Here is a 288,358-nt window from a genome sequence, read left to right as displayed (position 1 = left end):
TCAGTCATTTGCTGTTCAATAATTCCTGTAACAAGTAGAAAGAGAAAGACAGATCCAACTGAAAACGTAAGATTTTATGTCTCTCCTCGACCGGATTTGTTAAAAACATCTGTATTTTCTTTAACTATTGTATGCTGTCTATAATATTTATTTTGACAAAAAGTACATTGGATGTTTGGTGATAGTGCAAATAGTATAGCAAATAAATAATACTAATATAATACCATGTTTTCATCAAGTGTGCTACTCATCCCATCTATTTATAGGATGTCTGTACAATTAGTTACGGGAGTGAAACATCCGTTTTCTTGAATCAATCTGGACTGAACTTCAACCTTTTTACTACATTGATAATTTTCCGAATAGTTTTGTAGATTTCTTATGACGTCGCGTCTCTGTGTATCGAACTGTGTTACATAAAATCATGGTTTGTTATTGTTTATTATGAATTAATTATTGTTTCATTATGAATTCATATTTGTTTCATTATAAATTCATTTATTGTTTTATTATGAATTCATATTTGTTTAATTATAAATTCATTTATTGTTTTATTATCAATTCATATTAGTTTCATTATAAATTCATTACTGATTGCAGATACGACGTGAGGCTGTCAGAGACGTCCATACCGCATCCGGCCGCCTTGTCGACGACAAGATGAATGAGTTTTTCACTCGAGGAGATTTTAACCTGCCTGAACCAGCTGCGCTTATTCGTCAGGCAAACCGATCCAGACAGCATATTCGACCTAAGGAACCTGACTCTTTGGACTTTGAGGTTAGTAAAATCAAACGAAGTCAGAGATAACTTGATTCAGTTGCTTACTGCATTCCTGTTTTTAAATGTTTTATATAAAGCTTTCATTTTCCTTAAGCTTACTGGACAGACATGTGGTATGTTATACTTTACATAGAAGTCTCACGTTACCAAAAAGTATTTCTAGGTTAGGTTTTCAACCTAAAGTGACAGCGGCTGAACTTTTTAAAGGTCCTACTGATGAATAAATGTTTTCATTTCTGGTTGATACAGACTTTCTCCAAGACGACTTCCTGGTAGGGGACGTACGCGTTGACGAAGAACGCCATCTGATGTTTTTCACGCCCGAACAGATGCGCCATCTTCAACAAGCCAAGCGTTGGTATCTGGACGGCACCTTCAAGGTTGTGAATAAACCGTTTTCCCAACTGTTCAGTATACATGCGTTCATGATTAAGGATGATACGATGAAACAGGTTCCTTTGATGTTCGTGCTGATGTCCAAACGACGCGAGCATGACTATGTCGCCGTAAGTATCAATAAGAAGTTATATTTAAAAATAAGGTCAAGAAGCTATTAAACTGGTATTTACCTACTTACTTCTGTACTTCTGACTTAAATTCTTCTTCTGACTGGAGAAATGCACACTCACTTTCTACTACATTGATAATTTTCCGTATTGTCTGGTAGAATTCTTATGACGTCGCGTCATTGTGTAATGTACACTTACTTACATTTATTCTGGTAATAATATTGAGCTATTATTGAAATAAAGTACAGAAAAGGCCAAAGTATGATAAACATGTGTTTCTTTTCTCACTCACATTTTCAACTAAATGATATTCTAAATGTTTTTTTTTATTATTTTTTTCTAACAGGTTCTCCAGAAGATCTTGAGTATTATGGACGAGGCGCCATTGGTCGAAGGTTTCATGATGGACTTCGAGTTTGGTAAGTAGAAAGTGAATATGTAGCAGTTACAAATACATTACAAAAGCGACATTGTATGTTAAATTATCAAAGTTAAGACCGTACCATATTTGCATAAGTAAATAACTACATAAATAAACGGCAATGTATTCTAAAACATTCGTGAACAATGAAATAGAATAATCATAAAAGCAAGCAAAGTTTAACTTTAACTTTACTATTGGAAGGATTTTTGCATACTTTATTTGGCAGGCAATCCGCACAGTCTTCCCAGGGCTCAACATGAAGGGGTGCGTTATTTCATTGGGCAAAGGCCATCCTGAAGAAAGTGGGCGATGTTGGTCTAAAGACTACTTACCAACGACGAGAGGGTGCCCATCATCTCATCCGTAAGCTGTAGGCATTGCCATTCCTTCCTGGACAGCATATACGTAGGGCGTTCGACCGTCTCCGAGCTTAGGCAGAAGGCAACACTGAGCCGATGAAAGCGTTGTTCCAGTATGTTGAGGACCAGTGGATAGACAGTTCCTTGTGGTCGGAGAATGAGTGGTCTGTGTACAGACAGACGACCAGCACAAACAACGATGTTGAGGGTAAGTTAAATGTTTTGCACGAGTTTTTAGATGATGGTCTAATGTTTCTCTAATAAGTTGGCACATAAATTTTGTTTGTTTGTTTTGGGTTTAACGCCTTTTTTCAACAGTATTTCAGTCATGTAACGGCGGGCAGTTAACTTAGCCAGTGTTCCTGGATTCTGTACCAGTACAAACCTGTTCAAACAAGTAACTGCCAACTTCCCCGCATGAATCAGAGGTGGAGGACTAATGATTTCAGACACAATGTCCTTTATCAAATAGTCACGGAGTGGCACATAAAGTCAAGCATTAATCGTTAAACAAAATATACAGTTATACACTCTAATTCTGAACTGCGATAAATGAGGAAAGTACGTTTGTGACGAAAAAGAGATAGGAATAAAATAAATAAGATGAAAAGATCCCTTGAAAGCATATAACGCAGTCAAGTATCATAAGAGTAGCGACACACGTCTATTTAGTTTAGAAAACTACATTGTCAATTAAAAATTGAATACTGCATTTAAAATATAAATTATCATTTCAGGTTGGCATCGCCATTTGAATTACTAGGCTGGTCGATCAGAACTCCAAATGTATGTACTGTTGCCACTTCTTCTGCGACAGGGGAAGCTGGCGGAGATCCAGCATCAGCAAGTTTCTGAGCAAGCCCTTGGGCGTCACCGTCGGCAAACGTACAGAGACCTTGACGCACGAATTGTAGATATGTGGGACAATTATGACGACCATGAAATCACAGGGGAAGAATTCCTCAACAGTCTGGGTGCAGTCTATACTAAAAAAATGTGATTTTGGATGTAAATAATAACAAAACAGACAAGTGTGACAGTAGTGAAACATTATCATGTGTTCAATTGTGTTGTTAATACTGAGAGTGATTTAGGACTGTAAAAATAACAGGTGTGCTTTAGTTTTTGTAAATAATGTTAAGCTGTAATTGAAATAAAGGTTTTACGTGGACTTTGTGCATGAGACGTTCATTGAATTTACTTGGAAGTTTTAGCAGAAAAGGCCAAAGTATGTTAAATATGTGTTTCTTTTCTCTCTCTATCAACTTATTAATGATAATCTCACTGTTTCTAACACATTCTCAAGAAGATCTTGAATATTATGAACAGCAGTGATATGTATGTGTACGTGTATATAAAGTTGTAAGTTGTATATATTTTCTTTAAATCTACATTGTATATGTGTCTGTTAATAAATTTATTTATTTGCATATGTACATTTTTTTCTTTTCACATCCCAGGCTATCACTGCTCACCCATAAATTAACACTTTATAAACTATTGAACTGCCACATTACGATTAAAGGTGATTTAACGCGCGCCTTTAATTAATTGGGTGCAAAATAATTACATGTGCGTTAACACCTGATCTATGATAAAATAAACATTACTGATTATTACTGATTATTGATAACAAGATTAAAACTTGATTAAAACATATCATAAGGTTTTAAATCTTGTAAACACTGGTAATACTTTGATATTTTAACTCGCCTTACGGAACCCTACTCAGTAATTACGATCTTTTAATCAGACCTTTGGATAAAAATAATTAATAAATCGTGTTTTTAAAGTCATAGTTCTCGCCATAAACAAAATGGAAGAAATATAGAATTAAAACATACAACTATTTCTGAGGGGTCGAAATGTCTTGGGGTTCGAAATGTCTTTGTGGTGGAATTGTCCAAGGAAATTAAATTTTGAGGTTGAAATGTCTTGGGGTCGAAATGTCTTGGGGTCGAAACGTCCAAGATTCTAAAACATAATACACGGGGGAGAAAATTTACTTCAGTTTCTAGAAACACTTATAAAAACAATATTCACTGAGGGCAATGTGCCTGACATTCTTAAAACGGGATTGCTTACACCTATATTTAAAAATAAATGTACCAGAAATGATTCCCAGTTTTATCGAGGTATTATAGTTCTGCCAGTGCTATGTAAAATCATAAATAGTGTTTTGAAACAAAGAATACAATCAAACATTGACAATATTCAAAGCCATTTACAAAGAGGGTTTACTTCGGGTTCTTCTCCTTTGAACGTTCACTCGGGGCGTTGAATTCTTCATGTGAGGAAGCCACCCAGCTGGCTTACGGAAGGTCGGTGGTTCCACCCAGGTGCCCGCTCGTGATGACATAATGCACGGAGGAGCACTTGGGGTCTTCCTCCACTATCAAAGCTGGAAAGTCAGCATATGCCCTATAATTGTGTCGGTGCGACATTAAATCCAACAAAATAAATAATCTCCTTTGAAGGCTGCACTGATTCTGGAGGAATGTTACCGCAAATATGCGGATGAGAAAGTAAAGATGACAACAGTAATGCTAAATGCAAATGCAGCCTTTGATGTAGTGGATCACAGTTATCTTATGAGACGGCTTTATATTATTGGTATAGAAGATCGTCTCTGGACTCTCACTGATAGTATGCACACCAATGCAACAACATCTGTGCAATAGATGGACTCTATATCCGACCATTTAGGATACAACAAGGTATACGACAAGGAGGCATAATGAGAGCTGATCTCTATAAAATTTACATCGATCCTCTGTTACATAGAATTGAAGATTCCAATATGGGTATGAAAATACAGAAACATCAAATCAAGTTTGGAACAATATTATAAATGCTTTTAATGTGTCACAAATGGGTGAAGAGCCCACCAGAGTGACTGCAAGTACCTCCACCATAATTGACCATATATATACAAATATGCCTTGTAATATTGTTGATATTCAAATACCTCATCTGTCATTAAGCGACCACTACCCTCTATGTTTCACACGTAAATTAGCATCGAACAAAGAACATAAACATACACACAATATTATCACATACAGAGATGTCAAACACTTTGATGAAGAACATTTTATACAAACACTAAAAAGCCAACCTTGGTCAATAATTGATATATTTGAAGACACAAATGATGCCATGGATACCTTTACTGTAATGTTTACACAAGCACTAAATGAACATGCACCACAGAAACGAAAACGTGTCAAACACAAAAACTCGCCAGACTGGTTCAATGATGATATCACACAGGCCATACAAAAAAGAGATCATGCTAAAAGATCAACTGACATAAACGAATACAAGCACTGGCGCAAAAAGGCTAAATTACTTATATCAAAAGCAAAGAAAGAATTCTATTCAAACACCATCAATAATAACCATAAAAATCCACGGCAGCTATGGCGAAATCTCAAAGGCCTTTCTGGCAAAACAACAAAACACCAAACAAACATGATCAACGACAACTCTGGCAACCCTATCCATGATGCACTCACTACAGCAGAAGCATTCAATCTTTTTTTCACCACAGTCTTTAAATCTGCTCCAGATAATTGCTCCAAAATGTCATTCGAAGACAAAACAATCCTGAACAACTTTGTCAAATCGAAAATAACCAGTTCAACCCCAAAATTCACCATTCCGCTTATAACAAATGAATTTATTACCAAACAACTTAAAAGCCTTGAAATTAACAAGGCCACTGGCCTAGACGGTATTGGAGCTAAGTACTTGAAAATCGGAGCTGAAGTAATAGCACAACCACTTACACAAATATTCAATAAAAGCATATCTTCATATACCTTTCCCTCACTTTTCAAAAAAGCTAAAGTTGTACCTATATTTAAAAAGGGCACCAAATCAGACATCAAAATAACTATCGTCCGGTGTCTATCTTACCAATTCTGTCAAAAATTCTAGAAAAACATGTTGGTGAACATATCAAACAATATCTTGAACAACAATGTTTACTCCACTCTACATAATCCGGATTTCGCACAGCCCACTCTTGCGAAACAGCACTGACTTCAATAATAGACTCTTGGATCAATGCTATCAATGACAATAAACTGATTGGTACCATATTTCTTGATCTTACAAAAGCGTTCGACCTTTTGGATCATTCTCTTTTGTTCGATAAAATACAGGATTATAATTTTTCCAATGATGCTATCAACTGGTTCAAGTCATATATTTCTGAACGAACACAACAGGTGTCCATCTCAGGGAAACTATCCAGTGCTCAAGAAATCTCATCTGGTGTTCCTCAAGGATCTGTTTTAGGTCCTGTTCTATTCATCTTATACATAAATGATATGCCATTATATCTACAAAACACACCTACAGACATATTTGCAGATGACACAACCATCAGTGCATATGACACCTCACTAGCTTGTCTTTGTAAAACATTACAGAACAGTCTTGATACCATCAACAAATGGTGTCGTAGAAATTCTATGAAACCAAACCCTCAGAAGACTAGGGCAATGTTAATATCACCATCAAATAGGATCTATAATACAGAACTTAAATCAACAGATATAACTAAACTAACCCTACAACATCAAGAAATAGAATTCAGTGAATGTGAAAAGTTATTAGGAATTCACGTTGATCATACACTTCATTGGGGAACACAGACTGGCCATCTTCTTAAAAAATGCAACTCATTGCTATATCTTCTCTTACGCATTAAGCAATACTTGAGTACTGAAATACGCAAACTATTTTTCAATGCATATATCTTACCCCACCTAGACTAATGTTGCACAATATGGGGAAACTGTAATAGTGATCTTCTGAACAATATCTACAAATTTCAAAAAAGAGCAGCACGAATTATTCTCGACAAAAACCATGACACACCATCAGAAGAACTCTTTCAAGAACTGAAATGGATGAAAATTCATGATCGAATTTCATATAAAAAGGCAATCTTTGTTTACAAATCAATCAATAACCTTTTCCCACAGCACATGTCTAACTTATTCTCACATTCAAATAATACTGCCCTCAGATCACACACACAACAATTTCTAAATGTACCTAAACCAAGATTAGAATTTTGCAGGAAGTCACTGGCCTACTCAGGTCCTATCATATGGAATAAAATCCCACTTAATATCCGCCAATCAAACTCCTTGTCAACATTTAAAAATTCGTTCTTGTCATGGTGGTACTCTGGTGGGCAGCAAAACCTTATGTAAATCTTAAATATTCCATCACATAAATATTTAATTTTACAGACTAAATTAGTTAAATGTATTTAGTTAAATGTATTTCATTGTAATTTTATTATGTTTTAATATGTTTGTATTAATGTATTCTTTCTCATGTACATGTATATATGTTGAGGCTCATATGTAAGATTGGTTTCCAAATATGTTTGCCTCGTAAAATAAAGTCATTATTATTATTATTATCATTATTATAAAATCGGTAATATAAGATGTCCAACTACAGCATGTGCAGACGATGTTACTATTAACTGTGTTAAACAGGACGAAGCACAAATCCTTATAAATACAGCACATGACCTCAATAAAAAGCAAAGATATGTTACAACCAGACAAATTAAAAAAAGTATGACTATTTCATGAATAACATTAAAATGAAAACTATAGAAATATCGACACACTTGGGGATAGAAAGAGGTGAGACTATAAATTTAACAATGACAAAAACCATAGAAAATAATCTGAAAAAGACTCGCAGAACTTCTTACAGTTTAATGTCAGCAGGACTACATGGTGAAATGTAGTCTAGATTAAAAAGCATAACATTTACGTTATTCCAGTGTTGATATATGGTCTTGAAGAAATCTTACCAACAGAAACACATTCGTAAGCTGGAAATGTACCCAAAACAACTACTGAAGCATAACCGCCTCGGTAGCCTAGTGGTAGAGCGCCAGCTTCGAGTGCGGTCGTGGGTTCAATCTCCGGCCGCGTCATACCAAAGACGTAAAAAATGGTTCTAGTAGCTTCTTCGCTTGGCGCCCAGCATTAGAGGGTAGTGCTAGGACTGGTCAGCCCGGTCTCAGTATAATGTGACTGGGTTGGGTATCATGTTACATGTCTAAGGCATGATATTCCAGTGAGGCAACACTATAATGTTGGGTATTGTGCTCACTGCTACAAATAGACGCCGTTGTTTATATGACTGAAAAATTGTTGAAAAGACGTTAAACCCGAACACACACACAGCTATTGAAGCAAGTATTATCATTACCACAGACAACTGCTGATCCTGCCCCGTATATATTAGAGAGTTTGAGATTTCAACCTTCGCCTTCCCCTTCAACGTCTCTTGCGAAGTTAACGTATGAAGTTGAAGTTCGATTAAAATTCCTTGAGATTTCAAACTTTAGAATGAACCTTACTTCTTTTAATCCGCCCATTCAATTTATCTGTAATTATGATCGTTTTTCTCGTACATTTTGATATCAATTGTCCGAAAGTGCAGGACTTTTACAAGAGGTTTTAAACATGAAAATTAAATAAAATTAGCATAATCATCACATTGATTGGATATTAGTGCGATTACAAAAAAAAAAAGATTTTATATAAAATGATGTCAGTATACAATACACGATTGTAAATCATACATGAGAGGAAATAAAAATGATAATCATATCAACGTATTCTATTATTGATGATGTTCTTGAAAGATATTATACAGTCAATATTTTTTAAACAAAAAGATGAGACACCAACTACTACAAATGAATTTCTCGATATACTTTGAAGTTAAGTTAAATATATGAGATAAAGCAAACACAAAAGGCTGTTGACTAGTATTTCATAGTTTTTCTTAAAGTTTTTTTTTTACTTTGAACTGGTACTTTGTACATCGAATTCCTTAAGAGACGCGTTTTACTTGTAGACTGTACCTGTCGAAAATTTAACCTTTTAAAAGATATGTTGATAACATGAGCAAATATACACAATTTATGAATACATTTAACAAGTGATTTGAAACAAAAGTAAGATACTCTCGTGATATCATACATTTTGGCATCATGACACTCAGTTTGACTGTATAATGCCAAACTCTAAGACAGCACAATATAATCGTGCCAAGTCACCATGTGTCTAGCGAAACAGTCAAGAACTGCTAGGTGGAGACGAAAATTGTCGCACAAAATAACATGTGGGCATATACACGTATTTGTTTGAATATACTATTTCATAAGTAAAGCATGTGCAGATCAAGGAACTTTGGTCAGAGGGACACCAATTTTAAAGAGGGGGTCACCCATTGGGGGGCGGGGGGGGGAGGGGGTAGTCACACCGAGTTTCAAGACCGATTTTCTTTGTAAAATGTAGGAATCAAAGGGGGATTGACCCACAATGTCCCTCTGCCAGGCTCTGGGCCCGTGCATGTAAAGAATGGAGTTATCCCATACGGCTAACAGGAAACTTCTCGCATCATGATATTGATATCATAGATCTGAAATTGTTTTCCGTCTTACTAGTACCATTTTATGTTTATAATTAAAACGCAATTGTCTTATTAAGTGTCCGACAGAAACGGATTGATTTTATTTGGAAGTTAAAGCAAAATGTTCCAACAAATGATAATCGCGCGTTATCGTTCATTTTTCAAGTAAAATGTCTGTCATGCCATGTGCCTCCATCCAGATTTCAGTCTTTGATGCCGAGTATGTGGACAGAGTAGATGTACAAAGACTGAAGTTTTGACTTTCGTGATATCACATCTTCGGACGTTCAAAACTTCACTTCTTACGACAAAAAGGCCCATCTGGTATAATCAATACCGCCTGAGGACACAAATATGCCGTAGAAGTTAAAGTTTGAACAAAATTTCAAAGTTTCTCAAAATCAGTGGATAACTTCATACTTCCAGGTTCAATTCAATGTATTTAGTTAAAATCATTAGCCAAACAAAACTTCATTATTCTTATACTTATTGATAGTGTTTCGCATCAAATTTAGTCCAATTATACATATGGATAATTGAATAACTTAATAAGCAGAAATCCTGAAACTAAGCTTTTTATTGCACATAGTAATAAAGCGAAGTCTTAGGCTTACTTGATATCACATGGAAAACTTTAGTAGCAACGTCTGATATAAATAAAATACACGCATATCAGTGACGTTTTACCCCAAATATATATGAGAGACGTTGAAGGGGAAGGCGAAGGTTGAAATCTCAAACTCTCTAATATCTGGGTTTCTACCGGTTGAAGGGCAAATGTAAAGCCGTAGGTCTGTTTGGTAACATTTGTCGCATGGATGAGGACAGTGTTGAGAAGAGATTAGCCTGAAGACCGACAGCAGTAAAGACAATGAAAAATGCTAGTTGGTTTATAGAAATATGCAAACTTTTTATGAAATATGATATTGGAGATATAAATGAAGGTTTGGACGATCCCATGTCAAAATATACATGGAAAAGACTGATAAATAACAAAATATCAAAATACTACGAAGAATATGTTTCAAGTACAACTGATACCTATAAAACTCTTCAATATATGAATATTAAATACATTTCAGGAATATCACACCTAATGATATACTCTAGTAATTCAGTGAGAGAAAACACAACCGCTAGACAACCCGTTCAGGGCTATCTAGAGATCCGGTAATCAATATGAATACTGAGAACAGGATTTACAAAGAGCTAGGAGACTTTTACGGGAGATGATTTCAAAAGTTTGATCACGTATTTTTCTCGTCGTTTTAAATACATTGTAAGTGAGGGAAACAGGAGTATTTAATCCCGAGAAAATACAATTGCAAAATCGATAAATAATAGATAGAAATGTGTAGGCCATAATCATCTACATCTACATGATACTCCCAACAGTCAATAACTGACTATGACTGGGAGTCGACTGTCTGGGGGGGCACTTTGTTGATAAAGCTGCTATTGAAAACACAAATTAGTGTGCAATATTAAAATCATTACTACTATATTACAACTTAAAGGTTAAAAAGATGATAAAAAAATCCCAATCATTTCAGGTTAGAACATCAGTAATTCCAGACCACTCCTGAACTCGTTACGAGTAGCACTGGATTTTACATGATGTGGTAGGATGTTCCAAAGTCTAATGGTTCTGGAAAAGAATGAGGAATGTGAAAGTTAGGGTTCCTAGATTCTATTAGGTACTGGTGATCTACAAAGACAATGGAATGATGGATTTTATACAACATAATTAGGGATGTAAAATTTCTCCTTGTTTCTAAAGTTTTACTTTTAAGTACAGTTAACATTTCTGTGACACTTGATCTAAAGTCATAGTTGTTTAGGACATATCTGGCTGCAGTCCTCTGTACTCTTTCAATTTCATATGTTACCTCTGACATCACAGATAGAATATCTGATTGGTGGCCTTCTACAATGTCAAAATGTACGTAATGAAGGAAAGATTTAATTCACATGACTGTTTTTCTGTCAATGTCTAATTTAAATAGCTTATATACCAAAATATTGTGATCGACTTTGTCAAACGCTTTGCTAAAATGGGTAGGGATAGAGTGCGAAATGGACTTTATGTAATGGGCAGTGTTGTACTTTCCATTACTGCTCATGAACAGACTCAATCAAACCGAGTCTGCAATATTCACTGTTTGCTTTGTTCTCGGTGCTTTCGAGGGATCAACTTTCCAGATTATATTTACTTCACAACAGCGGGTGTTAAGTGCTGTGTGGCGGTCGTAAAAAGTCGCCCCGACTTCATCTCAGTGTTATTATATTTTCTGGTCCTTCGGGATCATTGATTTCAACTCATTTAGATTTGAAAATTGAATACTGCTTAAGCCGGTGCTAGGGGGCGTGGGCAGTGTTGCACTTTCCATTACTGCTAATGAACAGACTCAATCAAACCGAGTCTGCAATATTCACTGTTTGCTTTGTTCTCGGTGCTTTCGAGTGATCAACTTTCCAGATTATATTTACGTGTATGAAATGGACTTTTATTTTCTTAATTGTAACTTTAATTTAAAAGTTAACTGTATTTTCATCAAAAGTTATAAGAGATAAGAGATAAATCTAAATGTTGGTCACCTTTGATAATATTTTTTTTCTAATTTATAACCCAATTATTACAATTTATTAAGACCGCATCCTCCGAAATTGACATTTTAGTACCAAACTTCTACAAAATGGACTTTTATTTTCTTAATTGTGATTTTAATTGAAAAGTTAAAATAAAAAATCTGTATTTTCATCAATAGATATAATAGATAAGAGGTAGTACTAAATGTTGGTCACTTTTGATAAAATATTTTTCTAATTTATAACCAAAATATTACAATTTATTAAAACCGCTCCCTCTGAACGGACATTTTCGTGCCAAACTTCTACGAAATGGACTTTTATTTTCTTAATTGTGACTTTAATTCCGATGATATTTGTATTTTCATAAATAGATATGACAGATTAGAGGTAATACTAAATGTTGGTCACTTTTGATAATATATTTTTTTCTAATTTATAACCAAAATATTACAATTTATTAAGATCGCGTCCTCTGAAATTGACATTTTCATGCCAATCTTCTACGAAATGGACTTTTATTTTCTTAATTGTGACTTATTTTCAATGTTATCAGTACACGGGTGGTAAACGCGCAATCCAATTCCCACTGGGAATACGCTAAAAATGGGTTGCGCGACTTCCGGTGCTGGTGTTGCGCATCAATATATACAAAATGGAGGTAGGTGGGTTTTTGTTTTTGTAAATAATGACACATTTACGAGTGTTTTCGAAAAAAAGCAAAATGCTATTCGACATAAAAATGAATAAAAATCATATGTGTGAAATACCAGCTTATTAATTTAAGAATCAGCTGTGTTATCACGAAAACTCTGCTGGCTCGAACTGTCAAAAAAGCATTGAGTCATGAAAAATGCAAATTTTCTAACTCTTGTGCCTTCTTTCTGGAAATGTGACGCTTCTACTGATCAAACACGTGTAAAACAGTCATGAATATTACATACACTTGAATGAAAATGTTGCTTTTGGGGGAAAGATTGGCAAAAAATAATCGGGAATGGGGTTGCGCTCCGGGAGGGAGTTGCGAGTATACAGTATATACATTATGATGTATACGAGCAACTCCATTCCTGATGATTTTTTGTCAATTATGTCCCCGTAAGCAGGATTTGAAGCAAATAATTTTGATATTCGTTACTTTATAACCGTTGAGTTATCAAAAAAAAAAGCATCAGGTGTCCTCAGTTTAGGCATATGAGGTCAGAAACTTCCATTTTTTGTTGATTTCATACTTTTTTCACGCTTCGTGTCGCCCGAGTTTTTGTGATAATAGAGCCGAATCATAAATTACAAACAAGATATTTTACATATATGATGTGTTATCATATTTGTGTCGAATAGCATTTTGCTTTTTTCGAGAAAATTTATTCTTGTCTCATATTAAGCAAAATCATAACTTCACATACCTCAATTTCGTCTTTTTTTGCGCGCAACACCAGCACCGGACGTTGCGCAACCCATTTTAAGCGTATTCCCAGCGGGAATTGGACTGCGCGTTTACCACCCGTGTAAATGTTGATCACTTGACACTATATTTTTTCTAATTATGTCTCCCCCAGGAGACATATTGTTTTTGCCCTGTCCGTCCGTCCGTACGTCACACTTCATTTCCGAGCAATAACTGGAGAACCATTTGACCTAGAACCTTCAAACTTTATAGGGTTGTAGGGCTGCTGGAGTAGACGACCCCTATTGTTTTTGGGGTCACTCTGTCAAAGGTCAAGGTCACAGGGGCCTGAACATGGAAAACCATTTCCGATCAATAACTAGAGAACCACTTGACCCAGAATGTTGAAACTTCATAGGATGATTGATCATGAAGAGTAGATGACCCCTATTGATTTTGGGGTCACTCCGTCAAAGGTCAAGGTCACAGGGGCCTGAACATGGAAAACCATTTTCAATCAATAACTTGAGAACCTCTCGACCCAGAATGTTGAAACTTCATAGGATGATTGTTCATACAGAGTAAATGACCCCTATTGTTTTTTGGGTCACTCCGTTAAAGGTCAAGGTCACAGGGGCCTGAACATTGATAACCAGTTCCGATCAATAACTTGAGAACCACTTGACCCAGAATGTTGAAACTTCATAGGATGATTGAACATGCAGAGTAGATGACCCCTGTTGATTTTGGAGTCAGTCAATTAAAGGTCACAGTGGCCTGTTCATGTAAAATCATTTTTTGGAAATAACTTGAGAACCACTTGACCTACAATGTTGAAACTTAATAGGATGATTGGACATGCAGAGTAGATGACCCCTATTTATTTTGAGGTCATTGATCAAAGGTCAAGGTCACAGGAGCCTGAACAGTGACTTGAGAACCACTAGGCCAAGAGTGTTGAAATTTAGCGGGATGACTGGACATGCCAAGTAGATGATCCCTATTGCAGCCAACCATCAGTGTCTCTTTGACTTTCGTTCCTGACCCCTATTGACTTCTTGCCTATAGGACTTTGCATTTGGGGAGACATGTGCTTTTTTACAAAAGCATTTTCTAGTTTATAACCATTACATAATGAATAAACGGCAGCAATTTAAAAACATGGAGTAAGACTTTTTTGGCAAATACACTCCTGTTAAATTACATACATAGATATGTTTAGCGAAGAGAATAAGTGGCGCTCACTTGCCATTAGATAAAAAAATATACGTGGGAAGCGCTTATTAAACAGTGGTCATTTTAATTTATTAATGGGAGGAATTGAAAAAAATCTTGAAAATTAATCCGTCATATTTTTTAATATAATAATTATAATAATAGTTTTTCTCATTAGAATACCATTTAAAATTATTGACTATGTTATTATATATATATTCGTATTTCCGGAAGTAAAAAATAGCACTTATTCATACACTTCTAAAAGCAATTAATCAATCCCCATGATAATCTTTATTCGCAGCGATGATATTAAATTGTGAGTGAAATTTAAGTCAAATAGTTATTTGTCTCTTCATACGTTTTTTCTTCTTCATGATTTGGCATTTTTATGGTTGTTCATCTTAATAAATTTTGCAAATTTCATTTCATAAAATTTTCGCAACTATCGGTAGTATATCGATTTTACTATTATACACATAATGTATTTATCCAATTCTTTTTATGAGTCCTATATTTCGATTTGATAATTCCATATTTCCTGTATAATTTGTCGGATCGTGTGCAAAAGTAATTGATATGTCACCTTTAGTGCTAATTTTCTTATTTGGATATCATACATTACAAACAATCAAACAACTATTCAAAAATAAGTTGCTTATATTTAAAACAAAAATTCTTACCTCACAGTAAATACAATCCGTTTCAATCCTGACACACTGAACAAGCGTATTTCTTAGACATTTTGAAAAAATGCAAGAGTAGGCCGCTTATTCAACAACTGGTGTGTATATATGTGTTTTTATTTAATTGGCATTTTTTTCCATTTTATAATTGTTATTATTAAACTTACCTTGCATCACTGTATTTGATATCGGGGTGAAAAGACATGCATGCCGCTCTCATCTACGATAATTAGTAAGATGACAATGGTAATGATACACATGTGGTCATACACACGTGGTCATGCAAGAGGCATTAATAATATAAGCGTGCATGCACTGATAAGTCAGGTGTGATAATCCAATTATCGGACAATTATCGCTAAAAATCAAATGACTGCGGCAAGCTCAATTGATTGCCGTTTTAAAAAAAATCTTTTTGACTTGGATAAACAATTTCGATAAAGTATCTATTTGTAACTTTTAATGGACATATCGATGTCATATAAAATAACGTCATTATTTAAACTATCTAAGCTGTCTAATATTTCTAATTTAAATATTTTCCGTATAAATATTAAAATAAAATATAAAATAAATGATATTATTGAAATTAAAACAACAAGAACACTATAATTTGACAAGATTTTGTAAAATAAATGTCCATTTCGTATGACTTGGCCCATATATGCATGGCCTTAAGTTATTGAAATATGTGGGATTTAAACTTTAGATATAAACGTCTATGTTCCCGGAAGGGGTTTGACGTCAACTGCAGATAGATAGATAGGTTTACCATAGGAGATGATATCTCTTTTCTGTTATCTGGTTAAAGAAAAGAGATATCATCTGAATGTCCATTTCGTAGGACGCGTTCTTGATAAATTGTAAAATTTCTTTTATCATTCAGACAAATATATTATCAAAAATAACCAGCATGTAGGTTAGACACCCATCTATCATATTCATTAAAAAAAATACAGAAAAAATATCATTGAAATTAAAGCCGTAATTTAAATAATAAATGTTCATTTTGTACACGTAAAGTCCATTTCGCGAAATGGAGTCCATTTCGCACTATATCCATACCGCAAATTAGGTATTAACTCACACCACTTAAATTTGTGGCAAAACTAAACTTAAATATAGAACAGATTTAGTAGTGTTCGGCTATAATTCGGAAAATATTATTTCTTTTCTACGCAGAAGTGTATTCTACGTTGCTTTTTCGCTTGTAAAAGTGTGACCTTTTTGAGCGAAAAGGTTTCCTTTTCGCACTTTAGCGTCCCGCTCCCTGAGGTCTAATGTGAAAACCCCAAATATTGGACGCCATTTTTGTGCAGAGAACAGAAAGAAATTTAGAAAATAGAAGTCTAGGTATAAATTATTAAAAAAATATTGTCCCTTTATTTGATTATGGTAAACTTTGGGTCGAAATTTTGTGTATTAAGATTGGCTTTTATACTGGCGTGTTCTACAATTATGTTGTTCAACTGAAGACGCAACCGGTTGTGTTCAATGGTTCGTCAGAACTTCGTGCAAAAAACGTTTCGTCCATTTATGTGCGTATTTTGTGAGTCTGTGGTGCTTTGCCAAATAATTCTGTTGTTTTAAAGGTTACTGTTGTCTGTGCCAGCAAACAATACAATACAATACAAATTTTATTTATTGTCGGTATGGCACAACAAATCCGCATTAGCTATGCTATTGACCGACTTATTTAACAAATATATAACAATACATAATTTTAATATGAGTAAAAAGCATTTGCACACGTATTATTAAAACATCATAATGTAATAGCACATTTACATATAAAAAGAAAAGCTGAGGTACTGGTGCTAATCTTGACCGTAGTTCTATAAATAAACGTCGGACTTCAATATTTTACGATTTTGACATTTCATATAGTCCGACGTTTTATCGAAAGTATGAATTTCCAAGTAGAGCTTTCCGCAAAAGTTCTTGCGGAAGGTTTTACAAGTTCACAGTTAGGGGTGGGTATTGCCACGAAAATTGGTATTGCGATATATTGCAATATCCTGGCATCTTACATTTTCGACGTATTTACATTTTCGACGGTGTTAGTTATTCCCCTTTAAAATCGAGATCTCGCGTGATTTCATGAAGCTCCGCCCTCCCGGAAGTAAACAAACACCGAATACACACGCTGAGCTGTCAAAGTGTTCAAAATGGAAATTAGACAGGTAAAATATCGATTTCTGTGACAATAATGTAAAATTTTACTACTTTTACTATTCCTAAAATACCTGTTACAAAAAATGTTGATAACTCTACCTTTTCATTAAAATATCTTCAAAGAAACAACTGTACGTCTGCTATAGTAATAATTCTCATAACTGGTCACGTGATATGTCAAAAATTATATACAGGGTGTGCCCAAAAGTTTGTTCCGTAAATAGTACTTTGTTACGAGCATTGTCAGCTTTTTGTGTTTTGTTTGCAGACCCAGGCAAATGTTCGGGGCAAGTACAGGTCATACTCTGCCAGTGACTTGCATGAGGCATATGCTGTAGTGGTGGAACAAGGATTACCTGTTGAGAGAGTTGCCAAACGTTTTAATATCCCAATCACTACACTGAAAGATAGAGTGAAGGGCAGAGTACACATTGATACTGTTCGGTCTGGTCCTCAAACCATGTTTACATTAGAGCAAGAAGCTTTTCTCTGCAAACATTTGATGACAATGGCTGAGATAGGTTTTGGCTATTCAAGACAAGAGACAATCAATCTGGCAACAGACTATGCAGTTCATTTGGGAATCCGGGAGAAAAGCAAACCATTCAGCCTTACATGGCTTTACAGTTTTCTTGATAGGTGGCCAGAACTAAAGGTGAAAAAGCCACGCAGTCTAGAAATTGCTCGTGCAAAATATGCAACACGTCCTACTATTGACAGGTATTTCAATGAACTTAACTCCATACTTACTAAGTACAATTTGAAGGATAAGCCCTCCCACATTCTTAACATTGATGAAAAAGGCCTTAATCTGGAACACAAACCTCCAAAGATTGTTGCAGGTGCTCACTACAAGACGCAAGCCGTAACAGCCGGAAGGTCCAAAACAGTAACTGTTATTGGCGGTGGCAATGCTCTAGGTCAACAGATCCCACCATTTTTCATTTTTCCGGGAGCTAGGATGCAGCCAGCACTGATGGAAGGGGCAGCACCAGGGGCCGATGGAACTGTATCAGAATCCGGTTGGTCCAACACAGAGATCTTCGGAAAATATATGAAGGAGCATGTAGAGCCACTTTTGCCAGCACGAAACAATGACAGCCCAGTATTGATACTCTATGATGGTCATAAGAGCCATGTATCACTTGGATTAGTAGAGTGGGCACGAGATCAGCACATAGTTTTATTCGTACTTCCGCCACATTGCTCACACTTGTTACAGCCTATGGACGTATCATGCTTTGGTCCATTTGAAGTTGGTTGGAACGCAGCTTGCCACCACCACATGAGGGAGTCAGGTGGTCGTGTAGTCACACGGTACGAGGTGGGCCGCATCGCGAGCAAGGTATACAGCTCTACTCTGACACCTTTAAACATCCAGTCAGCATTCAGGCGATGTGGAATATACCCCTTCAATCCTGATGTCATCAATGACAAATCCATAGCTCCGTCATTGACATTTCACCCACGTCCTGAATCTAGCACATGTCCTGATGAGCTACAAGGTGACAAATCTGATCCAAAAAATGAAACAACCATGTCTGAAGCTAGGATCTTTTTAGAGAAAAGGGGCGGTCAAATCCTAGAGAACGTCACTGTTGCCAAGGTCAGGAGGACACTTAGTAAGGTCGTGGGAGGAAAGCCAATAACTGAAGACACAGTGTTTGAAAACATGAAAGACCACGTTGCCCAACAGAAAACACCAAGCTCAAGGTCAAAAACACCTAAAAAACATCAAAAGAAAGACTTACCTTTGTTGAATATACCTAAGTCTCCTAGGCCTGTACAACAACCTAGCACATCCAGCAATAATCGGAAGGCAGATGTAGAATCACCAGCCTCAATAATTTCCGATTCTGGTGATGAAGATGACACTGAAGTATGCTCAGTTTGTGGTAGGTTCACTCCAACTGAGTTGAAATATTGTGTAAATCTGACACTGGTAAAGTGGGGATGCTGCGATAAATGCGACAAATGGGTTCACTTGAGATTTTGCTCCCCCGTGAAAGTTCTGAGGAGAAACGACCCCTTTCTGTGCCCAAAATGCACAGAGGAGGAGTAGTTGAAGCACAACAATGCTGTTGTATTTTTTATAAAAACATAAAAAAATAGCAAAAAAAAATTTGACTGTTTTAGAAATTTGTGCACAGAACGTTACGTTTAATATTTTTAGTGTTTATCAAACTTTTGAACATTGCCTTTACCTGTAAAATGGCAACCAATCAGGACCGTCGAAAACAATGACGTCACTTGGAGGGAAGCGGAAATTGGTATGCGGCCATATTTCTGAACTTAGAAGGTAAATATTTGTTGTGTACGATTAAAAATTGTAAGTTTGTTGGGAAAATGAATGTTTTTTATGATAATGCTTCAATTATCCCATTATGCAAAGATTTAAAATGAATATAGTGCCCGATTTCCTTACACCGTCGAAAATATAAGAAGCCAGGATATAGTATGTGGATATTGAAATATACTGCGATATATTGTACCAGTTATTTAATGAACAAAAAGATGACGAATCATACTGTTTTTTTTTTCCAAATTTATTTAATTAAAAATGAGTAAAATGACTAGTATCGACAACACGAGTGTTTGCGCGACCTTATCAGGCCTCGACCTTAACTTTTTTCAGCAGTTGCCAGCAGGTCCACCAACTGCTAAAATCTAGTAGACCTGCTCAGACTTTAGTGGACCTCCAATTCTATCACATTTCTAAAATAATTAAAAATGGAAGACTGTAGCAATCTGTTATACCGAAAAATAATTATTTTGAAAAGTGTCCCAAAATATGGACACAATAATCATCATCCTCCCGACCCGTGTTGAAAGTGAAAAAAGAAAACATCAACAATTAATTATCGGTAATTATTCTGATGATAAACTAAGTAATTGGCCTTGTTTTCATCTTCAATTAACACCCTCTCAAGGAGCTAAAAGAAGTGTGTCGGTTATTCGTGGCATCTGAAGCGGAGATCAAAGCGGTATAGTTTCCCCGAGATTGTCATGGCATTACGTCATGTTTTCGCGCCATGTGACACATCACTGTCTGATCGTACTTTCTCGATTCCTTTAATTGTTGAGATGGCCGCGGTAGCGCGGCGCCTTATGCGGCTGGGGAAGGGCCTGCTAAATTTTCTTATTGGTTTTATTATGTGGAATTGGGTCCTTAAAATAGCTGTAAACCAGTCTGCTACCTGCACTGGAAATGAAAGAAGAAAAATGAAAACAAAGTTGAATCATGCTGGCAAGAAAAGGATTTTTTTGTGTGAATCTTCTTGGTTTACGTTATGGTTACTTAATGTTATAAAATAACCGATATTCGAAAATCATATCGCAATATCGTATCGTTGGAAAAAACATCGCAATAACCGGTCTACCGCGGTATATCGCCCACCCCTATTCACGGTAGAAGTGACTTGAAAGCAATAGCTAAATACCAACAACGGACAAAGAAACCTAATTTATACATCCATTGAACATACTGTCTTACTGAAGATATTGAAGATCAGTCCGCACTTTGAAAATGAAATTTACATCCATTCACTTTCACAACACAACACGAACTGTCAAATCTTCTATATTATAAAGATTAATTTTAGACGAAAAAATATCACGGTCGGATTTGAAAAAAGTGGGGCCCGTTACTAAAGTATTGTCTATGTAGTATGCATATGTTTATAATCGATGGGTGTAATCAGCATTTACTGGTTGTAATTTTATTATAAGTTACTTAAATTAGTTGTAAAGTCGCTATCAAAGCAGTTTAAAAGGCTAGTCCATATGTGTTCGGCGGTACCCATGCGTTAAATAATGGCCGCAGATTTTTTACAAGTGTCGTAGGCTAAACGTATTTGTTTTCGTTTAAGCATGTATAATTGATTCTATATATTTATTCGGTGTTGTATTGTTCGTGATATTTCAATAAATTACGCTAGAAATTTCTGTGAAATGCGTCGGGGAAGTGATTGGTGGTGCAGTTTCAGTTACGGTAAACCAGTGTTTCACGTGTTTGAGAGTTTTCCTACATTACACTTCAATAAAATAAAGTTGTAATCTGTGCTATGCAAATGGCTGACATTCGATTAAACTTGACACAGGGACACGTTGAACGTCCAAATATTAAAAGGCGCCCTGTGCAAGTTTAATGTTATTGAACTAATCTTGACCGTAGCCTAAAAATGCCTCAGATAAACATCAGATAAAAACTGAAGATAAAAGACAGCACAAGTGTGTCTAATTTACTAAAACACCTATAAGATAGAATTAAAAACAAAATGACCGGATTAGCACCTGCATCTCGATAGTTGCAGCAAAACACAACATTATATAACGTGCATGCAAACATGAAGCATCACACAAATAATGCAGATACAATGTACAACAAGCAAAGAAGCAAAGAAAATCCTGTAATAAAATACAATTAGAAATACTATGCTTAGGTAAAAGCAAGCACAGCAAAATAAAATCAGCAAAAGCAGAATGAAAATAAGCATGTAACAGAGGTTAACTCAAACAGCACATGAAGAGCATCTGCAACTCTGTCCGCTCCAGGCATTGATCAGACTCCGGAACTGGCTCAGGTTTGTTTCCTCACGGAAATGCTGAGGGAGTGAGTTCCAAAGTCTGGGCGCTGCCGAGCGGAAAGAGTTCAGGCCATACCTTGTGGTTCTAACTTGCGGAACCTCTGCAGTGTTGCTGTACCTAAAAGAATATGAATTATTTTTTACTGTAATCAGATCATGAAGATAAACTGGTGCATGTTTGTTAATAATTTTAAATGTTTCTAAGGCAATAGTTCTTAATCTTCTAATTTTTAAGGTTGGTAGGTTGGATTTAATTAGGAGAGATGGATAGTTTGATGTATAATCATTGTAGATAAACCGTAAAGCTCTTTCTTGAATTTTCTCTATTTTATTTGCATTTACTTCACCACAAAAATGCCATGTTAAGGGACAGAAGTTGAAATTTGACATTATGAAAGAGTAATAAATATTAAGTTTTCCTAATTTACAAAGATTTTTCCCAATACGGTGTAGCACATTTAACTGTCTAGAAGCCTTTTTGCAAATATCTGAAACATGAGTTTTAAAATTTAATCTAAAATCTATTGTAACTCCTAAAAGTTTGACTTCATCTTCACAAGTAATTGAAGTATCTTTTAAATCTATGGAAAAGTTACTTTTGTTTGATTTTGGTCCTAAAGCTATTGCCTGAAACTTATCAGGGTTTGCCTGCATTTTGTTGTCAGTAAACCATTGTATTAAAGAAAGACTGTCCTGTTCTAAAGAATATTTTACTTCATTAATGTTGTGATCCGAATGAGATAGTGTGTTGTCATCTGCATAATTATACAAGTTACTTTTCTTTTCAAAATAGAAAATATCATTAATGAAAATGTTGAATAAAACAGGCCCAAGGATAGAGCCCTGAGGCACACCCTTGTGTATATGTTGAAAGCTACTAGTAAAATGTCCCAATTTAATACATTGCTTTCTGTTGCTTAAATAATTTGTAATTAACATTAATGCACTATCACTAACTCCGTAATGTTTTAATTTAAGAATCAGCAAATCATGAGGAAGGCAATCAAAGGCCTTGGACAGGTCCATCAAAACTGCTGCCACATATTTATTTTCATAGAGCGCTTGTTTCCAATCTTCAATGATCCTTAATAATGTTGTCTGACACCCAAATTTTGGCCTAAATGCAGAAAGATATATATTAAAATGTTGATCGAAAAATTCAACGATTTGGGTATTCATTGCACGTTCGAAAATTTTAGACACAATTGGAAGGATGGTGACTGGGCGATAATTGCCTTTCTCAAGATTGCTGTTTTTCTTATGTAAAGGAGTGACTTTTGCCATTTTTAAAGTATCAGGGAAAGCTGAAGTTGTAAAGGACTGGTTAAGCATGGAAGTGATATAATTTGAAATAACAGGTTTAGCCAGCTTAACTAGTTTAGAGGAAATACCATCTGCTCCTGTGGCTTTCTTAATGCATAACTTATCAATTTGCATGACGGTTGATATAATCAGTTATCGGTCCCATAAAAGAGTCCAAATAATAGGACGTTCGGGACAGCGTGATAACTTTGACTGTCTCTGTCTCCGTCATACATCCAAACTTATTCTGTTAGGAAATCCCCAACTAAAATCCGTTTGGAACATTTTCTGGTACATATACAAAGTATTTGTAATTAATGAATTTCTGTTGACATAATAAAAACATAAACTTGCTTCGTTGACATTTTCTAATTGATTTATATAAAAATTATCAAATAATTCCCAAAATTACGAATTTTTTGGTGATTTTAAGCAATGTATGTACTGCACACAATTAACGTTGACCGCATCTACATGCAATATGCGCAAACGATAAAACAAAAAGCTTTACATGACCGTGTACTGTGATTTATCCTCCATTATTTTGGTCCTTCGAAGTTTGGATGTTTAGATTGGCCGTGACAAATATAAAACAATCTGAATGTTGAATTATTTTGACTACCCTTTGTCCTTGTAACATAATTTCATACTTCAGAACACATTTTTGCTCCACATGATGCTATTAAAATTTCATGCTCGAAAACAAACCTAATTTGTAATACTTCGAATGAAATAATTCCACATCTGATTATTTATAATAGTAATATAGAACTAAATGTTCGACTACTAAAACATTTGCACAGTACTGTATCGAGATGCTGAAACTGAGAAGATGTTAACTTTTCTTTACAGATCTATTGGAGGTCACCTATATTATAGAGTTACAATGGCAGATGATTTTGATGTGGAAGCCATGTTGGAGGCACCATATAGAAAGGAGGTAATTAGATAGTTACAAAATATCAAGTTCTCACCATTATACGTTTACCAGATACTGACTTCTGATGTATAATTGCATATTAATCATAAATTGTACTAATTAGTAACAACTTACAGTATTAGAATTTAGATCAGCTGCAAGTTAAAAAATTAAAAAGTTGGACAACATAAGTCTTGTCCAAGAAATAGGATAAAACATGGCAAACTATGCAAACCAAGGAAAATAATTCTGTCAGTTTTGTAAAAATGAAACTTTGTAAGAAATTATTTTGCTTAAATGCATTTTGAAGAGACATGATCATTGTTTCAGCCTGTGTTATTGCAGATATATAGTGCTTTTTAGGCAATATTGGCAAATGTAAAGTATAAAGTATTCTTACATCACTTGTGTAAGTTGTGTTAGCTTTTCAATTCATTCTTTCTTTGTGGAAAAGAACAAAACATCCATGATGTATTTTTCTGCTGATGTATATGGTGAATAATGTCTGTTGAAATAAATCTGTTATACTTGTTACTTGTACTTAATTCATAAATTATCCTACAATTGACCTGTATGAATAGTAAGTAATCCACTCTCCTTAAAAAATGGTGTTTCTGTTTTATCATAGATAGTCAATTGTTATTGCGACATCTACACAAAAGGTGGTCATTTGAAGCAGACAATTTTAAAAGGTATTAAAGTAACAGAAATGGACAAGTTTTACTTATAATTTTGATTAACTTAGATGCATGAAAGATGCTAAACCTTTAATAGTAAAGACAATTTTATATTGCAAAAACAAAAGTAATTTGGTCAGCCTTTTATAATGTTTATAGAACTTTTTTACCAGTAATAGGTACCATGTGTTTAATATTTTGGAGATAATTTCATTCAGATGATGAATTAATGCAAAAGTAAACAAAAAAAATAATTTAATGAATATAATACTTATAAATCCGTTTCTGAATAAGCATCCATATTGAAACCTTCGCAGAAATTTTGCATTCTACACCTGTCCTTAATCTTCCTCAGGCCAAGTTCCAAGGTGACTGGAGAGGACGGATGACTGCAGCAACAGAAGGGAATTTCGCCACTTGTTAATTTCCCTCCCTGCCTGTGAATGACAGCATTACTGTTAACAGCACGCTGTTAGTTAAATATCTTGTCCTCATACTGTTGAATATTTGATGAATGAGTGAAAGTGTAATGAGTTAATCAATACTGAAACGTTTGTAAGGGTTTTCATCTTACTGAACAGTTACTAGTATGCTTAAAAGCATGATTTGGTTGGATACAAATTGCATTTCTGAAGAATTATGGTCAAAGTGACTACTGTTAAGTTGGTAGGGGTGTGTATTGGTTGGAATGATCATCAGTACGAAATCGATATATATCATGGGAGGTTTCTCCAAGTTACTGGTGTGACATTTTCATTTTCTTGGAAATTAACGTATAAATTCTCGATGGTGCGGGAATTGAAATAAACCCATGAAAAATGGGTTTCCTTAAATCACATGCGTAATTTATATAGGTTCCTTTGGAGCTATCAGTCAAAAGTGCAGTTTTCATAAAAACACTAAAATGATAACTGGAAAAAGCTACAGAAATATACTTTTGGGTTCTTAATTATAGGATATGTTTGATGTTTCAATATAGTATAACAGCCGAACCCAAAATACCAGTATTGAAATAAATCCAAAATCATTTCACTTGGTTTTTCAGTTTCAGTATTGATAACTGTTTATGGCCTTATTTCCAAGCAAGCTTCCTGTAACAAAAAACGTTCAAATTTATGGTTTATTTTCAGATACTGAATGTTAGTTTGTGTGTATTAAATAGCACCAAGTTAAATTCCTAGTTAATTAAAAACCAGCAGTTATTGCACATTTTGGCTTTGCAGGGCACTGAATTCTTTATATTTTTCCTAATTTCTCGTCAGTTAACATGATAAGAGAGATTATTCTGTTTGAGTTCGGTAAATACAGAAACTAGTTTCAATCAATGTTTGCTTGCTTGTAGAAAAGGCCAGTCTGAATGTTATGGGTATGAATGATCAAAGCATGACGGAAAAGATTTACATTCATTGGTAAGCAGTGTTACAGGACATTAGAACCACAATTGGCAGGATGTAGATAATTTAGTGTTTAAAAAATAATTTTGATACATTTCTAATGCATTTCTTCCCATTTTACTTTGCTCCTGTTGGTGTGCTGTTTGTGCCTATGTTGGTGTTTTCTGGAAAAAACAGGATGATGGCCGTGGAGATGCTTCCTACGACAGAGATCGCAAGTCCTCGTAAGTATAAAAAAACGTACTTTAGTTTTTCACTTCTAAAAGCAGCTACCAAACCTTGGATACTGTAGTGGCAAATGTGTCTGTTAACAAAGAATCTTTCTCATGATTATTATCAACAGCATGTCAGGTATAGATGACATGTCTAATTTCGGCCTATAGTTTTTGGATTTCTGCCCTCTCACATTCATATGTAGTTTCTACTGCTACAGTTTTCAAGGTTTGCTTGTAGTGTTGTTGTTTGCATACAGATTTTATAGATGGCCTCTGCTGCAAGCAGGATGTGCTTAGTGGCCTGGAAGATGGGTATAGGCCCAACAGCCTTGCAATTTTATCCGCTTGGTTTGAGGAAATTCAGATTTACAGCAGTTGCTGTGACACTGTTGGTAAAGAAACTTCTGAAAATCATAACTTGTAAAAATATTGCATCTAAAGATTTTGTCTGTTTTTGCAGATAATTGCCAAGAAAGTTTTAAAACTCCATTTTGAAATTTCAGATCTAGGAAGTGAAAAGAAATTTGAATTCTTGGGATAGTAACCAACATCGTCTTTTAATTTCAGATAAAAAGTTCAGGTATATAATGATTTAAAGCTTTATCAAAAATTTTGTCACATGGGAGGTTTTTGTACTCCCTCTGTGTATTTATGTGCATATTCTTAGTGATGTTTTTGGACATTGATGGGTTTTACACAGTAACATGGAAGGTTTTGGTACTTCTATGGTTACAGCCGAAAGCATGGAGGGTTTCTGTATTTACATTCTCGTGTTATTGAAAATGGAAGGTTTTTGTACTTCCATTGTCACACTCTAGAAAATGGAAGGTTTTTGTACTTCCATTTTTGTATTCAAAATTAACTTGATCAGTTTGGGTAGAATCTTTTTTTAGATGAGGACATGAAGTCAGTGGCCTTTAGCATGTCTGAAGTCCAGTCCTGTATTAGACAGGGGAGTATCTCTCTCCAGTTTTCCACCAGCTAGTTAAAAGTCTTGACAGGAGACATTGTCTGACTTTTACATGTCTTTTCAGATCTGTGTAGGGGGATTTGCGCTCGAGATCATGGCCATGTGTAGTTAAGAATTATAGTGATCTGTATGTATCTGCATTAGCTAACAATAGGTCTTGTTGTATATCGTTAAATAGGTGCAATTTTGGTCCTATTTGGGAAAGAAACATGCTCTGAATGTACCTATTATGCAGAAAATGAGCGCATCTAAAGGTATGTTAGAAAATAAGAGCAGTATGATACTGAGCTCACAGGAAACAAATGAGGTTTGGGGCAGAGACAATTGGCACTTATTCCTTCTCTAATTCTGTGGCAGCTGAAAATATATTCAATTGGCTTGGTGTAAGTGATGACACAAAAACAATCTAAAAAATATTCGAAAAAATTGATAATGAACTGTTTTTTACTGGTATAGATTTCATTATAAATGCTTCTATGCAGTTTTGTTGCATTCTATCAGTTAAAGTTAACTTGGACACATTTCTCCTTTTGAACAGTCTTAAAATAATGGTATGTTACAAAAATCTGACTGATTTTGATGGTTTTTCAGTCGAAGGAGAAGCCGAGAGAGAAGTAGAGATCGAGATAGGGACAAGAGAAGGTATGTAATTATTTTACAGTCTCTAAACATTCTTAAAATTGATATGTGTTGTGCTGAAGAAATACAGAAGTACTTGTCCAGTTTTTGTGCTCAGGTGTCTGTATATTTCGGCCTCTATAGAGCACACTGTAGAAAGTTTGATTCAGTGTGGTTGTATCTCAGAGGAAGTTAATTTTCCTATATATTTTACGCAAATTATGTACAAATGTAATTGGATGGGACAAGTGACATACATTACTCTCCAGAACGAAAATGACTTAAAACTCATTATGTTTAAAATGGTGTGGTTTATCGCTGAATATGTATGAACAGTTTTGGTTGAAAAATATTTAAAAAAAAAAAAGGAACAGCAAAAAAAAAAAAAACCACTGGCTTTATAATGTTTCTTCCACCTGTTGATATTGTACACATATACAATGTATTAAATTTATGCTGAGCATCATTCTATTTCTGGTAAAGGCTGAAATATTAGGGGGAAAAATTCTGTGAACTAGTGCTGAATATTTATGTTTAACTTGGTACAGTGTAACAAAGGAGTTTTTGTTTTCAGGAGTAGAGAGAAGGATAAGGAGAGAAGAAGAAGCAAGGAGAGACGCCGCAGCCGAGACAGGGAAAGGAAACGTAGTCGCAGCCGAGAAAGGAAGAGGAGTAGGAGCAAGGAAAGACGCAGGAGTAGAGACCGGGGAAGGCACAGGAGCAAGTCGCCCAAAAAATTCATCAAACGCAGCATCAGTAAAAGTCCTGTCAGGTAATGTGGACAAATGTTGATATGTGTGTAGGGGGTGGTAGTCATTGCTTATTAATTAGCAAGATGAAAATTTGATTTTGTTAACATTAATTAACTTTAATGGTGGAAAGATTTTAACCATATTTAAATTTTATTTAAGAGTTCATTAATACACTTTTAAAACAGTGTTAGGGAAATTTTTAAAAGACAATTTTCTTCAGAAAAAAAAATGGAACTGAAGAGTTATACGAAATTATGTATGGCAGAAATGAAAGAAAAGGGCTGGTAAAATACAAAACTCTGTATTTCAGGGAGCCACCACAAGATCTCACTCCAGAAGAACGTGATGCAAGGACTGTTTTCTGTATGCAGTTATCAGCCAGAATTAGACCTCGAGATCTTGAGGAGTTCTTCTCTTCAGTGGGTGAGGTAAGTTGGTCTTAAGAATGCAAAAAGCATTAGTTTTATTGCAATTATAGTTCCTGCAGAGCAGCTGTTTTCCTTGTTGTTTTCTGTATTTTATGTCAACATGCTTGATTGTTGAAATAAAGAATATCATTGTCAGTCTCTTCATTAACAGTAGTATGGCAGCCTATCCTTGCAACATTGTGTATGAGCAGAATAGTGTTTTGGCAGTTTTCATGAAAAATGATACCAGTTTATTCGAATTTATGATTTATAGCCATTCCTAAATAAAAGAAGAAAGGAAGAAAAATTATGCTGTCATTTTGATTTCCCAGATGATTATAGAGTCTGGAGACATGAGAATTTCAGTTATCCTTATCTAAAACACCTGTTGACATTTGACAAATTTACATCTTGAAATCTCACCTTTTTGTCTTACAGGTGAAAGATGTTAGACTGATCACAGACAATAAGACACGGAGGTCAAAAGGTATAGCATATATAGAGTTCAAGGACACAGAATCGGTTCCACTTGCCATGGGTTTGACCAATCAGAAACTTCTAGGTGTACCAATTATAGTACAGGCGTCACAAGCAGAGAAGAATAGAACTCCCATGCCAACAAACATTATAACAAAGAATCAACAGACTGGTCCTATGAGGCTGTATGTAGGCTCATTGCATTTTAACATCACAGAGGATATGCTGCGAGGAATATTTGAACCATTTGGAAAGGTACATTTTTTTTTTTGAAACCCTGCTGAAATTATTAAGAGTACTTACTGTAGCTTTCAGAAAGTGAGTTCTGTCGTATTGAAAAAATGTTGGTTGTGCTTGAAGCAGTGGCTGCAATTCTGAGTGACAGAATTTTCCATGTTATGAAATTCTTATCAAGGAAAATAACTTCAAAATTTGGGGAAAATGATGTGTTTCGCAGATAGAGCATTCTTTTACATTTCGGTATTAACTGTGTTTCATTTTGAACAAGATAAGGAATATTGACTTCTATCATCACAAGCAGTGTCTCGTTTGATCCGCATGAAATTGTGCCATTTTAAGAAATATCAATGAACAGTTAGCTTTTGCTTAGCATTAATTTGAAGACAAGAGAAAAGAAAACATTGTAATACATTGGTAATTGCTTGATTTCAGATTGAGGACATCAAACTTATCAGGGATCATGAGACAGGAAAATCACATGGTTATGGTTTTATTACAGTAAGTAGCTATTTCTGTTTATAAACTTAACTTATCCATTATATATGCAGTGTGGACCTGTGTCATTTGTGTTTTTATGCCCCCAGCATTTACTGATGCGGGAGGCATATAGTGATTGTCCGTCCGTACGAGGTTAACCAAATGGGACCGTTTAGTCTAGCATCAATACCCGTTACTAGAATGACTTGATACTAATGCAGATGTAACCTGTGACTGTTCCTCATCTTTAGACATCACCTGATCTCAGTTTGACCTTGACCTCATTTTGGACTTAGGTTGCTTTTATATGGGCCATCTTTTGGTTAACCAAATGGGACCGTTTCGTCTAGCATCAATACCCCTTACTAGAATGACTTGATACTAATGCAGATGTAACCTGTAACCATTCCTCATCTACAGACATCACCTGACCTCAGTTTGACCTTGAACTTGGCCTCGTTTTGGACTTAGGTTGCTTTGTATCGACAAGGATGCCACCGGGGGCATCAAGCGTTTATTGAACGCAGCTTCTTGTTTTTAGCAGAAGTATGGTGAATGTTCATTGTCAGAAAAAAGTGAAATTAAGAATGTTTTAAAATAATTTGGACAGTGCTTTAAATATTGTCAAATATTTATCTAGAATACAAGTGTAATTAATGGCAAATTCCTGGGAAAAAGCATGATGATAGTAAAGGAAATGAGCTTTGTATTTCCGTTGGCAAGAAATGTGGATAAAAGCTCTACCAGAAAATAGTGGATTATCGTGAAATATATAATTTTGTTCATTTGGCATTGAATTTTATGGTTTCTGCCATAGGAACTAATAAATTCATGGATTTCAAATATAATAAATGGGAATTTTATGTGTGTTGGGATTTATTTTTCGTCCACTACTGATAATAATGATACAGCATACAAAATAAAAAGCTCTGAACTCTTTCAATAGTAGTCATTAGTGTTATAGTGAACACATTCTTGGTTTTATTTTTAGTATAAAAGTGCCGAGGATGCCAAAAAAGCCCTGGAACAGTTGAATGGTTTTGAGTTGGCAGGACGACCAATGAAGGTTGGAAATGTTACAGAGAGACAGATGGATGTACAGACAGGTGGACAGCTGGATAATGATGAACTTGACCGTGCTGGTATAGATCTCGGAGCAACTGGCAGGTTACAGCTGATGGCCAAACTGGCAGAAGGTAATTTAAGCTAAAGATTATTGTGTGCTTAAAAATTACTTAAGTGATTGTGTTGGACTGTCGTTTGCTGTTTTACCATGGAGTTTTGCAACAAACATGAATTTTTAGCTCTACTATTAGAAGAATAGACAGAGCTATTCTACTCACCCTTAGCTTATAGCTTAAACTTATTTTTTTCTTTTTCTAGGTCAATTACCAATCTCACTGCTCAAGTCCCATAACTCTGACATATAATTTGGCCAAATTATGCCCCCTTTTGGACTTAGAAAATCCTGGTTAAAGTTTTGCTTGCAAGTTACTATCTCGGAAACTAATGCAAATATTGAATTGAAACTTCACACCTTTCTTTGGGTTTATAAAATAGGTGATGGCATCAAGTCCAATATTTTGGAAAATTATATCCCTTTTGAACTTAAAAAGTTTTGGTTGAAGTTTTGCATGCAAGTTCTCAAAAACTAATGTAGTGTGCTTGATTTTTAGCTCACCTGTCACAAAGTGACAAGGTGAGCTTTTGTGATCACACAGCGTCCGTTTGTGCGTGCGTGCGTAAACTTTTGCTTGTGACCACTCTAGAGGTCACATTCTTCATGGGGTCTTTATGAAAATTGGTCAGAATGTTCATCTTGATGATATCTAGGTCAAGTTCGAAACTGGGTCACGTGCGGTCAAAAACTAGGTCAGTAGGTCTAAAAATAGAAAAACCTTGTGACCTCTCTAGAGGCCATATTTTTCACAAGATCTTCATGAAAATTGGTGAGAATGTTTACCTTGATGATATCTAGGTCAAGTTCGAAACTGGGTCACGTGCGGTCAAAAACTAGGTCAGTTGGTCTAAAAATAGAAAAACCTTGTGACCTCCCTAGAGGCCATATTTTTCATAAGATCTTCATGAAAATTGGTCAGAATGTTCATCTTGATGATATCTAGGTCAAGTTTGAAACTGGGTCACATGCTGTCAAAAACTAGGTCAGTAGGTCAAATAATAAAAAAACTTTGTGACCTTTCTAGAGGCCATATTTTTCATGGGATCTGTATGAAAATTGGTCTGAATGTTCATCTTGATATCTAGGTCAAGTTCGAAACTGGGTCACGTGCGGTCAAAAACTAGGTCAGTAGGTCTAAAAATAGAAAAACCTTGTGACCTCTCTAGAGGCCATATTTTTCACAAGATCTTCATGAAAATTGGTCAGAATGCTCATCTTGATGATATCTAGGTCAGATTCGAAACTGGGTCACGTGCCTTCAAAAACTAGGTCAGTAGGTCAAATAATAGAAAAATCTTGTGACCACACTAGAGGTCACATTTTTCATGGGATCTGTATGAAAATTGGTCAGAATGTTTATCTTGATAATATCTGGGTCAAATTTGAAACTGGGTCACGTGCTGTCAAAAACTAGGTCAGTAGGTCTAAAAATAGAAAAATCTTGTGACCTCTCTAGAGGCCATACTTGTGAATGGATCTTCATAAAAATTGGCCAGAATGTTCACCTTGATGATATCTTGGTCAAGTTAAAAATGGGTCAAGTGCCTTCAAAAACTAGGTCAGTAGGTCAAATAATAGAAAACCTTGTGACCTCTCTAGAGGCCATATTTTTCATGGGATCTTTATGAAAGTTGGTCTGAATGTTCATCTTGATGATATCTAGGTCAAGTTCGAAACTGGGTCAACTGTGGTCAAAAACTAGGTCAGAAGGTCTAAAAATAGAAAAACCTTGTGACCTGTCTAGAGGCCATACTTTTGAATGGATCTTGATGAAAATTGGTCAGAATGTTCACCTTGATGATACCTAGGTCAAGTTCGAAACTGGGTCACGTGCCGTCAATAACTAGGTCAGTAGGTCAGATAATAAAAGACCTTGTGACCTCTCTAGAGGCCGTATTTTTCATGGGATCTGTATGAAAGTTGGTCTGAATGTTCATCTTGATGATATCAAGGTCAGGTTCAAAACTGGGTCACATGAGCTCAAAAACTAGGTCACTATGTCAAGTAATAGAAAAAACGATGTCCTACTCATTTCAGAACTGGGTCATATGGGGACAGGTGAGCGATTCAGGACCATCATGGTCCTCTTGTTTGCTAGACTGATTTGAAAAATTTGGACCTCGCACAAGTTTTCTTAGTGGGTGTCTATGGGAAAATGACAATTTTCTTACTAAAAGAAATTTTTCTACAATGTTGATTTTAATGAAAAGTCCCACAGTCCTAAATAAACATATTGCCAAAATGTATAAGTCCATGTGATTGTTTTCGAGATATTTTCCCATGATTAAAGTGATCCATATACTTCAAGCTGTTTGTAAGATATTGTTTTGAATTATTTAACATGTCAGATGTTTTAGTATTATAATTATGTCTCCCCAAGGAGACATATTGTTTTTGCCCTGTCGGTCCGTCCGTCCTTCCGTCCGTCCGTCCGTACGTCACACTTCATTTCCGAGCAATAACTGGAGAACCATTTGACCTAGAACCTTCAAACTTTATAGGGTTGTAGGGCTGCTGGAGTAGACGACCCCTATTGTTTTTTGGGGTCACTCTGTCAAAGGTCAAGGTCACAGGGGCCTGAACATTAAAAACCATTTCCGATCAATAACTAGAGAACCACTTCACCCAGAATGTTGAAACTTCATAGGATGATTGGTCATGAAGAGTAGATGACCCCTATTGATTTTGGGGTCACTCCGTCAAAGGTCAAGGTCACAGGGGCCTGAACATTGAAAACCATTTCTGGTCAGTAACTTGAGAACCACTTGACCCAGAATGTTGAAACTTCATAGAATGATTGGTCATGAAGAGTAGATGACCCCTTTTGATTTTGAGGTCACTCCGTCAAAGGTCAAGGTCACAGGGTCCTGAACATGGAAAACCATTTCCGATCAATAACTGAAGAACCACTTCACCCAGAATGTTGAAACTTCATAGGATGATTGTACATGCAAAGTAGATGACCCCTAACGCTTTTGGGGTCACTCCATTAAAGGTCAAGGTCACAGGGGCCTGAACATTGAAAACCATTTCTGGTCAGTAACTTGAGAACCACTTGACCCAGAATGTTGATACTTAATAGGATGATTGGTCATGCAGAGTAGATGACCCCTAACGATTTTGGGGTCACTCTGTGAAAGGTCAAGGCCACAGGGGCCTGAACATTGAAAACCATTTCCGGTCAGTAACTTGAGAACCACTTGACCCAGAATGATGAAACTTCATAGGATGATTGGTCATGCAGAGTAGATGACCCCTAACGATTTTGGGGTCACTCTGTTAAAGGTCAAGGCCACAGGGGCCTGAACATGGAAAACCATTTCCAATCAATAACTTTAGAACCTCTCGACCCAGAATGTTGAAACTTCATAGGATGATTGTTCATACAGAGTAAATTTTGGGGTAACTCCGTTAAAGGTCAAGGTCACAGGGGCCTGAACATTGATAACCAGTTCCGATCAATAACTTGAGAACCACTTGACCCAGAATGTTGAAACTTCATAGGATGATTGAACATGCAGAGTAGATGACCCCTATTGATTTTGGAGTCAGTCAATTAAAGGTCAAGGTCACAGTGGCCTGGTTCATGTAAAATCATTTTTTGGAAATAACTTGAGAACCACTTGACCTACAATGTTGAAACTTAATAGGATGATTGGACATGCAGAGTAGATGACCCCTATTTATTTTGAGGTCACTTGATCAAAGGTCAAGGTCACAGGAGCCTGAACAGTGACTTGAGAACCACTAGGCCAAGAGTGTTGAAATTTAGCGGCATGACTGGACATGCCAAGTAGATGATCCCTATTGCAGCCAACCATCAGTGTCTCTTTGACTTTCGCTCCTGACCCCTATTGACTTCTTGCCTATAGGACTTTGCATTTGGGGAGACATGCGCTTTTTTACAAAAGCATTTTCTAGTTTAACTATAGAAAGATAGTAACGTTGCTATTGTAATAAAGTACCATTATTTCATAAAAGTATTTTCATTTTCATATGCCAAATCCAGGCTTTATTCTACTTTATCCAGATAAATGATGTTAGCCATCACTTACTGTTTAACAAAGGTGCAGAACGACCTTAATCCAAAGTAGTAACAGAAATAAAAATTATCAAAATATTTGCTTAAACAACCTTCATAAATCTATATCTATATCAACTATATAAAGTTTTTGTAAGAAGTGCATTTTTCATTTACAAATAAATTATCTTTTCAGGAACTGGGTTTGAGATACCAGATTATGCAAAGAACTCCCTACAGATGCAAGGAATGCCAGCCACAGGCCCAGCAGCTCCTGCAATAAAACCTCAGGTCCCTGCTGCCACCACTCAAGCACCACCCATAGCAACACAGTGTTTCATGCTCTCCAATATGTTTGATCCTACAATGTAAGTATGTTTGAAAGAAACTAGTTTCATAGGTTTTATCCTACATTTATTATATCTGCCGACAAACTGGAGTGTTTTGTTAGTCATCTTTAGTACAATCCTTAAATGCACTAGTGGCAAAGTTACACTGTCAGACTGGTCTTTTGACTGCTAGAAACCTTGGCCATAGCCAGTCTTAACTTCTAAAATTTATCTTTTGCTGTAAGAATATGCTTTTGGAGGGCTGTTTGCTGTTGGATTTATAGGTGATTTAATTCATTAGCAGTTATTTGAGAATGAAATTATGTAAAGAAGAATTCTTTCGTCTAAAAGATTTATGAAAAACAGAATGTACCCACTTGTGACTATTATAACATTCTGAAGTTAAATGACAGTTTAAAGAGTGTTAATCATATGTTTATATGTAGGATTCTACAGTGACCTTAACTTTTATTAAGGAAACATTTTTGATCTTTCTAAACCTGGTTTATAATTATGGTTATAAAATACTAATCACTTTCCTTTCCAGTTCACTTTGTATAACTTTTTAAGTAACCTTGATTTAATTGAAAATGATTAAATCATTTCTTTCACAGTGAATCAAAAACAAGCTGGGATCAGGAAATCCGGGATGATGTGATTGAAGAGTGTAGTAAGCATGGTGGTGTGTTACACATCTTTGTGGACAAGGCGTCGGCACAAGGAAATGTTTATGTAAAATGTCCAACAATAGCAGCAGCAGTGGCATCTGTTAACTCATTACATGGAAGATATTTTGGAGGTATGAACATAGCTGTGTATAGTAGTAATATCAGTATGATATATATAGTTTTAATCAACAAATTAATATTTGTAAGGTTAAAGCGATTTATATTTGAAGACGAATTTAGACCAGATATATCGCCCCAGAGTTTGGATGTTGTTGGAGTTATTCTTGCACCTTGTTCCTATCCAACTCTTGTTTTCCCAAAAGCAGACTCTACAGAGATATGCTTTCTTGACAACTTGCTAAAATGTGTTAATTTTTCAGTCCAGCTAAAAAATGTGTAAAGCAAGTCAAAACATGAAGATTCATAATCTGGCTTAACCCTTTACTCCATATACATTTAGCCTAATTAGGCTTATCATATCCATACAGCTTTACTGATAATCAGTACACTATCTCCATACAGGATATTGGGGAAAAAATGCAGAATTTATACCTGTGTTATTCAATTCAATATTACTATATTTAATATTGTTTTAAACACTTAGTAACCAACATAAAGTTTTTTCACAATTAAATTTTCTTTCTAATGGTACATTTTACATAAAAGTGTGATAAATATTTCTTGACATACAAAGCTTTAAACCCATTAGTTTACTTTTCTATAATAATTTTAGCTACTTTTCTATTGATGGTACTTATTTATTTCTACATTTTTCCCCTGGTATATTAGTTACATAATGTTTTTATAAGAATAATTGATCAAAAGCAATTTTATCTTATTAAAACACTTATCAGTAAAATTTCTTAATAGGATTAACATCAAAGTTGCCTACAATTATCCATAGCACACGCCAATTATCCAAAGATCACCCCAATCAACCATACCCCACACTGATAGGTAATATACAGACATATGTCATAAAATTCCTTAGTGCAGCAGGTAATTAGCTGTTAATTTGTCTTCAGGGTAAATCAGACCAATATGTATTTGCAACAGTTACTTTTTTAATCCATCATAAAGTGTATATTTTTTATATAAATCCATTGAAAAAAAAAATTCCGCTTTCTAAATCACCTGGGAAATGCAGAAACCTAAAAAAAAATTACAGTACTATTTTTAGCTTGCACAAATTCACAATTTGTACAAATAAGTACTACACAAATTCATAATTTGTAAAGATAAACTTGGGGGTATAATTAGCCTTGATCAGGCTAATTTTAGCTCAAGATGAAACTTTCCTCACAGTAATTTTCCATAAATACACTACCTCATTTCAGGTTTAAATTACCATTAAAAATCAAATATAAACCATATATTTTTTTGACAGATATCATTTGTACATGGTTTAAACTTTACAAAAATGCTTTTATAGGATTCCTTGATGTTGTACTTTATTCATAATTTGCTTTAAAACTTGAAGGCGTCAAAAAGAGTATCTATCAGGGAATGGATAGAGGTGGTAAAAAGCGTATCTATGGAGTAAAGGGTTAAACCGTGTAGAAAACAAATTTAAACCTGAAAATTCAGTGTAGCTTAAAACAATGTAGGTGCTTTCATGGCTGAAAGGTTAATATGGTTGACTTCAGAATGTCCCTCATCGTAGGTTCAGAACATCAGTTTTGAAGTAGAATTTTTCCATGTGAGGAAGTTGGTTTATGGAAGGTAGGTGGTTCTATCTGGGTGCCAGTCCTCGCTTGAAATTATGCTAGGAGGAACACCTGGGACTGCCTTTGTTGCCAGAAGCTGAAAAAGTAGCTGTATGACATAAATTTTGTTAATACATAGAAGAGCAAATTGAGGGCTGAAAATTCACAATCTGGCATAAAGCCAATGTAAATAAAGTTGGTAAAAAAAACCGTCCCTTAATAATTGAAAAGGGATTGATCAGGATACATGACCAGCATGGAGTAAATTCCCTTTTATTGTTATACCCCTACAAATGGGAGGTATATAGAAGCGAACTTGTCTGTCGGTTGGTTGGTTTTCATGGTTTCGGGACAATAACACGTGAAAGGCTTGACAGATTTAAATAATTTTTGGAACAAAGGTGTAACATAATAAAATACAGGTAAAGTCGACTTTGAGATCAGTAGGTCAAAGGTTAAGGTCACAATGACACAGAACAGTTAGTTTCCAGATGATAGCTTGAGAATGCTTGGGCCAGGGATCATAAACTTTAGTACACGGTGGTGGACGGATAGCTCAGTGGTTTGCACACTGGCCTTCCAGTCCTGAGGTCGGGGTTTGATCCCCGGCAGCTACTCGGGAATTTTCAGAAACGCTTTCCAGTGTTTCCGACCCAACTAGAGGTGTACTGGTCAGGAACCCAGGCAATCCTTGTATGTATCAGTGCTATACACTGGGCACGTTAAAGAACCAGGCTGTCTATTCGCAACAAGCTAGGCTAAGTTAGCTGGACAATCCTGTATCTGATTTCTGATCTCTCTGTCGTGGGAGCTTTGTCTCACTCTGTCCATCTGGTCAGATTGCTCTGTCTGTACTAGTAGAGGATGAATTATGCGCCCTGTGTGGCTGCATTTGAACCGTGTAAAGCACCTTTGAACGTGAAATTGATCATGAAAAGGGCACTATATAAATCTGGTATAATAATAATAGACAGGTGTAACATCATAAAATACAATAACTCATGAAAGGCTGGAAGGATTTAAATAATATTTGGTACACAGGTGTAACATAATGAAATACAGGTCAAGTTCGACTTTAAGGTCAGTAGGTCAAGGTCACAGTGACCTAGAACAGTTAAACCATTTCCAGACAGTAACTTGATAATGCTTGGGCCTAGGATAATGAAAGTTGATAGGCCAGCAGACTACACCTATTGATTTTGAGGTCAGTAGGTCAATGTCAGTGACCCGGAACAGTTAAACCATTTCCAGACGATAACTTGAGAATGCTTGGGCCTACGATCATGAAATTTGGTAGGAAGGTTGGTCATGACCAGCAGATGACACCTATTGATTTTGAGGTCAGTAGATCAAAGGTCAAGGTCACAGTGACCGGAACAGTCCAACCGTTTCCAGATGATAACTTGGGCTTGGGCCTAGGATCACAAAACTTAATATGGAGGTTGACCATGGCCAGCAGATGACCCCTATTGATTTTGAGGTTCGACTTTTGACATTGGCTTACTTCTGTGACAAGGCCGTGTTGTGGGGGTATAATTCGTACTCCTGTGACAGCTCTAGTTCAACTTATCCTGTTGTTGTTGTCTTAACAAAGATAAGAAGACAAAAATGTTAACTTGATAATGGGCAAGTCAAATGCAATGTGTCTCATTTCTGTTTCAGGTAAAATCATAACAGCAGCATACGTACCACTTCCGAATTACCACCAGTTGTTTCCAGAGGCTCAGCGAGCTAGTCAATTACTTCTCCCTTCTACACAGACTCTCAGTATTGGAGGATTTGCACCACAAACTTCTTTATTCAACGGGAGTCTTGTCAGATGAAATTTAGATTTCTCCATTCCTGTACACACATGAAATATATATATAAGTTAAAAATGCGATATCCAGGTTTGTTCGAAGGCTTTTTAAGCATGGACATACTTGAGTGATACTTGGCCAGATTTTTATACTATTTTTACTGGTTTATTGAGGGAAGTCGTCACGTGGAAATGAGATAAAGGCTAGTGTTACGCTGGTAGGCACAATTTTTTGCGTCTGTTCTGACATGATTACAGATAATGTACATTGTTCTAGTGTTGATAGGGAAAAAACGTAATTTGGGAGTTGGAGAATAATTAAGATCGGTGCAAATTAAAACTAATAAGTGTTGTTGAAAATAACTTTAGATTTATTATTCTGGTTGTACATTGAGGATTTTTATACGCCCAAAGGGACGTATTATGTTATGACGCTGGTGTCCGTCCGTCCGTCTGTCCGTATGCAATTTCGTGTCCGCTTTGTAACTCTTGAACCCCTTGAAGGATTTCAAGGAAACTTGACACAAATGTTCACCACACCCAGACGACGTGCAGAGCGCATGTTCCGGATGTCTCGCTTCAAGGTCAAGGTCACACTTAGGAGTCAAAGGTCATATCAGTTTGTTTCGTGTCCGCTCTGTAACTCTTGAACCCCTTGAAGGATTTCAAAGAAACTTGACACAAATGTTCACCACACCAAGACGACGTGCAGAGCGCATGTTCCGGATGACTTGCTTCAAGGTCAAGGTCACACTTAGGGGTCAAAAGTCATATCAGTTTGTCGTGTCCGCTCTGTAACTCTTGAACCCCTTGAAGGATTTCAAGGAAACCTGACACAAATTTCACCACACCAAGACGACGTGCAGAGCCCATGTTCCGGATGACTTGCTTCAAGGTCAAGGTCACACTTAGGGGTCAAAAGTCATATCAGTTTGTTTCGTGTCCGCTCTGTAACTCTTGAACTGCTGGAAGGATTTCAAAGAAACTTGGCAGAAATGTTCACCACATAGCAACGATGTGCAGAGCGCATGTTCCGGATGACTTGCTTCAAGGTCAAGGTCACACTTAAGGGTCAAAGGTCATATATGACTTTGCTTTGTGTATATTGCTCTGCATTGCAGTGCTCTTGTTTTTATTTGGCAGATCTCTTTTTTTGTACTTACAATAAAATTTTTTTGAATTACTTCCCTTTTATGTTACTATAAATAGCTTATTTTGAAACTTTTTTATTATTGGCCGTAGGGAAAAACCGAGACCACTTTTCTGTGGTACAACATGGATGGTACCTCCAATTTTAAGGTGTATTTTTACATACCTGTACCTGATAAGGATTTTTTTGTAGACTTTGAATTTTTTTTTTTTTTTGTGGACTTAGATTATTTTTTTTGAAGTTTTGCTTTGTTGTTCCAGTCCTTTGGGGCTTCAACAGTCAAGTTCTCCCATCCTATGATGTAAGCCTTTGGGCGTATATTGCCCCGCTTGGCGGCGCTCTTGTTTTACATTTCATCATTTTTTAGCGGATGTGATTGATTAGTGGGGATTAGGGAATGTATGTGTTGCAAGGCCCTTAACTCACTATGATGGGGTTAGTTCCCTTTAAAAAAAACGGGGATGTTCTGATGCATTTTCAAGGGAAAGTCACAAAGTTGGTATAACACATTTGTTACTCAGGAATATCTTTAGACTTACAGAATACATCAGGTATTTGAATTTCATCTGATACAAAGTAAATTTCAGTTAATTTAAAGATCTTTTCATACAGATTATTTTGATATATATTATTTAGCAGGAACTTGTGTAGAATATTGCAAAAATAATTTTGTTAAATAGGGAATATTGCATTTTTGGCAAGAAACTACTAAAACTTAAAACTTGTGTTATATGATTTGCCCTTGATGTCAAATGTTTATAAACGTTGGTTAATGAAGTGTTTTTTTTAGCTAGGATGCTTAAAGCTTTGTGTGTTACATGTTTCTTTTTAATGTAAGTAAGGAAGTGATTCTGTTTGCCATTTCACCTATTTAAGGTCCTAAAACTTTCCTTTATATGTTTCTGTCTTTACTTTGACCAAGAATAAATGACTGCTCTACATTTTCTTTAAAAGAATATATATGATATAAAAGGTGATTCATGTGTATTCACACCTACGTCCTTTTCTAAGTGAAAGTTGTTGCAATACTTGCTTATTTATTTCTGTAGTTACTGTAAAAGTCAATCTGTGAATCTTAACTCTTATTTAATCTGCTTTTATTGAAAATGTTATGTATCAGAAAGATTTATATAAATGAGCCATGCCATGGGAAAACCAACATAGTGGCTTTGCGACCAATACGGATCCAGACCAGCCTGCGCATGCGCGCAGTCTGGTCAGGATCCATGCTGTTCGCTAACAGTTTCTCTAATTGCAATAGGCTTTGAAGGCGAACAGAATGGATCCTGACCGCGCAGGCTGGTCTGGATCCATGCTGATCGCAAACCCACTTTGTTGGTTTTCTCATGGCACAGCTCAAATGTAGTTATAATAGATAATTTCTGATGCTGTATTAGAGTAGCACAAACTGTGTTTACTTTGTGGTAGGATTGGAATTGTATTATATTGTATATTTGGAAAATTAACATACATTTTAAAACATTCATACTTCATCTTTGATATTTCATTTATTGTTGATCGATGAGAAAATAATTGTTACAATTTGTCTATGAATTAAAAGTATTTCACAGACAGTATGGAGTCTTTTCTTTCTGATTACCAAGACTTATGTTCATTAATACATAATACAGACTAATGGAATACAATATATTTAACATTGTACAGTACAATAAGGCTATGTATTTGGACAAGCACCCATTTAAAAAAACAACACATTTTACATGCCGGAAATTTAAGTCCTGTTTTTAATTTGGATGTGTTGGAGACCAAATATATGCTGTATTGTACAAGGCAGTGGTAAATAATCATTCAATGCTTATTTTTCTCCGCAAAACTAGAATAAATCAACAAGCAGTCAAGATATCATTTTTAGCTCACCTGAGCCAAAGGCTCAGAGTGAGCTATTGTGATCGCTCACCATCCGGCGTCTGTCGTCCGTCCACACTTTCCTTTAAACAACATCTCCTCCTAAACCACCAAGCTAATTTTGATGAAACTTCACAGGGATGATCCTTGGATGGTCTTCATTAAAAATTGTTCAAAGAATTGAATTCCATTTAGTACTCTGGTTGCCATGGCAACCGAAAGGAAAAACTTTAAAAATCTTCTTGTCCAAAACCACAAGGCCTAGAGCTTTGATATCTGGTATATAGCATCATCTAGTGGGCTTCTACCAAGTTGTTCAAATTATCCCCCTAGGGTCAAATATGGCCCCGCCCTGGGGGTCACATGGTTTATATAAACTTATATAGGGAAAAACTTTGAAAATTTTCTTGTCCAAAACCATAAGGCCTAGGGCTTTGATATTTAGTATGTAGCATCATCTAGTGGGCCTCTACAAAGTTTGTTCAAATTATCCCGCTCGGATATAATATGGCCCTGCCCTGGGGGGTCACATTGTTTCTATGGACTTGTATAGGAAAAAGCTTGGAAAATCTTGTCAAAAACAAAAGGACCTAGGGCTTTGATATTTGGTATTTCGCATCATATAGTGGGCCTCTACCAAGATTGTTCAAATGATACCTGTAGGATGAAATATGGCCACACCCGGAGGGGGCGGGGTGGGGTCACATGGTTTATATAGACTTGTATAGGAAAATAAAACTTCTTGTCTGAAATCACAAGACCTAGGCCATGGTTCGCTCAGGTCCTTGAAAGTCCTTGAATTTGATCCTAAGTCCTTGAAAAGTCCTTGATTTTTTCTTCCAAAAAATCCCCTGAAAAAGTACTTGAATTTTGAAAAAAAAGGTAGAAAAGTCCTTAAATTTTGCTAAAAACGGGGCTGCAATCGTATTGTAGGGGAAAAATACAAAAAACAAATAATAAATAAGTCAAAACGAGTGAAAAAACGGTGTAAAATAAAAATACATGCACACCCACGGAGGGAACGCTAGTTGAACACCATTTCGGTACGGAAGTTAGATACAGAATAGCGACTTTCACGACGTTAAAATATTATGCGCAAGGTCATTGTAGCGTGACTTATCAACAACAACGAGTGGCCCAAAAAATAAATGTAGTTTTGCCAGTAAATGGCTTACACAGGATGATTATTCATCGTGGTTAAAGGAGTTTAAGTCAGACAAGCATAAGTGTATGTGATAAACTCGTTGATGTCGGAACTATGGGAGAAAGTGCGTTGAAATCACACGTGAAAACAAGAAGTGAAGTCCCTTGAGGACAGATTGAAAACTAGTCTTGAGAGCTTGAAAGACTTATAAGAAACATTTACTAAGTATGTATACAGGCAAATATAGCTCATAAAAGGTAATCCCATTGAAGATCTCATAAAGGTTAAGATATGCTATTGTAGCTTACGGAAAATAAAACTGTTCTGCAACTTTTCTTCTGTCATAATGCCTTATGAAGAGCCTAAATGGTTTTGTAATTTAAGATTTAAAGCGATTAAAATAGTCCTTGAAAATCGATAAAAAGTCCTTGAAAAGTCCTTGAATTTTTTTTGCCAAGTCCTGTATGAACCATGTAGGCTTTTGATAGGCCACGAGGTTCCCTAGTTTTACATAGACATATATAGGAAAAAACTTAAAAATGTTCTTGCCTGAAACTGTAAAGCCTATGCTTTTGATATTTGGTATGTTGCATTGCCTAGTGGTCTACTACCAAATTGTTCAAATTATGCCCCTGGGGTGAAAGAGGCCCTGCCCTGGGGGGTCCCCACGTCTTACATAGACTAATGTAGGAAAAAACTTGAAAAAAACCTTGTCTAGATTCTGAGGAGTGGAAATTTTCTGATAGATACATTATTGTATCCTTAATTCAGGCAATTTTGGCATGGATGTGACCCCACCCTCTTCCTTTCTTCTGTCTTCTCCTTGCTTTACTGGCCATATACACTGTTGCTTGCTGGGACTGGTCTGTTAATTCTGAGTAAATATTAGTTTAGCTTGCCCTGAACTTATGAGCCCAGCAGCAAAGTCAGTTTAAACCAAAAAAGCCAATTTGACAGGGGAACCCATGCCCAATTTTTAAAGAAACAAGAGCTGTCTCCATAGGATGACATGCCCCCGATGGCACTTTGAATGAATAGTTATGGCCGATGTTAGAGTTTAGGACCGTTGACCTACGCAAGACACAGGTCCGTAGCTCAAAGGTCAAGGTCACACTTAGACGTTAAAGGTCATTTTTCATGATAGTGCATTGATGGGCATGTCCGGTCCATATCTTTGTCATTCATGCATGGATCTTAAAATAACTATGCATGAATGTGTGACACAGTAAGACGACGTGTCGCGCACAAGACCCAGCTCCGTAGGTCAAAGGTCCTAAACTCTAACATCGGCCATAACTATTCATTCAAAGTGCCATCGGGGACATGTGTCATCCTATGGAGACAGCTCTTGTTAAAAAATATGGTCTTGAATTGTTGTTTGCAGAAGTCTCCAAAACTGAAATAGAGACGACTCTACTTATCAGGAAAAGCTTTGTACAGTACTTGGAAATTGCTGTATTTCAGGAGCTTCTGAGAGGCCCCCGGACCCCTAGCCAGGGCTTTGCCCTGGACCCACCGGGGGCCCTATCAGCCCCCAAGCCCCCAGATATTTTTTTCAGTTTTTCCAACTTTCACCCATGTAAAAGTTCCAGGCCTATGCCTTTGATATTTTGTATGTATCATTGCCTAGTTGATCTCTAACAAGTTTGTTCGAATTATGCCCCTGGGGTGAAAAGAGCCCCCGCCCCAGGGGTCACTTGATATATTAGTTATATAGGAAAAATACTTCAAAAATGATCAGATCATATTTCCTAGACTGTTTAATTAATTATATTTATCTGATGACCTAGAGTGATAAGGGTCACCCGACTGTGACCTTGACCTACTTTCTTGTTTTTAGCTCACCTGTCACAAAGTGACAAGGTGAGCTTTTGTGATCGCGCGGTGTCCGTCGTCCGTGCGTCCGTCTATAAACTTTTGCTTGTGACCACTCTAGAGGTCACATTTTTCATGGGATCTTTATGAAAGTTGGTCAGAATGTACACCTTGATGATATCTAGGTCAAGTTCAAAACTGGGTCACGTGCCATCAAAAACTAGGTCAGTAGGTCTAAAAATAGAAAAACCTTGTGACCTCTCTAGAGGCCATAATTTTCAATGGATCTTCATGAAAATTGGTCAGAATGTTCACCTTGATGATATCTAGGTCAAGTTCGAAACTGGGTCACGTGCCTTCAAAAACTAGGTCAGTAGGTCTAAAAATAGAAAAACCTTGTGACCTCTCTAGAGGCCATATATTTCACAAGATCTTCATGAAAATTGGTCAGAATGTTCATCTTGATGATATCTAGGTCAAGTTCGAAACAGGGTCATGTGCAGTCAAAAACTAGGTCAGTAGGTCTAAAAATAGAAAAACCTTGTGACCTCTCTAGAGGCCATACTTGTGAATGGATCTCCATAAAAATTGGTCAGAATGTTCATCTTGATGATATCTAGGTCAAGTTCGAAAGTGGGTCACGTGCCGTCAAAAAGTAGGTCAGTAGGTCAAATAATGAAAAAACCTTGTGACCTCTCTAGAGGCCATATTTTTCATGGCATCTATATGAAAATTGGTCTGAATGTTTATCTTGATGATATCTAGATCAAGTTTGAAACTGGGTCAACTGCGATCAAAAACTAGGTCAGTAGGTCTTGAAATAGAAAAACCTTGTGACCTCTCTAGAGGCCATACCCTTGAATGGATCTTCATGAAAATTGGTCAGAATGTTCACCTTGATGATATCTAGGTCAAGTTTGAAACTGGGTCACGTGCCTTAAAATACTAGGTCAATAGGTCAAATAATAGAAAAACCTTGTGACCTCTCTAGAGACCATATTTTTCAATGGATCTTCATGAAAATTGGTCAGAATTTTTATCTTGATAATATCTAGGTCAAGTTCAAAACTGGGTCACATGAGCTCAAAAACTAGGTCACTATGTCAAATAATAGAAAAAAGGACGTCATACTCAAAACTTGATCATGTGGGAAGAGGTGAGCGATTCAGGACCATCATGGTCCTCTTGTTTAAATTACAGCCTTGAAATTTGGATGACATGTACAGTTTTGCACACTAATCTTAAGACAGATTTTCAGTGACCATGAATATGACCTACTGACCTACTTTCTTGTTTTTGAAGAAATTTGTTGAAGTAAGCAACTCAACTCGAGTGAGCAATATAGGGCCATCATGGCCCTCTTGTTTAGGAGTATACAGAAACATCGTGCCAAACGTATTGATGTCTATACTCGATCACGCACTTGAATCCGTCGCCAGCTTTTATCGTTTTGGTGATATTAAGAATTGAAAAAATGTTGAATTATCCAGTATGGTAATACAAAGGATGGTCGCATGATACAAAATTGAATCTTTGATTGGGAGAAAACTAGAATATATATTTGCCTGTTAAGTCTGGAGCAATGAACAAGTGTTCCAGTACCTTCTCACATCTGACGGAAAGATAATTCTATATTGCTTGTTTTCTACATATAATTGAACACTGTCTCACGTGGTGGTGAACGAATGACCTGGTGCATACTGTCTTGTGTTTAAATGGCAAAAACCTTTTGTCAAATCATATAAAGATAGTAAAGCAAGCAAAGTTGTTTTCTTAAAAAAATAAATCTACTTTTTAGGAGTTAAAAGGTCAAAGACTAATATTAAGGAGGGCACATGACAAGTGCTGTCATGGAGAGACAGCCCGCTTGACTACTTTGATGCTGGATAATGAAATTGGGCACATTAAGGAAGCTGGAGCTATTACTGGAGTATATTGGACAATAGTTTTAAGTCTTGTCAAATGTATTTAGTATTAACAGAGACGGGGGGTTAAGTGTATGAAATATAAACTAAGTATAAAAGGGAAATAATTCATGGCAAATTTCTGCAAGAGTAACGGACCACGTCATATATGGCTAATAATGTTTGAATCAAATCTCAATTAGTAGTAACTGAGATAAAAGGCATCAACTTCAACCTGGAGGGGGCAGAGTATAACGGTGCCAGAGTATTGGACGTTGTGTCATATATGGAACTCTTCCAAGTTTTAATCAAATCCATTTAGTAACAGCAAAGGCATGGTGCAAAAGTGTCAACATTTAACTGAAATAATAAGCATAATTCTTGAAATATTTGTGTCGTAGTTATGGACCTCGTTTCTTAGAGGATGATGATGTGGAAGAACTTGGTTTGATTAAAAATAAAAATTTGGTAAAAGTGCACCAAAATTAACCTGAAGTTCTAAGTAAAAAAAAAGCATAATTCGTGAAAAAATTGGTGCAAGAGTTGCAGTCATGATGTAGTTGCTGGAAGATCACAGGCAAGTTCGGTAATGAGAAAGATTACTCGAGTAATGGAATTGTGGCCTTTTTATTTGCACACCTGAACGAGAAGTGCTTGGGATGAGCTATTGTATCACTCATCATCTGTTCGTTGGTCCACACTTTTCTTTAAACAGTATCTCCTCTGAAACCATCTGGTGGAAGTTGATGAAACTTGGCCTAAATGTTCCTTGGGTGCTCCTCTTCCATAGCTTGGTTGCACATAGGGGCTGCCAGAGCTTATAACAGAAAAATCTTCGAAATCGATGGTCCAATAATTTCACACAAATTGTCCTTACGGATTGTTCAAATTATTTCGATTCGTCAAAAAACATGGCCTCCAGGGGCCATGGTTATGTTCTTGTATGGAACTGCTAGCCCCGATTCAAAAATAATTTCACACAAACGATCCTTGTGTGACCTCTGCCAAGCTTGTTGAAATTATTTTGATTCATCAAAAAACATCGGCCACAAGGGGATGTGTTCACTTCTTCCCTATATGTATATATTGGAAACTAAAAAATTTATTGTCTGAAACAGCAGGCCAAGTTTTAAAATCATTGTTAGAAACTGCTGTCGTACAACTATACTATTCCATCATAATTTCAAAGTCATTTTCCTTGCATAATTATCTTCCAAAACTGTTCAAACAGTGAAACTCAGGTGAGTGATCTGCCATCATGGCCCTCTTGTTAGTAAAACTTGCTTCATCTCACTTCAAAGTATATACAAAATGTATATGTAATATAATGAATTTGTTACCGATATCCTGGTCAACTCAGTTATGAACAAATATACACAGCTGTACTACATTTATATAGAGTTGTTTCTAAAACATACATCCCCACAGGGTTTCAATTTTACATTACTACTATCTAATAAACCACAGAACCAGTAGGGAACTATTTAGGGGTAAAGTGATCACAAGCAAATAGCATGTGTTGACTGCAATAGAGCCAGACATTCACCAAAAGCATTAAAACTGTTATGTCTCCATTAAATGTCACTCTGGTTAGAATGTAAACCAGGCTTTCCTATGATTTGATATAGCAACCTAGACCTCTGGTAACCTAGTTTTAACCCTTACCATGCTGGACACGAATGATTCTGCCTTTGTGACCAGTGTAGATCATGATCAGCCTGCACATCCGTGCAGTCTGTTTATGATCTGCACTGTTCGCTATTCTGCCAGTATCTTTTTGGTAAGCACCCCTTTTAACAGTTAATGGTACTGGTCCAAATGTCTCCCACCACACAGTGGTGTGGGAGACATATTGATTTACTCCTGTCTGTGTGTTGGTGTGTCAGTCTGTGTGTCTGTCACAAATCTTGTCCGCACTCGTAAGTCGAACATTTCTCATCCGATCTTCACCAAACTTGAACAAAATGTGTTTGACCATAAGTTCTCAGCCAAGTTCAATAACTAGCCAATCGGCCCAGGCACTTCGGAATTGTGACCCTTGAATTTCCGAAAATCGGCTTTTTTACTCTTGAAAGGTATATTTGTAGTAAGTAAACAGTATATAAAGACTGACTAACTATTCAGATGATTAGGAAGTTGTGGGAGACATGCGCTGTTCTCAAAAGCAGCTCTAGTTGGAAGATGAACAAGTTTATTATAGAAATTTAGCAAGGTAAGGGTTAATTTGAACTACATTTCACATAGACAAACATTTTGACAAAGATGATGATCAAGAGAAAATTTGACCTACATTCTGACAAAGATGATAATCAATTGGAAATTTGACTTACATTTCACATAGACAAATGTTCTGAATGCTTAATTGGAAATTTGATCTGCATTTCACATTCTGACAAAGATGATGATCAAGTGGAAATTGTGACCTCTAGAGCACTATTAAGGGTTGTCTATGATTTCACCTAGTGACCTAGTTTCAGACCTCTGGTAAACCAGTTTTGAACTTGACCTAGGTTTCATACAGTTTTGGGCTTGGGTCAACCAGTTGAACTGGATTTCGTAAAGACAAACATTCTGACAAAGTTTTGTGGAGATCAAGTAGAAAATGTATTAATAAGGCTTTTTCTATGATTGACTGACTTAGTTTTTGACCTCAGGTAACCGAATTTCAAACTACATGTACTTTCATTTCATCAGACAAATATTCTGACAAATATTTGATAATCAAATAAAAAATGTGGCCTCTAGAGTAATAGTTTCAAACCGTAATTAGATTTTATAGAGACATACATTCTGACAATGTAAATGAAGTGTGGCCTCGAGAGTGTTAACAAGGTTTTCCTAATAATTTCCTAATAATTGACCTAGTGACCCTAGATAACTCCTACAAATCTGTTCGAGATTTTATTATTAAAGATAGCATTCCAACCAAGTTTCATTAAAACTGGGTCAAAACTGTGACCTCCAGAGTGTTAATAGTCCAATTGTTGATAACGAACGACTCCACACAAAGTATCACAATAGCTCACCTTGAGCGCTAGGTAAGCTAAACAAGAGGACCATGATGGTCCTGAATCGCTCACCTATCCCCACATGACCCAGTGTTGAACTGAGTATGACGTCGTTATTTCTATTATTTGACAAAGTGACCCAGTTTTTGAGCACAGGTGACCTAGATATCATCAAGATAAAAAATTCTGACCAATTTTCATGAAGATCCATTGAAAAATATGACCTCTAGAGAGGTCACAAGGTTTTTCTATTATTTGACCTAATGACCTAGTTTTTGAAGGCACGTGACCCACTTTTAAATTTGACCTAGATATCATCAAGATGAACATTCTCACCAACTTTCATGAAGATCGCGTGAAAAATATGGCCTCTAGAGAGGTCACAAGGTTTTTCTATTTTTCGACCTACTGACCTAGTTTTTGACCGCACATGACCCAGTTACGAATTTGACCTAGATATCATCAAGCTGAACATTCTCACCAATTTTCATGAATATCCGTTGAGAAATATGGCCTCTAGAAACATCACAAGGTTTTTCTATTTTTAGACCTACTGACCTAGTTTTTGACCGCACGCGACCAAGTTTCGAACTTGGCCTAGATATCATCAAGATGAACATTCTGACCAATTTTCATGAAGATCTCATGAAAAATATGGCCTCTAGAGAGGTCACAAGGTTTCTCTATTTTTAGATCTACTGACCTAGTTATTGATCGCACGTGACCAAGTTTCGAAACTGATCTAGATATCATCAAGGAGAATATTCTGACCAATTTTCATAAAGATCCCATGAAAAATATGGCCTCTAGAGAGGTCACAAAGTTTTTCTATTTTCAGACCTACTGACCTAGTTTTTGACAGCACGTGACCCAGTTTCGAATTTGACTTAGATATCATCAAGGTGAACATTCTGACCAATTTTCATGAAGATCTCATGAAAAATATGGCCTCTAGAGAGGTCACAAGGTTTTTCTATTTTTAGATCTACTGACCTAGTTTTTGACCCACGTGACCCAGTTTCGAACTCGACCTAGATATCATCAAGGTGAACATTCTGACCAATTTTCATGAAGATCCATTGAGAAATATGGCCTCTAGAGAGGTCACAAGGTTTTTCTATTTTTAGACCTACTGACCTAGTTTTTGACCCCACGTGACCCAGTTTCGAACTTGACCTAGATATCATCAAGGTGAACATTCTGACTAATTTTCATGAAGATCCATCGAGAAATATGGCCTCTAGAGAGGTCACAAGGTTTTTCTATTTTTAGACCTACTGACCTAGTTTTTGACCCCACGTGACCCAGTTTCGAACTTGACCTAGATATCATCAAGGTGAACACTCTGACCAATTTTCATGAAGATCTCATGAAAAATATGGCCTCTAGAGAGGTCACAAGGTTTTTCTATTTTTAGATCTACTGACCTAGTTTTTCACCGCACATGACCCAGTTTCGAACTTGACCTAGATATCATCAAGATGAACATTCTGACCAACTTTCATAAAGATCCCATGAAAAATGTGACCTCTAGAGTGGTCACAAGCAAAAGTTTACGCACGCACGCACGGACGACGGACGCCACGCGATCACAAAAGCTCACCTTGTCACTTTGTGACAGGTGAGCTAAAAACAGCAGAAGCAAATTTATTTATAATTTTATTTGCAGAACATGAAAACAATAATTGTATAATTCGATTCAAAATGACCATCCCGACAAAGGTTGAATTAAAAACATGTTTGTTCAATTTCACTGACTGACATTACTACTTGAAAAGGGGAACAGAAAAAAACTGCAGTCATTCATGATGAAAGTATATATGTAGGCTACTAATGCATTATGCTGTGAAATCATTTACATTTTAAGGGCACTCTTATTTCCAAGAAATTTCATCCTTTCCATTTGTTAAAGCAGCATGTTCAACATTTTAGAGAAAGAAAATCTCTCAGAAACGCATACAATGTTGGTACTGTGAAAGTGACCAGTGCTATATATATATATATATATGGGGCGTTCCATGAGAAAACCTGTATTAGCGACTAAAAATTCAAAATTGAGATAATAACATATTAATAAAGAACATTCTTTTTATCTTTCAAATCCGAAAATTTGAAGTGATTATCTTCACTATCTTAAGAGCTACAATGTTTTTAAGTTAGTCACCGAGGGTATTTTGAGACGTGACGTTAAGAACGTCATGAAAGCAGTATGGCGTCGTTGTGCATGCCCTGTATTTTTCAAGTCATTAATGGAACAAATTATGCGTAACACTTACTTAACATCATACATTTGAATATTTAGGAACAGTTTAAAGCGATTTTACTATAAAATAACTTAAACGTATATTTTTAGTTTCATCACGAGCCTTTTATCTATAGACCTCTATATTTTCATGACGCATGGGTGCCTTGGAATTTCCGTTGCCATGACAACAGAAACAACATTTATATGAAAAATATGGTAGAATTTGATTTGTCTTAGATGACACAATTACAATATATTAGTTTCTAGTTTCTGGAGCAACATAAGAAAAACAACGATTTTTTCAGTATTTTACTCTACTAATTATACAATAGTTATATCATGTCACTAATACAGGTTTTCTCATGGAATGGCCCATATATATATGCAAGGTATCCTAATATATAAGTAAACATATTGCGCAGAAGGGAGTTAACTGTTGCAATGCTTTTGAAATAACAGAAAATCAACCTTACTTTTTTACCAATATCTAAAAACATTTCCGCTCATTTCATCAATTTTCAGAGCCCTATATACCGGTATATTCTGACAAACTGTGAAAATAAACACGTTAAAAATTTTCACCCAAACTGAGTGAGTAGCTTCAACAAATTCTTATAATTGTACGTATTTTGTGGTATTTAACATTGGAATCTGCTTCCCGGACATTATGTTCAGCAGACAAAACAACCACACAGGGGTCATCAAAATAGTGTGTTATCACAAAGTGGCGTTATCGTAACTTCGGCACCTATCCTTAAAATGAACATCAAAAATGTCTGTGGAACACATAGGGGGAATGTAAACATTTCACCTTCAAGGGCTAATATCTATGAATCAATATCTGAATGAATTTGCCATTTTGGCCAAAATAAAATTTCGTACCCACGAAATGAAGTAGTTTTATAGTATATTGCCTGGACATCTGTGAAGTTTGTTAAAGTTTTTTCTTACAAACAATCATTGTTGGCATGGTGATTTTGAATCCCACTAGAACATTTATTACAAAATCACATTATGGATAATAATTTTACAGTAAACTAAGAATTTATTGTTAAACAAACAACCTGAACAAGTGTGCTTGGGGGCTGAAATATAAGGAATGTGCCCACTGAGACCTTGTAATCGAATATTTTAACCTAATTATAAAGATGTTGCTAGTAAATGACGAATGTCCCTGCAGTGAAGTGCCCTTCTTGTTGATTAGTATATGGTCCGTTTGCCTGTGACCTTGACATGTCATGTAAAATGCTATAACAAAGACTGAAGTACAGATGAATGTTAAAATTTACTACTTGGGATGCATAAAACTTGACATGTCATCTTGTTCAAATAATTGCTAAACTTTCAAATGCATTTCTTCTATTATCCATTCATTTTTGGCTCCACATTAAAAGGTACTAAAAGTCTATCTTGAAGAACTGACACAGCTTGGGTGTGACTTTTTCTTCCTACTGAAAGTCTCAAAAATTTGAAATATATAAAAGTATACAATATATAGTGTTAAACAAGAAAGATTTTTATTTTATGAATCAAAGTTAAGGTTTTGGAAAATTAAGCATACAATAGAAAGTTAGATATTTGAGACTGGTACTCCGATCATGTACAAGTTGAATTACTTCATTCTTTGTTTCAGCATTCATGTCAGACTGTTCAAATTCACAACATTACAATTTTCACACCATTTAGCTGTAAAGATTCAACACATAGTTAAAAGCCTAACAAAAGCTCGTAGAACATGAAATGCCCCCCTTGATGCATTCAGTAACTGCACAAGGAACAGAAATTATTTAGTCACTGTACACAAAAGTTCTACTGTTCTGGGTCAATGTGACCTTGACCTTTGACCTATTGACCTCAAAATCATTAGGGGTCATCTGCTGGTCATGATTAACCTCCCTATCAACTTTCACAATCTTAGGCTCCAGCATTCTCAAGTTATCATCCGGAAACCGTTTAACTGTTCTAGGTCAATGTGACCTTGACCTCTGGTCTCAAAATCCATAGAGATCATTTGCTGGTCATGACCAACCTCAACTTTCATGATCCTCGGCCCAAGCGTTCTTGAGTTATCCTCGGGAAATCATTTAACTGTTCCGGGTCACTGTGATCTTGACCTTTAACCTAATGAAATCAAAATCAGTAGGGGTCATCTGCTGATCATGATCAACTTCCCTATTAAGTTTTGTGATCCTAGGCCCAAGCGTTCTCAAGTTATCGTCAAGAAACGGTTGAACTATTCCAGGTCACTGTGACCTTGACCTTACCTTACTGACCTCAAAATCAATAGAGGTCATCTGCTGGTCATGATAAACCTCCCTATCAACTTTCATGATCCTTGGCCCAAGCGTTCTTGAGTTATCATTCGGAAATCATTTAACTGTTCTCGATCACTGTGACCTTGACTTTTGACCTACTGACCTCAAAAGCAATAGGGTCATCCGCTGCTCATGACTAACCTCCCAATCAACTTTCATGATCCTAGGCCCAAGCATTCTTGAGTTATCATCTGGAAATGGTTTAACTGTTCTGGGTCACTTAGACCTTACCCTTTGACCTACTGATCTCAAAATCATTAGGGATCATCTGCTTGTCATGATCAACCTTCCTATCAACCTTCATGACCCTAGGCCCAAGCGTTCTTGAGTTATCATCTGGAAACTGTTTAACTGTTCTGGGTCACTGTGACCTTGACCTTTGACTTACTGATCTCAAAATCAATAGGGGTCATCTGCTGGTCATGACCAACCTCCTATCAACTTTCATGATCCTAGGCCCAAGCATTCTTGAGTTATCATCAAGAAACCATTTAACTGTTCTGGGTCACTGTGATCTTGACCTTTGACCTACTGATCTCAAAATGAATAAGGGTCATCTGCTGGTTATGACCAACCTCCCTATCAACTTCCATGATCCTAAGCTCAAGTGTTCTTGAGTTATCATCCGGAAACGGACTGGTCTACATACGACCGACCTACCTACCGACAGACCGACTGACATCTGCAAAACAATATACCCCTCCTTCTTTGAAGGGGAGCATACATATGTAGTTTTGAATCTGCTTATTACTACATAAACATGGTAAGATTTTCTACATGCAGGGTTACAGTACTTGCATGTATTTTGAAAATATCGACCTCCTGACATGTCACGTATATTGCACAGAGCATCACAGACATCAAGTTAATGATAATCTTACACATATTCTCTTTTAATCTTACACTCATTTTCTTTTAGTCTAACACAAATTTTACACATCTTTTCTTTAAATCTTACAATACAGTAATTTTCTGTTACATAATTATCAAGTCCTGTACTAAAAGGCTTTTCTTCTACAGCATTATAAACAAGTGACCAAGTATTGCAGTGGCAGTGCCACTTTGTTAGTGCAGTGTTAGGAATAAAAATGCTTAAAGGCATTTAGGAGCTAAGAAACAAAAGCTACTTTTACTTGAATTTCAATAGTGACCTTAAACTACAAGCATAGATCATGTATGTGACATATTGTCTCATCATGGGGAATATTTGTGTGCAATACTAAGATAATCCATCCATGCACATAAAAGTTACAGAGCAGAAATAATTTCACTTGACCTTCAGTAGTAACCTTGACCTTTGACCGACAACCATGGGTCATGTGCGAGACACATTGTCTAATCATGGGGAACATACCTGTGTAGTAATAAAAAAAATCCCTCAATGTAATTAAAAGTTTGGAGTGGAAACAAATTTGTACTTGACCTTGACAGATGACCACATACCAAGTTTTATGAATCCAGCTTGAATACTTTTTGAGTAATTACAGGATGAGGGCATCCTAAAGCCCAAGTGTTCCACTGGTAGGGAACTAATAAAAAAACTGATAAAAATGTACATAGGAATTAAGACGAGAATGTGCTTTACATTTTTTAACAACCGCAAATATTACAAAAGTATTAAAACTGAAACATAACAATCAGCTGGAAATGCCGTTCTGAGTATTAGTTCACAAAATTTATTACAATAAACATTTAATGACTTTTGCACATTTCCAAGAAACAAGTAAGTTTATATATAATACATTTTACTGTACTTAAATTGCCTGAAAAAACAAACAGATACATATTTCTTTATATATACACATGCATATAAATCAGTTCAACCTTTTGAAACATTTTCTCTACTAATATCAATCAATAATAAGTAAACACATATTTATTTAAAAATGCAAGTCTGCAGGCTCTCAAACTCAACATGTACATTAAAATGTCATTCTTTTGCTAGCATTTAAATTGTACAGTCTAAACAGATTAAAAGTAATTGAAATAATTACAGCAAATTGCTGGGACAGTTAATATTGCAAAGTAAGGCAATCACACTGATGCTTACCCAAAATGAAGGCTTTCATCTTAAGGTAGTTCTGCACACTTGATTTATGAAGAAAATGTAGAAGGAACGAAAATCATTGTATTGGCAACTTGTGTGCAAAATTTATTAGAACAGCAACATTACTATCTTTCTAAAAATAAAATATGATATCAAAAATTCTTTAAATATGTAAAATTATACCAAACAATCTATTAAAATCAATCTGAGATGTGCTGACGTCTTAATATCATGGGCAAATATATTTAAAACAATCACACAGGCATATATATTTCATTTCAGTATATATGTTAAGACTGAGAAGTTTCAGTAAAATCTACCTAGAAAAATTTCTATTCCAATGTCATCAAAACTGTGATTCCCCCATAGACTCCCATTAACAAAACTTGCAACAGGTCCAAATTTTTAAATCAGTCTAACAAGCACAATATTTGCCAAATTTTCTAAGTATATAAGTTCTGAATTATCAGAATTTAATCCGACTCTACAAGCTATTTTTTTTTATCCTAACATGCAGAACTACCTTGAATAAAAAAAACTTTAGAAACAACCAACCTCATTAAAATCCACAATGTTTGCACTGGGCTAAAGCTGTAGGTAAGTTCCTTATCATTTCCTTTCATTATATTAAACATAGCCCATATTGTGGGTCTGAATTTAAAGAAACTGAAACAATAACATGAAATAAAAAATCTTTGTTGAGTTAGAAAATGTAATTATGTGATGCAAAAACATTAATTTGAATCACATCAACCTTCCATAAAATCAAATTATTATACAAATAACTAAACTAAATGAAAGCACTTAAAATATAAATTAAACTATGATAGATACTGATTATCAGTGAGTGTACACTAAATGGCCTATTCATAATATAATATATACTTTGAGATCAATAAATAGAAGAAAGAGCAATGAGAAATAAAATACAATATTCCCTAAAACTGAATAAAGTAATCTTGAGTAAAACGAAAGTAAAACAAGCTTTTCATTTAATTTTTGCTAAGTGCCATGACAGTCACTGGTTTATGACAATGTATATTCCATTGAAGATTCAGAAAACTCCTAACTTATTCTAAGTCAAAGGAATAATGAAGAACAGTGTTCTAAAATATTAAGAACGTGTACAAACTCTTCCAAATAAAGTAAAGCGTTAACTTACAGAACAGTCAAGTGATAAATAATGGTGGATAAATTAAATAATATTATGGTTCCTGTTCCATCCAGAGGCTCATAACAGGACTGGAAACCAAATAAGAACATAGTTCTTTGTTAATAAAAAAAAATGCTACTTTTAGAATATTACTGTTCTGAGGTTCTGATGGAATAACGTTCTGTAGTGTCTATGTGTTTACAAAACTTAAAAACATATCCTAAAAATTAAACCAACTTTGTTTCAATATCTTTATGTTGACCTAGTGTCAGACTTATATTTTAATCCAAGGTAAAATCTGCCATATGTAGTTGTTTATAACATTATGCTTCAGTGAAATGATGAACAAAAATTATTTGAAACTCTTTAAACTCTGGTGGTTAAAAAACATATTCATGAATTATATCCAAATGCCAGAAATAAGAATTAATTTTAAAATGAATTAAGATAACAATAATAAAACAGTTTTTTTTTTAAAATCTGTTAGCATTTATAATAAACAAGGTGAAAATTGTTAATACATAAAAATTAACTAAACTTACTCTAATTCGAAAGTTGAAATAAAAGTATAAATAGAATATATACATATTTACACAGTCTACATTTAATAGATTTATCATCAATTTTAGACTTAAATCAGCATATTAAAGAGTTTACCAGTATTTTCCAATCTGAGACTCTTGGTTAATATTTAATCCTTTAAGCTAAATTTCCCAACCTCTTCTTATATATGACAAAGGCACCTGCAAGCTAGATACCACTTTCAGAAATTACTGTTTATTCCTTTAACATCTGAGAAAACTCACTGTTTTTTTTATTTTCTACTGAGACTGATTTTGATCTTTAACAAAACTTTTTAAAGGTTCTCTAAAGCTTTTCCTAAAAATATTTTTTCTAAATTCTGAAGTATTATATTTCACAACTAAGAATCAAAGTGCACTGGTAAACTATTAAAATGAGAGGCATCTTCTATTATTAATTACGGAGAAAAAATATAATTATGATAATGTTTGATCAATTATCCTACAGAGAATCCTTCATGATATTGTTTCCTTCACGATGTAAACAACCAGTTTTTTTTATCACACTGAGCAACCTGCTTTCTAGTCTGCTCTTCTTTTTCCTTCTCAACATTAACATGCAGTTTAAAAACCTACTATACAGCCGGGGTCAGCAGGTGTATTTTGACTTGTCTGCTTTTATTCCTCCTGCTGTGAAGTTCATGATAGACTGGGCCAATGTCAGACCAAAAATAAATGTCCCCAAAGTTATAAAACAACATGAGAACCCAACTAGGTATTTTCTGCGACCAGTCCACTGTCCTGAACTATTCACTTGAGTCATTGTAGCAGCCAGCATACACATACCTGAAAATTATATAACATACAACTAGAGTGGTGGAACCTATGCTCGCGGTATTTTGTACATATATAATCTTTTTAAGAAGCAAGAAAAAATTATTATTTCGATTTGCCTATGCAAAAATATAAAGTTATCCTCCTTTTATCGAAACATATTGTTGATGTGCGTCATCACATGCCTTAGTCATCTCGTGAGCTATCGACACGGCATACGTGAAAAGGTGAAAATTCGCCCTGAAGGGAACCTTTGCTGGCGGTATGTAATATCGATTAAACTAAGGACGAAAAAAAAATCAGCAGGCTAAAAATGAACAAACAAGCATATGCGAATATAATATTTACAACATTACTCATTTATTATGTGAAAAACAAAATAAATGGGGATAAAATTTAGTATGTGCCTCTATATTTCCCTTTCCGAAATGGAGTCACTATTAGAACAAAGCTTAAAAACGTATAATAATGTTGTTTAAAAACAGAATGTTCAAGTATTAAAGATTCAAACAACGACAGTGATTAACTCGCTAATGTTTTCTACACTTCTTTTGTGTGTAGGAAATTTACTCCTCCCTACAGCTCAAAAAGAACCATTTGGACTTTGTCAAAATACTAAGATCAACATCGATCTTTTCATGGTTCGAAAGGCACTCGTAGTGTAGCCAGGCGTCACATTCATCATATCTTGCTCTTAAATGTATCTTATATCTGAATGTAATCCATGATTTCTAAAAAAGTAACTTTAGTTTAGTGATTTTGACATATATGCGCGAGATTTGTGCGACGGATACAGATTGCGTAAAATGTATCGGCTGCTGTATACGTCACGTGAGCGTCACGTGAGCGGCACGCGCGGCTATCGCTACGTTTGTTGTAAAGGCATTTCACCACTGGTCGGTGTTGAACATAGCATGATGAAATATTTTTATCAGTGCTTCTGCAGAGAGCATATTTATCAAAATACCGCGAGCATAGGAATACCGCGAGCATAGGTTCCACCACTCTTTTACATACTGTAGCAGATTTATGAAATTTCACAGTGAAATATATTTGGTAATTTCATAGTGAAAAATATAAAAAAGTATTTTTCCCTGGTATACACCAGCAAATTTGGTAGAGACCATTGAAAGGCCTAGGAATAAAAAGATTTTTTTGTTTGTTTTACATATATCATAAAAATAGCTTCTACGTGTGACCGTCAGATGTTACATAAAGCCAGATTAGAATACTGCATCTCAGATCTGATGCTCACTCAGTGAAAGATAATTTGATCTTAGTACGTTGACACAAACAAATGTCTTCTATAGTATGCCCTGTAGTCCAGATAGTATCGTAAGATAATTTTTGCTTTTACTACATTGTATTTTAATGAAAAGTACAATTTGCAAGTTTTACAACAGCTTTGTTGTTGTTGTTGTTGTTGTTAAACTATACGTTGTCAAATGAAATATGCCAGCAACAAATCACATATTCTAACAATGCAAAAAGACTTCCAACAATCAAACAGTGAAATAAAAGCAACACACAAATACCCAAATATACAGCATTTACTTGCATGCCTTTTATTTCAGCTTAATGTTACTTTAACATATAGTATAATCACTAAAATACAGAAAATAAGAAATATGAACTAGAAGATGCTTTTGCAAAAAAGCGCATGTCTCCCCCAATGCAAAGTGGTATAGGCAAGAAGTCAATAGGAGTCAGGAGCGAAAGTCAAAGAGACACTGATGGTTGGCTGCAATAGGGATCATCAACTTGGCATGTCCAGTCATCCTGCTAAGTTTCAACACTCTTGGCCTAGTGGTTCTCAAGTCACTGTTCAGGCTCCTGTGACCTTGACCTTTGATCAAGTGACCCCAAAATAAATAGGGGTCATCTACTCTGCATGTCCAATCATCCTATTAAGTTTCAACATTCTAGGTCAAGTGGTTCTCAAGTTATTTTCCAGAAATGATTTCACATGACCAGGCCCCTGTGACCTTGACCTTTAATACACTGACCCAAAAATCAATAGGGGTCATCTACTCTGCATGTTCAATTATCCTATGAAGTTTCAACATTCTGGATCAAGAGGTTCTCAAGTTATTAATCAGAAATGGTTATCAATGTTCAGGCCCCTGTGACCTTGACCTTTAACAGAGTGACCCCAAAATCGATAGGGGTCACTACTCTGCATGAGCAATCATCCTATGAAGTTTCAACATTCTGGGTTGAGTGGTTCTCAAGTTACTGACCGGAAATTGTTTTCCATGTTCAGGCCCCTGTGACCTTGACCTTTAATAGAGTGACCCAAAAATTAATTGGGGTCATTTACTCTGTATGTCCAATTATCCTATAAAGTTTTAACATTCTGGGTCAAGAGGTTCTCAAGTTATTGATCAGAAACGGTTTTCCATGTTCAGGCCCCTGTGACCTTGACCTTTAACAGAGTGACCCCAAAATCGTTAGGGGTCATCTACTCTGCATGATCAATCATCCTATTAAGTTTCAACATTCTGGGTCAAGTTGTTCTCAAATTACTGACCGGAAATGTTTTTCAATGTTCAGGCCCCTGTGACCTTGACCTTTAACAGAATGACCCCAAAATCGCTAGGGGTCATCTACTTTGCATGTACAATCATCCTATGAAGTTTCAACTTTCTGGGTCAAGTGGTACTCAAGTTATTGATTGGAAATGGTTTTCAATGTTCAGGCCCCTGTGACCTTGACCTTAAACAGAGTGACCCCAAAAACAATAGGGGTTATCTACTCTATATGACCAATCATATTATTAAGTTTCAACATTCTGGGTCAAGTGGTTCTCTAGTTATTGATCGGAAATGGTTTTCAATGTTCAGGCCCCTGTGACCTTGACCTTTGACAGAGTGACCCCAAAATTAATAGGGGTCATCTACTCTTCATGACCAATCATCCTATTAAGTTTCAACATTCTGGGTCAAGTGGTTCTCTAGTTATTGATCGGAAATCATTTTCAATGTTCAGCCCCTTGTGACCTTGACCTTTGACGGAGTGACCCCAAAATCAATAGGGGTCATCTACTCTTCATGATCAATCATCCTATTAAGTTTCAACATTCTGGGTCAAGTGGTTCTCTAGTTATTGATCGGAAATGGTTTTCAATTTTCAGGCCCCTGTGACCTTGACCTTTGACGGAGTGACCCCAAAAATAATAGGGGTCATCTACTCTTCATGACCAATCATCCTATTAAGTTTCAACATTCTGGGTCAAGTGGTTCTCTAGTTATTGATCGGATATGGTTTTCAATGTTCAGGCCCCTGTGACCTTGACCTTTGACGGAGTGACCCCAAAATCAATAGGGGTCATCTACTCTTCATGACCAATCATCCTATTAAGTTTCAACATTCTGGGTCAAGTGGTTCTCTAGTTATTGATCGGAAATGGTTTTCAATGTTCAGGCTCCTGTGACCTTGACCTTTGACAGAGTGACCCCAAAATCAATAGGGGTCGTCTACTCCAGCAGCCCTACAACCCTATGAAATTTGAAGGTTCTAGGTCAAATGGTTCTCCAGTTATTGCTCGGAAATGAAGTGTGACGGACGGACGGACGGACAGGGCAAAAACAATATGTCTCCCCCAGAGGGGGGGGAGACATAATTACTTAAGTGTCAATATAACATAAACAGAATACCATAAAGTACCTTATATTTGTTTACGACTGTTTGGGTAGTAATCTCAACTATTTAATAGTACCATTTTCTAAACATATTCATTTTCTATTTTTCTAGCTTTCAGTTACCAACATACCTGGGAATATAAAAATGAACACAGCAGCAAAGGCCCCTAGAATCTCTATAACAATGCCGATATTTGGTATAAAAACAGCTAACGCCAGCGTCGCCACAAACCAGATCACAGTTGTTACTATACGCCGAGTTCGCTCCTGCTCGGCTATTACTGATGGTGAAAGTCCTCTCAAGTCTGTCCATAAACACTCAAACGCAGCTCTAAAACAACAGTTAGTGAACAGTTGATAAAACTGAGAAAAGGGAGGTTTCAGTTTGTATATATAAATCACTGGATTCATGGTCTAATAAACTGCTCCATAAAAGTGTCTATTAACTTAATTGACTGTCTTGTATAAGATATATATAAATGATTATAAACTTAGTAAAAGACTTTACACATGTCCTGTAAATATGTAGATCATTTTAAAATTATCACGAAAACTGACATTTGTATAAGTGCGAGGGGGAAGGGGGAGTTGGAACTAAGCCTCTCTACTAACTATACATGTAATTACAGTGGTTTACAGCTCGAGATCGGAGTTTGAAATTATAAAACTTTGTGCCGTATTCTAACTGAGAGGAAAAGGAACACATATTAAGTAGGTTCATTAACATCTTTTAAGTAAAATGAAACATTCAAAGTCTATATTTTGTTAAAGTGGATTTTTCCTCCAAATTCAAAGTATATACCTTCCACAAAACAGCAGTATAGGATATGTTGTGTATGTTTTTACAGCAATCAATATCACAGCAATGATTACAGCAGGATCCGGATCATATGATAACAATATATCGCTCGTAATAAGGTCGCCGAAGGTCAGGTAGCCAAATGCAGCTGTTCCGGTATATGTAGCAACACATAAAAACATCGCCACTGACACTGTCTTTGAGAACTGTTTCAAATTTCTTGGCTCCATACAGGAATATATTGGTATAATGCTGACATGGCACTGAAAGATACAACACACAGAATTAGATTATTTTGTTGACTTGGTTTAACATCATTTTTCAATAGTATTTCAAATATACATTGGATGTCAGCTAACCTAACCAGTGTTTCAGAATTCTGCTTCAGTACTGACTTGTTCTCCGAAAATAACTTACAACTTCCCCACATGACTTTGGTGGGTGGCAAAATCAAATTAATGACTTCAGACACATGGTTATCTGTCAAATTATTACAGATACTGCTGAACTAACTGGGCTGGCTACATAAAACAAGAGGGCCAAGATGGCCCTAGGTCGCTCACCTAAGAAACACTCCGTAACAGTGTAAAACATGTTTGACCTAGTGATTTCATGGAAACAAATATTCTGACCAATTTTCATTAAGATTGGACCAAAAAATTGGTCTCTTGTGATAAAACAAGCATTTTCTTAGATATGACCTAGTTTTTGACCCTAGACGACCCATGTTCAAACTCGACCTAGATTTTATCAAGGCAATCATTCTGACCAAAATTCATGAAGATCAACTGAAAAATACAGCCTCTATCACATACATAAGTTTTTTCTTTGATTTGACCAAGTGACCTAGTTTTTGACCTCAGATGACCCATATTCAAATTCGACCTAGATTTCATTAAGGCAATCAACCTGACCGAATTTCATAAAAATCAATTGAAAAAAACAGTCTCTATCACATACACAAGATTTTTCTTTAATTTGACCTAGTGACCTAGTTTTTGACCTCAGATAACCCATATTCAAAATCGACCTAGATTTCATCAACGCAATCACTCTGACCAAATTTCATGAAGATCAATTGAAAAATACATCCTCTATTGCATACACAATGTTTTTCTTCGATTTGACCTAGTGACCTAGTTTTTGACCCCAGATGACCCATTTTCGAACTCGGACTAGATTTTATCAAGGTAATCATTCTGGCTAAATTTAATGAAGATCAGTTGAAAAATACCGCCTCTATTGCATACACAAGGTTTTTCTTTGATTTGACCTAGTGACCTAGTTTTTGACCCCAGATGACCCATTTTCGAACTTGGTCTAAATTTCATCAAGGGTATCATTCTGACCAAAATTCATGAAGATCAATTGAAAAATACAGCCTCTATCGCATACACAAGGTTTTTACGTGATATGACCTAGTGACCTAGTTTTTGAACTCAGATGACCCATTTTCGAACTCGGCCTAGATTTCATCAAGGTAATCATTCTGACCAAAATTCTTGAAGATAAATTGAAAAATACAGCCTCTATCGCATACACAAGGTTTTTCTTTGATTTGACCTAGTGACCTAGTTTTTGACCCCAGATGACCCATTTTCGAACTCGGCCTAGATTTCATCAAGGCAATCATTCTGACCAAAATTCATGAAGATCAATTGAAAAATACAGCCTCTATCGCATACACAAGGTTTTTCTTTGATTTGACCTAGTGACCTAGTTTTTGACCCGAGATGACCCATTTTCAAACTTGGCCTAGATTTCATCAAGGTTATCATTCTGACCAATATTCATGAAGAAGAATTGAAAAATACAGCCTCTATCGCATACACAAGGTTTTTCTTTGATTTGACCTAGTGACCTAGTTTTTGACCTGAGATAACCCATTTTCGAACTCGTCTTAGATTTCATCAAGGTTATCATTCTGACCAATATTCATGAAGATTAATTGAAAAATACCGCCTCTATCGCATACACAAGGTTTTTCTTTGATTTGACCTAGTGACCTAGTTTTTGACCCGAGATGACCCATTTTCGAACTCTGCCTAGAATTCATCAAAGTTATCATTCTGACCAATATTCATGAAGATTAAATGAAAAATACAGCCTCTATCGCATACACAAGGTTTTTCTTTGATTTGACCTAGTGACCTAGTTTTTGACCCGAGATGACCCATTTTCGAACTCGGCCTAGACTTCATCAAGGTTATCATTCTGACCAATATCCATGAAGATTAATTGAAAAATACAGCCTCTATCGCATACACAAGCTAAATGTTGACAGACGACAGACGCCAGACGACGGACGCCGGACATCGAGCGATCAGAAAAACTCACCTGAGCATTGCTCAGGTGAGCTAAAAAATAGAAAGGTAAATTTTAAGTTTGAGACGTTTTTTTGTTTGGTTTAATGTCACCGTGACACAATTATTGATTATATGGTGACTTTCAGTTTTTCGTGGTGGAGGAAGACACCAGGCAACCTATTAGTATCACTTCAGGCATGGATGGGCACCTGGGTAGAACCACCGACCTTTCATAAACCAGTTGGATGGCTTCCTACCATAAAAGAATTCTACACTCCATGCAAGGTAACAAACCCACAGCTATTTGAAGTCAACTACCTTAACAACTCAGCCATGGAGCCCCCAAAGAGAAAACTTTATGAAAGGATAAAACAGACAGTCTGGTTTTATTCCAAAGTACAATGCTGATATAAAGTTACTCCATCTCTGTTGGGAAGAAAAATCTCCTTGTACACAAAACTTTATTTAAAACAAACATCTCATTTTTAAAGAAAACAAAAGATGTGAAAATCAGTATTTATGTACTTGTAAAAATCCCTGTAAAATGTTTTTTATTCATAATTTCAAATGTGTCTCAGACATTGCACTCCATATTTTTAAGTTTTACAAAACACCTGTCAATGACAAATGTACTTACACAATAAAAACATGAACTGTCAGCAAAGACAGTATGCTCAACCATTTCTATGCTTGATAAAGAAAAAGGGCATATCTGAGGAAGCTAGAGCTATCACTAGTGTGATTAATACCTCCAATGTGGACAATGATGTGGGACCATAGTTTAAGTCTGTAGAGTAATGCACCTTGTGTCATATGATGTGGGTGATGATGTGGAACAGCTTAACTTTGAATCATCTCTGTTTAGTAGTAACCAACTTCAAGATAAAGAGTATGAAAGTGCATCAAAACTTTACCCCGAGACTCTACATAAAAAGGGGGCATAATTCATGAAATAGTGGTGCAAGAGTTATAGCCCTTGTGGCAAATAACAAGGTTGATAATGAGGAACAACCATTTAAGTTTGAACTGAATCCATCCAGTAATAATTGAGATATCGTGAAAGTGCATCAAAACTTTTAACACGTCGCAGATGCGGACACAGAGTCAAGTAGGAAAACTCTCAAGATACTTTGCATAGTCAAGCTTAAAAAGATTTCATGTGAAGCAGAGACTGTAATGATAACAGTAATGTAGTCAAATGCAAATTAGTGATGCAGTCTCAGAAAAATCAGTTAAACCGACTTGCATTATCACATACTGCTTCAAACAGAAGAAAAGCTATATAAGAAATTTTCAAAGTAAAGTGTCAGCGGAGCATTTTGGCTAAGTTATGAAAGACTTTTCAAATACAGACTAATCAAAAGGGAGGTAATGGGAAGTATCAATTTTATTTATAAGATCTGAGTGTATATCATGACATTCTGATAAATTCTTAAAATCTTGACAAGCCTGGAAAGAAGAAATAAGACATAGAAATTACACATAATATTCATAACTTACTCTGCATATGTCATTTCAGCTGAAAATTTTAAAGAAACTAATAAAAGGTCTTTGAAAGGCATTAAAATCTTGGAATGAGCAATTGTACTATAGCATTACAATTCTTCAACTTTGTCGTTAAACATCAGCCATTGGAGGACAGTAATGTTCTACTACTCAAAAGCATTATGCAAAACAGTTACCGGTATATCAATGAATACAATAACATAAACAAGTACAAAAGGAACAACAGTTTTGCTTAAACATAGGTGAAGGTGATAGAACTTCCCCTCTTATGATGTTAAATGAGATAACAGCATAAAAAACAAACACTTAACCAAAATTGCTAGGTCAAAAAAAAAGTGGGACATAACTTTGTGAAAAAGTGAAACAGAGTTAAGGACGTATGCTAGAATTTGGTGCGAAAATTTTCCCAATAACAGAATTTCTTCAAACTTTGGATGTTGAAGGACAATCATTTAAGAAACAAAAAAATGCAATAAAAATCATAGGTCACCGGTATCGAAAAAGAGTTATCTGCCCTTGAAAACGGCATTAGCCCCAAAAATGACGTTTTCAAGGGCAGATAACTCTTTTTCGAAATCGGTGACCTATGATTTTTATTGCATTTTTTTGTTTCTTAGATGATTGTCCTTCAATATCCAAAGTTTAAAGAAATTCTGTTATTGGGAAAATTTTCGCCCATCTCATAATTATACAGGGAATTCTAGCGTACGCCTTTAAAACAGAGTTATGGAACTTGAGCAACGCATGTTAGATCATCACAGTAAGCACGTGTCTGAAGTTTTAAACCATTCCCACCAGCAGTTACAGAGAAATCAGTTTACATAGAAAAACTCTACCAATCGAGACAATAATACTGACCCAGGTGTTGAGGAGTGCACTAGCTCTACCTATTCTTTGAATTACTTAAAATATAAGATTATCAATGGACCTTAAACACTTATCTACTTTCATTCAATTTTTCATGCTAAGAAGCTATAAGTGTTTTTTTCTTACCTGATAAGCAAAACATATTGTTGGCACAACATGAAAAACATCCATCCATGTATCTGGCCTGTCAGAATATAAAGGTTAAAAACACACTGATATAACACTACCTAGCAGCAAACAAAACCTTCTGTATAATCAGTGCAACTCTGAAAAGCAGAGCCACTGACTGTGACACCGAGAAGCCTTGAGATATGTTTAGAAAATGCAAAAGATAAATGAGCTGCGCCATGAGAAAACCAACATAGTGCATTTGCAACCAGCATGGATCCAGACCAGCCTGCTCATCCATGAAGTCTGGTCAGGATCCATGCTGTTCACTTTCAAAGCCTATTGCAATTAGAGAAACCTTGAGCGAATATAATGGATCCTGACCAGACTGCGCAGATGCGCAGGCTGGTCTGGATCCTTGGTGGTCGCAAATGCACTATGTTGGTTTTCTCATGGTGCGGCTCAAATCATATGGAGTAATGCTTTAATGCTGCCAGTATATTTGTTCATTTGATAGGAGTAACACATTTTATTTATCAGTACTTCAGTTGTGTAATGACAGACAGATAACCCAACCAGCCCCCCTGGATTCTGTACCAGTACTGACTTGTTCTCCCAAAGTAAGTGACAACTTCTGAAGGTCTCTACATGATTTAGAGAAGAAGGATATATGACTTTAGACATAACTATCTTCTGTCAAATCTTCAAAATCAACTATCACTGCAACAAGGGATGTAACTCATGATCCCTCCTTTCACAGTCTTGAGATCTACCTAATGAGCCAACCAAGGAGGCTGAAAGAATAGATCTGTGAAGTTTCTATCTATAGGGTGACCTCTCCAGAGTGACACTAAAAAAATTAAAAGTACTCTTATGCTTTTTTTATTTAAGTTATGGATACCTTAATTGGGTTTTGCCCATACTTATAAATTGTCAAACTATAAGCATAAGATTGAATCATTTCAACTTTCAATAATTTGTCAAACTATAAGCATAAGATTGAATCATTTCAACTTTCAATAATGGTCTTCTTAGTGAACTTTCAATCAAGTATAACTTGTGAACTGTAAATCATGGTGTCACTTGTGAACTGTCCATCATGCATGTAGTAACAGGCGAACTATCAATCATGGTGTAACTTGTAAACTGTTAATCATGGTGTAACTTGTTAACTGTAAATCATGCATTGGTCTAACTGGTGAACTGTCAATAATGGTGTCACTTGTGAACTGTCAATCATGCATGTAGTAACAGGTGAACTATCAATCATGGTGTAACTTGTAAACTGTTAATCATGGTGTAACTTGTGAACTGTAAATCATGCATGGTCTACTGGTGAACTGTCAATCATGGTGTAACTTTTGAAATGTCAATTATGCATAATGTAACAGGTGAACTGTCAATCATGGTGTAACTTGTGAAATGTCAATTATGTATAAAGTAACAGGTGAACTGTCAATCATGGTGTAACTTGTGAATTGTCAATCATGCAAGGTTTAACTGGTGAACTGTCAATCATGGTGTAACTTGTGAGTTGTCAATCATGCAAGGTCTAACTGGTGAATAGTCAATCATTGTGTAACTTGTGAGTTGTCAATCATGCAAGGTCTAACTGGTGAACTATCAATCATGGTAACTTGTGAACTGTCAATCATGTAAGGTTTAACTGGTGAACTGTCAATCATGCAAGGTCTAACTGGTGAACTATCAATCAGGGTGTCACTGGTGAACTGCCCATCATAGTCTAACAGGTGAACTGTGAATCATAGTCTAACAGGTAAAATGTCAATCATGGTGTAACTTGTGAACTGTGAATCAGGGTGTAACTGAAGAACTATCAATCATAGTCTAAGAGATGAACTGTCAATCATGGTGTAACTTGTGGACTGTCAATCAGTATCTAACAGGTGAACTGCCAATCAGGGTTGAACAGGTGAACTGTTAATCATGGTCTAACAGGTGAACTGTCAATCAGGGTCTTACAGGTGAACTGTCAATCATGGTATAACTGGTGAACTGTCAATCATGGTCTAAAGGATGAATTGTAAACCATGGCCTTGCAGGCAGACATTTAAAAATGGTCTTAATGGTAAATTGTTGATCATGGTCTGACTGGTGAACTGTCAATCATGGTCTAACAGGTAGACATTAAATATGGTTAAATGGGTGAACTGTCAGTAATGGTCATACTGGTAAAATACCAGTCATAGTCTAAGGGGCGAAATGCCAACCATGGCCCCGAGTAAAATGTCAGCCATGGTCTGACAGGTGAACTTGCAATTGCTGCCTAAAGGTTAAACTGTAAATCATGACTGTACAGTTGAACAGTTCATCTTTGTCTAGCAGGTAATCTTTGTCATCAAATAATAGTCTGATGGGTATTTCTATCATCAAGCATTTTTGATAATCTACTAAAAAATTAAACAAAACTCAACCAGAGCTTTTTTCTAGCAAAATGTTACATACTATAATATTATAACTGTCTTGGAGGATTGAATATCCTATACATATAAAGCTTTACTGAGAAATACTGAAAAATATGACTTTAACTTTCTGCATAAGTCAGGAACTCAAAACATTTTCATTATTTCTCTGTTGATATATTGTACAAGTTTGTCAGTTTTAGCCTAATAACCACCGACTCTTTTCATGACAGTTACAAGTCAAATAGCTAAAAATACCACATCACTAGCCTAAAATGAAATTCTATCAAGACTTACTTGGTTTTGATTGGTCCTGGTGGGTCATGAGGTAGAAAATATTTTATTGTTACCATGGCAACAACATACAAAATGCCTAGCACACCAATAAAACTGAAAATAAATATTTTTCCATTTAAAACTTACAACATAAAATAAAGAACAAAGAAAAACAACTTTTTACTGTTTACTGTGAAATCCTTTAAAGGCACTTACCTCAAGATCATACGACAACAATAAAAGAAGACATTTTTAGATATCTGAAAATTATTGCTACATTTCTTTATAAGGCTTTGAAACATAGTTAATGACAGGTTATATGTCACCGAAACCCATAAGTAGTTGTTTGTATTAATTTTTCCATTCTAAATTGTAATGTGGTTTCATAGTTAAACTACCTTAATTATAAAGCTTTATTTTTAACGATCATTAGGTATATATTCCTGCCTGATGTACTGGTCAAGAACATCAGAGAAGTTTTATTGTCGTAAAGGCCTGGGTTCAATTCCTGACTCGGGCATTTTTTTTCTCTTGATTTGGCATTTTTTAAGAAACAAATACTCATGTTCTAATGTTCATAATATGACCAAACTTCAATTTTAAAGAAAAATAATTTTTGCCAAAAATCTGGAGGTCAGTGCTTTTAATTTCACTGGCATGAAATTTTGCAGTTTTGATCAACGCATTAATAATTAAATTTGTGAATTTTGGAAAGAAAAAAACAATAAATGGACATCTTTGTTCTTCACTGGGATTTAATATCATGCACTGACACAAACAACTGAATTCATGAAAGATAGACACCGTGAAATATTAAGGACGTATGCTAGAATTTGGTGCGAAAATTTTCCCAATAACAGAATTTCTTAAAACTTCGGATATTGAAGGACAATCATCTAAGAAACAAAAAAATGCAATAAAAATCATAGGTCACCGGTATCGAAAAAGAGTTATCTGCCCTTGAAAATGGCATTTCCCCCAAAAATGATGTTTTCAAGAGCAGATAACTCTTTTTCGAATCCAGTGACCTATGATTTTTATTGCATTTTTTTGTTTCTTAGATGATTGTCCTTCAATATCAAAAGTTTAAAGAAATTCTGTTATTGGGAAAATTTTCGCCCATCTCATATACAGGGAATTCTAGCGTACGCCTTTAATAATTTCATGGAAACAAACAAGCTTCTACTGGTACGATGTATAACTTTCAACTTTTGGAGAACTAGCGTTATAGCCATACACTACATATTAAAAACTAAACGTGTCCATAGGACAATTGCGCCCCCACTTCCTATCACTGTACATGGTTACAAGACCCTCTACTAGGTGAAATATTTTTTAAGATATATGCAACACAACTTTTAAGTACTTTATGTGTATTTTACTGTAACACCGGTCTGGCAGAGTGAAATTCAAAACAGAACATCTGATGCCAATTTGACATGCCATATAACAATCCTCTAATGTTTTATGACTCTAGGTCAAGTACATTTTGACATACATGAGAAACAAACTTTTATGCCCTTAATGCATATTTTGACTAAATCATGGGCCATAATTGTTGTGTTGAAAGTTTCAAAACTTTAACTCAAGACTTTGTCAAAAAGTGGACTGGTACGAAAAACTTAACCAAGGTGTGACGGCGGCGCCGTGGTGAGTAGGATAGCTCTACTTATTCTTTGAATAGTCGAGCTAAAAATGTTTAAACTAGGTGAGTATTGCTGTTTATAATGCATGTAATGTCATCATCAGCTTGCACAGCTAATCAGACAGCTGTTTAGTAATGTGGAGATGTTTGCAAACACCAGCTGAAATTTATAAACTAATGAATCAGACATCACAACAATGTTCGGTCCTCTGTGTCTTGATCTTCGAGTGATACAAAAGATTCACAAATGACCCAGCATTGCTAAAGGACAGTGAAGGTCAAGAGAGAAAACAAAGGATCTGTGATTCGATTCTGATTTATGACGCCCTGCATAAAGACCAACTACTCATGGTGCGCACCTTGTCTGAGATGCTTGGCGTAAGTTTAGGTCCTTTTTATGCACATTTTTGACTAAGTCAAGGGCCATAACTCTGGTCTGGTTGTGTAAAATCCCAAACACCAGGTACATAACTTTGTATGCTGAATAACATTCCTGTGAGGTTTGATGACTCTAAATCAAAAACTTTTTGAGATATGCATGACACAAATTTGGATGGAGGGATGTACAATGTACGAATAGATGGACAGACAAGAGCAACTCAATGTGCCCCTAAAAACAATTTGGGGGATAGGGGTTTGGGGGCACAAATATCTCCATATTTTCAAGTCAGAATAGGTATAATATAGAATCTTGTGTCAAAGAGTTGAACGGGATTTTGGTATAAATGTAAACAAGATTTTCAGAGCAGTTCTACTTGCTTTCTCTTAATTCAAATGTAAAATATAGACCTACACATATCAAAATGCTACTCTTAAATTTAAATGGTCAAAAAACAGGACTGGTGTTAAGAAAACATTTTGGTGTACCTTGCGTATTTCAGAAAGTCGATGCGTTTTGGGAAGCACAAGGGTAGAATCAAGATGAATGAAGTTATCACAATGGTGGATATACGATCCATGTACCATGGATGATTCTCACAGTAAAACTTCTTTGCAACAAACAGGAAAACTGAAATAATGAAGTGAAGGCAGTTATGGTTAAGAAAACACTTTGTATCTGTAAATGTAAAACAGTAAAACCTTAGTTAATGACACTTCATTTGAACAAACACCTCTCTAATAAAGGGAGAAATTTTCCTTCCAACAGAATTCTTAGTAAATTTACCTCTCCAAACCAACAACCTCTGGACAACAAACGCATTTTAGTCTTTCCAACAGTGTCAGTTGTAGAGAGGTTGACTGTACACTTGTTTGAAGTTTATATGCATATTCAAAGGATCTGTAACAATCTTGCAGTTAAAAAAGTTAGCTTGAATTTTGACCTTTTTTTTCAGAAGAGTTCATCATGATTTATTATCAAAATATATAGTTCATATTAATGTATTATTAAGTTCAGCCTGGTATACACAAATCAGCATATTAACCCTGACCTTATTATCTATAAACAACAGTTAATAGAGTTATTATCTAATTTTGAGATAGGCTTACATTCTTCCCACTGGTCACCAATGATAATGAGGAATGTAATACAGGTCCCGAAACAGTACGTAGTTAGAAACATTGCACTTGCTCGTTGAGCGTTACGTCCACACACTGTGCGTACAACGTCTTGGTAGGTGCCAACACTGTTCATGTCTGAGCAGTAAGCCAAGATCATTATCGCTGTCACAATAAACACCAGGAATAACTGGAAAAAAACCCAACAAATATGAAAATGATCTTCACAAAATTGAAAAAAAAATCACATATGCTAAACCTTTCCACCTTCTTTACTTCTGTCTGTTATATATTATAGTTGTGATGAATACTGCAATGGACTATGTTTCCATTACCTGTACATAAAAGCAGGATGCTGACAAAGTTTTACTAAAATTTACAAGACTAGCATATCTGTGAAATTAATTTATTTATTCATTTTGTTGCGTTTAATGTCGCATCAACAAAATTATGGGTCATATCGCGACATTCCAGCTTAGATGGTGGAGGAAGACCCCAGGTGCCCCTCCATGCCATATTTTGTCACAAGCGGGTACCTGGGTAGAACCACCGACCTTCTGTAAGCCAGCTGGATGGCTTCCTCACACGAAGAATTCAACGCCCTGAGTCAGGCTCGAACCCACATCAATGAGGGGCAAGTGATTTGAAGTCAGCGACCTTAACCACTCAGCCACGGTGGCCCCCTGTGAAATGAAATGCACTGAGAATAACAGTCATGCAGATCTATGACATGTGAACATTTTTCACATTAGCATTATTATATTTTATTACAAAACACTGCTTAGCCTTTCAAAACTTTCACCTTGCTTGAGGTGCCAGAGTTAGCAAAACCTAAAGTTTTATGAGCATTGCCCAGTCCAGTGGAAAATATTGGGAAAACCAAGGTTCTAATGGGCAAAAGCAGGCAGAAATCAGAGTATTCAGTGCCCATTCTGATAGTCTGGTAGGGAGAGAACTTGTAAGGCTACTAATCTAGACCTTCCATGGTCTGCACAGCCATTTGTCAGCTAATACATCTGAAGTCATTTGGCCTTGGTTCATCAATTTTATGACAAAGTTATCAGTCAAAACTTAATACAGTTATAGAACCCAGAAAAAATCCCTGATGTATTGACCTAAATAGCAGTTACATTAGTTTCTGGCGACAAGTGCTTCTGCCTTTGTGACCAGTGCAGACCAAGATCAGCCTGCACATCCATGCAGTCTGATCTTGGTCTGCGCTGTTCGCTATTCAGTCAGTAAATTTTCAGTGCACAGTGACCCCTTCAAATAATAACTGGTATTGGCCAAATAGAATGATGGACCGGTCCATTTTAGAAATTTAGCAGGGTAAAGGTTAAGAAGCTACTTACAGCTTGCACAAATATAGCTACTACAACTCCTCCTGCCTCGTGATAGGCTTCTGGGAAGTTGAGCAGTCCTGCACCAAGGGCAGCATTCACTACAAGAAACACTGAAGAATACCATGATGACCCTGCAAATATAATGTCAGATCAATTTATGCCATAATCTACTTGTAAGTAAGGAGAAGTATTTCATCAATTTAAGACAGAGATTTATAACCCTTTCCCTGGGGCATTTTGTCTGATTTTTTTCTTATGATTCTTTAGAAATGTGACTGTTAGTTAAATCCTACGACACTTTTTTTTTATTTCCTCACTCGAAGTATGATGTCTCGCATCTGGCTGGTATGAACAATATCTGGAGTGGCTACCTAATATTCACATTCATGTCCCATACCTTTTCTGGTCTAGAACTAAAAATTCTTTTTAAATCTTTCTGAAATCACCCATGTATATTACAGGGTTACTACTCTATTCCTTTGGTTACACAAGGGTTATAAAGGTTACTCCAGTATGATGATCCTGTTAGTGGAAGTATAAAATCTGGGTGTTTTGTGCAGTGCAATTTTGTTACTATATTTAGTAACATATGCAATAAAGTTACTTAGCATGTCTGTGACACAAACTTCACATCTAAAGATGTAAACACTTTAAACCTTTACATTCCTAAACATTGAAATTTAAGATTCGAGTTCCTCTGTTACACATTATAAAAGAAAAAAATCCATGGAAACAATTGTGGCAAGTTAAAAATAAAACACCTTTTTTAGGACTTTGTATAATCACAATTTCGTCATAATCAGCATCTGCTTGCACGGATAAAAGTCGTTTTCTCTCATCATTCGTAGCGCTTATATCACTGCCGTGAAACGACATTGCTAATGGCCCTTAAATATAAGTCAAAATACTATTTTTTATCAGCTGTTCATTGTTTTGAAATACAAGGGGCAGACATTTTCTAATCATGTGACTGTTTGGTAAGTACAGTCCATAAAAAGTAAGATATTCGCTAAAACCCGTAAAGAATGCACGAGTTACCAGACTTTGGCTTATTTAGGATGATTTATTTTATGGTCTGATATTTTATAGTAAAAACTTATCACGCTGCCCTGAAACGTCCTATTACTTGGACTACCAGACTATCTACCTTCTTTTTTTACTGTCGGGACGTAGACACTTACGTGAACGTCAAGCCCACAAAGATTGTTAATAAAAGAAAATCGGGCCAAATAAAAGAGAAAAAAATATTGTCAGTGATTTTAAAGATAAAATCAAATCAGGGATGAAGAGCAAGCTTATGGTGAAGTATGTTCAATGTTGCAAACATCAGCATTGAACTGCTCAAAGGTTGGAAGGAAGAGAATGTCAGGAGGAAAATTATTCCATTGGACTATAGTCCTGAGGAAAAAAGAGTATTTGTAATAGTCAGTGGTTGCAAGACAGCAGATGATAATGGCGTAATTGCCTTGTTAGGTGGATGCAGCAAGTTTATTTGAGATTTTATACATAAGAGACCGTCTGAGAGTTGGGAATCAATGCGCTGGAGATCTAACCTGCGCCATTTAAGGCTATATAGCATGTCAGTGGCACTGGAAGTGCGGCCAGAGTCGAACATTGTTCAATGCGCTGCTCGTCTTTGGACCGCTTCAATTTGGTCCATTTTGGATCGTGCGTATGGAGACCGGACTTCGGAGCTATATTCCAGCAAAGAAGTATTTTTATAGCTCTTTGATTCCAGCTGTGGTCTGACGAGGACTTAAGGGGTTTTGAGTCGACCTTTATATTTGCCTTTTGTGGTTGACTTATTTATGTGTGCGTCCCACGAGATTGTTTAATATATCTACGCCAATGTAGGCTATTCTGTTGAAGTGACAGACTGTAGAAGTGTATTTATTCATGCAGGTAGTATTGTGAGGGAATAGGATCTTTCCTTCTTGTGACATAGATAACTTGACACTTGGAGGGACTGAATTCCTTATCCCAGTCCAACTCCCATTTTTCTAGTGTTTCAAGGTCATTTTGGAGGGTATTTGACTGTCTGACAGAGGTAAGTAACATGTATATATTGCAGTGTCATCAGGGAATAAGACGCACTTTAGACTGGATATTTTGTAGGAGGTCATTTATGTATGCAAGGAAGAGCAGGGGCCCAAGCCCGGACCCCTGCGGAACTCCAGAAGAGACAGATCTGGGCTCTGATCTTTTACCGTTTAGGATTACGGATTGAAGCCAGTTGCCGACTCATCGGATATCAATACCAAACACATATCTCAGGTGGGAGACAATTCCGGTGGACTTCGCGATATTAATAATAGACAATGGTTGTGTGTGTGTGTGGTGGGGGGTGGGGGGGGGGGGCTCTAGTCAGGGCATGAGATAACCTTCAGTGTCAGTGGCGTAGCAGCTGTGACCGGAAAGACCGTGGTGGCGGTCCCAGTATTCAAGCCAGTTGCGATAAGTGGTGACGCGATTTTGCGGCTCAAACTTTGAAAGTCAAACGCAATATTTCATTTCAAAGCGCAGAGCAGAAGAAATCAAATATACGACCCACTAAGCTGACGAACATGTATTCATGAAAAGGGTGTTAATTGAAACCGGGCTGTGTTTAATTGGATCAGTTTTTTTAACGTCCCATTTATTCTTTTTTCATAAATAATTACTGAAGTAGTTTTATATCATGTGTTTCATTGTCTCATAATTCTATACAAAGAGTGGCAACATTCATAATCATATTATCAAAATTTGATGATGTTTTCAGATAATATACTATTTTGTAAAGAGAACGCATCGACATTAACAGGTGAGAAAAGCTATTGAAGAATTCAAGTAAATTGAAAGCTACTCATGAATTTAAGAAGTTTTTTTTTAAAACTCGATCTACTTATTACTTTGCGAAGTAAAGCAAAAGTTAGATTTTTTTAAAAACTAAAGTAGTATTGTATGTTTTATTTGCTACGCTACGTTGCATGCTATACATGTCTCCTTTCTGTTTAATACGATAGGGTAAATTATGTCTGGGTACTGGCATAGCTATGTATGTTTCTATAATATTTATTATTAAGAGCACCGCATTCTTCTTTATTAAAAATCGAATAATCGGCTACCAGATAATTTGTAATATATGCATAAGAGATAGTCGTATGTCTATTCGTCGGAAATCTAACATGTGCCGTTTTAGGCTACGCATCAACATGTAGCATTTCAATGACATTAGATATGCGAATGGACTAATAGGGGTTTGAGTAGACCTTTATATTCCTGCGAAGGAAAACTAAGTTCAGTTGACACTAAGAGTGATTAAATTCCATATCCCAATCCAAATACTCCCTTTTTTCATGTTTCAAGGTCATTTCCGAAGGGATTTTGATTGTTTAATGGAAGTAAGAGACATAAATATTGCAGTGCCACATGCAAAAAGAAAACTTCGGACTGGATAAGTGTGTATCATGTATTCCAAGCTAGTATAGTATACCCGATTACTAAAATCTGTTATTACATGACTCGATCTATTGTTTGTGTTATATGATCAATTTATATTCGATCCATGTTTACTGGGCTGCTTAATAAAAATAATGAAATAAATATATGAACGTTAACTTCTGCTGCCACGTAATAAAACACTTAGGTATTGAATGGTTTGTCAAGGACCTCGGGCATTAGTTTTGACTAATGACGGCAGCCGTCGTAGTACGGTGTGGTATTGTACCGGATTAATTTTATGGAAAATTACACCGCAGCAATGGTCACATGGTACAGTTACGTCATTATTGTGTTGGTTCCTCACAAACAAGGAAGACTAAACATGGCCGACGAGGATATTTGTGTTAAAAATCCTTTGTTTTATTCACATATCAGGGAATCTCTTTTTGATTAAATTGGATATCAACCCAGTTGATAATAGTCGTCCTAGCTGAATAGTTGTCAGCCTAAACTTGAATAAATATGGGTGCTAAACAAAGCACGGGAACAGGATCTCCCAGGGTTCGGACATATTCTAGCTCGGGGTCACAAAATGGGGCTGGTCCCCATATGTCAGGTGCAAGCAGCCGGGCCAGAGCTAGAAGTTTGGGCAGTTATACAAATCCACCTCCCGGACTACACATACCTGTAAGCAATGGGTCAGGCCCTGGGGCTGTGGGAGGTAGCCCAGATTCTGACTCGAGCCCAGATGAATCAGCAGGTGTGCCACATCCTCAGCTTCAACTTCAAGGACTGAGAAACATTACACATTCACTTCCACTTCATCTGTTTGCTCTACATGGTTAGTATTTGATGTTTGTTTCGTAACTGTCAACTTGACTCTCTTGAGTATGTTCCTGTCTGGTAATGATAATTGTGTGTTCCTCAACATTATACAGCAAAACCTCAGTGTGTGGCCACGTTGATACATGTATCTGGCTTTATGCTTGACCTTATGGTTCATGCGTGAGTATTACATACTTTTGGTAGTGGAAATATGAATTGTATAATTAGATGGTATATTTAGTGTTTCTTTTATTTAACTCTTTAGTGCTTCCTATTCAATTAAATTAAAGTAGACCAAAAACAATCCTTGAAGTTAGTCTAATTTGTTTATAAATTATTATCTTGTGTAAAATATTTATATACACATTTTTTTACATCTTATACATTTTTATGTCACAGTTTAAATAGGCAGTAACTTCTACATGATATGTACAGTCATAGTATTGAAAATTTGAGATATTAAAGTAATTGCACCCTTAGCGGTTTTTGTCACAGTCAGAATGATTCCATCAATTGAATATTGTTACTAATTACACGCTTTTTTTTTTTTTAAAAAAAGCTAGTGTTTTAGATAAGTATCATGTATGTCCAGCGTAAAATATATTTGAGTTGGAATAATTTGTGCCATGTAATTATATGTACTCTCAATCTGAATTATATCTTGTGATAAAAAACTGTTTACTCAGTTTGGGAATAAATACTGACACCTAATCATTTTTAAAGAAGAAATAAGAATTTAGAAACTTATCACATAACAAATATATGATTGGTTTAATACACATCTCCATTTACAAGTGTTAAATAGTATGCTAACCGCTAAAGCAGCAAAGATCAGTTATAAATTATAAGATATCAATTATTACAACAGACTTCTAAAATTTTAGCATTTTAGCATGATCTGACCAAAGGAAAGTATGATCTGACCAAAGGAAAGTACATAGAATGAACTGGCCAGATTAAAAATAAACATATCAAAATCCAGTACATAAAGACTTACCGGTAATAGGTAAGTAAAGCCATTGGCCAATTAGACTTTAATTAAATTGAGAAAGCAAAACAAAAAGGTCTACCTGATTTTGAGGAAAAAAGTTTAGTTTTCATTAATTAATCAGTTTTAATGAAACATTAAACTCGCCTGCATTACATACTAGTTTCAAGATTTCAGTAATAGTTGTTCTTGATAATTATTTTTCATGATACATTTTTAGCTTGTTTGAAATCAGTAAGCTTGCCAGCTTAGCTCAATACATTTTGTAGGTTGATCTTTTGACTCATTTTACGAGGCCATGTGTTCGAATGTGTTTGAATCCTGGGTTTACAAGGCATTTGTTCCTTTGATGATTACCTGAAGACAGTAGTAGAAAGTAAAGTTTATATGTCCTCCATCTCTGACCCACATGTTGACGTTGTCCGCTATTTGTGAAGAACAGTTAAGAATCCTGAATGAGATCAAGTAGCCACTGGGTATGGTTAACTGAAATTCTGAATTGTCTAACGTTCATTAAAAATAGGAACAGATCAAAGTAATTATTTCTTATTTCTTACCTTTTATCCATGAGAAAAGAATATAAATTATATCTCCGGAAATAATGCAGTACATTTTATGCAAACTTGGCAAGTATGTTTCAAATGAATTGTTGGACTAAAATGATTTGACAATTTAGTTTTAGTAATTATCACATGAATAATAGGAAGTTTTCATGACAACTAATTAACTTTTAATAGCTTTTTAAGTAATTTGAGTCTGACTTCTGCCGTACCTCCTTTTTGAAGAGATTTTTGAAATCACTTTCTGTACTTGCTGTTGTGCATTTTATAATACTCACCACAGCACAAAACTTGTTTTAAATTTACAAATTTCAGTCTTCATTGTTAATAATAATATTGATGGCAGCTTAGTATCGGAAAGCAGCTCATTTCCATATTGGTTTAACCCTTAGCCTGCTAAATTTCTAAAATGGACTGGTCCATCATTCAATATGGGCAATACCATTTATTATTCGAAGGGGTTTTCACTAGAAATTTACTGACTGAATAGCGAACAGTGCAGACCATGATCAGACTGCATGGACGTACAGGCTGATCTTGGTCTGCACTGGTCGCAAAGGCAGAATCAGTAGCCACCAGCAGGCTAAAGGTTAAACATCTTTCAGATCTGTCATTATTGTTTTTACTTAAATTTATCGTTCAGTAACTGATAATACACTTGACCAGTGCAGAATTGTTGAATATGGGGAAAAAATGGCGTAAACTTGGCGCTTTAAACTTGGTTTGTATCTTTATTGGACCTTTCTCAAAATAGTCAGAACTACAGTTGCATTCTGGGATGAATGAATTTAGCGCCTGAATAAAGCATGTAAATTGTTTATAAAATGTTATAGTTTTTGAACCATAACCAGATGTTAAGATTTATACGCATATCGTTTTATTTGTTGAACCATAACATATTGTTCAGATGTATATGGTATTACGCAGTAGAAAAGAAAACTGAACAGTTGGTGCAATATTATGAATTATATTTTATATTGTTGGTTTATACTGTTTAGTTTATTTTAATCCAGATTTACCTTTGTACTAATAAATCTGTTGATCGTTAATTTTTGTACTGGTACAAATAGGTAATTCCCTTTGTGGTTACTTACTCTATCAATAAGTAATGAATGTGGCCAAAGGTCATCCGCTTCAACTATTGCTAAAAATTCTTTATAAAGGAAAAGATTTGTATCAGGGAAATACAAGTGTATCAGGTTCATAGATATCAGTACATATATATTATTTTAATACTTTTATAGTCTGAATAGAAATTCTATTCCATGCCGGAAATCAGTTACTGGTACAGAATTCAGTGTAAGAAATCAGTTACTGCACCATGGTACTGAATCCAGTGCCAGAAATGAGTTACTGGTACAGAATCCAGTATCAGAAATAAATTACTGGTATAGAATCCAGTGTCAGAAATCAGTTACTTGTAAAGAATCCAATGTCAGAAATCAGTTACTGGTACAGAATCCAGTGTCAGAAATAAATTACTGGTATAGAATCCAGTGTCAGAAATCAGTTATTTGTAAAGAATCCAATGTCAGAAATCAGTTACTGGTGCAGGATCCAGTGTCAGAAATAAATTACTGGTATAGAATCCAGTGTCAGAAATAAATTACTGGTATAGAATCCAGTGTCAGAAATCAGTTACTTGTAAAGAATCCAATGTAAGAAATCAGTTACTGGTACAGAATCCAGTGTCAGAAATCAGTTAATGGTACAGAATCCAGTGTCAGAAATAAACTACTGGTACAGAATCCAATGTCAGAAATCAGTGACTGGTACAGAATCCAATGTCAGAAATCAGTGACTGGTAAAGAATCCAATGTCAGAAATCAGTTAATGGTTCAGAATCCAATGTCAGAAATCAGTGACAAGTACAGAATCCAATGTCAGAAATCAGTTAATGGTACAGAATCCAATGTCAGAAATCAGTGACTGGTTCAGAATCCAATGTCAGAAATCAGTTACTGGTGCAGAATCCAATGTCAGAAATCAGTTAATGGTACAGAATCCAGGAATACCAGTTAAGTTAATTGACAGCCATTTATATATGACTGAAATATTAGGTACTGAATTGTGGAGTTGGTCCCGGTCCTTCAGTATTATGTTGGTGTTGGCCATTCTTGTTTTAGTAACTTTTTCACCAATATGATATAAGAGGACTTTAACACCTTTAGTCCTCTACCAGTTTTGTGAGTGCTGTCAATTTCACGGTTTTCAGTGAATTGTTGAGAAGTATAATGTGAAATGTATTTAAAGTATTTTCTAAGTAAAAAATAGTATTGCACAGTTAGTCAGTTAAAACCAGTGGAAAGGTATTTTCAGTCTAACACTGAAACAAATAAATGGCCTGTATTGTCAGAAAAAAGCAAAACGAAATGTTGTTATCATCATTATATGGTACATTAAGTGTAAGTTGGCTACGATATTACAATGTTGAAACCTTGTAAGTACTTCATATTTGCAAGTGATTTTATCATTTGATGCTTTTCCTACCAGAGGCAACTATTATATTATATATTACGTAAAACTGTATTTATATATCCTGTAAACACTAATTTTAAAAAGTATTTTGTACTGCGTCATTGCATTTATGTAAGTAATGTGATAAATTGTTGTTGTTGTTTCTTTATGTAAACAGGTTATATATACATGGATGAGTAATGCTGAATGAATAGACTGATGTCAATATTAAATTTCCTCCCTGCTTTAAAGCAACTCACTTGTGGTGTTGTGCTCAGATTTTTGGCAACAAAGAAGTTTTAATAGTTAAAATATTATAATTTTGATAAAGTGTTTTTTTTAATATAAACGTCTTTTAACAGTGTCAAATGTGTAACAACTGTCAGTTAACCTTAAAAAACACCTCTGGATTCTGTATCAGTGTTTAATTGACAGTTTAATGCTGTACAGAATCTTGTGGTTTAATGCTGTACACAATCCTGTGGTTTAATGCTGTACACAATCCTGTGGTTCTCCACAAGTAAGTGACAACTTCTCCACATGAATCCGAGGTTGTGAACAATTTATATCAGAAATATTGTCTTCTGACCAGTTACCACGGAGAACTTGCACCAAGCTTGGGGATCACTAGTCCTACTGTCTCTTGACATTATATAAAATCCTTGGATTTCACAGGTGTCGTGCTTTTTCAACTGCCATTTTGCATTTACATTGTATGTAAAATATGTTCCATTGCATTCTGTAGAATATAAGCCTAAAACAAGTCTCTCCAATGGCCATATTCAGAAACGCCAGTCATCATATTAGAAAATAGCAGACTTAAATTTGGCTTCTTTGAGTGTTTAGAATATTGCCTTACCTATAGAAGAAGATAAAGAACTGTAAACTGAGAAAGCTGGAATAATATATTAAATTTAATGCTGTGGATCTACAATAAATGAAATAAATCAAACAGTTTATAAAGCAATGCATCACATTTATGCTGCATCATTACATGTGTATAGAAATCTCTATTATTACAGATATTTTGCATTTTATAATGCACAATGTAAAAATGTTGCAGTCTGTCTAGAATCCATTATGTTACATTATAGGAATTATAAAAATGAATAGAGAATGAAGATACTGCAGCTGGATGATGATCTTGTTATCCGTGAATGAAGTAATTAGTAATGATTTTAATTAGGTGATTCAGCGCATTATGTCTCATTCTTGTGTTTTAGAGGACTGAAAATTTCCCTGAACTGTAGTCATGATAGTGGAGTACTAGTCTAGAGTTTAGGGTGCATTGATATTTTAGATGCACTTTCCACTTTTTGGGTTGAAGTGTTGTTGCTTCTTGTGACATCATCTTGGGCATAAAGATAGGCAAGTGGGAAGAACCTCAGACCTTACAAAAATTAGCTGGGAAGCTTTCACATGTTGAGGAATTACATGTCAAAAGAAGGGTTTTAAAGATCATTGTTGTAACAATTTGAAAACGCAAGTTTTTAGTACATGTAAGCTTTAGTTTTGCTGAAAATGTTTAATAGCTGTTTCTCTTGCTTTCTTGTGCATAAAACCTCTTTTTCTTGCCTTCATCACCAACAGTGGATCTGTTTAGTATTGTACATGTATGGTAGCAAGCTTTAGATGTTGGAGCAAGATATCACTGGTGTCCCACTCTACCTTATTTCCAGCACAGACATGATGTAAACCACCAACATTTTTCCACCCAAACTGTTGGATGGTTTCTTTGAAAGCTTGGCTCAAAACCACAGGGATGTGTTTAGTTGCAAATGATTTGAACCTTACTAAGAAGCCAATAATTTTTAGCTCATCTGATTTTTTGAAAAAAAATGATGAGTTATTGTCATCACTTGATCAGCGTTAGCGTTGCCTGGTTAAGTTTTATGTTTAGGTCAGCTTTTCTCCTAAACTATCAAAGCTATTGCTTTGAAACTTGGAGTACTTGTTCACCATCATAAGCTGACCCTGTACAGCAAGAAACATAACTCCATCCTGCCTTTTGCAAGATTTATGGCCCCTTTTGTACTAGAAAATATCAGATTTCTTGGTTAAGTTTTATGTTTAGGTCAACTTTTCTCCTAAACTATCAAAGCTATTGCTTTGAAACTTGCAACACTTGTTCACCATCATAAGCTGACCCTGTACATCAAGAAACATAACTCCATCCTGCTTTTTGCAAGAATTATTGCCCCTTTTGACTTAGAAAATATCAGATTTATTGGTTAAGTTTTATGTTTAGGTAAACTTTTCTCCTAAACTATCAAAGCTATTGCTTTGAAACTTGCAACTGTTGTTCACCATCATAAGCTGACTCTGTACATCAAGAAACATAACTCCATCCTGCTTTTTGCAAGAATTATGGCCCTTTTTGGACTTAGAAAATCATGGGTAGGACAACTTTTCTATTATACAAAAAAAATAGATGAGCGTCAGCACCCGCAAGGTGGTGCTCTTGTTTTTATATGGCGATGATGACCTCAAGAATTTGTTTGATGGTGGTCGCTGCTGAGCTCCAGAAGATGAGAGAGTACTAATGTATATAAGAAAAACTCTTTTGTTTCTTAGAATAGATACTGTCCTGGTAAATTTGTCGTGTTTCAAAGGTTAAATACTAATAAATGCCTTTCACAGAAATCTGGCTTTTGTTGAAGTTAAATATAGAAAGTACAGAAAAGGAATTAGATGGATTGTTTAATTGGGAATGTACTATGGTGTAGGACTAGTTGCTATATATAAAGATTACTGTAAAATGGACATGAAATTTCGTGGTTTAGGTCAAAACGGCAATTTCGTGGGTATATAAATTCGTGGATTTCATTTTGAACATAAAATGAATGGGAATTTTACTTGTTCGTTGGGATTAAATTTTGTGGATTGACTCAACCACAAAATCCACGAAAATTAGTCCCCCACGAATATTAATGATTTCACAGTAGTTTTCCTTTTCATCTCTTGAATGTTCAGCAGGTTTTCAATGGATTGGAGTTTTTTTTATTTCTCATGGTACATGTATTGTAACAGAATAAAAGTTGTATTGGAATTAACCTTTAGCCTGCTAAATTTCTAAAATGGACTGGTCCAACATTCAATTTGGGCAATACCATTTGTTATTCTAAGGGGTGTTCACTGAAAATTTACTGACTGAAAAGTGAACAGTGCAGACCATGATCAGCCAGCATGCATCAGGGTCTGCACTGGTTGCAAAGGCAGAATCACATGCCACCAGTAGGCTAAAGGGTACCTGCATCTCCGTGAGAGGTGTTACATCTTTTCTGAACATTCACATTCTTTGGCGTTTTCAGATCTGACAGGTGCATATCTTGCCAAACATATAATTGAGGTACATGAATGAATCGGTTTTGAAAATAAGGCAGGATCAATCTGATTGGTTGTTTCTTGGCAGAATTTTAAAATTGACCAATGGAAAAGTTGTTTTCTGGGACTAGTTTTGCAAGGGAGAAGACTCTAGGCTTGAATTTAAGCATCATGATTTGAACACGCATGTGAGCTTTAATTTTGCTGAAAATGCTTAATACCGGTAGCTGTTTCTCTTGTTTTCTTGTGCATAAAACCTCTCTTTTTGCCTTCATCACCAACAGTGGATCTGTTTAGTATGGTAATATTAATGAGTCACAATTTACTGTCAATATTTTTATATTGATCTAATGTTTATCACAGATTTGACATCAGGGGAGTGAAAAAAAGCCATGTCATATTTTAGGTATTATACTATTTGACAAGGACGTCATTTCAAGTAAAGGAGATGTTTGAATTTGCCTGTATGCCTCAATTTTTCACAGAAAAAGCTAACATGTGATGAAAAGAATATTACATCAATGTTTCTTTCAGCATTAAATTTGTTAAACTCTTTCAAAAAATTGATCCAATGATCTCGCATTTATTATTTTAATCAAATTTCGTATTTACATACATGAAATATATATGAAGTACATGAAATATCCTCATTCTATTTAACACATAAGTGTTTATTGAGTGTTGAGCTATTGGTTTTACCCAGCTCATCTGACAAACTTTTTCTAGAATATTTTGTATTACATTGAGTCAAATCTGCATCAGTTCTGGATGTCTGTTTCTGTAATAAAATGATAAGAGCAGAGAGCAGACACTTGTGTTTGCTTGGTCTATCTCTAGATCTTGATCTCTACATTGATAACCTTCCTGCAGATCTCAACATGAATGTAGGTAAAATGTTCTTACATACTCTAGTGGGATAACAGGAAAAAGTCTTATACTATAAAATATTTTTACATTCCCTGATACATAGTATATGGGGGCTATATTGGAGTCATGCATGTCTGTCAGTCTGACTGTTGTGTATGCTCCAGAAGACTTTCATAAAACTTCAGTTATTAACCTCATGAAGACAATGAGCAAAGCACACAACCCAGGTAACTAGATCCAAGGTCACAATCCCACTTGGAGGTCAAAGGTCAAATAGCTTAACTTTGCATCCACACATATATTGTCTAACTGCCTTTCATGACTTAGCTATATTGGTTCTCACAAATGATTGCAGAGCACTTAACGCGTTATACTGTAGGTCAAAATCTTTGGTCACACTTGGAGTTAAATAGCTTGTCATGTGGGAAGATTTTCATAAAACTGGTATCAGTTATTAACTACATCAAGAGCATGAGACACAATCCTGGTCACAAGGTTCCAGGTCAAAGTCACTTAGGTCAATAGTTAAAGTTCTGTCCCAATCTGTTTCCAACCCTCCCATCTTTTAGCCTGATTTCTTCAAACTTTCACAGTGAACACTTTTGTTAGATGACCATAAGAAAGGATGGATTGTTTTGACATTTTTGCTCCCTATCGAAATGTGGGGCTATACTACTCGCCTCCGGCGTCTGCGCGCGTGACCCTTCTTGGTTAAAGTTTTCGGCAGCCTTTGTTTTTCATCATATCTTTGTTACTATTGCTTATTGTACTGTAACTTCACATAATATTGTTCAGTATACAAATAATGTATTTTAGGACTGAGCCCATTATACCAAGGTCAAGTCACAAGCTGTTATACTTAGGTTATTTTCAAGGTAAAGTTTTTCGGCAGCCTTTGTTTTTCTGTCATATCTTTTACATTGCTTTACTTCGTAGCTTCAATAATTGTCATATGCAAGCTAAAGTATGTGTGGTGCTGACCCATTATACCCAAGTCAAGGTCACCAGGTGTTAACATTAGGTATTTAAGGTTAAACAGTTTTACGGCCAACATTGTTTCTATCATATCTTTGTTACTATTCTTATATCTTACTGTAACTTTATGAAACATTGTCCATATGCAAACAAAGTTGTTCAGGGACTGGCACATTTTATCCAAGGTCAGGTCACCAAGGTCTTATCTTAGGTTATTTTTAAAGTTAAGTTTTTCGGCAACCTTTGTTTTTCTGTCATAATTGTTACTTTTGCTATATCTTACGTAAGTTCTCTACATTGCCAGATACAACATAGTATATGCAGGCGGGCCTTATTACCAAGTCAGGTCACCAGGGTTATACTTGGAATTATTTTCATATTAAATTTTTTCGAACGCTTTATTAATAGACATTCTTTGGTACTTTAAAAGATAATGACTTGAAATTAAAATATTTCTTTATATCATCAACTGCATTTGTGGTTACATACCCAATAACTCTAATTTATTTTTGACAGAATTATGCCCCTTTTGTACTTAAACTTTTGTAATACTTCGCTTTCTGGATATTACTTTGAATATAAGATAAGACTTGAAACTTAAAATGTTCTTATCAACCATCATCTGCATTGTGGTATATACAATCCCATAACTCTGATTTGTATTTTGACCAAATATGCCCCTTTATATTTATTTTTTTTTTACAAACTCGTTTCTGACATAACTTGGTACTATATAAGATAGGACTTGAAACTCAAATATATCTTTACCATCTCATTGCATTTGTTGAAATCCTGATAACTAACTTGTTATTGAGGAATTATTCCTTGTGTATCTTCCGTTTATAGTAGAGGTCTCTTATTCAGACATATATTCATTTTACTGTCAAATCCCCAAATAGTGGAGCGCGCTGTCTTACGGACAGCTCTTGTTACCACAGTTATGGCCCTTCGATAGTTTTTGCTATATGGAAGATAGAGAAAACTCCTCCCACACTGTTTGTCTGATTTGTTTCAAACTTTCACAGATGAAACAAGTTTGATGTGCAGATGACCATATAGGAAGGAATTATTTCTGTGAATATTTTTACTGCAGTTTTGGCCCTTTGATAGTTTTTGCTATAGATGATGGCATCTGTGTCCAATAGACACAATTTCTAGTTCTCATTATGTGATGTATAGGTAAATTGTCTTTTGGATAAAAGCTGTGTTAAAGAAAAAAAACCATAAAATTTAAGGGAATGTGAGACTTAAATAACAGCTCACCAAAGGAACCTTGCAATATTTTGCAAGTTTGCAATATTTTTTTGTGTTTATGCGCTCATTTCTGCATTTTGATGTTAAAATTTCCATGGAATGTCAGATTATGAAATATCAGAATTTATGTGCATTCAGCTGCTCTTTTTCACAGAGAAGCGGCTTATAAAAATAAACTTGAGTCCTCACAGAATTATTTATTGATGCAGTTCATGCTTGGTAAAACAGGTATTTATTATATTATTATGTATTATACTGATACAATGTGTGCGTGAAAACATTTTATTGCTGCTATATTGAAGTTTTCTGTAGCCCTTTTTAGCTTGACTATTCAAAGAATAAGGAGAGCTATCCTATTCACCACAGCGTCAGTGTCACACCTTTTTTTCGTACCAGTCCACATTTTGACAAAGCCTTTTGACGTATAGCTTTGGAACTTTCAACACTTGTGAACCATCACCAAGTCTAGTTTTAGGCAAGAGTACATTACTCCATCAAGGATTTTGTATGAATTTTGGCCCATTTTAACTTACAATAGACTTGCTCCTAGACTATGATATATATCTTTTTACATTTTAATGATTGAATGTAGTGAACTTAGCCAGTCTACTGTCTATATCCTATGTCCAATATCATATAATAGTTTTAACATCATTCCTCTGATAAAATCTTTAAAATAGACTGGCTTTTGTCTTTATGAAACCAAATTAGACAAAAAAGGGGACAAATGTGGAAACATACTTATTATCAGTCTAGTGGCTAGTATAAACTTAAGGACTGAATAGCGAACATTGCAGACCATGATCAGCCTGCACAGATTAGCCTGCGCTGGTCGCAAAGGTAAAATCACTTGCTGGTTAAAGGGTGGCTAGGGCATCAAATTCATATATACCGGTAGATGTATAAATTTTGGAGCAAAATCTGTATTCCAAAAATTTAAGAATAATGCTTTCAGTTTATGTGCTTCTATAATTATGGACCAGATTAATCTTCAAGCAAGCTTCAGATGTTATTAAAGTGCATATTTTTTTCATGGGAAATAATAAAAAGTGCTGTAAACTGCATTGGTAAGTTTGATTTGGTATTTGAGCCACGCCATGAGAAAACCAACATATTGCATTTGTGACCAGCATGGATCCAGACCAGCTTGCACATCCACGCAGTCTGTTCAGGATCCATGCTGTTCGCTAACAGTTTCTCTGATTGCAGTAGGCTTTGAAAGCGAACAGTATGGATCCTGACCAGACTGCACGGATGCGCAGGCTTGTCTGGATCCATGCTGGTTGCAAATGCATTATGTTGGTTTTCTCATGGTGCGACTCATTTAATTTATTATTATAGTGATCTCGTGAGAGAGGGAAGACCGAAATATGTTTGTTTTGCAGAGGTTGTTGTTCTGTACAGCTTAATTTACAAAGTTATATGAAGGGGAAAGGTATCTGCTATTGTACAGAGTTGTCTGCTCTTTGGAGTGGTCGTTAGCAGAGGTGAAACTGTATATTTCAATTGAGGAAACTTTTCCAAATAATATGTCTTTATTTTATATAGTATCTGTTCCTCTTATATGATTAAAGCTTCAATGGTTTATTTCCTGCAAGGAAATTGTATGAATTTATGTACATCCTCAAACTATAATAATGGTCAACTGTGGGTGATACACATTTAAGTCATTAATGTTCCCTGAATTGTTTATATCATCTTGATAATCATAATCTTAACCTTTACCCTGCCAATTTTCTAAATTGGACTGCTCCATCATTTAGTTTGGGCAGTACCACTTCTTATTCAAAGGGGTGTTTACTGATAATTTACTGACTGAATAGCAAACAGTGCAGACCATGATCAGCGTGCACATCTGACATAATTATATGTCTGCGCTGGTTGCAAAGGCAGAATCACTAACTGCCAGCAGGCTAAAGGTTAACCATGCATTCAGAAATGTACGAAAAGTAATATTTCTAAGGTTTATATCGTTTTTCTGCATTTGGAATTTCCCATTCAAGTTTGGTCAATATTGTTGTCTGATTAGGTGAAGACAATATCAGTGATATTATATGACAGAGAACAGACAAAGTGCCTGCATCTTCAATGCACAATTTTGCATATTCAGTGTATTTACTGCCATTGTGATGTCCAGTGAGGATAGAATTTACATAATAGGACCTCAGAGACATGAAGCAGACTTAAAGAGTTCTTTTTTAGCTTGATTGTATGAAGAACATAGAGACCTTACATCTGTGCCTGCATCTTTGTTAAAGTTTTTATACACTTTCTCATTTTGTCTGTTAGGAATGGAATTGCGTCAAACTTAAGATAGTTGTTCCTCATCATCACCCTATTCATATGATGCAAGGACTGTAACTCTCACACCAGTATTTCATGAGTTATGCCAACATAGACTTTAAGGTTAAAAGGTTTTGATGACTTTACTTCAACCTTAAAATCATTTATCATCATCTTCCTTGCCCACATCATATTACAAAAGATTCGTAACTGTCACACCAATATTTCATGCATTATGTCCCTGTTTAACTTAAATTTCAGGTTTTTATACACTTCCAATATTTTGACCCCATACTTCCATCAATTCTTCGAATAGTCAAGCGCGCTGTCAACAGACAGCTCTTGTTGTGCCTTTTACTGTTATCTTGGTCATTACTAAATGGATTCAATTCAGACTTAAGAGAGTTGTTTTGCATCAACACACACATCATATGACCCAAGTTAAATTACTCTAGTAAAAACAGTAGTCGAATTATGTCCCTTTTCTGGTTAATGTTTTGATTCATTTTCATTCTATATCTGTTATTGTTTACTGGATTTGACTTAAACTGTTGTCCCATGTCATCATCTACATCAGTGGTTGGTATAAAACCCTCCAGTCAAGTTTCCACATAAAAACCCTACGTTGCTATATATAGAGAGTACTGAAATAGTTGAGCACACTGTCTCCACTAACAGCTCTTGTTTGTATTCTTTTTAATTTACAAGAAAATGAAGTGGGAATAGGTGCTTGTGGAGGGGGAGACCGAATAATGGCATGACATTAAAGAAGATATTTGTATTTGATCAAATTGTATTTAGATCCTGTTTCTGACAAAGCTGTTCATTTGTGAAATTGTCTGTCTCTTGTAGTAAATGATTGATTTGAGTTTGTAACAGTCAGGAGTCACGACTTTGCTAACTATTGGGAAGATCTAGACATCTAGTTCATTTGGATGGGCTCCCCATGATCAAGTTATAAAATATTTTCTGTAAATTTAGAAGCGTTTTGTCTGGTTTAGTAAGAATGTCTCCAGTGCTGAGTCATCATGGAAATTGATGGTGACTCGGTTCATCATTGGACACCCATTTTTAGCTCACCTGAACTTTGTTTAGGGTGAGCAATCACAATAGATGGGTATTCAGGCATCCAGCGCCCATTGTACTGCATTGTGCGTCAACATTTTTACTTAAAAGTCTTCTTCTCTAATTACTGGTCAGAATTACACCAAATTTGGTTTGTGACATGAATTTCTATCAAGTATGTTCAAATGGTTTACCTTGGCCCCTTTTAGGAGCCGCCAGAGCTAAAAATAGAAAAACATTTAAACTACTTCTTCGCATGAATGGTTTGATGGGTTTTCATCAATTTCATCATTTGGTCTGTAGCATTGTTATAAGGTCCTCTCCAAAGTTTGTTCAAATGGGAACACTTGGCCCCATTTAGGGTTGGCATGGGCTAAACATGAAAATACCTTTGAACAACATTCCTTCTCATAAACTGTAATCGAACTTGGTCTGTAGCATCATTATAAGGTCCTCTCCAATATTTATTCAAATGGTGGCACTTGGCTCCTTTGAGGGGCCACTAGATATAAAAAATAGAATACCTCTAAACAACTTCTCTTGAACTGCTTTATGGATCTTCATCAAACTTTATCGGTAGCATCAATTTAAGGTATTCAACTGAAGACACTTGGCCCATTTTAGGGGTCATCAGAGCCGAAGATTATTTAAATAACTTCTTTTAATCAAGTTTGTTCTGATGTTTTGCATTTTTGGGCTGTCCCAGCAAAATAAAGTAGAAAAAAACTTTTAAATAACCTTTGTTTACTTAACTTGGTCAGAAGCAAGGTAAATATAATGATAGGTAAATAACTAGTCGAAATTTTTCCAATTGAAGTGAAATTTAAAAAAAAACAAAAAACAGTGTGATTACTGCAACATCATGACATATCTTGTAATTAGGCCAGTTTCCAAAAAGATAATTGGATTTTTGGCTGTGGTTTGGTCCATCATTAAAAATTGATAACTTGTAGGTGTATGTACGTAATGAAACTATTACAGTGTAACTACAACAGACAGTCATTTCATGGGTTTTTCATTAATTGAAGTGCCATGCAATATAAAACATGATACAATGCCTCTTTATATTGAACATTTATGGAACTCTTTGTAGTCTTTTTAAACTGGTTAAATAAGATAAAGCATTAATCATTAAAGCTTTAAGTTTTGTTTAGGACAACAACCTCACATGTTACGTCAGTAAATGAAAAGTACTTGTGTCAGAACAAAAGGTAAAGAAAAACTGTCTGAAAAGAAAAGGAAGATTTTTAGCTCGACTATTCGAAGAATAGTCTAGCTATTCTACTCACCCTGGCGTCGGCGTCGGCGTCACACCTTGGTTAAGTTTTTGCATGCAAGTACATACAGCCATCAATTAAAGGCATATAGCTTTGAAACTTATTTTTAGCTCACCTGAGCAATGCTCAGGTGAGTTTTTCTGATCGCTCGATGTCCGGCGTCTGTCGTCCGTCGTCTGTCGTCCGTCGTCGTCTGTCAACATTTAGCTTGTGTATGCGATAGAGGCTGTATTTTTCAATTAATCTTCATGAATGTTGGTCAGAATGATAACCTTGATGAAATCTAGGCCGAGTTCGAAAATGGGTCATCTCGGGTCAAAAACTAGGTCACTAGGTCAAATCAAAGAAAAACCTTGTGTATGCGATAGAGGCTGTATTTTTCAATTAATCTTCATGAATATTGGTCAGAATGATAACCTTGATGAAATCTAGGCCGAGTTCGAAAATGGGTCATCTCGGGTCAAAAACTAGGTCACTAGGTCAAATCAAAGAAAAACCTTGTGTATGCGATAGAGGCTGTATTTTTCAATTGATCTTCATGAATTTTGGTCAGAATGATGAGCTTGATGAAATTTAGACCAAGTTCGAAAATGGGTCATCTGGGTTCAAAAACTAGGTCACTAGGTCAAATCAAAGAAAAACCTTGTGTATGCAATAGAGACTGTATTTTTCAACTGATCTTCATGAAATTTAGCCAGAATGATTACCTTGATAAAATCTAGGCCGTGTTCGAAAATGGGTCATCTGGGGTCAAAAACTAGGTCACTAGGTCAAATCGAAGAAAAACATTGTGTATGCAATAGAGGATGTATTTTTCAATTGATCTTCATGAAATTTGGTCAGAGTGATTGCCTTGATTAAATCTAGGTTGAGTTTGAATATGGGTTATCTGAGGTCAAAAACTAGGTCACTAGGTCAAATTAAAGAAAAATCTTGTGTATGCGATAGAGACTGTTTTTTTTTCAATTGATTTTTATGAAATTTGGTCAGGACGATTGTCTTAATGAAATCTAGGTCGAATTTGAATATGGGTCATCTGAGGTCAAAAACTAGGTCACTTGGTCAAATCAAAGAAAAAACTTGTGTATGTGATAGAGGCTGTATTTTTCAATTGATCTTCATGAATTTTGGTCAGAATGATTGCCTTGATAAAATCTAGGTTGAGTTTGAACATTGGTCACCTAGGGTCAAAAACTAGGTCATATCTAAGAAAATGCTTGTTTTATCGCAAGAGACCAATTTTTTGGTCCAATCTTAATGAAAATTGGTCAGAATATTTGTTTCCATGAAATCACTAGGTCAAACATGTTTTACACTGTTATGGTGTGTTTCTTAGGTGAGCGACCTAGGGCCATCTTGGCCCTCTTGTTTCTTTTTCTAGGTCAATTACCAACCTCTCTGGGTCAAGTCCCATAACTCTGACATGTATTTTGAGCAAATTATGCCCCCTTTTGGACTTAGAAAATTTTGGTTAAAGTTTTACATGCAAGTTACTATCTCCAAAACTAATGCAGATATTGATTTGAAACTTCACATGTGTCTTCGGGGTTATAAAACTAGTTGATAGCAGCAAGTCCCATAACTCTGACTTTCATTTTGGCCAAATTATGTCCCCTTTTGGACTTAGAAAATTCTAGTTAAAGTTTTGCGTGCAAGTACATACAGCTATTTCTAAAAGGCATATAGATTTGAAACTTATTTTTTCTTTTTCTAGATCAATTACCAACCTCACTGGGTCAAGGCCCATAACTCTGACATGTATTTTGAGCAAATTATGCCCCCTTTTAGACTTAGAAAATTTTGGTTAAAGTTTTACATGCAAGTTACTATCTCCAAACTAATGCAGATATTGATTTGAAACTTCACATGTGCCTTCGGGGTTATAAAACTAGTTGATAGCAGCAAGACCCATAACTCTGACCTTCATTTTGGCCAAATTATGTCCCCTTTTGGACTTTGCAAATTCTAGTTAAAGTTTTGCGTGCAAGTACATACAGCTATTACTAAAAGGCATATAGATTTGAAACTTATTTTTTCTTTTTCTAGATCAATTACCAACCTCACTGGGTCAAGACCCATAACTCTGACATGTATTTTGAGCAAATTATGCCCCCTTTTAGACTTAGAAAATTCTGGTTAAAGTTTTACATGCAAGTTTCTATCTCCAAAACTAATACAGATATTGAATTGAAACTTCACATGTGCCTTCGGGGTTATAAAACTAGTTGATAGCAGCAAGTCCCATAACTGATATGCATTTTGGTCAAATTATTCCCCCTTTTGAACTTAAAACTCTTTTGATATTTAACCTTTTTGGGTAATATTTTCCTGCTTCTGGGACAATATTTCGAATAGTCGAGCTTGGCTGTCTTACGGACAGCTCTTGTTTATAAGGAGGTCTGCATACTTCATTGAAAATCATGTGAAAGGACAAAGTTAAAAGCAACCTTTCAAAGGTAAAATAGTGAAAACTAATTTGTTTTGCAATATTTGGATTTACTGAAAATTCATGGTGAGCTATTAAAGTTAAATAATATCTCTCTGAAACAATTACACCAAATCCTACCATGGACCTCTTTCAAGTTTGTGCGAATGGTTCCTTTTAACTGCATTTAAGGGCTGCTAGTGCCAACAACCTTCAAACAAGACTAAGCTCCTGAACCTGTTGATGGACCTTCACAAAACTTAGTCTGTTGTGTCATTGGATGGACCTTTCTCAAGTTTGTTCAGTAGGTTATGCTTGACTGCACTTCTAGGTTACCAGAGTTGAAAAAGGGCTTTTCTCATGAAACACAATGAATGTTCACCAAAATGTCAAGGTCAGGTGAGTGATGTCAGGCGATCATGGTCTTCTTGCCTGTTTTCAATTTGCGATCAGAAGAGCGTATTATGCCCTGTTTAGGAGGTGCTCTTACTGCAAATTTTGCACTGCAGCTTTGAAATCTTGTTAAAAAGATGTAAATAGCACTAATTGTTGAAGCATTACATGAAAATCAATAGAATTACACATTAACCATGCTTGTTCAGCCTTTGAAATTCAATCACTTAGTGCATTGTTGGCAAGTTAATTGGAAAATAGATGTATGCAGGTCTGAAATGTGGACTGGTAAAGTGAAGCATTTGTGAGTCGTTTGCAGAAGGCTGTAAAAATATTTACACAGCAGTGCCATTTATATTTTGTATTTAAGGGGCTGATATAGGATTTTTCAGGATGCAAACTGCAACAAATTTGAAAACAATATTTTTTTTTTAATTTTGAATGTCGAAAGCATCTTTTGTGAGAGATATATATTGCATCTGGCATAGACATCCGCATTGGTTAAAATTTTTCATGAAGTCCAAGTACATGTTAGGTATTCAAGTACTTGCTCATAGTGGCAGTGTGCAATGGTGTCACAAGATGCTTAACTGACTACCTGCAGTGTTTCCAGATTTATGCTCCTTTTTAACTTAAAATTTTTAGTACAATACCATGTTTTTAACCATTGCATACTACCTTAAAACTTTACACTCATCTTTCAGGTAATACACAAGGTTACAAGATCAAGAAGTCTCATAAATCTTATATGAATTGTAACAGAATTATTCCCCTTTGACAATGTAGAGTTTTGTATAAAAAATGTTCCCTTTCTAAAGTCAGTACAGATAATGGACTGAAACTTTATACAAGTTATTTTAGGGAGATAAAACATGGTATAATACAATAGTATGGTGAAAGGTGAATGTTACATAAACCTGAATTGTATTTTGGCAAAGTTAATATGCTCCTTTTTAGCTCATCTGATTTTTTTTAAAAAAATGATGAGTTATTGTCATCACTTGAGCGGTTGTCGGCGTCGGCGTCTGCGTCGGCGTTGCCTGGTTAAGTTTTATGTTTAGGTCAGCTTTTCTCCTAAACTATCAAAGCTATTGCTTTGAAACTTGGAATAGTTGTTCACCATCATAAGCTGACCCTTTATAGCAAGAAACATAACTCCATCTTGCTTTTTGCAAGATTTATGGCCCCTTTTGTACTTCGAAAATATTAGATTTCTTGGTTAAGTTTTTATGTTTAGGTCAACTTTTCTCCTAAACTATCAAAGCTATTGCTTTGAAACTTGGAATACTTGTTTACCATCATAAGCTGACCCTGTACATCAAGAAACATAACTCCATCTTGCTTTTTGCAAGAATTATTGCCCCTTTTGGACTTAGAAAATCAGTTTTCTTGGTTAAGTTTTATGTTTAGGTCAGCTTTTATCCTAAACTATCAAAGCTATTGCTTTAAAACTTGCAACACTTGTTCACCATCATAAGCTGACCCTGTACAGCAAGAAACATAACTCCATCCTGCTTTTTGCAAGATTTATGGCCCCTTTTGGACTTAGAAAATATCAGATTTCTTGGTTAAGTTTTATGTTTAGGTCAACTTTTTTCTTAAACTATCAAAGCTATTGCTTTAAAACTTGCACCTCTTGTTCACCATCATAAGCTAACCCTGTACAGCAAGCAACATAACTCCATCCTGCTTTTTGCAATAATTATTGCCCCTTTTGGACTTAGAAAAATTATTTTCTTGGTTGAATATTATGTTTAAGTCAACTTTTCTCATAAACTATCAAAGCTATTGCTTTAAAACTTGCAACAGTTTTTCAGCATCATAAGTGGACACTGTACATCAAGAAACATAACTCTATCCTGCTTTTTGCAAGAATGATGGCCCTTTTTAGACTTAGAAAATCATGGGTAGGACAATATTTCTATTATACAAAAAAAATCAGATGAGCGTCAGCACCCGCAAGGCGGTGCTCTTGTTTGAATTGGTTAGCAGGTTAAAGTCATGGAAAACTTATGTGCATTCTTTGCTGAAACTTCTCAAAGATGTTAGGTGAAATTGAACAAGATCACAGCATCATGTCCAATGACTCTTACATGAATTTGTACAAAATACTTATATTTAGATTGAAAATTCATTTTACTGACAAGTCTTTGAATAGAGTGGTGAAACCTATGCTCGCGGTATTTTGTACATATATAATCTTTTTAAGAAACAAGAAAGAATTATTATTTCGATTTGCCTATGCAAAAACATAAAGTTATCCTCCTTTTATCGAAACATATTGTTGATGTGCGTCATCACATGACTTAGTCGTCTCGTGAGCTATCGACACGGCATACGTGAAAAGGTGAAAATTCGCCCTGAAGGGAACCTATGCTGGCGGTATGTAATATCGATTAAACTAAGGACGAAAAAAAATCAGCAGGCTAAAAATGAACAAACAAGCATATGCGAATATAGTATTTACAACATTACTCATTTATTATGTGAAAAACAAAATAAATGGGGATAAAATTTAGTATGTGCCTCTATGTGTATATTTCCCTTTTCGAAATGGAGTCACTATTAGAACAAAGCTTAAAAACGTATAATAATGTTGTTTAAAAACAGAATGTTCAAGTATTAAAGATTCAAACAACGACAGTGATTAACTTGCTAATGTTTTCTACACTTCTTTTGTGTGTAGGAAATTTACTCCTCCCTACAGCTCAAAAAGAACCATTTGGACTTTGTCAAACTACTAAGATCAACATCGATCTTTTCATGGTTCGAAAGGCACTCGTAGTGTAGCCAGGCGTCACATTCATCACATCTTGCTCTTAAATGTATCTTATATCTGAATGTAATGCATGATTTCTAAAAAACTAACTTTAGTTTAGTGATTTTGACATATTTGCGCGAGATTTGTGCGACGGATACAGATTGCGTAAAATGTATCGGCTGCTGTATACGTCACGTGAGCGGCACGCGCGGCTATCGCTACGTTTGTTGTAAAGGCATTTCACCACTGGTCGGTGTTGAACATAGCATGATGAAATATTTTTATCAGTGCTTCTGCAGAGAGCATATTTATCGAAATACCGCGAGCATAGGAATACCGCGAGCATAGGTTCCACCACTCTAAACAAGCATGCTGTCATCAGACAGTTCTATGAGATAGCTCTTTTTCTTTCTTATGCTTTGGGGTTTGTAAATAATGCAGATAATTAGCAATAAAAAGACAGATTTACATAGTGGACTAAGGCATAATTATGGGGACCGTGATTAACAGAGTTAGGCGTGTTTGTTTATCAGCATATCTTTCCTGTATGGAAAAGTTAGTCTGAAACTGTTGAACAGATTTTCAGATATTCACCATTTTATCAAGGTAAAAAGATATCATACATGTGCAGTCAAGGTCATTAGGACTAAGGTCAAAGTCACATTTAAAGGTCAAAGGTTAAATTGCTTTATTTCATTACTGCTCCATATCATAACTTTGTTTTCATAAACCTAGAACCATTTTTAGCTCACCAGAGCACAAAGTGCTCAAGGTGAGCTATTGTGACCGGTCATTGTCCGGCGGCTTCTGTCGTGTGTCCGTCAACATTTGCCTTGTAAACACACTAGAGGCCAACCTTTATGAAACTCAAAAACTAGGTCATCCGGTCAAATCAAAGGAAAAGCTTGTTAACACTAGAGGCCACAGTTTTGACCCAATCTTTATGAAACTTGATCAGAATGTTTGTGTTATTGATCTCTATATCAAGTGGAGCTGGGTCATATAGGTTCAAAAACTAGATCAGTAGGTCAGATCAAAGGAAATTTAAATCTTGTTAACACTCAAGTGTCCATGGTTTAAGTTTGAAACTCATGAGAATATGTCAGAATGTTCGTCTTGATGACCTTTAGGTCAAGTTAGAATCTGGGTCATGTTGGGTCAAAAACTAGATCACCCAGTCAGATTAAAGGAAAAACTTGTTAACACTCTAGAGGCCACAGTTGTGATCCAATCTTTATGAAACTGTCATGTGGGCTCAAAAACTAGGTCAGTAGGCCAGATCAAATCTGGTGAGCAATATAGGGCCATCATGGCCCTCTTGTTTTACCTCCTGAAGTCAGGACCAAGGTCACCATGTCCAAGGTTAAGGAAACAGTAGTAGGCCAAGGGTCAGAGCGTTTGTGTCAAGTCTTTTAAATGCTCAAAAGACCCGTCTTGACTGATCAAGATAACATGCAGACATCTACCTTGTATCAAAGCATTGTCACTTTAAGTGATAGCTCAAGCTATACTTCAAGTATTTTATTTCCTGTCTAAATAAGTTATTTGCTGCATAATTTACTAAAAGAAAACCGATACAATGATGAATGTACATGTCATGCTGAATTTTCTATGTCCTAGTTTTACTGTGGCCTGTATGAATGATATTCCTGTGTGACTGAAATAAGACTTGTCACAGACAACTTGGTAACTCATTTGTCAATATTTGCATTTTATTGTGATGTATAACAACTCCCAGGCACAGCATTATGAAAGGCAGTGTGTATTTTCTGATTGCAGAAAATTATGACTCTGTACCCAGTCTTGCACTAATTTGTATGTTTTTATGCCCCTGGTGTAGAAGATCTGAGAGGCAAAATTAATAGTGTTCTAACCTTTTGTCTGTTTTCCACACTTTTTAGTAATTAGTGTACCCACTACCCAGCTTCTCCTATGAAACTTGGTATATGTCATCAATATGATTATTATTCTTGGAGTTATGGCCCATTTTTGGACTTTGAAACATGTGTACTCAGCTACTAAAATTTCCTTCCAATTAAAATGAAACCTGATATACATCGTCAACAGGATGTACATTTTAACGTGATATACTTTAAATTTTGTTCTTTCACTCAGAGTAAAATTGAAAACATTAAATTATTAATTAGATTTTAAAATGACATTACAAAAATTTTAATGATGTCACATGCCAAGTGTTTTGAAATTCTTACAACACAGGTGCTTACTTAACCCTTAGCCTGCTTTGCCTTTGCGACCAGTGCAGACCATGATCAGCCTGCACAGATCAGACCATGATCAGCCTGCACAGATCAGACCATGATCAGCCTGCACATCTTTGCAGGCTGATCATGGTCTGCACTGTTTGCTATTCAGTCTGTAAAATTTCAGTGAACACCCCTTTAAATAATAAGTGATGCTGTCCAAATTGTATGATGGACCAGCAATTTTAGAAATTTAGCAGGGTAAGGTTTAAATAATAAATTGTAAATAGATTGCTGTATATAGGTATATTTCAGACTATGGGAAGTAAGCTGTTTTTTCGTGACATACAGCAGTTTTGGCATTAATTTTCTCAAGGGAAATTGCCTGTCATGGTCAGTTAGATCATATTACGCCAAATGCCAAAAGGACAAGTAAATAATTGATGTACACAATAAGGAAGTACCATTCACTTCTTGACCAGTTTCCAGTGCCCACATAATTTCAGCTCTTGCTGAATGAATTTTTATCATAGAAACTTTCCTTGTTAATGAATTCTGCAGTCATTCATCTACAAACTTTCTCATAAATCCTGCAGTAAAAGGTTTATGAGCTTTTAATGAGCACTTTTTAACCTAAATTGGTTTTGTAGAAGTTGGTGTTGATCTAAAAATAAATTGCTACCATATTCACTTTAAATATGTTTGGTGCATCATTCAACACAGACTACTGCTAGACTAAAGGGCAGTTAGTTCTCTTGATTATAAGTTATGCCCCTTTTGAAATATTTTGTTACAATGAAGACAAGGTACTTAAAATTTGTCAGCACAATTTATACCAATGTTCCGGAAAATGTTTTACTGAATACTGAAGATATATTGCCAAAACAGTAACATTTATACTTATTTTTGTAAAACTGATTTTTATCTTGATAATTATATTAGATATGTTAGATATATCAAATTTTAAAATGATGCCAGCTTGAAAAGAAAAAGTTTTTTTATGGAAACCAGCCATGAAGTGGAAATATTTCATTATTATACTTGTCTCGGACTTCTCCACATCGTTCGCCTTTCCAGTGTAAATAAAGACTTACTTGGTCATATTTTACAGATATAAAACTTGCTTTATGATTCACATTTGTTTGATAAAAAAAACCCTCTTTGATCTATGTACTTAAAAGAGGTGTGATGTTTGGGGCACTTGACATCCAGCCAGGAGGTTGTGGGTTAAAATCTGAATGACAGCGTAATTTGACAGCTGTCCCTACAACGACTTTTAGGGGTATTGGTTAAACTTTTGGATAGTCCTGAATAAATCAACATGCAACAGAATTTTGATTTTGTTTTCTTAAAAATGGATGAAAAATTGTATTATTTCAACTAAAATGTTATATTTTTTCTTTTTTTTCAGGTATAAAATGTCCAGTTTGCTCCAAATTTATCCCTCCTGATGACATAGAGTGCCATCTGGTGGTGTGTCTTACAAAACCAAGAATTACATATAATGGTAAGTATGTTGTAAGGCTTCATTGTGTCTGCAAAGGCAACATGGTCTGTCTAGGAAACAGGGTACTTTTATCATTGTCTTGAATGTAACACAGTGTGCTTGTCTTAGTGTTTTGAAAGTAATGATTGTTTGCAAGACAATGACTCTGCATTTACCAGTTTCTTGGAAAGCAATACCTGATTTGCTTCTACAAGTGTCCTACAAGGCAACATGATATTTATCAAATAATATCTGGAAAAGGAATATGATTTGTTTCTCCTACTGTGTTCTCCAAGACAACCCATTGTCTTGCAATGCAATGAGATGCTAATCTACCAAGGTTGCAAAGCAGTGTAAGATAGGACCACCTTTGAATTTAATAATAATGTTAATGGCTGTATCAATTATTTGCACCCAACTTTAATATTGATAAAGAGTTATATTAACAGGTATTTGTAGAGGATATTTGTTTGTTTCCATGTAGGAATACAAGAGTTTCAGTAAAGCATGAAATACATTGACTTTAAATTGTCCTGAATCCTGCAAATGGTGAACAGTATGCTGTATGCTATTTCATGCTTGGTCACAAACCGAAAGAAAATTGAGATGTTCATTTGGACATGAATTTGCATCCATCATAGGTGGATTCATTAATTTGCACACAGGCAGGCAAAGCAAAGAAATGTAAGTTAGCGATCTTATGGATTGTTCCTGAAGTGTAAATATTACTTGTTTGAAACATTTTTTAGCCCGACTATTCAAAGAATAGGTTGAGCTATTGGACTCACCCATGCTAGGAGTCCATTGTCCGCATCGGTGTCCCGATTTGTTTTAAGTTTTTGTATGTAAGCTGGTATCTCAGTAATTAATTGTGGGAATGGATTGAAACTTCACACACTTATCCACTGTGATAAACTGACACATTGCACAGGTCCCATAACTCTATTTTGCTTTTTTAGCTTGACTATTCAAAGAATAAGTAGAGCTATCCTTCTCCCCAAGGCGCCGGCGTCATACCTTGGTTAAGTCTTTCGTACCAGTCCACATTTAGAGAAAATCCTTAGAGATAAAGCTTTGAAACTTTCAACACTTGTGTACCATCATCATTTCAAGATTTAGGCAAGAGTACATGTACATAATTATCAAGGATTTTGTCTGAATTATGGCCCCTTTTAACTTGCAAATCTGGTTAAGTTTTTTGTACCAGTTCATATTTTGTGAAAACTGTTTGACATATGGCTTTGAAACTTTTATCACATGTTTATTATAACAGTCTCTATCTGTAGGCAAGAGTACATAACTCAATTATGGCCCTTTTTGGACTTGGAAATTGGTTCAGTTTCCGTACAAGTCTATGTTCTGTCCAAACTATTTGACGTGTCTTGTTTATCATCATGATCTCCATCTGTAGGCAAGAGTACATAACTCTCTCGACTATTTTGGCTGAATTATGGCCCTTTTTAGACTTGGAAATCAGTTTAGTTTTCATACAAGTCTAAATTATTTCAAAACTATTTGAAATTGGACTTTGAAACTTTGAACACTTGCTTATCACCAGGATCTCCATCTATAGGCAAGAGTACATAACTCTGTCGACTATTTTGGCTGAATTATGTCCCCCTTTGGACTTTGAAGTTGGTTCAATTTTTTGTACAAGTCCATGTTTTGTCAAAACTGTTTGACATGTGGCTTTGAAACTTTGAACACTTGTTTATCGTCATGATCTCCATCTGTAGGCAAGAGTACATATCTCTGTCAACTATTTTGGCTGAATTATGGCCATTTTTGGACCTGGAAATCAATTAAATTGCCTATCACTTGCATTCTCACAGTTGGAAAGTGTTGAAAAAAGTTTTGTTTTTTTTGTAATTATTTCAATTTTGCATGAACTGTTAGTCAGTAAACACAGTGCAAACAAACAACAGCTCAGACAACAAAATATGTGTTTTGTCGTGCATGTATGATAATTGATCCAGTGTGTGAATGAAAACACCTGAAGACATCAGTTGGAATGTAACAAACAATAGGTGACATTATTACACATCAGTTTCCCTTTTAATATTTCTTTTTGATTTAAAAACCAGTAATAATTATTGTGAGTTATGTCAAAATTGTCATATTAATTGGTCACCCAAAAGGCTCTATTCAGTAATACCTCTATAAACAAACATGGGTTTTCTTTTTATTGCTCACATACACGTTTTATATATATACTTATGCTCCTAGAAATCATGACTTCATGGATGTACGAGTCCCTCAAATGCATGAATTTCAGAGCTACACAAATAAAATACATGTTCTTTACTTGGATTCAAAATGAGATTCCTGGCAAAGAGCACCCACCTGTAAACAAGGTGGGCTCAAGCAAAATAACATACTGTAAAAACAACTATTAATTCTTTTATTGTACCCCCGACAACAAAGTTGTAAGGAGGGGTATACTGGTTTCAGGTTGTCTGTCCGTCCGTCTGTCTGTCCGTAGACACAATCTTGTGCACACCATCTCTCCTCATCCCCTTGACACAATTTAATGAAACTTCACACAAGTGATCAGTAACAACAGTAGTTGTGCATGGGGCATGTTAGGTTCTTTCAGAAAAAAAAATTGCAGAGTTATGGGACTTTGTTTTTTGTTTCTATACTATATACATAGACACAATTTTGTGCGCACCATCTCTCCTCATCCCCTTGACACAATTTAATGAAACTTCACACAAGTGATCAGTAACAACACTAGTTGTGCATGGGGCATGTTAGGTTCTTTCAACGACAAAAATTGCAGAGTTATGGGACTTTGTTTCTTGTTAACATACTATGTACATACAGTCTGCATATGCAATCTTGTGCGCGCCTAATCTTCCGAACCCTTGCACACAATTTAATGAAACTTCACACAAGTGATCAGTACCAACCCTAGTTGTGCATGGTGCATGTTACGTTCTTTTAGATAAATATTCTGCATAGTTATGGGACTTTGTTTTTTGTTACTATACTGTATACAAACTGTCTATATACATACAGTCAACATCATTATGCAATCTTGTGTGCGTCAAATTGCAATGTACTGTGTCAGTGCATGCAGGGGGTACATTCATCATCTTTAGTGAAAGCTCTAGTTATATATGGACTATGCCACCTTTTTGCCTACTTTCCAATAATATTGATCTTCAGTGAATATACCTGTTACCATTTCCACCAAAAAGGTCATCAAGTATATCCAGGGCACAGACTTAGCTTCAAGCTGACTTTGTAATCAGCTAAAATTTTATGGTAGTATAACTTATTAATGCTAAATCAGAATGCCTATAGTCCCTTAACAATTTGTTTGTTATTTTCAGAGGATGTATTAACAGAAAACAAAGGGGAATGTGTAATATGCTTTGAAGAATTAGATCAGGGAGATACTATAGCAAGATTACCATGTCTCTGTATTTACCATAAAGGGTATGTATACTTGGAAATACGAGTGAACAGAAATGTTGTGGCAGAGCGGTTAAGGTTACTGACTGAATCACTTGAATTTTGGTACATAACTCGAAATATAGAATTTTTCCCTAATGAGGAAGCATTCCAGTTACCGTATTTAAAGTATGTGGTTCTACTCTGAGTGCCAGTCTTTTACCAGAAATAGTGTCAGCAGGTGCTTCCTACATCAGTAAATGCTGGAATGTTGCTGCAACAAAACAAAAAAAGTTTGACGTTACGTTTAATACCATTTTTATGCTCCCCTTCGAAGAAGGAGGGGTATATTGTTTTGCAGATGTCGGTATGTCTGTCTGTCGGTCTCGGTCGGTATGTAGACCAATCCGTTTCCGGATGATAACTCAAGAACGCTTGGGCCTAGGATCATGAAAATTGATAGGGAGATTGGTCGTAACCAGCAGATGACCTCTATTGATTTTGAGATCAGTAGGTCAAAGGTCAAGGCCACAGTGACCCAGAACAGTTATATGATTTCCGGATGATAACTTGAGAATGCTTGGGCCTAGGATAATGAAACTTGATAGGGAGGTTGATCATTATCAGCAGATGACCCCTATTGATGTTGAGTCAGTAGGTCTAAGCAGGGCTTTGGAAATTTGCCGGTTTGTCGGTTTTGGACCGATTTTTGACTTTTCAGACCGATTCGTGAAGTGAAAAAAACGAAAAAAAACGGTCCCGTAAAAATGGAGAAAAGTATAAATTTCGGTCTGAAATTTCAATACATGATCACCTGCCAAGCAGGAAATTGTTGTTCGCACCCTCAGATAATCAATTTGTTGGGGCTCCAGTTGAAACAAGTGCAGAAAATCGTCTTTGCAACCCGACTGTACAAAAATAAAGAAAGAAAAAAAATGGACTGACAAACACGAATGATAAAGAAAACCGGAGTGGCGCTGTTTATCAAATCGGTCTTTTAAAAAACGTTTCAAAACGAAATTTTGTTTACATAAGAAGAGAACATATAACTTAATAAAATGTAGTTGCTTATTGAAGTACAACGCCAGTGAAATGAAATATCTGTGGCCAATCCGCGTGACAAAATGGTACTACACTTGCGGGAAATTCGATCTCAGCGTTCACATAACGTACACATTCGGTCCGCGGCAGAGTATTCTTAAAATACTGAGGATGTATAGCAGAGAATATGTGTCATGTAATTCAATTTGACGCATTGTATTTTCTAAAATTCCGTCAAAGAATGAGGAAACATCACAAATTATCTGCCATGTATACGATACCGAAGTCACCTGCGTTGGCTTTTTGACTAGTTAGATACACAGTGTATGCCTCGGTAATTTTATCCTTGCAAGTATTTTCTCGGAAAAAAATTGAAATTTAAACAAAGTAACGATCACACATAACACTGAATAACTGTCTTCATTGTATAGTAACTCGCGTTGACCGGTAACTCAGTTTTAATGCATGACATGCTTATTATCACGTTTTACAAATATGGTATATTGGTAATGCGGTGGGTGGGGTAGCGCCGATGTCAGGATTTTCGTTTCGGATCGATTGAGTTCTCAAAATTTCTGGAGCCCTGGGTCTAAGGTCAAGGTCACAGTGACCCAGAACAGTTAAACGGTTTCTGGATGATCTCAAGAACGCTTGGGCCTAGGATCATGAAATTTAATAGGGAGGTAGATCATGACCAGCAGATGACCTCTATTTATTTTAAGGTCAGTAGGTCAAAGGTAAAGGTCACATTTACCCAGAACAGTAGAACTTTCGTATACAATGACCAAATAATTTCTGTTCCTTGCGCAATTACTGAATGCATAAAGGGGGGAGCATTTCATGTTCTACGAGCTCTTGTTTTGAATAGTATTTCAGTTACTGTTGTTTAATGGCAGTCAGTTAAAACTTCCTTTGCTTTGATTCTATACTAGCACTTATTGGTACACTTTTCTAAAATTAACTTATACAAGCAAATTAACCCTAAAATATCCTGCTAAATTTCTATAATGAACTTGTCCATCTTTCAATTTGGACAGTACCATTAACTGTTAAAAGGGGTGCTTGCCAAAAAAGATACTGACTGAATAGCGAACTGTGCAGATCTTGATCAGACTGCATGGATGTGAAGGCTGCTCATCATCTACACTGGTCGCAAAGGCATAATCAGTTGTGTCCAGCATGGCAAGGGTTAAATGGAAGGACTGTGCTGTTTCTGCTGTACATACAGGTAAAGTTACAAAATTACGTTCTCACTAAAATCCTAGCTCACTGTGCCATCTCGTAACTACTAGTGGGGAAGTGAAAAGTTGGAGTGGAAAGTGGAAGTAAATGTTTTCTGTGATGAGTCGACTAAAAGTCATACAGTCCATTACAGCAAAAAGATCAGTTGACGAAGAAGAGAAATCAATGTAAAACAGAAGAGTTTTCTTTTATTGATTTTAAATTTGCAAGAATTATCAATTTTCAGTGTAGTTAATCTGAAACAGCAGGAACCTTTAGGAAGCAGTAGATATTCTAGCCTAGTGTTAAAGAGCGATACAGTTATCTTGTCTAGACTAATTAGTGAAGTTACAAACAAAATGTATGACACTTACTACTTTTCACCTTCCCTTCTTTCAAAATGTTAAATCATAAGCCACAATGAGAAAAACATATTGGTACATGTATAGGGATGTTTATGGTATGTTGTCCTCTATCTGGAACATAAATGAATCATGAGACAGCCAGTAATGTTTTTATGCACTTAACTGAGAAAATCCATAGAGCATTAGTTACATACTGATGTGTAATTTTGTCGGCATTAAGTTTTCATGGTTTTTGTCAAAATAAGGCACTTTTGGCTTCTTCGTGGAGATGTGAATTATTTTAAATATAAAATAAATGAATTTTTAATTTCTTCTTGGGTATGTTATTTTGTGGTCGAGCGCAACCTTATTCGGCAATAATTTCACAGCATGACTTGTCTTACGCTTGAATTAGGTCAGCAGCAGCATTAAATTTATTTATGGTAAAGTTTTCGCCTCTGTTAAAACCAGTGGTAGAAATAAGAATAATAAAAAGCCATAAACTGATTGATTCAGATGTAAAAATGAAATTCAATAAGGCCTTAAGGAGAGTTACAATCTGAGATATTCTCTGTTAAATTATTAACGGTATTGATTGGATCTTATTTAAATACAGAACTGTCTGCTAGATGTGTTATAAAGGTATTAGCACCATAATCGTTGCTGTCATTTTCACATGTGAAATATGCACCAGCAAATAAAGGTTCCGTGAAATTAGTAATGTTCGTGGAGGACTTAGTTTTTCTTTCATGTGGGAACAGCTAACTGTGATATCTTGTTCTTTAAATTCAGTTAGTTACAACAGTTTTTTGTACAGCTCTTAATACATATGAGCCGCACCATGAGAAAGTCAACATAGTCCATTTGCGACAAGCATGGATCCAAACCAGCCTGCGCATCCGCACAGTCTGGTCAGGACCCATGCTGTTTGCTTTCAAAGTCTATTGCAATTAGAGAAACCGTTAGTGAACAGCATGGATCCTGACCAGACTGCGCGGATGCGCAGGCTGGTCTGGATCCATGCTGGTTGCAAATGCACTGTGTTGGTTTTATGGTGCGGCTCATTATTTATTATGTAATTATTGTAAATAAAGCTGTAGAAAAAAATGTAAAGCTAAACTATTGTTTTTTAAATCTTGTTTTAATTTCTTTATATTACACGTAAGAGCTATTAAATAAATGTTGGCAATTGAAAAGGCTATTAGACAAATCTCGCCAATTCCCGTAGCAAAAAAACGAGATCTCGTTATCAGAAGTGGGGGCGCTTTCTTTCTCAGCGCCTGATTTTGTATGCTGAAAGCAATTATTACATCGGTAATAATAATATACGTATGACCGCACCTTCATGATGGCAAATATCAAACCGCCGATTTCGTGTCTTAAGGACCATTTTCTTTAAATTAATTTTGTTAGAAGTAACCATGTATTTTAAATGGTAGTTTAGGTACAAATTGAAATGCATGTCGCGATGTTTGTTTTTAGTAAGATTAATAGTGAATAAACGCTTGAACACAGCTCGTGAGATACAGCCTTAGTTCTTCTGTGAATCTTTTAATTCTTGATTTACACTTATGAAACTTCACACACATTATTTAAAAAAGTCTGTTGTTAATAAAATTTCAGAAGTATGAATAAAATCAATTTATTCTGTTTTTTCTGTTCAGCTCTAAAATCATCTTAAATATGACAGAAATTAAAGTACAAGAGATTTTTCCTGAATCCTGGTATATAGATAGAAGACAATATGTTGAACATGTACATGATTTTATTTCATTTTTTTGTTTGTCCACCCATTCCTCCATCTATCTGTCCATCCATCAGTCGCAATTTGGTGAATTCTGCCATTACTTTTCAAGTTCAGTAGATTTTTTCAATCATGAAACGTGGGACATAGTACATAGCAGGCAATATGTACAACTTTTGCATCATTTTTTTGTCCTTTTTGCCCATCCACAGGTCACAAAAAGATTGATCCTCCATTTAGTAACTTTAGAAATACGAAAAGATTTTGTAATGAAACCTGACTTGAGATGTCAGTTCAGTTTAATATTTAAAAATGTAGATTGTATTGCAACAGTTATGACAAAGAAAGTATTATACCTCTTTGTAGGTGACTTTATTTTGTGCATTAATCTTGTTATCTTTAAAGTTTGAAATTCACTATTCCATGTTCCCTCTAAACAACAGTCTTTTTTGAAGCCACAAAATTTTATGCCAGCAAAACAAAATGATCTCAAAGTATTAGTTAATGCTATTGCAAGAGCAAGTAGCAGGGAAAAAATGCTGTAATTAAGATGTCTAGCATACAGTCTGGATGTGTGATGTGTGACTGTGGTCAAACATTTTGTCCATTTGACACCATTGTTTTCCGCTTATATGGAAAGAGAAGTACACTAGGTTATTATTAACTAATACTGTTGTCAGAGTAAAACAATGCTCCTGTCCAGATAGATTGACTTTGGTCAGTAAAGTTCCCTCTCAGAGTTATGTATGCTGTCACTAGGTAGATTGACTGTGGTCAGTAAAAAGTTCTGTGAATTATATATGCTGTCTGTCTATAGATAATTTGATTGACTGACTATGGTCAGGAAAGAGCGCTTAGAGTTGTGTATGATGTCGGATAAAAAAGTATGGAACCTGTCGGTAGATTGATTTGGTCAGAAAGTTCCTCTTCAAACTTTAAATGGTGCAGGAACCTATCTGGATAAATTGACTATGGTCAGTAAAGTTCTCTTCGAGGTAGTTGGTCTTTGTTGTACCTCCTAAGCAGTTAAGGTCTCAGTGGCTGGATGGTTAAGGCTGCTCACTTTGAATCACAACACTGTGGGTTTGAAACTTTACTTGCATTGTAGAATTCTTTATATGAGGAAGCCATACAGCTGGCTTATGAAAAGGTTGGTAGTTGTACTCAGATTCATGCCTGTGTTTTAAATAAGGCACAGAGGGGCACCTGATAGAGGGGCATTTTCATCTGCTATCAAAAGCTGAAAAATTGCAAGTGTCATAATTAATGACATTTGTGTTGGTACAACAAGACAAAAACAAACTGTCTAAAATGGAGGTAGATATCTGATGGTTAGTGTAAGGTTCTTCTAGAGTTATGTATGCTGTCTGTACCAAGTCTTAGACACCTGAGGAAATGGATTGATGGCAGACAGAAAGGTTCTCCCAAAGTTACAGTTGCTGTCTATCCTAAGTTTAAGACACATGCTTACGTAGATGGCTGTCAGTAAGCTTCTCACACAGTTACGTTTGATGTCTATGCCAAATTAAGGCACCTGCTGAAGTTAATTTATTATAACTGTAACTATACATATTTGTATTGAAAATATTTAATGTATGCTACTGTTCTTTATTTCAGTTGCATTGATAAATGGTTTGAAAAGAACAGGTCCTGCCCGGAACATCCAAACGACTAGCGATAGCCTGCACGTCGGCCAGCCGGACAATGCAAACTCATTTGTGATAGAGACACAAACAAGGACTCTGGTCTTGACTGCTGTATATGTTCCTTGGAAGGTGTAATATTTACAACAGTTCTGAACCGAGTCAACAAGACTTTGTGCAGAATGTGATATAATCTATTTTTCATTTCATCGTTTAGTCAAAGTTGCATTTAAAGTTGCAAACTTTGTAAATAGTCATATTTATTGAAAAATGCCTTTTAGTGTTTTGAGTTTAAATCTCATGTGCTGTGTGCAAAGTTGTATCGTGATATCAACATTTATAAAAGGTATTATGGAGGAAGGATGCTGGTAACATGTGATGACGATGTAGAAAAAAATGAATGTGAAAGGTATGGGCATGAAATGTGAAAGCCTTCAAATATAAACATGAAATGTGAAAGAAAAAGGAAAATGTTTGGTGATATGTTAACCTTTCTAAAAGGTTGGATGATGTGAAATGTGATAAAAATGTGAAAAAATGGGAAATAGTAATGATGTGATAAAATGTGAATAGAAATGGATAGATATAGAAGATAGGATTAGTAGTAAGATTGCGTCAAAAAATGTGAAAAGAATGAGAACAAAAAATACAGAAGAATCTAAAATTCAGAGAAAAAAAAGAAAATACATCAGAAAGAAATATCAAACTAAATTGGAAGGTGGAAAAAATATGAATGAAAACTTAAGAAGTAAGTAATTAAAAGAAAAACATACAATAAAAGATCTGAGTCTTGTATTGAATACAGAGTACAGTGGCATGTACAATGGAGGAATGAAAATAACTAAGTTAATAGTGAAATGAAAGCTATTTCTTCTCTTTGTCTTTCTAAGTGTTCTGTGGTGGAATATAGTAAGAGTGCTTTAACAATGACAGGATCAGAGCAATGACAGGATCAGAGCAATGACAGGATCAGAACAATGACAGGATCAGAGCAATGACAGGATCAGAGCAATGACAGGATCAGAGCAATGACAGGATCAGAACAATGACAGGATCAGAGCAATGACAGGATCAGAGCAATGACAGGATCAGAGCAATGACAGGATCAGAGCAATGACAGGATCAGAGCAATGACAGGATCAGAGCAATGACAGGATCAGAGCAATGACAGGATCAGAGCAATGACAGGATCAGAGCAATGAGGATCAGGATCAGAGCAATGACAGGATCAGAGCAATGACAGGATCAGAGTTGATACTGGTCCTTATCTCTACAAATTACTTTCACTTTAAGGCATTGATAGAAAACTTTTAACTTACTTTGATGTGCCAAGAGTTTGATAATACTGGGGGGAAAAAGGTGTTTTACATTACAGTGTGACATTTCGAAATTATTTCGCCACAGTTCATTATTTTTAACATTTGACCACAATGGCGTTTCAGCGAGTCTTGAATACTTATCGGCTTGTATAAAAATAGTTCAAGCTTAAATGTCTGTGATAAAGTTCTGGGTGTAGAATTATAAACCTTTGACCAGTCTCAAAACCCTGGCATCTGATTGGTTAGCACAGATTTGAAATTGACCAATGGCAAGACTGTATTCTGGGATTGATCTCAAACCTGGCTTATAAACTTGGATCCTAATATATGGTTCTAATAGTAAAGGCATGAAAATTTTGTTCTGTATATGTATATAAAACTAAAATAAATAATAAATAATAGATAGTAATTATAAATTTTGTTACCTCAGCGAAAACTGTTATATCTGCTACTTTATATAAATACAGTTAAAATAGTTTCATGCTGAGTGGGACATTAAATATAGATACAGATTGCAATATATTGTTGGCACAGTATTGTGAAGAAATTTTTTAAAAAATTTGTTCAGTGGTCGTGGGGGTGTAAAATATTGTAGTTTTGTGTGATATTCTTTGGGAAAATGAATTCCTGGAATCCTGGATTTCATATTTTAAAGATCAAATTAATAGGAATTTTATATTTTGTTTGGATTTTATTTGACTGACTGATGTAACTTCTAAATTCACAAACACACTCACAAAGGTTTTTCTCCTAAATCAATGATAATATCACAGTATTTAGGTTGTTCTGCTTGTTTGATAAACTGGAAAAAATAGTAACCTTATTTATCACGATATACATAGAATAAAGCCGTGAAACGGAATTTATTTTTTGAATTAATGGCAACCTGTGAGTGTATTTATTAAAACGGCAATGTGTCTATCTTTCTAAAGATAAAATATGATATTAAAAAGTTTGACACATAGATAATTCCAAATAATGTCATAAAATCTGCTTGAAATATGCATATCTTTTAAACCAATGGCAAATACATCAAAAACAAGCACACACTTCATTTCACCATATTATAGGCCGTATGCCTATTGATCACTTTGAGAAATTTCATAACAGTCTACATTGTTCCAGAAATGTCATCAAAGTTTTTTCCATAGACTCATATTTATATGAAAGCTTGTGCAAGGTAAAAATATATCAAATAAGTCAAGCAAAAAAGTCAAGTACACAACACTATCTTCTATATTTGCTGAAATCTCTAAATTTATTCTGAAGTTTTGAAAAAGCAAATCAAATTCTGCATTGTAGAAAAAGTTTGAATGACCTTAACCCTTATCATGCTGGACATGATTGATTCTGCCTTTGCAACCAGTACAGATCATGATTAGCCTGCACATCCGTGCAGTCTGATCAAGATCTACACTGTTCGCCAATCAGTCAGTATCTTTTTAGTATGCACCCCTTTGAACAGTTAATAGTACTGTCCAAATTGAAAGATGGACAAGTTCATTATAGAAATTTAGCAGGGTAAGGGTTAAGGAACATATCCATGAACAGTAACAAGAAAAAAATGGTACATCTATGTTTGAGCTGGTGTATCTATCTTATCTGGAATATGATAACTGAGTTACAATGCAAGTTGAAAAATTGAGTATTTATATAGAGTAGTGATTTAACTGCTGTATTTTAAATTTAGGTATTACTTATAGGGTGGGCATTATGGCAAGAAATCGAAGTCATTTAAGTTCAGGATTAATCTCTATACCCAAGTAATACTACAACCTAAATGCACTGAAAGTGACTTGAATTCAAGTTAGTGCAGAAGGTAGTTTGAGTATTATTTTCATTTCTTACGAAATTTTCAGCTCACCCAAGCATGAAGTGTACATTGTAATGTATGATGTACATTTTGTGTACTTTTTTCAAAACTTTCAAAATAATTCCGATTTTTTTCTAACAATCTATTTGAAGGGTCACTTTCCATGGAAAATTTCAGTTAGTTTTTAGCTCACCTGTCACATAGTGACAAGGTGAGCTTTTGTGATCACAAGATCTTCATGAAAATTGGTCAGAATGTTTACCTTGATGATATCTAGGTCAAGTTCGCAACTGGGTCACGTGCCGTCAAAAACTAGGTCAGTAGGTCTAAAAATAGAAAAACCTTGTGACCTCTCTAGAGGCCATATATTTCACATGATCTTCATGAAAATTAGTCAGAACGTTCATCTTGATGATATCTAGGTCAAGTTCGAAACTGGGTCACGTGCCTTCAAAAACTATGTCAGTAGGTCAAATAATAGAAAAACCTTGTGACCTCTATAAAGGCCATATTTTTCATGGGATCTGTATGAAAGTTGGTCTGAATGTTCATCTTGATGATATCTAGGTCAAGTTCGAAATTGGGTCAACTGCGGTCAAAAACTAGGTCAGTAGGTCTAAAAATAGAAAAACCTTGTGACCTCTCTAGAGGCCATATATTTCATGAGATCTTCATGAAAATTGGTCAGAATGTTCAACTTGATGATATCTAGGTCAAGTTCAAAAGTGGGTCATGTGCCATCAAAAACTAGATCAGTAGGTCAAATAATAGAAAAACCTTGTGACCTCTCTAGAGGCCATATTTTTCATCGGATCTGTATGAAAGTTGGTCTGAATGTTCATCTTGATGATATCTAGGTCAAGTTCGAAAGTGGGTCACGTGCCGTCAAAAACTAGGTCAGTAGGTCAAATTATAGAAAAACCTTGTGACCTCTCTAAAGGCCATATTTTTCATGGGATCTGTATGAAAATTGGTCTGAATGTTCGTCTTGATGATATCTAGATCAAGTTTGAAACAGGGTCATGTGGGGTCAAAAACTAGGTCAGTAGGTCTAAAAATAGAAAAACCTTGTGACCTCTCTAGAGGCCATACTTGTGAATAGATCTCCATAAAAATTGGTCAGAATGTTCACCTTGATGATATCTAGGTCAAGTTCAAAACTGGGTCACGTGCCATAAAAAACTAGGTCAGTAGATCAAATAATAAAAAAACCTTGTGACCTCTCTAGAGGCCATACTTTTCATGGGATCTGTATGAAAGTTGGTCTAAATGTTCATCTTGATGATATCTAGGTTAAGTTTGAAACTGGGTCTGTGGTAAAAAACTAGGTCAGTAGGTCTAAAATTATTAAATTTCTTTTGACCTCTCTAGAGGCAATATTTTTCAATTGATCTTCATGAAAATTGATCTGAATGTTCACCTTGATGATATCTAGGTCAATTTCAAAACTGGGTCATGTGCGGTCAAAAACTAGGCCAGTAGGTATAAAAATAGAAAAACCTTGTGACCTCACTAGAGGCCATATTTTTCATGAGATCTTCATGAAAATTAGTGAGAATGTTCACCTTGATGATATCTAGATAAAGTTCAAAACAGGGTCACGTACCTTCGAAAACTAGGTCAATAGGTCAAATAATAGAAAAACCTAGTGACCTCTCTAGAGACCATATTTTTCAATGGATCTTCATGAAATTTGGTCAGAATTTTTATCTTGATAATATCTAGGTCAAGTTCAAAACTGGGTCACATGAGCTCAAAAACTAGGTCACTATTTCAAATAATAGAAAAAACGACGTCATACTCAAAACAGGGTCATGTGGGAAGAGGTGAGTGATTCAGGACCATCATGGTCCTCTTGTTGTGTTTTTGTCATGACATTATAAAAAATTTCAGTATAAATTTTCATTTATTGTTGAATTTAGAATATTTCAATAAAACAAAATCATTTGGCTATAGAAACAAACTGATTCTGTAATTGATATTTTTATATTTCAAACAGTTTCTGTCAACACTTTCGGAGTTTTTCAGGAATTTTCAAAAATACAGAATTAGTAAATCAGATAGTAAAAGATATAAATCCGGAAATATTTTATCAGCATGCAAGATTTAGATATTTATGCATCACCTGTTCCAAGAAATTTAGTTATTTTCCTGTTCATACTTTTGTAAATAAAGTTCAAGTTCTGTATTTTTCACTGTATTTTCAAAGTTCATTGTTAGACTGTTGTCATTCTTACTAAAGTGGCAATTTTGTTTTCCTTTAAAGTTCATGTTCCTGTTTTATAAATTGTAATAGATGCAAGTTTAATAGTGGAAATCACTGCTGTTTTTTTTTGTTGTTGTTGTTGACCAAATTGGTATGAAACCAAGGACCTAGAAAGAAGGTGCACCTTGGAATTTTTGGGATATGACTTGTGTGCTGGTAGAATTGCAGAAATTTAATGACAGATCAACTGATACCTTGACAGAAAATAATTGAATGAATTGATTTTAAATAATAACTCGATAATGGCTCAATGTAGACATAAACTCATACCTTGACAGATAGTAATTGAATGAATGACTTGAAATAATAACTCGACAGGGGCTTCATGTAAGGTCATACTGAAACTTAGCACATTGTTTTTAAAAAAAAACTGAGATTTGTCATTTATATGAAGTGTGATAAAGATAGCCAAAGCAATAACAGAACATATTTAATAGTGACTTGGTTGATGTTTAGGGTTATATTTGATGGTGCCAGAATTTTGCAGTTATCGCCCCTTGATAAATCAACCTGGCAGCTTTTTAGGGTCAGATTATTGTATCTTTGTAGAAGTACCGGTATATTATATGTCATCAAAATGTACGAATTCTTTAGTAAGCTCATAGGTATGGCACATGACTTAAAATTTAATAATAGGAAGTGTAAGGTTTAATCTAGCATCTGTGCTGATGGACTGTAAACATGTGTGCAGGACTTGGTCCTCCACTGCATACAGGGATTGTGTTTTTTTTTTTACAGATTACATGCTTATGTTAATAAATCCAGAAACACTGGCTAAACACTGGCTAGGTTAACTGATATTCCCTTGAAAAATATTTGTGACATTGAGGTTTTCATGTGTATTTTATTTCATGATTTCATGAAAAACAACTAAACATAAAAGGAGAATTTTATTTTTACCGCCGAGTTTTCTGTATACAGAAATGACCCTCAAAATGATGATAAAGGGAGATGAACTTTCAAAATTTTGTAAATGTTTGAAAAATGCCTGTGCAGTTGTTGATCTGTTTCTGCTGTATTCCGTGATATATATATATATATATATATATATATATATATATATATATATATATATATGTGTGTGTGTGGTCATATTTATTAGTTTGTACCTAAATATTTTCGTACAAGAACATGAACACTATTTTTAATTGGAGTATATTGTGCTAGAAGTTTTGATTCTGTATCTTCTCATTTGCCGGTTTGAAGTATATTGCATTGGGTATGTCTGTAAGCATGATGCTAAGACAGACTGGTTACTATTTCTGTAAAAGTTTTAGTTTATTCATGAGGTAATCTATAGGTAAACAGTAAACAGCATTTATGCAAGTACATTGTTCTTTGGGTCTGAAAGATGTTGCGCAAGAAGTCTGAGAGGGTACAAAGAAAGTACAAGTTTGCATACTGGAACTGCTCTGATACATTACAATGAACACATTTGTTTTCGGTCTCCTTCATGAGAATTCTATCTCTAATTGATGCTTGATTATTCCAAACGTTTTTTACACGTATATTTCTTTTGTGGTTTATAGGAACCATCTTCCAGTCATTGATATGGTATGTTGCACAGTCCTGTGGTCTGTGGCACACACTTCTTCCACATCTTAAAAGAGATTTCAATGAAGCTTCATACACATGTCCACCAGAGTGTATTGATATGCGTTACTTATTCGTTTTAGAGCAGGTCCAAGCGTAGGGGTGGTAAAAGTCTAGAACTTAGACAAAATATATACTCAAACAAAGTGGTATTAGGTGAGGTATTAACTACTTTCAGTGATAGCTCTAGTTTGAAATGTTGTTAGATAAATATGCCTTTCATAAGTTGAACTGTATTGTTCAAAGACACGGGAGCTTTGGAAAGGGGAAAATTTCAATACAGACTGCATTTTAATTGTTTATTATTGTAATCCATTACAAAATTAAACATACTGTTGTCATGTCACATGTCTAAATCACAAATATCTCATTGTTATAACTGGCAAAAAGTCTGTAAAAAGTGTTGTTTGTGAAATTGTTCCATAATATATTGTGCTTAGTGTCACTTGGAATTGTTGGTCTGTCTGCAACTACGATAATATGTAATTGATCAATTAATTTTCAGGAATTTCTTTTTAGCTCACCTGTCACAAAGTGACAAGGTGAGCTTTTGTGATCGCGTGGCGTCCGTCGTCCGTGCGTGCGTGCGTGCGTGCGTAAACTTTTGCTTGTGACCACTCTAGAGGTCACATTTTTCATGGGATCTTTATGAAAGTTGGTCAGAATGTTCATCTTGATGATATCTAGGTCAAGTTCGAAACTGGGTCACGTGCGGTCAAAGACTAGGTCAGTAGGTCTAAAAATAGAAAAACCTTGTGACCTCTCTAGAGGCCATATTTTTCATGAGATCTTCATGAAAATTGGTCAGAATGTTCACCTTGATGATATCTAGGTCAAGTTCGAAACTGGGTCACGTGGGGTCAAAAACTAGGTCAGTAGGTCTAAAAATAGAAAAACCTTGTGACCTCTCTAAAGGCCATATTTCTCAATGGATCTTCATGAAAATTAGTCAGAATGTTCACCTTGATGATATCTAGGTCAGGTTCGAAACTGGGTCACGTGCGATCAAAAACTAGGTCAGTAGGTCTAAAAATAGAAAAACCTTGTGACCTCTCTAGAGGCCATATTTCTCAATGGATCTTCATGAAAACTGGTCAGAATGTTCACCTTGATGATATCTAGGTCAAGTTCGAAACTGGGTCATGTGGGGTCAAAAACTAGGTCAGTAGGTCTAAAAATAGAAAAACCTTGTGATCTCTTTAGAGGCTATATTTCTCAATGGATCTTCATGAAAATTGGTCAGAATGTTCACCTTGATGATATCTAGGTCAAGTTCGAAACTGGGTCACGTGCGGTCAAAAACTAGGTCAGTAGGTCTAAAAATAGAAAAACTTTCTGACCTCTCTAGCAGTGTACGAAATTCAGATTTGAATCCAATAGCCCGTTCGGGCTACCAGATTAAAAAATTTCCAAGCCCGACACCAATTTCACTAGCCCGAACTTTAACACCTTAAAATACATAATTTTTGCATCATATAACATTTTGTTTTACAGACATCTCTATGCATGTTTGAAGTAATAAAAAAGACATACAGCCAGTATATGTTTGCCATGTTTTTGAAAAATTTAACTCGAAATACTCCAGTCCAGATGAGCATCGTCGGAGTCCAAAAGCATCGGACATGACACTCCTTGCCAAAACGAAATCTAAACTGTTATGCCCGACTTTTTAGGACCCGCACTCGCCAATTACTGCAACTCGAACTGTTGACAATTTTAAAGATGTAATACCGAGTGCTGAATACACATTACACACACGCTGATAGCATAATTTAAGCTCCACCTACTGCAGGTACTTGTGAGATTTTCGCGAGAAGTGTGAAAGCTAATCAAATTATCCGTTATGCTAGAGATGATTGTATTCAACCAATTAGCGCTGCGGTTACGTCTTTGACACTGTGTTTGATTGTCAACACGTAAGAGTGCAAAAACCAATAATTCCATAAGCGTTTCTCAGTCTGGAAAATCACGATGCAGTACTCGTTTAATTAGCATGTTTTTTTTTAAACAAATGAGAAAAATTCGGTAGCCCAGTCGGGCTTGTACCTGTGGAAAATCGGTAGCCCGAGCTGAAATTTGGTAGCCACGGGCTGTCGGACTACCGTGAATTTCGAACACTGCTCTAGAGGCCATATTTCTCAATGGATCTTCATGAAAATTGGTTAGAATGTTCACCTTGATGATATCTAGGTAAGGTTTGAAACTGGGTTACTTGCGATCAAAAACTAGGTCAGTAGGTCGAAAAATAGAAAAACCTTGTGACGTCTCTAGAGGCCATGTTTCTCAATGGATCTTCATGAAAATTGATCAGAATGTTCCTCTTGATGATATCTAGGCCAAGTTCGAAACTGGGTCACGTGCGGTCAAAAACTAGGTCAGTAGGTCGAAAAATAGAAAAACCTTGTGACCTCTCTAGAGGCCATATTTTTCATGAGATCTTCATGAAAATTGGTGAGAATGTTCACCTTGATGATATCTAGGTCAGATTCAGAAGTGGGTCACGTGCCTTCAAAAACTAGGTCATTAGGTCAAATAATAGAAAAACCTTGTGACCTCTCTAGAGGTCATATTTTTCAATGGATCTTCATGAAAATTGGTCAGAATTTTTTATCTTGATGATATCTAGGTCACATGTGCTCAAAAACAAGGTCACTATGTCAAATAATAGAAATAACGACGTCGTACTCAGTTCAACACTGGGTCATGTGGGGATAGGTGAGCGATTCAGGACCATCATGGTCCTCTTGTTTAATTTCACAAGACTATCACTACTTATAACCAAATAGCACTTCTGCGAATATTTATTTTCACAACTACATGTAAATATAGCAAAAAATAAATCGTGTGCAAAAACTTGTGATTTTATAGTAAGTGGCGTTCAGAGGTGGTAATAGGAACTTTTTGGGCTTGGAAAATGTCTTCTTTAACTGTGTGGGTTAATGATAATTTTTATCGTTATACCTTAGGGTAGACCCAAGTTTTCCTTCCACGGGTCAGTGATATTTAAAAATGTAAAAAGTTCCTATAGGAGAGATCGTGTTTGTATACAAATCCATTGTATTTTTAGCTCGACTATTCATAGAATAGTAGAGCTATTGGACTCGCCCATGCGTCGGCGTCCGCATCTGCGTCCGTGTCCCGATTTGGTTAAGTTTTTGTATGTAAGCTGGTATCTCAGCAACCATTTGTGGAAATGGATTGAAACTTCACACACTTATTCACTATGATAATCTGACTTACATTGCACAGGTTCCGTAACTCTATTTTGCTTTTTTACAAAATTATGCCCCTTTTTTGACTTAGAATTTTTTGGTTAAGGTTTTGTATGTAAGCTAGTATCTCAGTAACTACTTGTGGGAATGGATTTAAACTTCACACACTTATTTACTGTGATAAACTGACTTACATTGCACAGGTTCCATAACTCTATTTTGCTTTTTTACAAAATTATGCCCCTTTTTCGACTTAGAATTTTTTGGTTAAGGTTTTGTATGTAAGCTGGTATCTCAGTACTCCATTATTGGAATGGATTGAAATTTCACACACTTGTTCACTGTCAAGATCTGACATGCACAAAGCAGGTCCCATAACTTTATTTTGCTTTTTTACAAAATTATGCCCCTTTTTCAACATAGAAATTTTTGGCTAAGTTTTTGTATGTAAGCTGGTATCTCAGTATCCACTAGTGGGAAAGGATTGAAACTGAACACACTTGTTTACTGTCATGATATGACATGCAGTGCAAAGGGTCAATAACTCGACTTCGCATTTTACAAAATTATGCCCCTTTTACAACTAAGGAGTTTTGGGTTAAATTCTTATATGTAAGCTGGTATCTTAGTACCCACTAATGGGAATGGATTGAAACTTCACACACTTGTCCACTGTCATGAGCTGATAAGCACTATGCAGGTTCCATAACCCTATTTTGCTTTTTTAGTAAATTATTTTTTTTTTCGACTTTCGTATTCATTCAATCGACAAGGCTGTTGAATAGTCGAGCGTTGCTGTCCTCCGACAGCTCTTGTCTAATTTTAGAACTGATAAGACATTGATTGGGTGGGCAGACGCTAAACGTCCATATTTTTTTGTAAAATGATGTTTTTCTAATGGCCTGAACTTTCTTAAAACACAAATTATATCAATAATTTTTTCATCAATGGAAAGTTTATTAAATAGGCAATTTATTGATTACTTCTAACTACTATTTCAAAATAAAATGGATTATGAACGCTTAAATTACAGTGTTTTTCTAAAAGTTTTGAACATAACTACGTCACTATTAAAATTATATGTCATTTAAAATGGTTATTCATTTAAAAGAGATATTTGAATATGAAAATTTTAAGCATTTCAAAACGTTTTAAATTCTGAAAATCAATAAATGAGCGAAAAGGTTATTAAAAATTTAAAATTCCGATCCCATACACAAACGATGTAAAAACATTGTTTTGCCCACCACCAGATAAACAGATGTAAATGCGTGACATCACGGCGATCTTTCCTATTACCACCCTTTAGAATGATGAATAATAATAACAATTAAGTACAATTTGCACACAGGAATTTGCTTGGAGCCATGATTTTGTTTTTCAGGATTCCTAATCAATACAACAAGGCCTACCAGTCTGGCTTACAGCATTGAACATCCTTAAAATAACCAAGAACCACTTGTAATAGCAGTCATGGGGATAATGAAGAAGTCTGTGTAATTGACAGGATTGAGAACAGTTTTATTGTAATCTAAATTTAGAAAGATGTTTGTGTCAGTTTAAATATAGAATAATGTTTCACAGTAGGTAAAGAACAAGAATCTCAAGGGAGGTAACCCACATATGCAGACTTGCATGGTCCGCTTCTATTGCTGCAGTGCAACTACTTTTATGGTTGAGTTTTGAACTATTCCATTGATTTATTTGACTGGTTTTATTTTGCATCTCAAATGAAGTGGGTAATGAAAGTATTGTTTGAATTTTAGAAGCAGTTTCTTTGATAAGTTTTTATTTGGCAAAAATGGGAAATGCTGTGTTTTACCAGTTGTATGTAGAGAATAACAACAGTAGTTCACGTAAGAAATGTATTTAACCAACAAAGTATATATTGATTGGGTGCATCTTGTGCAGTTTTGTAGCCCATAAAACCACCATCTTTCACTAAAACAATTCTATGTTACAAAAATTGTATTCTGGGTATTATATGTTCTTGTTTTACCAGGATCTTTATTCTTGAAAAATGGTTTGTTAAAAATTCAAAGGCTGAAATTTAACATCAGTTTCGCAGAACCATGTTTTAATATATTTAAACACAACAAAGAAGTTTTAAGTCTGTAGAAAAAATACACTGCTGATATCCGATTAGGAGTGTTTAAATTGGATTAAAATGGTTCCGCTATGTATTATTTTGTTTCTAATATGTCATTATTTTTTTTTAAAAAGTAGATGAAATAGGGAAGCACTATTTCTTGGTGCATTTATGGCAATGTGTACTGTGTTTTAATTGATTTTAAAACATGTTGAAGAAGTTACATGTCCCATAGAATAATTCAGGAATGTGTAGAAGTCTAGTGCATAATAATCCAGAGTGTGTGATATAAGTGTAATACTGGTCTGTTGTATCAATACAGTTCTGAAATGTCCTTTTTAGCTCGACTTTTCGAAGAAAAAATAGAGCTATTGCACTCGCCCCAGTGTCGGCGTCGGTGTTGGCATCACCGTTGGTTGAAGTTTTTGATGAAGTCAAATATCTCTGTTACTATCAAAGCTATTGACTTGAAACTTAAAATAGTTATTTACTATCAAAGTCTACACCAGGAGAAACAATCCCCATAACTCTGGTTTGAATTTTGACAGAATTATGTCCCTTTTTAACTTAGAATTTTTGGTTAAAGTTTTTGATAAAGTCAAATATCTCTGTTACTATCAAAGATATTGACTTGAAACTTAAAATAGTTATTTACTATCAAAGTCTTCACCAGAAGAAACAATCCCCATAACTCTGATTTGAATTTTGACAGAATTATGCCCCTTTTTAACTTAGAATTTTTTGTTAAAAGTCAAGTATCTCTGTTACTGTTAAAGCTTTTGACTTGAAACTCAAAATAGTTATTTACTATGACCAAAGTCTACACCAGGAGACACAATTCCCATAACTCTGATCTGAATTTTGACAGAGTTATGTCCCTTTTTAACTTAGAATTTTTTTTACTGGCAAAGCTCTAATTCAGAGTCAAGCACTGAGAAAAGTCGAGCGTGCTGTCTTACGGACAGCTGTTGTTTTATAAGATACTAGATCAAGTATTGTAGCACTCTTTCTGGTGGCCTATATGGCAATGACATCAGTTATGCCATGTTTTAATGACAAGAAACATGATATGTCATATTATGATTTAAATTAGTAAATTTGCGATAAGCTTATGTTGCAATATATGCTTGTCTAGTATAAATATTTTCAGCGAATGACAGCTCTATTTTCTGTGTAGTAATAAACATAATAGGGTGATCTTTTTTTGTACAATCTAAAAAAATTAGTCAGTTATAACAAAGACTGGGAAAATATTGTTTTGTTTATAATGTATATGTATAGAAACATTTGCAAAGAAATTAATTGTCTTCTTAGTAGATATTCATGGATATTAACGGCTTAAAAATTAAACATGAAGTATTAGACACTGTAGATTTTTGTGTTGTTGCTTAGTATTTAATAGTCCGACTGGGAAGAAAATAAGGAAGAAAAATTTAAGTACATCCTGGTATAAATAGTGGGTATCTTTTTTTGTCACTGTTCATAACTTGTTCATAGTACATTAAATTTTGTGCTACAATTAGGACATGAAATTATATACTTTTTCACCTTAATGTAATAGTCATATCATACGTGAAATGAAACATTATCTTTCCAAATAACACATTTTCCTGCAGCTAAAGATAATTCATTATACATTTAACACTTTTTAGCTTTCCAAGGATGGTTTCTATAAACAGGGGATAGTGGGTGGGGAGTAGTTGATATTATGAGTTAATTTATTAAGATTTTGATGTAACAGAGTTGAAGTTAAACAGGGTTTTGACTCATTTCAGTGACAGAGTTTAAGTTGTAGATAGAAAGTAGAAATCATTTGAATGTGATGCTGTTGATATAAGTATTTAGCTGATGTAAAAAATACAACATAAATGATATTATGTTGTCATTGTTTAAATGTTATAATAAATTACAATAATTGTCACTGTAAATGCAAGGACTAAGTTGTTCAAAACTTAAATTGGCTGGAAAAACTCTACAGGAAGCTTTCATTACATAATTATGATGAGTATGTGTGATCTTGGCTGCCAGTGGCACACTGGAATCTCTTTAGAACTGGCAAAGCAAATGAAATTTCCAAGTTTTGAGCTTTCACCAGACCAAGACAGTTGTTCAGATTGGAAGGCTTTCCACTTGTCACAGGTTCTGGTTTTAGACAACTTAGAATGTACTACAAAACAATGTACTTGCAATTTTGTTATATTTATCAATTTTTTGGGTACTGTTTTTCCATTGAATAAAGTTTTGAGAAACTTGGTACATGTGTGTAATTGTGGTAGACTATTATCTGATATTTGACCATTTTCGAACATATTGTTATGCTGCATGTACTTTAAATCAGTGAATATGTAGTGAATTTTGATGTATTTTTGTTTTTCAAGAAGCATTATGCTTGTATTATTTTGTTATGTAGACAGTTGTTGTTATGTAGCTTGTAGATACTGCATTCCATGTGATAACATGTATGATGTACTGTGGAACATACATATTAATACACACATGACTCTTACCTTGTGTTTGCTTTTTTATGCCATTTATGTAAGCCCTTAGGAGCATGAGGATCAAAAAAGAGAAGGCTTCAGGTGACACTGGGTGAGCTGTTAGACTGGAGCAGAAAGCTGTGGGCGAGCTGTTAGACTGGAGCAGAAGGCTGTGGGTGAGCTGTTAGTTTACATGGGTACTCGTGCTTTTACAGCTCATCTTTCATTGTCGTGCTACATTGGCGAAACGTCAACAATTTCTTGTCTGCACGCTTGTGGTTTCATTTATGATTTTATTTTAACCAAACTTGCGCACAACTTGTATCACCATAAGATCTCGGTTCCTTTCTTGAACTGGCCAGATCCCATTATGGGTTCCAGAGTTATGGCCCCTGAAAGGGCCCAAATTAGCTATTTTGACCTTGTCTGCACAATAGCAGCTTTATGATTTGAATTTTACCAAACTTGCACACAACTTGTATCACCATAAGATTCTGGTTCCTTTCTTGAACTGGTCAGATTCCATTATGGGTTTTAGAGTTACTGCCCCTGAAAGGGCCAGAATTAACTATTTTGACCTTGTCTCCACAATAGCAGCTTCATTTATGATTTGAATTTAATTAAACTTGCACAAAACTTGTATCCCCATAAGATCTCGGTTCCTTTCTTGAACCGGCCAGATCCCAGTAAGGGTTCCAGAGTTATGGGACCTGAAAGGGCCAAAATTAGCTATTTTGACCTTGTCTGCACAATAGCAGCTTCATTTATGATTTGAATTTAATTAAACTTGCACAAAACTTGTATCACCATAAGATCTCGGTTCCTTTCTTGAACCGGCCAGATCCCAGTAAGGGTTCCAGAGTTATGGGCCCTGAAAGGGCCAAAATATAGCTATTTTGACCTTGTCTGCACAATAGCAGCTTCATTTATGATTTGAATTTAATTAAACTTGCACAAAACTTGTATCACCATAAGATCTCAGTCCCTTTCTTGAATCGGCCAGATCCCAGTAAGGGTTCCAGAGTTATGGCCCCTGATAGGCCCAAAATTAGCTATTTTGACCTCGTCTGCACAATAGCAGCATCATTTATGATTTGAATTTAATCAAACTTGCACAAAACTTGTGTCACCATAAGATCTTGGTTCCTTTCTTGAACCGGCCAGATCCCATAATAGGTTCCAAAGTTATGGCCCCTGAAAGGGCCAGAATTAGCTATTTTGACCTTGTCTGCACAATAGCAGCTTCATTTATGATTTGATTTTAACCAAACTTGCACACAACTTGTATCACCATAAGATCTCAATTCCTTTTTAGACGCCCGAAGGGACTTATTCTGTTATCACCTCGGTGTCCGTCTGTCTGTTTGTTGGTTAGCAATTTCCCTTCCGCTCTGTAACTCTTGAACCCCTTGAAGGATTTCAAAGAAACCTGACACAAATGTTCACCTCATCGAAACGATGTGCAGAGCGCATGTTTCGGATGGTTCACTTCAAGGTCAAGGTCACACTTAGGCGTCAAAGGTCATATGTTACTATAAATAGCTTATTTAGTAACTTTTTAGCTCACCTGTCACAAAGTAACAAGGTGAGCTTTTGTGATCGCGCAGCGTCCGTCCTCCGTCCGTCCGTTAGTCCATAAACTTTTGCTTGTGACCACTCTAGAGGTCACATTTTTCATGGGGTCTTTATGAAAATTGGTCAGAATGTTTACCTTGATGATATCTAGGTCAAGTTTGAAACTGGGTCAAGTGCGGTCAAAAACTAGGTCAGTAGGTCTAAAAATAGAAAAACCCTGTGACCTCTCTAGAGGCCATATTTTTCAGAAGATCTTCATGAAAATTGGTCAGAATGTTCATCTTGATGATATCTAGGTCAAGTTTGAAACTGGGTCAGGTGCCGTCAAAAACTAGGTCAGTAGGTCAAATGATAGAAAAACCTTGTGACCTCTCTAGAGGCCATATTTTTCATGGGATCTGTATGAAAGTTGGTCTGAATGTTCATCTTGATGATGTCTAGGTCAAGTTCGAAACTGAGTCACGTGCGGTCCAAAACTAGGTCAGTAGGTCTAAAAATAGAAAAACCTTGTGACCTTTCTAGAGGCCATACTTTTCAATGGATTTTCATGAAAGTTGGTCAGAATGTTCACCTTGATAGTATCTAGGTCAAGTTCGAAACTGGGTCATGTGCCGTCAAAAACTAGGTCAGTAGGTCAAATAATAAAAAAAACCTTGTGACCTCTCTAGAGGCAATATTTTTCATGGGATCTGTATGAAAGTTGATCTGAATGTTCATCTTGATGATATCTAGGTCAAGTTCGAAACTGGGTCAACTGCAGTCCAAAACTAGGTCAGTAGGTCTAAAAATAGAAAAACCTTGTGACCTCTCTAGAAGCCATACTTGTGAATGGATCTTCATGAAAATTGGTCAGAATGTTCACCTTGATGATATCTAGGTCAGATTTAAAACTGGGTCACATGCCATCAATAACTAGGTCAGTAGGTCAGATAATAGAAAAACCTTGTGACCTCTCTAGAGGCCATATTTTTCATGGGATCTGTATGAAAGTTTGTCTGAATATTCATCTTGATGATATCTAGGTCAGGTTCGAAACTGGGTTAACTGTGGTCAAAAACTAGGTCAGTAGGTCTAAAAATAGAAAAACTTTGTGACCTCTCTAGAGGCCATACTTTTGAATGGATCTTCATGAAAATTAGTCAGAATGTTCTCCTGGATGATATCTAGGTCAAGTTCGAAACTGGGTCACGTGTCATCAATAACTAGGTCAGTAGGTCAAATAATAAAAAACCATGTGACCTCTCTAGAGGCCATATTTTTCAATGGATCTTCATGAAAATTGGTCAGAATTTTTGTCTTGATGATATCTTGGTCAGGTTCAAAACTGGGTCACATGAGCTCAAAAACTAGGTCACTGTGTCAAAAAATAGAAAAAACGATGCCATACTCAGTTCAAAACTGGGTCATGTGGGGACAGGTGAGCGATTCAGGACCATCATGGTCCTCTTGTTTATTATTGGCCATAGGCAAGAACTGAGACCACTTTACTGTGGTACAACATGGATGGTACCTCCAATTTTTAGGTGTATTTTGACATATCTGTACCTTGTTAGAATTTTTTTTTCATTTTGGTTAAAGCAATGGTTCTCAGGTGAGCGATATAGGGCCATCATGGCTCTCTTGTTTCATGAACTGGTTAAATGGTCATGAACCATCTACCATATCTCTGCTACAGTTTCTCTGTTGATGGCTTGCTTTGTGATGTACATCTCTGGCTATATTTGCTGTGCTCAGTGTTTCCAGAGAGTCTGCTCTTACCTTTTTAAACTATGTTATTTATATTCGCCAAAGTTTCTTGTCACAAACTACTTGATTGATATTCATTGAACAACATGGTCCTTACACAGAGCCCTTATGTTTGTTTCAATGGTTTTGCTCCACTAAACCTATTAGTTGCAACTAAAAAAAGAAAAAACTTTAAACTACTGGATGGATCTTCATAAAACTGTGTGTTTTGGTGGGGAAAGGACTCTGTTATACTCCCAGTTACCAAGTACCTCAGGGCTATGAGAGATGTTCAGTTTATAAAAGTTACTTAACACTTCAAAATCTTACTGGGTGCAGGACATGCAAGAGAATTTCGACATAAATGCACTTATGATATTTGGTTTTAGTGCAATAGAAAAAGTATACTGGTGAAATTCAGGAAACGTTTCAAAATTGACCTAACCTGTACTGTTACTGAGTGCATTGCCTGTATGACCCCAAAAGCTAACAAAAAGATAGATGCACGCCAAGTAAAGAGTTCCTCTCAAAACATTAACCCATTATTTAGTTCTAATATATTGGAAAACTTAAATTTTGTTATTCATATGTTATTGTTATTTTGTCCTAGTTAGGTGGAACATACAGACATAAGTGGTTGTACTATGTCAGAAAAGATGACAATGATAGTGAGAAACTGAAGATTGTTAAGCTCGATTCTTACACTAGTAAGTAACGACTTTATTTAACGAGGCTACACATTGAGTGTCCCCATCTACCATGTGGGCCTCAACATATAAACATAAACACATACAATCTAAAACAGTGATATAACAATAGTAAATTTATACAATGTAAATAGTTATTTGTTATACAAGGTTTTGTAACAAAGTTCAGTGGAAACAAATATTTATAATTAAAGCAAGTGGAAAATCATAGTCTTAAGCACAGTAAAAAATAATCAATTCCATTTTCAGTCTCAGTTGTGAACATCATACAAAAACAATTTAAATACTTGAAGCAGAAAAATGCCACTTAAAGATATGATGCTTGGAATTGTGCGAGTGATTCAGAATTACGAATACTAAGGGGAATATCATTCCATAATTTTGGACCTGAATACACTGTTTGACAAGGCAATAGTCAGCTCTGAATGCTATACAGAAAATACAAACTTTAAAACTACTATTTACAGTTTAATGACTTTCAAAGAATGGATTACATAGTGTCTAGGCAGCTCCAATATGTTAATGGAGGATTCTTAAGAGACAACTGCAGAAACCAGACAATGACTTCAGATTGATCTTAAGAAACTGGACTAAATGAACTATTAATATAAATTTCCTGTCTTGGTCTAAGTATTGCAGAATGATTTTTTGTTGTAAAGGATTTTAAGGATGTTGTGTACCTTAACATTATTGTGTGCATGTCCAACCGGAAGCTAACTGGAAGCTAACGTGAGGATTTACGACAAACTAAATCTGTTTACATATTCATTCTTCTGAAACGGGTTAAAACCTGTCTTCGATCTGATGCTTAATGGATTAATAATTCTGAAATGATGAATAAATTACTACATAAAAAGTACAAAACACTGTGTTAAATTTTCAGAATGAGGTCATAGACGTCACGATCTTGCGTGTCGGTTACCATGCAAAATGAAAAGCTCTATATCTGAATGGATTTGATTTGAACTGAAGTTGTTCTACATCATCACCCACACCATATATGACAAGGTCTGTAAGTGAAGATGTGTTGGGCAACTTCTATCCTGGATGGACAAAGGTCTTAGACACCTCTCCCCTCCACCACCTCTCCCAAATTCTTCACTTATTATCTTGTCACTACAGAAATGGTTTATTTCCGCTGACGAAACAGTAGTGCATGGTATTATTCACATAAAAATAACTTTAGCTTTCGAAGACATTCCCTGTTCTACTACCAGCATGTTGTGCTCAGTCTTTCCCCTGATGACTTATTATTTTCTCTTTCAGTGATTCATATTGATAATATTATAATCAGCAATCAGCTAATGCACTGTCTGTTTAAATTAATAAATTTGCCTAAGGCAAATCTAGGAATTTAGTATTGAACAATTTTTATTTTCTTTTTGCAGAAAAAGATCAATTTTCAAAACTATGAAGGTACCAAGAATTGTGTATTAGCAGTTTACCTGATGATCTATATTTCCTCACAGCAGGAATTACAGGGATACTTTATAACACCTGCAAATCTGTTAAACTTATAGATATGCTAGTTTCATCTCTAACATAAAAATCTTATATAATAATAATACATAATTGTTTAGGTGTTAATAGAGTGTTCTGAAGCTGGTTTATATCTGGGAAGTGTTGTTTATTCTCAGCACCTTTGATAGAATAAACCTGATGAGATTGAGGAGTTGATTTCTTAGAAAAGAACTAGGGAAAAATAACACATTGAGTTGCAAATAGGTAACAAATTCTTCAAAAACAGCAGAGACTATCATTCTAAAGTAATGATGTCAAGTTTGGAGACTAGTCTAAAACACCAGCAAGTAAAATTTCTGAACAAAGTCTCAAAATTGACCAATGGCAAGGCTGTTTCTGAGTTTACAGTTAGATTCAACAAAATGTTGACTATAAATTTTTTTATAAACTCACCTGTAGCTGGGTTTTAAAGATTCTAAGTACAATTCCTTTCCCCACAGAAAAACTCCTAGCCCCTTTAAGGTAAGGCGTAAAAAAAAATTGTTGTTTCCAGTACCCCGACCTGCCCTAAATTTTTGGCCCAACCCTAAATGTTTTTATGGCCTTGGAGAATATTTTTTTCAACTTTTTGACAAAAAGTTGCAAAACTGCACTTTTTATGCTTTAAACATGCCTAGTGATGTTAGAAATCAACTTACTGATGCTCTAAAGGCATAACCCCCTTGTTTGTATTCATTTTTTGATACAAAAATAATTTCTGAAAAGTCTCCCTCAATAAAAAAAAAAAATCAAAAAAAAAAATTTCCGACCTACCTACCCTTATTTTTTTGAGCATGTTACCGGAAATAAAGAATTTTTTTTAGGCCTAACTTGAGATTGCTTAAAGACTGACAATTTTAGTCCCCTTGTTTAACATTTTATCTAATTCCATGTTTGTAGGAGTTACTCGTCTTGTCCTATACTTACCGTTTGTCTCCCCATATGTGAGGGTATATTTTGAGTTCTTCTTGTTTGTCTGTGTCACAAAAGACTCTTCTAAAAGTACTACTTAAATTTCAATTAAACTTTGTAGGAAGGTTCAATACCAAGGCTATTTTCCAGCATCCTCAGCAGTCTCTGGTACTACTGATTGGATTTGAATGGAATTTTAAAGATCCTGGATTGATCAGTATTAAGTTTTGTTGCCCATATTCTACAAGTTTAATGATTTTGGCATAGTAATAGACCTTTGAAACCTCAAATAAATCTTGTCTTGAGTACTGGTGTTTTTTTTTCTGAAAACAAAAACCTGTTTCACACAAAAAATGGGCTGTTTTAGAGTTGGCTATTTTCCAACACATGTTTATGCTATGGCCAGACTTTGAATACCCACTCACCCTTCCAGTCAAATGAAGTGGAACAGTGAGATGTGCTTTTAACAAAAGCATGTGTCTGGTTAACTGCATGATTGATGAGCTGGTTGGAGTTGCTCCTCTTTGCGGAGTATTACCTTACTTGCTACAATGATCAACCTTGTGTTTTGTTACCAAAGCACCAAAGACTTCCAGGCTTTAGATCTAATCAGATTGTGCGTTGTTTGATGATTTCCAAAAGTGAGGCATCCTTTGTTAAGCCAAATAATAAGAAGGTAGATCTATATAAATTTGATTTTCAAAAATAAATAGATAGATACTTTGTGTTAGTTAAGCTACATTTTACTTTGTGAAAAAATTAAGGACTCTTCGTGATCAACTCTGTGTAATTAACTTTAAAGGAAACATTGTGTTTTAATCTAAGTAACTTTGTGAAAGTGAAGAAACATTTTTTTTTGAAATTTATTTGTTGAAGTTTCAGAAATAAAAAATTAGAAAACAGTTTACAGGAGACTTGTGTGTATTTTAATAAAAGAAACATTACTCCCACATCTTAAGACAAACAAAATTTATCGTTCATAATATTACTATAAATAGCTTATTTTGTAACCTTTTTATTACTGGCAGTAGGAGAAAACCCGAGACCACTTTTCTGTGGTACAACATGGATGGTACCTCCAATATTTAGGTGTATTTTCACATATCTGTACATGGTAAGGATTTTTTTGTGGACTTTGAATTTTTTTTTTTTGAATTTCTTCCCTTTGTTGTTCATGTCCTTTGGGCTTCAACAGTCAAGTTCTTTAAATTTTGCTCCCATCCTCTGATATAACCCTTTGGGCATATATTGCTCCACTTGGCGGAGCTCTTGTTTCACAGAGTTGTTATTCCTAACCTCATTTTTCATCTCTGTTAGTGTCTACAAACTAGTACCTCCACAATGCATGACAAGAGCAGAACGTTCAATGGTCTTAAATTAAATAGCATATGATGTCATAAAGAAAACAAAATAAATGTGATTACAAGCACTTATTTTTTTACTTGTTTGTAGCAGTTTTAAAGTAAAAAACTTACAAAACTTTAACTGTATGTCTGTTGAACAAGAGGGCCCTAGATTGCTTACCTCTACTTGCACTCTACTTTCTTGAACAATGATAACATAGTTTACAATGATAACATAGTTTACATACTAAGAGACAATATCAAACAAGAAGATTTTTTAATTCTCTATGACATACATTGACCAAAACCCCTGGTTGTCACGTTTTTTGATGAAACAGAACAAAACTTATTTTAAAATCTGAATTTCTCCCCTTGTCATAGAACTTTGTGTTGCAAGAAAGATAAGTAAAGTTGGAGTTATTCCCCATGTCCAAGAACTGCCTTCATGTTAAACAAGGTAAGTTAGTTGAGTTTTTCCATTTATCCTTGGACTGCTTTCACATTGTAAGAGGTAGGTTTGTTGAGATGTTCGGAACTCATTTCCCTTGTCCTCGCATTTATAAATATTTGAGTGAACACGATAAATGGTTCAAAATTTGAATGCAGCTGATAAAAGAACAAAAGCATGCATTTGAAAAAAAAAAGCAAAAAGTTCAAACAGTCTTTTTTTTTTCAATATAAAGCATCTTTCAAAGTTTGGCATATCATTAAAAAAGATAAATGGCAGTCAATAATAAATATTTGTATTGATTAATAATAATCGAAGTTTGTTAAGTATACCAGGTTTGCAAAGCATGTCAATGTGATATTATTACATTTTATGTTGAATACAATGAATATTATCATTAATAATAAAGATAAATCTAGAATAAGTAATGAATGGTAAAATTTGAAAAGAAACTTTGGTATGACATGATAAATCAAAGATTTACATGTAAAACCTGCTGTGGAATCATTTAATTTTGTGGTCACAAAATTTTCTGGTTTGAACAAGAATAGCCGTTTTGTGGGAATATAAATTGATTGGCAACAAAGTTATTTCCGAAGGTGAAAGGCCTGACTGTCTTTACAAACAGACACATAGAAATTCTTGCTATTTTATCAAAAACTTTCATTTAAGATGTATGGCTTTATAGTAATTTCAGCAAAAAAAAAGGAAAAAGAAATTGAGGATGATGAACGCCATTTTTTAATGCAAATTGATTGTTGTAACCATGGAAACTTGAAAAAAGTTTTTTTTTACAGAAATAATTAGTAACAATACAATATCTAAAGGGTCAGTAATGAGTTATGAGTATTTTCAATTGTTTTTGAACTCCAAATTAGTTGTAATAAAAGAAACCTAAGTACATGCAAGGCTGTTAAGAATTGACCTTTTTGACAATGAGCTTCATAGATTATTATTGTGGTTGTATTTCTTTTTAATTCAGATTAGAGTACATTTCTGATGCCTTTAATACATGGACAGCTTGCAGATGCATTTTTCTTCTTCCATAGAATACAAAATTGATACAAAAAGTGCTTACAAAGGTCTGAATTATAATTTTCTTGTATGTTGCCATGGTAACAGAGCACAATCTTTAAATTTTAGAAAAGTTTTGGACTGCATAACTTTATTAAAAGGCTATACTGAAGGTATTCATGTTTTACTATACTTCTGGCAATAGGTTATACTGTAATCTTAGCATTTATTATTTTGCTAAAAACTCATTTTTGTCAATTTTCAAAAGTTTCTAAAATCACAAGTATGAATAACCCACTAAATTTCCTCCTTAATTTGAAATGGATATCATTGCCCTACTAAATCCATGAAAGTGTTATATTCAGATGCATGCACATTTTATTTTATATGATGTTAAAAAATATACATGCAGACCAATTTTTATAGATTAAGGGGGACATTTATAAAATTGTTTCTTCTAAAACTATGAAAATGTTGAAAGACAATGTTTGTTTAAAATATTTACTTTAAGTATGTATTTCAGGCAAATATGGAAATTAGTGTCCTATATCATATATAAAGACACCACAATGTGTCAAGAAACTTGTCACATTTTAGTAAAAGAAATGGCCATTTTTCGCAAAAGTAGAATATTTTAAGAGCTGATTCATATCTTTTCACCCTAAATTCTTCATATATGGCTTGAACATTAAGAAAAGGTGCAAATATGAAGTAATTCTGAGACTATGACTTTCTGGCCCCTTCTTTATTTTTTTTGGTGTTTACATAGAATTGAGCTTAATATCTATGGCTTTCCCCTGTCAATCCACAAAATTAAATTCCAACAAGCAACTGAATTTGTTGTTTCTTTTACATGAAAGTGTTGAAATCCACAAATTATATCACAGCAGAACAGCCATTGTGACCAAAACCATGAAATTTTGTGTCTCCTTAATCAAATTATTTCATAGAAAAGAATTCCATTTGACTTTGTCCTCTATTTTAGCCTGTCTTGTGACAGTAGATAAAAGGCTGTCTTAAAATTTCACTGACAGACTGTTTTTAGATACCATCTTTCAATACAAGGGCAGTAGGTTACATCTTTGATAAAACAAGAGAAATTTGGATATTATGTAATGTTTTCAAACAGATGTTAAATTTCATTATGAAGATCTAATGTTAGATTAATATAATTAGTAACAAGAGTGTTTCCATTGATTTATATTAACCAGCAAGAAAACAATGATGATATTTCCTAAAATTGTGGTTAAACATTTAGATATCTCAAGACAATTTTTGATTAATTATAAAAATACTTTGTTATAAATTTTAGCTAGAGTTATTTTACTGAAGTACCACTTTGCATAAAAATTGCTATGTCGAAATAGGGGCATATCATTGAGAATTCTAGCATAAAACTGCTGTTCTTGTCGCTTTTTGGGAGTGTTTTAACAGAAGAGAAAACTTGTGTTAACAGAGAGATTCTTGTGCTCACATGCTGTTGAAAAACCTTTTTATATATGCGCATCCCATGGCAAAGCGCAAGCATATAACAGCCCCAAAACGGATAAGTCAAATGGAAATGATGTCAATGTGAAACAAGAGCTGTCTCCATAGGATGACACATGCCCCCGATGGCACTTTGAATGAATAGTTATGGCCGATGTTAGAGTTTAGGACCTTTGTCCTACGGACCTGGGTCTTGCGCGCGACATGTCGTCTTACTGTGGTACACATTCATGCCCAATAATTTTAAAATCCATTCATGAATGACAAAGATATGGACCGGACACGCCCATCAATGCACTATCATGAAATATGACCTTTAACATCTAAGTGTGACCTTGACCTTTGAGCTACAGACCTGGGTCTTGCGCGCGACACGTCGTCTTACTGTGGTACACATTCATGCCAAGTTATTTGAAAATCCATCCATCGATGACAAAGATATGGACCAAACACGAATGCACTATCATGAAAAATGACCTTTAACGTCTAAGTGTGACCTTGACCTTTGAGCTACGGACCTGGGTCTTGCGCGCGACACGTCGTCTTACTGTGGTACACATTCAGGCCAAGTTATTTGAAAATCCATCCATCGATGACAAAGATACGGACCGGACATGAAAATTGCGGACAGACTGACAGACCGACAGACGGACAGACGGTTCAAAAACTATATGCCTCCCTTCGGGGGCATAAAAACAACTCAGACATTCCCACGCATTTCTTAGAAGTTTAATGATGTTGAGGGACAATATATTCATTTAATAGTTTTTATGTATTTTATGCTAGACAAGCATTAGCGCATGTTCATTTTGTGTTATAACATCTTCAGAATCCCTTAGGATTCTGCAGATGTTACAACACGAAAAAACATGCGTTATCCCTACAAAACCAAACCAGATTTAACTGCATGTCAGATAATTATAGTGTCAGTCCATTTTGAGAGTCAACCTTACATACAAAATCACCAATGAGATACTATCTAAAGGTTATATAGTATAAATAAGCATATAAATTATATAATGATAAGTATATTAATATTGAAATTATATCAAAACTTGCAAAACATTCTTTTTAATGAAATGTTAAATATCAATGGTTGAATGTTAACACAATAGATTCAAATAAATGAAAAGGCTGTTGATTAACAGGTCAGTGTTAATTCTGTATTTCTAAGTATTAGTGTATATTTTGCAGTGGATATTTTGCAGTGGGAAAAAGCATAACTTATTTTGGGCTGGTAAATCATAACTTGGAAACTAAAGCATAATTATAACTGTTTTAATTTTGTACATTGAGAGAGAAATTATGTATCATTTTATCTACGTTTAAAAAAAAATCAACATTAAAAAAAAAACTGTTACGGATTTTGCAAAGCAAACAGTATGTCGCTATCAGGATTTGAAATAATTTAAGTCCTTACCATCTATTTGTTAGTTATAAGTACATGATAATTTAGAGGCAGAGATATGTTGTATCTATACTTATTAGCAGTGTTTGTTACTCTAACAGAGGGGGTTTACCATCCTCACCCAGGGGCTCGTTTCCAATGGCAACTGGAAGTTGATGATGACAACCCAATGGTTTACAGCATGCATGCGGATATGTATGATGCTGACCTTTGGGCACTTACGCCACAGGACATATCTGCAATACACGCGTAAGTTTAATCCTGGTTAATTTTTGTATTCTTTTATACCATGTATTGCAAATATTCATTAGGGTTGTATTTTCGCTAATTTTTGTGATCAGATGGACAGGCAAAGTCAATAGTCTTGTGAATGATAAAAAGCATTACATGTATGTCTAATAGTATATCGAGGGACAAAGAGCAAACTTTCTTGCTAAATTTCTATAATGAACTTGTCCATCTTCCAATTTGGACAATACCATAAACTGTTAAAAAGGATGCTTATCAAAAAGATACTGGTTGAATAGTGAACAGTGCAGATCATGCATGTATGTGCAGGCTGATCATGATCTACACTGGTCGCAAAGGCAGAATCAATCGTGCCCAGCATGGTAAGGGTTAAAGTGGCATACATGTATCTGGTAAAACTGAAGTCCTCTAAAATAACTGAAAACTTCTATTTTGTGAAAATGGTATTTGCACACACTTATTGGAATATATTTATATTTTTCAAAGTAGTCCAGCAAGAGGGTGAGGGTGTAACCAAAGTGACACTGAGATGGGTATTTATTCTGCTCTCTCCCCTCACCCCCAACACACCCGAAAATCCAAAACAGAAAAAGAATGTCACACTTCATGGTGATCATATGTATGATGAGTTAATGGAGTCTCCTTGAAACTGAGAAGGTAGTTTTCTCCACAAACTTGAGGGTGTATGGGCGCCCCCTACCTTCGTCCATCCCAGTAAAATATATATTGATACATCTACATTTCATGTGATTATGAGTATGAAATTTAATTTGAATCCCTTCAAAAATATGGAAGTTTTTCACAACACAAGTTTTTTTGCGGTGTGATGACCATGCAACCCACCAGTCAACCAACTCTACAATGACTGACTCCTATATACAACCCACAATTAACTTCATCTATAGATTTAAATTCTGTATGGCAGGCAGTTACTTTTACTAGCATTCATGGATTATGTAGTACTTACTACCAAGCTAGCAATTGAAACTACTGTTTTTCTGTGTGACCGTCTACTTTTACTAGCATTCATGGATTATGTAGTACTTACTACCAAGCTAGCAATGGAAACTACTGTTTTTCTGTGTGACCGTCTACTTTTACTAGCATTCATGGATTATGTAGTATTTACTACCAAGCTAGCAATGGAAACTACTGTTGTTCTTTGTGACCGTGTACTTTTACTAGCATTCATGGATTATGTAGTATTTACTACCAAGCTAGCAATGGAAACTACTGTTTTTCTGTGTAACCGTCTACTTTTACTAGCATTCATGGATTATGTAGTACTTACTACCAAGCTAGCAATGGAAACTACTGTTGTTCTTTGTGACCGTGTACTTTTACTAGCATTCATGGATTATGTAGTACTTACTACCAAGCTAGCAATGGAAACTACTGTTGTTCTTTGTGACCGTCTACTTTTACTAGCATTCATGGATTATGAAGTACTTACTACCAAGCTAGCAATAGAAACTACTGTTGTTCTTTGTGACCGTCTATTTTTACTAGCATTCATGGATTATGTAGTACTTACTATCAAGCTAGCAATGGAAACTACTGTTGTTCTTTGTGATTGAATTACTGTGCTGTTATACCTTGAAACTAGGTATCATTGATGTGCATGAGTAGTGTAAATTTATATTCAGCCGAGAAGTATTCACCAAATGCATGGTTGGAAAAAATGACTGGAAGCGGATACTAGTAATCAAATAGATCTTGTTATAGGCTGTTAGTACATCATTGACATGTACCTTCACAGGACAGTTTCAGCCTTTCAGAAAGCTGTAGGCCTATGATTAAATGTACAATAAATTTGTCTTTAGAAATATTTGTAAATTAAAAAAGACATGTAAATTTACAAGTATTAAGTCAGTTTACACAAAACCCATGACTATAAAAATGTGTTTATATTAAATACCTTTTTCCCAGAACAATCTCTCTGCCCCATCAGGTTTCTGAAAGCTTTGATTGTTAACAAGGAAGGGAGGGAAGGCAATTATGCTATCTGAACTGACAGCAAGTTTCTGTTTAAAGGAATGAAGAATGGAGGGAATGTGACAAGTTAATTTAACTACCAACATGTTTATGATAACAGAAAGGGAGGGAAGGTGTTATGTCATTGGGCTAACAGCAGGTTTGTGTTTACATGAAGGGAGGGAAGGTGTTACGTTATTGGGCTAACAGCAGGTTTGTGTTTACATGAAGGGAGGGAAGGTGTTACGTTATTGGGCTAACAGCAGGTTTGTGTTTACATGAAGAGAGGGAAGGTGTTATGTTATTGGACTAACAGCAGGTTGTGTTTACTTGAAGGGAGGGAAGGTGTTACGTTATTGGGCTAACAGCAGGTTTGTGTTTAAATGAAGGGAGGGAAGGTGTTATGTTATTGGGCTAACAGCAGGTTTGTGTTTACTTGAAGGGAGGGAAGGTGTTATGTTATTGGACTAACAGCATGTTTGTGTTTACATGAAGGGAGGGAAGGTATTATGTTTTTGGGCTACCAACATGTTTATGTTTACAGGAAGGGAGGGAAGCTATTGGGCTAACAGCAGGTTTGTGTTTACAGGAAGGGAGGGAAGGTGTTATGTTTTTGGGCTACCAACATGTTTATGTTTACAGGATGGGAGGGAAGCTATTGGGCTAACAGCAGGTTTGTGTTTACAGGAAGGGAGGGAAGGTGTTATGTTACTGGGCTAACAGAAGTTTGTGTTTACATGAATATGACATGTTATTTAAAATAACAAAAGATTTTGATTTCCAAGAAGAGACTAGGAAGGTGATGCATTATTTAAACTAAAAGCAGGGTTTTGCTTACAGGAAGGGAGGGAAGGAGATACATTCTTTAAACTAAAAGCAGGGTTTTGCTTACAGGAAGAGAGGGAAGGTGATACATTCTTTAAACTAAAAGCAACGTTTTGCTTACATGGAGGGAGGGAAGGTGATACATTCTTTAAACTAAAAGCAAGGTTTTGCTTACAGGAAGAGAGTGAAGGTGATACATTCTTTAAACTAAAAGCATGGTTTTGCTTACAAGGAGGGAGGGAAGGTGATACATTCTTTAAACTAAAAGCAAGGTTTTGCTTACAGGAAGAGGGGGAAGGTGATGCATTCTTTAAACTAAAAGCAGGGTTTTGCTTACAGGAAGGGAGGGAAGGTAATACATTCATTAAACTAAAAGCAGGGTTTTGCTTACAGGAAGAGAGTGAAGGTGATACATTCTTTAAACTAAAAGCAAGGTTTTGCTTACAGGAAGAGAGTGAAGGTGATACATTCTTTAAACTAAAAGCAAGGTTTTGCTTACAGGAAGGGAGGGAAGGCGATACATTTTTTAAACTAAAAGCAGTGTTTTGCTTACAGGAAGGTGATACATTCTTAAATCTAAAAGCAGGGTTATGCTTACAGGAAGAGATGGAAGGTGATGCATTCTTTAAACTAAAAGCAAGGTTTTGCTTACAGGAAGAGAGTGAAGGTGATACATTCTTTAAACTAAGAGCAGGGTTTTGCTTACATGGAGGGAGGGAAGGTGATACATTCTTTAAACTAAAAGCAAGGTTTTGCTTACAGGAAGAGAGTGAAGGTGATACATTCTTTAAACTAAAAGCATGGTTTTGCTTACAAGGAGGGAGGGAAGGTGATACATTCTTTAAACTAAAAGCAAGGTTTTGCTCACAGGAAGAGAGTGAAGGTGATACATTCTTTAAACTAAAAGCAGGGTTTTGCTTACAGGAAGAGAGGGAGGTGATACATTCTTTAAACTAAAAGCAAGGTTTTGCTTACAGGAAGGGAGGAAAGGCGATACATTTTAAAACTAAAAGCAATGTTTTGCTTACAGGAAGAGGGGGAAGGTGATGCATTCTTTAAACTAAAAGCAGGGTTTTGCTTACAGGAAGGGAGGGAAGGTAATACATTCTTTAAACTAAAAGCAGGGTTTTGCTTACAGGAAGGGAGGGAAGGCGATACATTTTAAAACTAAAAGCAGTGTTTTGCTTACAGGAAGAGGGGGAAGGTGATGCATTCTTTAAACTAAAAGCTGGGTTTTGCTTACAGGAAGGGAGGGAAGGTAATACATTCATTAAACTAAAAGCAGGGTTTTGCTTACAGGAAGTAAGTGAAGGTGATACATTCTTTAAACTAAAAGCAGGGTTTTGCTTACAGGAAGTAAGGGAAGGCGATACATTTTTTAAACTAAGAGCAGGGTTTTGCTTACAGGAAGGGAAGAAAGGTGATACATTCTTTAAACTAAAAGCAGGGTTTTGCTTATAGGAAGGAAGGGAAGGTGATACAATCTTTAAACTAAAAGCAGGGTTTTGCTTATAGTAAGAGAGGGAAAGTGATACAAATCTTTAAACTAAAAACAAGGTTTTGCTTACAGTACAGGAAGGTAAGGAAGGGGATTCATTCTTTAACCTAAAAGCTGGGTTTTGCTTACAGGAAAAGAAGGAAGGTGATACATTCTTTAAACTAAGGGAGGGAAGGTAATAGAAGAGGAGCGGTGGTCTTGTGGTTTAGGTGCCGGCTGCTCAACCTGGGGCTCATGGGTTCGAACCCCACTGGGGTCACAACCATGCCTTCTCATATGACACAAGTACTGGTTTTTCCAGGAAGCAGTCTCAAGAGTGGTTAAAATAAGCTTGAAGCTTTCATCACAATCGAGCTAAAATACATTAGTATGAACTAAGGTAATACATTATTTGAACTAAAAGCAGGGTTTAGCTTACATGAAGGGAGGGAAGGTAATATTTTGTATTTCACTTGAGCTAACAACATGTTTCTGTTTACAGGAAAGGAGGGAAAGTGATATGTTATTTCTCGGCTGGGTCCTACGACAAAAACCGCCCTGATGCTCATCTATTCCATAGCAGTGACATTGGTAACAAAATGCATGGCTGGGATGAATACTGGATTGATATAACGTAAACTTTTGTGAACTAAACAAACATAAAAACAGAAAATTTATGCACAAATTATAAAAAAAGACATTCAGAGTTTTCAATTTCCCTCATAATGGAGAATCAACAAATATGAAACTGTATTTTCAGTACAATTCTGTAATGTTTTACATGGAAAGCTTCACTTCCTTCTACCGCAAAGGCATGTTCATCTTTTATTTATATCTTCACTCAGTGACAGGTAACACAAAGCCTTACGTAGAGCTGTATCTTTTGTTACAATGAAATCAAATTGACTGTGAAGGTTATATTACTTCTAAAAGTTTGACCAATTATCACTTCAGTGGATAAATGATCACTGATACTGAATGTGGGATTCACATCTATGTGTATGTTGGCTGTTGAGATGATGCTGCAGTTTGTCGATATAACGTTAGAAGCTGTTATTTGTCTAGATCGAGCAACGTGAAGAGTATAATGCTGAAGCGTATGGACCTGGCTAAACGCAAGCATTGTGATGGTATTGAGCCAGACAATGTTGATGGGCATGAGGCAGGGAACGCACACTTTGCTTTCGGTTACCAGGACCAACTCATATACAACAGGTGGCTTGCAGATCGTAAGTGACCTATTTAGAATTTTTAAACTTGTTGTATTTCTTACTTTATAACAAGGTAAGTCAAGTCATTTAAGCCAACGCACGGAACCAAACCCATAATGATAATGTGACATTGTACCAATTAACACATAAATGGTTCATCAATATATGGAAGCTTCCAAATAATCATAAAGATTGGGTCTAAAGTTAAAATGCAAGTCATTCCTGCTCAGAAACAGGCTGTCTAAATTCTATAGAAAGCAATTGGAAAGTATATTTTTTAAACAGATACAGGAAACAAGTGCATTCAAACCTGTCTATAAAGACCACTCTTGTGAGAGACAAAAACTGGTCTTTATTGTTCAGAGATGGTCTTTAGCATAGCTTTGACTGTACCTATACGCTTAAAATATTCCTTCATTAAAAAGTCTTGTGTTACATAATTAAGGGTATGTATTATTAGATTTTTTTTGAAAACAGAAGCCCATGCACGTGACCTGTCCATTGGATTGAAAAATGATGCTGAACAAATCAAAGAACTTCATTCCTGGTTTGACTGGGCGCTGAATGAAGAATGCCATGAAAATGATGGTGGTAGGGAGTGTTTGCTGTATCAGCCATTCCTGGATGAGGGCAAGGTAAGTGTGAGTGGTGGTTGAGGGCAAGATAAGTGTGGGTGTTTAATAAGTGCATATGTTTGAAGGGCAAGGTAAGTGTGAGTGTGGTTTGGGGAAAAGTGTGAGCAAGGTGTAGGGTAGAATGCTTAATAAAGGCATGTGTTTGACTGGAAGGAAAGGAAAGTGCAAGTGTCAGTTGAGGGCAAGGCTTGTTTATGTGTTTGAAATAAGCATGTGTTTGATTGCAGGACAAGGTAAGTATGGTTGAGAGCAAGGTTAGTGTGTTTGATTTAGTGCATGTGTTTAAAAACTGTGCAACGTATGTGTTTGGTAAGAGTTAATGCAAAGGCATATGTTTGATAGAGGTATGTTAAGGGGGAAAGGAAAGTTCATTGTTTAGAAGCGTGTGGGACCAGGGGAGGAGAAGGAGGGGATGAATAAAGGTTAATCTTGGACAGAGACTTTGAGCAGGAGCAAGGTAAAGGTAAAAGCCTTTAATGAGGGTAAAATTAGATAAAATATTTGCAGAATTAACTGCCAGTACTCCTTTAATGTAAGGAAAAGTCACGAAATTTGCCTTCTCTACTATTTCTTGATGTGTGACTAAACTGTCTAATGCTGGCATTAATATTTATGACTTTTACACACAAGAACAAGCTAAATATCTTATACATGTATAAGTGGTTATCTCAGATATCATGACTTTTTTTACAGGCTGTTTTCAACATAGAGTATGTCAACAGCAAACATCTGTCTTCACATGACAAAAGCAAATGTACGTCACATCATCCTCAAGGAATGAGCACACAGTTCAAACTGTGGGACATCACTGACTGGGTGTACCACTGCCCTCACCAGTAACACCACTACTAAACTGACTGCACACATTATCTGATTTAATAAATTATTTTGTTAGAGGTATAGTTTGGTAACCTTTTTACCATGAAATTGCTAATGCTCATACAAGACAAATGTAAATAACAGTTAAAACATACAATATCTTTCAAATCTTTGGAGTAAAAAGAAAAAATTTCTTATCTAGTGCAATTGCGATAAATTGCTCTGAAGGTATTACTGGCAAGAATTGAAATTATTAGGTAATTTGCCCTAGTTCGTTAATGTGCAGCCTGCAAAAGTAGTAAACCAAGTGCTGTGAAAAATGTAATAGATGTCCTTATATTTGATACAATTGAAATTTTCTTACTTTTGACAGCATATATTCTAATAAACACTAAATAAATCATGGTGTTTTTTTGTGGTTTATTTATAATCATTGTGACAAAAATACAAAATATAACAAAATATTGAACAAATTACGATATGAAACAACACACTTTAAACAGAAATTACATGTATCTTGAGTTGTGTACAATGAAAGAGTCTGTCTAATTACTTATATGAAGGACTTAGACAGAATAGATTTACAACTGCCTATGTATCTTGTACTAAATGTCTTGCAAATGATCAATGAAGGCGAGATTTCAAGAGGTATCATAATTACGATATCTCTTCAGTAAAGGTGATCATGTTAACTTTGCATAATCTTTGCAAATGCTTATTGGTATTTTTGAAAGTCACCATTGTTTATTTTACAAATAATCAAGGCCTTAGCATTGTTATCACCTGATTTGCTGTGGTTCAGAGTTCAAATGGGCAGGAAATTGAACCACAACAGCATTAGCCCGTCTTTAACGACTGGATCATGGTAAATCAAACGATAAACAACAAGAATGCTTTCTGCATTTTCAGTCTAACATTCTCATTTTAAAACACAGAAAAAGGTATGCTGAACAATATAAATACTAGTAGTAATAGTGGTCTTCATGTCGCTATTTGACAATATAACGTTCTCTTATTGCTCTGTGTCTCAACAGTTGTTTATCGCAGAATATACAATGCTTGACTTCCATCTTTGTTTAAATGACAGACAAACTGAGTCATGTTAGACTGGTGAATCAGGGGTGGTATAGTACGTCATCAACAGGTGCGCGCAACACTTCCCGATGCGGCTTTTTTGTGTCAAAACATCTCGATTCGGTGAGTAAACTTGCGATTATTATATTGATAACTAATAGATTCGGAAATGACATAAAGTCGAAAGTACCCGCACATGCGTCTAGTTTATCATTTACGTTTGCATTTTTCAAGAAAGCCTTCCGTTTAAGAGAACATTAGTGCACAATGCACTTCGTGGAAACACTTCCCTATTCACTACACCATATTATGTTGCATAACAAGAGTTAACATGCATTTCTGATAAATCCAAGCATTGACAGGTGTTCTTTTATAGTAAACAGATGTCAGTGATACCTTGATTAGTCATTGGAATCTAAACTTTCCGAAAAATCAGTAAACTAAAATTTCGCCTTCCCGGTTCACCAGCTGAATTGATGTCCTTCCCGGCTCACCAATTTCCAGCATGACTAACATCGGACTGGTGCTCATGCAAATGTGATCAGGCTTGCCTGGAAGTTCTGTTATTGTTAGAGTGCTTGCACTAGATGGTCCGTAAACTTCATTTGAGCATTTGAAGATTATATTGAAAGAACGAGGCATATCTTGAACATATGTTGTATACTACAGACGTGCATATGTATGATATAATTATGTTCTATCATGTCCTTATATTTGTTATTTTAGGTACATGAAAGATGAAAAAAGGAAACAAAACTTCTAGTCTGCATCAACGGAATTGTCAATATATGTTTAAAAGGATTGCTGAGTAATCGGCATGCAAGACATAATTGACGTATTATATTTTCCAAAAGCTGTACGACATAATATTTTAGAGAACACCCTCTAACGGAATTACCCCAGGCAAGGATTTCAACGCTCAACTAGGTCTCCGTACCAAACTTTGTCACGACTATGTCGGTTGCTGTTTGAAGGTATGGATATGAATAATTTAATTTAATTTCAATAATGTTACAGTAGATAAACCTTAATAAGGGGTATAGTTAGATAGGCACTTCGACACATAATAATAAATAAAAAGTATTTTGGAATCCATTAGTTAACTTGTTACTCTAATTATTTTTTTCATGATAACTATATATGGCGTGTTATCGAAAATAGTCGAGTATGATGGCTTTGATTCCGAACTTGAGTTCAAGGCAAGACTCAATGAGACAAATAAGAATATGCATTGATAATATGCTAAGTAAAGCAAAATTATATAGTTAAATTATTATCATGTGCCGTTTTTTAAAGGAACAACCTTTTAATATATTTTTAAAGGTATAAAGTCGCACCAACGCAGTTTAGTTTTTAATGATATGCTACTATTTAATTTTGTTTAACGTTTCAGGGCCACGTGATCATCACAGCTGCTCAGGAAAAATGAGAAATTACTGTATCGCGCCAACGAAATGTTCTTATTAAGGAGTTTTAGATGTGCGCAGGGAAAGACCAAGAGTGACTGCAACCGAATTATAATTACCACATAGTGGAATGGGACATCGATTGAATCTACAATAGAAAGCGGTTCAGGATTTAACATTTGACTAATGTTCAGATTTTGCTTGCAAATCTTAGTGCACCCAATTACATGTTAAAACTATAAGTGAGCTTGAACAGTGGTAGAACAATTTTACTTGCAATGTAAATTATTTTGCTTTTCTTAAACTGTTTAGTTGTTGAAAATGTTGTTGTATAAAATATTATTTAAAATAAGAAATTTTACTGATTTTTTTATTTAAACCCTTACACCGTGGAAGCCGTTGTGACATAAACATACGCACATACACTTTCAAGAAATAGCAACATCTTTCTTTTTATCAGCTAATGTTATATATTTACACAAATCAACGAAAGTAGATTTATTACTTGATTGTAGCAATTCTAAATTTTATACACACTTATACGAGTACAAGGATAACGTTTCATTAACTTTGGACGTAATTCTTTATAACTCAACATTTAAAAAAATGAAATTCACCTTAAGTTTCATTAAGATCGCATATCTGACAAATTCTTTCCACATTGTATGCTTTAATTTTCTTCGATCAAGAAGTAGTGTACATCTCTATGTCATATATTCTCAACAACTGGAAATATTCAGACACGACAGAAAGACATGAAGTGGAGATGCACTGCCTAAACTTCAAAATCAACAAAAATCAGAATGTAATAACTCTTGACACCAGAAATTTCATTAAAATACACAAAAATTGATAAAGTGGCAATGTAGTAAAATCTGTAAACGTTTATTGACCGAAACATGGAGATAACAAGAATATTTACATTGTTGTGTTTTACCCGTTATGAGCATTAGTGTCGACTACATTTCAAACAAAGTTTCATGCGAAGTCACACAAAATCACATTAAATTTCGTCTACAAAAGCTGTTCATGGCTAAATATTGTACGGTAGTGGTCACACGTAACAGTGAGCTGTTTTAAACGGTGTCTGCACATATTGCCAGTGAGTGAACCTCAAACAACGACTAGTTTTGTGGTCTTCATTTCTGACTTTTTCACAAACATCCACAACAAGCGGGTATTGTTCTTTCTACAGTTCTGATGTTTTGACGTGTCATTTTATTCCCGAGAAATGCATGAATTACTATATGCAGTTTATGTTCATCTGTCTACGGATATCATACTGCTGAACCCCAAGTGTTTAGCTTCATAATTTAATTCTGATATTAAACAGAATATCTCAGGTGTTGCTGTTATGACCTGAAAAAGAAAGAGTAAATCTGTCATAATATAGCCCTTGAGAGTAAATTAAGCACAATTTTACTAACATAAACGTTCATTGCTAAATACTAGTTTTGCTGGTATGGCAACCAAAGTACCATGCGTCAAAATAAATTGAAAGGCTACATAATTAAGTCAAACATGATGCCACACGGGCGGTGAGCCGGGAAGTGCATCGTTTTACCTGGTGAACCGGGAAGGCGAAATTTTATATTACTGATTTCTTTGAAACTATAGATTCCAATAATTAATTAAGGTATCACTGACCTCTGTTTGTCATAAAAGAACACCCGTCAAGGCATTTAGACATTAGAAATGCATGAAAACTCTTTTTATGAGATATAATATGGTGTGGTGAATGGGGAAGTGTTTCCATGAAGTGCATTGTGCTCGAATGTTCTCTTAAACGTAAGACTTTCTTGCAAAATGCAAACGTCAGTGATAAACTAGAGACACATGCGGGTACTTTAGACTATATGTCATTTCCAAATCTATTCGTTACCAATGAAATAATCGCAAGTTTACTCACCGAATCGAGGTGTTTTGACATAAAAAAGCCGCATCGGGAAGTGTTGCGCGCACCTGTTGATGACGTACTATACCACCCCTGTGAATGTACAGTTGGGAATTATTTCTCTGTATGTCGATGGGTTTAGCTTCATTTTTTTAATAATAGCTTAATGCAATTGAGCAAAAACCATGTCTGGCATGACAATGTTGTAATAAATAAAAAATTTCATCTAAAGAATGACCTTTAAATCTTAGTTTTACAACCTGTGACCCATGTTTCACCAGGAAGTATATACTAGAGTGAATCTAGCTTTATTCACAAGTAAACTTAAACATACCATAACAAGACTGGAATGATGGATTTCGTTGTAACAATCAAAATTAAATAATGCACCAATTACATGCTAACAACTGAGTAGGTTTCACACAGATAGTATTCACTGACAAAACATGGCACGAAACTAAAATAAAACATCATATAGGCAGAACTACAATTTCACATCAAATATATTCATTACTAAAATAACTTGCAATCTTTGGAGTTTCACTAAAAAAATGCTGAATTTAGAAGACAGAAGGGCATTTCAACTTTAAATGGTGGAGAAAGAACCAAGGTGTACAAACTATTACTGACATGTGGTATTCAGGAACAATATAGAACATGATGCTTTAAACATATGTAATGAAATAAACTTATATATTAAGATGCGTTGTAACATACCCATGGCTCTGAAAAAGATACAAATCATTATTTTTCTAAAATAAAGGGAATGATACAAAACCTGATTTTTCAAAAATATCCATGAATGATATAGAACATGACTTTTCAAAAGCAATTGAAATAAGATACAAATATGATTTTTTCAAAAATATTTTATATGAATATTAAACCTTTTTTTTCAAATAATTATATTCAGAACAAAAATATATATAACATTTTTTTCCTAAATATATTCAATTAAAATATGGAACTTGATTATCATGTTCCAAAAAAAAAAATACACATGTTTTCTTCCAAACATATTGAGAAAAAATATTAAACATGACTTTTTCAAACATATTTTCTAAAAAAAGAAAGAAAAATGATTTTTCAATCACATTCAGAAAAAGTATAAAGCATAATTTTCAATTACAGAAAAGCCTTTTTTTGCATGAAGGAAAGGCATCTTACACACAGTGCTTACATTTTGTCAGATCTGAAAAATGTAATAAAATCTATAAAATCTGTCACTATGCTCACCATGTTCAACTTGTAACTGATGCAGCGTAACAATTTCTCCAACCAAGACTGCGGCATCTTAACTTTTATGAGAAACTTTGCGGAATTCCATTTATTTGCTAATTTACATGGAAATACACAAAATGTAATGTGACACTAGCACAAAATCCCCTGCTAATTTTAACTTGTAATAATAGAAGACAAAATCCTGCCTTTCATTTTTCAATAACAAACTGTAAATTAGAAAAGTATAAATATGTAAAAAATGAAATTTGGGGGTAATTTTTTTGCCTATAAGAAAAAACAAACTTATAAACAGATTTTGTTCAGGTATGTTGAACAGCCGTAGATTCCATAAATGCAAGTCTGGTGCACTCATGCAGATGTACCTCTTCTCACACAGAAAAAAATTAATTCGATTCACAAAAATGACTAGACTTATATTTTCATCATGTTTTCCCACCTCCATCCTTCCCCTTAGCTTTAACTTTAGTCTTTTTACTTCCATCTCTTTTCTTATCACTTTCAGAATCATTCCCTTCACTAAGACTATCTTTGTTATTTTTTGTTTTATCTTCGTTTTCTTTTGTCTCACTATCATCCTTTTCTTCTTCTCTTGTTTCACTTTCTTTCTTTCTGCTAAATAATTTTTTCAGTTTCTGCAATGGGTTATCTATTTTTTTGTTTGGATCCATCACAACAAATCTTCGCGTTGTAAGGTTGTGCAGGGAACCAAATGCTATGGCAACCACGGTGCAGGCCAAGCAGATTACGTTGTATGGCATACTGAAGTCTGGAGTTGGTAACGATACAAGTAGGCTCTCTGTATGAATCCTCAAGAAAAACTGACTTGATTCATCCTTCAAACTAAAATATAAGAAGGTAAAAGTTTGACTGTTAAAATGGTTCTTTGTATTTTTTTCTTACTAAAGTAGTAATCTGACAACAGTTTTCTAACATTAAAAATAAAAATGATGTCAATCAGAGTTATCTCCCTTTCTCCTAGATTTCATTTGAATAACCAAGAAGGAAACTAGACTTCCTGGCAGTGAAAAATATTAATGGGAGTTAATCAAGCTGCCTAAATGTCTTTCACACAGGATTTTACTCCTTTCCATAATACTGCATTAAAATATCTGTATATCACTTCAGTAAAAACCACTTTTTTTATCATTAACATAATCTTCACATAATAATCAGCATTATTATCATAACTATTTGTGGGTAGCAGCTAAAACCGCAATCGTAAGTCAATATGTATCATATTACATTTTAAGCCTAGTTAAAGATAATTTAACAAAAAACGCGGCAATGCCACGAAACCAGGTTTTCAACACTTTTCATAAGAATAAAAAAGTATACTGAATCACAGTGCACCACTTTAAAGCACAACCCTAACCCTAACCCTAACCTAACCTAACCCTAACCCTATTTTTAGTAACAATGACCTTGACCTTGATCCCAGAAACCCCAAAATCAATCCTAAGCTACAACTTTATATAAGTTTTCTATACACCAAGTTTCATCATGACAGCTCATTCCTAAGTTAAGTTATTGACCGGAAACCCTTTTTCTGTTTTAAGTAACAGTGACCTTGACCTTGACCCCAGAAACCCCAAAATCAATCCCAGCCTTTGTCTTGATATAAGCTACATACATACCAAGTTTTATTCAAATATCTTTACCGAAACAAAAGTTATTGACCGGAAACACCAGTTTGACACCGCCGCCCGCCCGCCCGACCAACGACATACCCCAATCTAATAACTCAGGTTTTCGTTGAAAACCTGGTTAAAAAAATATATTATCAGTTATACCTCTCTCTGAATGTTGAGGCATTTTGAGGGACTGCTGTATACTGTTGTCCAGATGGTAATACTGTTGATATAACAGCAGAGTTTACATAGAACCCGTGGTTGGCATCTGGAGGGTACTCTGTCCACTTGAGAAAAGCTCGCTCAAACTCCATAGTGATCTTGGTCACAGACAGTGGACGTAGTCGAAATACCAGTTCAAGTTGGGAAGGTCGACTTCTGTCTTTCCCAGGGATGAAGTGAGTCTTATCTGTAAGAAATATATTTTTTAACCCAAACTTCAACAATACTGAAAATGAAACTGATTGCTTTGATTAAACGCCTATTTCTATACTATGACATATTCAATGGTGATGTACATTTAATTTAACAAGCCTTAAAAATATAAATGATGAAAATTAAAAACTCACAAAAATTTAAGAACTAACATCTGCTGTTATTGCATTTAAAACAATTATCAAAAAATTTAGAACAATGCCATAAAGTCTCTAAAATACAGTGTCTTAAGATTTGGTTTGAATGTATCAAGTGATCACTTTTGCGTAATGCTAACAGCAGTTCATTCCATATTTTTGGACCAACAATACAGAAACTTCTATCAATGAATGTTTTGCGCTTGTTGTATGGAACAACATAACGCCATTCAGAATTTTCTGACGATCCCAAACCTTGTCTACTAGGAACATACCCTGTAAGCAGTTCTGTTAAATACACAGATGCTCTGCCATTGTGACTGCTACCACAGAAACATTAATTTCTTAGTCATGAAATTTCAAGATCTTGCCCAAAAAGGTCTTTTGTGGGGTTATGCACTTGTGAATTCAAATTTAGTAATTAAATAAATGGAAATTATATTTGTTTGTTAGGATTTAATTTTGTGGTTTGATGCAACCAGGTAGTACAGGAAAATTTCTCCCATAGAGACACAAATATTAATGACTTCATATTACTTTTCTATACAGCCACTTTCTTTCATTCAAAATCAAGTTATCTTGAAATAAAATGTGAATTTAAATGTTTTGTTCTTACAATTTCAAGATACTGCAGAATAATTGTAATAACATTACTTACAAGGCTTTGTCTGTATTTTATATGCCTCTATGCGTATTGAGCTGAAGTACACACGTAGATACCACGGTATAGTCTCCATGTAGATCACAGTGAGGTTGGTGTCTAGGCTGTTGTGTAAGATAGTTGTTATACCACCCTTCTCTAGACCATAACCTATAAATAGTTCAACTAAATTTTATACATTTCCTTTCTGTAAGAAGGATGAAAATTCTTTATGTAAGAATGTTCAAGTTTTTCAGAAAATCAACATGCCAGTATAAAACTTTTTACATGAACAAATGCTAACTCAGCTTCAGTTTGCAATAAAAGCTACGGAAGGAATTCTAGTGGTTAGGGTGTCAGCCACTCAACTCGGAGGTTGTGGGTTTAGGCCCTATTGCATGACGACAATGTCTTCTCATGGCATATACTGTTTTTTCTGGGAAGCGGAAAGTGATTCAAATAAGCTTAAAGCTTTAATTAAGCTTTCATCAAGCTTTCATCAAGCTTTCATCAAAATTGAGCTAAAATAAATTAGCATAAATTATCATAAACCAAACAAAAACCACTAGCCAGCACAGTCAAAACTACATTTGTGGTTTATTGTTATCAGTGTTTTATTACCTCTTTTCTGAACATAAGATATAACCTGCGATTTTCGCTCGAGCTTCAATTTCTGCATCGCTCAAATTGTCTACATTCTTCATGCAAATGATGGTGAACTGAACTGCTGTGAGATCACTGAAACCCATGGGTATGAGATTTCCTGGTTTTGGCAGAAATGGTTATTTCATGCGGATAGGAATATGTGGATTTCAAATTTTGCACACAAAATGAATGGGAATTTTACTAGTTCATTTGGATTTAATGTCACTGACTGATTGTTTTAATTTAAATTAAACCCTTAAATCCAAGGAAATTAATTCTGCATGAATATTTATGAATTCACAGTATTAATCATTGCTACAAACAAGTCTCATAAGAGATATATCAAATCAAGTTTGTGTAATAATATTCCAGATACTGGAATTCTATTCATGCAAATAAAGGGATGCTTTTCTGATACTACAGATAACTTTTTATTTTTTATTTTTAACAAGCGACTGCACTAGCGTGTTTTAAAATCCCGCCATGTGAAGCACTCTTGCCAGTTCAAGTTCTTTGACCTCTTGAGTGTGTATATTTGAGCCGTGTCATGAGAAAACCAACATAATGGGTTTGCAACCAGCACGGATCCAGACCAGCCTGTGCATCTGCGCAGTCTGGTCAGGATCCATGCTGTTCGCTAACAGTTTCTCCAATTCCAGTAGGCTTTAAAAGCGAACAGCATGGATCCTGACCAAACTGCGCGGATGCGCAGGCTGGTCTGGATCCATGCTGGTCGCAAACGCACTATGTTGGTATATGGCGTGGCTCACTTTATGAATTTTATTAGAACTAGAGTTTAACCCGAGACATGAAGTGCTTTGACAGCTAAATGAACCAAGTAACTTCCAATAACTAATGGACATCCTGATTATAAAATGTCTTCCATTAATGGCATATAAACATATCGGTACAACCTGTATTCAGTACAAACCTGTCACAAATCTCTGTGCATACAGTGGTGGAGGAATTATCTCCCCATATTTCACTTTAGCATTATAAGATCCCTGCAGGTTAAAGATCTTTCCTTTTGCTGCATGTTTCTTCACATCATACACATTGTACATTCGCTTTTCCCCACCTCTCTTGATGTTAACAACCTCATCTGGTTCTGGGCTCAACAGCATCTGGAAATAAGACATGGGAACCAGCTGACTGCGAAAACTGGATACAAATATCACCGTCACACAAAAAATACAGTGAAGCATTATATTCTGATTTTTGTTTAAGAATTAATATATCTTGTACAAAGACTTTGTTGTGGAATAAAAAAAAACATTGCTTTGAGTTCAGATGTGAAGGAATTATACAAGAAATGCTGCGCAGTAGTAAGTATCTGAATGACAAGCAATTTTAGTGAAGAGAAAATCACTGTCTGAGATAAAAACGTTTCTATTCTGACATGGTATCAACGATTATTATCTACATCCTTGATGCATTTGCCTGTTTCTGTGTGGTTTCCTTTGTCCAGCATGCAACAATGGCATCTGACACTTTGACAATGTGACATACAAGTATGAACAGTGATTTTGTTGCATAATAATACAACAATTTTAATATTCTTTGTTTTATACTGACTTGTTCTTTGCAAGTGACTAACAAATTCACCACATGCACCACACCGCTAGACCAGACTCTCGATTCGAAGTGTCATTTTCATACTTATTCATTTCAGACGAATTGTGAAGAAAGCTTTAAGCTATAGTATAGAAGTCTATTCACTAACATTTTCTAACAGGAAAGAAACTACAGCAAAACACTGCTTACTGTGTGTAAGGACTAACAAGAGCAATTCTGTGGTCTCAAATTTTTATATACTTTGTTCCGTTTGATCACTCAAAACCCTGACAATTCAACATTTTTCTTATCCCCTTCAGCATTTGAACAATCAGTGTTTTACTGTAGACTGCTTGTATGAAAAGTGTTTGCTATCTTATGTGTCTTTTACAGAGGTGATACTGTACAGGTGTAAATGTACAGATAAAATTAGATCTATATGCCCTTCCTCCCCAAATCACAAACTTGTCACTGCAAATAAACAATTTACAAGCATATTTATAGCTTACCTGTTTGTGTAATGTAGTATCGACATAGACTTTGCTAAAGCTAGACATGGGACAGGCTTCGTGTATACTCCGACCAAACATTGACTTTATGCTCCAGTCTACAAAGAAAAGATACAAAAACCATTTCCATGATCTTATGTTCTCCCAAATTTTCACACATATTAACAGTCATTTTCTTTTTCAATGGAGAAACTCATTTTTCTTAAAAAAAAAAAGATGTCACTAGCAATTATTTAAATGTTAGTACTAATAACGAACTTCCCCCAAAGTAAAGTACATAGTCTTTCAAGGTTAGTGTCTTTGTCTGTCATCAAATGGCACAGACATGATTCTTGCACCAAACACCTATGCTTCATGTCGAACATTTATATGACATTCTGTAAATTGCTGACATCCCTTGAATCATTTAAATGTAAGGTGCTGTCTCTTTTCCAGCAGCATTAACTTGTTCTCCACAACTAAGTGGAAAGTTCCCCACATCAAACAGCAGTGGATAACAAATGACTTGAAAGGTATTGTCTCCTTTCCAGCACCAACTTATTCTCAGCAAGTGAACAACAACTTCCACACATGAAAGACAAAACAGAGGTAATCAGATTGTTTGAACAGATTTAGAAAAAACTTTTGCAGAAAGTCTTTTGTTTTTTCCAGTTTATTTCATATCTCTTCAACATTTCTGAAACTAAGTCAAATATTTTCATAACATTTACACAAGATATATCTTGGTTGGGCAACCAGCTTTGCAAAATAAAAAACAAACTGCTAATTGATATTTATCATTGGTCAAAGTATAGTGGTATCTTCTCTCCCAAAGTTTCAAGAGAATCCATGGCATGTTCAAAATCAAATTGACCACCTTTAACTTAAATAAATGAATTAGTTTCAGGTGTGTACTTAGACCAGGAAAAGCTAGGAAATTGTGATTAAAACTTACTCTGATATCCACTGAGAGAGCCTCTATTTGATGATGATGGGTTGAATACAACTGTAAGGGTCTGTTTTAATTCAATACCTGCTAGTTTACAGTCTCTATCCTAAAAAAAATATCACAGTGAAGGCGTAGCAGTATATCATCAAAGCCAGCACAAAAATATTTGGCAAACAAACAACATCTTTACCAACATTCATCCATTACATGTTCTACCGAGCTGTCAATCTGACTAAAGTACATATCCTATTACGCTACGCATAGGATCTGAGAACGACCTATTCATAGCCTCGTTCTGACAACCCTTTCGCTAGCCAACCAGGGCTTAGCTTACAACATTTTGCAAATCTACCTGTAGCCTTGACTTTTGATATTTACAATTCTTATGTCGTAATGTGTCAGATAGCCGGTTAGCTCAGTCGGTAGCCCGCTTGCTTTGTAAGCGAGGGGTCGCGGGTTCGAATCCTGGAATGAACGCACATTTTCTTACTCTTTGACGTTTAGAACAAGTCGTCTGATTGGTTAAAATAAAAACAGTATACTGGAATATCCCAAAACACAGAAAATATTGGCAAGGCGTTTCAATCTTCGTTTAGAAATCAGTACTTAAGTCAGATTGACCGAGCTGTATACTTAAAATATTCTCCAAAAGTTGTCCCCCTTTAAAGTAAACAATTGTTGAAAACTAAGTTGCATCTTGATATGTGAAATTTAAGCACTGGGACATTGCTGCAAATGCATCAAAACAAAGATATGTAACAGTTCTTTAAAATGGTGAGGCTTTAAAGGTGTTGAACTGTCTGAAAGTGTGGCACCTTTATGCAGTCCTTTTCCTGAATTCAATGTATATATTAGTAAACTGACAATTGTTTTTAGAGCAATAATACTAATGTTTTATATGCTGTTCAATTTTCATGTAAAACAACAATTTCTTTTTACCCCTAGGTCTGCTGCTTTGATACAGGAAAAAACAAGAAGCTGTGTTCAATAAACGCTTGATGCCCCCAGTGGCATCCTTATCGATAGATTTTGCACCTAAGTCCAAAACGAGGTCAAGGTCAAACTGAGGTCAGGTGATGTTTTAAGATGAGGAATGGTCACAGTTTACATCTGTATTAGTATCAATTCATTCTTGTAAGGGGTATTGATGCTAGACAAAACAGTCCCATTTGGTTAACCAAGAGATGGCCCATATAAAGCAACCTAAGTCCAAAATATGGTAAAAGTCAAGGATAAAACTTAGGTCAGATGATGTCTGAAGATGAGGAATGGTCACAGGTTACATCTGCATAAGTATCAAGTCATTCTAGTAAGTGGTACTGATGCTAGATGAAATGGTCCCATTTGGTTAACTTCGTACGGACGGACGAACAGACAGGACAATCACTATATTCCTCCCACATCAGTAGATGCTGGGGGCATAAAAATGTGATCATGACCTTTGACCTCATAAGTGTGACCTTGACCTTGGTCCTAGTGGCCAGGCTGGTGCACTCTGCATGAAGTCTTGATGATGTCAACAACCTAAGCTAGTTATATGAAAATCATCAAGTTGTATGTAAAATAAGCAGATATAAAAGAAAGCTACTTAACCTTTGACCTCCTCGTGTAATCTTGAACTTGGACCGAGTGACATGCTTTGAGCATGATCCTTGTCATATTATGATAGTAAACATTTATGTGTAAATATTTGGAAATCAACTAAAGTTAGTTGACCTTTTATGTAGTGACCCAAGTTGTGTTATCTGCATACCGTCTTGATAATGCTTGTTTTGTGAAAATTCTTCAAGGGCTTATAACATGTGGTACAAACATGAGGTTTAGGTTTTTGACCTTTGACCTCTGTGACTTGGTCATGGATGATTCTCATCCTATTACCGCTGTGAACATGTCAATGTAGTTATTTGAAAACATATTAGCAAGTCTGAAATAAAACTATTTATAGTGTGACCTTCCAGCATGACTTTCACCCTAGACCTAGTGGCCTGGGTTGTGCATTCTGGTAACTGACTTGATCAGGTTAACTGTTGATGCTAGTTTTATGAAAATCTCCAAAGCTGTTGGAAAGTTATGGAACAGCTATGAAGCTACTGACCTCCAAGTGTGACCTTGACCTTGGATGTAGTGACCTGTGTCATATTTACTATCATCTTATTATCATAGTGAACTCTTTTGTGTAGTTATTTGAATATTGGATATATGTCTCTGAAAAGGAATTACTGGTATAGACGGATGGACTGGCAGATATATGTGACCCAAATAAGGTCCTACAAACTTTTTATCTGGGAGTACAATTAAAGTTTGTAACTCCACTTGGGATGTAGTATTCTTTTACAGAAGAAGTATCCAACCACTTTATGATGGTCATACACTCTAAGTGCCCGAGATACTGACTGGAGGACATCAGATTCTGGCATCTTCCTCTATTGTAACAGGTGATAGCTTAAGTCATGTCAGTGTGACCTTAATTGAGACAAAACAAAGTAACAAACAGACATACCTGGCAAACAGGTCTGACATGAAGGCCGAGAGAATGAAAGCTGGCATCATACAGCTTCATAGCATTAAACAAACCTGCTAGTCCAGCCTGAAAACAAAGCAATACATCAAATATAAAATACTTTACTTTTAGGGATTTAAATTTAAGAAACAGGGAAAAGTAAACCTTCTGTAATCTTTTTCCAGGTCAAAAATTTTTTTTATAGTAAATTAATCACTTTTAAGATCACCTAACTTCCAAGAAAATTCATCCAATAAAATATGTTCCAAAGTGATAATTTTTTTACTTTGTTTTTTGCCTCTACCAAACTGTACTTGTATGAAATCTCAATTTCTCTATTAACATACAAGGTCATTTATTTTTTGTATTTACCTGTGACTCGCAGGGAAGCAGTTTTTCCCAGGGCGTGAGATTCTCAGTACAGACAATTTCTTTAGGAAGAGCTGAGTACCGCATGAATCTTGAGTCAAAACTGTAGTACTCTGACGCCAGACCCATTGGTCTGAAACTCCAGCGTGGTATAACAGTTGCCTTGGAGTCCATAAAGTTCAGTGAGGCACAGAACAGGCCTGACAAGGCATTCACCAACTCGGCCCATACTTGGTCAATGCTGAATAATGAAAATAAAATAATTAAGCCATATGATATATATTTCAAAGAATTAGTTCAGAGTAAAATATACAAAGCACTACCAAATCATATTGATATTTGATTTCTTAAATGTTCTACAGAAATACATGTGTAATATTAGAAATAATCTAATATGTAAAAACAAATTTCTCATGTCTGTTGACTAATATCTCGTTTCTTTATCAAACTGTAAACACATGAATGATTTTACTGCTTCCATACAGAGACTAAGAAAATATTTAAAAATCTAGAAAGATCCAGGTGTGTAGCACTAAGTGTAGTTCATGTCGTTCCTGGATCATTCTATACATAGAGGATGATGTCACTACTTTGCACGCGCATGGGTTATCGCAAAATAACCATTGACTGATTTTCTCCTATGTGTATATAGGTTATTTGCTGGTCGTGTTAGAATTTCTGTTTAATAACATACAATGATAAGATCACCAAGTGGTACTATATATAAGTGTGTTTTCAAGTTTGGACAGTCTTCATTAATACTAGTAGCTATGCAACTTCAGTATCAACAGAATGAAGGATTATACCTGAACAACAACACAGCCCTCAGAATGCTCTTATTGAACAAATGGAATCTTGTAAGTTACAGAATACATCAAGGAGCTATTCATGATATAATTGGGGCTGTGGCAGGATCAAGCCCATGAAGGTTATTAAAACCATATCCTTTCCACAATGTAATAGGACAGATTAATTACCCAGGGAGAAGACTTGTGAGTAACTATAATTATGTAAGTCTCAACTCTTTGTCAGAACTTTGCTAAATATGTTGACTACTGTGTTAACTTCTTGGTTTATTTTTGGAGTTGTGTAACATAGCACTGATTAATATTCTGTTCTGTGCAATATTGCGTACTAGAGGTTTCCACACTATTTCAAGCCTGTGAGACTGTGAGAAATTAGAATGGTTGTGTGTCAGCAACTTTAAAGCTTAAAATTCATGTTATTTGGGGAAAGAAATAGCTCTGTGGTGAAGAGAAATAAACATTCCTATGAAAAGTAAAGTTTTGGGAAAAAATGCACGATTTGAAATTTTCTGTGGGGAAAATTCCTGTAAAAGTGTAAATGGCCTGCAATAGATGGGGAGATGTGTAATTTCTACATAACTCACCAGCCTAAAATTAACAAAAATAAAACTAACCTTCCATAATTGGGCTGAAACCAGACCCACAGTTCCACACCAGGAGGGGTGTCTTCTGGAGGGTAACCCCAATGCTCATGTTTCCACAGCCCCTGTGTCTGTGACAGGTGAAGTTCCTGAACCTTGTATCTACTCAATACATCTCCTAAAGCCTTAGGGAACAATCTGTAGTGTTGGACTGAAACAAAAATATCAGTGTAAAAAGGTCAGTAACTTTTACTCAATCCTTTTCTATCATGTTTAAGAATTGTACAAACATTTCAAATGTCTTTAAAACTGTCTCCCCATGCAACAGTCCTACCATGTGCAGTAGTCCTAGTATAATAGATACTGTCATTTGATTTTTATCTCCTATTCATAGTTTTGAGAAAAACATTACAAAAGTATGTCAATTTGGTTGATCTGTTATAAAGACGGCCGACGAACTGACGATCACAAAAGCTCATCTCCTTGTCACTATGTGACAGGTGAGCTAAAAAATAATCTTTACTTGATTTCATGTTGAATTTTAATACACACAAAGCTAATATATGTAAAAAAGCTGCCAGACAATTAAATGTCATGAAAAGAATTGGTAGAAATATAAACAAACTTGGCAGATTGACAATGTATTACTCCTTCATTATGTCAAACCTGAACTACTGCCAACTAACATGGCATTTTACAGGAGAGACCAATACAAAGAAAATTGAAATCAAAGGCCTGAATGGCCTGAGTCGGCTAATGATTGATGTACTGACAGTATAGTCTACCAGTTTCAGTTTGTTTTTAGTTTTTTTCTTAAAATTTCATAACACAGCTCGATATTTACCCAAAATATTATATCCGGATACGATTACACTTTTCTCCATTTTCAACAATATATTTTACAAATTGTGATGAAACGAAGACATTTAGCAGCAATTGGCAGTATCTGACATTGAAGTTTACGGTTAAATTACCTCTTATTTAAATCTTTTCATAAAAAAGTTGTTTCATTTTGTGAAAGCAGCCAAACATAGACGATCTACTTTTGATTTCAAAAACTACAAGAAAATACAATTTAATGTTTCGCCGATTTGTTTATTTCTCGAAAAATAAGAATTAAAATCATTTTTAATATCAGTAGTAACTAAACAAACCAGTAAGAGCTTCTTCTTCCGATAATTTATCCGTTTACTGACTGCAAAATTCAACCCACGCAAAGTTTATAGAAATCATACGATGCGTGTTTACGTTCAATGTGGGAGAATTAAGGCTGATCGGCTATGTTACCTAACGCATCCAGACGATTCAGATTTTGTTTTTAAAAAAGCATTGTGTGCGTTTCTGTAATTTTATATACGTTTTTATATGCTTAGAAATTATTAGACATGCGTATTTGCATTATTTCTATACGTAATTTACGCTAATACGCATCTTATCTGGAACTGTGGAACTATTTTTTGTCTTTCGCTGGATGTTACCCAAGCTTTGTAAGCCTGCGCAATTCTTAAAATGCACATTTATGCTTAATGAGTTACATTCGAGTATTGCACAATTACAAGTCATAAATATGACAGATTACATCGTATATTGGTCATAGCAAAGGGAATTGACACAACTTAACTTCATTCATGCAGTGAACTGTTTGAAGTTTGAGAAATCTAATGGAACTACATCCCTTCACTGTGTTATTTGGTCCATTTAGAGAATCATTGGATAGCAAGGACTCGTCAAAAGGCTTTCAGCCTTTAGCCGACTCAAAAATACAGGAAAGAGCGTTACGCTTTATCTATGATGATCATGAAAGTTCTTATCATACTTTTCTTCAGCGTTCTATGAGAAGTATTGCTCTAGAAGCTTTCAAAATTTTTAATAAACAGGGACCTAGTTACATGTATCTGCATGATCTTATGTCTTTTAGAAATTCTAAGTATGATTTTAGGTATGCAAACTGTGTGTATCTTCCTCAACCTAGAACTAAATGGTATGGCAGAAACTCTTTCCACTACTCGGCAGCCAAGATGTGGAACTCGCTACCGGACTCATTCAGACAGTGTTCATCATAGAGCCAGTTCAGATGCCTGATCGAAGTTGGAATGGACCAGCGTGTCATTGCTCTGCATGCGCCGGGTAGGGGGACCTGCACCTTGGCTGGTGAATAGAATCATGGTTCAATATTTTATGCTTGATAGTTGTTACCCCTGTATTCTGCAGCTTCTTTTATTTATGCATGTTCCTTTGTTTGTGTTGTGAGGAAACTGCTGATCAGTTCCTACCAAATCTGATTTGGGGAGATAATTGTTCTTTTACACTTTTTTTAATGGTCGCACTCTTGTGCTCCTTTTGCCTCTCAGGATCTTATCTCTTTTTTTATGGTAGGTTTCAGACCTAGATCAAGATCAGCAGCTTTCACACAGCTTTTAATTTTTGCTTTTAATGTTGCTTAGCTGTTATGCTCTTAGAACCCAGTTCTTTCATTAGATAGATAATTGTGATATCGTAACATATTTTTGTGTATATGTATGTTGATATTATTATAGTAACTATTAATTTCATATTCCTACCTATTATCTAACCTTTTAATTGTCTTACATGCTACGTAATATGTTGATGCAATGCCTGGCAATATCTGGTAAACGCTCCCTGGGGGCATTTTTGTTTTTACATCTGATCTGGGTTATTTAGACGCTTGAAAATAAAAAAAAAAGTATCAAATGGGCTGAGAAGGCGCGAAAATATTTTCGTCAATCATCGTATGCTTCCCTCATATATGTTCCGTAACAGTCCAAAGATTGGCTGGTTCGATATTATCTTGATTCACTGTTCATTGATTATAATTTTACGAATCAGTTCGGCATTTTTAATGTCATAAGTTTATCAAAATAAAAGCACATTCACGAGACGCACGAAAAGATTGTGACTAAAATTTTCAAACGTTTGTATGTAATATCCATATATGGTAGTAAAATTTGAAACACACTGGAAAGGGGTTCAGTTCGGGAAATTTACCTTGTAATAATCGTAAACATTTAATGAATACTAACACGTGCTTTATGGTTTTATAATATACAACGATGGAATGAATTCTGTATCGCATGTAGCCTGAAAAATGGGACATTATTATGTTTATGATTTTTTACATTTACGGAATGAACGTTATTGATTAAAAAAGGAATCTGCCCCGGGTGATTTCCCTACCTGTACTTCACCATATAAGGAATCTTTCCGGGAGAATTACCTTATGATATGAAACATGTGTTCATTTCGTATGCTTCAGAAAATGGGGCTTGGTAATCTTTTGGGGGAAGTATCTTAATGATTTTTAACTAAATGAACGCGTATTTCATATTATGTATTTTTCTCCTGTAAGATTGTACAAGTACGTTCATTCCGTAAAAAATTATGAACAGAATAAAAAAATACTTCATATATTATACATTTCACTAGCAGTGGATTATTCCTTCTACGGTGAAGTTCAGGTAGGCAAATTACGATATTTACGATTTAAGAAAGTTGGTTGTATTCATGTTCCCTTTATGAACCTCTCAGTAACTAGCATTCATCATTCTCTTTCTCAACCCATTAGGTACTTTTTTTTATTTTCAAGCGTCTAAATAACCCAGATCAGATCTAAAAACAAAAATGCCCCCAGGTTTGCAAGTCGGCTTTAAAAGCTCTTCAGAGCTTGTGTTTTTCTGTGTACTGTACCAGTGTTATTATCCAGACTTTTATAAATAAATATTACTTGACTTGAATGTTTCTACTTTCACTGTATCTTTTCTGTATTGTGAAACAGGCCGTTGATATCCTAGAGTACACAGTAACAACGCACCTATGAATGCTCAAAGCCATAAAAACATTTCATAAATTTTATTGAAATTTTACACTTGTTTTCTAATATTTCATGCATCTTTCATCATTCTGATATATTTATACGATTAACTTTTTGTCAATGTTTTCTAAAACAGCTTTTTGAAATATGCAGGTAAACAAACATGGCCGAAACGAGAGTACAATGAATCGACGCACTTGATGGTTTATTTTCACTCCTCCTGTAACCAGTACATTGAAAATTGTGAAAAAGCGGGTAACTTTCCTCAATGCACTTTAGTAGAGATATTTGGGTAAATATCAATGTATACGTATATTAACATATAGAGAGAATGGAATTATAAAGTTGTTTAGCATGTTTAGGAGATATATATTTTCGTAAACAAAAATAAAAAAATTGATTATCTTTAATCCTAATTCATTTAACCCAGATCGATTTTTTTTTCATTTAAAGAGTTTTGCAGTATACTTGCTTAATTTATACAATGCCTGTCAATAATAAACTGAAATATAACTGTTTTTGGTTTTGCTAATCGTGTTCAATCTAAGAGACGCTTTTTGTCACGTGCTTCAAAACGTCAAGTATTTACTGTAACAAGTACACCTTGCTAAACTGTGGATTTCTAATCGCAATCATGACCTTGTCGCTTGGATGCGCCGTGACCCGATAAAAATTGAACAGCGGGAACCAGCAGCAGAATTATTCAAAAATAATCAGACTAAATTGCAAATATGCTTACGCTTGAAAAAGTCAAAGAAATGGTAATAAGAGAAACACATATATTATTAACATTCTTACGCAAACGCAACAAAATTATAAGATTGCAATCGGCACCGGGCTTTATTTTAGCATGATTGACAGGTGCGAGTCGCGCACTGACAAATTCAAATGCAATAATGTAACGGAAATTTCCGATATTTGAATAAGAGGTCAAAACAAATATGGCGTCAAAACATTGCTGTGTCAAAATAATGTATGACTACACAGAGCTCCAGATAAGCTTTTGGTGCAATTGGGTATTTACCCAACACTTTTTGTCTGAATTGGGTATTGGAAATTTGAATTGGGTAAAAATAATATCATTACCCAGCCTTTTCAGAAGTAATTGGGTATTTGCTAAAACCAATTACATATTTTACCAATCTCGCACTAACAATTCTCGATATCGACATTATGGATAAAATCCAGTTTTCCGGTATTAACCGCCAATAAACGCCCGTTCCCGGTTTTATGGTGAGGGGGGTATCGGCCATTATGCTACATGGCAGTAGTGTTTAGATTATCCTTTTTCCAAGTTTTAAACAAAGAAAATGAATAAAAAAAGTATTGCAAATTATCATTAAACATTATTTGCTTAATTAAGATGTAGCAAAAATACCCTCAAAGTTTACTTTATTTTTGAAATTTTATCTTTTATTCTACGCTGCCGCTTCCATGGCTCGATACCGAAGGTGTGAAATTATTCGCATTTTTCAAGGCAACCAGATTATTTTTGCAAAAAAAAATGTTGCCGAGGTCGTAGAATAGTATTTCCATTGTGAGAAAGTAAGAAATTTCCTAAATCCTTATCTTCTGGCAAAAATAATCGCTAATATTGTACACAGTCTTAATATTGGTTAATGTCGTCAGCCCCACTAACCCTATTTATGGAAATACCGGAAAACTGGATTTATCCTTAATGTCGATATGGTCAATTGAGTATTTTTTGCTTACAGTATACATGGTACATTTGTATTATATCATTAAACAGGATTGACTAAGTACCTAAGTACTTTAATGGCGCCCTTCAGTGTTTAATACAAAAATGTATTTAAAATTGTAATGAATGTTTGCCATACTGTTGTTTTCTTTTTCACTTTTAATGCAGTCGGAGATCAGTTCATCCACAATATCCCGAACGATGTGGTCTCCGCAATATGCATTCTCCCAAAAGATGTCATCCAGTTTTGGTGACACTACATCGTCACAAACAGATAACTGTCATTGTTGAACAGCAAAATATCCCACTAATTTGTTTGTTTGTGCTGCAACAATGTTTTTTCTCCTCTTTTACATTTTATTGGCGTAAAATTGTTTACAAAGCGTCCAAATAACACCAATCAGCAGACTGAATGGTCCTGTGATTTTTCCGATAAATTGCAACCTGTTCTGCGGTAACGTTTAACCAGTCAGTCAAATCTAGCGTTAAAGTCTCGTACCCGTTCTAGTAATAAGGAAAATGCGATACGCAAGCGATTTTGGGTATTAGGAATTTGACTTGCCTTTCAGTACGCACACTGTATGAATTCAATTGGGTTTTCTGCAATTTTAATTGCGTAAATAAGCAAATATGCAGCTTATCTGGGGCTCTGACTACATGACTATATGATATCCCCACGACTTACGTTTTTGACGGACATACGTTTTCGACAATGTCGGTATTTCCGGTTAATTTGCATATCCCGCGCATGTCAAGTGGTGATGATGTGGTATTTTGGTAGAATAAACAAAGTTCTACACGTGTCCACATTTTATAACTTAATCAAATAAAAATGGAAAGTAAAATGATAAATAAATATCAACATACCGTTTTATACATCTTTTATTTAATCCCAAAAATGGTACTTCAGTGACACTCTCATTTAATCACTTAGAAGCATGAAAATAGTTTAGATGTTCGTCTGCAGACACGGCCATCTTTGTTGTTATTGGTCGTGTCATGCTTTTAAAAAACCTATACCATACAGTAAAAATATCACGATCTGATTTAGATGACTCCCTTGCAGAATAGACTAAGAACGTTAAAGCCATTCTTTAAGATGTACTTACATTGCAAATGCTAATTGTTAACAATTCAGGCAGAAATTTATAAAAAAAAAATCCCATCTACATTGTTAAATGGGTGTTACTTAATAAATGTTATGGTTGGGTGGAAAGATCTATATGAGTAACACGAAGCAGAGATGATTTATGCAAGGTGCTCGAAGTTTAACAATTAATAATATTTAATAAATGCAAATTTGAATAGGACTTACCAATAACTCACTGCAAATATATTAAATACCGTTGAATACAGTTAAAACATTGATAAAATGCATAACAATAACTGTTTCTCGTTATAGGTGATGCTTTGTACTAAATTCAATGTACAGTATAGATTTTTAGCGTGACTGGCGGGAACCATCGAATACGTAAGTCGTAAAGTGCGCGCAGGTGCTTTCAACCAACTTCCGTTTTTATCCGAATTGAATTTGCAAAAATCAGATTTCCGGATAATAACCACATACAAAGTGAAGGTCTTGTATTGTTTTGTCGCTTGACAAGTAGGCAATTTAATTATTCTCCTTTCCTATTTTTGGCAATCGTATGATTCCTTGCGTCGTCGAAAACCGATGTCACCGGGATACGCATATCGCCAGACTAATGTATCATGATACAGTGAATTTCGATATATCGTTACACCCTTAAAGGAGCCGTACCCATGTGTTAAAATATGTGATATTTTCTTGCAAGTAACAGACTCTGGTTAACATATAAATATCCATTTGCCTGACAAATTACGATTTTAGGCCAAACTCACATGTTTCATCATCTGAAATTGAAGAATTCCAGACAGTTGTGAACTGAAAATGATTCAGAACATTCCCTTTTTCCATAGACTTTATGTAAAGCTCTTCATAAAAGGCATCCTCGCTTCTTACACCTGCTAAAATCGCATACAAAATAAAGGTAAATACAAATGCCGGCTTTCCCATTTTTGTTGTTGTTGTTGTCGCTCTAAGGGAGGCGACTGTACCTTCGACGGAAGGCTAATATAATTACGGATAATTATAGTGTCGTCTTAATCAATGCATGAAAGTATTTAATATTGATGTTCAAAATGTATGTTCAAAGAGGTATTGCACTTCATCAAATAAACAAATACCTAAAATAATGGGTTAACAACACATTATATTTTAGGTGATTAAATTACATTCACTGTAGCTCGACAATGAACGTGTAATTAAGTTATCACGCTGTTTCGAAAACATCCTATTATTTAAACTACTAAATGGGGTTGTCACATCGGGCCTCATTTAGGGGGCAATATTAGAGGTAAGCTTTATTTAGTAAACATGGCAAATAAACACGAGGTATCCAGTAACATACTTGCCTGGTCTTATAATCCCCTGCGCTTTCCGTCATTCCGGAGCTACACATACAGTATATCACGGAACTGGTTTGGAATATTTAGATAAAACTTTACATACATGTTCACCGGTCCACTATATGGAAATGCGGCAAGTCAATTTCCGTCAGATTAGAATTATGACCCTTAGTAGTTTCTAGTGTCAACTATATATGTACTATAAATATTGTAATTTTTGCTTCATGATTTGTGACATATTTGACCAAGAACTATGAAACTTGATGGGTATTACTGTGCATACTTTAAACAGAAATAGAAGTGTACACTCAGCAAAATTCCTAATCGGTCTGTTTATATTGTTTTACTATTTTGCAAAGAGCTATAAAAATAATTAATATATTTTATACTTCTTTGTATTTTGTAAACAATGCATGTATTCACACGAAATCTCACATACAGACATTTAAAATAGGTACTGCAGCTAATTATTAATTTATTTTTGGCGACTCATGGCCAAAGTAACCACATTAGGCGTTTTGACCAATATTCTATATTTTGCACGTGCAGGGCATAGATATGTATAACAGTAGGAGTCCCTTTTGAACTGTGAAATCAGTTAAATAAACATCACTTTAACTCTGCAGGGGATTGTCTTTGATGTGTCCCCTATACAAAGGAATTAATGAAACTTTAAAGAACAATAAACCAAAGCATATTTTTAATTGGGTAAAATTTACTTATAGTGAAAAAATTATTTCTAACCAATAAAATTTAGAGGTTGGAATTGTATGATAAATAATGTACATTTTTCATTCTTTATATATATATTCTTTTTTATATTTTTTTCATTCCAGTACATATTACATTTAAAGAAAATTAGTAGTAAAGTAATTGTTTGTGCGAAGTCAATCTAACCTCATTTGACCTTTTGACCCTCGGTCCGAACTGACCAATGCCGGACAATTTAAAATCCACAGGTTTTAAACCCAATTAAAAGTTTTAAATACATATGATATAGATGAGTTTACAGAATAAAATATATTGTTTGAAAGAAAAAAAATTTACTGATAATATAATCCTCATTATGTTACAACAAAAAACGGGAGAAAAATGATAAAAGCTACCTGTTCATCTTGTGGAAAGATGAAATCAAAGTTTGTTAAAAATACAGGAGGTAATTTAGATATTCACAAAGCAATGTTACCTTTATTACCTAAGAAAGGTTTAACACTTCCAGGATATAATTATTTTGGGCCAGGAAACCCCTAGATAATGGACCCCCTGTCAATGAAATGGATGCAGTATGTATGGACCATGATTTTTGCTATGACAGCGATGTAAAAAAGGGTACATGTGATAAGCAAATGCTTTCAAATTTAAATAAAACTAAACCAAAAACATTTGGAGAAAAGATTGCAAAACATTTAGTTGTGAAACCTATAATTTAAAACGAAATACACACTTGGATTGGGACAAAAACAAAAGTCAAAAACGGGGAAAAGGGGTAGAGTATACCCCCCGGGAAACACATGGGGCGATGAATTAGCAGAAGAATTACACAAACCAATTAAAAGGAAATTTTGGAAACGAAGAGTGATAGTTAATGATATTGATGATACTTGGTCAGCTGATTTAGTTGACATGCAAGCTTTTTCAAAATATAATAAAGGAGTAAAAGTACTTGTTAACTGTTATTGATATATTTAGTAAATATGGGTTGGGTTATTCCATTAAAGAAAAAAACAGGAGAATCTGTTACTGAAGCATTTGAAAAAATAAACTTTAGAAGGACGATAACCAGTAAATTTATGGGTAGATGAAAGGAAAAGAATTTTATAATAAAAAAGTTTGAATCATTTTTGAATAAAATAAAATAAATGTACCAAACATTTAATGAAGGAAAGGCTGAAGTTATTGAAAGATTTAAAAGAAAGTTGAAAAAGAAAATGTGGAAATATTATACAGCAATAATACTTATACATATTTTAATAAATTGCAGGATAGGTGATCAAATAAAACAAAACAAAACAAAATCTAGAATAAAAATAACACCAACCGAAGCTAGTAAAAAACTAAATAAAGGTACCTGTTTTACTTTATATTTATAAGTGATTTAAGATACCAAAGAGCAAAGCAAAATTTAAATTGGTTATCGAGTTCGTTTTAAGCAAACTAAAAAACATTTTGAAAAAGGATATACACCAAACTGGACAGAGAAATATATATAATTTAAAAAATTAATAATACAAATCCCAAACAAACACAATAAAGATTTAAATGATGAAAAATAAATCAAGGATCATTTTCTGAACAAGAACTATAACCAACTACACAAGAAGTTTTATAAGAATAGAAAAAGTTAATCTAGACGAAATTATAAGAAAAACCGAGCATTAGTAAAATGGAAGGGTTATAGCGAAAAATTTAATAGTTTGGTAACCTTATAGCGATCTATGAACAAATTTAATTTAGAAATAAAAAGTTTAATCTATATACATGAGTCAATAAAAACTAATTTTCTAATAATAATGGAATAGAAACAATAGAACAAATAAATATTCCACTTAACAAAACTAGCTGCTGCTTACAGAAAAAGTTATAATTTTGTGGGAGAGTGTAAATACCAGGATTATATATTACAGTCAGTAAATTTGGTAGTACAGCTGTCATTCGTACTTGTACCAGCTATTCCTATAATTGTAGCAGTTTTGCGGCGCTGTTCCATCATAATTACCATATTTACTAACAGACTAAAACTTGACGACAAGAAATATATTTTTAAAATCACCTCATCATAAAATAAACAACAACATATAACTCAAGAGCACGGATAGTAAAAAGTAAATAAAGAAAGAATCCAAATAAAGTTATTCCAGGATATTTTTACAATACTATTAGAAATGCAGAAAGAAAAAAATTAATTCAACACCTCTTGAAATGCAAATGAAAGGAATTATAAACATAACGGATATAAAAAGTCAAAAAGAAGAAAACTGTAATTAAAGATTATTAAAGATTATTTTTCTATAAGCCATTTTATATACATGGAAAAATTATATTCAGTTAGAAGGTCAATAAGCATCCAGGAAAAAGTACGTATTTTAGATAAATATTAAAGAATATAATCCTAATTTTAATATAATTCCAGAACCAATTCACGAATGGCAAAAAGTTATAACCCAAGCGGAATTCAACTAACCTTTTTGAACTTGCTGCTCAAGAACTTCCAAATATTTGTAATTCCTTAACAGCTAACAACATTAAACAGTCATATAAAAATGCTAATCTTCCTGCTAAACAGTTTGATGGAGTTTCTGTCCTTGAACGTTGATAATATAACTAACAGACACGATATTATCAAAAACACATCACGACAACGGTGTTAATAACATGACCCCGAGTGGCAGTAATACAATCAATTCTTAACTGAACAAATTATAAAACCATACTGGAAAAAACCCTATTATGGATTTTGTTTTAGTTAAAACCGACCCATAAAAAGAGTTTTAAAAGACTTCCAAAAAAGAAACAGAAACGGAAAGAAAAAAAAGTTGGAGTTGAGATTAATTAGAAAACCTACACAAATTACATGAAGAATGGTTACACAGAAAGTTTCAAGAAGTAATTAAAATTTAACAGTTGAAAATAACAATTTAGATAAAAATGACTTTAAAATCTATTCAAAATATAAAGAAAATATAAACCAAATTTCTTCAAATCAAATAAATAACATTAGGTGCGTTTTAAAAGATTTTTTTCTATAAGTAGAATTATATTATAGATGATAATAGAAAGGAAGATAGAATGATTATGCCAAAATTAACTAGCACTTTAGGAGAAATAATGAATCCAGATAAAAATTCCATATAAAGAAAGTCTTAAAAGAAGAAATGTTTTTAAATACAAAACTTGATACAAATAGTTAGCGATGAAGACAAAAAACACGTTATTGATAAATTACAAAATGTTCTAGATCCTTATCTTCGTAAAAGACCTTTATTGAATGGACTGTGGTTGACTATTAACTGAAGAAGAAAATGTCTCTGAAAGATTATGAGATTGTCCCAGACCAAATAAATATCGAAAAATCCAAAAAAATTATTGTAACCGACTGTGAACCTAATGACGAAACAAATATAGAAGGCACATACAAAGCCTCTAAAGAATTATGGTATTAATTGCTGGATAATAAAAATGTGTTGTGAATGGACAAACCAGTAAAATGTGGAATATCAAAAGTTAATGGAAAAAGATAAAATTAAATATTTTATTACTACTTAAAGATATTTAAAAACTTTAATATATTTTATAAATTTTTTAATTATTTTTTTAATTATTTTTTATTATAATCCTTTTTTGCTTGAAGAATTTTTTTTTCTAAATATAATATATAAGATGGAACTCGAGAGATCTACAAAACAATATGAATAAGAAATTTGAAATTAAAATTACATATAGACAAGATCCAAAGAATCAAATATATTTAACTAAAAACGACTCTTATGAAATACTTAAATCGAACTTAAAACTTTAAAAGGTAAAAAAAATAAAGTTGTTTTAAAAATAACTTTTGCAAAAATGGATAAAACTGATACAATATATAAATCATCTTATTTTCAATCAAAGGCTTTAGAAATTAAAAACACCAACGAAATACAAAAAACTTTTACATTCAAATGCATTGATGAAATCCTAAAATAGAAATTGGTAATTGGTGGGAAATTTTTCGAAAGGAAGTGCTGAGAATAGAGTCATTTGATGCTCCATTATATAAATAGATAACAAGTATAGACCATTGGCTGCTTCAAGTTATTTAGAATTACCAAAACCATAACAACATACAATGAAAGGATTAATAAATAATAAAGAATGATGATAATGAATGTATTAGATGGTGTCCATTTAAGCTAACAAATTTCCAGTAACAAAACATTCTGAAAGAGATTCAAATTATAAAAAACATTATAAACGAACTTGATTATACTGGAATTAAAATTTCCTGTTACATTCATCACAATAGCCTAAAATAGAAGTTTTAAATGAATAACAATTAATAAAAATGGATATGAAGAAAATAGATTATATCCATTTGTACAAAACAAATATCAATACGCAGGAACACTGTGACATGTTTGCTAATTACTAAAAAAAAAAAATGATAAAAAAATGATAAAATAACTGATGATGACATGTAAGCCCTCAAGAACTGTAGTCCAACCATTTAGGTTTTGATAAAAGACTTTATAGAATTAATGAATAACAAAACAAAAAATACAAACAAGAAACTTATTGTAGATCTGCCTGCAACACTTACTACCAAGAAAGAATAATAAAAGAATGCAAATCAAATTGTTTAGTCTAGTTAATGGTACCCAAGGTGTAAAAATGCCAAAAGAGGGCAGAAAAGTACAATTTATAAATTATCAAAAGGTTTAGCATTACTTTTGTAATTTATTGCTGAATTTGGAATCAATAACTAAAAAAGTTATACTGCTTTACCATCAACTGAATCTTCATTATTTACCTGATACCATATCAAAATCATATAGATTGTGGTACGGCTATAAGTTGTTTTTGTTTATATGACGATAAAATAAACTAAACCAACCCAGATTTATAGAGGACCCCTAATGCAGTTTATAAATTTATTGAAAAAAATGCATGAGGAATATGAATATTATGTAAAGAAAAAATTAAAGAACATTTAACAAAGATTTGAGAATGGTCTAAAAAAAGATGAAAGTGAATTTAAAAAACAAAAGTTTTGTCATATCTGTGAAAAAGAATATCAGAAGGTGAAGTGCCAGTACGTGATCAATGTTCAATAACCTGAAAATTCATAGGAAGTGCTCACTCAGAATGTAAAATTAATTTATAAACTAACCAATAAAAAATACCAGTTATTTTTCATAATTTTTAAGAGGTTATGACGGTCCATTTACTTATGCAACAAATCAGGGAAGATTAAAAAAGAAATATTAATGTATAATCCAACAATAAGGAAAGATAAATGGCATTATGATTTCTGACTTGGTCCCCTTTAATGATTCATTCCAGTTTATGTCTCAATCATTGGATAACCAAGTAAAAACTATTCCAAAATTTTAAATATTTAACTCACGAATTTGAAAAAAATCTAGAATTATTAAAAACAAAAGTTGTATATATCCATATGATTATATATGGATTCATTTAAAAAATTCACAGAAACAACATTACCTTCAAAGAAGAGTTTTAATTCAATTTTAAAAATAAACTAATATTTCTCACAGAATAATGAAATAAATGCTAAAAATGGTGGTAATAAATTTAGAAAATAAAAACAATGGGAGAATATCATGATCTATATTTAAAAACTGACATATAACTTTTAGTTGATGTATTCGAAAATTTAGAAAACTATGTTTAAGAGTAACTACAAATAAATCCATGTCATTATTTTAGTAGACCCAGGTTTAGCTTGGGAAGCAATGTTTAAAAATGACTGGAAATTAAGTTAATTTAATAACTGATATTGAATGTATCTTTTTATTGAAAAGGTACAGAGAGGAGGAATAAGTCATATTACCAAACAGATACAGTAAAAGCAAACAAAAAATATATGAAGGATTAAATTCAAAAAGAAGAAAGCGAAATACATAATGTACCTCGACGCCAATAACCAATACGGTTGGGCCTATGTGTCAACCTTTGCCCTCTGGAAACTTTTAAATTAATCCGAAAAACAATTAAAGAAATACTTGCAAAAGGTAAAACTACTTATATAGTATGAATGTGAACCTTGAATATCCAAAAGAATTACAAAAAACCCACAATGTAATCCTTTATCTCCTGGGAAAAAAAATTAAAAATAACCAGATCAATGGCTTTCTTATTTAGTAAAATATTAAAAACAGAATTTTGAAATAGGAAAAAGTAATGTAAAAAAATTAGTTTTCCAACTTTAAATGAAAAAACAAAATTAAGTAGTTCATTATTACAAACTTGTAACTCATACAACAATTAGGTTTAAGTAACAAAAATACATAGATCATAACTTTTGACGAAAGTCCTTGGTTAAAAAAGTATATTGATTTTAATACTCAAAAAAGATCTAAAGCAAAAAATTCATTTGAAAAGGACTTTTTTTAAGAAATGCACAACTCTGATCCTCGGTAAGACGATGGAGAATTTACGCAAAAGGTTAATATTAAATGAACTCATGATGAAAATAAATTATTAAAATACATAGCCAAACCTTCATTTGTTAGTTCAACAAGTTTAACTCTAACCTTTTTGGTATTCATAGAATAACAAGAAAGTTTGAGTTAATAAACAGACCTTGTTATGTTTGGAATGTGCATTTCTTGATTTATCAAAATATTTAATGTAAGAATTTTTCATTATAATTACATTAAAAAAAAAGTACGAGATTAATGTAAAATATTAATCACTGACACTGATTCATTATGTTATGAAAATTAAAACCAAAGATGCGTATAAAGACTTTTAAAAGGACAAAGATTTATTTGAATAATCGGTGATTAACGATAACAACCAAATATTTGGTATTTCGATAATAATAAAAAAAGTAATATGGTAAAATAATAAAGATGAAGCTGGCCGGCCATTCCATAGTTGAATTGTCCCGGATAAAGAAGTAAAATGAATTCATAATTTATTAAGAGAAATGAAAGTAAAGCCTTAAAACAATGAGGTAAAGGAATTAAAACACTTTTGTTAAGAAAAACAATAGTTCAAAAAAAATTACAAAGATACCTTTGTTTAAATTCAACCCAAAGTAATCACCCATTTATAGATATTCGTTCTGATAATCATCATCTTTCCATATATAGTTATAAATAAAAACAATCTTTATCAAGTTATGATGATAAAAGATATATTCTGATAATGGTGTAATATACATTAGCTTACTCTTAAATTAGTAGAACCATAAATAGTTTAACTGAATATACGTAACGTGTTAAAAAGAATTAAAATAAAAAACATCATCCCTAACCCAACCAAAGCCACCAACCACCTCGCCCAAGCACCAAAAATCTCTACTATAAAAACCAACACCCAAATTCCGCAAAACCCAACGACAATACTAAGAAACAAAGTACCAAAGGGAACGTCCAACACCAAACACACCAAACCAAGCCCCCCCCTCACAACCGCAGCCAAATTTTTAAAATATGCCCCCCCACTTCCCCCCCTGAACTCATGTCCCAGGACTCTCCAAAAACAGATATAACCCTTGCCCTCCACCACCCACCGTCACTATGGGAACTACCTATATTGAAACCCAAATCGGATAACAAATAACTTGCCCATAACTCTTTTAATAATACATATTCATAATACAATTATAGACAAATCCCCAAATATAAAAAAACCCGAAAAAAAACTGTCCTAATATATTAAAATTAATTTATAATAGTATTATTGGTAACATTAACTCCTTAGATTTAAGATAAAATATTTAGTAATTAACATACAATAAAACATACACCGGAACTATAATCATGTACCCTTTTAAAAAGAAAACACAACGCAAAATAACCGCAAACGCATGAACCTTGTAAAGTCTAGAAATATTGAACATAGTAGTATTTAAACAATAGGAATCACCGAATTACACATCTTTTGGAGGAGAAGTCCAAATGGCTCGAAATACCAAATAATTTAAGGTAACAAACCCAAAGAGTATCCAGGACCAATAAGAGTCGGTCCCCTAAATTTATAATACCACACTCGATATCCTTTTCTTAATTAATATTAAATTAACATCAAAAACTACACCATACCCGCCCATCCAAGTTAATCCATATAAACATGGAAAATCCCCCTATAACCAAAACCCACACGTACGCAAATGTGATATGAAACACCCAAAACAAAAAAAAAAAACCCACACGTACCAACGACAGACCGTACACCGAGTAGCGCCACCCACGAAAGTCCTAACCCCCACTAAACAAAGAATTTAATCAAAGGTCTTCCTAGACTCCCTCCAACCACCCTAAAAAGCCCCCGCCCAAAGTAATATGTAAATGAGTAAACAATAAACACACCATCACCCAACAAGAAGCTAACATAGAAACTATACAGTCACAGGTGATCACACCACTAAAACACGTCACCAACGCACCAGCAAACAACCCCAAACCAAGAATCTTAAACCACCCCCCCTACCAGTGCTCGCCAGCACCAGCACCAATGCCTAGAGGGGCTAAACTTATATGGAGCTAAAATAGGCTGCCATAGGAATAATTGAATTATTCCCAAACAACCAGCCAAATCTCCTAACAATCCCACCCTATTGACCTTGACAGGACCTTTGTTTCTTTGAAATTGAAATTCTAACCTTCTATATTTGCATCCGCTTTTTTTAATTTGATTAAATATGTGATTTTGATAAAGTAAAGGAAGTTTCCACGTAATTAGTTCATGTTATAATCCAAAAGAACTGTGAAAATTGTTGTTGTAGGCTCGTGCAAAATATATCTTTTGTCCATCTGTAAGGATAAATTTATATTCACTAAAATTAGATGTCATTATAAAAAAAATTATATTATTTTATTTAAACAATACAAGTTATCATTTCCAATAGATAATAAATTACACCGTTTACCTCATAAAATACAATTGCGTAAACACGAATAATAGCCTGCTGTGGAATATTTAATTTAGCTGTAAATGTAATGTGTTTAGGGACATCTGTAGTTACTTTCCCCTTTTTATATTCCAAGATAAAATGACTAAATCCACAAAATTCAAAAAAATTTTGAATCTATTAAAAGAGACTTTCCAGTAGTTTTGTTATTTTGTTTCTAAAAAAAAATTAATTACCTCAACATATATTCTTGATATACTTGAGTATTCTGTTAACTGGATAAAAACACCCTTACCAACTTCAAGACGACAGGACACGAAAGTGCAATTTCATTTGCTGCATTAACTTTAAATGAATCTAATAAATGGGCGGGTTATGTTGTTTGAATTACTTTTTGTCACGTCTTTGTAAATAAACAAATACATGTTGTGGTTTTGTTACACCAGCTTGTTAACTAAAGTTATATTATTTAGGTTGTTATCACTTTGATTGCATCATCATTTCCCTAAGTATGACCATCTTGCTTTTTTAAATCTTTCAGTAGTAATTAGATCAAACCCAAATATCATTGAGATCAAACGTGGAACCCAAAGAATTATTTTGTTACAAATACTCTACCAGCCATCAGTAGCATTAGCTCAAAAAAATAATTACAGTCATCAACTGTACAGCTGCAGTGTTATTTGAATTTGACTTGGAGGTAAAAATATTAGTTTCTAAACCCTGAAAAATGAATAATTTATTTAATGGTATCTTAGCATTTTACCCTCTTAAATAATCTTGGAATAATTGTACTTTTCTATAGCGAAACCCACCTCTTATATCCACATGGTCCATTCCTACTTTCGCAACAGCATTAGTAATCTAAATAAATAAACTCATTTGTATCAGATGATTTTGCATAATCCGCAGATCGTTCAACCAAAACACTTTATCATTTATTACTTTGCCTCTAAATTATTACAACATAAACAATTTTCCATTAAGATTAACCACTAACCTGATCAATTAATGAAGCTGCATTATTAATAAAGCAATTATGATTAACAATCTCCACCAGCACCATAATTATTACCATTAGCAATTTTATTTACTTAAAACTTACTTCAAAATAAGCATTAAACCAATCAAAATAAGAACTTTACTATCATTAATGTAAAGTGATTATCCGTTTTTTTGTTGTTTAAACATTATTTCCCAGGAAGATATTAACGCTGTATCAAATTGAATAGGAGTTAATTCATATCTTTCACAATATTCTTTATTTTCTAAACATGAAATATATTATATATTATTTTATTTTTATTAAAGTTAAACCTTTATTTTTTATAAATTAATCTGTAAAAAACGTTTTTGTTCTGATCTGAAGTACCAGCACGAGCTAAAGTCCCAGATCCTGTCAATATTCTAATTATTCACATATGAATATCCTCCTCATTATTAATTTTATTATTATACTTTTCTTGTAATACCATGTTACAATTAAATTACCCACTGCTGGAGCATGTTTTCTTTTAAGTTTTCAACAATTTTAGCTGCAGTTTAAATTTCCAACTTCTGTTCCAACCTTTTTTGTTCCCACTTTCAAAGTTGCGCTTTTCCTGCTGTTTCCAAAGCCATTTTTTCCAGCTGTGCTAATTGAAGATGCGGCTGAACTTGAAAGCAATTCGTAAAAGTGTCAAAGAAACCTGTTCCGTTATGTTTCCTTCTCCTGTGTGAGCACAACATAAATAAAATATTCCTTTTATTTATGTCATAAACTTTCTGTACATTATATAAAACTAAAATTTTTAAATTTCAAAATTAAAAGTTTTAAAACTTTATTTTTGAATTAAATTCTTTTAAAAAATTTAGTGTAAAACTTTGTTTCAACCTCATTAAAATTAAATTTATCAACCAAATACATCTGTAATATATAATCAAATGAATTTATAATAAATTAATTAATTTCAGAATATCCAACTCTTTGTGGTTTCTTTTGTAAAGGAAACTACGCTCTTGTTAAATCTGCCAGTACTTAAAGCATAGATAATATCACAGAAATTACCATCACCCAAGTGAATTATCAAATAAGTAACCACAATGAATGTAAATTTGTAGCCACAGAGTTAGTTTATATTTTGTTGTTTTAGTTTCCCTATAAAATTTAATAATCTAATAATAAATAGTTCATTCAGTTTTGTCTAATTTTTTTTTCTCAAATCCAAGCAAAGTTATGAAAATTTGGATATTTCCAAAACCAACATAAAATTATCTGTAATTGAGAACAAAATCTTAAAACTACTTAAATCAAAAGTTCCAAACTTATTGGAGCAATTTCTCTGATTTAAACAAATTCACTCATCACCATTAATTTATTAATGTTTCCCTAATAAATATTAATAATCTGTGTAACTGTAAGAACCCCTTTTTAAATATGATATCTTTCCCATTCTTTACCAATATGATACGAATTCTTTTAATGTCATATCATCACTAATATTATCCAAGAGTAGGTCATAGTGTTAATACTATCCAAACCAGACAACATAAGTTTTATTTTTATCTAAATTAAAGAAACGACTAAATCAGATTGTAAAATCAATCGTTTATTTTTATTTCAATAAACTGATTCAGAACTTAATACTATTTTTTGTTCCATTAATATAATAATCAAACATATCTTAATAATAAAAATCTAAATTCACGAAAAATAATTTTAATATAACATTTACATGTTTGTACTGGTAAAAGAGAATATCATTTTTAATAGTCATCAATTATTCAAATACCTTCATTTTTTAGTACTTCCATTATTATTGTCCAGCATTACTTGAACCACAAAATTAACTCCAAGTCATTACCCATACTTTTTGGAATACATGGACCAACGTCATAACCTTGTCCCCCTAATAACTTATTAAAATTCAAGATACTATAATAGAAAGGTAATCCTGACTACTGTTAATTCATTAAATATTTTTGATTGAATGAAATGAATGCTTTTTCTTATTGTAATATCTTTTAATTAATCAAATCAATTAAATCACATCAACTATTAGTGTTAATGCTTCTTTCCAGTTATCATCCTTAGCAATTAACTTAATTTTGGCCATAAAGTATATTTAAGTTAATAATTAAATTACCATAATGTTCCATATGGTGAAACTTTATATGAGTTATGAGTTTTAAAATTCCTTGTACCCAAGTCTAAATATAGGAGCTAAATTAAAAGTTATTTATCAACCAGTTTTTTTTGTTACTTTAACCAGTTCGTTTTTGTGTTTATGTTTTTAATTCTTTGTTATTTCCGTTTATATGGATCTTTTGAATCTTGATTTGCTAGCTATCAACCGTTTAGCATCACAATAAATCGTATAACGAATTACCATTGTATTTTGGATCTGTGTCTTCAATATATTTTATTAGGATTAGATACATCAGCAGTAAAAAAGGCAAACATTTCAGACGGTTTGGAAAATCCAAATTCTTTTAAAACATCAATATCCAAACCAGCATTCAGATCTATTTCAAGTATTTTTTCCTCCCATATTTTCAAATTTCCTCAACAGGTCTTCATCTTCCAGGAACTCTGTAATTGGTATGGGTTCTATAGGAAAGCTGTGTTACACCCTGTATGTTTGTATGTCCTTTCCATTTCATCACCTAATAACGCTAATTTTTGTTTTATTCCAGTAATGCTTTTAACTGTCTAGATAATTGTTCTTTATTGACTATCTATTTTTTTCAGTAATTGGTTTATAAATTTCAGTAAACATAACCCGATTTGCTAGCATTTCAAATTTTTTCCTCTCATTATTTCCTATCTCTAAGATTTCCTCATCTTTTTGCCCAACTAATTTTTTTTGCTTATATCCATTTCAATAAGTTTTATGAATGCATTTATAATAATAATGTAATATAAATGACAAATAATGTAAAATAATTGTAAGAAAATGTAGATATAGTAAAAATAATTAATATTATATAAATGGAAATTCCAAATTATATACAAAAAATGATAAATCCAATACCAATAAACAATTTTATCCTTTCTATGCCAGATCATGTTTTAAATGTTAATATGTAACGTCCGGATCTTGAAAAACAAAATACAATAATGCATATACTTCGAAAACTTCATATATATTATGAAAAAATATACTTATAAGCTTAAAAACCAAGAACAATCGAAATATCAAGAAATTAAAGTTAACAACTTAAACCAAATGCAAAAAAGATTAAATAAGATCCAAATGAAATACTTGGAATATTCAGCTGATCCCGACCAAATTTGAACCTTGTGAGAACCTTGAATCAGAAAAACAAAAAGTAGTAAATATTTGATCGATTTTTTGAATGTGAAGATAAAAAGGTTCAAAAATGACAATAACAAAATACTTTATTCAAGACGCCACAAAACTGTTGTGTTTATTTATTTAAGACAGACCATACTATAAAACACCAAAGTATATTCGGATAAACTTATCACGATTATATTTTACTTGAAAGTCCGTGTAAATGGAAAATAATAGGATTTGAGATAGAACCAAAAAAAGACGTGATACTTTTGCAAATGCAAACAAAACAAAAAAATATATCCCTTAAATATTGACAAACCAAGGAAGTTTTTAAAAAAAACATAAACTGGTCATAAAAAATTATTAAAATAATGGGCTATTTTTATATAAAAGATGTAAAACAAATACGTGAACCTGACCGTAATACGTAAAGTTAAAATTTTGATATTGAATTAAAGTGATTATCAACCTAAAAAACAATACAAAAAGCTTAGAAAGGACATGGAAATCATATCTTCACTAGAAAAAAGGAAACCTTGATAACACACTGAACAGAGCAATCGATATGGAGAAATAAACAAAAATATCAACCTAGGAATCCAGATAAATCCACCGAAGTTAGTTTTCAAGCGATTTATGTATAAAAATAGTTCAACGTTAATAGACTGACTATACTCTTGAAGAATCAAATCAATAAAAACAGACATTAAAGAAGAATAAAGAATATTGGAAGAATTAACAAAAGAAAATTAAAAAGAATTCATTAAAATAGTTAGAATTACAAGGTAAAAAAGGAAGAAGAAATGAAATCTATGGTTGAATTCTATTAAAGATAAACTTGAAGAGAATCTGAATTGACAGATGACAACAAAAAAAGAAGTTTTTTCGAGTAAATTTAAACATTATTATACACTACCCAAATTCCAAGAATAAAAAGATAAGTAAGATTAAACCTGAAGAAGAACTAAAAGACAAAATTAATGAAGCAGAGAAAAAATTACAAAATAATGTATCAGATAGAAATCAGAAACAGAAATAAATAAACTAAATACTGAAACTGAAAATAAGCATAAAGAATTATAAGAAATTAATGTACAAATAAACTTGCAGAATAAAAATCTGAAATTGAACAGCAGTTCACAAAGAGGTGATGATCACGACACAGCATTTAGATAACCTTAAAAAAGAGCTCAAAATCTAAAAAAATGACATTAAAAAAACAAATTCGTGAAAATGGATTAGTATTGTTTTGACAACCGTCATAATTAAAAGTATGCATACTTAAGTATATTACAAAAAAAATACCAGATATATTAATGAAAATTAAATGCTAAAGTTGAAGAACAAAAAATGAACTGACATTGTAGTCAAAACATCAGTTTCTGAACAAGGAGATTTCATTACAGCTAATACTGAAGCCATTAACATAATAATAATCAGCTTAGAAAATTAGAGAAAACAACTTGTAAACATGATAAAAAATGTCCGATGCACATCACAATAAAAAGTACGAAGAGTAAGTAAACTTAAAGGTTTATTACAAAAAGATAAATAAAGAAATTAAAGATACAATTAATGATAAATATAATGATAAAATTAAAAAAAAAAATAAATGAAAAGGACTCTGTAGTTGAAATAATAATCACAAAACAAGGAAGAATCAATCACTGCTTATACTCAAGTAATAACTGCTAATACTAAAGCAAAAACCGCTAATGTCGGAGAAATTTACCACTAATACCCAAGACATTACAAAATTAAAAAATGTTTTTCTTAAAACAAGAAACACAATAGCTAGAACAAAGAATACAGTTGCCATCTATCTGCATCTAAGAAGGTTGCACAACAAAACGACTTGATGATATAGCTGAAATAATTCCTTCAACTTAAAAAAAAAGATAGGAAAATAGAAGAAAGGCCTAGAGAAGTGGGCACATGAGTGTTTTTCTCTTAGAATACTATAATAACAACATTTAATGATTATGTAAAAATGAAAAAGTAATTTTAACCGACTTGGTGCCTGAATATAATCAACATATGACTTAAAATGACCGGACTGAACTATTTAAATGCTTTAAAATTAACCTGAATAAATAGAAGATTATGAGATTTATAAAAACACAAACCAAGATATAAAATATTGCACCAGATTGTGAATTTGAGTGTGTTTTAAAGTAAAAAATCCGGAATGGTAATAATAGATATTAAGATTTTATTAACGTGACCAGGCCCCTAGGTGAACCACATAAACCGATTAAAAAGCCCAATATCACAATTTATTATTTAGAAAGTGGAATGCTAGAATATCATACACTTCTTGGTTATATAGATGTATTGAAAAAGAAAATATAACAGCTGAGGACCTATTGACACAGACAGTTAAATATCTGTGTACAAAAAAGAGACAAAAAAAAATAAAAATTTCTCTAAAAACAAGGGACATGATTTGATATACTTCCTCATGACGATTCGGCAACTCCAAATAACAATTTTCGCTTTTGGCGGATAGTTACATCAAATTCTATATATCGGATGAACCAAACAGGACAGTGAATGAGATATATAACCAGGGGTTAAGTATAAAAACAAACAATATCAAAGACAAAACAAACACATTATGTGGTAATATGTTATATTTTATCATTAAAATTTTACAAAAATGGTATAAACCTATATGATTAATTGTATAAAACACTGAGAGTAAACAATTCAAACATAATAAATAATCAAACATGCATATTGCCTATGTATAACTCAAAGCGGTAGAGTAATTATCCCCAGTTTTGTTTGTACTTAAATCTTGTAAATATTTGTTTAATAGTAGTTAAAAATGCAAAAGCCGTGTTCTGTACATTTATTTATAACCCGACGCAGGTAGAATTTATTACGTGCACACCCGACGCCGGGTACCATTAGTCTTTCCTAAGGCCCTCATTCTGTAGGCTCACCATACAGCTGTATTTCCAAAACCATCAAACCTGCCCGGTTTAGCAGCCCAGAATCACCTCAACCCCATTGTTCTTGCCTCCCGATAACCTCGAAACTAGAGACAAGAACGAAGTAAGTGCAATACAGTGCAATTACAACATTGACGGAAGAATTCTTTATGTGCACAAGGCCAGTCCAAAGTCATAACACAGGCTTTGGTAACCGTTAACATACAAGGCATCCCGTACACACAAACCAACTGCAAGCTACCTTTAAACAGACAAGGAAAAAGTCAGATTGACTTCCGGAACTAAGCCTAACAGAACTCGTCTCAACGATATAACAGATGAAACCTGATATATAAAGTGTATAATCTTTATTATAATAGTGTTATGGTTTAAATACATAATTTTATTTTTATGTTATAAATTATTCAATTACATATTGTTATCTAAATAATAACAACTCCTAAAGTTAATTTTATTCTTCCAATTATACTTAAAATGATTTGTATAATTTTCAATTTTATCAAAGGAGATATTACTTGTTTTTATAAATAAAAAGAGGATAGATTTGGTAAATCACCAACCTAATTAAATTATGAGAAGTTTATATTTAGCCATTTGGTTTCCCGTCTGTGTATTTTTAGTTGTTATATGTAGCAATTGGTTGTTTCCCGTCTGTTATTTTAGTTTGAAATTTCTTGTTCATGGATAATTATTAATGTATTTATTGGTATTGTGTACATTTTGTTTCATATCTAATGTCTTTAAACAGATTGTATTAAACTCTGAGAGGATTACAAAACAATGAAGTAAAAGAGTTATTTAAACATAAAAAAATGTGGTCTAAATTCAAACCACAATAATATTTTAACTTCCCGAATGTTATATTAGGCCAAATCAATTCTACATTTTGTATCCTCGGTGTAGTGTTTTAAAGTTTTTAAGTTGAAACTATTTTTTAAATAAGACATTTGTGGTGATTTTCTCAATTTAAATCATCTTTAATTAAATCATCTTTAGTTAAATCAGAGGTTTTTATTGGGTTTAAAACCTGTGGATTTTAAATTGTCCGACATTGGTCAGTTCGGACCGAGGGTCAAAAGGTCAAATGAGGTTAGATTGACTTCGCACAAACAATTACTTTACTACTAAAATTAACAACACATTTTTTCCCAAATTTTATTCAATGTAATTATTCTCAAAGATTAATAATTATAAATAAATGTTTTTATGTTAAGAATGTAACCAAAGACATATAGAATGTAACCAATGTAACCAAAGGTATTTAAACAATTGCAAATTGATGGCTGCAAAATTGGTAGTTACCAATGTTCAATCACAGTATGTAACCAAAGACATATAGAATGTAACCAAAGTAACCAAAGGGTTATAGGTGGTTACAAATGTATACCTATGCGCAGAGGTGCACTTTTTGGGCCATATATGGCAGGGCATGTGAACGAACAACGAACATGCACGTGTTCGTTTACACTTTTGACATAATTGACGAACTAGAACAAGAGGGTCATGATGACCCTGGATCGCTCACCAGAGTAATATGTTTCAAATGTCAAACTGATGATTTTTAGAAAATTTTCCGATGTACAATCAAGTAACCCCTAGGGCGGGGCCAATTTTACCCCGGGGGTCATGATTTGAACAAAGTTTGTAGAAGTCGACTAGGCAATGTTACATATCGAATATCTAAGATCTAGGCCGCCTGGTTTATTTTAAGCAAATTTATGAAGATTTCCCTATGTACAATAAAGTAACCCCTGGGGCTGGGTCAATTTGACCCTGAGGGGGTCAAGATTTGAACCAATTTTGTAGAGGTCCACTAAGCAATGCTACATGTCGAATATCTAAGCTCTAGGCCTTCTGGTTTATTTTTTAGAAAATATTGAAGATTTTTCTATGTACAATCAAGTAACCCCATGGGGCGGGGCGAATTTGACCCCGGGGTCATGATTTGAAGAAATTTTGTAGAGGTCTACTAGGCAATACTACATGTCAAATATCTAAGACCTAGGCCTTCTGGTTTATTTTTAGAATTTTTTTGAAGATTTTCCTATGTAACATCAAGTGACCCCTGGGGCGGGGTCAATTTTGACCCTGGGGTCATGATTTGAACAAATGTTGTAGAGGTCCACTATGCAATGCTACACATGAACTATCTAAGCTCTAGGCCTTCTGGTTTATTTTAAGAAAATTTTTGAAGATTTTCATATGTAAAATCAAGCGACCCCTAGGGCGGGTCAATTTTGACCCCGGGGGTCATGATTTGAACAACTTTAGTAGAGGTCCACTAGGCAATGCTACATGTCAAATATCTAAGCTCTAGGGCTTCTGCTTTTTGAGAAAAGATTTTTTAAGGTTTTCCTATGTAAAATCAAGTGACCCCTGGGACGGGGGCAATTTTGACCCCGGGGGTCTGATTTGAATAAATTTTGTAGAGGTCCACTAGGCAATGCTACACGTGAAATATCTAAGACCTAGGCCTTCTGCTTTATTTTTAGAAATTTTTTGAAGATTTTCCTATGTAAAATCAAGTGACCCCTGGGGCGGGGTCAATTTTGACCCCGGGGTCATGATTTGAACAACTTTAGTAGAGGTCCATTAGGCAATGCTACATGTCAAATATCTAAGGTCTAGGGCTTCTGGTTTTCGAGAAGAAGATTTTTTAAGATTTTTCTATGTAAAATCAAGTGACCCCTGAGGCGGGGTCAATTTTGACCCCGGGTCATGATTTGAACAAACTTGGTAGAGGTCCACTAGGCAATGCTTCACACCAAATATCTAAGCTCTAGGGCTTCTGGTTTTTGAGAAGAAGATTTTTAAAGTTTTTCCTTTCGGTTGCCATGGCAACCAGAGTTCTGCATGGAATTCAATTCTTTGAACAATTTTTAGAGAAGACCATCCAAGGAACATCCCTGTGAAGTTTCATCAAAATTGGCCTGTTGGTTTAGGAGGAGATGTTGTTTAAAGGAAAGTGTGGACGGACGGACGGACGACGGACGGACGGACGGACGGACGGACGCCGGACGGTGAGCGATCACAATAGCTCACCCTGAGCACTTTGTGCTCTGGTGAGCTAAAAACACATATCAAGGTGAAATTGACGCATGAGCAACGCGATCGAGCTGTCGGAATGTTGCTAGCCGGGACACATTTACGACACGTGTGTAATTATTTTTGCAATTTCAAAAGAAGTTTGTAGCTGTTACTTTCACGGTTATTTCCATTTTTAACCTTATTTCCGTTTACAAAAAAATCAGGCCCCGACCATTTTACGTTCTTCCGGTAGTTATATTACCTCTGAGACATTCCATCCTCTCTTTTATAATCAACAGCTTAGTTTTACCGAAAACAAATTATATTAAAACCAGAATAAATAAAATTATGCTTGCTTTTTTACCCTGATAATCTGCGTCATTTCAGAAAGATGAGCCTGGCAGCTTTTTCATTATCTAATCGATTACTGTATAAAAGTGTCTATCTAACTTCTGTATATATAATGAGCAAATTATGTATGAATAAATTCTACCACTGTATGTGTACAACAATTTAAATTTAAATAACATGAATAACATAGCTGGATATAGCCGCTAAATCTACGTCATTTCAACCTTTTTAGCTTCAAGCAAAACCGGGTGATATGTATGGAGAGGACCACCGGAGTTACAATATGTTATAAAAATGAATAAACTGAAGTATAAAATATAAAAGATCGGTGCCGTTTCCAAACTTTTACGCAAAATTTAGAGCCCGGTCCCTTTAAACATGACCGCTCAATCTGTTTTAAAACAGCACTATAAAATAAAAAAAACGGTAAATTTTCATGAATAAACAGGGTAGTGACAGCAATGAACTTTCGCGTTTCAACAATTAACTCTACCTAAATGTTTTAAATTTTAATCATATTTGCTTGTTCTTTCTTTCATATATTAAACAATACAGCATATCTTTTAACACAGAATTAAAACAAAACTACAATCTGGCCGAGCTACAAGTTATTTCAACATCGGTATATACAACCATCCACACAATATTAACTTTCATCCTTTGACAATGTATATTTTGGAGCGTTCGCCCGTCAATCGAGTGATTATAGGTTTGGTCACTCTATCTGTGACTAATACTATTCAATGGGACAGTTGTAAGTTATTGTAGAGAAAGAGTTTAGTGCTCATAATGTAAAAAAATATTGATGGAAACGGGAGTAAAACAACAAAACAAGAAATCATTATTCACGGCTAATTCTGACTTTAAAGTTGGTCGAAGAAGGCACAGTCAAAACGACATGAAGTCAAAAGTGTACGGAAATGAATAAATTAATGTACTTATGAATGCGATAACTATTAATTGTGCTGTGTTTACGCCGTTTCTCAACACCTAACAATTATGTCAAGGCGGTCTGCTTACACAGCCTGTCGACACAGGCTCTCTTTAAGAAATTGACAACTTTCTCACTTCATTTAGCACTGTAGCTAGTCGGGCTCAAAGTAATATCTTCGGATTCCGGGGGAAATTGTATTTAACAATTTATGGAACAGTTGAAACGGGCTCAAGCCAAATATGACAAATTATTTAATAAAAGTATATGATAATTTTAGTTTTAAGCCCATCTGATTTTTAAAAGAAATGACGAGTTATTATCATGACTTGATCGGCGTCGGCGTTGGTGTTGGCGTTGTCTGGTTAAGTTTTGTGTTTAGGTCAGCTTTTCTCCTAAACTATCAAAGTTATTGCTTCAAAACTTGCAACACATGTTCACCATCAAAAGTTGACGCTGAATAGCAAGAAACCTAACTCCATCCTGCTTTTTGCAAGAATTATGCCCCTTGTTGGTTAAGTTTTGTGTTTAGGTCAACTTTTCTCCAAACCATTGAAACCGAAAAACTAAACTCAAATCCTCTGTAAGAAAGTGTAAACAGATTTGATTGATAAATATCATAAATGGGAAGACAATACTTCAACAAAAAAGAAAACAAAGTACGAGTGCCTCAGTTCGTTAGTCTCAATTTTCATTCATATTTTGGCAAAAAAATAAAATAAGAGAGGCACCGACCTCCCTGTGCCATAGTTTTTCAACTTGAATGTTTTCCCCGTTTGCAAGGACTTGAAGGAGTGTTATCTTCCTTGATTCCCCTGATAAGATAAGATAAGATAAGATAAGATAATCTTTATTTAGCGTCGGTTTTCACAAACATGTAAACATTAGCTATAGCAAGCTAGTTTCCGACATAACATGATTATCCTATAACAATTTTTAATACAAACAAACAATCTAAAAGGATAAGAAAATACATGGTTAAGGCTAAGATCCAAAATAAAATTAATGGTAAACAGTAAACATTTTAAAGCACATACAAGCTGGAAAAAAGCAGATTGCTAAAACTCCTAAGCATAATAAAACTACTGTATACTATAAGCAAAATTATGATTATGTTAATGCTAAAGTTACAAATATGTTAATAAATGGGATAAAGAACATTTTGTATTATTATTCATAATCAATAGTTAAGTCAAAATAAAATAATTGGTAAGATAAACATAAAACATAAAACATAAAATGGAAGCTTTCATATACAGATATAATTGTGACACCCTATTTAACTGCCTAAGAGTAAGGTATATGTCTGCATCAGCAGCAGCTTTTCTGATGAAGGCATATACACATAGTAAATTAACAAAAAGAACTATTTATATCTTTCTAGCAGATAGAATGCATAAGAAAACAAAAGGATAAATGCAGCAGCAATAAAAGGGAAATCAGCTGACAAACTAAAGAAATTAGTCTGATGCAAAAACATATGCACAAAGTAAAAATGCAAAGAGATAAGTTGCGTAGCTATCAACTTCAAGTCAGCAAAGACTAGGAGCATGTAAGGAGGGAAAAAAATGAAAAAACAGCATGCAGCAGCAACACAAAAGGGAAAAAAGCAACTGAAACATGGGGAAAAAACACTATAAACAAGCAAAAAGGGAAATGCAAAATAACTAGAAACACATTGTACATTTGCATTTGAAGCCACTCCAGGTCTGAATCAGTCGTCTGAACTCACCGAAATCAGTTATTGTCCTCAGCTCGTTCGGCAGACTATTCCAGACCTGGGCCGCTTCAAACCGACAGCTTTTCTTACCGTATGTTTCAGTTCTAACCCTTGGTACTTCTATCGTATTTACATTCCTGAAAGAATAATAAGACGAGTTTACAGATACAAGTTCTTGTACATATATGGGTGAAATTTTTTTGTAAACATTTGAAGACCTCAGTCGCTAATTGCCTTAATCTGTTTATATGGAGTGTTGGCATGTTTGCTTTACTTAACAGGATTTCACATGATGAGTTGTAGTCTCCATAAACAATTTTCAGTGCTCTATATTGTAATTTTTCTAACTTTTCAGTGTTCTGTTTGCTACAAAAATGCCATACTAGTGGACAGTAGTTAAAATTTGAACGAACAAAACTTTTATAAATCAAAAATTTAGTACTTTGGCTTAAGAATTTACTTAATCTTGCTAGAATATTTATTTGTCTTGCAGCTTTCCTACAGATGTTTGAGACATGCAAGTCAAAATTTAAGAGGGAATCAATTTCAACTCCTAATAACTTTACATTTTCTTCACAGGTTATCTCTGTTTCATTTATTTTGAAAGAGGTTACTAGCATTATTTGGAAACAGACCTGAACATGACATCAAAATAGTCAAGGATAAAAAAATATTCGATCGCTCCAGGAAAATAACCCGCCACTGAAAAGGTCAAAACTTAGATAAAGAAAGTAAAGATTTCGCCCGCTCACTCCATCATTTAAAAATTTTTTTTATAAAGAACTAGAGATCAATTTGGAGTGGCCTTAAGGCAGATTGTGTATGCGGTTAAGCTAAAACCATTCATTTGTGACACTGTTCACTCAAATTATCTCGTGTATCTTGTTTAATCCATGTTTTACAATAATCGAGCAGATCACGTGACAATATTGCAGGGTTGCCGCCATTTTACACTTACGTTCTCGACAAAGAAAGATGGCGTTTTGGGCTTTGTTTCAAGTAGTAAATAGATGTCTATGTGAGGTGAGTTGATTGCCTTTCGGAGTTATGGCTTACTTACCATGTAACACTGTGTAATTTAGGACAAAAGGTGAAGTTGAACTCTTAGTTTTGCTTTGAATCAAATATTATCAGGCTGGTAACAATGCCCGAGCGGGCTTTCGACATAAAAAAACTAATATTTCATGAAAAAAAAGGAAGATATTTCTTTCAAACTTGGTCCATTTTAAGCTAACTTTTCATACTAAGATATAAAAGTTATGTTTTAATGAAATGTTTACAACAAAAAGGTCAATGGCTTCTATGCTCCAAATTGGCGCCAATAACTTTATTCTATATATTTAGCAGTAATATTGTTTTAGGCAGATGTATAAAACAATTTTTTACAAGTAAATTTTTTATAATTAAGTGAAAGCACCTAAGATGTATACATTCAGTACGCCTATCTAATAATGAGCTCGTTAGCCGTTTTTACATTTGATATTTTACGTTGTCCACCTAAGCATATCACAAGTCAAAAAAATTAACTAGTACTGTGCAAATATTTTAGAGCTTAGAAAATTTGAACCCTTTTTTGTTGAAATTTAGCATTATACGGCTACTAAATGCTAAACTACCAAAGTGTGGTGATAAGGAAAATGCTATCGACATTCCGTGTGCAGCTATCGACTGTTTCACTTGTAAAAACGGAGAAAATTTATATTTTTCTTGATATTTTTATTGATTGACCTTTTCGAATCGAGAATGGTGCCGTGTAAAACACTTTTACTAGGTTGGCGTAATTTCATTAAATATATGAAAATGGTGCAGGAGCTTTTCTCATCCAATCTGACAGTGAACATTTTCATATTGCACATTCGAACACCATTTCCGATGAATGGACACACTGTAAAAAACATACCTGCGCATGCAGAAATGGTTTTAAAAAAATGAATACACATATTCCCATACACAAAGAATAATGAAATCTCAGTAACAGAAATCACCCCATTTTTTAAAGTGGTGGCGCTATCACTCCTGTGGTGGCGCTATACTGTAGTGGTGGCACTGTCGTATATGATAAGTGGCTGAAATATTTAATTTATATGTATGAAAATCCCACAGCGGATCATCATGCTGTTGTTGAAATTAAGGACTTTAATTCATAGTAAAATGTCTGTCTGTTACAATGTAAATACGTGGATTTTTCAATGTACGTGAGCGGTCTAGCCTCTTGATATTATCACGTACCTTTACAATGTGATAAATTTTGTTAAAAGATCCTTTGGAAGCAAGGACTGAAACTGACAAATATGACGGCAGACTCAGTTTGGTCGTGCATGAATTGAAAAAGATATGCAACATCCCTCACGTCTTCTAGCATTAAAATTTAAATGGTTATAGTGTCTTTAAATTTTTTGTGAAGATTATTTTTCTAATTCACACGTGAAAACTAATTTATCACTACTTAATTGTTCTAGAATCCCTATACTAATATATGTATACTCAAGGAAAGAAGGAAAAGGGGACTTTTCCTTACATCTAAAAAGAAGAAAAAATATTTCATCAAGTCCTGCTCTCCGATAGGCATAGGTTTGATAAAAACAAGTACTCCATGGAAGTCGAGTTCTGCAAAAAGAAAATGGACTCCAAGAAAAATATCTCCACACAAAAGGGCTAAATTTATATCACCAAAGATGTTTTATATATGTATTATAAAACATAAATCTCAATCTAAACAAATCGAAACATTCGTCAAACCGTTCAATACAAAATCAAGAAAGGCTTTAAATATGGAGATGTTTCAAATGATGACAATGAAATTATGAAGAGTTATCTGAAAATGCTAACGATCTGGAGAATTGTGAAACTGTTTTGTACTCGTTTGGATTTCAGGAAGATTCCACTATAAATTACGGGGATAATATGACGGATTCGTTCGTTTTTAAAGAGGAATCTTAGGAGGATATAGTACATGTATTGCAGATGAAAATACAAATACTTGAAAAAGAAAATATGAATAGCGAGTTTATAAACTCTGATCGTGTTTTCTTTCTTTAATAACACAATGTCCTGCAGGACAATTACCAATTAGAGAATACTGGTGTTTATTTTTTTTTCCGGATGCGTCATTATTGAATGCCGTCATAGCGCCACCACTACTGTCTAGCGCCATCACTCGAGTTATAGCGCCACCACTTTTAAAAATCCTCGTATATTTCTTCTAACCCGAGATTCTATTAATCATGGGGTGTGCTTATATAATAATTAATCATTTCTACACCATTTGCATGCGCAGGTATGTTCTTACAGTGTGTCCATTCATCGGAATGTTGTTCGAATGCTGGCCGATATGAAAATGTGCCACTGTCAGATTCGGGAGGAAAGCTCCTGGCACCACAATTTGCATAACATTTTAAAGAAATTACAGCCAACCTGTAGTAAAAGTGTTGTTACACGGCACTACATTCTCCCATTTTCGAAAAAAGTTCTATCAATAAAAATGTAAGATAAAATATAAATTTTACTCACGTGTTTACAAATACAAACGGGCGATAGCTGCACCACGGAAATGTCGATAGCTCTTTTCCTTATCACCACACTTTGGTGGTGGCGCTAGCGTTTAGTAGGCGTGCATTAGAACATTTTATTTTTTTGGACTTCAAAAATTATGCGTCATAAAAATCTGAAATGGGGAAATAATTCTACCAAAACTGAAGGCAACAAAGTTATTTTTATTTTAATTTGTATCATACCGTATTTTCCCGAATTAAGGCCCCCCCCTCTAATTAACGCCCCCCACCCGTTTTGGAGGGGAAAAAAAGTCAACAAGAACAAAAAAAAAATCACCTACCTCATTTTTATAAGTCCACATAATAAGTAATTTACAGTAAGTATCCAATGTATTAAGAATTAAACACACTTTTAAACAGTCCATGGACCGTAAATCCAAAACGTTTATACTAAGTACGGTACGTATCCAATCATCAAATAGAAAATTAAACGGTAAATCCATTTTTGATTTGTTTTTGCACCACCCGCGCACAAGCTTCCTGTCGACTTTAAACAAATTTGCGGCAAAGTGTTAACCTTTTCTTCGGCAGTTTTAATAACTTTTAATTTAAAAGCCGACACATAAGCAGCGTGTCAAGCCACTGACATTGTGTATTGCTACCCGCATGTACTAAGGAAAGTATTATCGGAGTACACAGCTGTTTGGGTATGATGACGTAATGTGTAATGTCGCGAGCGTGTCATGGAATACATGAGGTACCGTATTTAAATGCATAATTTTAAGACACACTGCATTAAATTGGATGCCAAATAATTACGTTTTGGGGGAATTAAACAACACAGAAACACTTTACAGTTGGTTTGAATGATGTTTTTAAGTTTTGTAAAATTTTCATTTTTTATTTTTTTTACCTCAAATGAACGCCCCCTCTTTGGAAAATGTAACGCCCCCGGGGGCGTTTATTCGGGAAAATACGGTATGTAATGCTTAATAAATGGACCAAGTTTGAAAGAAATATCTTCGTTATTTTTCAAGAAATACTAGTTTTTCTGTTGAAAGCCTGATTGGGCAATTTTACCAGCCTGATTATGCTTGGGTGTTTCATGAGTCCTGGCCCCGTGTTCACAAAACATTTTTCGATCTCAGCTGAGTTTGAGTTGAAATTTAATCATTTTACAAAGCTTCATGGTTAAATTCCAATGGGACTGACCATCATACTAAATAGTCACTTAAAAAATATTAACTTCAAATCTAATTTAACATGCTGTTAAATATAAATGAACAATAAAGTTTTTATCAAACTCAGGTGAGACTGAAAATGTTATGTGACACGGGGCCTGGTGATCGGATAGTCAATGTAAAAAAGATTTAGAATTATAGGAACATTAAGGTTTGATTAAGAAGGCATTTCACTTTTCTGGAGTGGATGAAGGTGGGAAGGGGTTATATATTTGACGCGATCTAAAAATTTTTGCAATATCCCATTGCTAACATTGCCCCGTCACAAATATAAAACAATCTGAACATTAAATTATTTTTACTAGGTAGGGGAGGATGACACTGTCAGGGTTTTTTTTGGCATAGGAGATGAGTCTTAGGTTTCACAATGTTTAACTGTTTAGCAGTTAAAGGCTTAGTATTCTGTGGCCTATCTTTATATTAATTTAAAGGCCCTTAGGAGTTTACAAGTCACTGTGAGCACAAAATTCACTAAACATCTGTTTGAAAATTTCTCAGAAAGCGCCTACCCATAGATAACATATTTTCTGACTGCTATTCACTCATTCCAAGCACTACTGGTGCTTCACTTTGATGGAATTGTGACACGTCTTGGAGTATTTGTTCTTAAAAGAAACACAAATTTGCAGGATTGCTTTCTAGTGAAATTTAAGTGAAAAGTAATATTTTGTAAACAATTACATGTTAATTAATTATTATATCATCTATTTTTAGCTCGACTATTCAAAGAATAGGTAGAGATATTGGACTCTCTCATGCGTCCGTATCTGCGTCAGCGTCTGCATCCCGATTTGGTTAAGTTTTTGTATGTAAGCTGGTATCTCAGTAACCACTTATTGGAATAGATTGAAACTTCAAACACTTATACACTGTGATAAACTTACTTACATTGCACAGGTTCTGTAACTCTACTTTGCTGTTTTACAAAATTATGCCCCTTTTTCGACTTAGCAGTTTCGGGTTAAGTTTTTGTATGTAAGCTGGTATCTGACAGTACCCACAAATGGGAATAGATAGAAACTAAACATACTTGTTCACTGTCATGATCTGACATGTAATGTACAGGTTACATAACACTACTTTGCATTTTCACAAAATTATGCCCCTTTTTAGCTCACCTGAGCAATGCTCGGGTAAGTTTTTGTGATTATTCAATGTGTGGTGTCTGTCTGTCCGTGGTATGTCGTCTGTCTGTGGTCTAGCTGTCAACATTTAGCTTGTGTATGTGATAGAGGCTGTTTTTTCAAGTGATCTTCATGAAATTTTGTCAGAATGATAACCTTGATGAAATCTAGGCCAAATTCAAAAATGGGTCATCTGAGGTAAAAAACTAGGTCACTAGGTCAAATGAAAGAAAAACCTTGTGTATGTAATAGAGGCTTTATTTTTCAACTGATCTTCATGAATTTGGTCAGAATGATAACCTTGATGAAATCTAGGCCAAATTCAAAAATGGGTCATCTGAGGTAAAAAACTAGGTCACTAGGTCAAATGAAAGAAAAACCTTGTGTATGCGATAGAGGGTGTACTTTTCAATTGTTCTTCATGAATTGTGGTCCGAATGATTGCCTTGATGAAATCTAGGTCAAGTTTGAACTTGGGTCATCTGACTTCAAAAAGTAGGTCACTAGGCCAAATTATAGAAAAATCTTGTGGATGCGATAGAAACTGTATTTTTCAATTGATTTTCATGAAATTTGGTCAAACTGATCGCCTTGATGAAATCTAGGTCGAGTTTGAATATGGGTCATCTGGGGTCGAAAAGTAGGTCACTAGGTCAAATCAAAGAAAAACCTTGTGTATGTGATAGAGGCTGTATTTTTAGCTCATCTGATTTTTTGAAAAAAAATGAGTTATTGTCCTCACTTGATCGGTGTCGGCGTCTGCGTTGCCGTTGCCTGGTTAAGTTTTATGTTTAGGTCAGCTTTTCTCCTAAACTATCAAAGGTATTGCTTTGAAACTTGCAACACGTGTTCACCATCAATAGCTGACCCTGTACAGCAAGAAAGATAACTCCATTTGCAAGAATTATGGCCCCTTTTGGACTTAGAAAATATCAGATTTCTTGGTTAAGTTTTAAGTTTAGATCAATTTTTCTCCTAAACTATCAAAGCTGTTGCTTTGAAACTTGCAACAGTTGTTCACCATCATAAGCTGACCCTGTACATTAAGAAACATAACTCTGTCCTGCTTTTTGCAAGAATTATTGCCCCTTTTGGACTTAGAAAATTATCAGTTTTCTTGGTTAAGTTTTATGTTTAGGTCAACCTTTCTCCTAAACTATCAAAGCTATTGCTTTGAAACTTGCAATAGTTGTTCACCATCATAAGCTGACCCTGTACAGTTAGAAACATAACTCTGTCATTCTTTTTGCAAGAATTATGGCCCCTTTTGGACTTAGAAAATATCAGATTTATTGGTTAAGTTTTATGTTTAGGTAAACTTTCCTCCTAAGCTATCAAAGGTATTGCTTTGAAACTTGCAACTGTTGTTCACCATCATAAGCTGACTCTGTACATCAAGAAACATAATTCCATCCTGCTTTTTTCAAGAATTATGGCCCTTTTTGGACTTAGAAAATCATGGGTAGGACAATTCTTCTATTATACAAAAAAATCAGATGAGCGTCAGCACCCCCAAGGCGGTGCTCTTGTTCAGTTGATCTTCATGAAATTTGGTCAGCATTATAACCTTGATGAAATCTAGGCTGAATTAGAATATGGGTCATCTGAGGTAAAAAACTAGGTCACTAGGTCAAATCAAAGAAAAACCTCGTGTATGCAAAAGAGATGGTATTTTTAAATTGGTCTTCATGAAATTTAGTCAGAATGATTGCCCTGATGATATCTAGGTGGAGCTTGAATAAGGGTCATCTGAAGTAGGTCACTAGGTTAAATTAAAGAAAAACCTTGTGTATACGATAGAGACTGTATGTTTCAAATTGATCTTCATGAAATTTTGTCAGAATGATTGCCTTGATAAAATCTAGGTAAAGTTTGAATGTGTCGTCTGGGGTCAAAAACTAGGTCACAAGGTCTTATCTAAGAAAATGCTTGTTTAAACTCAAGAGATCACAGTTTTGGTCCAATCTTAATGAAAATTGGCCAGAATATTTGTTTCCATGAAATCACTAGGTCAAACATGTTTACACTGTTATGGTGTGTATCTCAGGTGAGGGACCTAGGGCCATCTTGGCCCTCTTGTTTGACTTAGCTGTTTTTGGTTAAGTTTTTGTATGTAAGCTGGTATCTCAGCACCCACTAATGGGAATGGATTGAAACTTCACACAATTGTCCATTGTCATGAACTGATGTGCGTTGTACAGGTTCTATAACCCTGTTTTGCAATTTTGCAGAATTATTCCCCTTTTTCAACTTCTATATTCATTCAACTGACAAGGCTGTTGAATTATGTCAAGCGTTGCTGTACTCCAACAGCACTTGTTTTTTTCAGGTATGAAGTTGAAAAGTCAAAAGTTAGTGTATACCGAGACAAGAAATGAAGCTAAGATAGAGTCAGACATAGTACAGGTCATGTAACAGATGGTAAGTCACAGGGTTAGTAACCCTTATCATGCTGGACATGATTATCAAGATCTGCACTGTTCGCCACATAGTATATTTTTGGTAAGCACCCCTTTTAACAGTTACTGGTACTGTCCAAATTGATAAGGGAGCAACTGAAAGACAGACAGATGTGAGTTTTCAGCTAGTTTTCTAAACAATAATCAATATGTTTCCCAATGTTCTATAATGTCATAGAATTAAATGTTTCTGAAAAGATGGAAGTGCCTTTATTTATGATGTATAGCTGTTTAGCAGGAGTCCTCCCTTTTTGCATCATGACTTGGGAATTACATTTTCAGCTCATCAGCATACAAAGAGCACATGTCAGCGAGCTGATATTCAGTGCGGTTATTTGTACTTAATTTTTAGCTCACCTGAACTTTGTTTAATGGTGAGTTATTAGTATATATATAGTTGGATGGTCCGTCGTCGGCCATCGTCCAGTGTCAACATTGTTTACTTAAACATCTCCTCAGAAACTGCAGGTCAGACTTACACCAGATTTGGTCAGTAGAATCCTGGCATGGATCTCTATCAAGTTGGTTCAGATGGTTCACCTTGGCCCTTTTTTAGGGGCCGCAAGAGCTAAAAATAGAAAAAAAACCTTTAAAGAACTTTTTCTCATGAACCACTTGATAGATATTCATCAAACTTGGTATGTAGCATCATTATAAGGCTCTCTCCCAATTTTGGTCAAATGGGAGCACTTTGCCCCTTTTAGGGGCCCCAAAGCTAAAATTTGAAATAACTTTGAATAACTTTTTCCCATGAACCTAATGAAGGATCTTCATCAAACTTGGTCTATGGCATCATTATAAGGTTCTGCCTCACATTTGTTCAATGGCGGCACTTGGCCCCTTTTAGGGGCAACTAGAGCCAAAATTAGAAATACTCTAATACGACTTCTTGTCATAAACCGTTAGAAAGATCTTCATCAAACTTGGTCTGTAGCATCATAATATAGGGTCCATTCCCAATTGCGTTCAAATTGGGGCACTTATTTGAGCTAGTGTCATGAAATCTCACAGGGTATTCATTCAGCATGTTAAGTTGTGCAGTTGCGGTTTTAATTGTGATATCACACAGCCGCACCATTATATGCATAAAAAGGCATAAAATTTTGTGTTGCCTGCATCTCAAAAATGTCTGGACTTAGAGTGATAAAATAAAGATGGATTGTTACATAGCATGCGAAGGTCACCGTGCACCTGGGGTTCTGTTTTGGTTGTTACTAGGCCAGACCAGAGTTGTGGTCCTCGACTTAGTGAAATATACACAAGTGCATAAAAGTTTGTTTTGTAGATATCTTAAAAAATCTTTCACCTAGATTCATGTGTAACATATAGCATGTGAAAGTGAGCACCTGGGGTTCTGTTTTGGATTTCACTTGGCCAGAAAAGAGAATGATATGGTCCTTGGCTAAGTTAGGAAGAGGGGGCGCCGGTGTCTAATGGACACACATCTAGCTTTAACTGACTGAAATCAGATATGCCTTTCATGGATGATCATTGAATTTGTCTGGACATAATTTTCATGCAATACATGTATTACCTTCAGGAGTTATCCCCCATGAATAAAACACACTGGATGACCATACCCTCATATGAATGTTCTGTCAAATATTCGCAATGTCTGACTGAGCTTGTTAGATGTAACAAAGAGAGCCAACATTATTACCTCTGTTTTCAGGTGTGGACAGAATGTTGTTATGGTGGCTTTGTTCAAGTTACATATTCTGACAAAGATGGTAAAGCAGTGGCAGACAGAGTTGTGTGACATTGTGTATGTTTCGTTTGTTAGAGCCCATGCACAGACAGAAGAAAAACCAAGGTATGTAGATTGCAGTGAACTTGATATACACCGTCAGCCTTAAATAGTTAGTGGTAAAAACGTAGGAATCTATTAAAGACTTCTCCGTAACCACAAGATGGATCTTCATCAGACTTCATTTTGTAGCAGTGTACTAGGGTCTTCTCCCAGGTTTGTTCAAATTGAGGCACATGGAACCTTTAAGGGGCTGTTAGAGCTAAAAATAGAACCTTTAAACAACTTAGCTAATGGACCGCTTGATGGATATTTCTGAAACTTGGTATGTAGTACCATAAGGTCCGTTAAAAAAATATTCAATGGGTGCACTCTGCCCTTTTTAGGGACCACTTTAGCTAAAATTAGAAATAACATGTAACAACTCTCATGAACCGCTTGATAGATTTTTATCAAACTTAGTCAATCCCTATATCAGTACATGTTGATAATTTGTGCTATTGACGGCTCTGTTGTGTAGGACTAAACTTGTTTAGCAAAAGTTAGAGAAGAAACTATGAAAGTTGCTGATGTCATGTAATAAAAGACTTACTAAATGGCTTGCCAGGCAAGAGTCAAAACTATGTGCCCTTGGCCCTTTAAGCCATGGGCTTGATAGTTTTGATTATTGACCAATAAGTTATTCAGTAAGGGTATGTTGTAATGTAGGTAGTAAGTTTGTGTAGGAATGATTTAAGCATGAAGTAATAGTACTGTGACACAGTAAGACAGCATCATAAAGAAGATAATGGAAATGCAAAAAAATATTTTGTGAAATACATTGGAATGAAGTAAGTAGTCTTTTGGACATAACCTACCAGTTTTAATATATCCTTTCTGCTACCCTAACTTAGTTAAACATATTAGCGTCTGATGGCACTTTCACGTTTCCGTTGAATCAACATTTATTACATGAAATTCTTTTAAAAAAAATTCTAAAATGTCTAGGTCTGCAGCTCTCAAATCGGATCTTACATCTGAGGCATATAATGACACTTTCAGACAACATCTAAAAGGACCTTTTGAACGATTTGACAAAGTTCCAGAAATCTCCATATACCCTTGCTCCGTTATGGACTCCTGTGGGATTTGTCTTTATTCTGAGTTCAAATATTTTTTTTGTGGACATGTCCTGCTAAAGCCCATGTATTTTCAAATCATTAGAATTTGCTGAAAATTGACACTTCATGCATTAGTTTAGTTCAGTAGGCTATACTGTAGGATATGTTACACGGTGTGAAATAAAAAAATGGTAAAAAACAAAGACAAATATCAAACAGGGAATGCCACGTACCAAAATCGCAGCCTCCCCAAAACGAAACCTACAGCACGCAGACGTGCACACCACAAACACACACACACATACACATACACTCGCACACATACAAAGCCAACACACGAGGACAAAACGAACAAACAAAGGAACACACACATACACGCCAAACACACAAAGCCTACACAAGAGGACAAAACAAAGTAACACAGTGGGGCAACGCCTTGGAACGGTCAGTGGCAAAAACACCACTGGGGAAAACCTACATTTTTAGCTCGACTATTCGAGAATAGTCTAGCTATTCTACTCACCCTGGCATCGGCGTCAACATCACACCTTGGTTAAAGTTTTGCATGCAGGTACATACAGCTATCACTTAAAGGCATATAGTTTTGAAACTTATATCTTCTTTTTCTAGGTCAATTACCAACCTCACTGGGTCAAGTTCCATAACTCTGACGTATTTTGGGCAAATTATGCCGGCTTTTGGACTTAGAAAATCCTGGTTTAAGTTTTACATGAAAGTACATACAGCTATTACTCCAAAACTAATGCAGATATTGAATTGAAATTTCACATATGTCTTCGGGTTTATAAAACTAGCTGATAGCATCAAGTCCTATAACCCTGCTGCATTTTTGCTAAATTATGCACCCTTTTGTACTTAGAAAATCCTGGTTAAAGTTTTGCATGCAAGTACATACAGCTATTACTTAAAGGCATATATATTTGAAACTTTTGTGATCACCCGTCGTCCGTCCGTCCGTCGTCCGTTCACAATTTCTTGTGAACACAATAGAGACCACAGTTTGCAATCAATTTTAATCAAACTTGCATACAATTTGTATTGGCATAATACCTCGGTTCCTTTTGAAAACTGGCAGGATCCCATCATGGGTTTCAGAGTTATGGCCCCTTAAAGGGCCAAAATTTGCTATTTTTGGCTTGTGAACACGATAGAGACAACATTTTGCCATCAACTTTAATCAAACTTGCACACAACTTGTATTGGCATAATATCTCGGTCCCTTATGAAAACTGGCCAGATCCCATCATGGGTTTCAGAGTTTTGGCCCCTTAAAGGTCCAAAATTTGCTATTTTGGCTTTTGCAGCCATATAAAGACTTCATTTATGGTTTGATTTGATACAAACTTGCAAAATATCTTCAACAACAATGAATCTTGGATTCCATGAAGAATCTGTCAGAACCAATCATAGGGTCCGGAGTTATTTTATATCTGATTACCTCCCCTGATTTTAATCAAAATGGATTTATATCAGTTAAAGTACTTAAAGACCTGATTTGAAATTTCATTATTGTTATTAGTTGGACTGAGACAATCGGGGTAGATAACTATTCACTGATTTTATGTCAAATTACCTTACTGTATTTCTAATTAAAATGTGTATATCTCCATAACTAATAAAGATACTGATCTGAAATTTCATTTATGCCATCAGATTGACTTGGACAATCAGTGAAGATACATATTGACTGAATTTATGACAAATTACCTCCCTTGGTTTTTATGTAAATGAATATACCTAACAGCTTCTAATGAGATTGGTTTGAAACATTATTTATGTCTTCCATGGTAAGAAATAGTCATGTTAGAGAACTCTTGATTGATCGTTTATCGATATGAATACTTTTCTAATATATTGGTGTAAAAAGCTTGTACTCTGTGTCTTCTACATGCATATACCAATGCATGATTACCTCCCCTGGTTTTAATAAAAATGGATTTACCTCAGTAAGTAGTTATAGAACTCATTTGAAATTTCATTATTGTCATTAGTTTGACTGAGACCATCAGGGGAGATAACTATGGACTGATTTTATGTCAAATTACCTCCCTTTGTTTCAAATTAAAATTGGTGTATCACAGTTACCAATGAAGATACTGATTTGAAATGTCATTTATGCCATCAAATGGACTCGGACAATCAGGGTAGATAACTTTTGACTGAATTTATGACAAATTAATTCCCTTTATTTTATGTAAATGAATATACCTCAGCAGCATCTAATGAGATTGGTTTTAAATTTTTTTTTAAATCTTCCAGGGTAAGAAATAGTCACGCTTGTACAAAAATGCAGCATTTGAGCCTAGGACCCTCAAACTTGATACGGAGATTGGCCCTGATTAGTATGTGACCCATAGGTCAAAAGGGACTGTTACAAGAAAATATTTATCCTGATGATATTTAATAAGTATGCCTATGTGATCTATGTCGAAACTTGATCTTACCATTCTTATCATTAAGAGCAATGGTACTCAGGTGAGCGATATAGGGCCATTATGGCCCTCTTGATTTTTTTCTATATCAATTACCAACCTCACTGGGTCATGTCCCATAAATCTGACATGTATATTGGGCAAATTATGCCCTCTTTTAGACTGAAGAAATCTTGTTAAAATTTTGTGTGCAAGTTACTGTCTGCAGAACAAATGCAGATATAAAATTGAAACTTTACGTGTGCCTTCAAGGTTATAAAACTAGTTGATTGCATCAAGTCCCATAACTCTGACATGCATTTTGTTCAAATTACATCCCCTTTTGAACATAAAACTGCTGGTTAAAGTTTTGCATGCAAGTTACTACCTCCAAAACTAATGCAGATAGTGGATTGAAACTCTGTGGATATTTTAACATTTTAGGGTAACATTTTCCTGCTTCTGGTACAATAATTCAAATAGTCGAGCATTGGTTGTCTTACTGACAGCTCTTGTCTAATATAGAAACCATGCAAATTGTTGTGAAAAAGTAATCAAGGAGGTGATGCTTTATGGTCTGCAAAAGGAATTGCTAGTTAAGTACATCTAAACTTTATACAAGATGTCTGCCTTAAAATGAAAAGATTGAGAACTTCTGGCAGTACTCTGCCACATTATGACCATAAGTTAACTAAACTATAGATTAAATGAATACACATAGATATGGCAGTTGACTTTAAGATAAGATAGGATGAAATAAGATTTATTAAAATTAGGCAAAATAGCAAACAAGTACCGGTACAAGCCCATGTCAGCTTTTGAACTGACATTTATAAGTAAGTTATTAAACCCTTATCATGCTGGACAAAATTGATTCTGCCTTTGTGACCTGTGTAGATCATGATCAGCCTGTACATCCATGCAGTCTGATCAAGATCTGCACTGTTCGCCATTCACTCAGTATCTTTTTGGTAAGCACCCCTTTTAACAACTAACAGTACTGTCCGAATTTAAAGAGGGACAAGTTCATTATTATAGAAATTTAGGAGGGTGAGCTATTAATTTTGTATTGCTCCTGTGTCAGAACCTGTTTTTAAAATAATGGTCAAGGTGGTATTGGAACGAAGAAAATATCACTTGTCTTTCAGATAGAGCCATGAGATGTTACAGAAATTATCCCATTTTATTATTTTTGTCCTAAACCATAGAAATGTACCAGAGTTTCTCATATTCCTGTGGATTTAGATTTGACTCTTCATCACAAACAACTTGTAGAATTTAAAACATTAAAATAACCATGGTGTAATAACAAGTCGAAGATATATTCTGTAGTATTGGGGAACATTAGTCAGTTACTTCCCCTGATTATGTCCAAGAAGTAGATTGGTCCTTCCTCTGTTTTTATCGTTGACTTCTTTGTAATTTTCAAAAGCAATATCTTTACTAAATTTCATTGGATTGGAAAATGATTAAGGACAGGTTTTCTTTTAGTGGCCTTCTGCTAAATATAGTTTGAATAATCATTTTTAGCTCAACTATTCGAAGAATAGTCTAGCTATTCTACTCACCATGGCGTCGGCGTCACACCTTGGTTAACCCTTTACCCCATAGGCAATTAGGCTTATCAGCTACTCTAAATCAATAGTGCATTCATGTATATACCTATCTATAATCAATAGATAACTTATCAGTTTATCTACTGCATCTCAATACAGGTAATTGGCCAGATTATAGGTTTTTCACACCTACATACTTTGAACCAAAATATTTCAATTTCATGATTAAAATACAGTAAAAGTGTCAATGTATGAAATTTACAGAATTAAATTCTCTTTCAAATGGTATAAATTTTTTTTCATTAAACCCAATAATAAATAATCTTTTCCTGGTTCAAAGTAAAGGAAATAAAAAAACGGACTGTTTTCAATGATAGAAATTTATTATTGTTCATAAATAAATTAATTTTACTCAATATTCTGACAAAAAATGAAACATATATACATCATACATAATTACATCAACACATAATTAAAAAAAAATATATATATATGTTATGAAAGTAAGAAAATTGCAATTCATAACACCAGGTATGAATGTTGTGTAATGTTTTTAGTTTCACTGTTTTTGTCAATTTATTTGCCAAGTATTTTGTAGAGACAAATAAATAAATACATACATATATAAATAAATAAATAAATAAATAAATACATAAATGAATGAATAAATAAATAAATAACTTGGCAAAATTTGATTTAAAAATATACTGACAAAAATGTTACAGAAAAAGTAAAAAAAAAAAATCCAAACACTCTTATGTACAGTTCTGCTAAATATCCATGTTTTTCAACTTTGTTACAGTTGAAACAGTGTACTTTCACTTTCCACAAACACCAGTTACATATCCAATTTCAATTTGAATAAATCCAACTGAATATTTGAAGCATTTACATATATATTACATATTTACATTTATATACATTATTTACACATTTCTACACGCATGTAAATCCAGTCAGAATTTTTGATTGCACTTTTCACTACTCACTGATTATGAAAGTGGGCATGGCACCCATCTTTGCATAAGTGTACCTGACAAACGGAACATCCATATACTGTCTCCCGACGAACATTGAGCACTTTGAGGTGATAGCGACATCTACCTTTATTACCCTGTAGTCTACATGAGATGTGTCCATTTACATTTTCAGCTTCAACTAACCCGACAGCACTACCTTCAGACCGCTTCCTCTTTCTGGAACAGTAGCCAGCAATAAAATCTCTTGCAAGTTCACACCTGAAGTCAAGGTGTCTAAATCGCTTCTTCTTGGTAATCCGCGTAGAAACATTCTTGTACACGATGTAAGCGTTAACAATTGCACAATTAATCAAGAACCAAAATATGTATTTCCACCATTTTTTTGAATTTCGTCCGACGTCATATTTCATCCGGTACTGATCATGTTGATCAACGCCACCCATGTACATATTTTATTTGTTAACAGTGGAAGGCTGACGAAGAGCAAGAACATTAGGACCACTCCTCCTTGTAGTCATGTTTACTTCAGATTCGTCACAATTCGTGGCAAGATGATGGACAAGTCTGTTGTCTTTCCAACATGTAGCAGTGAGGTTGGAATTACCCTTTTGCATAATTAGGAACTGTCCACGTTCTTTTACACTAGTTGGTTTTTTCTCTTCTGTAGGAAAGCCTTTCCTGTTTGTACGCACCGTGCCACAGCCATAAAGTCCATCCTGTAACAGATCTTGCATGAGTGGAATGCCCGTAAAGAAATTGTCAAAGTAAATATGTCTATTTGACCCATGAAGATTGTCTGTAAGTTTCCGTACCACATTGTAACCGAGACCATGTTCAGTTTGATTATTGTTCCTTCCTAAATAAATGTCGAAACGTGACAAGTACGCCGTGTTCGAAGCACAAGCCATCCATATTTTCACGCCTCTCTTGATTGGCTTTGCTGGCATGTATTGCTTGAAAGAAAGTTTCCCAGTGTACCGCACCATTGCTTCATCCACTGCGACTTCTCGACTTAGCGTGTAACGGTCTAGGAAGTTTGCCGACACATGACGAATAATTGGCCTAACCTTATAGAGTCTATCATATCCAGGCTGGTTACGGGCTGGCTCTGTGGCTCTGTCTGACACGTGTAAGTACTGGTTCAGTTTCTGGTAACGATTACACGTCATAACTTCCTTCATGCCTTCGTTGCCTAAGTATTTGTCTGTAGAATGATTAAGGACAGGTTTTCTTTTAGTGGCCTTCTGCTAAATATAGTTTGAATAATCATTTTTAGCTCAACTATTCGAAGAATAGTCTAGCTATTCTACTCACCATGGCGTCGGCGTCGGCGTCACACCTTGGTTAAGTTTTTGCATGCAAGTACATACAGCTATCATTTAAAGGCATATAGCTTTGAAACTTATTTATTCTTTTTCTAGGGCAATTACCAACCTCACTGGGTCAAGTTCCATAACTCTAACATGTATTTTGAGCAAATTATGCCCCCTTTTGGACTTAGAAAATTCTGGTTAAAGTTTTACATGCAAGTTACTATCTCCAAATCTAATGCAGATATTGAATTGAAACTTCACATGTGTCTTCGGGGTTATAAAACTAGTTGATAGCACCAAGTCCCATAACTCTGACCTTTATTTTGGCCAAATTATGCCCCCTTTTTGACTTAGAAAATTCTGGTTAAAGTTTTGCGTGCAAGTACATACAGCTATTACTAAAAGGCATATAGATTTGAAACTTATTTTTTCTTTTTCTAGATCAATTACCTACCTCACTGGGTCAAGTCCCATAACTCTGACATGTATTTTGGCCGAATTATGCCCCCTTTTGGACTTAGAAAATCCTGGTTAAAGTTTTACATGCAAGTGACTTTCTCCAAAACTACTACAGATATTAAATTGAAACTTCACGTGTCTTCGGGGTTATAAAACTAGTTGATAGCACCAAGTCCTATAACTCTGACATGTATTTTGGGCAAATTATGCCCCCTTTTGGACTTAGAAAATCCTGGTTAAAGTTTTGCGTGCAAGTACATACAGCTATTACCAAAAGGCATATAGCTTTGAAACTTATTTATTCTTTTTCTAGGTCAATTACCAACCTTACTGGGTCAAGTTCCATAACTCTTAACATGTATTTTGAGCAGATTATGCCCCCTTTTGGACTTAGAAAATTCTGGTTAAAGTTTTACATGCAAGTTACTATCCCCAAAACTAATGCAGATATTGAATGAAACTTAACATGTTTCTTCGGGGTTATAAAACTTGTTGATAGCACCAAGTCCCATAACTCTGATATGTATTTTGGTCAAATTATGTCCCCTTTCGAACTTAAAACTCTTTTGATATATATGTCAAATCCTGGTTAAAGTTTTACATGCAAGTAACTTTCTCCAAAACTACTACAGATATTAAATTGAAACTTCACATGTGTCTTCGGGGTTATAAAACTAGTTGATAGCACCAAGTCCCATAACTCTGATATGTATTTTGGTCAAATTATGTCCCCTTTCGAACTTAAAACTCTTTTGATATTTAACATTTTGGGTAATAATTTCCTGCTTCTGTGACAATATTTCGAATAGTCGAGCTTGGCTGTCTTACGGACAGCTCTTGTTATTTAGAAACCTACACATAAAAAGCATAATTTATTTTGACCAACCGCAACATCTTGGATAAAGGTTATAACAATAAAGTCAGAGGAATCCAACTGAAAGCATATTTATTTTGACCAACCGCAACATCTTGGATAAAGGTTATAACAAAAAAGTCAGAGGAATCCAACTGAAAGGGACCAATGTAATATTTGGTTATCCTTGCGCTTTATCATATAACCTTCCAAGGGAAGTGACAAGCTAATGTTCCTCAACATTATAACTTGACTACATGTATGGTCTTCCATGACTTGAAACATGTATAATCCCATATTCTTCAAAAACTGCCTTAGCTGCCTTAGTTCACCACAAAATGGCCAAAAAATAATGATATTATACTTTATTTGAGAATTTTCCCATGGATGATATTTCCTCCTGTGTTCACCATTGTCATGGCAGGAGAAAACTGTTCCATGAAACTTCTTACAGTACACATCAACTGTAGCAGATATATGTGATAAAATACTGTAAATGCAAGGATTCAGGGTTTAGTTTTGGAAAAAAAAATCTTATTTTTGTATACATTACTGACCAGTCAGAAACAAGTAAAACATTGCAATAATCCCTATCAAACGCTTTACCTTATTTTTGGTAATTTGTACTTCTTGAATTAATGTTTTCTGATCAATAAAGTGTTTCTTACCTATCTCTTCATCTCTGCACTTGTACTTTATTACAAAACACATAAGGAAGCTTCATCAGATTTACAAAGGTGTGGTAAACTTCCTGTTAATTTACTTGGCTAGATTTAGATTTCATCATTTTATTGCGATTTTTAGCTGGACTTTTCGAAGAAAAAGTAGAGCTATTGCACTCGCGTTGGCGTCGGTGTCGGCTTTGCCGTTGGTTAAAGTTTTTGATAAAATCAAATATCTCTGCAACTATCAAAGCTATTGACTTGAAACTTAAAATACTTATTAAACATCAAAGTCTACACCAGAAGAAACAATATCCATAACTCTGATTTGAATTTTGACAGAATTATGCCCCTTTTTAACTTGGCATTTTTTGTTAAAAGTCAGATATCTCTGTTACTGTTAAAGATTTTGACTTGAAACTCAAAATAGTTATTTACTATCAAAGTCTACACCAGAAGACACAATTCCCATAACTCTGTTTGAATTTTGACAGAGTTATGTCCCTTTTAGCTCGACTATTCAAAGAATAGTAGAGCTATTGGACTCACTCATGCGTCGGCGTCAGCGTTGGCGTCCCGATTTGGTTAAGGTTTTGTATGTAAGCTGGTATCTCAGTAACCACTTGTGGGAATGGATTGAAACTTCACACACTTATTCACTGTGATAAACTGACCTATATTGCACAGGTTCCATAACTCTGTTTTGCTTTTTGACAAAATTATGCCCCCTTTTCAACTTAGAAATTCTTGGTTAAGGTTTTGTATGTAAGCTGGTATCTCAGTAACCACTTGTGGGAATGGATTGAAACTTCACACACTTGTTCACTGTGATAAACTGACCTATATTGCACAGGTTCCATAACTCTGTTTTGTTTTTTGACAAAATTATGCCCCCTTTTTGACTTAGAAATTCTTGGTTAAGGTTTTGTTTGTAAGCTGGTATCTCAGTACCCACTTATGGGAATGGATTGAAACTTCACACACTTGTTCACTGTGATAAACTGACCTATATTGCACAGGTTCCATAACTCTGTTTTGCTTTTTGACAAAATTATGCCCCCTTTGGCTTAGAAATTCTTGGTTAAGGTTTTGTATGTAAGCTGGTATCTCGGTACCCACTAATGGGAATGGATTGAAACTTCACACACTCGTTCACTGTGCTAAACTGACCTACATTGCACAGGTTCCATAACTCTTTCTTCGCTTTTTTACAAAATTATGCCCCTTTTGAGACTTAGAAATTCTTGGTTAAGGTTTTGTATGTAAGCTGGCATCTCAGTACCCAGTAATGGGAATGGATTGAAACTTCACACACTTCTTTACTGTCATGATCTGACTTGCACTGTGTAGGTCCCATAACTCTATTTTGCATTTTTTTAAAAATGATCCCCTTTTTTCAGCTTAGCAGTTTTTGGTTAAGTTTTTGTATGTATGCTGGTATATCAGTATCCACTTATGTGAATGGATTGAAACTTCACACACTTGTTCACTTTATGAGCTGATAAGCACTATGACGGTTCCATAAACCTTTCTCCCATTTTTACAAAATTATGCCCCTTTTTCGACTTCTGTATTCATTCAGTTGACAAGGCTGTTGAATAGTCAAGCGTTGCTGTCCTCCGACAGCTCTTGTTAACTTAGAATTTTTTTTACTGGCAAAGCACAGAGAAAACTCGAGCACACTGTCTTATGGACAGCTCTTGTTTTCTTATAAAAGTTTAAGGGCGGGTGGTTGGGCGGGCGGCGTCCACAGACTTTGTCCGGAGCATGTTTTCTTCATGCATAGAGGGGTTTTGATGAAACTTGGCACAATGGTTCACCATCATGATGCAGAGTGTCATGCTCAAGAACCAGGCCCCTAGGTCTAAGGTCAAAGTCATGCTTAGAGGTCAAAGGTCAAATTTAAGAATGACTTTATCCGGAGCTTATCTTCATCATGCGTGGTTTGATTTTGATGTAACTTGGCCAAATTGTTCACCATGATGAGACAGAGTGTCTTGCGCAAGAACCAGATCCCTAGGTCTAAGCTCAAGGTCACACTTAGAGGCCAAAGATACAAGTCTGAAAACTAGGTCTAAGGTCAAGGTCACAGAGGTCAAAGGTCAAATACAAGAATGACTGTCCGGAGCATTTCTTTTTCATGCATGGAGGGATTTTGATATAAATTGGCACAAATGTTCACCACCATGAGACGGAGTGTCATGTGCAAGAACCAGGTCCCTTGGTCTAAGGTCAAGGTCACACTTAGAAGCCGAAGTTCATATACAAGAATGACTTTGTCCAGAGCATTTCTTCTTCATGCACGAAGGGATTTTTATGAAACTTGGCACAATTGTACACCATCATGAGACGGAATGTTATGCGCAGTCCCTTCTTTAGAATGACTTCCCTTTGTTGTTACTATAAATAGCTTATATTGTAACGTTTTCATTCCTAGTCGTAGGAAAATTGGAAACAACTTTTCTGTAGAACAACATGCATGTTACTTCCAAATTTGAGGTGTAATCTGACCTATCTCTACCTTATAAGGATTTTTGTGTGGATTTACAATTTTTTTTTTTTTGTTTTTTTTTTTTGTTTTTTAAAGATGAACTTCCCTTAGTTGTTATTATAAATAACTTAAATTGTAACTTTTTTTATAATTGACTGTAGGGAAAAACCAAGACCACTTTTCTGTGGTACGACATAGATGTCACTTTCAAATTTTAGGTGTATTTTGAGGTATCTCTACCTGGTTTTTTTGTGGACTTAAAAAAAACAAAAGAATTACAATAATTACTAAACAACCACAAAATTAAAATTCCATTTGCAAATACAGGTGCTAATGTAAAGAAATTTGCTTTGACAGGTGTATATTGTGACATTCTGGCACTCTGTTTTATAAGTTAAAAGCTTATTATAATCATTTATACACATGGATACAGTATTATGAAGTGAATAGATAAGAATCAAAATGTGGTTTCCAATAAAGCATGTAGAGTGTTCATTTTGTGGGGTTTCAGGTCATACTGACACAATTATTGGACATGGTGACTTTCCAGCTTTTGATGTTGGAGGAAGTGGGCACCTAGGTAGAACCACTAACCTTCTGTTAGCCAGCTGGATGGCTTCCTTACATGAAAGAATTCAATACCCTGTTGAGGCTTGAACTATATCGCTGAGGGGCAAGTGATTTGATGTCGGCGACCTTAACCACTTGGCCAAGGAGGCCCCTATAATTATGTTAATTATTTAGAAGTTAATACACGACAGAGCCGGGCCGGGAGGTGATAATCGGCACGGAAAATGAATAATGGCCCAAGGGCCATTATGAATTCCGGGCCGATTATCACCTCCCGGCCAGGCCCTAGCGTGTATTAATGTCTTTAATACATATGTTTTGTTGCACTACTCAAGGGGAGTAGAACCCGCCTGCTTAGCTCAGTAGGTAAGAGCGTTGGTCTACGGATCGCGGGGTCGTGAGTTCGATCCTCAGGCGAGGCGTATGTTCTCCGTGACTATTTGATAAACGACATTGTGTCTGAAATCATTAGTCCTCCACCTCTGATTCATGTGGGGAAGTTGGCAGTTACTTGCGTAGAACAGGTTTGTACTGGTACAGAATCCAGGAACACTGGTTAGGTTAACTTCCCGCCATTACATGACTGAAATACTGTTGAAAAACGGCGTTAAACCTAAAACAAACAAACAAACAAACAAACAAAGGAGTAGAATTAAAACTCCTGTCGCTAGATTTAAATGGCTAAATATTTTGGGGTACTTTTGGCTCATAATTTGTGTTTGTTCGTAGCCGGAAGCAATTTGGGATCATAAGTGAGTGTACTACGGTAAACTTATTCTTGCACATTTAGACAAATTAGATCTACAGAATTTCTTGTCGGTAAGGAGCTAAGTAGATCTAACTTCGTAATGTTTCTATCAAACTCATCAAATGGTTCGCCATTCTAAAAATGTGAAACAACACAGTTCTTGAAAAAACTGCAATTTATTAACAATACCTAGATATCTACATCTAGATCTGTGTTATGAAAAGAAGTCATGACAATTTCACTGAGAAGAAACCCGCAACTTCGTCGAAATTGTTGCGAATTATGCTGTTTTACAATGCATACCGTAGATACCCATGTATAATGCGCACCCGTGTATAATGCGGAAAGTCATCCAGTTTAATTGAGTGAACAGTTCTTCAGATGGAGCATCAAATGATTTATCAAGAATAATACGTGCAGCCCTTTTTTGAAATTTTACTATTCTGTTCTGAAGTTCTGAGCTACAGGAGCCCCATATTGTACAGCAGTAATCAAACTGTGGAAGAATGTACGCATTGTAAAATAGCTTTCTTGAGTGCAGATTTAGACAGTATTTGATACGCATTAAGATATAAAAGGGAGTTGCATTTTTTAAGTGTTTGGTCAACATGTGTTTTCTAGTTCAAGTTCTCATGGACGCCTAATATTTTTTCTTCATTTGATTGACTCAAAGCCTGATTGCTTAAGAAAATTGTTGATTCATTAGTCTGATTTAAATATTTTTGTACATGATGTGATTTAGATGAAGAGAGATACATTACTTTAGTTTTCTGAACATTTGGAATCATCGCATTTTGTTTGCACCATGTTTCAGTAATATTAATTTGAGACTGAAGTGAATTCTTGATTTCATTGATTGTTTTACCAAAAGCTGATATTGTTGTATCATCAGCAAACATATCGATTTGTGCATTATCATTGATATGGAGAGCAAGATCATTTATGTAAATTATGAAAAGTAAGGGCCCTAGAACTGAGCCTTGTGGCACACCTGCACATATTTCTTTTGCTTCTGATAAATGACCTGACATACTAACTTTCTGCTATCGGCTAGTGAGATAAGAGGAAACCCATTTAAGGGATTTAGAACAAAATTTAAAGCATTCTAGTTTCTTAAGCAGAAGTTCATGATTAATAAGGTCAAATGCCTTTGTCTGGTCTAAAAAAATTGTACCTACTATGTTGTTGTCATTTATAGCCTCAGTCCAGTGGTCTATTATGTTTGTCAGTGCTGTTTCACATGAGTGAAATTTACGAAATCCTGACTGATGTTCACTTAAAGATTATTTTCATCAAGATATAACTTCAAGTGATTTGAGACATGTCTTTCAAAGATTTTTGAGAGAACTGGCAGTATAGAAATTGGTCTATAGTTACTAATTTCTGATTTTGAGCCTTTTTTAAATAAAGGTGTTACTTTAGCAATTTTGAAAATTAAAGGAAAAGTACCCTTGTTAATACTAAGATTAATGATTGTCTGCAATGGTTTTGCAACTATTTCAGCACTTACTTTCAAAAATTTAGGTCCCAAACCATCAAGACCAGTAGATTTTCTGGGATTAAGTGATTTAAGTTCATTTTTTATGAAAACTTCTGTTATTTCTGGTATTACAAATTCCCCTGTGCTATTCACTTTATTGTTAACATAGTTTTTTATAACTTCAAAGTTCTGTTCATTAAAGTCTCCATGTATATTTGGCGCAGATTTGAAAACATTTGAGAAATGATTGTTAAATGATTCTGCTGCTATTTGTGGGTTAGTGATTGGTAAGCCATGTTTATCATGAACTAAACTTGTTTGATGGTTGACGCTTTTGCCAGACAAATCTTTGAGGTTTTTCCACAGTATTTTTGGATTGTTTTTATTGCTGCTGATGGCAGTTGCATAAAACGACTTTTTAGCTAGTGAAGTTAAGATTTTTACTTTTTCCCGCAGGTATTTATCTGAACCATGTCACCAGATAGTTTAGCATAATTTCTAGCTTTTATAGTTTCAGTGATATCAGCGTTGAACCAGTCAGGCTGATTATGATTTTTTACTCTTTTTAGCTCACCTGTCACAAAGTGACAAGGTGAGCTTTTGTGATCGCGCGGTGTCCGTCGTCAGTCGTCCGTCTGTGCATCCGTAAACTTTTGCTTGTGACCACTCTAGAGGTCACATTTTTCATGGGATCTTTATGAAAGTTGGTCAGAATGTTCATCTTGATGATATCTAGGTCAAGTTCAAAACTGGGTCACGTGCCATCAAAAACTAGGTCAGTAGGTCTAAAAATAGAAAAACATTGTGACCTCTCTAAAGGCCATATATTTCAAAAGATCTTCATGAAAATTGGTCAGAATGTTTATCTTGATGATATCTAGGTCAAGTTTGAAACTGGGTCACGTGCCATCAAAAACTAGGTCAGTAGGTCTAAAAATAGAAAAACCTTGTGACCTCTCTAGAGGCAATATATTTCACAAGATCTTCATGAAAATTGGTCAGAATGTTCACCTTGATGTTATCTAGGTCAAGTTCAAAACTGGGTCACGTGCCTTCAAAAACTAGGTCAGTAGATCAAATATTAGAAAAACCTTGTGACCTCTCTAGAGGCCATATTTTTCATGGGATCTGTATGAAAGTTAGTCTGAATGTTCATCTTGATGATATCTAGGTCAAGTTCGAAAGTGGGTCATGTACCTTCAAAAACTAGGTCAGTAGGTCAAATAATAGAAAAACCTTGTGACCTCTCTAAAGGCCATATTTTTCATGGGATTTGTATGAAAACTGGTCTGAATGTTCATCTTGATGATATCTAGGTCAAGTTCGAAACTGGGTCAACTGCGGTCAAAAACTAGGTCAGTAGGTCTAAAATTATTAAAATCTTTTGACCTCTCTAGAGGCCATATTTTTCAATGGATCTTCATGAAAATTGATCTGATGTTCACCTTGATGATATCTAGGTCAGTTTCGAAAATGGGTCACGTGCGGTCAAAAACTAGGTCAGTAGGTCTAAAAATAGAAAAACCTTGTGACCTCTCTAGAGGCCATATATTTCATGGGATCTGTATGAAAGTTAGTCTGAATGTTCATCTTGATGATATCTAGGTCAAGTTCGAAAGTGGGTCACGTACCTTCAAAAACTAGGTCAGTAGGTCAAATAATAGAAAAACCTTGTGACCTCTCTAAAGGCCATATTTTTCATGGGATTTGTATGAAAATTGGTCTGAATGTTCATCTTGATGATATCTAGGTCAAGTTCGAAACTGGGTCAACTGCGGTCAAAAACTAGGTCAGTAGGTCTAAAAATAGAAAAACCTTGTGACCTCTCTAGAGGCCATACTTGTGAATGGATCTTCATGAAAATTGGTCAGAATGTTCACCTTGATGATATCTAGATCAGTTTTGAAACTGGGTTACATGCCTTAAAAAACTAGGTCAGTAGGTCAAATAATAAAAAAACCTTGTGACCTCTCTAGAGGCCATACTTTTCATGGGATCTGTATGAAAGTTGGTCTGAATGTTCATCTTGATGATATCTAGATCAAATTTGAAACTGGGTCAACTGCGGTCAAAAACTAGGTCAGTAGGTCTAAAATTATTAAAATCTTTTGACCTCTCTAGAGGCCATATTTTTCAATGGATCTTCATGAAAATTGATCTGATGTTCACCTTGATGATATCTAGGTCAGTTTCGAAACTGGGTCATGTGCGGTCAAAAACTAGGCCAGTAGGTATAAAAGTAGAAAAACCTTGTGACCTCTCTAGAGGCCGTATTTTTCATGAGATCTTCATGAAAATTAGTGAGAATGTTCACCTTGATGATATCTAGGTAAAGTTCAAAACAGGGTCACGTACCTTCGAAAACTAGGTCAATAGGTCAAATAATAGAAAAACCTTGTGACCTGTCTAGAGACCATATTTTTCAGTGGATCTTCATGAAAATTGGTCAGAATTTTTATCTTGATAATACCTAGGTCATGTTCAAAACTAGGTCACTATGTCAAATAATAGAAAAAACGACGTCATACTCAAAACTGGGTCATGTGGAAAGAGGTGAGCAATTCAGGACCATCATGGTCCTCTTGTTTGTTTTTCAGGAGCATGCTCATTCAACACATTTTGAAATATTTTAATGAAGTAATCAAGAGCATCGTTAGGGTCATCAAAAACTTCTAGGACAGACCAAGGTTGATTTTGGAGACTGTTTCTGAATTCAGCTTCATTGAAATGTTTAAGGGATCTGTATTTGATAACTTTGTGTTCCGAACCATTCTGAGGGTTATGCTTTAATTTACGTGTAAAACACACAGGGTAATGATCACTGAGAGTTACGGTTGGAACATTTACATGGCATGTTAGAATAAAGATGGTAAATTATTGTTGAGGATTTGGAAGTTACTCTCGTGGGTTTATCCACAAGTTGCTTAAGATTATAGGATATTAGAATATTATTCCAAGCATTGTTTGAAGTAATATTGTTCTCATAATTATAGTTAAAATCACCTAAAAGCAATAACTCTTTGTTTTCCGTAAAAACATAATCCAAGGTTGTATCAACATCATCATTCCACATTGCTGGTGATGATGGCAGTCTGTATATATATCCAAGTAAGAAAGATTTTTGCTTATCATGTTTGATTTCCAGCCAGATAGATTCAACATTTTCACTTTCCAAATCTTCACAGCGTAAAACAGTAATATTTATTTTTCACGTATGCTAATACTCCACCGCCATTTGATTTCCTATCCTTACGAAATATGTTATAACCATTGAAATGAAATTCATTATCATGAAAAGATTCATTTAAAAAAGTTTCACAGAAACAAAAGATATCAATGTCACCATGCTGGCTGACTAAAAATTGAATTTCACTGAATTTGGGGTAAAAATAATGTATGTTTAAATGCATAGCTTTTAGTCCTGATTTGGTGTGGAATTGATCAGAGTAGTCTAATACAGTTTGTTCTTGTCTTTCATTGGTATTTTGGCTGGTTTGAATAGATAAATTAAGATCCATCTGAATGTTGTCAATTTGAGAAGAATTCTGCTGATACTCATTTTCTACCGATATTGTCTGTAAGCTGGTCCCCATTGATGAAATGCCCATGGGGGAAGGAGAACTGGTCTCCTCACTGGATGGTGTAGATGTCTCCACGCTCTGCTGTTTGACTGAATGTGAGGCTGTTTCAAGTTCTGAGCCTGCCGAAAATTTGACTGATTTGAAAGTCCATTTATCTGTAGCATTTTGTACAGATTAGATTTCAAGTTTTTACCAAAAATTACCCCACCTTTGCTTGATAAATGTACTTTCATCATAGTAGAGGCTTTGATCAATGCTGTTGTTTTGCAGGAAGATTTGAGTATTATCAATGAAGTCATGTCCATTGTTGTCACAAAATGATTTGTACAAGGAATTAGTTGTTTTTATCATACTAAATGAAAGGCGATCTTTTTTCTTCAGTAGTATTGATGAAATTATGATTTTGGCTTTTGGATTCTTTTCTAGTAAGCTTTTGGTTAGTTCACTAAGTTCTTTGACTATTTCTGGTGGTTCCTGTGCATCTGAGATATTGTTAATCCCAGCGTGAATTAAGAATACATCACAGTTCTTCATGTTTTGTTGAATTTCTCTTGACTGGTCAACATTCCCCTGTATATCCCTGATTTGAGCACCAGGATGGGATTTTATTGACACTTGTAGTCCCTTTCCTGATAATTTGGAGCTTTTAAGGATTTTTGTTACTGAATCACCTAAAATAAGTACTGTGTAAGTTTGCTTGTCATCCTTTGATTTTTATGCCCCCGAAGGGAGGCATATAGTTTTTGAACTGTCTGTCCGTCTGTCGGTCTGTCAGTCTGTCAGTCTGTCCGCAATTTTCGTGTCCGGTCCATATCTTTGTCATCGATGGATGGATTTTCAAATAACTTGGCATGAATGTGTACCACAGTAAGACGATGTGTCGCGCGCAAGACCCAGGTCCGTAGCTCAAAGGTCAAGGTCACACTTAGACATTAAAGGATAGTGCATTGATGGGCGTGTCCGGTCCATATCTTTGTCATCGATGGATGGATTTTCAGATAACTTGGCATGAATGTGTACCACAGTAGGATGACGTGTCGCGCGCAAGACCCAGGTCCGTAGCTCAAAGGTCAAGGTCACACTTAGACATTAAAGGATAGTGCATTGATGGGCGTGTCCGGTCCATATCTTTGTCATCGATGGATGGATTTTCAAATAACTTGGCATGAATGTGTACCACAGTAAGACGACGTGTCGCGTGCAAGACCCAGGTCCGTAGCTCAAAGGTCAAGGTCACACTTAGACGTTAAAGGTAATTTTTCATGATAGTGCATTGATGGGCCTGTCCGGTCCATATCTTTGTCATTCATGCATGGATTTTAAAATAACTACGCATGAATGTGTGACACAATAAGACGACGTGCCGCGCGCAAGACCCAGCTCCGTAGGTCAAAGGTCCTAAACTCTAACATCAGCCATAACTACTCATTCAAAGTGCCATCGGGGGCATATGTCATCCTATGGAGACAGCTCTTGTTGTACATTGCTGTAGTTCAACTCTGTTGTATCACTGTATCCACTTGTTTGAGGCTTCTCACAGCATTTTGTCAAATCTATCACTTGTGAATTTGAAGCTGAAGTGCAAGTACCTGTATCAGTGGATCCTGAAGCTGATGAGGGAGCAGATTTCAGTTTTAGCATTTCTTCCTGCAACGCACTAATTTCATCCCTTTCCTTTTGAAGATCTTGGCGAAGCATTTGGATGTCTATCAGAGTGGCAGATGTTTCAATTTTTTGTGATATTCTCAGGGTTTCAGATTTTACTGTGTTAACTTCATCATGGACGGATGATAATGATGACTTTATATTTGAGAGACGCTCCGTTTTTCTGTATTTCCTAACAGAATTGTTCAGGTTTTTCTGCTTTTCATTGTGATTCTGCTGTTTCAGTTTTTCAATATCTTCTTCTTGGACTAAATTGGTAGCATTTGCATCTGCAAGTTTTGATTCCAGCTCTTTAACTTTTTTGGAGAGAGATGTTATTTCCTTGCTTTGTCTAGTCACTTTAGATTGTGTGTCTGTCAGTGTTTTTTTCAAGGACTCTGCAATATCTACTACTTGAGTCAATTTCTTCTTTTGTTCATCATTTATTTGCTTGAGGCTGTCATTTTCCTTCCTGATTTGTACATTTTGATGTGTCAATTCTTTAATTTGCTGACTAGAGCATGGTACAATGTCCTCAGTCTGTGAGCTACAGTCACATTTTGAAAAAGTGTTAAGATTTGGAGTTGAGCATGTTGGTTCAAGGTTATCTGTGTCACATTCTATAGAAATTTCATTTTCTGGATGGAGAAAAGACTGTGCATCTTCCACGCTACAGATTATTTTTTTGTTATGTGTTTGTTCACATGTGTTGTTTTCAGATTTCGTTCGAGTATTATAACAGCTGTTGACTGGAGTGTATCCTTTTCCTTTAAGAGTGTTTTGTATATCATTTTGTATTTCTTTAACATAAGTTTGTTCAGATTGTTTTCTTTTAGATTTCCTCTGTTTATTGTATTGGATGTTGTTCACAGGGGTGTATCCTTTTCTCTTAACAGAGCTGATATCAGCTCCAGATCTGAGGCCTTCCAGTAGATCCCTATGGTAGTCTTCATCACCTTGCTTTTTGGCTTTCTTCAGTTCCCTTAAATATTTTGATTCTGAGGAGGATGTTAAACTTTTAAATCTTGAAATAAGAGATTTTGACCTTTTAACTGATGACACAGGTACTGATGGGGTATCATATGATTGCTTCTGAGTGTTTAACAAGTTGCTTGAAGACGGTCTGTTTCCATTTTGGTGCTATTGTTTCTCGTACAACAATTTTCTTTGATTTGTAGGAAGTAATTACAAGTCTTTGTCCTTCAATCTGTAGGTAGGCTACTAGAGCTGTTAGTGGTTTGTTTAATTTAAAGTCATATAATTGATATAACTGTTTGATGAACTGCTCATATGCTATGTTGTTGTGACAAGAAATTGAAATGCATTCCCCGAGGCATGTGTCAGCAGTGTCAAAAAATTCCATGTTTTGACTGTTATCACCATCTGTAGATTTATCACTTGAAGAAAATCCAGATATGTCTGTTCCTGTGTTTGAAGAAGGACTTAGCTCCATGACTTTTAGCACCTTTAGTAGGTATAAAAGATGTCTGAGATGGTTTAAGCCTTGAAGGTATTTAATGTTTTTCTAAGGTGTGAAAAGTTTTATCCAAAATATATTTATTAACTTTATTAAATCACTATCAAATTCCAGTTTTTCTAGAAATTCGTTAATGTTAAATTAAATCCAATGCTCACAACATATAGTCCATAATCCAACCAACATATCAATATATTTTTAGCTCGACTATTCATAGAATAGTAGAGCTATTGGACTCGCCCATGCGTCCACGTCCGCGTCGGCGTCCGCATCGGTGTCCGCGTCCCGATTTGGTTAAGCTTTTGTATGTAAGCTGGTATCTCAGCAACCACTTGTGGGAATGGATTGAAACTTCACACACTTATTCACTGTGATAAACTGACTTACATTGCACAGGTTCCATAACTCTGTTTTGCTTTTTTACAAAATTATGCCCCTTTTTTGACTTAAAAATTTTTGGTTAAGGTTTTGTATGTAAGCTGGTGTCTCAGTTACCACTTGTGGTAATGGATTGAAACTTCACACACTTATTTACTGTGATAAACTGACTTACATTGCACAGGTTCCATAACTCTATTTTGCTTTTTTACAAAATTATGCCCCTTTTGCGACTTAGAATATTTTGGTTAAGGTTTTGTATGTAAGCTGGTATCTCAGTACTCACTAATGGGAATGGATTGAAACTTCACACACTTGTTCACTGTCATGATCTGACATGCACAAAGCAGGTCCCATAACTTTATTTTGCTTTTTTACAAAATTATGCCCCTTTTTCAGCATAGAAATTTTTGGTGAAGTTTTTGTATGTAAGCTAGTATCTCAGTATCCACTAATGGGAAAGGATTGAAACTTCACACACTAGTTCACTGTCATGATATGACATGCAGTGCAAAGGGTCAATAACTCAACTTTGCATTTTACAAAATTATGCCCCTTTTTGAACTTAGGAGTTTTTGGGTTGAATTCTTATATGTAAGCTGGTATCTCAGTACCCACTAATGGGAATGGATTGAAACTTCATACACTTGTCCACTGTCATGAGCTGATAAGCACTATGCAGGTTCCATAACCCTGTTTTACTTTTTTACTAAATTATGCCCCTTTTTCAACTTCCTTATTCATTCAAGCGACAAGGCTGTTAAATAGTCCAGCGTTGCTGTCCTCTGACAGCTCTTGTTTATCAATAAAGTCCAAGAATTATGAAGTATAAGTCAGATTTTGTCAGAGCCAAGAAAGCATGACCTCTGTCTTTGACAGGATGAGGGGAGTGTGGGAGCTGGTATCCTCTAGCTGATGAAGATATTTTGTGCCAACCCCTCACCAAAAAAAAAAAAAAAAAAAAAAAAAAAAAAAAAAGATTGAACTACTGATTTCAAAATTCAACTTGTGCACTCTGGCCCCTTAGAGGTTAGGAGATTACCCCTATTATTTTGGAAGTCAGTAGATCAACGTTTATAAAACAGTAATCTGATGACTTCAACAATGCATCTTTATATGAAGGCTTTCAAGCCCTCTCTAATTTGTTCAGATAGGTCAGCTAATTTAAAGCCTTAAACAAAACACTTGATGGATCTTCAGAAAACGTGGTCTGTAGCATTCTTGTATAGTCTCTTTCTCGATGGATCGTCTTACTTCAGTTCATCTCGCATGACCCATTTTAGGGACTGCCAGAACAAAAAGGTAGTCAATTCAGTTTGGACAGTAATTATGACACTTTTCAGTTTTCGTACATTCTGTTAGTTAGAGATTAATTTAAGGAGCAAAAAGACCCATAGAGTTAGATCACTACTGGAAATGTACAGTTTATTACTTTTATTAAAATTTTGTAATAACCTCCCTGTAATATAAAACTATTTAAAAAGTGGGCTATTTCTGTAGATTGCACTAACTTCTAGTTTTATATTTGCATTTAATAATATTGGGATATTTCAACAACCTGAAACAAAATGCAATTTTTAAAACAGCATGTAGCTTAGGAATTCATCTACTTTTCAATTTGTCTTGGCTGCTCAGCCAGGATAGGTAAAGGGACGTAATAATGATCTTATAAACTTGGATTTCTAATGAATTTTGGCAAAATGGATACTTTTTGATGCAGATCTTTGGCAATTCTAATACAAAAGTGCTTATATTGATATCATTCCCTAGGCAAAATATATTTATTCTATTTATACTTATGCTAAAATAATGCTATTTTGGTTGGGCAACCAGGATAGGAAAATCAAATTTTAAAAATACTTCCAAAGAAAATCTTATATGAAACAAGATCTCATTGAACACGTATCATAAGTGTATATGATTAACTGTTTTGAAACAAATCCATACATGTGTTGACCAAAATCTGATTATACCATCTTTAAAAACAGAATTGAAATACCTTTAATGCTTGATGGATCTTCACCAAATTTATAAATTTATTCTGTAGCATTCTTGGTTGGGCCCAATCTCAAGTACGTTCAGATAGTTACCCATTACTGCCTTTTAGGACCAGGAAAAATGGAAGAAAAAAAATCATTAAAGTCAAGATTGAAATTTTAAACTACCACTTCTTGCATTTTTACTTGAAATAATCATATGTTAGGGATATGGTAAGAGAAGAAAGAAATACTGGCAGCTGGTTTCAGAAAACTTCTGTTTCACTGTATTCTTACGGCAGTTTTGGCCAGGCCATGCTTTAATTAAAACAGCTTTATGTTTTCTGCGCTTTGGCCAGCCTATCAAAATTATCGGACTTCTCTAACATGGTTTATGTATGAAACAGAAAATTTATTGACATTCTGTTTTTGTGCCAAAGTTAAAAATCATATTACCAGTTCTTTTTATGCCCCCGAAGGGAGGCATATAGTTTTTGAACCGTCCGTCTGTCTGTCGGTCTGTCCGCATTTTTCTTTCGTGTCCGGACCATATCTTTGTCATCGATGGATGGATTTTCAAATAACTTGGCATGAATATGTACCATAGTAAGACGACGTATCCCGCGCAAGACCCAGGTCCGTAGCTCAAAGGTCAAGGTCACACTTAGACATTAAATGATAGTGCATTGATGGGCGTGGCTGGTCCATATCTTTGTCATCGATGGATGGATTTTCAAATAACTTGGCATGAATGTGTACCACAGTAAGACGATGTGTCGTGTGCAAGACCCAGGTCCGTAGCTCAAAGGTCAAGGTCACACTTAGACATTAAAGGATAGTGCATTGATGGGCATGTCCGGTCCAGATCTTTGTCATCGATGGATGGATTTTCAAATAACTTGGCATGAATGTGTACCACAGTAAGACGACGTGTCGTGTGCAAGACCCAGGTCCGTAGCTCAAAGGTCAAGGTCACACTTAGACATTAAAGGATAGTGCATTGATGGGCGTGTCCGGTCCAGATCTTTGTCATCGATGGATGGATTTTCAAATAACTTGGCATGAATGTGTACCACAGTAAGATGACGTGTCACGCGCAAGACCCAGGTCCGTAGCTCAAAGGTCAAGGTCACACTTAGACGTTAAAGGTCATTTTTCATGATAGTGCATTGATGGGCGTGTCCGGTCCATATTTTTGTCATTCATGCATGGATTTTAAAATAACTACGCATGAATGTGTGACACAGTAAGACGACGTGTTGCGCGCAAGACCCAGCTCCGTAGGTCAAAGGTCCTAAACTCTAACATCGGCCATAACTATTCATTTAAAGTGCCATGGGGGGCATGTGTCACCCTATGGAGACAGCTCTTGTTATCATAATTACTAAAAGAAGAAGAAAAACATTGAAGGAAAAATTACTGAAAAAAAGGATACACTTGCATGTATTTCTGGATTAGATTTCCAGAAAAAAGGATGAAATGGTAGATTAAAGGTCAGCTATTGAATATTTTGACTATAATGGAAACATGAATTTTGAGATTTATATCTAAAAGTTTTATTCAAATATAAATTTTAACTGATTATTCTCTTCAAATGAAAATCTCTCTTCAAATGAAAAACATTTTAAATTATTAGAATGTTTAAATCATGCTGTAAAACCCAAAGGTGTTCAGTAAAGTATGGTGAATGAATGTAAAATGAATTATTCTGTAAACAATTAACATAGTGGATGAAGGTTTAAACACAGTGAATTAATGTTGAACGAAGTACTTTGTAAAAAGAATGTTATGAAACACAGTGGATGGACTCTCAAGTCAGCTATATTGTAAAACAGTAGCATGGTTAAATTGTTTTGTTAAATGAATTACAGTCAATCTTGTGTTAAGAGACCACCTAAGGGACAGGCAAAAAGTGGTCTCTTAAGACAACGGTCTCTCAGGACAAAGTACGGAGAATGGCCATAATATATTGGACTTAAGTTTTCACGTGGTTTTCATGTGGTGTATGTAATAGACACATTGGGTAAGGATGCAGATAAAATATATGTTATTCATATCAATTTAATAGTTTGAAATTCTCTTCATTTTATGCAAGTGTTTCAGAATAAAGATTAAGCTATGCATGAAATATTTACATACATCAATAGAACTTTTAAGTGTAATAAAGTGTGTGTTTTACTTCGATAAAATCAGCTGTTTTCACACAATGTTATTATGTTTCAAGAACGAAGTAAGCCATACCGTCGATGCCTTAAAGTTAATGTCCCCAAGATCACTCGCGAAATTAAAGAGCTTGAGTGCACAAGATAGGCCCAGACACGGGCATTCTCCTAGCAGTCACGTCCTTAAACCACTCATATACCAAATTGTTTACATCTTTGTGAACAGTTACTCTTCTCGCATGTTTACGATCACCTGAAACATTGTTTTCAATATCCTCCAACACTTCTGCTTTCCATTTCAGAATGTTTTGGATCTGGGTTTTTCATTTCTTTAGTAAGTTTACGAGCACTTTTGTTCTTACTTAATTCCAACACACGAGCTCTATCATCCAACGTTAACACTTTCCGTTTAGACATATTCAAGATCAATCAATTACACATAGGGTATCTTACAATACATGTATAACACGATATGCAGTTTTCCTTATTTATCAAGGTCAAGTTATTATTGGAAAAAATTGGTGGATCTTAAAAACAATGACGAATTTGATTGGTCATATCGGTCTCTCGCTAATAATTATACAGTGATTACGGGATCCCATCAAATGTTACTTACATTTCTCACCTTTTGCAATCGAGAATTAAGTGTCAACACGTTCTCATAATTAATCGCGGCAGTGTTTGATGTAAAGATGATTTAATATGGACATAGTTAAATTTTAGCGGTCGTTTGACCAAAAAAGGTCAGTCAATTTTGCCGAAAATCAGCGGTCGCTGGTCGCGTTAGACAAAAGTCGTTTAGCACAAATATTTTAATAGTAAAATTGTTCGGGGGGAATTCAAAGTGGTCGTTAAAGACAAACGGCCGTTGAGGACACGTGGTCGCATCCACAATATTGACTGTACTTTTAAAACACTGATTTAGTGGCAAGGTTTTTAAGTGGACTCGATGGCATGGATTTAATTTGTAACACACTGGCAGGGTCTTTAAGTGGATTTAATTTGTGACACACTGGCATGGTCAGTTTAAGCAGATTTAATTTGTAACACATTGGTAGGGTATTTAGTGGCAGGGTACTTAAGTGGATTTGATTTGTGACACACTGGCAGGGTCTTTAAGTAGATTTAATTTGTAACACACTAGCTGGCATGGTCTTTAAGTAGATTTAATTTGTGGCACATAGTGTAACATCATCTTGCTCTAATATAAAGTTATTTTACACAATGTTTTCATGGTTTCTGAAGCCAATGTTGATTTGTCAAAAATTGAGACATCTAAGGGATAGGGACAGATTTCATAAAAGACGTGTATGTGACGTCACATAGACTTACAATGTTTCATATCTGTGAAATAGTATATAATTATCCATGGTGACCATACATATTAACAGACCCACCGATACCTCACTTTTCAGAAGAATCAATTCTATAAATATTTAAGCAGGTTTTTTTCCTTTATATTTTCTTTTCTCAAGCATTTATGCTTAAACATTTTGTTTAATGATAAATTAAGTCTTTTTTTAATGTATATTCAACTATTCATTGTTTCCAAAGATTATTCTTCACTAATTCCTGCTTTAACTAAAATTGCCAGACATTTAGAATTGACATTTTGAATGGTGACTATTGTTATGTTTTTGATGCTAACTTCTTGTTCATACTGTGATACCTGTGCATATTTTTCAGTATTTAAAATATAGTTGATAATCCACAGAAGATCTGTTCCATTTTGATTTATAAAGCAAAGATGTCATTTTGTAGCTCAAATTAGAGGCGGGAGGCATAAACATGCACATCCCAATAGAAAGCAGTTAAATTGGCAGGAAAAGGATAATTTTCATTGTGGTCACTGTCATGACTCAGTGTTGTAGAGCCTGTCTTGCTGAAGGGTTTGACAGCTTTCAATGTTGAGTTGTTCAAAAGTCTGTCTTGCTGAAGAGCTTGACTGTGCTTTTGATGTTGAGTTGCTTATATATGACCATTGACACATGCCTGGTAAACACAGATGCATTGGTCGAGAGAGTAGGTCGCTCTCCTTTGGAGTTAAGGCTCTAGGTGCGATTCCTTGCTACTCCCATTGCAGTGTAACCTTAGGCAAGGTACTTTATCATGATTGCAGTCCACTTAACTGTAGATGGGTACCAGCAACTTGCTGGGGATAAATAAAAAAATTACCATTATGATAATGAATGGTGATGCTTCAGAAGCTATTTTGCTTGGTAAATCAAAAAGGAACATATTCTACTGTAGGAACAAAATTCTAACATGTCAGATAAATCACTTATTCATATTATCAAAGAGTAGTTAGCATTAACATATAAGACAAGACAAGCTTACTGACAGTAGTTATGACATGTTTATAGAGTTAATTGACACATTGGAAAACTTTCTCCACACATTAAAGATATTGCACAAATGATTCAAGTCATATAAGTCAGTAAACAAACTAACAGACAGACGGACAGATGGAATGACAGACAGTCAGGTAGAGTAATTGCTATTTTGACCGATAACTTGGCTTCTTAGAAACCTGAACATCATTTGGAGGGTAGGGGATAACCTTCCAGCGGGGTCAATATTTCCCAGGGGCTTGGGATGAGACTTTGAAGGGCTAATATTTAATCCCTCGCCTCAAGTGGTGGGTGATAATAGGAATGGTCTCCATCAGTCCATCCATCCATCCATCCTTCCATCAATCCATCTGTAACACTTTGTGTCCGCTCTGTAACTCCTTGAAGGATTTTCATGAAACATGGGTCAAATGATCACCACATCAAGATGACAAGGTCAAGGTCACAACTTTAGGTCAAATGCTTGAGCCTTCCATTTTGTGTCTGCTCTGATTGTCCTAAACCCCCTGAAGGATTTTCATGAAACTTTGGTCAATTTATTTATTATGATCACCTCTTCAAGATGATGTGCAGAACTTATGAGTCAGCCATGTCAGCTCAAGGTCAAGGTAACAACTCAAGGTCAAAGGTTTTAGCCTTCTATTTTGTGTCTGCTCAGTATCTCCTAAACTCCTTTAAAGGTCCAATACTAAGGAAAGTGAACATTTTAATTTCTTTTAAAAAGCACAAACTATTTCATTTTATTGGAAAATGAAAGTTGGTATGTGGAAATTCGAAATAAATTGCAGTATATGTACAATTATTTTTCTATGAAGTATGAAGAAAGTTAAAAAGACCTGGGGGGTCATTCTGTCGATTCATTGAAATTTCAACATAATACACATACATTTCTTTGAGTTCCAAAGACCTTCTGTAAATTTTGACCTGCCAATCTTCATTATTTAGTGTCTTGCAGAAGTCTACACACTGGCTATGAAAAAAATTGCCAACTCACTTTCCCTTAGTAATGGACCTTTAAGGGTTTTCGTGAAACAGTGGGCTCAAATGTTACGAGAAAGATAAGGTAACCTTCTTGCATGCCTAACAGGATTTTTCCATTTTTTCTAGTGCTAGAAAAACTTCTTACACCCCAAGATGTAAGTTGTCTTATGTGTTGTAACTTATTAATGAATGCTACTATAGTAATAAGATATTAGATGTAAAAGAAAAACATTTTATTTGTTCTTTTGATTGAAGAATATGGCATGAAAGAAAAAGAATCTATTACTAGTTGAAGGTGGGGATAGAAATATCTGGCTCTCAAGTAAGTGTTTCATGGTAACTCGGCTCTTTTCGTGGTAACTCGGCAGAACCTTGTTACTGACTAAACAATTACCCTCAAGCCATATATTTCCATCAGCACCTTCAGCCGGTGAAAGACTCTTATATTCTGTTACAGTGTATTCCATGCACAAGGTCATAAATAACATTTGAAAAGATCAGTCATTTTAAAAGTTCTGCTAAGGCCCATTTTTGTCAAGTTATTGTTATTCTGGTAATGGTATAATGGGGAAAATGATTTGTAAATTATTGATTTTGGAAAAGATGTGAAATATTAAAAGGTACCCTTCAGGATCAATTTCTGGGCATAAAATACATCTAAGCAACTTGTGTAGGGTTAGCTTTTGAGGTGACATTTAAATTTTATACATCTCAAAGTGGTTATGATGGGGACACCTCTTGATCAATTTCTAAAGTTCTGTTTCCTCAAAGCAATGCTCTGGTATTCATCAGCTGTGTTACATTTCAGCCATTTGTGTGACCTGTTCATTAACCAGGTTTTCAACGAAAACCTGAGTTATTAGATTGGGGTAGATGTCGGTCGGGCGGGCGGGCGGGCGGGCGGCGGCGGCGTCAAACTGGTGTTTCCGGTCAATAACTTTTGTTTCGGTAAAGATATTTGAATAAAACTTAATATGTATGTAGCTTATATCAAGACAAAGGCTGGGATAGATTTTGGGGTTTCTGGGGTCAAGGTCAAGGTCACTGTTACTTAAAATAGAAAAAGGGTTTCCGGTCAATAACTTTTGTTTCGGTAAAGATATTTGAATAAAACTTGGTATGTGTATAGCTTATATCAAGACAAAGGCTGGGATTGATTTTGGGGTTTCTGGGGTCAAGGTCAAGGTCACTGTTACTTAAAATAGAAAAAGGGTTTCCGGTCAATAACTTAACTTAGGAATGAGCTATCATGATGAAACTTGGTGTATAGAAAACTTACATAAAGTTGTAGCTTGGGATTGATTTTGGGGTTTCTGGGATCAAGGTCAAGGTCATTGTTACTAAAAATAGGGTTAGGGTTAGGGTTAGCATATCTTCTACATGCATGGAGGGATTTTGATGAAAGTTGGCACAATTGTTCACCATCATGAGACAGAGTGTCATGCGCAAGAACCAGGTCCCTAGGTCAAAGGTCAAGGTCACAGAGGTCAAAGGATACAAGAATGAAAACTTTGTCCGGAGCATATCTTCTTCATGCATAGAGGGATTTTGATGTAACTTGGCACAATTATACACCATCATGAGACGAAGTGTCTTGCGCAGTTCCCTTCTTTAGAATTACTTCCCTTTGTTGTTACTATAAATAGCTTATATTGTAACTTTTTCATTACTAGATGTAGGGAAAAATCGAGACCACTTTTCTGTAGTACAACATGCATGTTACATCCAATTCTGAGGTGCATTTTGACCAATCTCTACCTGGTAAGGATTTCTGTGTGGACTTATATATTTTTTTTTTTTTTTTTTTTTTTTTTTTAAGATTTACTTCCCTTAGTTGTTGCTATAAATAACTTATATTGTAACTTTTTTATAATTGACCGTAGGGAAAAACCAAGACCACTTTTCTGTGGTACAACATAGTTGTTACTTTCTAATTTTAGGATTTTAGGTGTATTTTAAGGTATCTCTACCTGGTAAGGAGTTTTTTTGTGGACTTAGAAAAACAAAAGAATTACAATGATTACTAAACAACCACAAAATTAAAACTACATCTGCAAATACAGGTACTAGAGTAAAGAAATTTGCTGTGACGGGCGTATATTCTGACATTCTGGCACTCTTGTTTATTCTTATGAAAAGTGTTGAAAACCTGGTTTTGTGGCATTGCCGCGTTTCTTGTTTTTTTTTTTCACAAAGATGTTTTTGTACATTTTCACATTATAGCAAAACAGTGCATTACATATTATAGAGTATGAAGCCTTTTCAGTTTATTCACTTTTTAGCTCTCCTGTCACATAGTGACAAGGTGGGCTTTTGTGATCGCCCTTTGTCCGTCGTCAGCCAGTCCATCCATCCATCTATCAACAATTTCTTGTCTGCACAACAGTTGTTTCATTTATGATTTTATTTTAACCAAACTTGCTCACAACTTGTATCACCATAAGATCTTGGTTCCTTTCTTGAATTGGTCAGATCCTGTGATGGGTTCCAGAGTTATGGTCCCTGAAAGGGCCAAAATTAGCTATTTTGACCTTGTCTGCACAAGAGCAGCTTCATTTATGATTTGATTTTAACCAAACTTGCACACAACTTGTATCACCACAAGATCTCATTGCCTTTCTTGAACTGGCCAGATGCCATACGGGTTCCAGAGTGATGGCCCCTGATAGGGCCAAAATTAGCTACTTTGACCTTGTTTGCACAATAGCAGCTTCATTTATGATTTGAATTTAATCAAACCTGCACAAAACTTGTGTCACCATAAGATCTTTGTTCCTTTCTTGAACTGGCCAGATCCCATTATGGGTTCCAGAGTTATGGCCCCTGAAAGGGCCAAAATCATCTATTTTGACCTTGTCTGCACAATAGCAGCTTCATTTATGATTTGAATTTAATCAAATCTGCACAAGACTTGTGTCACCATATAATCTTTGTTCCTTTATTTAACCGGCCAGATCCCATAATGAGTTCCAGAGTTATGGCCTCTGAAAGGGCCAAAATTAGCTATTTTGACCTTGTCTGCACAATAGCAGCTTCATTTATGATTTTATTTTAACCAAACTTGCTCACAACTTGTATCATCATAAGATCTCGATTCCTTTTTATACGCCTGAAGGGAAGTTTTATGTTATCACCTCGGTGTCCGTCTGTCTGTCTGTCTGTTGGTTAGCAATTTCCCTAATCCGCTCTGTAAGTCTTGAACCCTTGAAGGATTTCAAAGAAACCCAACTCAAATATTCACCTCATCGAAACTATGTGCAGAGCTCATGTTTTGGATGGGTCACTTCAAGGTCAAGATTACACTTAGGGGTCAAATGTCATATGACTTTGTTTTGTGTGTATATTGCTCTGCATTTGCGTTGCATTGCAGTGCTCTTGTTTTTATTTGGCAGAATATTCCTTCTTTTGTTCAGTATTTTTTTTACTTCCCTTTTATGTTACTATAGATAGCTTATTTAGTAACTTTTTTATTATTGGCTGTAGGGAGAAACTGAGACCACTTTTCTGTGGTACAACATGGATGGTTACCTCCAATTTTTAGGTGTATTTTGACATATCTGTACCTTGTAACAATTTTTTAGCTCGACTATTCGAAGAATAGTCTAGCTATTCTACTCACCCTGGTGTCGGCGTCGGCGTCGGCGTCACACCTTGGTTAAGTTTTTGCATGCAAGTACATACAGCCATCAATTAAAGGCATATAGCTTTGAAACTTATTTTTTCTTTTTCTAGGACAATTACCAACCTCTCTGGGTCAAGTCCCATAACTCTGACATGTATTTTGAGCAAATTATGCCCCCTTTTGGACTTAGAAAATTTTGGTTAAAGTTTAACATGCAAGTTACTATCTCCAAAACTAATGCAGATATTGATTTGAAACTTCACATGTGTCTTCGGGGTTATAAAACTAGTTGATAGCAGCAAGTCCCGTAACTCTGACTTTCATTTTGGCCAAATTATGCCCCCTTTTGGACTTAGAAAATTCTGGTTAAAGTTTTGCGTGCAAGTACATACAGCTATTTCTAAAAGGCATATAGATTTGAAACTTATTTTTTCTTTTTCTAGATCAATTACCAACCTCACTGGGTCAAGGCCCATAACTCTGACATGTTTTTTGAGCAAATTATGCCCCCTTTTAGACTTAGAAAATTTTGGTTAAAGTTTTACATGCAAGTTATTATCTCCAAACTAATGCAGATATTGATTTGAAACCTCACATGTGCCTTCGGGGTTATAAAACTAGTTGATAGCAACAAGTCCCATAACTCTGACCTTCATTTTGGCCAAATTATGGCCCCTTTTGGACTTTGCAAATTCAGGTTAAAGTTTTGCGTGCAAGTACATACAGCTATTACTAAAAGGCATATAGATTTGAAACTTATTTTTTCTTTTTTTAGATCAATTACCAACCTCACTGGGTCAAGACCCATAACTCTGACATGTATTTTGAGCAAATTATGCCCCCTTTTAGACTTAGAAAATTCTGGTTAAAGTTTTACATGCAAGTTTCTATCTCCAAAACTAATACAGATATTGAACTGAAACTTCACATGTGCCTTTGGGGTTATAAAACTAGTTGATAACAGCAAGTCCCATAACTGATATGCATTTTGGTCAAATTATTCCCCCTTTTGAACTTAAAACTCTTTTGATATTTAACCTTTTTGGGTAATATTTTCCTGCTTCTGGGACAATATTTCGAATAGTCAAGCTTGGCTGTCTTAAGGACAGCTCTTGTTGTTTTTGTTTTTTGTTAAACCAAATTGGTACACAGGTGAGCGATATAGGGCCATCATGGCCCTCTTGTTAAAACCTGCCAGTGATGAACTAATCACATTTTTGCTTTTCCGCAGAGAGAGAAGTTACTGAAATAATGACAATAATGACATAATTATTTCAGATGTGATTTTGGGGACAAGGTTTTCTTTCTGCTAAAACATTAAAATTTTGTTGCCAGTTTGGAAAACTCCAGTATGAACTTGGAAAGCACAGATATATGGATCATATGGTAGTGAGTTTGATATTCTCCATGATGATTTGACAAAAGACATTCAATTTGTGTCTCCGAAAGCATTGGTCCTCCACTTATGTTATCATGATTTCTTTCATTACTGGGTCACACGGGACCATAAACAAGGTCTCCAGCACAATTATATCAAAACTATTAATTACTTGACTCTTGTTTAAACTCCTGGTGGATTCTTGCCAATTTATAAAGAGTAACAAGGGCATAGGAGCTGGGGCGGCAGGGGCGGCACCCGCCGCCCCAATAATTCAAGGAGCGGCAAAATGCAGAACTCGTATATTTTTGAAAAGGCTAATGACTAAAATTCCCGATTACCTCTTCAAGTCAGGGTCTTGAGCTCTATCCCCTACTTAGGACATTACTGGTTTTACACTGGCAAGACATTGTCCTATCTAACATCATACCGCCATTACAGTGTTTAAACATAGTAAACTGTAAATAGGGATGAAAACTAAAAAGAAAGAACGAGTACGTATGTTCAACAGATACTGAGCAGTCCAAGAAGTCGCCAGATTGCACCAATTACTCTAGCTTTATGCAAAATTTTCCCGGGGTCACCCAGGACCCCGTTCATAGGAGGGAGCCGCCCCTCCCAAACCCACCCCCTCCGCCGCCCCAATGCTCAAATCGTCCCTATGCCCCTGAGTAATGAAACTTATACAGTTTAAATGTAGTTAATCAGATTTTGGTCAACTGATGGATTTGTTCAAAACTTTAACTTAGTACTAATCATTTACATTTATTTGTGTTCACTGAGTTCTTATACATGTTAGATTTTCACTGGAAGTATTTTTTGTCCTAGTTGCCTAACCAAGATATCATTATTTTAGCACAAGTATAGATTGAATAAATATATTTTGCGTATGGAATGATATCAATATCAGCACTTTTGTATTTGATTTGTCAAAGACCTGCATCAAAGAGTATAGGTTTTGCCAAATTCAATAGAAATCCAAGTTTATAAAATTATTATTACCCGTCTGTAGAATGTCCAGGGATTTCCATGGAAAAGTACATGGAATTATTCCATGGAGTATTGGAACAGATTTCCATGGAAAAAATCCAGTGTTCCATGGAAAATTTGGAAGGTTTAGTCTGTTAATGTTTCTGGAAATATTCCATAGTATCCCTGGAAATATTCCCTGGTACACCTGGAAATATTCCATAGTATCCCCTGGAAATATTCCCTGGTACACCTGGAAATATTCCATGGTACACCTGGAAATATTCCATAGTATCCCTGGAAATATTCCCTGGTATCCCTGCAAATATTCTCAGATACACCTGGAAATATTCCATAGTATCCCTGGAAATATTCACTAGTACACCTGGAAATATTCCCTGGTATCCCTGGAAATATTCCATGGTACACATGGAAATATTCCCTTATACACCAAGTTTCTGACTGAAAAATCATGTTGTTAGTAGCTCAGTCAGAAACAAAAGATTTCTAATGATTAATTTCTTGGTTCAAACTTTGACATTTGCATAATTTGTATTGAGTCTCGGGATATAAATTCATACATATGTGTTGAGGACATACTTCTTATAAAACTTTATATGCACACACTTTTATTTGAAAGGTAAAATTATAACATTTAAAATGCAATTAAGTCAGTGGTTCAAAGTGATTTAAGTACAAATTACCTAAATTATGTACTGAATATGTCATCAAGTATTAGATAAACTGTTGCTAGAGAAGTATATTTATTATCTATCATTCACACATACCTGAACAGAAATTACCTGTAACCAGATGAAAGTTTATGCCATTGAGATGAATAGAGTTCCTGCTTCAATATATAATTTCCTAGTCCTATGACATATTATAGGTTGAAATTACATTTGAAATTAGAAAGTATAATGTTTTTACCTCAGGTGTCCTTCTAAAAGCATTTTAGAGTTTCCAGTTAGATAGCTCCATTCCATGTGCCTCTAACAACAAAAACAAAGCACTTCCTGTTTACATTCAAATTTTTGGTATTCATGAGCAATTTTCTTCAGTACAATTAGTTACTGATGTGAATATCCAGAATATTATGAAAACAGATATATATATATACAATACAAGAGTGAATTTGACCATCTTTTAGCTCACAGAATTTGCAAAGATCACAGGAAAACAAACAGAAAATTTGGGACTATTTTGTTAGGTCACAAGTAGCCTGCATTTTTATTGGTTCTTTATCTTTATTGGAATGTCCAGGTGTTACCAGCTATATACATGTATATTTGCAAATGCTACAGTGTCCAGGGAATTTTTCCATACACATTTTTAGATAAGGGACATTTTCCATGCATATTTCTGTATGTCTGGAAAATTTCCAGTGTTTCCCTGGAATACAGGACACTTTTCCGTGGAACACTTCCAGGGATTTACACTTTCCAGTGTCAATAGCATACTTTCCATGGAATTCCATGCACTTCCCATGGAAAACCTTGCTTGTCCATAGACATTCTACAGACGGGAACCTCCCTTTGTCCATCTCAGTTGCACAACCAAGATAAGATTGAAAATAGATGAATTCCTAAGCTACATGCTGTTTTAAAACTTGCCTTTTGTTTCAGGTAATTGAAAAATATCCCAATATTTATGAAATGCAAATGTAAAACTAGAAATTATATTGAAATCTAAGGATATAGTCCACTTCCTAAATACTTTTATATTAAAGGGAGATAATTACAAAGTTTCATTTAAAGTAATTAAATATACATTTTGGGTAGGGATGTAAATCTATGTAATGGGTCTTTCTGTTCATTGAATAAATCTCGTCAGAATACACTTAAAATTAATAAATGTCATAAAATGTTGCTTAAATGTGATTGATCACCTTAAAGCATTCATTTTATCTATCCATTTTGATTTCCTGGAAATAATTTCTGCCAATAGACTTAGACACACCTTTCATTTTGAAAATGCTTATAAGAACTAAACTGAATAGAATATACACCTGAACATGATATTGTTTGTACAATTTTCAGAAAGCTGTCCAAAACTAGGAATCTCAGCTTACAGAATATAATAATGAAAACTGAAAAATGTCCTTAAATGTTGTTCAGCTGTGACTGACCATCTTTAAAGGATAATCTTTATAGAATAATAATGGTAAGAAGTTGTCCAGGTATCCCTGAAGGTGAAAATCTATGTGTTACTGAGACAATAGCATCTGGTTACAGTATAGAATGATGGTATAATTTTTGGGGGCAATGCCCCCAGATTTAACAAACCGTCTTTCAATTTTCTTGTCGAGCTTCTGACCAAACTGACAACACACAGAAAACAAGTTCCAAAGTATTTACCAAACATAACTTTCATATTGCATTTTGCAATCATATTTTCGATCCAGATATGATTAAATAGATCTACACATTTTATATCAACAACAGTATGTGAAGAAAACTAAACTGCATTATAAATATAAATTATAATACAAAAATGTAGATCTTCTTAAGCGTAAGAATAATAAAGATGCTTGATTTGATCACGTGATCGATTCTGAAACCGAAACTTGTTTTGATCATGTGACCTATTCTGAAATCCAATAACTAGTTTTAATAATGCTCAAAAATGTGTTCATGATTCTGCGTGAAATAGCAGCTACTAAGGAATTGCAACGCCACTGATAAACCGATAGATTATTGATTTTTTCATCACTGTGCCTCTACACTGTTGTGGATGTGTATTATGGAGAAACTTTATCAGTTTGCGGTGATCAGTACCGTTTATCAGTAGGCGAATCTATAAATATGCGGCAACATCCTATAGGTCCTGATTTGCAATCTGTTAAAATATCTTTTCTGTGCAGGTGATATGACATGCAGTGACAAGGTTCAGTAACTCTACTTTGCATCTTTTCAAAATTATTCCCCTTTTACAACTTTGCAGTTTTTTGTTAGCTCACCTGAGCCAAAGGCTCATGGTGAGCTTTTGTGACCGCTCAATGTCCGTCGTCCGTCAACATTTTCTAAAAAACTCTTCTTGAAAACCACCACGCAGAATTAAACCAAACTTCACAGAAGTGATCCTTGGGTGGCCCCCATTCAAAATTGTTCAAAGATTTGAATGCCATGCAGAATTCTGGTTGCCATAGCAGCCGAAAGGAAAAACTTTAAAAATCTTCTTGTCCAAAACCGCAAGGCATAGAGCCTTGATATTTGGCATGTAACATCATCTTATGGTCCTCTAGTAAGATTGTTCAAATTGTGCCCCTGGGGTGTAAAAAATCTTCTTGTCTAAAACCATAAGACCTAGGCCTTTGATATTTGGTATGTAGCATTGCCTTATGGTCCTCTACCAAAATTATTCAAATTATAACCCTGGGGTGAAAAGAGGCCCTGCCCCGGGGGGTCTCAAATTTTCCATAGACTTATATAGGAAAAAACTTAAAAAATCTTCTTGTCTGAAACTGCAGGTCCTAGGCTTTTGATATTTGGTATGTTACATTGCCTTGTGGTCCTCTACCAAAATTGTTCAAATTATGCCCCTGGGGTGAAAAGAGGCCCAGCCCTAGGGTTCCCAAATTTAACATAGACATATCTAGAGGGGAAAAATCTTCTTGTCTGAAAGTTCAAAGCCTAGGCCTTGATATTGGGTATGTAGCATTGCCTCTTGTTATATAAATTATATAGGAATGAATACTTCAAAAATTATCAGATCATATTTTCATAGAGTGCTTTATCATAATTACCTGATGACCCAAAGTGATTAGGGGTCACTTGACTGTGACCTTGACCTACTGACCTACTTTCTTGTTATTTAAGGTACAGCCTTGAAATTTAGATGACATGTACAGTTTTTCACACCAATCTTAAAACTGACTCTCAGTTACCATGAATGTGACCTACTGACCTACTTTCTAATAATTTCTAATTTAAAATATTTTAGCATCAATTTGCCATTTTAAACATGTGGCTCATATATTACCCGGGTGAGCGATTCAGGGTCATCATGACCCTCTTGTTAAATTCTTATATGTAAGCTGGTATCTCAGTACCCAGTAATGGAGATTTTCAATTTACTTCAACGCGGACTGCGGACTGTGTACTTACAGTAGGAGTTTTCTCAAAATATTTAAAGGTTCGCAAAAAAGGAAACATACTTAGGGTATATACGTTTCTTTTACCTATATTTGTAGTAACTTTTGTCTTCATTGTACAAAGTGTATTGTGATATAATTATCTGCTATAATACACGGCTACTAAACACTAGCGCCACCACCAAACTGTGGTGATAAGGAAAAGAGCTATCAACATTTCCGTGGTGCAGCTATCATCCATTCTACTTGTAAACACGCGAGCAAAATTTATATTTTATCTTATATTTTTATTGAAAGAAACTTTTTTTCGAAAATCGGAGAATGTAGTTCCGTGTAGCAAAACTTTTACTACAGGATTACTGTAATTTCATTAAAATATTATGCAAATTGTAGTGCCATGAGCTTTTCTCCCGACTCTGACAGTGGCATATTTTTATATCGGCCAGTATTTGAACACCATTCCGATGAATGGACACACTGTAAGAACACACTTGCGCATGTAAATCGTGTAGAAATGAATTACACGTATTCCCATACACCAAACAATTACGAAAAACACAGCAAAAAATTAAAACACGACTATTTTTGAAAGTGGTGGTGCTATCACTCAAGTGGTGGCGCTATACAGTAGTGGTGGCGCTGTTGTTTATCATTAGTGACTAGTATATTCAATTTTGATATAGGAAAATGTCTGTCTGCAAGCCACGGAAATTTCTACAATAATCGATGCTATCAAACTATCCCACACTATACTCAAATTACATTACTGAACAAAATACATGCAGTAACCTCTACATGATCGCAAAATAATCTACATGTATATGCATTCAGATTGTACATCTAAGTTCTATTGATTAACCATATTTAATCGATTGGAATTGAAAATGTACAGTACTCACTTCTCAGAAAGAACTGTAAAAGTAAGGTCTTTTGCTGACATGGAAACGTATAAAAACAGTAGGAAGTAATTTTCAGAATCTTAATATAACAAATAAATTCTACACTATCTTCAAATTATTTCCTGGACACAAATCTTTGTTTGAAATAAATATATTGCTACTATTTTTCTTGACCTGAATTTAAAATACACTTACATTTGTATATAAGTAGAATATTCAAAGGTCAGAAATAATTCTACAATAACATTTTAAAAAAGGAAAAACTATATATTTTTGGTTGGATTTAACCTCGTACCGACACATGATAGGTCATATGAAGACTTTCCAGCTTTTTATTGGTGGAGGAAGAGCCCAGGTGCCCCTCAGTGCATTATTTCATCACGAGCGGTCACCTGGGTAGAACCACCGACCTTCCATAAGCCAGCTAGCTAGCTGGGTGGCGTCCTCACATGAAGAATTCAGGAAAATATTTACTTTGACTTCAAGAGCCCCAAGGGTCTGTGAGTATTTTGTTCTTTTTTTTTCTTGGATAGAGAATGTTTCATAAATTATCAATTAGAGAATATTGGTGTTTGTTTTGTTCCGGATGGATCAGCAGTTCGTATTATTGAATGCCGTAACAGCGCCACCGCTACTATATAGCGCCATCACTAGAGTTAAAGCGCCACCACTTCTAAAATTCCTGGTATATTTCTTTTTTACCGAGATTCTATTATTCATGGTGTATGCGTGTATAATTATTTATCATTTCCACACCATTTGCATGCGCAGATATGTTCTTACAGTGTGTCCATTCATCGAAATGGTGTTCGAATACTGGCCGATATGAAAATGTGCCACTGTCAGATTCGGGAGAAAAGCTCTTGACACCACAATTTGCGTACTATCTTAATGAAATTACAGCCGACTTGAAGTAAAAGTGTTGTTACACGGAACTACATTCTCCGAATTTCGAAAAAAGTTCTATCAATAAAAATATATGATAAAATATAAACTTTACAAGTAGAAATGGGCGATAGCTGCACCACGGAAATGTCGATAGCTCTTTTCCTTATCACCACAATTTGGTGGTGGCGCTAGTGTTTAGTAGCCGTTTAATACAATACATACGTTTGAAAATATATGGATATTGAACAGGCTACATTTAAAACATGTAATTGCAATTTTCAAATGTCATCTAAATACTCTGTCCCATTTTACTTGCATTAAGCAGGTTCTTCAATTATCCATATGCTTTAACATTTTGTTAAATTTTATTGTGACCGATCAATGTCCGTCGTGCATCATCCGTCAACAATTTGTAAAAAAATCTTCTTCTTGAAAACCACTGGGCAGAATTACACCAAACTTCACAGGAATGATCCGTGGGTGGCCCCCTTTCAGATCGTTCAAAGAATTGAATTCCATGCAGAACTCTGGTTGCCATGGCAACCGAAAGGAAAAACTTTAAAAATCTTCTTCTCAAAAACCCAGAAGCCCTAGAGCTAAGATATTTGGTGTGAAGCATTGCCTAGTAGACCTCTACCAAGTTTGTTCAAATCATGACCCCAGGGTCAAAATTGACCCCGCCCCAGGGGTCACTTGATTTTACATAAGAAAATCTTAAAAAATCTTCTTCTCAAAAACCAGAAGCCCTAGAGCTTAGATATTTGACATGTAGCATTGCCTAATGGACCTCTACTAGAATTGTTCAAATCATGACCCCAGGGTCAAAAATGACCCTGCCCTAGGGGTCACTTGATTTTACATAGGAAAATCTTCAAAATTTTCTAAAAATAAACCAGAAGGCCTAGAGCTTAGATATTTCACATGTAGCATTACCTAGTGGACCTCTACAAAATTTGTTCATATCATGACCCTCTGGATCAAAATTGACCCCGCCCCAGGGGTCACTTGATTTTATATAGGAAAATCTTCAAAAAATTTCTGAAAATAAACCAGAAGGCCTAGAGCCTAGATATTTCACATGTAGCATTACCTAGTGGACTCTACAAAATTTGTTCAAATCATGTCCCCCAGGGTCAAAATTGACTCCGCCCTAGGGGTCACTTGATTTTACATAGGACAATCTTAAAAAAAATTCTAAAAATAAACCAGAAGTCCTAGATCTTAGATATTTGACATGTAGCATTGCCTAGTAGACTTTTACAAAATTTATTCAAATCATGACCCCTGGGGTCAAATTGACCCCGCCCCATGGGGTTACTTAATTGTACAGAAAAATCTTCAAAATTTTCTAAAAATAAACCAGAAGGCCTAGAGCTTAGAAGTTTTCAAATCTTGTTTTTTTTAAGTTACTTTAAGAAAATTTCAACTATATTTTCTCATAATTCTATTGAATGATTTTTATTATGATCTTTTGACCTTGAAGACTTGTCCTTAAGTGCAATGATAACAGGTGAGCGATATAGGGCCATCATGGCCCTCTTGTTATATTTTAAGACATTTCTGGCATTACTTAACCTCCGCGCGAATCGAAAGACATGACATGTTAAGTTTCGAACACCCTGTACTACAATAATAATTTACCATAATATGTTCATGCATTAAAAATACAACTTGAAACAAGGATTTGAAGATAACGGCGATTCCTGGTTTTAATATGTGTCCGTCCGTACAATTCCTACACTAGTTTTTCCTAGCAACAAAATAAGAAAAAAAAAACGCAGTACAAAATATAATTGTGAAAAAAATAATAAAACATTCTGAATGAAATTAAAGTCCGTTTAATTTTTGTTGCATAGTATAAATACCGTGTTCTCGTAGACTTCTGTACGAAAAAGGTCATTGTTTTCTATTAATTTTGATAATTGTATCTAATGTTCGATAAAATAGAAGTTTTACTGAAATATCTTGAATGATTTAGTTTAACACTTTGTCTAAACATACAGGAAGTTCTCATACATGTATCTTTCAACTCGTCGAAACGAGATCCGATACATTACTATATTTTAACTAAAACATCCTGAACTAGTGATGTATCAGCATGTTTGGAAATAAAAAAAAGAAATAGCCACTTCATATTTTCATAATGATTGAATCTTATATCAGAATTGCATGATAGAAGTTAAGTTTTAAATTTACTATCTTAAAGTGACTACTCAGTATGGATTATCAGTCACAACTGGAATTTAATCTTTAAGTACCATTAAAACTGGTTGTCAAAATGTCAATCTAAAACCCAGCGGCGAACATTGTTTTGTAAAAGTTAGGCATGGGACGCGTCCAAGGTCAAATTCCAGTCATTATGCATACATATGGTATGTGTAGATACTTGGCTTTGGGGAACTTGGACAAAGATGTAAACTCATGAAAACTCAGGGTATATATTGGTTTAAAAATTTCTAATGTAGCCATCTTTCGTGACCGGGAAAACTGAATGAATTCAGTACCGTATAAAAATGAATTTGTAGGGTTTGAAATAGTTCAGAATATACATGTATATACCAAGTAAGACATTTTTTACCGCGGTGCATCGTATCGTGCATATTCAGAATTGTGCGTCGTACAATAGCATTTCAGCGACCCGAGTGCAATAGTATGAAACTATGTTTCCAAAATTACTATATACATTCTTTGATACCAAATATTCAACTAACTTGTAACATATGTTGTTTTGATTCCCTGATCTAAAATAGGCGAACCTCTTGTGGCACAGGGGAAGAGTGTCTGTGTCCTTACTAGGTGGTCATTGGTTCAAATCCTTGATTAAAAGGTATGTTGATCGTTGAATTAACAGCCGTTTTCACTGCTAGCGAATACTGGCTAGAACCTCACAAAATTGACTACAAGTGTACACTTCAGATAAAAAAAGAATAAGTTTGCGATGTCTTGTTTATAAATACGGTAGTCGAAAGATTTGAATAGATACATAAATAAAAAAGGGTATAAAAGGTTAAAAATGCGCCCACGCTGTTAAGAACGCTTGTAAGACAAAATACATGTATATCGGTAATTCATGTATACAATACAACGGATATTAATAAATCTTATAACTGTCTATTCTCTGATATTTTAATTGGAAACAGTATTAAGGCATTAGAACCGGATGCTAAATATGCCACTGTTCAATTATGCATAAAAACTTATATACAGTTTGAGAAAACCCCTATAGTAAGTTCGCAGTCCGTGGTCCGCAGTACGCGTCGAAGTAAGCTGAAAATCTCTAATGGGAATGGATTGAAACTTCTCACACTTGTCCACTGTCATGAGCTGATAAGCACTGTGAAGGTTCCATAAGCCTGTTTACCAATTTTTAGCTCACCTGAGCACAAGGTGCTCAAGGTGAGCTTTTGTGATCACCCTGTGTCCGTTGTTCGTCGTCAGTCGTCCGTCGTCGTCAACAATTTGACTGTTAATGAAACTTGGTCAGAATGTTACTCTTAACAAAATCTTGGATGAGTTTGATATTGGGTCATCTGAGGTTAAAAACTAGGTCACCAGGTCAAATCAAAGGAAAAGCTTGTTAACACTCCAGAGGTCACAATTTTGGCCCAATCTTAATGAAATTTGGTCAGAATGTTACTCTTAATAAAATCTTGGAAAAATTTGATATTGGGTCATCTGGGGTCAAAAATTAGGTCACCAGGTCAAATCAAAGGAAAAGCTTGTTAACATTCTCGAGGTCACAATTTTGGCCTAATCTTAATGAAACTTGGTAAGAATGTTACCCTCAATAAAATCTTGGAAAAGTTTGATATTGGGTCATCTGCGGTCAAAAACTAAGTCACTAGGTCAAATCAAAGGAAAAGCTTGTTAACACTCTAGAGGCCACATTTATGACTGTATCTTAATGGAACTTGGTCAGAATGTTAATCTGGATGATCTCAAGGTCTAGTTTGAATCTGGGTCATTCAGGATAAAAAACTAGGTCGCCAGGTCAAATCAAAGAAAACACTGTAGAGGCCACATTTATGACAATATCTTAATGAAACTTGGTCAGAATGTTAATCTTGATGATTTATAGGTCATGTTTAAATTTGGGTAAAACGGGGTCAAAAACTAGGGCACTAGATCAAATCAAAGGAAAAGCTTGTTAACACTCTAGAGGCCACATTTATGACCATATCTTAATGAAACTTGTCAGAATGTTAATCTTGATGATCTTTAGGTCAGTAGGTCAGGTGAGCGCTACAGGGCCTTCATGGCCCTCTTGTTACAAAATTATGCCCCTTTTTTGGCCTTTGTATTCATTCAGTTGACATGGCTGTTGAATAGTTGAGCGTTGCTGTCCTACGACAGCTCTTATTTATCTCAGAGCAATGCATGACTGAGTAGCTAAAAAGCCTTCCTTTACTATTCAAAGCTGGACGTTGACTTTCAAATCACTTTGCCATCACCTTTGTTGAGCGGAAACTCTTCAAGTGGCATAAAATTCTTTCAGGTGAGTAAGCAATACAAGTGGTTTACCAAAGATTATTAGTTCTACCCAGGCATCTGCCCATGCCTATAAGGTGGGGACCTGGTTGAACCGCTGGTCTTCCGCAAGCAGGCTGGATGAATCACATAATGACAAAAGCACTTAGCTACGGAAGAACTTTGTTAACTGTACTTCATGACCAGTTAGAATGTCAAAAATAAAACATTACTGAATAGACTTTTACATTTCTGTGCAATGTGTATAATGTGTTATTCAGTGAGTTTATGAAAAATTTTAGAAATAAGGTTCTGCATAAGTAGAAAAAATTATATTATATTATATATTAAAAAGTATATTAATGACTAATATAACTATATATGATTAGTTTCTTAGTTATATTAGTGATTAATACGAGAACGATATGGGGTCAGACTAACTAACCCAGAGAGAGTGTCCTCTCAACGGTCCTTTATTCACAAACTAATCAATAATTTTTGACAACATATATATACAAAGGAAAAAGTTGTTAACACTGAAAAGGCCACATTTATGAGTGTATCTTCATGAAACATGCTCAAAATGTTAATGATCTCAAGGTCTAGTTTTAATCTGGGTCATTTAGGGTAAAAAAACTAGGTCACCAGGTCAACTCAAAGGAAAAGCTAGTTAACCCGCTAGAGGTCATATTATTGACTGTAACTTCATGAAACTTAGAATGTTAATCTTGATGATCTTTAGGTCAAGTTCAATTCTTGGTCATGTGGGATCAAAATCTAGGTTTCCGGGTAAAGTCAAAGGAAAATCTAGTTAACACTTTAGAGGCTACATTTATGACCATATCTGTATAAATATTAATGATTTTATAGTAACTTGCAAAAAAACAAATTTCACTTTGCAGAAAAAGTCAGGTTGCAACATACCTCATCGATGTTTATTGTTTCAATGAAACAATATCCTTTGAATTTTCCATCTGGAGCTTTTTTCAATGTAATCCCAATAAATTTTATGTTGCTGCAGGCCAGCAACTTGTAAACCTGAAAATGCATTAGACAGTTATAGAAGCTGGTAACAAAAGATGAACTGTTAGTTTCAAATACATTTTATCAACCCCATATCCCTTTTGGGCCTCACACAGAGTGAAACTGGCTTATCAGTAACACTGGTCAGTGCAGATTTATCAATAACACAGATATTAAAATAAAAATTTCAAGTGTAAACTGAATTGTAGGATGATTCAGGTGACATTAATAATGTTGTGCAGAATTTTAAGCCAACATTTCTCAGTAAATAGTGACCAAATTTCAGGTGCCATTAATGATGTTGTGCAGTATTCATTACTGAAATTTCTTGGTAAATGGTGACCAAATTTCAGGTGCCATTAATGATGTGCAGTATTCATTACTGAAATTTCTTGGTAAATGGTGACCAAATTTCAGGTGCCATTAATGATGTTGTGCATTATTCATTAATGAAATTTCATGGTAAATGGTGACCTAATTTCAGGTGCCATTAATGATGTTGTGCAGTATTCATTACTGAAATTTCTTGGTAAATGGTGACCAAATTTCAGGTGCCATTAATGATGCTGTGCAGTATTCATTACTGAAATTTCTTGGTAAATGGTTACCAAATTTCAGGTGCCATTAATGATGCTGTGCAGTATTCATTACTGAAATTTCTCAGTAAATGATGTAATAGGGGCCGTTTATAGGCCCCTTCCCCTCAGAAAATTCTTTAAAATCATGCAGTTTTCCCCAAAAATTGACTTTACATCAGGTTTTTTATTCCCCTTTGCCCAAATACCGAGTTGTTTTTTTTCCCAAATCAGAGGCCTGGGCCCCTTCCCCTCCTGGTAAAAAAACCCCTGCCTTGACAAATTGAGTGCCTTTCAAATACATGTAACCACTATTAACAGGAATATGTGCTGCTTATTATTGCTACCTCTAACATCATGCAATGACACAGTACACACAGTTTACCTAAGATGAAAGAACATACATACCTCCTCTTCCCCCCAACCTAGAGGTAATTGTCCTACATAAACTTTTTTTGCCTTGTCTTTCACCATTTTTGAATAACCTGAAATAAATACATTTTATAAGTTTAAATTCTTACAGTCAATCTTAAACACAACAAATCTTTAATTCTTTGTGTTACGTTAATACGTTAGATTTACATGTTTGTTGCTGAACTAAAAAACAAGAAGAGACTATAGGACATCCAGCTTGAGTTTTCCACAGTTTCTCATGCAAGGTTTCATGAATCTGTATGTATAAGTATTTCATATAGATTCATGAAACCTTACATGAGTTTATTTTCAGAGTTGTGGTCCCTGATATAGTCAAAACCTTGTGACACACCAAGCTCAAAAAGTAAATGATATAAATGGATGAAAACTTCTGTGAGTTTTTATCATGATATAAACTTGCATGCCTCATATTTTTTGGCTGGCTCCACCCTCTATTTTTAAAGTTATGGCCCCTGAAATAGTAAAAAAATCACATTTTCACCTAATTATGTGCCTAGTTTAAAAAGTATTCGAGTTAAATTCATGAAACCTTGCTTGAGTCTTGATCATGGTTTGACCTTGCACACTTGGCATTTTCTTGAGAATCTTAGCACATATTACAGAGTACGGCCCTTGAAATAGCCAAAATAGTGGATTTCTTGTTTGTGATGCTCATAGTTTAAAAAGTATATGGCCTAGAATAATGAATCCTTTTCATAAAATGTTTGTTGAGGTTATATACCCCTTTAAGACTGTAAACATTTGAATTATTTCCCCTTATTTGTGACAAATGTACCATTGGGGGACACACCCTGTGTCCTACAGATACATTTTATTTGAGATACACACAACACAAAGTTGTATGCCCTTAGGCATATTTTTGACACCTAAGATCCATTGCTCTGGTTTAACAGGCAGAAATCCAGAACAAAATATCACAGGTGGACAAATTAACATGCTGAATAATATTCATCTGATGTGTCATGACCCTAAGTATAAACACTTTTTGATATAGTGTTTGATATAGTACGACACAAACTTTTATGCCCTTTTTATGCACATTTTTGTGCCCACCCCCATGAGTGCTGGGGGCATATACATGGCGGTTTTTATAATTTGAAGAAATAAAGAAAAAGACATTGAAATATGTTTCAATTACACAAACAAAAAAGAAAAGAAAAAGTGGAAACAAAAAAGGGAAAAAATGATTATACAAAAACTATGGTTGTACTTCTGTTACAATGCGACCGACCGCACCTTCCCCCCCCCCCCCCCCCCCCCACCCGCGATGCTGGACCCCTGTTGAACTAGGTACTACATGTAATCTGTGACCAGGAAGCGCTATAATTATACTTGTTGATGAAATCGTCCTGTATTTTTTATTTATACCTGTACGTCATTAAAGATCTTTTCATTTTGTGAATCAGTCAAAGTATCCGCACCAAAAAGAAGTTTGCGTGGGCTTAATGGATGGAAAGAACGGGTACTTTGAAAGAGTTGTAGTCTTTCATTTCGAAACAATACCCTTTGAATTTTCCATCTGGAGGTTTTTTTCAATGTAATCCCAATAAATTTTATGTTGCTGCAGGCCAGCAACTTGTAAACCTGAAAATGCATTAGACAGTTATAGAAGCTGGTAACAGAAGATGAACTGTTAATTTCAAATAGATTTTATCAACCCCATATCCCTTTTGGGCCTCACACAGAGTGAAACTGGCTTATCAGTAACACTGGTCAGTGCAGATTTATCAGTAACTCAGGCACGTCTTCTTATTGAGTCAGATATTAAAATGAAAATTTCAAGTGTAAACTGAATTGTAGGATGATCGTAATTGCAGACAAACTGGTAAGAATTTTTTGTTTGACAATTTCATACTTTTCTTTCAGATAAATGAGTGTTCCCATTATTGGGAGCATTCTATACCGATATTTCTCGATAAATGGTGACCTCATTTCAGGTGCCATTAATACACGACTACTAGACACTAGCGCCACCACCAAATTGTGGTGATAAGGAAAAGAGCTATCGACATTTCAGTGGTGCAGCTATCGCCCGCTTCTACTTGTAAACACTTGAGTAAAATTTATATTTATTTCTCCCCCAGGAGACATATTGTTTTTGTCCTGTCCGTCCGTCCGTCTTTCCGTCCGTCCGTCCGTCACACTTCATTTCCGAGCAATAACTGGAGAACCATTTGACCTAGAACCTTCAAACTTCATAGGGTTGTAGGGCTGCTAGAATAGACGACCCCTATTGTTTTTGGGGTCAATCCGTGAAAGGTCAAGGTCACAGGGGCCTGAAAATTGAAAACCATTTCCGATCAATAACTAGAGAACCACTTGACCCAGGATGTTGAAACTTGATAGGATGATTGATCATGAAGAGTAGATGACCCCTATTGATTTTGGTGTCACTCCGTCAAAGGTCAAGGTCACAGGGGCCTGAACATTGAAAACCATTTCCGATCAATATCTAGAGAACCACTTGACCCCGAATGTTGAAACTTCATAGGATGATTGGTCATGAATAGTAGATGACCCCTATTTATTTTGGGGTCACTCTGTCAAAGGTCAAGGTCACAGGGGCCTGAACATTGAAAACCATTTCCAATCAATAACTAGAGAACCACTTGACCCAGAATGTTGAAACTTCATAGGATGATTAGTCATAAAGAGTAGATGACCAAGGTGGATTTTGGGGTCACTCCATCAAAGGTCAAGGTCACAGGCGCCTGAACATTGAAAACCATTTCCGGTCAGTAACTTGAGAATCACTTGACACAGAATGTTGAAACTTAATAGGATGATTGGTCATGCAGAGTAGATGACCCCGAACGATTTTGGGTTTTTTTTGAAAGGTCAAGGTCACAGGGGCCCGAACATTGAAAACCATTTCTGGTCAATAACTTGAGAATCGCTTGACCCAGAATAATGAAACTTCATGGGATGATTGGTCATGCAGAGTAAATGACCCCAATTGTTTTTGGGGTCACTCCATTAAAGGTCAAGGTCACAGGGGCCTGAACATTGATAACCAGTTCCGACCAATAACTTGAGAACCACTTGACCCAGAATGTTGAAACTTCATAGGATGATTGAACATGCAGAGTAGATGACCCCTATTGATTTTGGGGTCAGTCTATAAAAGGTCAAGGTCACAATGGCCTGTTCATGTAAAATCATCTTTTGGAAATAACTTGAGAACCACTTGACCTACAATGTTGAAACTTGATAGGATGATTGGACATGCAGAGTAGATGACCCCTCTTTATTTTGAGGTCACTTGATCAAAGGTCAGGGTCACAGGAGCCTGAACAGTGACTTGAGAACCACTAGGCCAAGAGTGTTGAAATTTAACGGGATGACTGGACATGCCAAGTAGATGATCCCTATTGCAGCCAACCATCAGTGTCTCTTTGACTTTCGCTCCTGAGCCCTATTGACTTCTTGCCTATGGGACTTTGCATTGGGGGAAACATGCGCTTTTTTACGAAAGCATTTTCTAGTTTATCTTATATTTTTTTTTGATAGAACTTTTTTTCAAAAATCGGAGAATGTAGTTCCGTGTAACAAACTTTTACTACTGGTTGGCTGTAATTTCATTAAAATAATATGCAAATTGTGGAGTCAGGAGCTTTTCTCCCGAATCTGACAGTGGCACATTTTCATATCAGCCAGTATTCGAACACCATTCCGATGAATAGACACACTGTAAACATACCTGCGCATGCAAATGGTGTAGAAATGATAAATAATTATATACGCACACATTATGAATAATAGAATCTCGGGTTAGAAGAAATATACAAGGATTTTTATACGCCCAAAGGGAAGTATTATGTTATGATGCTTTTATACGCCCGAAGGGACGTATTGTTATGACGCTGGTCCGTCCGTCCGTCCGTCTGTTAGCAATTTCGTGTCTGCTCTGTAATTCTTGAACCCCTTGAAGGATTGCAAGGCAACTTGACACAAATATTCACCACACCGAGACGATGTGCAGAGCGCATATTTTGGATGTCTCGCTTCAAGGTCAACGTCACACTTAGAGGTCAAAAGTCATATCAGTTTGTTTTGTGTCCGCTCTGTAACTCTTGAACTGCTGGAAGGATTTCAAAGAAACTTGGGAGAAATGTTCACCACACTGAGACGATGTGCAGAGCGCATGTTCCGGATGACCCGCTTCAAGGTCAAGGTCACACTTAAGGGTCAAAAGTCATACATGACTTTGCTTTGTGTATATTACTCTGCATTGCAGTGCTCTTGTTTTTATTTGGCAGATCTCTTTTTTGTACTTACAATTTTTTTTTTAATTACTTCCCTTTTATGTTACTATAAATAGCTCTGTTTGAAACTTTTTTATTATTGGCCGTAGGGAAAAATCGAGACCACTTTTCTGTGGTACAACATGGATGGTACTTCCAATTTTTAGGTCTATTTTTACATACCTGTACCTGATGATTTTTTGTAGACTTTGAAATTTTTTTTGTGGACTTAGATTTGTTTTTTTTTTTAAGTTTTCGTTTTGTTGTTCCAGTCCTTTGGGTTACAACAGTCAAATTCTTAAAATTTTGCTCCCATCCTATGATGTAAGCCTTCGGGCGTATATTGCCCCGCTTGGCGGCGCTCTTGTTAAAAGTGGTGGCGCTATAACTCTAGTGATGGCGCTATACAGTAGTGGTAGCGCTGTTACGGCATTCAATAATACGAACTGCTGACGCATCCAGAACAAAACAAACACCAATATTCTCTAATTGATAATTTTCCTGCAAGGAATTATGTTATGAAAGAAAGAAAAACACCATCATAGTTTTTTTACCTTCATGAAACATTCTCTATCCAAGAAAAAAAGAACATAATACCCACAGACCCTTGGGACTCTTGTAGTCAAATAAAATAGTTTCCTTTGTTTAAAATGTTAATGTAGAATTATTTCTTTTAAATATTCTACTTAAATACAAACGTAAGTGTACTTAAAATTCAGGTCAAGAAAAATAGTAGCAATACATTAATTTCAAACAAAGATTTGTGTCCAGGAAATAATTTGAAGATAGTGTAGAATTTATTTTTTAAACTAAGATTCTGAAAGTTACTTCCCTTTGTTTTTATACGTCGTTTGCATGTATTTGTAAACAAAAGACCTTACTTTCACAATTCTTTCTGAAAAGTGAGTACAGTACATTTTCAATTCCAATCGATTAAATATAATTTATCAATAGAGCTTAGACGTACAATCTGAATCCATATACATGTAGATTATTTTGCGATCATGTAGAGGTTACTACATGTATTTTGTCGAGTAACATAATTTTGGTATAGTGTGGGATAGGTTGATAACATCAATTATTGTAGAAATTTCCGTGGCTTGAAGACAGACATTTCCATATATTAAAATTGAATATATTAGCCACTAATCATATACAACAGCGCCACCACTACTGTATAGCACCACCACTAGAGTAATAGCGCCATCCCTTTAAAAAATAGTCGTGTTTTAACTTTTTACTGTGTTTTTCGTAATTCTTTTGTGTATGGGAATACGTGTAATTCATTTCTACACCATTTGCATGCACAGGTATGTTCTTACAGTGTGTCTATTCGTCGGAATGGTGTTCGAATACTGGCTGATACGGAAATGTGCCACTGTCAGATTCGGGAGAAAAGCTTCTGACACCACAATTTGCATATTATTTTAATGAAATTACAGCCAACCTGTAGTAAAATTTTTGTTATACAGAACTACATTCTCCGATTTTTGAAAAAAATTCTATCAATAAAAATATAAGATAAAATATAAATTTTACTCACGTGTTTACAAGTAGAAACGAGCGATAGTTGCACCACGGAAATGTCGATAGCTCTTTTCCTTATCACCACAATTTGGTGGTGGTGCTAGTGTTTAGTAGCCGTGTAATAATGTTGTGCAGAATTTTAAGCCAAAATTTCTCGGTAAATGGTGAACTTATTTTAGGTGTCATTAATGATGTTGTGCAGTATTCATTACCGAAATTTCTCGGTAAATGGTGACCTAATTTCAGGTGTCATTAATGATGTTGTGCAGAATTTTAAGCCAAAATTTCTCAGTAAATGGTGACCAAATTTCAGGTGCCATTAATGATGTGGTGCAGTATTCATTACCGAAATTTCTTGGTAAATGGTGACCTAATTTCAGGTGACATTAATGATGTTGTGCAGAATTTTAAGCCAAAATTTCTCAGTAATTGGTGACCAAATTTCAGGTGCCAATAAGGATGTTGTGCAGTATTCATTACTGAAATTTCTTGGTAAATGGTGACCAAATTTCAGGTGCCATTAATGATGTTGTGCAGTATTCATTACTGAAATTTCTTGGTAAATGGTGACCTGATTTCAGGTGCCATTAATGATGTTGTGCAGTATTCATTACTGAAATTTCTTGGTAAATGGTGACCAAATTTCAGGTGCCATTAATGATGCTGTGCAGTATTCATTACTGAAATTTCTTGGTAAATGGTTACCAAATTTCAGGTTCCATTAATGATGCTGTGCAGTATTCATTACTGAAATTTCTCAGTAAATGATATAATAGGGGCCGTTTATAGGCCCCTTCCCCTCAGAAAATTCTTTAAAATCATGCAGTTTTCCCCATAAATTGACTTTACATCAGGTTTTTTATTCCCCTTTGCCCAAATACCGAGTTGTTTTTTCCCCAAATTAGAGGCCTGGGCCCCTTCCCCTCCTGGTAAAAAAAAACCCTGCCTTGACAAATTGAGTGCCTTTCAAATACATGTAACCACTATTAATAGGAGTATGTTCTGCTTATTATTGCTGCCTCTAACATCATGCAATGACACAGTACACACAGTTTACCTAAGATGAAAGAATATACATACCTCCTCTTCCCCCCAACCTAGAGGTAATTGTCCTACATAAACTTTTTTTGCCTTGTCTTTCACCATTTTTGAATAACCTGAAATAAATATATTTTATAAGTTTAAATTCTTACAGTCTATATTTAACACAACAAATCTTTAATTCTTTGTGTTACGTTAATACGTTAGATTTACATGTTTGTTGCTGAACTAAAAAACAAGAAGAGACCATAGGACATCCAGCTTGAGTTTTCCACAGCTTCTCATGCAAGGTTTCATGAATCTGTATGTATAAGTATTTCATATAGATTCATGAAACCTTACATGAGTTTATTTTCAGAGTTGTGGCCCCTGATGTAGTCAAAACCTTGTGACACACCAAGCTCAAAAAGTAAATGATATAAATGGATGAAAACTTCTGTGAGTTTTTATCATGATATAAACTTGCATGCCTCATATTTTTTGTCTGGCTCCACCCTCTATTTTTAAAGTTATGGCCCCTGAAATAGTAAAAAAATCACATTTTCACCTAATTATGTGCGTAGTTTAAAAAGTATTTGAGTTAAATTCATGAAACCTTGCTTGAGTCTTGATCATGGTTTGACCTTGCACACTTGGCATTTTCTTGAGAATCTTAGCACTTATTACAGAGTTACGGCCCTTGAAATAGCCAAAATAGCGGATTTCTTGTTTGTGATGCTCATTGTTCAAAAAGTATATGGCCTAGAATAATGAATCCTTTTCATAAAATGTTTGTTGAGGTTATATACCCCTTTAAGACTGTAAACATTTGAATTATTTCCCCTTATTTGTGACAAATGTACCATTGGGGGACACACCCTGTGTCCTACAGATACATTTTATTTGAGATACACACAACACAAAGTTGTATGCCCTTAGGCATATTTTTGACACCTAAGTTCAATTGCTCTGGTTTAACAGGCAGAAATCCAGAACAAAATATCACAGGTGCACAAATTAACATGGCGAATAATATTCATCTGATGTGTCATGACCCTAAGTATAAACACTTTTTGATATAGTGTTTGATATAGTGTGACACAAACTTTTATGCCCTTTTTATGCACATTTTTGTGCCCACCCCCATGAGTGCTGGGGACATATAGATGTTCTCTTGTCCATCCGTCCATCCTTTCGAGAATGTTGTGTCGCATCTAGCTCCAAAACTATTTGACGTAGAGTCACAAAACATTACAGGAATGTTGGTCAGCATGTGTAGTTGTGCACCTGGGGTTTCGCGGCCTGATAAATTCAGTTGTGTAGGAGTTAAGGCCCCTGACTTAGTAAAAAATTGGTCATTTTAATGTTGTGTCGCACGTAGCTTCAAAAGTATTTGACCTAGAGTCACCAAAGTTTACAGGAATGTTGGTCAGCATGTGCAGTTGTGCACCTGGGGTTTCTTGTCCGAATTCATTCAGTATTGTAGAAGTTATGGACCCTGACCTGGGAAAAAATTGTAATTTTAATGTTTTGTCACGTTTAGCTCCAAAAATATTTTACCTGCAGTCATTATTTCACTACACAAGACCAGACTTCTTCTCAAAACTTACTCAAATAAAAAAGAGTTTGTGGAACATGTATGTTAAAATGTACTTGACCTAGAATCATAAAACATTACAGTATTGTTTTATAGCCTATGAAGTATTCTCTTTAGGATTTTACTCAGCTAGGCCAGAGCTATGGCCAACTAAGTGAAAACCCGAGTCATTAAACCATGTTACAGTGGCAGGAGTGGGGGCACCTGTGTCCTATGGACACACATCTAGTTAACTGAATATTAGGGCTGTAACTCTAGTTTGGCTGAGTGATATATCTAACAGAAACATAGGTGCACAGCTTCAAATGCTGAATAATATTTTCGTAATGTTTCATCTGGTCTGGCTGCGTGAGATCCCATTTAAAACACCAAGTGCAAAACATCCCTTGCTGAATAACAATCTTATTGAGTTTTGGTCACTTTGGATCAAATAAGTTAATTAACTGTCAATAAATGCTGTATATGCTGATAAATGACTTAATGTTTTGTACAAGTGTATGTTAGCAGAATTTGCTTACTAACCTGTCTTAGGCCCCCATCTTGTGCCTCTTCTTTTGGGTTCTGAAATAGTTTAGTTTAGTTTAGTTTAATCATATATTATTGCATATTTTCATTATATACATAATATACACATATCTAATACAGAAGTATGAAAATAGCAAGTGGGTTGGACTTTAAGTTATACCAACATTATAAGCAGCCCTTCCCACTGCGTCAAATAATTGTAGATTAAACTAATGGCGGTCTTTATAATTTGAAGGAATAAAGAAAAACACATTGAAATATGTTTCAAGTACACAAACAAAAAAGAAAAGAAAAAGTGGAAACAAAAAAGGGAAAAAATGATTATACAAAAACTATGGTTGTACTTCTGTTACAATGTCACCAACGCGACCGACCGCACCTTCCCCCCCCCCCCCCCCCCCCCCCGCGAAGCTCGACCCCTGTTGAACTAGGTACTACATGTAATCTGTGACCAGGAAGCGCTATAATTATACTTGTTGATAAAATCGTCCTGTATTTTTATGTCTCCCCAGGAGACATATTGTTTTTGCCCTGTCCGTCCGTCCGTCTGTCCGTACGTCACACTTCATTTCCGAGCAATAACTGGAGAACCATTTGACCTAGAACCTTCAAACTTCATAGGGTTGTAGGGCTGCTGGAGTTGACGACCCCTATTGTTTTTGGGGTCACTCCGTCAAAGGTCAAGGTCACAGGGGCCTGAACATTGAAAACCATTTCCGATCAATAACTAGAGAACCGCTTGACCCAGAATGTTGAAACTTCATAGGATGATTGGTCATGAAGAGTAGATGACCCTTATTGATTTTGGGATCACTCCGTCAAAGGTCAAGGTCACAGGGGCCTGAACATTGAAAACCATTTCCGATCAGTAACTAGAGAACCACTTGACCCGGAATGTTGAAACTTCATAGGATGATTGGTCATGAAGAGTAGATGACCCCTATTGATTTAGGGGTCACTCCGTCAAAGGTCAAGGTCACAGGGGCCTGAACATTGAAAACCATTTCCGATCAGTAACTAGAGAACCACTTGACCCGGAATGTTGAAACTTCATAGGATGATTGGTCATGAAGAGTAGATGACCCCTATTAATTTTGGGGTCACTCTGTCAAAGGTCAAGGTCACAGGGGCCTGAACATTGAAAACCATTTCCAATCAATAACTAGAGAACCACTTGACCCAGAATGTTGAAACTTCATAGGATGATTGGTCATGAAAAGTAGATGACCCCTATTGATTTTGGGGTCACACCGTCAAAGGTCAAGGTCACAGGGGCCTGAGCATGGAAAACCGTTTCCGATCAATAACTGGAGAACCACTTGACCCAGAATGTTGAAACTTCATAGGATGATTGTACATGCAAAGTAAATGACCCCTATCGATTTTGGGGTCACTCCATTGAAGGTCAAGGTCACAGGGGCTTGAACATTGAAAACCATTTCCGGTCAGTAACTTGAGAACCACTTGACCCAGAATGTTGAAACTTAATAGGATGATTGGTCATGCAGAATAGATGACCCCTATTGATTTTGGGGTCAGTCTATTAAAGGTCAAGGTCACAGTGGCCTGTTCATGTAAAATCATTTTTTGGAAATAACTTGAGAACCACTTGACCTACAATGTTGAAACTTAATAGGATGATTGGACATGCAGAGTAGATGACCCCTATTTATTTCCAGGTCACTTGATTAAAGGTCAAGGTCACAGGAGCCTTAACAGTGACTTGAGAACCACTAAGCCAAGAGTGTTGAAATTTGGCGGGATGACTGGACATGCCAAGTAGATGATCCCTATTGCAGCCAACCATCAGTGTCTCTTTGACTTTCGCTCCTGACCCCTATTGACTTCTTGCCTATAGGACTTTGCATTGGGGGAGACATGCGCTTTTTTACAAAAGCATTTTCTAGTTTATGTTTACCTGTACGTCATTAAAGATCTTTTCATTTTGTGAATCAGTCAAAGTATCCGCACCAAAAAGAAGTTTGCGTGGGCTTAATGGATGGAAAGAACGAGTACTTTGAAAGAGTTGTAGTCTTTCATTTCTAAACCGAGTACATTTGAAAAAGAAGTGTTCTGTATCTTCAATTCCATCTCCACATGCGCAAATAGGATCATCTCTGAGATGGTTTGTAAAAAGGTCAAAATTTAAGTTGCTGCACCTATTTCTCATGCTGCGTGATGAACTGAATGTAATCTTTCTCCGTATAAAAAGTATTTAGATACGTTTGGTGGTTTGAACATGTTTTTTAACTGGGATTTGAAGGAAGCAAGCGTCGGTGATTCACGGATGCTATTATCGAGTTCGTTCCATAGATTCAGTGATGACGGGACGACAGATTTAGAGTATATTTCAGTACGTCTTGATAGCGTGACGAAGTCGGAATTGTTTCTTAAGTTATATGGAGTCGAATCTTCAACAGAGTTGGGAAAAAGTTCCCTAAGGTATTCTGGCAATAGACCATTCTTATATTTGTAAATCAGATTCAGTTTTTGAATTTTTCTACGATCTGACAAGGAGACCCAACCTATTTCTTGTGTAAGACGTTCTATTGATACGGAACGCGTGAGACCTGTCACTATTCTGGCAGCTTCATATTGAATTTTGTCCACAGAGTTCTGTTCATATTCCGTGCAACTGTCCCAAACAACTGATGGGTATTCAATAAGAGGTCTTAAGTAAGCTATATAAATTTTATTTAGTGTAACGCGTTTCAGTTTGTATTTTAATTGACGCATAGACCCGAGCACTTTCGATGCTGATGCCAAAATATTATTGATATGGTCATGCCATTTGCCATCTTGGCTGAAAGTAATTCTTAGATGTTTATGATGGGCGACAAAACTAAGCGGTGTATTTTCAAAAATAAGGGATGGTTTCATGGAATTAGATAGCCCGAAGAACATCACTTCTGTTTTAGCTGGGTTAAACTTGATCAGCCATTGCTTTGCCCAAGAAGAAATTTTTTCAAGATCAGAATTTAACATTTCTTCCATGAGAGGAATGTTGTTGGTAGAAATTGCAAGGGAGCTGTCGTCGGCAAATAGACGAGTAGTACTTATAAGTGACTCAGCAATATCATTAACGTAAACTAAAAATAGTAAGGGACCAAGCACTGATCCTTGAGGAACCCCAGCATTCACATATTTTGTATCAGAAAATGATTGTTTGACGAATACTTTTTGAGAACGGACTTTTAAGTAGTTAACTATCCAGCAGAGAATATTGCCCGAGATACCATACTGTCGAAGTTTGAATATTAACCCCTTATGCCAAACTCTATCAAATGCCTTAGATATGTCACAAAATACCATACATGTCGGTTGTTTTTCGTCAATGGATTTACATATTTGATTATAGATATCAATAAGTTGGTAGACTGTGGAATGGCCAGGTAGAAAGCCAGGCTGATGTTTGTATATAAGGTTGTTGGAATGGAGATGATTATATATATTCTTGAACACGATTCTTTCCATTACTTTACCTAAACAGCTTATTAGGGAAATGGGTTTATAGTTGGAAGGCGAAGATTTTTCGCCCTTTTTAAAGATCGGCATAACATTTGCTAGTTTCCATGGATTCGGATATATTTGTTCAGATAGTGATCGATTAAATATGATTTTTAACGGGAAACATACTGACTTTGACGTCTGTCTTAACATTTGGTGGCTTATTTCATCCGGGCCGCTAGCCTTATTAATAGCTAAATTCGATAAAATGTCCGTTATATCTTGTTCCGTTATTACAATGTTGTTGAGGATGCTATTGGTTTTAAGACTGAATTCTGGAAGACCAGTTTGTGAGTCATCAAGCGTTGAAATAGAGACGAAATACACAATGTAGTTATTAAGAAGGTTTGCTTTGTCTTCGTCGGAGCTAGTATAATCATTATTGTCATTTAAAAGTGGCGGAATGTAGTCAATATTGCTCGAGTTTTCTTTTACTAACATTCTTACCAATTTCCAGTATTGCCGAGGATTAGAAGAACTGATTTCATTCATCGAGAATTCTAAATTGTTAAAGAATATTTCCTTTGAGTACTTTATCATATTATTAATTTTATTTCGTATTGTTTTGAATTTTAACCAGTCAGCATTTTTACCAGATCTTAATGCGGTTCGTTTTAGACGGTCGCGTTGTCTCGAGGTACGGCGAATTTCGGAGTTGTACCATGGTTTATCGTTAGGCCGTATTGTTACTATACTAGAAGGGACACAGGATTCGACTAATTCTAAATATTTTTGGTAAAAGAGGTGAGTTGCATCATCAATTGATCCAGTATATAAAAAAGACCAGTCTGTCGACAATACCAAATTATTCAATGTTTGGAAGTCAGCTTGTTTGTAATTCCATACTCTCCGTTTATAAGAGGTAGAAGATATAAAATCACTTTTAATGTAAGCAAAGATTCCATAATGATCACTTATGTCGCGTTGTGTGTAATAAACGCCCGAGTATAGCGGGATAATATCACTGGAAATGGCTATCGGGTCTAACAACGTACTTGAGTTATTTGTTACACGAGTAGGCTCTGTTATAATATTATTCATGCTATTCAAAAGAAGAATATCACGTAGTTTATGATTTGATACATTAAGTTGGTCTTCATTGATGTCCCCCACCAGAATAATGCTACTTGTGATTTCAGGTGCCTGTTCGATAAATACATTTATTCTATTCCAGAATTCAACTTTAAGGTTTGGTGCTCGATATATTGTACAGATAAGGAAGGACTTTGTTCTATCGTGTATTTGAATATTTAAAGATTCTGGTAAAATATGTTCCAGTTCGAATACTCGCTTTGGTTTTAGACTTGAATGACAATAGGTAAGGATACCTCCAGAATGAGACGACACATCTTTGCGGAATACCTTGTCAAACTCCTGAAGCATTATACCTACATCTGAAATCTCTGGCGAGAGATGAGTTTCCGTAAATGTAAGAATGTCGAAGTCTAGAAAATTATCTTTGATGTACTCAAATTTATTCCTAATACTCCGAATATTGTGATGAAGGATACAGAAGCAGTGATCGACTTCACTATCCGGTCCTGGATTTGTTTCGATATCGCCAGATAGATAAAGCAACATTTTCAAGAAGTACATAATATTTAAGTTTTCGGTAAGGTAGTAAGCGTTTTTGTTTAGACACGGCGTTAATTTCGCATTCAAGGAAGAAGTTAGAATACAATCTTGGAGAAGAAAACATGTGACAAGAGCAAAGCGCACATTTAGAACACTCACACAGGTGAAAAATGAGTATATGAATCACTGACCGCAATTTAAATACATACTGCGCAAACACTAGAATATCAAAAAAATTTAGTCTGAACGAGCATAGTTTTATGACACAGTACCCCCTGTTATAATACAAACTGATTGACGCTCTCCATAAGTTTAAGTCATTACACATTTGGGTATAGCATCACAGGAATACAGAATCGGAGCGAAAATCGGTTAATGAGAGCATTTGTATGTAGCAATTCGCAGGACAACAGTACGAGAATCGGGGTAAACGGGAGCGTAGGACGGCCGGGCAGCACTTCGGAACACCACAACAAGAAGCACAATATCAAAACACAGTTCATATTCCTAATTTTAACCAAATTGAAATTTAAAAGAATTAAAATTAAATAAATTAAATAACCCAGAAATAACTCAAGGAACTCTTTTTAGGAATCTAGTAGATAGATATACTGATATAATATGGAGTTCAATGAAAAGCGTAATTTACGAGAGTCAAAAATCTTTTTTGCATAATTGTAGCTTTTGTAGCTGTTGACAAGTTTATGTCCCTTGTATGAGATAAACAGACATCGCGCGAATGCGAAAAGAAGTGTTATCCATTTCAATGTGGATAAATACAAATTACAAATCAAATTGATATAATACATATGAACGTATACATTATTCAATCATCTATATACATTTATATACAGTAAACGTGATAAACAAAATATTCCTATATGTTAACTGGACAAAACCAGTTTGTATAGCCATGGTTATCATTCAATCGCTAAATAAATTTTAGCCGTAACAAAACACTTGAAATTGTGTAATACCAGTTTATCTAATAATATTTTCAATGTAGATGAATAAAAAATGATATAATACATATGAGCGTATACAGGTACATTATTCTATTCTCTATAAAAATCTATATACAATTAAACATGATAAACAAGATATTCCCCTATATGTTAACTGGACAAAACCAGTTTGTATAACATACTGAAACATGGTTATCATTCAATCGCTAAATAAATTTTAGCAAAAATCTGCGGAACTGAGTAATACTAGTTTACCTGATACAAATCGAGAAAAATACCGAAAAATAATTTTTGTGACATCATGCAGTGTTGGTCATTTCAACTATAGCGTTAAAAATAAAGTACTGAAGAAAATCGCAGTATGAAATACTAATAAAGCTTTACAAGACTGAACAGTTGAGGGTCTCTCGTAAAGGTTATTTCAGAAAAACAGGCACTTTTTCATTAAATTCAGATGTCAATTTAGACAAAGACACATGATCAATCCCCATATATTTGCGCTAATATTTTCATTGAAGCATGGAGTTTTCACTCCAGTAAATTTAACAGTTATATGACCTGTAGCAAAGGTTATCCGCATATTTATTAAAGGTTGATATATTTAGTTATCTATAGGTAGACAGCATGTGATTTCAGGGTTTGCCGTTTTATTGATACCCATAAAGAAGCATCATACACCCCTAGAATTTGTTAATAGAGAATCCTTACTAACAGATAAATGTCTTTTCTGAGGAAAGTCAGTTTTGAAGTAAACATCTGATATTTACTTTAGCAGTTTAGTATACTCCTCATTTATAATATAACTTACTTCATTACACTTACGTGCAATTATAATTATGTCTCCCCCAGGAGACATATTGTTTTTGCCCCGTCCGTCCGTACGTCACACTTGATTTCCGAGCAATAACTGGAGAATCATTTGACCTAGAACCTTCAAACTTCATAGGGTTGTAGGGCTGCTGGAGTAGACGACCCCTATTGTTTTTGGGGTCACTCCGTCAAAGGTCAAGGTCACAGGGGCCTGAACATTGAAAACCATTTCCGATCAATAACTAGAGAACCACTTGACCCAGAATGTTGAAACTTCATAGGATGATTGGTCATGATGAGTAGATAACCCCTATTGATTTTGGGGTCACTCCGTCAAAGGTCAAGGTCACAGGGGCCTGAACATTGAAAACCATTTCCGATCAATAACTAGAGAACCACTTGACCCAGAATGTTGAAACTTCATAGGATGATTGGTCATGAAGAGTAAATGACCCCTATTGATTTTGGGGTCACTCCGTCAAAGGTCAAGGTCACAGGGGCCTGAACATTGAAAACCATTTCCAATCAATAACTAGAGAACCACTTGACCCAGAATGTTGAAACTTGATAGGATGATTGGTCATAAAGAGTAGTTGACCCTTATTGATTATGGGATCACTCCGTCAAAGGTCAAGGTCACAGGGGCATGAACATTGAAAACCATTTCTGATCAATATCTAGAGAACCACTTGACCCAGAATGTTGAAACTTCATAGGATGATTGTACCTGCAAAGTAGATGACCCCTATCGATTTTGGGGTCACTCCATTAAAGGTCAAGGTCACAGGGGCCTGAACATTAAAAACCATTTCCGGTCAGTAACTTGAGAACCACTTGACCCAGAATGTTGAAACTTAATAGGATGATTGGTCATAAAGCGTAGATGACCCCTAATGATTTTCCCTTATTGATTATGGGATCACTCCTTCAAAGGTCAAGGTCACAGGGGCCTGAACATTGAAAACCATTTCTGATCAATAACTAGAGAACCACTTGACCCAGAATGTTGAAACTTCATAGGATGATTGTACATGCAAAGTAGATGACCCCTATCGATTTCGGGGTCACTCCATTAAAGGTCAAGGTCACAGGGGCCTGAACATTGAAAACCATTTCCGGTCAGTAACTTGAGAACCACTTGACCCAGAATGTTGAAACTTAATAGGATGATTGGTCATAAAGAGTAGATGACCCCTAACAATTTTGGAGTCACTCTGTGAAAGGTCAAGGTGACAGGGGCCCGCACATTGAAAACCATTTCTGGTCAGTAACTTGAGAACCACTTGACCCAGAATGATGAAACTTCGTAGGATGATTGGTCATGCAGAGTAGATGAACCCTAACGATTTAAGAGTCACTCTGTTAAAGGTCAAAGCCACAGGGGCCTGAACATGGAAAACCATTTCCAATCAGTAACTTGAGAACCTCTCGACCCAGAATGTTGAAACTTCATGGGATGATTGTTCATGCAGAGTAAATGACCCTTATTGTTTTTGGGGTCACTCCGTTAAAGGTCAAGGTCACAGGGGCCTGAACATTGATAACCAGTTCTGATCAATAACTTGAGAACCACTTGACCTAGAATGTTGAAACTTCATAGGATGATTGAACATGCAGAGTAGATGACCCCTATTGTTTTTTGGGTCAGTCTATTAAAGGTCAAGGTCACAGTGGCCTGTTCATGTAAAATCATTTTTTGGAAATAAGTTGAGAAACACTTGACCTACAATGTTGAAACTTAATAGGATGATTGGACATGCAAAGTACATGACCCCTATTTATTTTGAGGTCACTTGATCAAAGGTCAGGGTCACAGGAGCCTGAACAGTGACTTGAGAACCACTAGGCCACAAGTGTTGAAATTTAGCGGGATGACTGGACATGCCAAGTAGATGATCCCTATTGCAGCCAACCATCAGTGTCTCTTTGACTTTCGCTCCTGACCCCTATTGACTGCTTGCCTATAGGACTTTGCATTTGGGGGAGACATGCGCTTTTTTACAAAAGCATTTTCTAGTTAAACCAGGGATATATGTATTTTACAACAGCTTACTCTGAACCTTTATAGTGGCTTCAGTTATTAGAATAAAATAAAGGATATTATTTGAAAAGTAAAATCGTCTGCTCATGGATGATATTCGTTTGTCGATGGATTATACCATACAGCCAAATATATAGCTGCACAGGGTAAGTTACTATATTTAACAGTACTTAATAATTATAAGCGTAAGTAGGGTCATGCGGACATAACAACGATACAAGGGTTAAATTCTAGTTCACTGAAAAATAAGTGTAAACAGAACAGAGGTTAAATTCTAGTTCACTGTAAAAATGAGTGAACGCAAAACACTATAATTTCTGAAGGATAGTACTTGTTGCGTAACAACAGTACAAGGGTTAAATTCTGGTTCACTGAAAAATAATTGTAAACAGAACAAAGGTTAAATTCTAGTTCATTGTAAAAATGAGTGTAAACAAAACACTATAATTTCTAAAGGATAGTACTGTTGCAATTAACACTTTCATCAGTGTGCTGGGAGCGGCTTTCCATCTTGGATGCATTGAATATCAGTCATATCCCGAATTACTATTGCTGTTAATTTACCGGGAAGTAGAGCCTTGACTTTACAGCCAGCTATCCATGTTTTGTTCAGTGTCTTATTTCTAACAAGCTGGCGTGCTTCAAACGCTAGTTTCTCTCGCAGGGGAGATAAATTCTCCTGTACGAAGATACCATCTCCGAAGGATTTCCTGGCACGGTAGACGCGATCTCTCGCCGCCGAATTTGTAAATCTGATAATGACCTTTCGATTATAATTGTCTCTTGGCTTACCCTTTCTGTGACATTTATCAATGTCTTGGCTGGATAGGGTAACATTACATTCAGCGGCATGATGAATGATTTTAGTCGTCATGTCCTAAGAAGGCCTTCCTGTATCACCGGGGATACCACACACGTCCAAATTCATCCTTCTCCCGTACTGTCCGAGCTCATCAAGCTCGCGTCTAGTTGCAATGAGGTCATTTCTGAGACTCGTGTTCACTGAATGTAGCGCTTTGATCTCTTCACAAATTTTTGATGTCTCTACTTTGATCAGTGTATGCACCTCTTTCATAAGTTCAATTTTGAGCTTTTGCACTTATAATAATTAACTTATTTGATCCAAAGTGACCAAAACTCAATAGGATTGTTATTCAGCAAGGGATGTTTTGCACTTGGTGTTTTAAATGGGATCTCACGCAGCCAGACCAGATGAAACATTACGAAAATATTATTCAGCATTTGAAGCTGTGCACCTATGTTTCTGTTAGATATATCACTCAGCCAAACTAGAGTTACAGCCCTAATATTCAGTTAACTAGATGTGTGTCCATAGGACACAGGTGCCCCCACTCCTGCCACTGTAACATGGTTTAATGACTCGGGTTTTCACTTAGTTGGCCATAGCTCTGGCCTAGCTGAGTAAAATCCTAAAGAGAATACTTCATAGGCTATAAAACAATCCTGTAATGTTTTATGAATCTAGGTCAAGTACATTTTAACATACATGTTTCACAAACTTATTTTTTTGAGTAAGTTTTGAGAAGAAGTCTGGTCTTGTGTAGTGAAATAATGACTGCAGGTAAAATATTTTTGGAGCTAAACGTGACAAAACATTAAAATGACAATTTTTTCCCAGGTCAGGGTCCATAACTTCTACAATACTGAATGAATTCGGACAAGAAACACCAGGTGCACAACTGCACATGCTGACCAACATTCCTGTAAACTTTGGTGACTCTAGGTCAAATACTTTTGAAGCTACGTGCGACACAACATTAAAATGACCAATTTTTTACTAAGTCAGGGGCCTTAACTCCTACACAATTGAATTTATCCAGACGCGAAACCCCAGGTGCACAACTACACATGCTGACCAACATTCCTGTAATGTTTTGTGACTCTACGTCAAATAGTTTTGGAGCTAGATGCGACACTACATTCTCGAAAGGATGGACGGATGGACAAGAGAAAATCTATATGCCCCCAGCACTCATTGGGGTGGGCACAAAAATGTGCATAAAAAGGGCATAAAAGTTTGTGTCACACTATATCAAACACTATATCAAAAAGTGTTTATACTTAGGGTCATGACACATAAGATGAATATTATTCAGCATGTTAATTTGTCCACCTGTGATATTTTGTTCTGGATTTCTGCCTGTTAAACCAGAGCAATTGATCTTAGGTGTCAAAAATATGCCTAAGGGCATACAACTTTGTGTTGTGAGTATCTCAAATAAAATGTATCTGTAGGACACAGGGTGTGTCCCCCAATGGTACATTTGTCACAAATAAGGGGAAATAATTCAAATGTTTACAGTCTTAAAGGGGTATATAACCTCAACAAACATTTTATGAAAAGGATTCATTATTCTAGGCCATATACTTCTTGAACTATGAGCATCACAAACAAGAAATCCACTATTTTGGCTATTTCAAGGGCCGTAACTCTGTAATAAGTGCTAAGATTCTCAAGAAAATGCCAAGTGTGCAAGGTCAAACCATGATCAAGACTCAAGCAAGGTTTCATGAATTTAACTCAAATACTTTTTAAACTACGCACATAATTAGGTGAAAATGTGATTTTTTTACTATTTCAGGGGCCATAACTTTAAAAATAGAGGGTGGAGCCAGCCAAAAAATATGAGGCATGCAAGTTTATATCATGATAAAAACTCACAGAAGTTTTCATCCATTTATATCATTTACTTTTTGAGCTTGGTGTGTCACAAGGTTTTGACTATATCAGGGGCCACAACTCTGAAAATAAACTCATGTAAGGTTTCATGAATCTATATGAAATACTTATACATACAGATTCATGAAACCTTGCATGAGAAGCTGTGGAAAACTCAAGATGGATGTCCTATGGTCTCTTCTTGTTTTTTAGTTCAGCAACAAACATGTAAATCTAACGTATTAACGTAACACAAAGAATTAAAGATTTGTTGTGTTAAAGATAGACTGTAAGAATTTAAACTTATAAAATATATTTATTTCAGGTTATTCAAAAATTGTTCAAGACAAGGCCAAAAAAGTTTATGTAGGACAATTACCTATAGGTTTGGGGGAAGAGGAGGTATGTATGTTCTTTCATCTTAGGTAAACTGTGTGTACTGTGTCATTGCATGATGTTAGAGGCAGCAATAATAAGCAGCACATACTCCTATTAATAGTGGTTACATGTATTTGAAAGGCACTCAATTTGTCAAGGCAGGGTTTTTTTTACCAGGAGGGGAAGGGGCCCAGGCCTCTAATTTGGGAAAAAAAAAACACAACTCGGTATTTGGGCAAAGGGGAATAAAAAATCTGATGTAAGGTCAATTTTTGGGGAAAACTGCATGATTTTAAAGAATTTTCTGAGGGGAAGGGGCCTATAAACGGCCCCTATTATATCATTTACTGAGAAATTTCAGTAATGAATACTGCACAGCATCATTAATGGAACCTGAAATTTGGTAACCATTTACCAAGAAATTTCAGTAATGAATACTGCACAGCATCATTAATGGCACCTGAAATTTGGTCACCATTTACCAAGAAATTTCAGTAATGAATACTGCACAACATCATTAATGGCACCTGAAATTAGGTCACCATTTACCAAGAAATTTCAGTAATGAATACTGCAAAACATCATTAATGGCACCTGAAATTTGGTCACCATTTACCAAGAAATTTCAGTAATGAATACTGCACAACATCATTAATGGCACCTGAAATTTGGTCACCAATTACTGAGAAATTTTGGCTTAAAATTCTGCACAACATTATTAATGTCACCTGAAATTTGGTCACCATTTACCAAGAAATTTCGGTAATGAATACTGCACCACATCATTAATGGCACCTGAAATTTGGTCACCATTTACTGAGAAATTTTGGCTTAAAATTCTGCACAACATCATTAATGACACCTGAAATTAGGTCACCATTTACCGAGAAATTTCGGTAATGAATACTGCACAACATCATTAATGACACCTGAAATTTGGTCACCATTTACTGAGAAATTTGTAAAATACTGCACAACATCATTAATGGCCACCGAAATTGGTCAATGACCAAGAAATTTCAGTAATGATACTGCAAAAACATCATTATGCACCTGAATTTGGTCACCATTTACCAAGAAATTTCAGTAATGAATACTGCACAACATCATTAATGGCACCTGAAATTTGGTCACCAATTACTGAGAAATTTTGGCTTAAAATTCTGCACAACATTATTAATGTCACCTGAAATTTGGTCACCATTTACCAAGAAATTTCGGTAATGAATACTGCACCACATCATTAATGGCACCTGAAATTTGGTCACCATTTACTGAGAAATTTTGGCTTAAAATTCTGCACAACATCATTAATGACACCTGAAATTAGGTCACCATTTACCGAGAAATTTCGGTAATGAATACTGCACAACATCATTAATGACACCTAAAATAAGTTCACCATTTACCGAGAAATTTTGGCTTAAAATTCTGCACAACATTATTACACGGCTACTAAACACTAGCGCCACCACCAAATTGTGGTGATAAGGAAAAGAGCTATCGACATTTCCGTGGTGCAGCTATCGCTCGTTTCTACTTGTAAACACGTGAGTAAAATTTATATTTTATCTTATATTTTTATTGATAGAACTTTTTTCAAAAATCGGAGAATGTAGTTCTGTATAACGACACTTTTACTACAGGTTGGCTGTAATTTCATTAAAATAATATGCAAATTGTGGTGTCAGAAGCTTTTCTCCCGAATCTGACAGTGGCACATTTCCGTATCAGCCAGTATTCGAACACCATTCCGATGAATAGACACACTGTAAGAACATACCTGCGCATGCAAATGGTGTAGAAATGAATTACACGTATTCCCATACACAAAAGAATTACGAAAAACACAGTAAAAAGTTAAAACACGACTATTTTTTAAAGTGGTGGCGCTATACAGTAGTGGTGGCGATGTTGTATATGATTAGTGCCTAATATATTCAATTTTAATATATGAAAATGTCTGTCTTCAAGCCACGGAAATTTCTACAATAATTGATGTTATCAACCTATCCCACACTATACCAAAATTATGTTACTCGACAAAATACATGTAGTAACCCTACATGATCGCAAAATAATTTACATGTAAATGGATTCAGATTGTACGTCTAAGCTCTATTGATAAATTATATTTAATCGATTGGAATTGAAAATGTACTGTACTCACTTTTCAGAAAGAATTGTGAAAGTAAGGTCTTTTGTTTACAAATACATGCAAACGACATATAAAAACAAACGGAAGTAACTTTCAGAATCTTAGTTTAAAAAATAAATTCTACACTATCTTCAAATTATTTCCTGGACACAAATCTTTGTTTGAAATTAATGTATTGCTACTATTTTTCTTGACCTGAATTTTAAGTACACTTACGTTTGTATTTAAGTAGAATATTTAAAGGTTAGAAATAATTCTACATTAACATTTTAAACAAAGGAAACTATTTTATTTGACTACAAGAGTCCCAAGGGTCTGTGGGTATTTTGTTCTTTTTTTCTTGGATAGAGAATGTTTCATAAAGGTAAAAAAACTATGATGGTGTTTTTCCTTCTTTCATAACATAATTCCTTGCAGGAAAATTATCAATTAGAGAATATTGGTGTTTGTTTTGTTCTGGATGCGTCAGCAGTTCGCATTATTGAATGCCGTAACAGCGCCACCACTACTGTATAGCGCCATCACTAGAGTTATAGCGCCACCACTTTTAACAAGAGCGCCGCCAAGCGGGGCAATATACTCCCGAAGGCTTACATCATAGGATGGGAGCAAAATTTTAAGAATTTGACTGTTGTAGCCCAAAGGACTGGAACAACAAAAGGAAAACCTCAAAAATCAAATCTAAGTCCACAAAAAAAAATTCAAAGTCTACAAAAAAATCATCAGGTACAGGTATGTAAAAAACGACCTTAAAATTGGAAGTACCATCCATGTTGTACCACAGAAAAGTGGTCTCGATTTTTCCCTACGGCCAATAATAAAAAAGTTTCAAAATAAGCTATTTGTAGTAACATAAAAGGGAAGTAATTAAAAAAAATTGTAAGTACAAAAAACAGATCTGCCAAATAAAAACAAGAGCACTGCAATGCAGAGTAATATACACAAAGCAAAGTCATGTATGACTTTTGACCCTTAAGTGTGACCTTGACCTTGAAGCGGGTCTTCCGGAACATGCGCTCTGCACATCGTCTCAGTGTGGTGAACATTTCTCCCAAGTTTCTTTGAAATCTTTCCAGCAGTTCAAGAGTTACAGAGCGGACACAAAACAAACTGATATGACTTTTGACCTCTAAGTGTGACCTTGACCTTGAAGCGAGACATCCAAAATATGCGCTCTGCACATCGTCTCGGTGTGGTGAATATTTGTGTCAAGTTTCCTTGAAATCCTTCAAGGGGTTCAAGAATTACAGAACAGACACGAAATTGCTAACGGACGGACGGACGGACGGACGGACCAGCGTCATAACATAATACGTCCCTTCGGGCGTATAAAAGCGTCATAACTTATACTTCCCTTTGGGCGTATAAAAATCCTTGTATATTTCTTCTAACCCGAGATTCTATTATTCATAATGTGTGCGTATATAATTATGTCTCCCCCAGGAGACATATTGTTGTTGCCCTGTCCGTCCTTCCGTCCGTCCGTCCGTCCGTACGTCACACTTCATTTCCGAGCAATAACTGGAGAACCATTTGACATAGAACCTTCAAACTTCATAGGGTTGTAGGGCTGCTGGAGTAGACGACCCCTATTGTTTTAGGGTCACTCCGTCAAAGGTCAAGGTCACAGGGGCCTGAACATTGAAAACCATTTCCGATCAATAACTAGAGAACCACTTGACCCAGAATGTTGAAACTTCATAGGATGATTGGTCATGAAGAGTAGATGACCCCTATTGATTTTGGGGTCACTCCGTCAAAGGTCAAGGTCACAGGGGCCTGAATATTGAAAACCATTTCCGATCAATAGCTAGAGAACCACTTGACCCAGAATGTTGAAACTTCATAGGATGATTGGTCATGAAGAGTAGATGACCCCTATTGATTTTGGGGTCACTCCGTCAAAGGTCAAGGTCACAGGGGCCTGAACATTGAAAACCATTTCCGATCAATTGTTAGAGAACCACTTGACCCAGAATGTTGAAACTTCATAGGATGATTGTACATGCAAAGTAGATGACCCCTATCGATTTTGGGGTCACTCCATTAAAGGTGAAGGTCACAGGGGCGTGAACAATGAAAATTATTTCCGGTCAGTAAATTGAGAACCACTTGACCCAGAATGTTGAAACTTAATAGGATGATTGGTCATGCAGAGTAGATGACTCCTAACGATTTTGGGTTCACTCTTTGAAAGGTCAAGGTCACAGGGGCCCGAACATTGAAAACCATTTCCGGTCAGTAACTTGAGAACCACTTGACCCAGAATGATGAAACTTCATAGGATGATTGGTCATGCAGAGTAGATGACCCCTAACGATCTTAGGGTCACTCTTTGAAAGGTCAAGGTCACAGGGGCCCGAACATTGAAAACCATTTCCGGTCAGTAACTTGAGAACCACTTGACCCAGAATGTTGAAACTTCATATGATGATTGTTCATGCAGAGTAAATGACCCCTATTGTTTTTGGGGTCACTCCGTTAAAGATCAAGGTCACAGGGGCCTGAACATTGATAACTAGTTCCGATGAATAACTTGAGAACCACTTGACCCAGAATGTTGAAACTTAATAGGATGATTAGACATGCAGAGTAGATGACCCCTATTTATTTTGAGGTCACTTGATCAAGGTCACAGGAGCCTGAACAGTGACTTGAGAACCACTTAGCCAAGAGTGTTGAAATTTAGCGGGATGATTGGACATGCCAAGTAGATGATCCTATTTGCAGCCAACCATCAGTGTCTCTTTGACTTTCGCTCCTGACCCCTATTGACTTCTTGCCTATAGGACTTTGCATTGGGGGAGACATGCGCTTTTTTACAAAAGCATTTTCTAGTTATTTATCATTTCTACACCATTTGCATGCGCAGGTATGTTCTTACAGTGTGTCTATTCATCGGAATGGTGTTCGAATACTGGCCGATATGAAAATGTGCCACTGTCAGATTCGGAAGAAAAGCTCCTGACTCCACAATTTGCATATTATTTTAATGAAATTACAGCCAACCTGTAGTAAAAGTGTTGTTACACAGAACTACATTCTCCGATTTTTGAAAAAAGTTCTATCAATAAAAATATAAGATAAAATATAAATTTTACTCAAGTGTTTACAAGTAGAAACGGGCGATAGCTGCACCACGGAAATGTCGATAGCTCTTTTCCTTATCACCACAATTTGGTGGTGGCGCTAGTGTCTAGTAGCCGTGTATTAATGACACCTGAAATGAGGTCACCATTTATCGAGAAATATCGGTATAGAATGCTCCCAATAATGGGAACACTCATTTATCTGAAAGAAAAGTATGAAATTGTCAAACAAAAAATTCTTACCAGTTTGTCTGCAATTTCGATCATCCTACAATTCAGTTTACACTTGAATTTTTTATTTTAATATCTGACTCAATAAGAAGACTTGCCTGTGTTATTGATAAATCTGCACTGACCAGTGTTACTGATAAGCCAGTTTCACTCTGTGTGAGGCCCAAAAGGGATATGGGGTTGATAAAATGTATTTGAAATTAACAGTTCATCTTTTGTTACCAGCTTCTATAACTGTCTAATGCATTTTCAGGTTTACAAGTTGCTGGCCTGCAGCAACATAAAATTTACTGGCATAAATTGAAAAAAGCTCCAGATGGAAAATTCCAAGGATATTGTTTCATTGAAACAATAAACATCGATGAGGTATGTTGCAACGTGACTTTTTCTGCAAAATGAAATTTAGTTTTTTTGCAAGTTACTATTAAATCATTAATATTTATACAGATATGGTCATAAATGTAGCCTCTAAAGTGTTAACTAGATTTTCCTTTGATTTTACCCGGAAACCTAGTTTTTGATCCCACATGACCAAGATTCGAACTTGACCTAAAGATCATCAAGATTAACATTCTAAGTTTCATGAAGTTACAGTCAATAATATGGCCTCTAGCGGGTTAACTAGCTTTTCCTTTGAGTTGACCTGGTGACCTAGTTTTTTTTACCCTAAATGACCCAGATTAAAACTAGACCTTGAGATCATTAACATTTTGAGCATGTTTCATGAAGATTCACTCATAAATGTGGCCTTTTCAGTGTTAACAACTTTTTCCTTTGATTTGACCTGGTGACCTAGTTTTTGACCCCAGATGACCCAATAATGTTCTCGTCCAGGATTTTATTGAGGGTAACATTTTGACCAAGTTTCATCTGCATTGGGCCAAAATTGTGACCTCTAGACTGTTAAGCTTTTCCTCTGTTTGATCTGGTTACCTAGTTTTTGACACCTGATGACCCAATATCAAACTTATCCAGGATTTTATTGAGGGTAATATTCTAACCAAGCTTCATTAAGATTACGCCAAAATTGTGATCTCTAGATTGTTAACAGTCAAATTTTTGACGACAGACAGAGGGTGATCACAAGAGCTAAAAATCTGCTTTAAACCAATGAAGCTTCAGAATTCATCTTATCTGGTTGCGCAATCAAGATGTGCAAAGACAGATAAAAATAATTTCACAAACAAATGAAATTCAATCAGTCATTTACCTGTAAAACTTGGCCTTGGAATCATGAAGATAGCAACATAAGTTTGGACCAAAATTGCAACCTCTAGAGTGTTAACAAGCTTTTCATTTGATCTGACCTGTTGACCTAGTTTTTGACCCAAGATGACCCATTATCAAACTCATGATAATAGATTTTATTAAAGGTAACATTCTGACTAAGTTTCATCAAGATTTTGGCCAAAACTGTGACCTCTAGAGAGTTAACAAGCTTTTCCTTTGATTTGACCTGATGATCTAGTTTTTGACCCCAGATGTCCCAATATCAAGGTCGTCCGAGATTATATTAACTCCCTGAGGCCAATATCATAATATACATGCGGCGGCGAGGTAAGAATAACCACCTGACGTCGAAGAACATTATCTGATTTTATCATAATCACACTCGCAGGCAGTCAACCGAAATCATGCGAAATTCACCATTTTTACACACCTATTGCGTTTAATAAATATTTGAACATTTCCGATTTCATTACTTTTTTCACATGTAAACACATTAAATTCCAATAAATAGAAATACATTGTTATCACAGGGTATTAACATCAGCAGTACCCACAAGTAACACTCATTTTTGACTGATTATCGATGGTTTATTTTGATGTATAATTATTTAATTTCTAAACATTTACACAAACGTTGTGTGACACGCACTGAGACAGTTAAGTTGTAATATTTACACTCATCTTTATAGAATTATTAAATTTACAAAAAGCGTTTATTTACACACATTTTTATGTATGAAACATGTTTTGAAGTGTTATTTTAATCCATTTGAATTTAATGCGGTGTAAGTGTACATATATTTCAGCTTTCTAAAACTTAACATTTTCCGACCATTCACTTTTCTGATAATGAAATTTCATCGTTGGAATCAACAGCCGACAGAACTGATACGTCAAAATCAGCATGATAATGAATATTTTCTTCAATGTAAGAAAAATCTCTGGTAGCCGTCAATATTTTAATCTTTTGAAATACAGTATGAACGAAACACAGCGGAGTTTGTCTTTTTAGCTCAACTATACGAAGTATAAGGAGAGCTATCCTACTCGCCCCGGCGTCGGCATCTTTCCGCGTCCCCACCTTGGTTAAAGTTTTGGTGCACTTTCTCTTTTTTCAACTTATCTCTGTAATTACTTGATGGATTTGATTCAAACTTGAAATACTTATTCCTCATCAACATCCACATCATCTGACATAAGGGCCATAACTATGGTACCAATATTTCATGAATTATTCCCCCTTATCATAGAGATTTTCAGGTTAAAGTTTTGATGCACTTTCACTCTATCTCCGTTATTACTAAATGGATTTGATTCAAACTTAAAATACTTGTTCAACATCATCACCCACATCATATGACACAAGGTGCATAACTCTGGCAGCAATATTTCATGAATTATTCCCCCTTTTTACTTAGAATTTCAGGTTAAAGTTTTGGTGCACTTTCACTCTACCTGTTATTACTGAATAGATTTGATTCAAACTTAAAATAGTTGTTCAGCATCATCACCCACATCATATGACACAAGATGCACAACTCTGGCACCAATTTTTCATTAATTATTCCGTCTTTTTACTTAAAATTTTAGGTTAAAGTTTTGATGCACTTTCACTCTGTCTCTGTTTTTACTGAATGGATTTGATTCAAACTTAAAGTAGTTGTTCAACATCATCACCCACACCATTTGACACAAGGTGCATAACTCTGGCACCAATATTTAATGAATTATGCCCCTTTTTGCTTAGGATATACTTATATAGTGTTTTAATACATTTTATCTTTACCTCTCTTATTACTTTAAGTTGATATTTTTGACATAGACTCAGGCTATTGTTCAATATCTTCATCCACAACTGGAGTCATTAAACAATCCAGGGACTGCTTTAGTTTCCTCAGATGTGCCCAGTTTCACTATCCAGCATCGAAAAAGTCGAGCGCGCTGTCTCCTGTGACAGCTCTTGTTTTATTTCTTTTAATGCATATTTACAAACATTCATTTTAACAAAACAAGGAAACTAATTATTAGCATAATTAATAATTATAACATCTAAGAAATAATAGCAGGTATGCAAAATAATTTTGCTTTTATCAGGATTATCAAAAATTAACAAGTACGTGACGTAATTGCCGCGACTATACTCGTCAATCGCAGTCCTGGGGAGTCCTGATAACACGCGTATAGTCGGATATCGACGCTACAGGGGTAGAAAATATAGTGCCTTTAGTTGCATTTCGGCCCCTGAAGGAGTTAAGGGTAACATTCTGACCAAGTTTCATTAAGATTAAGCTAAAATTGTGACTTCTAGAGTGTTAACAGCCAAATTGTTGACAATGGACGACTGATGATGGACACAGGGCAATCACAAAAGCTCATGTGAGCTAAAAACAAGAAAGTAGGTCAGTTGGACAAGGTCACAGTCAAGTGATCCCTAATCTCTTGTGGTCATCAGGTAATTATAATTAAACAGTCTAGGTATATATCTGAACATTTTTTATGTATTTTTTTTCCTACATAACTTATAGTTATAACAAGTGACCCCAAGGGTGGGGTCTTTTTTCATCCCAGGGGCAAAATTTGAACAAACTTGCTAGAGATCCACCAGGCAGTGCTACATACCAAATATCAAAGGCCTAGTCCTTCAACTTTCATACAAGAAGATGTTGTTTTTTTTTCCTATATAAGTCTATGTTAAACTTGGTACCCCCAGGGCAGGGCCTCTTCTTACTCTAGGGACATAATTTGAGCAATTTTGATAGAGAAACACTAGGAAAGGCAACAGACAAAAAGTATTTTTCCTATATAAGTCTATGTAAAACTTGAGACCCCCAGAGCAGGGGCTCTTCACTCCAGGGTAATAATTTGAACAAGTTTGGTAGATGACCACAAGGCAATGCTATATACAAATTATCAAAGCCCTAGGTCTTATGGTTTTAGAAAAGAAGATTTTCAAAGGTGAGCTTTTGTGATCGCCCTGTGTCTGTCTTCATCTGTCTTGAACAATTTGACGGTTAACACTCTAGAGGTCACAATTTTGGCCCAATCTTAATATACTTGGTCAGAATGTTACCCTTAATAAAATCTCGGAGAGTTTGATATTGGTCACTGGGTCAAATCAAAGGAAAAGCTAGTTAACACTTTAGAGACCCCATTTATGACCATAACTTAATGAAACCTGGTCAGAATGTTAATCTTGATGATCTTTAGGGTCAATAGGTCAGGTGAGCAATACAGGGCCTTCATGGCCCTCTTGTTTACAATATAAGTCTATGTAAAACTTGTGATCCCCCAGGCGGGGCCTCTTTTCACCCCTGGGACACAATGTGAACAATCTTGATAGAGGATCATAAGATGATGCAAGTATCAAGGCTCTACACCTTTCGGTTTTGGACAAGAAGATTTTTAAAATTTTTAGCTCACCTGAGCAGGAAATGCTCAAAGGTGAGCTTTTGTGATCGCCCAGTGCCCGTCGTCGTCCATCATTGACGTCGTCAACAATTTGACTGTTAACATTCTAGAGGTCACAAATTTGAGCCAATCTTAATGAAACATGGTCAGAATGTTACCCTTTATGAAATCTTGGATGAGTTCGATATTGGGTTATCTGGGGTTAAAAACTAGGTCACCAGGTCAAATCAAAGGAAAAGCTTGTTAACACTCTAGAGGTCACAATTTTGGCCCAATCTTAATGAAACTTGGTCAAAATTTTACCCTTAATAAAATCTTGGATGAATTTGATATTGATTGGGTTATCTGGGGTTAAAAACTAGGTCACCAAGTCAAATCAAAGGGAAAGCTTGTTAACACTCTTAGAGGTCACAATTGTGGCCCAATCTTAATGAAACTTGGTCAGAATGTTACCCTCAATAAAGTCTTGGACGAGTTTGATATTGGGTCAGCTGGGGTCAAAAACTATGTCACCAGGTCAAATTAAAGGAAAGCTTGTTAACACTGTAGAAGCCACATTCATGACTGGATCTTCATGAAACTTGGTCAGAATTTTAATCTTGATGATCTCAAGGTCTAGTTTGAATCTGGGTCATGTAGGATCAAAAACTAGGTCACCAGGTCAAATCAAAGGAAAAGCTAGTTTACACGTAGAGGCCACATTTATGACTGTATCTTAATGAAACTTGGTCAGAATGTTAGTCTTGAGGCTGTATAGGTCAAGTTCGAATCTGGGTCAGTTTGGGTCAAAAACTAGGCCACTAGGTCAAATCAAAGGAAAAGCTTGTAAACGCTCTAGAGGCCACATTTATGACTGTATCTTCATGAAACTTAGTCAGAATTTTAATGTTCATATCTTTTGGTCAAGTTCGAACCTGGGTCATATCAGGTCAAAAACTAGATCACCGAGTCAAATCAAAGGTAAAGCTTGTTAACTCTGTAGAGGCCACATTTATAACTGTATCTTTATGAAACTTGTTCAAAATGGTAATCTTGATATTCTCAAGGTCCAGTTTGAATCTGGGTCATGTAGGATCAAAAACTAGGTCACCAGGTCAAATCAAAGGAAAAGCTAGTTTACACTGTAGAGGCCACATTTATGACAATATCTTAATGAAACTAGGTCAGAATGTTAATCTTGATGATCTATAGGTTAAATTCAAATTTGGGTCAGGTGGGTTCAAGAAGTAGGTCACTAGGGCAAATCGAAGGAAAAGCTTGTTAACACTATAGAGGCCACATTTATGTCTGTATCTTCATGAAACTTGGTCAGAATGGTAATCTTGATGATTTTAAGGTCCAGTTTGAATCTGGGTCATATCTGGTCAAAAACTAGGTCACTAGGTCAAATTAAAAGAAAAGCTAGTTTACACTTTAGAGGCCACATTTATACAATATCTTAATGAACTTGGTCAAAATGTTAATCTTGATGGTCTTTAAGTCAATAGGTCAGGTGAGCAATACAAGTCCTTCATGGCCCTCTTGTTCTGTTTAGTTGCCATGGCAACCAGAGTTATAAATGAAAATAAAATTCTTTGAACACTTTTGAAAGCGGTCCACCTAAGGATCATTCCTGTAAAGTTTGGTGTAATTCTGTCCAGTGCTTTTCAAGAAGTTTTTTTAAGAAAATGTTGACAGACGATGGATGACACATGTCACACCATGGACATTGACTGGACACAAAACTTGTTTTCAGTATCTATTTAAAGACAAGAGGACCATGACGGTCCTGAAAGATCCATTGGAAAATATGGCCTCTGGAGAGGTCACAAAGTTTTTTGCTCACCTGAGTCATCTTGGGTGAAAAACTAGGTCACCAGGTCAAATCAAAGGAAAAGCTTGTCAACACTCTAGAGGTCACAATTTTGGCCAATTTTTAATGAAACTTGATCAGAGTGTTATCCTCAAGAAAGTCTTGGAATTGGATATTGGGTCATCTGGCTTCAAAAACTAGGTCACCAGGTCAATCACAGGAAAAGCTTGTTAACACTGTAAAGGCCACATTTATGATGTATCTTTACTAAACATGGTCAGAATGTTAATATTTATGATCTTAAGGTCCAGCTTGAAGCTCGGTCAGGTGGGATCAAAAACTAGGTCACCAGGTCATATAAAAAAAAAGCTTGCTAACACTTTAGAGGCCACATTTATGGCTGTATCTTCATGAAACTTAGAATGTTAATCTTGATGATCCTTAGGTCAAGTTTGAATCGTGGTCATGTCGGGTCAAAAACTAGGTCACGAGTTCAAATCAAAGCAAAAGCTAGTTAACACTTTAGAGGCCACATTTATGACCATATCTTAATGAAACTTGGTCAGAAAATTAATCTTGATTATCTATAGGTCAAGTTTAAATCTGGGTCAGGTGGGGTCAAAAACTAGGTAACTAGGTCATATCAAAGGCAAAGCTTGTTAACACTTCAGAGGCCACATTTATGACTGTATCTTCATAAAACTTAAGTCAGGATGTTAAACTTGGTGATCTTTAGGTCAAGTTCGAATCTGGTTCATGTCGGGTCAAAAACTAGGTCAAGGGGTCAAATCAAAGGAATAGCTAGTTACTAATAAGCTTTGATAATGTGGCAGTTGAGTTCAGTAAGTTCAGGGGTGTTCGAAGATAATCCATCATAGATCAATTGTAAAGCAAATATTGGATTTACCTGAATTGAAGAATAAACAGTGTCGATTGTATTGAGGTCAACTGCCACATTATCAAAGTTTATTAGTAACACGTTAGAGACCACATTTATGACCGTATCTTAATGAAACTTGGCCAGAATGTTAATCTTGATGATCTTTAGGTCATTAGGTCAGGTGAGCGATACAGGGCCTTCATGGCCCTTTTGTTCTATTATTTGACCTAAAGACCTAGTTTTTGCAGGCATGTGACCTAGATATCATCAAGGTGAACATTCTCACCTATTTTCATGAAGATCTCATGAAAAATATGGCCTCTAGAGAGGTCACAAGGTTTTTCTATTTCTATACTTACTGACCTAGTTTCTGACCACAGGTGACCCAGTTCCGAATTTTACCTAGATACCATCAAGGTGAATAAACAGACCAATTTTCATGAAGATCCATAGAAAAGTATGGCCTCAAGAGAGGTCGAAAGGTTTTTCTATTTTTAGACCTACTGACCCTAGTTTTTGACCGCTGTTAACCAAGTTTCGAACTTGACCTAGATATCATCAAGATGAACGTTCAGACTGACTTTCATACAGGTCCCATGAAAAATATGGTCTCTAGAGAGGTCACAAGGTTTTTTATTATTTGACCTGCAGACCTAGTTATTGACGGCACATGACCTAGTTTCGAACCTGACCTAGATATCATCAATGAACATTCTGCCCAATTTTCATGAAGATCTATTCAAAAGTATGGCCTCTAGAGAGGTCACAAGGTTTTTCTATTCTTAGACCTACTGACCTAGTTTTTGACCGCAGCTGATCCTGTTTCAAAATTGACCTAGATATCATCAAAATAAACATTCAGACCAACTTTCATACAGATCCCATAGCCAGTCATCTGTCATGACCAACCCCCCTATTTACTTTCATGATCCTAGAACCAAGAGAAATAAACCCGAGAAAGATTGTGTCAGGGACAGAAAGTTGAAATCAGTAAGTCAAAGGTCAAGGTCAGAGCGACAGGGAACAGTTATTCGATATCCGGATGATAACTCTTGGTTCTAGGATCATGAAAGTAAATAGGGGGGTTGGTCATGACAGATGACTCCTGTTGATTTTGAAGTCAGTAGGTCAAAGGTAAAGGTCAAAGTGACTCTGAACAGTTAAACCATTTC

The 288,358-nt window shown here is 35.2% G+C and overlaps 7 protein-coding genes, 1 long non-coding RNA gene and 1 pseudogene across 8 annotated transcripts; 6 read left to right on the top strand and 3 right to left on the bottom strand.

Moving 5' to 3' along the window:
• Nucleotides 1-1,007: 1,007 nt before the first annotated feature.
• LOC128558097 (uncharacterized) lies at nt 1,008-3,277 on the top strand (annotated as a pseudogene).
• Nucleotides 3,278-16,632: 13,355 nt separating this feature from the next.
• LOC123548433 (RNA-binding protein 39-like) lies at nt 16,633-43,054 on the top strand. The gene is made up of 12 exons (XM_045335698.2): nt 16,633-16,772; nt 24,335-24,422; nt 26,650-26,696; nt 28,249-28,299; nt 28,850-29,047; nt 29,338-29,455; nt 29,873-30,166; nt 30,584-30,649; nt 31,620-31,824; nt 36,026-36,197; nt 36,773-36,957; nt 40,195-43,054. Exons 2-12 carry the CDS (start codon nt 24,369-24,371, stop codon nt 40,353-40,355), a joined length of 1,551 nt encoding a protein of 516 aa, XP_045191633.2. The 5' UTR covers nt 16,633-16,772; nt 24,335-24,368; the 3' UTR covers nt 40,356-43,054.
• LOC123560014 (uncharacterized) lies at nt 17,423-20,052 on the top strand. Its single transcript, XM_045352226.2, has 2 exons — nt 17,423-17,602; nt 17,863-20,052. Exons 1-2 carry the CDS (start codon nt 17,588-17,590, stop codon nt 19,654-19,656), a joined length of 1,809 nt encoding a protein of 602 aa, XP_045208161.1. The 5' UTR covers nt 17,423-17,587; the 3' UTR covers nt 19,657-20,052.
• Nucleotides 43,055-54,962: 11,908 nt separating the features above from the next.
• LOC123548435 (sodium-coupled neutral amino acid transporter 7-like) lies at nt 54,963-77,700 on the bottom strand. The gene is made up of 9 exons (XM_045335700.2): nt 77,505-77,700; nt 76,753-76,874; nt 75,392-75,590; nt 74,771-74,912; nt 72,280-72,372; nt 69,578-69,635; nt 64,776-65,035; nt 64,105-64,304; nt 54,963-60,344 (listed from the first exon to the last, which is right to left on the bottom strand). Exons 1-9 carry the CDS (start codon nt 77,617-77,619, stop codon nt 60,148-60,150), a joined length of 1,386 nt encoding a protein of 461 aa, XP_045191635.2. The 5' UTR covers nt 77,620-77,700; the 3' UTR covers nt 54,963-60,147.
• Nucleotides 77,701-80,520: 2,820 nt separating this feature from the next.
• LOC123548436 (E3 ubiquitin-protein ligase znrf2-like) lies at nt 80,521-129,494 on the top strand. The gene is made up of 4 exons (XM_045335701.2): nt 80,521-81,004; nt 105,230-105,325; nt 108,643-108,748; nt 114,671-129,494. Exons 1-4 carry the CDS (start codon nt 80,686-80,688, stop codon nt 114,726-114,728), a joined length of 579 nt encoding a protein of 192 aa, XP_045191636.1. The 5' UTR covers nt 80,521-80,685; the 3' UTR covers nt 114,729-129,494.
• Nucleotides 129,495-141,601: 12,107 nt separating this feature from the next.
• LOC123548438 (uncharacterized) lies at nt 141,602-149,178 on the top strand. Its single transcript, XM_045335703.2, has 5 exons — nt 141,602-141,834; nt 146,613-146,744; nt 147,176-147,339; nt 147,799-147,956; nt 148,650-149,178. Exons 1-5 carry the CDS (start codon nt 141,644-141,646, stop codon nt 148,794-148,796), a joined length of 792 nt encoding a protein of 263 aa, XP_045191638.2. The 5' UTR covers nt 141,602-141,643; the 3' UTR covers nt 148,797-149,178.
• A 3-nt stretch (nt 149,179-149,181) lies between these two features.
• On the bottom strand, nt 149,182-172,720 carry LOC123548439 (GPI transamidase component PIG-T-like). Its single transcript, XM_045335704.2, has 10 exons — nt 172,512-172,720; nt 165,157-165,334; nt 163,740-163,977; nt 163,368-163,454; nt 160,874-160,973; nt 159,940-160,037; nt 158,808-159,000; nt 157,250-157,402; nt 156,182-156,428; nt 149,182-155,231 (listed from the first exon to the last, which is right to left on the bottom strand). Exons 1-10 carry the CDS (start codon nt 172,684-172,686, stop codon nt 154,814-154,816), a joined length of 1,887 nt encoding a protein of 628 aa, XP_045191639.2. The 5' UTR covers nt 172,687-172,720; the 3' UTR covers nt 149,182-154,813.
• Nucleotides 172,721-196,867: 24,147 nt separating this feature from the next.
• On the top strand, nt 196,868-206,122 carry LOC123549998 (uncharacterized). Its single transcript, XR_008371465.1, has 3 exons — nt 196,868-196,947; nt 204,110-204,201; nt 205,912-206,122. It is a non-coding gene; the product is annotated as an uncharacterized LOC123549998 (long non-coding RNA).
• A 6,384-nt stretch (nt 206,123-212,506) lies between these two features.
• LOC123549920 (piggyBac transposable element-derived protein 4-like) lies at nt 212,507-213,235 on the bottom strand. The gene has a single exon (XM_045338369.1). The coding sequence runs from the start codon at nt 213,233-213,235 to the stop codon at nt 212,507-212,509; it is 729 nt and encodes a 242-aa protein (XP_045194304.1).
• Nucleotides 213,236-288,358: the final 75,123 nt, after the last annotated feature.

The sequence above is a fragment of the Mercenaria mercenaria genome, chromosome 6 (genome assembly GCF_021730395.1).
Source record: "Mercenaria mercenaria strain notata chromosome 6, MADL_Memer_1, whole genome shotgun sequence".
NCBI lineage: Eukaryota > Metazoa > Mollusca > Bivalvia > Venerida > Veneridae > Mercenaria > Mercenaria mercenaria.
This window is presented reverse-complemented; position numbering and strand designations above follow the sequence as displayed.

Coding starts and splice junctions, on each gene's coding strand:
- LOC123548433 (XM_045335698.2), top strand. CDS start 24,369: ATGGCAGATGATTTTGATGTGGAAGCCATGTTGGAGGCACCATATAGA. Junction 24,423..26,649: donor AGGCACCATATAGAAAGGAG/GTAATTAGATAG, acceptor TGGAAAAAACAG/GATGATGGCCGTGGAGATGC. Junction 29,456..29,872: donor TCTTCTCTTCAGTGGGTGAG/GTAAGTTGGTCT, acceptor TTTGTCTTACAG/GTGAAAGATGTTAGACTGAT.
- LOC123548435 (XM_045335700.2), bottom strand. CDS start 77,619: ATGTCGTTTCACGGCAGTGATATAAGCGCTACGAATGATGAGAGAAAA. Junction 75,591..76,752: donor TAGCTATATTTGTGCAAGCT/GTAAGTAGCTTC, acceptor GTTTTTTTCCAG/TTATTCCTGGTGTTTATTGT. Junction 74,913..75,391: donor TGGTGACCAGTGGGAAGAAT/GTAAGCCTATCT, acceptor TCATTATTTCAG/TTTTCCTGTTTGTTGCAAAG.
- LOC123548436 (XM_045335701.2), top strand. CDS start 80,686: ATGGGTGCTAAACAAAGCACGGGAACAGGATCTCCCAGGGTTCGGACA. Junction 81,005..105,229: donor TCATCTGTTTGCTCTACATG/GTTAGTATTTGA, acceptor CTTTTTTTTCAG/GTATAAAATGTCCAGTTTGC. Junction 105,326..108,642: donor ACCAAGAATTACATATAATG/GTAAGTATGTTG, acceptor TGTTATTTTCAG/AGGATGTATTAACAGAAAAC.
- LOC123548438 (XM_045335703.2), top strand. CDS start 141,644: ATGTTGTATCTATACTTATTAGCAGTGTTTGTTACTCTAACAGAGGGG. Junction 146,745..147,175: donor GAATACTGGATTGATATAAC/GTAAACTTTTGT, acceptor TTATTTGTCTAG/ATCGAGCAACGTGAAGAGTA. Junction 147,957..148,649: donor CATTCCTGGATGAGGGCAAG/GTAAGTGTGAGT, acceptor CTTTTTTTACAG/GCTGTTTTCAACATAGAGTA.
- LOC123548439 (XM_045335704.2), bottom strand. CDS start 172,686: ATGGGAAAGCCGGCATTTGTATTTACCTTTATTTTGTATGCGATTTTA. Junction 165,335..172,511: donor AATTTCAGATGATGAAACAT/GTGAGTTTGGCC, acceptor TTTTTGTTTCAG/TCCAACACTACAGATTGTTC. Junction 163,455..163,739: donor TGCTTCCCTGCGAGTCACAG/GTAAATACAAAA, acceptor CTTTGTTTTCAG/GCTGGACTAGCAGGTTTGTT.
- LOC123549920 (XM_045338369.1), bottom strand. CDS start 213,235: ATGAAGGAAGTTATGACGTGTAATCGTTACCAGAAACTGAACCAGTAC.